General features: G+C 45.7%; 4 protein-coding genes across 6 annotated transcripts; 1 reads left to right on the top strand and 3 right to left on the bottom strand.

Annotated features, from left to right (window-relative positions):
* The first annotated feature begins 23693 nt into the window (after window positions 1-23693).
* Window positions 23694-24908, top strand: LOC144888218 (uncharacterized). The gene has a single exon (XM_078781087.1). The coding sequence runs from the start codon at window positions 23694-23696 to the stop codon at window positions 24744-24746; it is 1053 nt and encodes a 350-aa protein (XP_078637213.1). The 3' UTR covers window positions 24747-24908.
* A 63744-nt stretch (window positions 24909-88652) lies between these two features.
* On the bottom strand, window positions 88653-136867 carry LOC137428879 (uncharacterized). Of its 3 annotated transcripts, XM_078780754.1 has the most exons (5): window positions 136702-136867; window positions 132303-132735; window positions 91887-92027; window positions 91267-91737; window positions 88653-91182 (listed from the first exon to the last, which is right to left on the bottom strand). In XM_078780754.1, the coding sequence occupies exons 2-5, from the start codon at window positions 132721-132723 to the stop codon at window positions 89984-89986; spliced, it is 2232 nt and encodes a 743-aa protein (XP_078636880.1). In that variant the 5' UTR covers window positions 132724-132735; window positions 136702-136867; the 3' UTR covers window positions 88653-89983. The 3 variants fall into 3 exon arrangements, with proteins under 3 accessions (XP_078636880.1, XP_078636879.1, XP_067974828.2); XM_078780753.1 differs by having other exon boundaries at window positions 88653-91737; XM_068118727.2 differs by lacking the exon at window positions 136702-136867 and adding an exon at window positions 136433-136641 and having other exon boundaries at window positions 88653-91737.
* LOC144892547 (uncharacterized) lies at window positions 96231-104620 on the bottom strand. The gene is made up of 3 exons (XM_078779515.1): window positions 102765-104620; window positions 97125-97185; window positions 96231-96280 (listed from the first exon to the last, which is right to left on the bottom strand). The coding sequence occupies exons 1-3, from the start codon at window positions 103179-103181 to the stop codon at window positions 96231-96233; spliced, it is 528 nt and encodes a 175-aa protein (XP_078635641.1). The 5' UTR covers window positions 103182-104620.
* A 20775-nt stretch (window positions 136868-157642) lies between the features above and the next one.
* LOC137428878 (uncharacterized) lies at window positions 157643-258391 on the bottom strand. Its single transcript, XM_078780755.1, has 4 exons — window positions 258289-258391; window positions 197983-198415; window positions 160833-160973; window positions 157643-160684 (listed from the first exon to the last, which is right to left on the bottom strand). The coding sequence occupies exons 2-4, from the start codon at window positions 198401-198403 to the stop codon at window positions 158937-158939; spliced, it is 2310 nt and encodes a 769-aa protein (XP_078636881.1). The 5' UTR covers window positions 198404-198415; window positions 258289-258391; the 3' UTR covers window positions 157643-158936.
* Window positions 258392-288358: the final 29967 nt, after the last annotated feature.

Genomic DNA, 288358 nt, shown 5'->3' with positions numbered 1-288358 from the left:
ACTATAGTCAACATTTACCGATTACCAGGCAGCGGCCCCTTGAAATCGACATTCAGCCGCTCCCATGGTTTCCCAGCGTGTATGAGAGTACCCACAGCCTGCTGGTAGAAGCTCGGTTTTAGTTTTGCGCAAACCCTACAGGTCTTGCATAAATGGCGTATCTCCACGGAGAAGGGTAAGTTCTTGCTCCTAACGAAGTGAACCATCCATGTCACGCCAGGGTGGCAGAGCGACGCGTGGATATCACGCAGTTCGGCGACAGTCATCCCCGCACAGACGGGTCTGGAGAGCGCATTGGCAGCGAGGTTGAGCATCCCCGGCCTGTACTTAATTATAAAGCGGTAATCAGCCAGTTCTATGCGCCAACGAGCAATCTTCTCGCGTCTTAATCTTTTGCGAATGCTTCCAGTCAAACATGAACGAAACAGCTTGTTGATCAGTTATGACAGTAAAGTGAGGTCCAAGAAGAAGATGCCTCCAGCGACGGATCGACTCTGACGGCATACGCTTCTTTTTCGATGGAAGAATGACATATTTCGCTATCAGTTAGAGTCTGTGAGAAGAAGGCCATGGGCCTGCCACCCTGGGTCAGTGTCGCTGCGATTGCGCAATCGGACACATCTGTTTCTATCATTAAAGGAATTGTCTCATCGATTGAAGTCACGACCGAGTTGGCGACGTCCTCCTTTAGTTGTTGGAATGCCGTCAGCGCAGCCAAGAGCAAGGGAAATTGTTCACATTCCACAAGCGGCCTTATTGTCCCCCGTCGCACCGCGGAGCGAAAGGGGGACTATGGTTTTCCCGTCCGTGCATGCATGCGTACGTGCATGCGTGCGTGCATAAGTGAAGGACCGCATTCGAATTTGGTGTGTGGGTGCAACCCACGTCAAAATACAAGATGGCCGCCGCCATGTATGTCTGATGCCATGTATGTCTGTACCTTGTGAGCGGGATATCTTGAAAAATAAGCGAAGTACCAACTTCTAATTTGGTGTGTGGGTGTATCTCGGCATAAGGAAGAACGCTATTGAAAATTGGGTCGCCACGTCAAAATCCAAGATGGCCGCTACCATATATATGTCTGAACATTGTGAGCGAAATATCTTGATAAAATAAACGAACTACTAACTTCTAATCTGGTGTGTGGGTGTATCTACGCATAAGGAAGAACGCTATTGAAAATTGGGTCGCCACGGCAAAATCCAAGATGACCACCTCCATGTATGTCTGAACCTTGTGAGCGAAATATCATATTGTTACGGACACGACTTAGATGTTGCTTGACCGAGCGGAATGGCCGCCGTGTTCGCACAAGTTACCCGATTACACTCGAACGTTGGCCGAATCGCGCTATGCTAAATCAATGAAGGAAAGGACACAACGGCTGGGATTAAGGCAACGACACAAGGGGTACAGTTCTCAAGACCTCCGGAGGAGGATATAATATTGGTTATGCAGAACGGTTAGATTACACGGCAAGAGGTAAAGCACAGAAAGATAAGCACTTAGACACAGTCTTATCTTATTCCCGACAGACCACAGACAAACGGGACAAGACTGACTCACACGGGGATTGATGGCAGGGGAGGGCAGGCAGTCGATAGCTCAAGGTGCACCTTGGCTCAGGGGCAGAATCGACCCGGTCCGGTCCAGAGAGGCGGGGAGGTATTTCTCAGCGCTAGGAGGTGGAGTCCTTTCTTCTCCAAGCTGAGGCGCATCTGACGTCACCTCCGTCTTCCTGCGCATGTCCAGCGGGGAGTGACACGCCCTCGGCTCGTTAGCTCCGCCCCAGATGGAATCGGTCCGCCGCTTCTTATTGGGTGCGGGGGGTTACCGGGCTCCGCCCTTGACGAGGAGCTGACAGTGAGCCCCTGCGTGGTAACCCCGTCGGAGCACATGTTCAATGGCGGCTAACCAAGCCGGAGTGAGGACGCACACTCCCCGCGCCGCCGCCGCTCCGCCGCCGCTGTTGTTGTTGTTGGTGTTGTTGTTCCATGAGGAAGAGATGCGGGGAGGTATTGGGAGGTCCTAAACTTACTAATGGTGCCATACAATCACATTCTGGTGCAACGAAGAGTCAGAATTAATGGAAACGAGTCCTTAACTGACATAGACTAAGAATAACGAGCAAGAGGTCCTATAGTTGTCTACGTGAGATGCGGTGAACCTGGGCACGACATTTAATGGGGGAAAAAGGGGAAGGTCGGGGCTACAGAGTGTTGTTTACAGACAATGGGACTAGGGAATGGGGGATTGGGGATAGTTGGGGAGTATTGGGGAAATAGGGGAATATTTACAAGCGGATATGGATGGAGGCCAAATCCCATATCCGCAACATTGCACCCTTCTCTACCTCGGGGCGTCCCGACCCGATAAATTTTTACCTACGTTAGTGTGGCACTCAGATGTAGTTCCCTCTACTATTAACTCAACCCTGAGTGCGACAGTTTTACAGATGTTCACAAATGAGTAAATATGTCCCCCCGCGACGTTGCACCCTTCTCCTCACAGAAACACACCCACAGGATAACCGAATCGCGGAAAGAATCCTCAAACTAAACATACAGCCGGTAGGGAGCATTATTTACACAAGACTACACTGATATTTACACTACGATCCAGGACCTGTTTTTGGAGGAACACATGCAGATGTTATGCATAGAGAGAGAGCACGCATGCCAGCATCGATACACCAACCCACGAGTGCTCTGTGGCCTTATGGCCTTTAATAATGTGCAGAGCACCCCATCCAAGCACTAAAAGCACCACCCCATAACACAGTCAGCACCATCCGGTGCACCAATAAAGTGTTCGATAGTCACCGGTGGTGTCGCAGCCGGCCGATGTTCTGCCGCTGGTCTTGCCTTCATGTGGTGTACTTGGCCTTCTGGCTTCTTTAAAAATAAAGAAAGGCGCCAACCGCGTCCATTTCTAAATTGTGGCCGTCAGGGGCCAACTATTAGTGGTTCACCTGTATGGCATAGGTGCCACGTTGACCCATAGGTCCATCAACGGGTGGTGCTTGCCCGCAAAAGAACTGCGGTCCATGGTGGGCGGCCACAAACATTGCGGTCCATATGGTGTATCGATCCAGGCAGCAAGCAGCGAAAGTACAGGCCCACAACTGCGGAGCCAGCACCTCTCTCTCCTCTCTCTCTGCCCCAAAGCCAGATCCTCGGAGGTGGGATACAAAAGAAGAGGACCAGTGAGTAAGGTGGTAAGGGCGCAAAAGTGCACGCAATACAAGATGATGCACACTGGGGGCACATGGGAACCAGGTGAGACAGGTACGTTCTTACCGTACGCCCCCCCCCCCCCCCCCACCAGGTAACCTACATTGCCCCTCCCTTATCCTTACTGTATCCACAAAACACAACACTACCCATAAACATCTACTTTACACATCAACAAACGTCCCTACTGTCTTCCCCGTTCCTCCCATAAACCAAATTCGTCTTCTCTCCCTCCTAACCAATCAAATTTGCTATTTCCAACTCTCATCAAAATTTGCCATCTCCAACTCAACATCAAAATTTGCCATCACCAATTCATCATCAGTCCCTCCTAGGGAGGGAGAGATGGAATCACCCCAATGTCTCATCCACGTCGTGATGCGTCTCACCAATCCACACAGCAATTCTCATTTCCTGCACACAGAACAAAGAAAACACAGGTGTGGAGTCATCATCATCACCACAGGTAAGTGGCTGCATATGGTGCGACAGGTTCATCAATCCTAACTATTTCCTAAATGACTTTAACAACTTTACATTACCCAGGGTCTTTCCCTGCCAATCCATTGGCCAACTTACACTATGGGTTCTAAAAACCAATTCCCATTGACCAAACTGTGGTGCTTCTCAATTTGGGGTCTCACTCCCCCGATTCATCTCCCGGTGCCTTCGCACAATTTCTGGGCTGCGACGTGTAGCTCTCCCAGCAGGTCTACCCACCTGCACACCTCCACCACTGCAGTTGCCTCCGAGCTTACCTGCTCCTTACCCTAACCTAACTACCTGGGGAAGGCCCTCTGGCGCTCTCCCCACTCGGTGCCCTCTCTGGCACTGGGCTACCCGGGTCCGTCCTCCGGATCCTCGGGCCCCACTGACACTAACGGCTCCCAGAGCCCACCTGCGGCCTCACCTGGCCGACATCCTCAGAGTGCTGGAGTGCCCAACCAACTACACACACTAACAGGCTACACGCCCAGCCATTTCCACAACACTAATGCACCCATCCACAATACCATTCTGCAACCGCACCACAAATGCCAATATCCAACCACAATTTACCTATACCCTCTACCTAACACTTACACTACCCGCCCCGGGTACTCGTGAAAGGGGTCCACTCTTCCCCCATCCACACCTTCGCACCATGCACACCACTCCGTACCACTTACTCCATGTACTCCACACACCTGCACTTGCACACCTGTGCTCTCACACCTGGTGCCACCTGCACCCTTCTCTCCCCAAGCGCATTCGCACTGATTCACGACACTCACTGCTCCACACCCCTGTCCAGTTCTCACACAGCATCATCTCATCTAACTACTCCCCTCTGCAACTTGCGCTTCCCAGTCGTCCCTTTAAACTATTGCGCTCCCTCGTCATTATCATCCACACTAATCTACCTGCGTCCCCACTACAGGTATCAGTCACTATCTAAACCTTAACGTTACCTAATGTCATCTTCTAGGTCCCTACACACAATATAACCTAACCCACCCGGGCTAATTTTCACTGCCATACATCCCATAAGCTATAGCTCCTTTGCCCCACATGGGAAGGGTGGCAGGGATGCCACCCTTACCCACCGTCATACGGCGCGAGTGGGACCTTGTGGGACCACCTCGTATGCGAGTCGTTGCCCGCCTGCCGGACCCCGTGCGTCGCCCCTTGCGGGGTCAGCGCGGGGCCGAACCGGCCGGGCCCCCACAGTACATTACCCCCAAGGGGCTCTCGTGCCTCCCCTGTCCCTCTAAAAACTACCCCTGTTGGTGTCGATGCATGGGTCACATTTCCGCAACCCGCTACCCATTCCATACCACCACAACCTTGCTCACCCACACCTCGCACCTCTCCCATCACCGGACCCTCTTGCTCGCACCCTCGTTCCATACCCTCCGGACCAGCCATACACCTCACTCTTGGCCTCTCACGAACATCCGGGTCTATCTCGACCCCCAAGCTTATTAAATCACCTGTCGCATCATACGCACGACCATATTGGTCACCACTTACACCGGGTCCTCTTTCTCTTCGCTTCTCCTCCATCACCTGCGAACCCCTCATCCGGTTAATGAGCACATCATCACGATCCGAACACAGACTTTGGACCAAAGCTTTTACCTCCTCTTTTATCTCTTTCTTATCCTCTCTCCGTCGCTTCTTAATTTCGCTCACCCCTTCTTCCACTTCTTCTAATTTCTGCTTCGCCTCCTTCATCTCCTCATGTGCCCCTTTAAGTTCTTCCTGTAACTCCACTTTATTTTTTTCTATGTGCTCCCGCACCTCCCGCTCTTTAACCTCCATCACCTCTACCACCTTGTTCATTTTCCTCGTCAGGTCCTCGTGTACCGTCTGACACTCTTTTTTAATTACCCCTACGTCCTTTTTCATCTCCTTCTGTGTCGACTTTAAACCCTCTATTACTGCTGTGTTCTTCTTTACCTGGTCCCCCAACTCCTTTTGTCCCTCCGTCAGCTGTTCCACCTCCTGCATCAGGTCCTCTATGCCCCCTTGTAACTTTACAGTCCCCTTTCTCACCTCCTTCTCCATGTGCTCCTTACAGTGCCTCACCTCCTCGCGCACTCCTCTGACCTCCTCACTCACACCTCTTCTGATCTCTTCTCCCATCACTTGCATCTCCTGCCCAGATGCCACCCTCATCTGCTCCATTTCCTCCCTGTGAGCATCCAGTTTGGTTTCTACCCCCATTCTGACCCCCTCTATCTGCTGCCCCATTTGTTTAACTTCCCTTTCCGCTTGGTCCCTCATGTCCCTCAATTTGCCTTCCATACTGTTTTCTAACCCCTCTAACCCCTTTTGCATCCCTTCCATTTGATTCTCTTGAGCGGCCATTCTGTTTTCTACCCCCATTAACCCCTCCTGTATTTCCCCTAATCTACTCCCTAACCCTCCGATCTGGGCCCCCATGTCCTCCATCAATTTCTCGCTGTTGGACCCCATTTGGCCCTCCAATCGCTCACCCTGAGCATCCATCCGGTTCCCCATTACCCCCATTTGGCCCTCCAATCGCTCACCCAATCGCTCACTATCAGCCCTAATTTCCTCCCTCATTTTCTCGCTATTCTGGGCCATAAGGGCCTTCATTTGTATGAAAAAAAGGTCCAAATCTGCCAGCGGCGCTACTACGGTCGCAGGCTCGGTCGCCGTGGCCATGTGCGAGGTGCCATTTTGCGCGCCCGTAACCTCGTGCGCGAGGACGTGATTTTGCGACCCTGCCACCCTCACTGCTTCGCTCTCCTCATGTCCCTCAATTTGGTCCTGGATCGACCCTGCCTCACTCTCCTCTACCGGAACCCAGCCGTCTTGATCCGCCATAGCGCGACTTTCAAAATTCGGGTTTTTAGTTTCGTAAAACAAAATCAAATTTCGCCGTTATAATTTCGAGCGCGTAAAACTGACACGACCGCTGTCAAAATCCAAGATGGCCGCTACCATATATATGTCTGAACATTGTGAGCGAAATATCTTGATGAAATTAACGAACTACTAACTTCTAAACTGGTGTGTGGGTGTATCTACGCATAAGGAAGAACGCTATTGAAAATTGGGTTCACCACGGCAAAATCCAAGATGGCCACCTCCATGTATGTCTGAACCTTGTGAGCGAAATATCATATCATAGCATGTTTTCTGCGTCTTCCACTTTGTCAACTCGCATCACTTCCCCGACAGGGGACCTAGGCGTAATGCTTGTTTTCTCTGAGAAGCGATGGATCCACATGCTGTAATGAGCGAGTAATTCCATTGTTCTGCAGAGAGTCGCACGGTCGACGGGAGGAGCAAGGTCGAGGAGGGGCTGGAGATGCACGGGATCGGGCCTTATCTCACCCCCAGAAACCGTGTAACCCAACAGATTAACGGTTCCCACAGAATAGCTGCATTTAGATTCATTGAAGGATGATTGGTATTTACGAGTGACGTCCAAGAAAGTTCACACTGTGGTCTGTTTGATTGAGGCTGCACATGGTCACGTTATCAACATAAACAAAGACATCTTTCACTTGTTCTTTTGCCAAAATCTCATCGATTGCTCTCTGGAAACATGACACTCCGTTAGTAACTCTGAATGGGATTATACGGAATTGATACAGCCTCTGGCCTGATTTGAAAGCCGTGTAAGGTCGGTCGGCAGCTCATATAGGAATCTGATGATTTGCGCTTTTGAGGTCGAGCATGCTAAAGACTCTGTACTTAGATACTGCTCGTATCATGTCTTCCATTCAAGGTAAAGAATAAGCATCAAGTTGAGTAAACCGGTTAATGGTTTGAGAGTAATCTATTACCATATGTTTCCGATGCCCTGGGGTGTCGACTACCAGGACTTGTGCGCGCCATGGAGACAGGCTAGGTTTGATAATGCCTTCCTTCAAAAGGCGTTTAGTTTCCGTGGCTATGAAGATCGCCTCAGGCTTCTAGATTTCACAGCCACCGGATGGCAGTTGGCGGACAAGCTTGGGAATAGTTGAGGCGGTTCGACAGCGATCTCGACGAGTGCGCAAATCGGGCGCAGCTCTGAGCCCACGGTCAGAGTGTGCGTGCCGCCGAATTGCATTTCTAAACGTTTGTGCCGATTTAGAAAGTCGTGGCCCAGGACTATGTCAGAGCAGAGGTTAGGGAGCACGAGCAGATTTACACCATGATAAGTAACATTGTTAGCAACCAGCTCAACCGTACACACACCGTGCGCCCATTGCCACAAGGTGCCCCGGGGCCATGTACACGCGCTGAGTCGAGGTGGCAGGAGTCCACCCGAACCGTTACACGAGTCGAGGGCAGATTAAGTTTCTGTCGCTTCCTGTATCCACCAGCGCTTCCACCGTCTGCCCGTTGATTTCGACCAGCACCAAGGCACGATCGAGTCCGCTCGGAGCTTGCCGGGTTCCCGTCGATAAGCGCGCGCCAGCGAGCGTCACTCGTTTGGTCTTGTGTGCGTGACATACTTTAGCAAAATGTCTGCGCTTTCCGCAATTATGGCAAATTGAGTCTTTGGCGGGACAATTCGAACGAGGATGGCGGTGATTGCCGCAGAAAAAATATTTGCTAGTCCGACCAGTGGGGAAGGTCACAGCGGCAGTGCGGTGTTCGTACTGCTCGTATATTTCCTCATCTGAGCTCTCCTCTCGTGCCGAGCGTCGAGCGACCGCTCGCCCGGCGTCAGCTTCTGGGTCGCCGCCATCGTGCGTATGAGTCACATCGTGTGCAGTGGCACCAGCAGCCGTGAAGGGTCAACCATAAGTGTCGGATATGGCTTGGGCCGATTGGAGCACCCGGGCCTGGTCGAAGGCTTCCTGGTAAGTTAGCGTTTCCTCCTCCAACAAGCGTTGCCTGATAGACGATTGCAGCCCCGTGATAAAGGCATCATGGATCAGTTCATCCGTGTACTGCAGGGCCGTACGATCTTCAATAGCGCAACCCTCGTCCAGCTGCCGTAGAGCCTGGCCGTACTGATGAAGCGTCTAAGAGCCATCCTGTCGGCGCATGGCCAGCAGGTGCCTTGCGTAAATCGTCGTGCACGGTTTTACAAAAAGAGCCTTCCATATAGTGATGGCTTCTGCGTACGTCGGGCTTCGGGCGATGTAACCATAGATCACGTGGGATACATTGCTCGTTAGCACGTCGTATCTCTGCTCGTCCATAATGTCCGGGACCAGCGCTGTAAAGAGTCGTAAAGAGTTCAGCCAGTGAGTGAGCTGCTGTGCAGCGTCCGGTGCGTTCGGATCTCCCGAGAACTTCTCGAGGCGAATCACCTTCTCCATCCTTCAGATGTCGTCTTCAAGTTTCGAAGATTGCATTAAATTGATACAAAAATGAAATGGAGCAACAAAAGTAATGAGGCTTTAATGCAATCGACCTGGTGCATCTACAAATATAACATCATAAGCATTTCATTAGTCCACAAGATACAAGGAATACATGGTAATACATTTGAATGAAGCAACTACTATTAAACAGCAAATCCTCACCCAGTTCTCACACAATCATGACATCGTGTGTTCTCCCGTCATTCTCGCAGCAGACTACATATCCCGAAGCAGATTACATATGCATCACGCCCCTCACCACGGGAACTGCCCTCGTCAGCAAGGCATGTGTATTAAGGCAAACGCTCGCTTTATGTCGACATTTCATCACAGTGGGTCACACACTCGCACACGGGGGAGTGGGTTACACACACACACACACACACACACACACACACACACACGGAAACTCGTGCGAAAACAAAAACATTTTTTATTAAAGATTTCACGATTTTATTTCCTGTAGCTGTGAAATGCATTTTCTTTAGGTGGTGTATGATCGCTCCGAACTAAACAGGCATTACCTGATTTCCTTTGCTTGAGTTGTAATCAAAATGTACCTTTGTTTCTTCAAAAAGTAATTTATGATCGAAGACGTGTTTATTCATTCTTAAAATCCACATCAGAGGCCGATCGTCGGCCTATGGAACCAATGACTCTTCTTCATTTTTAAACTTGAATATATCGAGAACTTTTCGCTTTACAAAGTAAAAATAGATTAAAATCCAATGTTATTAATAAATATTGTATTCCATAGTTAGTTTACATTATTATATACATTGTTTAATTCCATGGTTGGAAAAGAGTTGACTCACTTAAAACAAACTCTGTATGTACATCCCAGGAATATGGAAAAATATAATTAGACTTTGGTTCGATCCCGAACTTCAGTATTCAGTCGCTGTACTTTTACTGAGTAATAATATAAATAACGAAGTCCTGGGAACATTCTCTGCTCTCCTTTTCCACTCTCCTTCCCCTCTTTTCTTTCCTTCTCTCATTCATCTCTCTCATTCCTCTCTCTCCTTCTCCTCTCATTCTGCCCTCTCCTTCCCCGTGCCCACATAACAGTCAACACATTCAAAACGGCTGTTGGAATATGCTTTACTCCTCTCCCCTCACTCCCTTCAAACTCCTCCTCACTCCTCTCTTCACTTTACTCCTCTCCCCTCACTCCTTTCCAACTCCTCCCCACTCCTCTCTTCGCTTTACTCCTCTTCTCTCACTTCTTTCCAACTCCTCCTCACTCCTCTCTTCCCTTTAATGTTGCCGATTTTCACAACTTTTGCTGAAACTGACACTTGAATCATCCTAGCGACTGTGATGACCGCCATCCCCTGGACAGACAGACAGACAGACAGACAGACAGGATCACCTATGGAGATTATAATATAGATGGTAGATCCGTGCATGTTTTCGTGTTTGATGTGTTAGCTCTTACACAAGCCTTCACTTTCCACACAAAAAAAATAAATAATTTGAAATGATCAGAACATGCATCACATCTTATCATGTTAGATCAGGTCATTAAAAGGATCAGACCATACCTCACCATTTTAAATTCCTGATGGTAACATTTGCTTCAGTGAGGATTTTGGGGTGGGGAGGGGGGAGGCAATATCTCAATCTCCAAAACCCCTTGAGGAGTGGGGATATTGTTTCATAACATCATTAATATTATGCGATCATCATGTGTTATTACTTTTGCAATGAGAAGGAGCTTTGGGAAAACGCAACAAAAACGCCTTGAAAGAACTCCACGGAAGCGGCAGGAAGGGTCGTGTTATTAACCCATGGAGGGTATATAGAGTGCAGTAGATCTCCGATCAGGTGTGATTGTCGATGTGATAAGCATGGACTAATATCTGGATTTCTCCAAATTTATTTCAATTTTGTGTTAAACAGCATTATCGACTATTTAAAAAGATAACCAAATATGCTTGTGGTTTATAATTTTTTTACTTCCTACAGAGGCCGTTGCTCCCACCAAAACGGCACAATAAGCTATTCATACACGTCAACACGGCAGGAAAAAAATATTTGAGGAGGTGGGATATTACTAGTATTAATATTGTTTTATAATAACACTAGCTGAATGCACCGGGCGTTGCCCGGGTTCTTTTTGAACGAATTTAATCTTCTGTACATAGATCTGATGCGAGCCCAGTATCAGTTAGTGCTCAACGATTCCTTGTTCTTTCTTCTGTCCGGCCCCACGAGAGAGAATTTTGAAAGCATGTGTTGCAATCAGTCAGATATTCCTATTAGGTGCATAAGTTGTACTTCAATAGAATTTTGAAAGAAGAAGAAGATTGATTCCTCAACCGGCCTCGCCACCAAGCCTATAACCTTCCCGGGGCCTGTCCCGACATTTTTTGTTTCAGAGGTTTCTTCCTAACTTTCACTGTTCAGGAGATTAGCGCGTGCAGACAAACAAACAAACAAAAACTTTCTTTTATATATATAGATTAAATTTATGCTATTATCATTGGTTTTGTTGGTCGAAGCGGCCTTGGAAAAACGTCACATTAAAGCTAACTTAACATTGATATACACCTCAACATGCTTCCCCATTGGCGGCAATGGCGAGGAAAACACCTTTAGGGGAAAAAAACCCCCTTGGGAAGGGGGGCAAATGAATGTTTTACAACTTTCATTGTGTGACCATTAGTCCTGTCAAGTTTGGTTGAGATTGGATACGTGACGACGGAATGTATCGCGGTCAAAAATCATCAGACAGACAGACAGACCCCAAATTGCGTATTTTAGTATGATAATTAATATAAATGCATTTCCCCCATTTGTATTTGATGTGCTTTGGATATACCTGGTCGTGCCACATCTTCTTATCCACATTCCTCCCCTCATTCTTCAAATAAAATTGCATAGTTTTGGCGGATAAATTTGGTTTGGTGTTGAAGTGGCGCAGCATAATGGGCCGAATGGTCTCCTCCAGTTTACTCTGGGTTTATATTTGTCTCTGTATATTAAAACTCGCATTCATTAGATCCTGATTGGCAGGGTTGACTCAGCCTGTCATCCTTCCGAGGTCGGCAAATTGAGTACCAGTTCACTGGTAATTCCCTGTGTGTCGTAAAAAGACGACAAACAGGGTTGGCGGCAGGAAGGGCATCCGGCCGTAAAACATTGCTTCAAAAGGGGGACCAAAAAAAAAACAACAACCACGGTCCCCGAAAAAGGCCAACCCCCACTTTGTGGGGAAATATGGCCTCTAAAAGGTGTTTTTTAAAATTAGATCCTGATTGGTAATAAAACTTTTAAAATGTGACACGGTGGGTGAACAAACTGGATACAAAAGCCCGTATTTATTGGTTAATAAATTGATTGGATTGTCCATGGAAAAAACTCACAAAAATTCCAAACAAAGTAAGGAAAACAACCATTCTGAGTATTGCGCTGCAATACATGTCCCCTACCAGCAGTCTGTCGTCCGGAAAACTGTTGGGGAAATTACCAAAGTTCAAAATGCCATAACTTTGTCAAAAATGATTGAAACGTCGTGAAGTTCGAACTTGATCTGTAACTTATCATGAGGAAACCATGGACCAAGTTTGAAATCATTAGCATTAAGAGTTTAGAAAAAAAGTCCGGAAAACTGTACTTTGCGTGACGGACTGACAGACTGACAGACTAACAGACGGAGGGACAGAGTGCAAACCTATAGTCCCCGCCGGTGTACACCAGTAGGGGACTAACAACATGTATAACTTTTCTGTGATTAACATGAGCATTGTATCCTTGGCAGGTCATCAGTGAAATGGAGAGCTTCTTGAAATGGCTCCAATCACAAGGCCTGAGAGCAGAAACAGCCCAAGCCGTGATCGATAAGCTTGGAATTGAGGATCAGAAGGTTATTCGAGCTTGTACTGAGTCGGATTCATTGCGGGAGGAGCTCCTCGCTCTCTCCAAAGAGAAATTTCAATTTGCAATGTATGCTGACTTCTGTAAATTTATGAATTCTTTTCTCAAGCCGCAAGATATCCAGATTGCAGGGTCTTCTCTGTTGGGAAGTATTTTCGTCTACTTGGATAATGTTATTCGGGAACTTTCCAGTTTCTGCCAAAACTTTATTAGATTCCAAAATGTAAAGTTGGAAAATTTTCCTGGTGTCTCTGGAATCGGGTTCAGTGATGTCTGCAGCCTCCGCTCTCAGGATGATGGATTAAGACCCACGTCTGGTATGTGACTTTTTTTACATGTCAACAAATATCTTGATCTTCTACCATTACTTTTTTTTTAAATTCTTTCAACTTTTATAATCTCTTTTGATGCAGTTTTGTATTGTCTAATATGAATGGATTTTTGATGTATGGTACAAAGTCAATTTTTAGCTCACCTGGAACATGTTTCCGGGGAGCTTATGAGATGGCGCATCTTCATTCCGTCCATAAACACTTGCAACTTCTCCAAAACTGCTGATGAGATTGTGACCAAACTTGGTTAAAATTATATTTTGTGTGATGGAACTTAAGTTTGTTCACGGCATTTAAAAAATCGAGGTCTCGAAGGTCTACCGGGGGTTAAAGTAGGTCCAGGTTTGACCCAACCTAGCCCCCCAAAGTGGAACTACCGGGGGGGTCAAAGGTCAGGGGAAGTGGGGGATCAAATTGGCTTCAGGTTTGATCCCCCAAAATAAATATCTTCTGAAATTGCTCGCCTTATGAGAGAACAAGGTGATGGACCAAAAAATGTTGTTGTGGATGTTCAAAAATATACTTCAAAATCAACTATTAGACTTAAAAATAATTATAAAGTTGATTTCATTTTTGATAATTAATTTGGAGAGTTATTGGGTTTCTCCTCAAAAAGATTGCAATTAACGGGACGTTTTACAGTGATAATGTTATTCAAATATCGTCAGATATAAATTCGGTGTTGATTCACTGTGATTTGATTGATGGTGCAACAAATAAATACGATGGTTATTGTGAGGAAATATGATTTGGGAAATATATAAAATAATTACGAAAGATGGGGATGGGATTTTCCTTTCACCGTACCATAAGGGTGGAGGTATGTTCTTTGTAGAGGATACTATAAACCTAAGAGACAGCCGGGTGCAGGATATCAATTGAGAATTAAAGGAGATGGGATAATTGATACTCTAATGGGTATTGGTTCAACTATTCTTAAACATGAAGACCGAATTGGTTCAACCGCTTCAGCCGTGGGAAATGTAGCAGGTGCTATAAAGGACATAAAAGACGCTCAAAAGTCGAAGACCAAGCGTCATAAAAGACGCTTGGTCTTCGACCTCTGCACGGCAGCAAAGTTATAGTATTTTTTCCATTCGTGTCTTCGTCAATTTCTACTCGTTTTTTATTGTGCATGTGTTGCAGTGTGTTTTCTAGTTGGTGTTGATGTGCAATTCTTGCAAACTTTTGTACAATTTAATCGTTTTCTGTCCTACCACGTGCGCGGCCTGGTTTCTCTCGGCTTCCCTACCCCCATAGGTGTTCTGTGAATTTAAGTTCTTTCCTTCGCTGTATTGCTTATTTCTTAGATTTTCTCTTCTTCCCCTAACTTCCCCGAACATCGAACACTTGTCTGACGTTTTAAATACCGTCTGGCAAATACCGTAATTAATCGTGTTCTGCTCCTCGTGTGCGGCCTTGTACCCCCGTCGTTGTTTGCTAACTTAAGTCCCCTACTTCGTGTTTTGCTTGGCTCTTAGATTTTTCCCTTCTACCCCAAACATAATACTCTTTGTCTGACGTTTTCAATCCCCACCCTCCCCCCCCCCCCCAAAAAAAAAACCAAAAAAAAGAAAATAACCAAAAACATTTATTTTTCCTTTCTCCACATGTGCTGTTGTCTCATCCTGTACTTCTGTCCAGGTGTGCGGTTCGCCCCGCCCCCATTATCTCCTTGCCATCCACCTTTTGCTCTGTTCACGTGACTCGTGGTGGTCCCTCTCGGCCCTTCCACCGTCGGAATTTTGTGCATTTAAGATTGTTCACGGTTCTGTTTAAATATTATGTAAATATGTTTAAACTTTCCCCTTCAGTGTTTTATTCAGTGGTATATTACAACACGCTGTTTTTCTTCATATTTAAAAGGCTTCTTTCAATTTCCTCTCCAACTCATTCCACTTCAAAAAAAATAAATTCAATCCGTCATAACTCTAAATCACTGCAAGCTCCAAATTCATATTCTTTCCATCCTTCCTCCATCGTTCTTAATCGGATCAATGTTGACATTTCACTCAGGCCAACTGGCACGGTCTTCAAGCAGCCATCAATCATCTGGACTGGTCTCCCATCTCTACCGCCTCTGACATCAACTCATCCTGGGAATTCTTTCAAAGTAAATTGCTCTCTCACATGCACAGATTTATACCATCTCGTCTTCAGTTGTCATACCCTTCCTCCCGTCCATGGTACACGGAATCTTGTGGTGAGGCTGTTGCCCTGAAACAACTTGCTTTCGTCTCCTGGAAAGCAAATCCAACGGAAGGAAATCTCATTTCCTTTCACAAAGCCCGAAACAAGTGTGTGTCCACCCTCAGGAGAGCCAGGAAACAATATCTCACCATTCTCAAGACCGAATTCTCTTATCTGTCTCCCTCTTCCAAATCCTGGTGGCGTCTGGTCAAATCTGTTTCTGGTGTTTGTTCCCCCTCCATCCCCTCCCTCACCTCAAACAGCTTAACGGCTGACTCCGCACGTGAAAAAGCTGAATGCCTCAACTCTGTGTTTGCCTCTAAATCTTGTGTCCCAAACCCATCCCTCTCTGTACCCATCGTACCCAGTCGTACCCAGCTGCTCCTGGACTCTGTGTCCTTTCCTTCTGACAAGGTGGAAAAGTTTCTGTCAACCCTCGACTCTGATTCTGCAACTGGTCCTGACGGCATCAGCCCACGGGTCCTAAAATCATGTTCTTCTGCTCTTTCACTCCCTCTTTCTGTTTTCTTCACCCTCTCTTTTGCTCAAGGTCATCTGCCATCTGCTTGGAAATCAGCCAACATCACCGCTTTGCACAAAAAAGGTGCAAAAACAGATCCCAGCAACTACAGACCAATCAGCCTTCTCCCAATTATCAGCAAAGTCATGGAATCCATCATTGCTTCAGATATTAAATCTTTCCTCTTCTCCAATGGCTTGATCTCTGATCATCAATTCGGTTTCAGACCTGGTCACTCTACTCTGGACATGCTGCTTCTGCTTTCTCAACAATGGATGGAGGTCCTCAACGCCAAACAGGATATTAGAGCTGTCTCCCTTGACATTTCACGTGCCTTCGATACGGTCTGGCACCCTGCTCTGCTCACCAAACTCTCCTCCTTTGGTATCCATGGAAATCTCCACGCATGGCTGGCGGACTTCCTCTCTGGTCGTAGTCAACGTGTGGCCCTGAATGGGTTTCTCTCATCTCCTCTTCCTGTTCAGGCTGGAGTTCCCCAAGGTAGTGTTCTGGGCGCTGTGCTTTTTCTGGTCTTCATCAATGATCTCTCTGACTCTCTTGAAAATCCTCTCTATCTCTTTGCTGACGACTCTACTCTCTGTCGCTCCATTCCTCATCCCTCAGATCGGCAGTCTGCAGCCTCCTCACTCTCTGCAGACCTGGACAAAATCACAGACTGGTCAAACAAGTGGAACATGTCTTTCAATCCTGACAAATCTCACACTCTTACAATGTCTCTCCAAAAGGACCGACTGGACAACCCTCCCATCTACTTTCTCAACAATCCTCTCCAAGAAGTTCTGTCGCTCAAGCTTTTGGGTCTCACTATCTGCCATGATCTTTCTTGGGAAAACCACATTTCCAAGCTGGCCACCAAAGCCAGTCGCCGACTGGGCATCCTCCGTCGTGCGAAGTCCTTCCTTGGCACACCTGAGCTCCTCACCACATACAAGGCTTTCATCCGCAGCTCAATGGAATACTGTTCCCCCCTCTGGGCTGGTGCTCCTGCCTCACACCTTGCTCGGCTTCACGCTGTTGAGGCCAAAGCGTTCAGAATCATTGGAATCTCCCGCGATGAAGCTAACTCCAAGGGCCTTTCACTCACTCACCGCAGGCAGGTTGGTGGTCTTTCCGTCTTCTACCGACTCCTCTCTGGCCTTGCCCCCCCAGCCCTCTCTGGGCTCTGTCCCCCAAATATTCCTACAGGTCGCACAAGATCTGCCTGCAACCCTCTTATGGTTAAACTGCCAAAATCAAGACTTTCTGCTCACCTTCACTCCTTCATTCCTCTTTTCTCCCACCTCTGGAACAAACTCCCTCACTCTCTTCAATCCCACTCCACCCTCTAGCTCTTTAAAACAGCTGTTCACCACCATCTCTTATCCTCCCCCATCCAAAACCTTGATCTTTTCTACCCCCACTAATTTCGGTCCCCTTCTGTTTTATACCTCTCCCCCCCCCCCCCCTCCCCCTCCCACGCCTCCTGCCCCCAAGCCCTCTCCCTCCCACACTTCTCCCTGCTCTCAAATGTTGTGGTTGTGTGCTTCCCCTTCTCTCCCCATCTTGTCTTCCGCTCCCTCTTTTTGTATATTTTGTTTGTCTGGTTGATTTGTTTGTGAAATAAATGTTAGCTGTTTCACGAGCCTCGATTCAGTATACCAAAAAAAAACGAAAAAAAAACAAACCATATTTCAACATACAGCTATTTGATCTTCATTTCAACAATAATGAAAGATAAAGGTAATATAATATAACAAATATCATGAAACATCTACATTTTGTAGTCCATTGTATAATTTAAATAAACATGAATGCAAATTTCGCATGTGGAAAAAGTAAGTGTACACCCTTGGCTCCAATATGTGGTGTTGCCCCCCTTTGCCAGAAACAACCTCAAGTAGGCGTTTCTTAGAGCTGTCTACCTGTCTCTGACATCGACTAGGAGAAATTTTTGCCCACTCCTCCATGCAGAATTCTTTCAGCTGTGCGATCCACCATCTCTTCTCTTCCTCCATCCAAAACTTGATCTTTTCTACCCTCGTGAATACATTCCAAATCCACCTTTGTCAAATTCCGTTTTTCTCTCCTGATTGTCCAAGTAGTGGCCATTTGTTTAGCACCATTTCTCCTCCCCCCCACCACCCCCCCCCCCCCGCCCTCCGGTCCTCTTCCTTCTGCAGATCTACAACAGTCACTGTTCTCTACTGTTGTTGTGCTTCCCTCCCTCGCCCCCTCTTGTCTCCCACTCCCTCTATTTTATGTTTTATGTGTTTTCTGTTTGTCCTTGTGCTTTTTGTGTTGCTCTTACACAAGCCTCGACTTTGTAGACAAGAAAATAAAATGTCGACTTGTGTGCAGGTGAAGGTGATCTGGAAGAGGGAACTAATTTCAAAATGTATATTCCTCAAAACCTTTAGAACTCACCTATTCCGATAAAACAGTAAAACGATGCATCAACATAAGAATCCAGCAGTATTTCCCTGCCTAACCCTCACCAACTAATGCCCACCAACTAATGTCGGCAGATGAGATGCCAGTTTAATGAACATCCAAGGGATGGCACACACATTGATGAATTACCCTCTCTTTAATTCCACTACCCGAAACCCCAAAACCTATTACCTCCCTCCCCCAATCCCCAAATCACCTTCCCATTTTCCCACTCCGACAAATGCATAATTCATATTTTAAAATTTTCTCTGAGTGTCCCAAACTAATCAAGATGGTAATTAGCTCTGCCAGGCGGGCTGAGATTCAGAGGCGAGGTTAAGCTTGGTAGTTTGAATGTGGGATCGATGGCAGGGGGAAGGGGTTGAGGGGGGAGTGGGTGGAGGAGGGCGAGGGGTTGAGGTGGTGGAGATGATGCAGTGAAGGAGGTTGCAAGAGTTGTGTGTGCAGGAGACCAGATGGAAAGGGGACAGGGCCAGGAAGTTTGCAGAAGGGGGTACAGCTGTTGCATGTGGGTGTCGATGAAATGAGTAATGGTGTAGGAATAATAGTTTCAGAAGAGATCAGCAAGCAGGTGGTCAGAGTGGAAACATAGGGGGGATGGTGAGTTATGGCATGGGTGGTGTTTTAGAGGGAAATGGTGTGTGTTATATCTGTATATAGGCCACCAACGGGAAAGTCGAGGACGTAGAAGCAGAAATTCAGGCACGCACTGGAGAGGATGACAGGAATGGTTAGGATGGAGGTAATGCTGTGCATTGTGGGGGAGTTTAACGCTCATGTCGGTGTAGCGGAGCCGTGTGAAGGGGAATGTGTTGGTAAATTTGGTTGGGGGAAAGGAATAGAGAGGATCAAGAGCTGGTGGCATTGATGGCAAGGAATGGGATGGCCATAGCTGGTTAATTCTTTCAAAAGTGGTAACCAATAGGAGTGGACAGAACAGAACTGGATTTGGTGGTGGTAATGAAGTGACAGTTGTGGAGGGTTAAGGATTGCAAGGTCATGGTAGGAGAGCATGTTACCTCCCAGCACAAGCCTGTGATGTTTGTGGTGAGGATGAAGAAAAGGTTTTGAGGTTAAGAGCAGGGGTCAGAAGGTTATTATGTGGGGGTGGTGTCAGGGAATCGTCACCTAAGTGTACAAGGAGAGGTTGAGGGCCAGGTATGAGCAACTTGGCAAAGAAGCGGAAGGAATGGAAGAAGTATGGAGAGGCATTCAAGGGAATTGCAGAAGATTAAGGAGGGAAGCGGAGGCTCGTGACAAAGACTGTTGCATGATTGAAGGTGTGTGTAGGATATTTCAAAGAGCTGTTTAATCGGGAAGGAAGCAACAGCGAGCTGTAGCTGCAGAGTTATGTTGAGGGAAAAGTCGAGATCACGGAAAAGGAAGTGCGGACGGCATTGAAGAGGATGAAAAATGGAAGGGCGCCAGGTGTTGAGGTATTACACAAATGATACTTGCATCAGGAGATGTTGGAGTCAGGTGGACAAAGAGGTTCTTAAATGTATGTATGAGAGGTGGGTCAATTCCGGAGGTGTGAAGGACAGGGTTAATTGGGCCGATTTGAAAGGGGATGGGAGATGTTCAAGATCTGAGGAAGTACAGGGGAATTACACTTCTTCATCATGTCATGAAGGTGCTGGAGATGGTTCTGGATGAGAGGATAAGGCAGAGTGTGGAGAAGCCTCTGTGGGATGGCTCATTTGTAAAGCAGTGTGTAAACTTTTATGGGGTGGCCCATGTGTGTGAATGGAGTGAGAATGATTGTGTAGTTGATTGTGTGAATAATTGGTGTGAGATGGCCGGTGTGTGTAAGTTGTGGGTGCTGGTCTGTGAGGCAGCTTGCAAGCAGGCATGGTTTGGGGAAGTACAATGGTGTGAGTGTGGGCATGGTGAATGTTACGGGGAGGGGCGTATGTATGTGTGTGACTTCTGCAGAGGTTCCACAGCAGAAGCAGTGAATATGGAGAACACGTCGGGCTTCCCTTTAGGACCGTGGTTCCCAACCTGCCACGGATACCCCAATTGGTAGGTAAAATGCAATTTCAGCCTCCCCACTGAGTTTTTAATTCACTTTTATGGTGCATGCACCACGTCCCTAGTTTTATTTACCTGAGTTGTTGTCGAATTGAGTTTCTTTTTGTGAGATTATTACACACTGCGTTAAATACAGACACAACAGAGGTTTTTAGTTTTCACATATTCTTGACTTGGAACCTTTTCATACTGTTTTCTTGTGTGACAGTTCTATTTTATGCTGTCCATAGTGTTGCTACTGATAATATTAAAATCTCATATCAAACATGCATCATTTGAGCGACGCTGCTTTGTTTGCTTCTTCCAAAAACGATGTAGTTGGGAGCCAGTGAGGAACAGAAAAAAAACGATGGAACTAAATGTTCATGTTGGCTCCTTGGAATTCCTCATTTTCTGTGTAATAATTTACCAATTCTCATACAAACAAAATAGCCAATTAAAGGAAAAAACACCTCTCAGAATGCACCACAGAGCATCTAGAAATCAAAAAATTTCTGGGGGTCATGCACCCAGACCCCCCGAGCCTGCTTGGATGCGCTCCACCCTCACGAAAGGGAGGGGGGTGCTGGGAATGTGCTCTGGGAGCCAAGGAGGCCATAACACAAAAAAGGTTGGGAACCCTTGCTTTAGGAAATCCGCTGAATGCCAGTGCGAAAATTTAAATTAATTGACAGGCTATGGATGCACCGCCAAACTTCTCCACAGAGAGGGGCTGACTGAGGATAGAATATTGAGTATGGAAGCGGCTTAAAAGCTGCAATGCCAGAGCAATCGCTGCTGTTTGAACGCGCTGGGCACCCAAGGAGAAGCTTCCTGCCTGTTCATGCCATGGAGGGATCGCCTGCCGAGATCAATTGTGTTGCTATGTTTGGCGGTCTCAATCAGTCACTAGTCGCTTAACATCTTTTCGGGCCGGGGACCGATCCACGGCACGGCGGCCTGCAGGTTCTTAAATGCAAAAGGTCAGGGAGAGTCCGAGAAGTCCCACACGTGATGCACCCCAAACCCCGTGTCTGCAACAATATTTTCACTCTGTCTGCCGGTTTGGCAGTCAAACAAAATTGCAAAATCATTCTAAACAGGAAACTTAATGTTTAGAATGACATCATAAAGGACACAAACAACAGGCACAAATAACTAATGTGACGTGTTAGATAGAGTGAGGTAATAGACACTACACTACAACGCCAGTAAATTCCAGAATTTTTTTTTTGAAAGAATTTTACAATCTTTATTTTATTTCAATTGAATTAAATACTTGAACACTTTTAACATAAATCGTCTTCTTGTTAATTCCAATAACCTCCAGTATAGCAGCACTTGGACATGTCAAATAGGGTGGTGTATAAGGGTGATGTAGAAGACTGCTTCAATCGGACTTAACATCCGGAACTTTTATTTAACAATCTTTAACTTCATTGTTATATTTGAATTGAAGTATACATTGTGTGGCGTAACATGTTTTATGAACTCTCCAGATGGTTCTCAATCTCATTTCCCTGCAAAAGACTGACGCTGATTTGTACACAGGTGAGGTCTCTCCTGTAAATGTGGAAGGCAAACAACACGACAACGATTCATCTGTCACAGAAGATTCAAAATGTGCTTCTGCAAAGGAAGGTTCAGATGATATTCACATGACAAACGGAAGTGTTTCCTGTTTTGCATCTGGTGAGTGGAAACGTAAAAAAATTAACATACAATCTTTTTTGTTGAGAAAATATAAAATTTTCAGAAAAGTGTCAAATATTTAGCATTTTGATTTTGACAAAAAAAGAAAATATTGTGTTCTTTGTTTCTGTAGGACAATCAAGAAATAATATGGGACAAATGAGGTCCAGTCGCAGCTTGACAGTGAGGAAGAAGCCTTTTTTTAAGAAACAATCACAAGATCAAGACTCACTTCCCATACAATACAAGTTCTTGTCTGGGCCTCGCAACACCAAGATTAATATGAAATTAAACAAACACAAAAAGGTTCAAGAAAAGCAAATACGTTATAAGTGTAATGGGTGCAGAATGGATTTTGCTTCAACAAGTAACATCAGAATACACATGAGGATCCACACTGGAAAACGTCCTCACAAATGCTCGATATGTGAGAAAGGTTTCTCTCAAAACAGCGATTTGAAAAAACATGTGAGGATCCATACAGGAGAGCGTCCTTACACCTGCTCGATATGTGATAAACGTTTCTCGCAAAAAGGCCATTTGAAAAAACATATGATGGTCCATACAGGAGAGCGTCCTCACAAATGCTCTGTCTGTGATAAAGGTTTCTTGACAAAAGGCAATTTGAATACACATGTGAAGAGCCATACAGGACAGCGACCTCACAAATGCTCGATGTGTGACAAAGGTTTCTCTCACAACAACCATTTGAAATTACATATGAGGATTCACACAGGAGAGCGTCCTTACAGCTGCTCGATATGTGACAAATGTTTCCCTCAGAAAGGTGGTTTGAAAAAGCATATGAGGATCCATACAGGAGAGCGCCCTCACAAATGCTCGATATGTGATAAAAGTTTCTCTTTCAACAACAGTTTGAAATTACATATGAGGATCCATACAGGAGAGCGACCTTACAAATGCTCGATATGTGATAAAAGTTTGTCTTACAACAGCAGTTTGAAATCACATGAGGATCCATACAGGAGAGCGTCCTTACAAATGCTCGATATGTGATGAAGGTTTCTCTCAAAACAGCAAATTGAAATTCCATATGATGATCCATACAGGAGAGCGACCTTACAGCTGCTCTATATGTGAAAAATGTTTCTCTCAGAAAGGTGATTTGAAAAAGCATATTATGATCCATACAGGAGAGCGACCTTACGAATGCTCGATATGTGATAAAGGTTTCTTTCGAAACAGCAGTTTGAGATTCCACCTGATGATCCATACCGGAGAGCGTCCTCACAGCTGTTCGATATGTGACAAATGTTTCTCTCAGAAAGATGGTTTGAAAAAGCATATGATGATCCATACAGGAGAGCGTCCTCACAAATGCCCCACATGTGATCAAGGTTTCTTTGGAAAAGGTGATTTGAATAGGCATATGAGGATCCATACAGGAGAGCGTCCTCATAGCTGCTCGATATGTGACAAATGTTTCTCTCAGAAAGATGTTTTGAAAAAGCATATGATGATCCATACAGGAGAGCGTCCTCACAAATGCTGGATATGTGACAAAGGTTTCTCTGGAAAAGGTGATTTGAAAATGCATATGACGATCCATACAGGAGAGCAACCTCACAAATGCTCCATATGTGATAAAGGTTTCTTTCACAACAGCAAATTGAAATTACATATGATGATCCATACAGGAGAGCGACCACACAAATGCTCGATATGTGACAAAGGTTTCTCTCAAAACAGCAGTTTGAAAAAACATATGAGGATCCATACAGGAGAGCATCCTTACACCTGCTCGATATGTGATAAAGGTTTCTCAGAGATAGATGTTTTGAAACAGCATATGATGATCCATACGGGAGAGCGTCCTCACAAATGCTCGATATGTGACAAAGGTTTCTCTCAAAACAGCAATTTGAAAAAACATATGAGGATCCATACAGGAGAGCGTCCTCACACCTGCTCGATATGTGACAAAGGTTTATCTGGAAAACGTGTTTTGAAACAGCATATGATGATCCATACCGGAGAGCGTCCTCACAAATGCTCGATATGTGACAAAGGTTTATCTGGAAAAGGTGTTTTGAAAAAGCATATGATGATCCATGCAGGAGAGCGATCGTACAAATGCTCGATATGTGATAAAGGTTTATCACAGAAAGATGTTTTGAAAAAGCATATGATGATCCATACAGGAGAGCGTCCTCACAAATGCTCGATATGTGATAAAGGTTTCTCTGCAAAAGGTGATTTGAAAAAGCATATGATGATCCACAAAGGAGAGCGTCCTCACAAATGCTCGAATTGTGACAAAGGTTTCTCTGCAAAAGGTGATTTGAAAAAGCATATGATGATTCACACAGGAGAGCGTCCTCACAAATGCTCGATATGTGACAAATGTTTCTCTGGAAAAGGTGTTTTGAAAAAACATATGATGATCCATACAGGAGAGCGTCCTCACAAATGCTCGATATGTGATAAAGGATTCTCTCAAAAGGGCGATTTGAAATTACATATGATGATCCATACAGGAGAGTGTCCTCACAAATGCTCGATATGTGACGAAGGTTTCTCTGGAAAAGGTGAATTGAAAAAGCATATGATGATTCATACAGAAGAGCAACCTCACAAATGCTCTATGTGATAAATCTTTCCATCATAACAGCCATTTGAAAAGGCACATCAACATCCATACATGAGACCTGAAATCTGAAATGTGAAATACCAGGACTTGAAAAATAACGTCAAAAGCATTTAGAAATGGAAGAAACCTGAAATTGTACCAGTGATTGGTGGAGCAACAGGGAATCCGGATTATCAAGAAAACACCAATTGAGCACATAAAAAGCATTCCGGGGAATATCGCCACAAACAAGCGACAGTTGGAGGCTGTCAGAGGTTTTGTGAGGATTCTAAAACGAGCCCTTGGAACAAAACTATGAGAATGAAGTTTCACAAACTGGTTTTTTTTTTGGTTTTTTTTTGTATACTGAATCGAGGCTCGTGAAAGAGCTAACATTTACTTCACAAACAAATCAACCAGACAAACAAAATACCCAAAAAGAGGGAGCGGAAGACAAGATGGGGAAAGAAGGGGAAGCACACAAACACAACATCCGAGGGCAGGGAGATGTGTGGAAGGGAGAGGGCCTTGGGGGAGGAGGCATGGGAAGGGGGGGGGGTGGAGGGAGAAGTATAAAACACAAGGACACCAAGGACTTCCTGGACAGAAGTTGGTATTTCAAAAAAGTGGAATTGGGGTGAAATTAGCGGGGGTAGAAAAGATCAAGGTTTTGGATGGGGGAAGATAAGAGATGGTGGTGAACAGCTGTTTTAAAGGCTTGGAGGGTGGAGTGGGATTGAAGAGAGTGAGGGAGTTTGTTCCAGAGGCGGGAGAAAAGAGGAATGAAGGAGTGTAGGTGAGCAGAAAGTCTTGATTTTGGCAGTTAAACCATAAGAGGGTTGCAGGCAGATCTTGTGCGACCTGTAGGAATATTTGCGGGACAGAGCCCAGAGAGAGCTGGGGGGGCAAGGCCAGAGAGGAGTCGGTAGAAGACGGAAAGACCACCAACCTGCCTGCGGTGAGTGAGTGAGAGGCCCTTGGAGTTAACTTAATCGTGGGAGATTCCAATGATTCTGAATGCTTTGGTTTCAACAGCGTGAAGGCCGAGCTAGGTGTGAGGCAGGAGCACCAGCCCAGGGGGGAGAGCAGTATTCCATTGAGCTGTAGATGAAAGCCTTGTATGTGGTGAGGAGCTCAGGTGTGCCAAGGAAGGACTTCGCACGACGGAGGATGCCCAGTCGGCGACTGGCTTTGGAGGCCAGATTTGAAATGTGGTTTTCCCAGGAAAGATCATGGCAGATCGTGAGACCCAAAAGCTTGAGTGACAGAACTTCTTGGAGAGGATTATTCAGAAAGTGGATGGGGGGGTTGTCCAGTCGGTCTTTTCGGAGAGATATCGTGAGAGTGTGAGATTTGTCAGGATTGAAAGACATGTTCCACTTGTTTGCCCAGTCTGTGATTTTGTCAAGGTCTGCAGAGAGTGAGGAGGCTGCAGACTGCCGATCTGAGGGATGAAGAATGGAGCGACAGAGAGTAGAGTCGTCAGCAAAGAAATAGAGAGGATTTTCAAGAGAGTCAGAGAGATCATTGATGAAGACCAGAAAAAGCACAGGGCCCAGAACACTGCCTTGGGGAACTCCAGCCTGAACAGGAAGAGGAGATGAGAGAAACCCATTCAGGGCCACACGTTGACTACGACCAGAGAGGAAGTCCGCCAGCCATGCGTGGAGATTTCCATGGATACCAAAAGAGGAGAGTTTGGTGAGCAGAGCGGGGTGCCAGACCGTATCGAAGGCACATGATATGTCAAGGGAGACTGCTCTAATTTCCTGTTTGGCATTGAGGACCTCCATCCATGATTGAGAAAGCAGAAGCAGCATGTCCAGATTGGAGTGTCCAGGTCTGAAACCAAATTGATGATCAGAGATCAAGCCATTGGAGAAGAGGAAAGATTTCATATCTGAAGCAATGATGGATTCCATGACTTTGCTGATAATTGGGAGAAGGCTGATTGGTCTGTAGTTGCTGGGATCTGTTTTTGCACCTTTTTTGTGCAAAGCAGTGATGTTGGCAGATTTCCAAGCAGATGGAAGATGAACTTGAGCAAAAGAGAGGGTGAAGAGAACAGAGAGAGGGAGTGAAAGAGCGGAAGAACATGATTTTAGGACCTGTGGGCTGATGCCGTCAGGTCCAGTTGCAGAATCAGAGTCGAGGGTTGACAGAAACTTTTCCACCTTGTAAGGAGGAAAGGACACAGAGTCCAGGAGCAGCTGGGTACGACTGGGTATGGTGGGTACGGAGAGGGATGGGTTTGGGACACAAGATTTAGAGGCAAACACAGAGTTGAGGCATTCAGCTTTTTCACGTGCGGAGTCAGCCGTGTGGCCATTTGAGGTGAGGGAGGGGATGGAGGGGGAACAAACACCAGAAACAGATTTGACCAGATGCCACCAGGATTTGGAAGAGGTAGACAGATAAGAGAGTTCGGTCCTGAGAACGGAGAGATATTGTTTCCTGGCTCTCCTGAGGGTGGACACACACTTGTTTCGGGCTTTGTGAAAGGAAATGAGATTTCCTTCCGTTGGATTTGCTTTCCAGGAGACGAAAGCAAGTTGTTTCTGGGCAATAGCCTCACCACAAGATGCCGTGTACCATGGACGGGAGGAAGGGTATGACAACTGAAGACGAGATGGGATAAATCTGTGCTTGAGAGAGAGCAATTTACTTTGGAAGAATTCCCAGGATGAGTTGATGTCAGAGGCAGTAGAGATGGGAGACCAGTCCAGATGATTGATGGCTGCTTGAAGACCGTGCCAGTTGGCCTGAGTGAAATGCCAGACTCGTCGATGCTGAGGAGGCTCTCTGAGAATGGTCAGAGAGATGTCCACTTTAACAAGCACATGATCAGAAGAGCCGATTGGAGCAGAAGAAGAGCAGCAGACATTTTCAGGGAAGTTAGTCATAACCAAGTCCAGAAGAGAAGATGCTCTGTTGACTGAGATCCGGGTTGGGAAATTGACAGATTGTGTCAGTCCCAGTGAGTCACAGAAGTCCTTTGCTGAAGAGCCATGGCTGGTGAGAGAGGTACCCACACCCAGCCAACTGGCATGGTGACATTTGAAATCACCACACATGAGGAAGAGAGATTTGGGATGGGTAGATAGAAGTTGGTCCATATTATCAGACAGCGAGATGTAGATGGAGTCATCACTGTTTGGTGGACGGTACAACACACATATGAACAAAAGGAGGGAGCGAAGGTGAAGCCGTAGCCAAAGGTATTCCTGGGGGTGAGGTGGAGAGAGGGCAGTGCAGGGCGAGTGAGGAAGAGAGTTTTTTAAATAAAGATAGCAACCCCACCTCCAGGACGAGGCTCAGGTCTATCATACCGGAGGAGGGAGTAACCTAAGAGAGATACCAAGGAATCAGAGACATCATGAAGGAGGAAAGTTTCTGTTAAGCAGATCACATCTGGTTTGTCAGAAGCAACCTGTATGGAGAGATCAGTCAGGTTTGAGCGAAGGCCCCAGATGTTTGAGGTCCATACTGTTAAAGAGGAGGAAGGGGGAGCATCGGATACAGAACAGGGGGGGTGAGCGGTAGGGTAAGATGTGGAAGAGGAGGAAGAGGTAGGGAGAGCTGTTGAAGGTGTGTCAGAGATTACAGAATAGCTTGGAGAAAGGGAAGAATGGGGCGGACAAAAGGTTTGATGGTGATTGGGTGAGGCGCAGTGAGGTGTTATTTTAGGAGGGGGAAGAGTGAGGCAGAAGGTTGAGGGAGAAGAAGGTGAAAGTTGGAAGGGGGAAGAAGTGGGGAGGACGCTTTGAGGAGGAGGGGTGAGAGGGGAGTCTAGGAGGGGAGGAGTGAGGGAGAGTCTCGGAGGGGAGGGGTGTGGGGGGAGTTTAGGAGGGAAGGGGCAGGGGGGGGAGATTTGAAAGGGATGGGTGATGGGGAAGATTTGGGGGGGAGGGGCAAGGGGGAAGATTTGAAAGAGATGGGTGATGGGGAAGATTTGGAGGGGAGGGGTGAGATTGGATTTTGAAATGTGTACGATTAATGGGAAAAGAACATTTATTGCAAAATGAGTTTCTTGAGACATTCGAGTCAAAAATACATTTGAGGACGCTGAAGGATGGGTGGAGTTCTGGAGAGTTTAGGGAATGAATGAAAGATGCACTGTAAGAGATGCAATTTTTTTTTGGGATGAATAGATTTGGTGAGCAAGTCGAAAGCATCCTTTTAAATAAGAAAAAGAAAAAGGTGTTATAGAATATGACAAAATAAAGTTCTTCAGGGGACAGATGAAACATTTTTTAACAACGTGATCACGTGATCACGAACAATGTGGTCGAAGAACGAACGAACAAATAAGAACGAACAAACGGATAAGAACAGTGAAGGAAAATATTTTTTTTAGTTTTTTTTTTGAGATTATAAAACAAGGAAGCATGGGGTGAAAAGATCGTGAAAAACAGAGACCGAAAGTAATTGCAGCGCGATCGATGAACCGCTGCGACAAAAACAAAAGCCTCAAGCCAAGGGCTCACACGGTAGCAAGGGCTACACGACACTAGGCCTCAGAATACACGATACGAAAAAACCGACGATTCTGCACACAGGTATGAAAAACCAACACCGAGAATCCTATTAAAGTCACCCCAATAGGTACATACACCGAAAGAAAGATACAGATTCGACAAAAACACAATTGTGAAAAATTTCTTAACTTCGAAAGCGTGCGCGCGGGGACAGCTTTGAAGAGACGTGACGACCAATCTTGCGCATGCGCAGGAGATTTTGAGTTCTGGGAGAACAATGAACAAGGAGAACAATGAACCATCATGAATGATGGTTCATGAACAATGATCCTTTACCGAAAAAGGAGGTGGAGATTTTGAGTTCTGGGAGAACTTACTCGCACCTCCTAAACCCGCATGTGGAGATGACAACCAACAAGAGTGTCCTTACAAAAGTTATTTTTGTGACAAGGATTTTATTTCTAAATAGAGCTTGAACTTCCATCGTGCAACCCATGCTGGAGTGCTCACATAAAAAATGGCTGACTGTGGGAAGAGTTTTGCTGATGAAGGTTTGTTAAATTCACGTAGCATTACCCACACCAGGTTGTGTGTGCCCCTCTTGTAAGCATTCCGCAGCAGTAAACGAGATATTCAGTGAACCAGTAAGGAGAAAGCTATCGTGAAAGCGTACAGCCCTTTGGGCATATTCCATGTGAGCACAACTCTTCAGAGAACCACCTGTAACTCCGGACAACCAGCCAGCACCCCTGATCCCCTTGATGAAAGCAATATGGCTGGCTCTCACCAGAATATCCACAACAATGACTGCAACCTGATGCCAAAAGGCAACAAGAATCTCAGAATGCTAAGCCCATCCACATCCACCCAACTCAAGCTAAATTTATAGAAGATGACAGGTAAACAAATGTAAAATTTATTAATTTGGTTCTCCACATTCTCATAACAGAGCATTGTTGAAAACTTGATGCCAAAAACTTGAATGTTAACACAACTTAATCTCTCAATCTGATCGTGGATCTCACCGTGCTTCTTCCAGGGCCTTGACGGAATGCAGTTTTGTAATTCTTGTCTCTGTCCTTCCCATGTATCCAGCCAAGTTCCATTTGAGTTTTTTGATTGTGACCAGTGTCTAGAAAATTTGTTTTCCATCTGATTTCGTTGTTTTTCTTGTCCCTTTTTGGTTATGCTCAGATGGCATCTTTCCATGGCAGTTTGGACATCAATTTTACTCGATCTTTGCTGTCGTCCATGTTTCATTGCCATGTGTGATATTGGGAGAACACCCTTGTTGTAAAATTGTTGATCAAAAGAACACTTCTGCCTATATTTTTCATGAAACTTGAATTTGTTAATGGTTTCACGTTAAAGAGAGGTCCTCAAAGCACAAATGCACTGCCTGTGTTGTTGTGAATATGTAATGGCACATTATGATCAATTTTATCAGTCAGTGGCGAGTTTGGAGTTGTCCATATCCCCAGAAGTAAACTTGATCAAACCGAGAGTTGATCACCAAACCAGTCGAAAGCCTTGCATAGCATTTACCATCATTGCTTGACTGCACTTCATGCCATCACCGATTCCTGCCACGCAGCTCACTTACACAGGTCCCAACGTGGAAGCCACACAGCAGGTTGCTACCACATTTTTCTCAACATCAATGGCAAAGCATTGTTAATGGAGGGCATACCTTTGAACACAGACTTCTAAAGAAGAGAAGAGGGGAACACACCACTCCCCCCTAAAATGTTGAGATTTAAGTCGATGCGGCCACTGGTCAGACCAAGCAGAAAGAATTATTCCAAAAAATAAATAAATAAAAATTCCAAAAACAGATCCTTGCAACTACAGACCAATCATCCTTCTCCCAATCATCAGCAAGGTCATGGAATCCATCATCACTTCTGACATTAAATCCTTCCTCTTATCCAATGGCTTGATCTTAGATCATCAATATGACATGGATTCAGACAGGCCACTCCACTCTGTACATGCTCCTTCGGCTGTCTCAAAAATGGATGTCCTCAACGCCAGACAGGAAATCAGAGCCGTCTCCCTTGACACATTCCATGCCTTCGATACTCACTGATGCACTCACTCACTCAGTCCCTCACTGACTGACTCGCTCTCACACAATCACTTACAGTCGTGGCCAAAAATATTGGCACCCTTGCACTTTTTTCAAATAACTCACAATTTTCTGGAAAAATAAGATAAAATTGACAAAAGTATTTGGTCTTCACAATTCTTTATTTCACTGTTAATATTACAGAACCTTTGTTTTTGCTACAGAACTTAATACATCCTTTTAAATCAAAAAATAAAAAGAAATGGCATTGACAAAATTATTGACACCCTCGACTTAATATTTGGTAGCACAGCCTTTGGCCAAACATTGCCTCATAGCAACATTGCCTCAAACAGGGAACCATGATTGTCATGGGGCCCGCAAGGCTAACCCCTGCTCTCGCGGGGAAAATGGCCTTAAAACGATCATTCATTTTTTTCACAGCCTTTGGCCAAAATAACTGCAGTCAAGTGCTTCCTGCAACCATGAATGAGCTTCCTACACCTCTCTACTGGCAGTTTGGCCCACTCTTCTTGTGCAAAGTGTTCCAGTTCTCCCAGATTTGAAGGGTGCCTTCTCCCAACTTCTGTTTTTAGATCTCCCCACAGGTGTTCAATGGGATTTAGGTCTGGACTCATTACTGGTCACTTCAGAACAGTCCAGCGTTTTGGCTTGAACCATACGTGGGTGCTTTTTGAAGTGTTTGGGGGCATTGTCCTGCTGCAGGACCCATGACCTTCGACGGAGACCCATATTTCTGACACTGAGTTGAACATTGCGCTCCAAAATGCCTTGGTAATCTCCTGATTTCATGATGCCATGCACACATTCAAGACACCTAGTGCCAGAGGCAGCACAGCAACCCCGAAACATCACAACCTGCTCCACGTTTGACTGTGGGGAAGGTGGTCTTTTCTTTGAAGGCTTCATTTGGTTTGGATTATGTGCTTTTCTTAAAAACTGCTCTAATTTTGTCTCATCTGCCTGCAGGACATTTATTATATATTTATTTTGGACATATATATATATATTTTGGACATATGTTTAAATATATATTATTATATATATATATATTTTCTGTCTGCACGACATTCTCCCAGAATAATGTTCGCTTGTTCAGGTGTGTTTTGGCAAACTCCAGTCGGGCTATCTTATGTCTGTCTCTCTCAGCAGTGCGATCCTCCTGGGTCTCCTACCAGAGAAGCCCCTTTCATTGAGTTGGCGATGGATGGTGTGAGTTGAAACTGTCGTATCTTGTGTCTAAAGGTCAACTTGAATCTGTTTGGCAGTTGATCGATGTTCTTTCTCCACCATTCGAACAATCCTTTGCTGCAATCTTCGATCAAGTTTTCTTGTGGCCGCAGCCAAGGAGGTTTGCTACAGTGTCATGGGCCTTAAACTTCCTGATAACATTGCATACAGTGGACACAGGAACATCATCACGAGCCTCGATCTTGAATACAAAAAAAATACAATAAATAAACTAGCCAGGGTGGAAGGAGGGGGAAGCAGGATAAGGAGGGGTGAGGAAGGGCATGAGGAGAGAGAGAGGAAGGGAGTGAGGGGAGAGGAAGGGAGTGAGGGGAGAGGAAGGGGGAGGGGACTAGAAAGATATTGTACTGTCTGTAGCTGATGAACACCAGCCTTGGACGAATAGCCGAACGGTCCTTAATTCCGAGGCGAGTTGCCGAAGATGACAGTTATTTTTATGGCGTGCGTGGGATAGAAGGCAGCGAAGGCGCTTTTACTTGAACGGAAGCACACAGGTTTATTCCTGAACGCACAACGAATACAACAAATGAAAAATGCTACCCAATGAAATTAAATCAAAGAAGAAAATGAATGTTGAGGTAAACTAATATTTTCTTCTGTGCGATGTCTCCACTTGGTCACATAAGCAACACAGGGGAAAGATAAAATAAAAATATATGTTCCTTGAGCCGACCGGTGCTCAGCTTTGGCCCCAAATGGCTTTTAGGAGCTTGGTGGTCGTCGAACCTCGAAGCCAATGCACGGGAAGCAAACAACATGGAGCTCTCCACGGCACCACGAATGTTAGGTAATTCGTGAGGGCCGTCTTTCGTGTCACTCTGCTCGAAGCACCAAGACCGCCGCTTTATTGCTCTTTCACGGCCGCAACAGCCTCTTCAATGCGCCAAAAGTCTCCACAGCACAAGCACAGAAAATTCCCAGTACGGACAAAAATGGCCCAGCATTCTTGTCTGTGCAAAAAGACCAAAGAGACCCCTCCACTTGCTCAAAGCTTCTCTGCTCTGATGTCACCCCGACCAATCACAAGATCAGGGGCGTGGCCTGCCGTTTACGGTCTTTTGGAGGCGGCGTTTAGTTTGGGAGCCTGTTTGCTCGGCCTTTGTCGGTGGTTGTTGTTTAAATGGCCAGCCTTGTTAAAACGTAGGGAAAAGCCACAGGGGGCAATGACATAGTGGGGGAAAACGAACCTATCTAGTTAACACAGCTTCGCCCACCCCCCCCCCCAATCCCCCGTGTGCTGACACATAAACAATCTTAAGCTGCATGTTCCCTACTTAAATACATCGCGATGTCTCCCACGCGTCCACCATCCATGCTAGACCTATACAATCCTATCTTTACGAAGACATTCCATCATCTACCTCCCAAAACGTAACAATATCCTACATTTACATATTTTGGAGGGGGGAGGAGGTGGCTTTGACAAGCCCCTCCTTTTTGGGGGAGGGGAAGAAAGGAAGGAGGAAAAATTTACCTGTGCAAAGAGTGCTTTAACCTCAGTATTGCCCAGGTGAAAAAGGAAATTGTAATACCCTCTGCCACCATCACCAGGTGGCACATTTACATCGATAATTTACACCCTTCTCCTGGTCCCCCACACCCACACATGCATGAGGCCATGGCCACATAGCATATGTTACTCGCCACACAAAGTTGTATTTGTATTTGTGCCTTGAGTAAAGTATATCAGTGTTTATAACTGGAGTATCTGGCGCTGCTCAAGCGAAAAAGAAGCAATTGCATCCAAATCAGAATACATCACAAATGTAAATAATTTTCCCTTTTCATTGAATATATGCTGCTGAATGTGCCGTTGGTCATGTTTCTCAGTTAAGTGTTCTGGAAGAAGAAGAAGAAGCCTTACCACAAACTTTGACCGTTTCTGGAATTGTTTGATTATTTGTGTTCAAATGTCTGGTAATTGTTTTATGTTTACCTATGCGAATGTGTACTTGTATATTAAACCGTCATTAATCAAAAAGGCTTCAGCACGACAGAACAGTTTTTTAAATACAAAAAAACCAACTTTTTTTTTTTTCTTACCTAAACACTCCCAAGCAGTCATTGAACCTTAGAAAGTGTGACGAAGATCCGTTCAGCCACCTCTGAGAAAAATGGTGACACACACAGACAGACCAACAGCTCTTTTTGGATATACATATTTATACACATATATATTTTTTGTATGAAAGATTGAGCCTCGTGTAAGAGCTAACAATCACAAAAAACATAAACGGACACATAAAACATATTGTTACGTGTGTGGGGGAAGGTCATAAAATACCTTACTCGATGTAGAATTGTATCGAGCAGTGTGCTCCGAATGTCGCGCAGAAGAAACCTTCATGTATTTAAGTCAGGGCCGGATGTCCATGTAAGCGTCATGTGTCTCCATGCGAGGAGTAGAGCTATGCTAATTTGCAAGGGCATATGAATAAATTCCCAGTGTGTAATCGCCTCTGTGATTTTTCCCTTCGTTCTTGTAAAGCACACTCGGCCAACCATGTGATCAGCACCTAAATAAAACAATGCGATTGCCGACGGTACCCAGACACGACTACACCACCCGGCCAAATCTTCCCGATGGGCGCCAAGTGTGGCTGTGAGGCCATGCCCTGGAGGACGATTTGTTGTGACGATTCAACGGCACTTGGTGATTGGTGAGAGTGTGACGTCATTGTTGAACATTCGTGCACCAGGAACGAAAAGGCGAAACGACTGCCATTTTCCTCTCTTGTGTGCTTGGTTTTCCTTGGCAGTCGCATTCTCGATCTCTGTGTTGCTGGCTGCGTGGAAGGCGGATGCATTTTGCTCTATCTCACCCTGTGCCCTCAACGGATGAGGCTGCGTGTGGAGTGGTGCACGCTGGTGAAGCGAGTGGTGGATCGTGACGATAGGAGGAGGAAGGGGTTGGCCATCGCTCCACAGGTCGGTGGCTGCTACGGGCGCAACTGCACGCCATCTTGTGCGCCTCCCGCTCGGTAGTTCCAAGATTGGTCAAGGACGCCAGGCGGGCTATTAGTCAATGCACCACACTACATTTTCTTTTTTATTTCATTATCCCCTGTGTTGTATACGTGTCTGAGGAGACTCAACATTTTTTAGACTTTCTCTCATCGAGGGGAAGTTGATCGTAGTGACAATTTGAGATGGAGAGAAGGCAAGCTATTACCGGCATTCTGGGCAACAGACAACGTAAGTAACAAACAGGATGTCACTGACTTCAAACAGTAAGATGGTTAAAAGACTTCCACTGGAGAAGACCTTTTCAGAAGACTGGAGAAGAAGAAGAGGTAGGAGTTTTTCTTTTCCCAAACAATAACAATTCTTGGCTGCAAGACTGTGAGGCCAATCATATTGGGATTTGGATGCGTGCCCCGCTTTATGACTATTACATTACCTTGGAGTTTTGCATTAATCAATAAAGCGGTTCAAGAGATACAATTTAAAGGAAGAATTTTTGTTCGAATTGCAGCCACCAAACCACATGACTTAAGATATCATAATTATCTTTTGAGATTTTACAGGTGGAAGTGGGCCTGTGGTGAAAATTTATTGTCAAATGGCCGAACAGTTGCAGAGGAAAGTGCAGAAATAAACAAACGGGACCAAGTGGGGTAACCTCTCCTCTGGCAAGGGTGGCAAATAATTTCGTGGTCATACGAATAATAAATTCTGAACAGCTGTGTAAAAGTAGCTATTGAGGTGGGGCCTCTCTAATTAACGTGGGTACAACCCTTCCATGGGCCATGGATGTACATGTGTGTTGGGACAGCATGCATGTCCAATGGAGTTATTCAGAGATGTTTTAAATTGTCGAAGCTTATTACAGGAGAATTCGGAGAACCTGGCATATTGGTGAGCTCCAACAGGTGGCGACAACTCCAGTAATTTGCAGGCACACTAACTGGTTTGGAAAGGGAGGTGCCAGAGGCATTATTACAGGTGGAGTACAGGTGGTTGAAGGGGAACACAATGCTATGCGTAGTACCTGACTGGAAAGTTTTAATGTGACATGATGTTGACAAATGGGAAATTGCAAAATAATAATACGACGGTGCCGGTGATGCAGTGTCCCAATTCTAGTTAACTGGAGTGCTTTTTGTCAAATTTGAGGGATGATGGGCTAATTCTGTCCGCCTGGTGCTATCTAGCATCACAATGGGGGTTTGGGCTCAGAAAATGAATGAACGATGGGAAGAGTAAATACTAATTTGGATTATACAGCTTATCAAAAGGAGGAACAAATTGTTCCAGAGTATAAAAGTAAACATGTTTTGAAATATAGTTGAGCCAATGGCAGACACAAGTATATGAATAAACCATCTGGCCTCCTGGACTAAAAGGGTAAATGTAACCACCGCAGCAAAGTAATATGCAAATTTTGGACACCTAGAAAATTTTTGAATGATTAGGGGAACCCGTTTTACAGAGAAAGTGGTTTGGGATATTGTGTGCCACCCTACAAATGAAAAAATGTTTCCAGTGTCCCCAAAAACAGCTAATAGGAAAAAGACAGAACAGGTTCCTAAAAATAAATTGGGAAAACAAATTGTGACCAAACCTGGAATAAAATTGGATGGGATACCAATATTTTTGATAACAGTGAGAGATCAACCTCTCGTGGAAAACGGGGCTTATCCCCAGATGAGGTTATAATGAGAAGATCAATGAGGTTATAATGAGAACATCAATGAGGTTATAATGAGAAGATCAATGAGGTTATAATGAGAACATCAATGAGGTTATAATGAGAAGATCAATGAGGTTATTATACGTGCAAATAACAGTTGAAGTTTTGTGATGATTTAACAAATGGTGCCCAAGGTCTTTGGGGTGCAGATGAAGGGGCATGGCTGGGGTAAGATCTGACTGACTGACAGTCTGGTGGTGGCTGACAGCTTCACGAGGGAAATAATTATGGGAATGTTCAGCCAGTACTGTACGTTTTTCACCACATATGAGATGTTGTGTTATTAAATCGAGGGAAATACCCCAATGAAAGGAGTGAATTATGGGCCTTAAACCAGAGGAGCAACATGAATTTACAAATCGTTGAACGCGCTGTCATGGAACTTTAAATCGGAATGTGATGTTACGTACACCTGGAAAGTATGCTTTTAATAAGTCTGGAACACCCTCATTTACATGTCGGTGTCATTTGTACTCACTCGCTAAATACAGATGGAGATAAGAAACAGGCATATGGAATTAAAACTTATTTGTTTTTTTTTTCTCCAACATGCTAAGGGTTTGAATGAAGAGTAGTGGTTTGTACACATATGAAGAGTGGAATGATATTGTCAAGTCCGTGGCTGATGAAGACCAGCCTTGGACAGATAGCCGAACAGTTAACTCCGAGGCAGGAGTTCAAAACCTGGTGGGATTAACTTTTTGCGCACGTGGGAAAGGCCTGAAGACGTATCTGATCGGACGGCCACCACGGGGTGTATTTCTCAAACCCACAAACAAGTAAGCGGACACGAAACACAAAAGTAAGATGCAACAAATAAGGAATTTATTAAAATTAATGTGAAGCAATAAAATGAAAGTTGAGGTAAAAACTATTTCCTAATTTGAGACGTCTCCATTCAGACTCGTATACAAACAAGGGAAAAACGAAAGTAAAAATAAATTATGTTTCTACCGGCCGGCACTTAGCTCTCGTCTCAACGAGGGGCATAGTGTTCATCACCTCCAAACCACTGTGCATGAAGCGCACAAATTGGCGCGGAGTCGTGCTCCTCGACGTCCCAACGTGAGGTACTTCTCGCAGCCGGTTCTCCTGCGAGTCCCTCTGCCATCCAAGGAGCACAACAAGGACCCAGTCCACCACCCATGCCGATTCTCTTCTTCGCGATGCCGACTGCCCCAAACCGCTCTTGCTCAGTTTTTTTCCACAAGCACACATGAGACAAAAATGCGCCACCGCCCGCGACCAAGCCCAGAACAAGAGAGATCAAAATGCTGCGACCGCCCGATCTGATCACCAGAGAGCTAGAGACTGCTTCTTCTTCCTCCTCTATGATCCACACGAGCCAGGAACAATGCGACTGCCGCGACCAAGCCCAGAAAGAGAGACAAAAAAACGACCTCTCGCCACGCAGCCAGACCAAGAGAGAGAGATGGGGGGGGGGGGGGGAACCCATCCTACCTTTATCCCTCGCTCACGTCACACTCGACCAATCCCCGTGCCCCACAACATCAGTCCATCTCCCCGACCAATCATCCCCCTTCGGGGCAAAGCATCACTGCCTTCATCAAGAATGTTCGGAGGGCGGGGTTTATGTGCCAACCGGCAATTATTTGGGTCTCTGTCGGCATGACTGTGTTGTGGGTGAATGGTGGTCCTTTTTAGTTGAAAGAAAAACGAAGGGAAATCACAGGAGGCAATACATACTGGGAGTTATTAATCTTGCACCCTATCTAACACAAAAACTACCCTCCATGTGGTGACATTCAGACACTCTTAACCTCAATGTTTACCCTGCTTTTGTACATTGAGATTGGCTTCTTCTTCATGTCATATGGTCCATGCTAAACTAATCATTCTAACTTTCCTGTGGCATTCATCTCTACCCCCACATACGTAACAATGTGATTAATAGTATTGTTCTTGGAATGAGTGGAGTGGATATTTTATAAGGTGTATAAAAAGGAAGGGAAAAAAAACAAAACAAAAAGGGAATATTGCTTCGGAAATATGTGTGGTGGAATAAATAATTGTCCCCCACTTTGTTGTGGTTTACTACGAAGCATTTATTTCCTTCAAAGGGGGGAGAAGCATGGTATGACTAATTACAGCAGAAATACAGATATTCAAAAACACATCAACAATTCTTCTCAATATTCCTAGTTGTAGGTTGACTCACCTTTCTAAATTGTATGGGGGGGGGGGGGGTTTATATTTTATGTGCTAATTAAAATGTGCGAATCAATTAAAATGATTAGGTGAACAGTGCCAATGAATTTCAAGATAGCAGCATTCCAGCCTCCAAAGGTGGTGGCCAATCATGAGGTCATTTCCAGTTCATATTTAAGATAACCATGCAGCTGGACTCATTTTTTATCTTTCTTTTCCAAGTCCGTGATATGTTCTGATTGATCAGGTCTGTAACTGCAGTATTCTGAATCAATGACTGTGCACTTTCCGTCCTTTTCAGCAAGCAATATATCTAATGCCATACTATTTTGCATGCCAAATGTCGGAGTTCGATGTCCGCTGTCCAATAAGAACTTGGGACAACGTCTGAGAATATAAGCCTTTTTATTATGGAGCCGTACAACACGTGCGGGAGATCGGAGGGCACGAAACTGGCCGGTCCTTTCTCAAATATAATCATCAGCACATCCCGTTTATATACATGGGATGCAGCGCAGAAAAGATGAGACATCTCCGCTGAGAGCTTGCCCAGAGGGTTTGGTCACATGCCCATAGCATCACACCAATTCCTTCAAGGCTCACTCCTTATCAGTGTGTGGAGGTCATTACTTCAAAAGGGGAGGGAAAGACAAGCATTCCTGTGTTCAATTCACAATGGGGAGAGTGATAAAAAGCGAGCTGGTTTTGCAGAAGAGAAACAATAACAAATCTTGAGAGAATACAGATCGACAGGCTGTTCTCACAGGCCACAAGGCCAAATTAGAAATGGAAGTAAAAATGCATATAATCCTTTGAATACACATATACTTCGACCCAATCATAGCCCTCATTGCTATCATGATAAATATGGTGGATTAATATAGCATTCCTAATGGGGCACTTAATTACTAGAAAAGTTAGCTGATTTAACCTACTCTGGTACTATAATGTCATATTTAATGTACCATATCCATGCCAGGAAGGAGCCAAGGGTATGTTCCATATAAAAAGTTCCATATACCACGTTATCTTTTCTTTTCTTTTTTTTTACATCTATGTAGGTTTCACAAGTCGAGTTTCCTCCATTGTATTCATAACAATTATTATTCTCATAATAATCAATTTTTTCTCACCCCTTTTAACTTTTTATTTCAATCAATATGTTTATCAATTATATTGCCAAGTCCATGGCCGATTAACACTGGCCGCAGACGAATAGCCGAACGTTGATAACTCCGAGGCATACACCCGAACTGAGCAAGATTATCTTTTTGCAAGCACGGTATTAGGGAACTTTTAACTGAACCCTAAAATAAATTTCTCAAGACGAGACTCAGACTCAAAGAACCCAGACTCGTTCTATTCAAGTCAAGATTTATTCCGAATTGCAAAGAGAACTTGTTACACAAAATATAACCAAGATATGATGCGTCGTTTGGTTGAAGACTTCTTCCTTCTCTTCTCTCCTCTCTCGTCCTGCTTCTCCCAGATGTCCCCTTATCGCTCCGGTTCCTTTCCCAAGGCCTTGCTCACGCTGCGAGCTTTGAAAGCACATTCTGGTTTTTTGAATACTTATTTAACAGTGGGCAATAACTTGCCTCTTATTATCCTTGTTCTTCCATAATCCCTCATTTTTTAAATTTATGTTTATATTAACCATTAATCTAAACATCAACACAAATACTCAAACCACAAATTTGGTAACCCAATTCCCGAAGGCATACACCGTCATCCTGGAAGAATCTGATCACAAAACATTTCTTTGTTCGTTGACTCTTTCCATGTTGATAATTCAGTTCATTTCATTTGCATCACAAATATCTCTGCAAACAACACTTCACCTTTACCAAGACACAACAATTTCAATTCATCATTTTAAAAATAATAAAGCATCTGTAACATTTGGCAATACGTTTTGCTTCAAAACAAATGTTGACTTTGTGTTTGAAAAGAAGAGAAGAGGCTGATCACTTGTGTTTGAAATTCAAGTATGAAACATTTTCTTCTGGTGTCTTCATAGCACCTACACTATTTTGTGTCGGGTTCCGCTGTTGTGATGGCTGAGCGGAGTCATAGACTGACCCTGCTCTGCATGTAGCATCCTTGCCCCACTTGCTGTGAGCCATAGTAGATTTGAACAAGGCCTTCATCCAGTTGTAGTCAACTTGCCTCCTCACTCATCATGAGTGGGCAGCAAGTATTGATGTGATATTGGTTGACCAGCAAGATGTGGAACAAAGATGCCAGATGCATCCACAACGATGTTAGGACCATGGTGTTCAAGTTGTCCATGGTCCATACCAGGAGCCTCCAGCAGAATCGTGAACAGCTGTTATGGAGGAAAAGCACAGCCGTCCACTTACAGCTCCACGCCTGCTCCCCGGATGTTGGCGGAGTAATGACACACGTCACCGCATCCAGTAGAAGTCGCAGGCAAGATGTTGTCGTCCCGCAATTGCTGACGTGATGAATGTTCGAGGCATTCAAACAAAAATAAGTGATCGCCTTTCTTCCATATGTTGCAGTGTGATCCAGGCAAATGGTCACATAAATTTTCCTTGGTGAAGGTAAGCATCCATCTCCAATTTTACAAAGGAGAATGTCTTCATCATTCTTTGAGAAGGAGGGTGTATGCCAAGATTAACTTCATTTTTAGCCACAAATTTTCTTTCTCAAACTTCTTCCCAATTCCGTTATCACTCCATTTGAGATGTGATCTGGTCTTATCCTTTACTCAGCCACATCTAAATCTGCTTTCCACACACACTGAATCAGATAGGGTACATCTAAACATGAAATCACCATATTTTAACTAATTTCTTATATTACCGTATTTCTTATAACAGTTTCACATTTAACAATTTGTTGTTTTCCTTAAAACATTCAAAAAGTTATATTCATTTATATGCTTCACACGAATAATATTCAAATCAGGTATATATATATATATTTATTTAAACTAAGAATAGCATTTGAAATTGCTTTCAGATCAATATAGTTTGAAAAATTAAACTCATGCAGTTATTTTACCACTACCCAAAGAAAATAAATGCATTAATAATGAGTGTATATGATTAAAATCACAAACAGGAATATCTAATTCCCAACAAATTTTGCAAACAAACAAACTATGCATAATGTATTATTAGCATAGTTCCTCTCCCATTTTTTTTTTTTTCGAATCAACAGTGTATGAGTTCACTGATCTTGTAAAACTGACACAATTCATAACATTTTCGTTATGCCATTTATCTGAACTCTACTGTACTCATTTACAACATTACTTCATTCAATCTTTTTAGCTCCACATTCATGTCATCATAAAAAGTCTTTCTATTTTGGGTCCATATTTGTTTATATTCTCATCAACCTCCTATGGTTTATCAATTTGTTCAAAAACACTGTAACCAAAGGTTTTAACCAAGGCTCTAATCAAACTATTTCCAATTTGAACTCAAAATGCTAGTGAAACAACAATTCGAAGAATTAACTTCAAAGTGTCAACAAATTCATTTTATAAACAGATCTAATTATTTTTATCCAATAGTTTTCCTTGCCAAATGTCATATTGTAACACTTTAATAAACCTTCGAAAAATGTTTCCCATCTCAATAAATTCCCTTTTTACTTCCCAAATACTCATCTGTAAATTACATATTCAACCACAGTTTCTCCCAATTTGTGTGGCCTAAATGGCCGCAAAAGTGGCTGCCAACATGCAGTACCGTTTTTATCTACCAAGCAAGTATTCTTCCACAAAAGACCTCTGCCAATTTATTTTTTTTAATCTGGGATTTCTGATGATATGGATGCACACTCTCAGGACATTTCAGGCTGCTGTTAACAATCCGCTATGATAAATTAATTCCTTTTTTTTAAATGTTGTAGAAGATATCCAAGTAAGTTTTTACGCCCCCATAACTGTTTCTCATCTATTTCTATGCAACTAGTGAGCACTAATGACACCAGTATGCCAATATAGGTGTTCCAGATTATCAAAATATGTTGCAGGTACACGTAACATCGCGTTCTGAGTTTAAACTTCGTAACAGCACGTTCATGTCTGCCCCTTGGTTTAAGATTCACAATGCATTCCGTTTTAAAACTCACAATAGTTGCTGAATATGCCCATTTATTATTATTTCTCTTAAAATCTTATTGCATCTGCCTTGACAAAACAGATAATCATCCTAATCAAATCACATTGTTTATTTTATGGATTTTCTGGATATTCGATCCCATTGTAGAAGAATATTGATCTCTACTACTGAACTCCAACTTAGAAACCTCTCAACCAGTTTACCCAAAGAAACTCAAACTTGTTTTACCAAGTCAATGTTTTTATTGAAACTGTAGAGAGCTTGTTGCATAAAATAAACGTACTAATTCAAGATAATAACGACGCGTCGTTCTGCCGGTCGTGGCTGGAGCTCTTTCTCTCAATGACCAGTCTCTCTCCTTCCTCCGATGATTCCTCCTGTTTCCGCGGAGCCTCCTGGTTAATGTATTTGATAGTTAGGACAGATCTGAGTTGATCTGGTTTTGACTGGTTAAAAACACAGGTTGTTTGCATTTCGTAGCAGTGGTTAAAACTGTCATCATGAACCTATTCTTTCTGCAGAAGAAGGGGTTGTGAACAGTGATTTGTGGTGTGATGTGATTTGGTGGTTTATTTGTTACAGTAGGTGACAGTTGTGTGTTTAAGCTTGGTTGCTGATAATCAGCTGGATCTGGTGTTGGTGAGTTGCTTACAGTATTCGATTGTGATTTGTGGTGGGAAGGTTGTGTGCGTGGTGAATTGCATTTATCCTGATTTGACTTTGATCTGGTTTAATTTGATCTGATGTACACTGGTGTTGAGTTGATTCTTTCCTTTCTGCTTATGCTTACTTTTGATTCATTGGATTTGATCCTGAATTGATCTCCTTGAATTGGATATCTGGTATCGGATTTCATTTGTGCTGGTTGGAAAAGTGATTTGTGTTTGCTGAGTCGATCTGTCTTTGAATTGTTTGATTTCATTTGTGCTTTTGAGTTGATTGAAGGTAATAAGGATTTGTGTTGGTTTCTTGATTTGAGTTGATCTGGAAATGTACAAATTCTGGTTGGGTTTATAGTTGATGTTTGGGATATTCGATTTGTATTTTTGGTCATAGATCTGGTATGTGGTAATTGTTAAGCAAAATGCCATCTTCACCCCTTGAATCCAAACTGTATTCTCAAAATGAATTGGATGAGATATTAAGATGTGAGAGTGAGTCACCTTTGTGTGGCAGACGACGGCCTCCGGCCTATGCACAGGTGGGGGGTCAAGGAGATGTACCTGGTGGTCAAGGTGCGCCTGTTGTGATACCTGGTGCGCCTGTTGTGATACCTGGTGCGCCTGTTGTGATACCTGGTGCACCTGTTGTGATACCTGGTGCGCCTGTTGTGATACCTGGTGCGCCTGTTGTGATACCTGGTGCGCCTGTTGTGATACCTGGTGCGCCTGTTGTGATACCTGGTGCGCCTGTTGTGACATCGCGTGCACCTGTTATGTGCTTTGAAATGGTGTGCTTTGAAAATGGTGTGTAAGAGTTATGGGTAGAATGAGAATGTGTAGTGTGAAAGATTGATTTAAATATCTTTGGTTTGCTTACATTCGATGTGATCGGTGTTTAAAGACAGGCTGGCAGCTGTAATCCGCTTGGGTTGTGACTGAAGCTGGCATTTGTATGAATGTATTAATGAAAATATATTTGAAAATATATATTGTGTCATGGGTCATGACACACAAAAGGTTGAACGTGCGATTCCAGTTACAAAAATGGGCACGTATTTTTGATCCAGCTGACGTTTTTGGGTGACGATTTGGAACGTTGGGTGTTTGATCAATCCGAAAGACACAACCCTTTCTTCTGTGCGAGCTGCAAGTCGACCTTTTGTTTAATTATAGATATTATACCTTATATTTACATATATATGCAGGTATGAGATTTGGACTGGCCTGTGAGTTTTTTGGGGAAATCGGTATGTGTTGCTGGATTAAAATCGAGTAAGTAACATCTGGATGTATCTAGTTTGACTGAGTGGTTGTTACATATGCTCGGGGTGTGTGTTGTGACTTGAAGGATGAATTGGAATTGTGGTGGACAGTGTGGATGCAGGGGGAGATGGACAGGTTGTGTGTCTCAGAGATTTATGGACGAGTTTGGATGTATCGGTGTGTGGGGAGACCGATGGACATAGGAGATCGGGGTTGTGGCATGGTGGAGACAGATGGGAGGTTGCGATGTTGGTGCCATGGATGCAGTGTCCCAATTCTGGTAAATTAGTATTTACACATCACTGGAATTGGTGGTGGTATAAAGATTGGTGCATTTTGTAGGACACTCGATGTGACGTGTCAAGGGTCATTTTGGGCAAGTTAAACGTTGAACATTTTGCTTGAAATTTGAGTTACTAGTTTTAATTGGTGACCAAATTATGTTACCGCATTGTAAATAGTATGAAGAGTGAAACAAGATTGTAAATTCTACGAGACAAAGTGTAGGCGAATTTTTTTGTTTCACTTCTAAAAACAATGCTGTGGACATGGACCTGTGTGTATTTTAAAATTGTGGACAAGATTAGATAAAATTTTGGTGGACAAAAGTGGGTATGTGTGATGCAACTGTTTGGTAAGGATGTAAGTTAAAATTAATGAGGCAAGATAATTTTATAAATGAAGCTTGAATTTTCAGTAATATCTTGAGGTAATCTCAGAGATATTTGACTTCCAAATAATATTTATGGCTGGATTGCTTCAAGGGAAAATGACATACTATTTGTTTTAATAACTGAAGGAATTATAAAATTGCTACGAGATGAAATTATATTTTAGGTGTAGGTGCTACAGTAATTACCTAGCAAAAATATATCTGAAGAGTTAGACATACTTCAGGCAGAATTTGTCAGAGTAATTGTCGATATTCGAGGCACATTTCAGAATGGTTGTTGATGTTTTAAAAAAAATTCAAAGTCTAATTTTTACACCTTCCCCACATCAAGTTTAAGACTTCATAGCTACATTTACTTTAGGAGAGTCATATAGGACTCCTGGCTCCACATGTAGCTTTGTTGAAAAACGGATGAAGATGAAAATTGACGATTATTGGGAAAATGGGATGATGGGTCTAACTCTGTGAAATTGTTATTAAGTCACAGGTTGAGGAGGTGTTACCAGGAAAGAACAGTACAGACAGCCAAGCAAAAATGAGTAAAAAGACGTTGACCAACCAAGATGTTGCGTATGTTGCGTATCTTCACGGTCTGCGCATGCGGAAGATTGGTCGTCACGTCTCTTCAAAGCTGTCCATGCGCGCACGCTTTCGAAGTTAAGTAATTTTTCACAATTGCGTTTTTGTCGAAACTGTATCTTTCTTTCGGTGTGTGTACCTATTGGCGTGTCTTTAAAAGGATTCTCGGTGTTGGTTTTTCATACCTGTGTACAGAATCGTCGGTTAGTTCGTGTCACGTATTCTGAGGCCTAGGCTACCGTGTCCGACCTTGGCTTGAGGCTTTGTTTTTCTCAGCGGTTCTTCGATTGCGCTGCAATTACTTTCGGTTTCTGTTTTTCCCGGTCTTTTCACCCCATACTTCCTTGTTTTAATATCTCAACTCAAAAAATAAAAATAAAAATTTTTTTTTCCTTCTCTGTTCTTATCCGTTTGTTCGTTCTTATTTGTTCGTTCGTTCTTCAACCACGTTGTTCGTGATCACGTGATCACGTTGTTAAAAAATGTTTCATCTGTCCCCTGAAGAACTGTATTCTGTCGTATACTATAACACCTTTTTCTTCTTCTTCTTCTATAAAAGGATGCTTTCGACTTGCTCACCAAATCTATTCATTCCAAAAAAAAATTCCATCTCTTACAGCTACAGTGCCTCTTTCATTCATTCCCTAAACTCTCCAGCACTCCACCCATCCTTCAGCGTCCTCAAATGTATTTTTGACTCGAAGGTCTCAAGAAACTCATTTTGCAATAAATGTCCGTTTCCCATTAATCGTACACTTTTCAAAATCCAATCTCACCCCTCCCCTCCAAATCTTCCCCATCACCCCTTCCCTCCAAAACTTCCCCATCACCCCTTCCCTCCAAAATTTCCCCATCACCCCTTCCCTCCAAAACTTCCCCATCACCTCTTCCCTCCAAAACTTCCCCATCACCCCTCCCCTCCAAATCGACCCCCTTGCCCCCCCTCCAAATCTACCCCATCACCCATCTCTTTCAAATATTCCCCCTTGCCCTCCCCTCCAAATCTTCCCCATCACCCATCCCTTTCAAATCTTCCCCCTTGCCCCTCCCCTCCAAATCCTCCCCATCACCCCTTCCCTCCAAAACTTCCCCATCACCCCTCCCCTCCAAAACTTCCCCATCACCCCTCCCCTCTAAATCTACCCCCTTGCCCCTCCCCTCCAAATCATCCCCATCACCCATCTCTTTCAAATCTTCCCCCTTGCCCCTCCCCTCCAAATCTTTCCCATCACCCATCCCTTTCAAATCTCCCCCCTTGCCCCTTCCCTCCTAAACTCCCCCCACACCCCTCGCCTCCGAGACTCTCCCTCGCTCCTCCCCTCCAAAGACTCCCCTCTCCTCCTCAAAGCATCCTCCCCGCTTCTGCCCCCTTCCAACTTTCACCTTCATCTCCCTCAACCTTCTGCCTCACTCTTCCCCTTCCTCAAATAACACCTCACTGTGCCTCACCCAATCACCATCAAACCTTTTGTCCGCCCCATTCTTCCCTTTCTCCAAGCTATTCTGAAATCTCTGACACACCTTCAACAGCTCTCCCTACCTCTTCCTCCTCTTCCACATCTTACCCTACCGCTCCCCCCCCCCCCCCCTGTTCTGTATCCGATGCTCCCCCTTCCTCTTCTTTAACAGTATGGACCTCAAACATCCGCGGCCTTCGCTCAAACTTGACTGATCTCTCTATACAGGTTGCTTCTGACAAATCAGACGTGATCTGCTTAACAGAAACTTTCCTCCTTCATGATGTCTCTGATTCCTTGGTATCTCTCCCAGGTTACTTACTCCCTCCTCCGGTATGACAGACCTGAGCCTCGTCCTGGAGGTGGGGTTGCTATCTTTATAAAAAACTCTCTTCCTCACTCGCCCTGCACTGCCCTCTCTCCACCTCACCCCCAGGAATACCTTTGGCTATGGCTTCCCCTTCGCTCCCACCTTTTGTTCATATGTGTTGTACCGTCCACCAAACAGTGATGACTCCATCGACATCTCGCTGTCTGATAATATGGACCAACTTCTATCTACCCATCCCAACTCTCTCTTCCTCATATGTGGTGATTTCAATTGTCACCATGCCAGTTGGCTTGGTGTGGGTACCTCTCTCACCAGCCATGGCTCTTCAGCAAAGGACTTCTGTGACTCACTGGGACTGACACAATCTGTCAATTTCCCGACCCGGATCTCAGTCAACGGAGCATCTTCTCTTCTGGACTTGGTTATGACTAACTTCCCTGAAATGTCTGCTGCTCTTCTTCTGCTCCAATCGGCTCATCTGATCATGTGCTTGTTAAAGTGGACATCTCTCTGACCATTCTCAGAGACCCTCCTCAGCGTCGACGAGTCTGGCATTTCACTCAGGCCAACTGGCACGGTCTTCAAGCAGCCATCAATCATCTGGACTGATCTCCGATCTCTACCGCCTCTGACATTAACTCATCCTGGGAATTCTTCCAAAGTAAATTGCTCTCTCTCATGCACAGATTTATCCCATCTCGTCTTCAGTTGTCATACCCTTCCTCCCATCCATGGCACACGGAATCTTGTGGTGAGGCTATTGCCCAGAAACAACTTGCTTTCGTCTCCTGGAAAGAAAATCCAACGGAAGGAAATCTCATTTCCTTTCACAAAGCCCGAAACAAGTGTGTGTCCACCCTCAGGAGAGCCAGGAAACAATATCTCTCCGTTCTCAGGACCAAACTCTCTTATCTGTCTCCCTCTTCCAAATCCTGGTGGCATCTGGTCAAATCTGTTTTTGGTGTTTGTTCCACCTCCATCCCCTCCCTCACCTCAAATGGCCACACGGCTGACTCCACACGTGAAAAAGCTGAATGCCTCAACTCTGTGTTTGCCTCTAAATCTTGTGTCCCAAACCCATCCCTCTCTGTACCCACCAAACCCAGTCGTACCCAGCTGCTCCTGGACTCTGTGTCCTTTCCTCCCGACAAGGTGGAAAAGTTTCTGTCAACCCTCGACTCTGATTCTGCAACTGGACCTGACGGCATCAGCCCACGGGTCCTAAAATCCTGTTCTTCCGCTCTTTCACTCCCTCTCTCTGTTCTCTTCACCCTCTCTTTTGCTCAAGGTCATCTGCCATCTGCTTGGAAATCTGCCAACATCACCGCTTTGCACAAAAAAGGTGCAAAAAACAGATCCCAGCAACTACAGACCAATCAGCCTTCTCCCAATTATCAGCAAAGTCATGGAATCCATCATTGCTTCAGATATGAAATCTTTCCTCTTCTCCAATGGCATGATCTCTGATCATCAATTTGGTTTCAGACCTAGTCACTCTACTCTGGACATGCTGCTTCTGCTTTCTCAACAATGGATGGAGGTCCTCAATGCCAAACAGGAAATTAGAGCTGTCTCCCTTAACATATCACGTGCCTTCGATACGGTCTGGCACCCCGCTCTGCTCACCAAACTCTCCTCTTTTGGTATCCATGGAAATCTCCACGCATGGCTGGCGGACTTCCTCTCTAGTCGTAGTCAACGTGTGGCCCTGAATGGGTTTCTCTCATCTCCTCTTCCTGTTCAGGCTGGAGTTCCCCAAGGCAGTGTTCTGGGCCCTGTGCTTTTTCTGGTCTTCATCAATGTTCTCTCTGACTCTCTTGAAATCCCCTCTATCTCTTTGCTGATGACTCTACTCTCTGTCGGTCCATTCCTCATCCCTCAGATAGGCAGTCTGCAGCCTCCTCACTCTCTGCAGACCTGGACAAAATCACAGACTGGGCATACAAGTGGAACATGTCTTTCAATCCTGACAAACCTCACACTCTTACGATGTCTCTCTGAAAAGACCGACTGGACAACCCTCCCATCCACTTTCTGAATAATCCTCTCCAAGAAGTTCTGTCACTCAAGCTTTTGGGTTTCACTATCTGCCTTGATCTTTCCTGGGAAAACCACGTTTCAAATCTTGCCTCCAAAGCCAGTCGCCGACTGGGCATCCTCCGTCGTGCGAAGTCCTTCTTCCTTGGCACACCTGAGCTCCTCACCACATACAAGGCTTTCATCCGCAGCTCAATGGAATACTGCTCTCCCCTCTGAGCTGGTGCTCCTGCCTCACACCTAGCTCGTCTTCACGCTGTTGAAACCAAAGCATTCAGAATCATTGGAATCTCCCGCGATGAAGCTAACTCCAAGGGCCTCTCACTCACTCACCGCAGGCAGGTAGGTGGTCTTTCCGTCTACTACCGACTCCTCTCTGGCCTTGCTCCCCCCCCCCCCCCCCCCCCCAGCTCTCTCTGGGCTCTGTCTCACAAATATTCCTACAGGTCACACAAGATCTGCCTGCAACCCTCTTATGGTTAAACTGCCAAAATCAAGACTCTGCTCACCTTCACTCCTTCATTTCTCTTTTCTCCCGCCTCTGGAACAAACTCCCTCACTCTCTTCAATCCCTCTCCTCCCTCCAGGTCTTTAAAACAGCTGTTCACCACCATCTCTTATCTTCCCCCATCCTTTATCTTCCACCATCAAAACCTTGATCTTTTCTACCCCCGTTAATTTCACCCCAATTCCACTTTTTTGAAATACCAACTTCTGCCTTGGAAGTCCTTGGTGTCCTTGTGTTTTATACTTCTCCCACCAAATTATTATTTTATGAATGAAGGTGCATTCATGAGGAAAGAAATTTTTGTCTGTTGAACTAATAGTAGAGAAGAGGTGGTATTCTTCATCATTGAGAAATCGAGCGAAGGGCAATGTTAAATAAGCTATTTGGAAAATTGGCGAATAAAATTGTTCAAATAATAAGGATAAGCTGATTAGATTTTGATTCAATTGTGAACCCAGATCCGGCCCAACTTTGGGATACAAAATAGAGTCGGACACATGCTAAGTTGGATTTTGTAAAATATATACAACCATGTTGTGGGTACAGACATATATTGGGAGTAAATTGACTATTTTCTGATTGGATTAAGATATGTACAAACATATGGTTTAATGTAACCACAGTAGAAAATAATATACAGATTTGGGACATTTTGTAAACTTTTGAATAATGAGAAAATTCATAAAATTCATTTTATTTAGTGAATGGAAAATATTTGGGTTACAAGTGGAGAAGCATGGTTGAAATTACGATTTAGTGGATTCATCTCGTGATGGCATGGACCTCACAAAACAAAGGGTTATGAGAATGGTCAATCATTAGTACTGTACGTTTTATCACATAGATATGTTATGATATTGTGTTATGATTAATGATATGAACGAGATGTAGTAGTAAACCTCAAAAAGGGAGGAAAAACACAAATTTTATAAACTATTGAGTTTAAGTTTTAAGAGTGAGTTTTATAAACTGTTACATAGTTTAAAATAAAAACGCGATGTTACGTGCACCAACGTCATACACTTTTGATAACTTGGGACATCTACATACCGGTGTCATTTGTATTCACTATTTAAAGTGGAAGTATGAAATTTGTAAAATTTGATGCGAAAACTTGGTTTTTTCCCCTTGTAAAATAATAAAAATAAGTGGGAGTATCCAGTAAACAGATGTTCAAGTGAACTTTGTGCTGTGAAACGAATGTGGAGTCAATGGAACCGTTTTGTTTGATCAATTTTGTTCAATTTGTGTTCAAATGATCAAATTTTATCACAATTCATGATAAAAAGATGAAGGGATGCTCCAATTAATGGAATGAATGTGAATCTTGAACCAGAAGGAAAACATGGCCTCACTGAAGGAAGAGTGGAATTAGGTGATTTATAGTATTTTTAATGAAGTAGTCCCTGGTGTTGGGCTAGCGGCTAGGGTGCCGGCTTAGGATCCTAGGATCCTGGGTTCGAATCCCGGTCGATCGCTGAATTAACGCCAGGGGGGTTGACTCAGCCTGTCATCCTTCCGAGGTCGGCTAATTGAGTACCAGTTCACTGGTAATTCCCTGCTTGTCGTTAAAGGCGGCAAAAAGGGTTGGCGTCAGGAAGGGCATCCGGCCGTAAAACATTGCTTCAAAAAGGGGACCGAAAAACAACAACAACCACAGTTCCCGAAAAAGGCCAACCCCCGCTTGTGGGGAAAAAATGGCCTCTAAAGGTGTTTTTTTTTTTTTTTTAATAGTATTTTTAATGAGTGGTGTGGATATTTTACAAGGTGGACAAAAAGGGAACAGTGCCCCTGGGGCAGTGGGGCATGCACCTGTTACGTATTCATGCACCTGTTACATAGGTATACACATAAGAATCTGCTATCTGTCCTTTGAATGTGTGGACTGTTACTGATGAGAAGTACAATAATATGGTAATCGTTGTTGAAATGTCACGAAATTATTTCTAGGATTTTAGGTTATTTGAGGTCTAATGGGATTAATGTGTATGTCAGGAACATTTTGAAAAGAAATAGATTATATGGCATTACTAAAAAAACAAAAAAAAACAAAAACAAACAAACAAACAAAAAACAAACAATTGAGAGCTATTGGGTTAATGGGATATAAATATATGCATCTACAAGTTGATGGATTAATAAAATTTTAGTTCTGGATGATACTTAAACGATTAACAATGTTGGCAATATACGGGGAATGTGACTTGTTTTTTGGGGAAAACATGTGGGTTAAAATAATTGGCTAAGTTTTAAAGATTATAGATGTTTTACAGAACTCTTATGATTATTTATATGAATAATGGACGATTCCAATGGTAGAGAAAATGGTTGATTTTAATAAAAAGGAGAGGAGGAAAATACAGATCTTAGCAACAGATTTTAAAAAATAATGAATGTGAGAGATAATGAAAATAATGCAAAAGAAAAATTGATAAGGGTGGGAAAAATGAGGCCTATTATAAACAAAACATTCAGGTTGATAAATTGAGGCCCATTATTTTATGTTTGTTTTATTTGTTATAAAATAAAGAAAAAAAGGGAGGTAATGATGATTTCAGGCAATTATGTGCTGAAAGTAATGTGAATCATACACAGACAGTTTTTTGTTGGAAAATTGATACGAAGGAGATTTGTGATAATTATGATAAGAATACATAAACGGTTAATTTTGGATTTTTTGCTTTCATTTGATTTGCAAAAAAGATTTTGCTGATGCTTGTTTGAGCACCTGTGAATTACATGAGATATTTTGGAAGTAAAATATGAAAGTAAGGTTGATGAAAGAAGACAAATTATTTAAAAGTTACAGTAATGATTGATTTCCTTCTCACCTTGCGGTGAGAGGACCACATGATTGTGCAAATGTTGATGGAATACATAATAAGATTTGAGATTTCTGGGTGATAGAATTTTGGGTATTTTGTTTTGTGAGGAAAAGGGAAATACAATTTTGAAGATTTCTTGAATACATTCATAGGTACTCTGGTTATGCTCGAAACATGTACACCCCTGATTTAATATGTTTTGTTCGGGTGTTACACATGAAACATATAATCTTTCAAATGTTCTAGGGGAACCTGTGAACCAATGTAAATTGTTATAAGGTAGGACATAATCGGGATATTAATTACATTGTCAGTTATAATGTGTTAATTCCATGTTTTAAAATGATTCTGCTTGATCCAGTGTGTTGGAAACAGGCTCTGGTGTGATTAAATGAAAGAGGAGAATAACCCACTTGTAAGAATCGAAAAGAGGCTTTTGGAAGAGTTGCTGGAGATTATGATCAGTGAATTTGGCTCAAGATGAAATTATTATGGCATGCACCTCCGAAACATGAAAGACAACTTCCTTTGAAAAATTGAAAATTGTGGTTCACCTACCCTCGCAGGAGTTTCAAGACGATCATTTGCCAGAACCACATTGTTATATGTGGGTTGAAAGTGACCACCTGCTTCAGTACAATGTCAGAAATATCTATCATGTCAGCACCTGTTTTGGAGCTCACATCAACTGCCAAAGTTTCTTCTTCCATTGGCATGGCAAACTACAGCTCCTGCCTGATGTTCCAACATGACATCATGACTCTGCTGATTGCCAAAGGAGGGTGAGTCCTGGATGGGACTGCTGGACTGCCCTGGACACTGGGCCTTCTTGGCTCTGCTGGCTGGATCAATTGGACATCATGATCCTAGAGCCTTCATCGATGCACCTCCAGCTTTGGTCCTTACCTCACACAATTCTGCTGATTGAGTGGGATTTGTGCAGCTCCTCACACTCTCTGCTTGAGAGGGCAGGTCAGATTAAACTTGCTTCAGTTCGGTGCCTGGAAGACCCATTGAGGCAGCAGCCAAATGGGAATTAATGTCAACAGTCAAGCACATTTCTACTCCTCCTGGATGCTTGGGCTGGGTGTCATTACTCCATCGACGACCAGGGAATCAAGTCCTGCCTGTGACTGTTGACCAGTGTGGAGTTGTAAGTGGATGGCCTTGCCATTTCAACACTGGGCCTCCATGTTTCTGGCATGGGCTATGGACCACTTGAACACAATGCTCCTAACGTCTCCATCGATGCACCTTTCATCTCAGGTTCACAGCTGGCATCGTTTAGATGATCAAGCAACATGTCATCTGCACCCTCTGCCCACTCAGGTTGTGTGAAAAGGCAGATCAACTGCAACTGGATGACAGCCTTGGTTAACGTCTACTAAGGCGCAATGCAAAGAGTGGCAATGATGCTACGTATGGAGCAGGGTCATTTTATGACCTTCCACACCTTCTACGCATGATGATGCAGGTGCAGAAGGAAAAGGTCCTTCCTTGATTTTCAACCACACAAGTGATCGGTCTCTTTCTCAAACAGAGTTCCAGCATTCTCTTTGCAGTAAAACATCCTGGAATCATAATTGTCAAATGTTGCAGGTGTTGAACATCGAACCATGTTGACAGTATCACCCAGATAATGCTGAAACGGATAAAAAAAATAATGGTGATAACCTTCATTTTGAACTGGGAAATGTGTGCATGTGTACAATAAACTGAACTGTCAACAACGGATGGAGCAACGAACAAGAAGACGCCTATGAACGACCAGATCTTCTCATGTGGTTGGTGTATGCATCAGGAAAACGGGAAATTGAACACCCAAATTTTGTAATTTGAGTACCTTGTAATTGTTGTTTAAATTAATTGTTTAATATAAACAAAAACAAAAAATGAGGAATTGTAGAATTATAAAGACCTCTATGAGCCAGGGGCAGGCAAGTTATCACAAGCATTCAAATTCAAACTTGTCCCTGATCCTCTTAATTAATAAAATGTATTGTAATGTCAATGAAACAAGTATACTGTTGTGGATATGAGAATTGTGGTTTTTTTATTGTGTAGTAAATGGTAAAATATCACCCTCCTTCCTCCAGTTGTGTATAAAGGTCAAAAGGGCGTCCCTTAGTTAGGTCATATACAATCACGTTAGCCAATCATAGATTTCCTGCTTGTTGGTAGTTATTTCCTTATTCTGTGTATTAGGTTAAGGCTTTGTCTTCCATTAATTAATACTCCATTGCACCAAATTCAAATAGATAGATCCCCTTTCATGCCCATTCCAAAAGCCTCTATTGCCAACTGCATTCGCCACCATTGCCCATGTGCTCCAACTCGGAGAAGAAGGGCGTGGCCCGCCCATCGTCATCAAGAGGTGGAGCCAAGAAGCCCCTACGACCAACCAAGAATGAGTGGGTATGGCTCAAGAGGGCGGGGTTATAAAACCCGTCGCATCAGCCCCCACCGAGAGTTGCACCAGGGACGGCAGATGAGTAAAGGATCCCCACGAGCAGATGCGTCAAGAAGGCAGTTAAGCAGATGAGCTTAGAGTCCACCACCACTAGCTTGGAGACCACCACCACCAGCTTGGAGTCCACCACCACCAGCTTTGAGACCACGCAGTTTCGACCCGCTGCGACGCGGGGGCCAGATTGCGGTGGCATCGGTGGCCGTCGAGGTCCCACTCGACGTCCCGTGCGGGATCAAGCTCCAGCTCCGGTTCCCGTTGGACCTTCCTCTCCTTCCAGTCCTTCCATTCCTGCCTGCAATGTCCCCATTCGTGTGAGTTTGATTGTCGTCCGTTTTTGTGTGTCTTGTCCTGGGGTATTAATTAAGACTGTAGGTAAGCTAGCATTGCACTGTGTCTCCTTGATTCCTTCTGTCTTTATTTTATTATCCTTCCTCCTCCTTGGTTTCTTTTGGTTGTAAATAGTAATAATAAATAATAGTCGTATTTCCAATCTTTTGCCTTGTCTTCTTCATCTTCACAACCGTCGTCTTTGTCTTTTCCCAATTGAATACCTGTGGCACGATTTGGCCAACGTTAAGGAATCGGGTCTAGTCTTTGTTAATGGTTCGGGCCGCGGCTGCCATCCACTCGGCAAATTAACATCTTATCCGCGGTCACGAACGAAGCTGCTCACCGGCCTTTCCGGAGGTCGCGGTGCAGCTTCAGGGACCACGTCGGTCAGTAACAAGCGAGGGGACTAATCCCCCCTCAAAAGGGGAACCATAGGCCGACGTTGGGTTCCGTAACATTTGGAGTCAGGAGTGGGATACGGACCTGAAGCGCTTAGCGCGCTCAAATTACGAGTGGGCCGAAATTGTGTTTTATAAAATCCGAAATTTGAAAAGCGTGCCATGGATGGTCAAGATGATCGGATGCCGGTGGGGGAAATAGAAGAGGGTTAGGGGTAACCCTGGACCAGAGGGAAGAAATGGAGGAGAGAAATGATGAGGTGGTTGAGGAAGTTTCAGGTGCACAAAATGGCACCCTCGCGCACGTGGTTGGAGAGGTGCAAAATAACGCCTCGCACAAGCGCGCGGTAGCCGAGCCCGCTGTACCAGCGGGCTTTAACATGCAGCCGTTTGACATGCAGCAGTTCATGGCACGGTTCAGCGAATACATGGCAGAGTCGAAGTGCGACAACGAAAAAAGAAGCAGGGAAATGAAAGAAATGGAAAACAGAATGAGGGACGAAGCAAGGGGTACTGGTGAGCAATTAAGAGACGGGTTAAACAATATGGGAAACAAATTTGAGGGGTTAGACAACGGGATAAAAGATGTAAAGAATGGGTTAACGGGGCTAGAAGATAAGATGGAAGGCAAATTGCGGGAGATAGGGGAGCAATCCGCCCGGGAAATCAAACAGATGGGGAACCAGATAGAGGAGGTGAAAATCGGGTTGGAAGGTAAACTGGATGCTCAGAGGGATGAATTGGGACAGATGAGGGCGGCATCTACTAAAGAAATGGAGGAGATGGGGGAGGAAATAAGACGAGGTGTAAGCGAGGAGGTCTCGGGGGTACGCGAGGAGGTAAAGCGAGGTGAGAAGCGGATGGAGAAAGAGGTGAGGAATAATATGGCTAGGTTACAGGGGGGCATATAGGGTCTGACGAGGGGAGTAGAACAGCTGACGGTGGGACAAAAGGAACTAGTGGACCAAGTGGAAAAGAACACTGCAATAATCTGGGGGTTAAAAGCGACACAAAAAGACATCAAAAATGAATTAATAGCGACAAAGAAGGAATGTCAGATGGTACGTGAGGGACTGACAACGAGGTTGGACGAGGTGACGGAGGCAATGGAGACGAAGGACCGGGAGGTGAGGACGCATATAGAAATGGTCACGGTGGCCTTAGAGGACGAAATTGAGGAGACGCACCGGGAAATAAAAGAGGTGAAGCAAAAGTTAGAGGAAGTGGAAGAGGGGGTGAGTGAAATTAAGAAGAGACGGAGGGAAACTAAGAGGGAGATAAAGGAGGAAGTGATGGAATATGTGCAAGGTCGGTGCTCAAATTGTGATGGTGTGCTTGCTAACCAGATAAAGAGTTTGCAGGTGGCGAAGGAGGTGCGGAGACGAGGTGCCGAGGTGAGTGGCGATATACGCGGAAATGTATATGGTGTGAAGGGAGATTCAGTCGGCTTGGGGGTTGGTTTGGACCCGGGTGTTCATGAGAGGCCGCTGGTGAAGTGTGCGACAGGTGCGGAGTGCGAAAGAGGAGGTGTGCGAGAATGTCCGACCATGGGGTGTGTGAGGAAAAAGTGCGTGCCGAGGAGTGAGTGTGCTGTCGACAGTGAGTTGGTCGTAGCGCGCGTGCGGAGGGGCACAGGGAAGCGCGGGATGGGGAGCGTTACAGGGGATGTAACGGAAGCATGCACACCTGTGGTGAGTGTTACGAAGGGTGTAACGGAGAGTGTGCGCAAGAGGATGCGCGAGAAAAGTGTGTAACAGAGGGGTGCATGAGGAAAGAGTGCGCTGTCAAGAGTAAGGGTGAATGCGCGACTGAGAGTGGAGGTGAAAGTAGTAAGAGTGACACAGAGCGTGAGTTGGTTGTGGCAGGTGAAAGAGGATGTACACCTGGAATGGAAGGATGCACACCTGGAATGGTAGAGCGCGTATGGGAATGCACACTGGAGTTGGTAGTGAGGCACGTGATTGGGTGTGCAAGTGAGAGCACACCTGTGGTTGTCACAGAGGAGGTGACCGAGGAGGGAGCGCGAAGAGGTGTGTTGGTGAGGTGTGCGAACGACGAGTGTGTGCAAAGGTGTGCGGGGGTCAGGTGTGTGACCAAGTCTGTGAGCGGAATGAGTGTACCTGGGTGTGTAAGAGAAGGTGCAATGACGAGGAGCATGGGAACGGCTGGATGTATGAGCAAGGAACGGGCTGCGGGGTGTGAGCATGCAAGTGGAGCATCGACGCTAACCGGGTTTGCGGTTAGAGCGACTTATAGCCGAAGCGGGCCTTCGGTGCGTGCCGGGCAGCTTCGTGTGCCGCGGGGACTTGCGGGGATCGTGACCGCGGCGGTTTCGAAAGAACCGCCGTACGCGATCCACGCCGGGCCTCGCTCTGAACGGCCGCGTCCGTGCTCCGCTAGGCGGAGCGGGCGGCCCGGTAGGAAGGGTCGTCATGGCGACCCCCTTTTGTTGAGGCGTTCCGGCAGGGCGAGATCGGGCCATTGGACGGCTCCGTGCCGAGAAGGTGCGTTGGATCCCGGCCCGAGTAAACCTCCTTGCCTACACCGAATGCCGGACGGATCCAACCGCCGGCACCAAGCAACCCGCATTCATTGCTCGGCTGTGCGAAGCCGGGCTCTAGAGATGGATTGGCGCACCGAGAGGCTCAAGTGAGTAGACGTGTGATGATGATAGTGTTTTGGACCTGAAATTGAAAAGTAAAAATTTGATGATTGGCAAAGGATTGGCAGATTGATTGGCAAACGATTGGTAGTGATTGGCAAATTTTTGATTAGTTGGAATTTGGATGGGCCAAATTGATAGTGAGAGATACCCGATGTGATGGGATGGCAACTCTGCCATCTCTCACAACGGGGGCAAAGGAGCACTAGTTATGGGGTTTGGCAGTGAAAACTAGCCCGGGAGGGTTAGGATATAGTGTGTAGGGACCAGAGATTGACAATAGGTAACGGTAAGGTTAGGTAGTGACAATGATACCTGTAGTGGGGACGCAGGTAGATTAGTTTGGATAATAATGACGAGGGAGTGCAATAGTTTAAAGGGGCGACTGGGAAGCGCAAGTTCCAGAGGGGAGTAGTTAGATGAGATGATGCCGTGTGTTTGAGGATCGAAAGTGTATTGAGCAAGGTATGAGTAAATGATTGTGATTGTGAGTTGTATTGAGATTGCACAGGTGTGCAACTGAACAGGTGTATGGAGCAGTGTATGAGTGGTGATGGTGATGTGTGCTGTGTTGACCAAATGGTCCAGGAAGGAAGGAGGGTGCAGGTGGCACCAGGTGAGATTGCACAGGTGTGCAACTACAGGTGAATGGAGAATGGTTGTGTGGAATACATGGTTTTGTGGAATATATGGAGTATGGAATGGATGGTCGTGGAGTGAGTATGGTGGAAACTGTGGAGTGGAGTGGATGGTGCGAAGGTGTGGATGGGGGAAAGGAGGATGGACCCCCATCACGAATACCCGGGGAGGCTAGTGTAAGTGTTAGGTAGTGGGTACAGGTAAATTGTGGTTGGATATTGGCATCTGTGGTGCGTGGTGGAAGAATGGTGATTGAATGGGTGCATTAGTGTTGTGGAAATGGCTGGGCGTGTAGCCTGTTAGTATGTGTAGTTGATTGGGCACTCCACCACTGTGAGGATGTCGGCCAGGTGAGGCCGCAGGTGGGCTCTGGGAGCCGGTAAAGTTGTTGTGGATGGGGCCCGAGGATACGGAGGACGGACCCGGGTAGCCCAGTGCCAGAGGGCACCGAGGGGTGACAGAGCCAGGAGGGGCCTTCCCCAATTAGATAGGTTAGGTGAGGAGCAGGTAAGCTCGGAGGCAACTACAGTGGTGGAGGGGTGCAGGTGGGTAGACCTGCTGGGAGAGCTACACGACTCAGCCCAGAAATTGTGCAAGGGCACCGGGAGATGAATCGGGGGAGTGAGACCCCAAATTGAGAAGCACCACAGTTTGGTCAATGGGAATTGGTTCTTAAAACCGCATAGAGTAAGATGGCCAATGGTTTTGCAGGGAAATACCCCGGGTAGTGTAAAGTGTATTAAAGTCATTTAGAAGGTAGTTAGGATTGAGATCTCCTCGCACCATCTACATCCACTCACCTGAGATGACGTACCTCCACACCATGCCAGGTTGTTTTGATTATTTTTTATTGTGCAAATGTTTGGATTGTGGGATGCATCATGATGTGGGTGTGACATTGTGCTGTGTTCCATCTCTTCCTCCTTATGAGGATTGATGATGATTTGGGTGATGGCAAATTTTGGTTAGAGGGATTGTGGTGACGAATTTGGTATCAGGGGAAATATGGGGAAGACGAGACATTAGTGATGAATTTGTAAATGTGTAGATTGTTGTAAATATGGGGTAAGGGCAAGGGTAGAGTAGGTGACAGGGGGGGTGACGTACGGTAGGGACGAGCTTTTCTCCGCTCCGTCTCCATACGCACCTCGCCTTGCATTGCCTTTATTGATGTGTACCCTTGTGACCTTACCCCTCGCTCATCTGTTCCCCCCCCCCCCCCCTTGTCTCCCACACGAGGACTGTGCGCCACTGGGCGCCGATGGGAGCGTGCGGGAGTCTGCCATTGTGCGCCCGAAACTCTCGCAACTACAGCTGTCTGCATCGATGCACCACCTTATGGACCACATGTCTGTGGCTGAGCACCACTCATGGACCCCATGGGTTGGGGCATGGCCCCTCTGCTGGAACCGGCCATGAAGGCCCGAGATCTTGCTGGAGGACCTTGGTCACAGGGCACCGATGCCGCACAGGTGAACCACACTGGTCGGCCCTGTGGGCCATAAATAAATAACAATGGACACGTTTTGTGCTTGGTTTTATTATTGCAAATAGGCCGCCAGCAAAGAAGTTGACAACATCTGGAAGAGAACAATAGCCAGCAGAGGGAGCCGAAGAGCAACACACCACCAAGGGTTTGTTGTTTTTATTTTTATTGAACTGTGGTGACTGTGCACCGATTGGTGCTTGATGATGTTTTTGGTGCGTTGTGGGTGCTTTCTGGTGCATCGATGCAGGGCAGACTGTCTCCCCCCCCCCCCCCCCCAAAAGAACAATCACAGGTCCTGGGTTGCGTATTGTAAATAAAAGTAGCGTCAACTGTAAATAATCCTCCCCCATCGTAAATGTATAGTTTGAAGACAATTCCGCAATTCGGTTAGTTGTGGGCGTAAATCTGTTAGGCAGGGTGCAATGGAGCAGTGGGACATACTTATTTGTGTTTTAAAACTGTCACACTCAGGGTCAGGTTAAATGTAGAGGGAACTACACCTACGTGCCACACTAAAAGTAAAGGTAATAGGCCCGGGACGTGCCTAAGAGGAGGAGGGTGCAGTGTTGTGGATATGAGAATTGTGGTTTTTTTTTGTGTAGTAAATGGTAAAATATCACCCTCCTTCCTCCAGTTGTGTATAAAGGTCAAAAGGGCGTCCCTTAGTTAGGTCATATACAATCACGTTCGCCAATCATCGATTTCCTGCTTGTTGGTAGTTATTTCCTTATTCTGTGTATTAGGTTAAGGCTTTGTCTTCCATTAATTAATACACCATTGCACCGAATTCAAAGAGATAGATCCCCTTTCATCACCATTCCCAAAGCCTCTATTGCCAACTGCATTCGCCGCCATTGCCCATGTGCTCCAACTCGGAGAAGAAGGGCGTGGCCCGCCCATCATCATCAAGAGGTGGAGCCAAGAAGCCCCTACGACCAACCAAGAATGAGTGGGTATGGCTCAAGAGGGCGGGGTTATAAAACCCGTCGCATCAGCCCCCACCGAGAGCTGTGCCAGGGACGGCAGATGAGTAAGGGATCCCCACGAGCAGATGCATCAAGAAGGCAGTTAAGCAGATGAGCTTAGAGTCCACCACCACCAGCTTGGAGACCACCACCACCAGCTTGGAGTCCACCACCACCAGCTTTGAGACCACGCAGTTTCGACCCGCTGCGACGCGGGGGCCAGATTGCGGTGGCATCGGTGGCCGTCGAGGTCCTGCCCGACGTCCCGTGCGGGATCAAGCTCCAGCTCCGGTTCCCGTTGGACCTTCTTCTCCTTCCAGTCCTTCCATTCCTGCCTGCAATTTCCCCATTCGTGTGAGTTTGATTGTCGTCCGTTTTGTGTGTCTTGTCCTGGGGTATTAATTAAGACTGTAGGTAAGCTAGCGTTGCACTGTGTCTCCTTGATTCCTTCTATCTTTATTTTATTATCCTCCCTTCTCCTTGGTTTCTTTTGGTTGTAAATAGTAATAATAAATAATAGTTGTATTTCCAATCTTTTGCCTTGTCTTCTTCTTCTTCACATCCGTCGTCTTTGTCTTTTCCCAATTGAATACCTGTGGCACGATTTGGCCAACGTTAAGGAATCGGGTCTAGTCTTTGTTAACGGTTCGGGCCGCGGCTGCCATCCGCTCTGCAAATTAACATCTTATCCGCGGTCACGAACGAAGCTGCTCACCGGCCTTTCCGGAGGTCGCGGTGCAGCTTCATGGACCACGTCGGTCAGTAACAAGCGAGGGGACTAATCCCCCCTCAAAAGGGGAACCATAGGCCGACGTTGGGTTCCGTAACAATACTTTTCATATGATACATATATACACATATATATTGAAGATCTAAACTATATAACTGAATCTTGTAACAATGATGTGTAACTCTCTCATTTGAACACGAAATATTGATGTGGCAAAACCACAATATTTGGAGAGTTGCAATTACTAGCATGACTCGGCGCTCCGCGTGCCTCACCACACGTTGTTTCAGAGGGATAGGCATCTTTGACCATTTTGGTGTCTTTTGGGTCTTCAGGGTCTTTTGGGTTTTCATGGTGTTTTGGGTCTTCGGGGCCATTTGAGTCTTCATGGTCTTTTGGATCCTCTGGGCCTTTAAGGGTATTTTGGGTCTTAAGGGTCTTTTGGTTCCTCTAGGAGTCTAGGTATTTAAGGGTCTTTGAGGAGTTGTAGGAAAATGGGGGTTCTGAAGCACACTAAAATTTAACATTGAAGTCAATGGGGAAAAGGGAAAAACTTATTGACTGACGTGCATAGACCAGCAAAGCATGGCAGGTCACCACATCAGGCCCTTATTGGCCGTCCGTGGTGCCGCCATCAAAACGCGGCCTGCAACACCTCCCCCTAGTGGTACTCATGATGCACCCATGAGAAACCACCTCGGACGCCCCCTCTACTCCCCAGAGGTCTCAACCCCCTACAGGGTCTAGCAACCCTGACGGCCCGAAATACTTGCTCGGGCAATGCCCCGATAAACCAGGCACGCCACACTCCACCAGACTCCCCATGGTGCCGAGGTCAAATCACAAAACCCATTGTCGGACCCCATGTCCAAAGTCTGCTAGCACAGCGCCCCAGCTGCCTGACACAATCCAATTTCCAAATGGGGCAATTTCCCACGAGGCCGACCCCTTTAGTCTCCCCTGGTCTGAATTCTGCAGCCCGGGAACCAACTCCCTCCAAGGCTGCGCCAAATTCAATTCCCATTTGAATTTGAGTTTAATTTTCAATTTCATATAAAATATTTTGCCTCGCATGCCAACCGCAGCTGCAGGTTACAAGCCCTTTTTGGGTTTTTCTGCCCCTCCTTGCAGCTGTTCCAAATTTACTATGGGGATTGCCTTTCCTGAGGCTCTACTCCCCGACTCCCCCCGTCTGAATCCAGCTCAGGGCCAAAACACCCCCCCCCCCCCCCCATTCCACCCTAGCTGGGTGCTCAATTTTGGAACCTCCTGTGCCCAAATGTGGCTTGTGGTGAGGGTCCCCTGGGTCACCTTAGTCTCATCCTGGAGATGCTTTACAAACCGACTCACCTCGTCTCACGGACTCTGTTGGACTCGAGCAATCTCCACCTTGATGGTATTGTCCAAAGTGTTCAGCCGCTCCTGTAACATTTTATCCCTCCGTTCCACAGTCAATTGTGCCCCCACCCCCCTCAGGCCTTTATCAATAAACACCCGCTATTGTTCTATTACATGGGCCTCCGATTCTTTCAACTCCTCTGCCAAACCATCCTGGTGATTCCAAATTCCCCATTCCTCTACCTGCTGTTGCATTCTTGCATCCACACAGGTACGATGTTCACCCAGGCCATTTCCATTCAACCATTTCCTCTCCTGTGCCCATAATTTATTCTTTATTTCTTCCTTTATTTCTATTGTTTGGGTTTTCAGTTCTTCAGTTTCGGCTTTTATTTCTTCACTACAGGCATCCATGTTAGCCTCCAATCGTTCACTCATTTCCTTCATTTGTTCCATTATTAATTGTAACAAGACGTGGTTCAACATCACACCTGTTTCCTCGCTCGATCGCCCAGGAACGGGGGAGGTTCCAATGCTATCCTCAAAAAAATCCTATTGCTTCCCCCAACCTGTCCCCCCAACTAACTTCCTTCCACCTCGGTCCCTTCCAGCCGCTCCGCCATTCCGTGCACGCCTGACATGTCAGTGTCAGGAATAAAACCTTCATTCCTCCATTTTCCTGACAACAGCTCCCTTACCCATTCTTTCACTAAAATAAAATAGTGTAAATTTCAACATTTCAGATGTAGCAGAGACGCAATCAACTGCTTCAACTTCTTATGTTCCAATATACAAACGAACAGCATCAAACATTTTCCAGAATAAATCATTTACGAGTGTAGCATTAGTATTAGTATTATTTGCGGCCTTAGTGAATTTAAATTCACACAATAAGAAACTATCAGCTGGATTCAAGTAAGTTTGTTAATTACTTATTTCAAAACTTGTTGTTCCATTTGTATTCCAGTCTGTTCCTGTTATAGCATTTAACTTAAAATAGTGTTCCTTTTTGTAGAGTTTGAGATGATATAATCATATCATCCAAATCATAGATACTATCAACTGCTGCCATACCTGTATTTATTTAGTAAAAAAAAAAGGTGTTAAAACTTTTGAAACCCCGACCGAAATATTTGAATTATTTTTTGCCATTCTTGCGGAGATAGTTGGAGTTTTGCCTTTCTTAATTTCTTTGATTGCTTGTAATTTATGAGACTCCTTTTGAGCGTCTTTTATACTCTTTATAGCACCCGCTACATTTCCCATGGCAGAAGAGGTTGAACCAATTAGGTCTTTATGTTCAAGAATAGTTGAACCAATACCCATTAGAGTATTAATTATCCCATCTCCTTTATTTCAAAATTTATGTCCTACACCCCGTTGTCTCTTCGGTTTATAGTATCATCTACCAAGAAACATACTGTTATGTCGATGTGGTAGAGCAATATGTAGAGCAGTTAGATCTGAGTAGGTAACATGCTTCGTGTGTCGCGGTAACGAAAACTACCTGTAATAAGTTCATGTGTAGGCGTTTTGTCGGTTAAGATGTATACTTGTGAATCTACCAGGGGGTTCGTGTGATAGGTAGTGTAGGGATGAAGGAGTAGCGCCCTTGTGTCCTCACCTGGTTAGCCAAACCTTTGTCCCTTTTGGCACTGCACACCACATAGACATTCCGACGGGTCCTTAGCGCAACACTAAAGAACGCCCTCCCCCTGACATGACTTAGAAAGAAACCAGGCCAGGACACCGCCGATAATGGCCGCCGCCACCTACACCTCTGGAGAGGCCTATCCACCTCGACTAGCACGCGCTATGACCACGGAGTAGGGGACGGGAGTGGGAGTGACGCAGTTGGCGTGCACCTGGGCGAGCCAACGAGTCGGTGGAGGCCACTGATTGGGAGGCGCGTCAAGGCTGACGTCACCGCCGCGGAGTAATACGAGGCGCGGGAGGACTTTGGTTGGAGAGTGACTCGGCGAGCAGTGGGGTTCGCACGTGAGTGAGTTGGCCAGGAGAGATTAACGAGGGCCGAACGCCATTTTGGAGAGTCGTTCAGAGATCCCGAGTGAGTTACGCATGAGTTGAGCAGTTGCGCACTCGTGAGATTCCTGGCCCTGGCAGTTTCGTGAGATCCTTGGTTGCGTTGGCTCGCAGATTCCAGTGAGATTCCAAGCAGATTCCTGGCAGACTCCTGGAAGATTCACGGCCTGAGTTGGCCGTCCCGGTGAGATCCGAGATGGCTTGTCGACCGTGTACGAGGGTCGACCTCGTGGTGCTCGGTGCTCGGTGCTTTGGAACTTGGAGCGAGGTGTGCCGCGGGATGAAAGGAGCTGCGTGTTGGATGGTGGCCAAAGCCAACGACAAGGACCAGATAAGACCGAGTTGCACGTTCACCAGTACATGACGTGTTCTTCTCCTTAATTCAGATTCCCTCGTTTGTATTTGATATCTGTCGTGTGGGGATCCCGATTTAGGATATTTTATTACTGGCACGTGCTTTTTCCTGTCCTTGCATTTTTCCTTTCATAAATCCTTCTATTATTTTCTGTACATACTTGAACGCAGTTTTCTGGGTGGTTGATTTTAGTAGATAAGGCTGCGGGGCCCTCGCCGCTCCCCTCCATCCCGCACGCTTGGGTAGCTTTGGTTTCGGAGTCCGCCATTGAGTTTTCGCCTCGGGGGCTAAGGCCTTCGCGATCGGCATCCGTGACCGCCTGATATAAATTTCGGTGGTTGCACGACATTTGGTGTCAGGAGTGGGATACAAACTTTTTGACAACAGACAACTGTTGTCGAGGAGTGTGATTGAACCCTTAAAAAAAAAAAAATTGGTGTCGAGGATTGTGGAGAATTTGGACGCAAAATTTTGTAGTCGGAGGCGAATTTTTTTTGGAATAGTCGTTTGGGTTGCGAGACGCTGACCGCGTCATTAAATTAAATTTTCTTTTGAGATGAAAAGCCGCATGGGAAAGCAATCTCCTTTACGGAGGAGGAGGTGAGCGGTATGGAAGGAGGGATTGAGGATGTGGGAAGCATAGGGAGTGGGTCAGATGTAGATGGGGGAATTCAGGGTAGTGTTCGAACTTTCCCCACCACAGGGACGGCCCACATAGACAACCAGGCCTTAATGCGATTTCTGGAGCGATTGGAGTCCCAGGGGAATGAATTGAATGACAAAATGGGGGGATTGAAAAATGAAACGGGAGAAATGAAAAACAAAATGGAGGCTCAGAGTGAGCGCAGTGAGCGACTAGAAAATAAAATTGATAGGTTGGGTGGAAAAATGGACTCCCGGGGTGAACAATTGAAGGAATGTACGAGTGAATTCAAGAAAGAACAAATGAATGACACCAATGGGGCTCAGGAGCTGGGAATGGCAAAATTGGGAATTGCACCGGGAATGGCAATTGAAGTAAATTGGGAGACTGCAAATTCACAGGTGAATGGGGAAGTGGAGGGTAAAGATGGAACCTGTCGTGAAGTAAGATGGTTCCATCCGAGGGATGCCCTCCACCTCCGAAACGTTACTCATGATGCTATTCCGACGCCGACCGCGTGGGGAGGATTTATATACCAGCTATGAGTAAGGATGGGTCATTCCGCTCTCTTGTGTCTTCGAGTTGGTAAGATTGTTGCAAGATCTGTGTTACATTTGCTAATATCTCTGCAATGGCGCAATGGTAATGAAAGTGGCCAGAGATGCTTGCTTAATAGCTTTTGTGTTTTCTTTGTAGATCAGTCGCATTCAAGTGAATAAAAGCTCACAGCTTGGAGTTTTGGTGAACCGTCTCGTTTCGTTTCACCACAGAACCTTCCCCGTCTCGGAGCGATCGAGCCAGAAGACATGTCCTATGTCTTTCCAGGCCATGTTGAAATTAATAAGGGGCATGAGTGAAATTATGAGGGGTATGAGTAAATAAAGCGATGAAATGAAAGAGGAAAGTGATGCTGGTAGTGAAAGATTAGATGCATGGATTGAAGAAACAAAAACCCTATGTGGAATGAACGAACGAATGAGTGGACAGGGGAATGAAATGAGTGAAGTGAATGAACAATTGGAGGTAAATGGGATGTGTTTGATACCTGGTGGCCTGGACGTTTATCGGGACCGTGTGGATGTCACAACACCCCAACCGGGGGAAGAATTCGGAATTGTGCAGCACCAGGGCGGTGGTGCAGAGCAACAGGGGGTAAGAATATTGGAGGTCCGTGTAACGGAACCGGACTGGGTAGTCGTGGATGAATACCTGTCGGAGCCAGAATTGATGGGGGAGGATGATGAGAATGAATTGACAGCGGCTGGAGGCCTTGAACAGTACCATCGGGGAAGAGTTTGACCAGGTCCAAAGGAGTTTGGGTGATGAGGTGAGTTGGTCCGAGGAGGTGGTTGTGGTGACCGTGGGGACCCTCACCGTACACTACGATTTGGTAACAGAGGCTCCGAAATTGGACAACCAGTTGGGGGAGTGTTTTGACTCCGGGCTGGATTTGGATCTTGGAGGATCGGGACATAGAGCCTCCGAAGATTTTGTCCCCGTATAGGCCTCAAGCTGAGGTCTGAAATAGTGCCAAAAAAAAGAGTTTCGTTCCGAACTCGTGGGACTACGATTTCTATGCATTTTTTTATTGTATATAACATGCCTGACCTTGTGTTAAAAGTTTAACTCTGAAATCCTGCCAGTTTCCGTGAACGACCGCGTCAAACTAGGTCATGTAGACTCAAAAAGGAGGGTTTTTAGCTCGGTACCGACTTTGCGGCCTGGTATCTCCGTCAGTACATATAATTCAGCCTCGGAATTTATGCTCGGCACAGACCTCCCATGGTTCTGTGGCCCTGTCAGTTTTGAAGGCTCTTACTTACGCACGCATCATACAGCGGAAATGTAAAAAATGTACTTTTGTCGTACGTACCTACTGTAAAATTCAATGAATTTCTCCGAAATCAAGCCAAAATATTTTCGAAACCATCAGAGATATCCTCTCGAAAATGGGTAAGCTTGGCATATGGAAGGGATACTGCTTATTGACGACGTTTCCTGGTTGTCTGGAAAACAACTGATGAAGGGGGCGACACTAAAAATGCCTCCAGATGCATATGGGGACCGCATGATGACCAGGGATAGCAGAGTGAATGTAGAGTAGGGAAGCTTGGTATTATGGTCGGCGGTATGAATCCGATGAATACATGATAATCCATTGATACAATAAGTATCAATCCATAAATAATAATAAGGCACACACCTGAAGTAAATCGCATGATAGTTTATTCACCGTCGTGTCAATACGCAAAGATGCAGGCTTCGATGTATGCGAAAATTCTGAATGTCCACGGGCTCAAGTAGCACAAATCTTCTTAAAATTTCAAGGCAATCGGATGAAAATTGAGGATTTTAGAAATTCGACAAAGTTGGTGAACTTTGGCCTATGTTGACCTATTGATCCCAAAAACAATAAGCTTCTTGCTTATGATCAACTCTACCATTTGGTGATGTTTCGTGAAGATCGGTTGAAAATTGTGACCTGTAGGCACCTGACAGACACAGACAGACAGACAGACAAACAAACAAACAGACAGACAGACAGACAGAATAACGCACAAGATCAAGCAATATACTTGAAAAATCTCAGGTAGAATTAATCAGCAATTAATTAGCTCAGGTAGAACAGCAAGGTGATCGTGAGTATTTTATTATTAAAATTAGTGTACAGTGCACGTTTTTATGCCTCCGCAGGACGGTTGTCCGTCCGGTTGTCGGTCCGTACCAGACTTTCGTTTCCAGAATAACCGCTTATGGGATTGGCTTATTGGTATGAACTGTAATAATTGGTATGATAACAAAATTGGTATGAACTGTAATGCAAAGATGACCTGGTTCGATTTTTGGGTTGAAAAGGTCAAAGGGACCATGGTCGTGTGACCTTTCATTTAAAATCTTGGTTACCACAACTTGTGGACGAGAGAAGGGATTTCAATCAAACTTGACAGTAAATATCGCAGATGCTTCTTCATGGTGGTCGAACCCTTCCCCCTCCTCCCCCCAATGCAATTCGGGGGCAAAATCTTCCCCATTCTGTCCTGCTGCCCGGATTCGTCAGGTCAGCGCTTTATTAGGGTCAGAGTGCCGATTGGTCCCCATGGACCGTCCCTTTCCCTCTTGTCCCTGTTTCTCTCTTTCTCCAACTCTGACGTGGCCCTGACTTCGTGAAGGTGGGTCACACCATCCTCGATGTGGGAGATCTCTGGGTCGTTTCTGGGAGATCGATCCGCTGTCTTTGTGTCACGGGCTTGTTCGAGAGAACTGTCCGAAGTGATACAACAACCAAATTTGATACCACAATGGCCTGCTGTGCAAAGATGGACAGATTACATTTTTGGGTGTAACAGGACATGTGCCCTTTGAAAATATTTTTGCAGATCATAACTCGAGTTTGAAACATCTGAGGTTTTACCTCTGTCATGTGACCTTTAATCGAGATAAAACGAAAACAGTGGGTTGACATCGAACGCAGGCGGACGCATATCCAATATCACCCACCGATGCAGACATTGTACAACAGAGCTCGTTTCGTCCAACCCTGCACAATAACTTGGGGTATAATTAGCAGTGTAGGTAGATCCTAGACTCGTGGAGGTAGATTCTAGACTCGTGGAGGTAGATCCTGGACTCGTGGAGGTAGATCCTAGACTCGTGGAGGTGTATCCTAGACTCGTGGAGGTGTATCCTAGACTCGTGGAGGTAGATCCTAGACTCGTGGAAGTAGATCCTAGACCCATGGAGGTAGATCCTAGACGCGTGGAGGTAGATCCTAGACTCGTGGAAGTAGATCCGAGACTCGTGGAGGTGTATTGTAGACTCGTGGAGGTGTATTGTAGACTCGTGGAGGTGTATTGTAGACTCGTGGAGGTGTATCGTAGACTCGTGGAGGTAGATCCTAGACTCGTGGAGGTGTATCATAAACTCGTGGAGGTGTTGGTGAACTCGACGTTGACCAGACGCTGGTGTCTGTTGGCAAGATTGTGACACTCACCGTCCAATTGCAGCCACGTCTGCAGGCATTCACGATATTTACTCCATCTAAGAGGCGTAAACAGCGAAGTTATGTCATTCACGACGTGTTCAAAGTGCATGAAGCACTTTAAACGCGATTTTCCCGAGGCCATGACTAAACATTCAGCGCGACATCGGCGCCGCCATTTTGGATGTCATGTGACCCAAGCAAGTGTTCTGATAGGCCTAGATTCAACATCAGTGCCTTCGATGCAAGACAAAGTAGTGCGACATAAACGCGTGGAAAACTTTCAAACTGGCAGGATCTGTTAGTTAAACTTTTTGTATGTGCTACAACTCGGCACGTACTCAGATTACCAGTGATTATTTTTTAGTCTCTCTAACCTCGGAACGGGATTGAACGATACACGGTGTCAGCTTGAGGCCTAGTAGGGAATGTGGATCAGCTGCAGGGAGGGGCGGAACAACCTGTAGGAGTTGTTATCTGCAGCTGCGGTTTGGCGGTGGGAATAAAAATTTTTAAAAGGAGAAAGAAATGTAGATTTAAATGGGAGTTGGATTTGGAGCAGCCTTGGTTGGAGTTGGTCCCTGCGCTGCGGGATTCGGACCAGGGGAGGTCAATGGGGATGGCCTCAGGCAAAAGTTTCCCCTTTCAAAATTTTGGGATGCCAGTCAGCTGGGGGGCTGTGCTGGCGAGATTTGGACGTGGGGTCCAGTCATGGGTGGCATGGTACGACCTGGGCCCCACGGGGGGTCTGGTGGAGTGTGGTGTCCCTTGTCCGACGGGGCGCCGTCCGGGCTTGTGGCTCGGGCCGACAGGGTCACCGGACCCTGGTGGGGGTCAAGTCCTCCAGGGGATCCGAGGTGGTTTCTCAAGCCTGGGAAGGCATGTATTGAGGACCACTAGTGGGAGGTGTTGTGGGTCGCACTTTGGTGGTGGCACCGCGGACAGCCAACTTGGGCCTGATGTAGTGACCACCCGGGCATGCGGCCTGGCACCCTCCTCCTGAGACTTTGGGACAACCAGCATGTGGAGAAATGACATGCTGCCTGGTCTATGGACGCGGGTCGAACCGAATGGACAGGAATGAGACAGCCTGCCGGACAACCATTGGGGCATCTGTGGAATGTGATGGTGTGAGAGTGACCTTCCACAGATGTTCCGTTATGATTTATGGACTCTCGGTTTGGGAAGGGAGCCATGGGGATGAGAATGGGAATGTGTAGCGTGCCGAGCATATGGGCCATGCTCGGCTGGCATGTGTATGGCAAAGCATCTTTCTTTGGTGAGTTTAGTAAAATGTGGAAAATGTTTGGCATGGGTAATCTGTGGGTTAGATGTAAATTTAAGGGTGAATTCTGTGAAGAGAAATGGTGGACACTGTATATTGACACCATTATTGATCCAGGTGTGCCAGACCAGAGTGTTGGAGGCTGGAATAAAAATTCATAGGTTAGCAAGACACAGCCTTCAACTGGTTGCGGTGGCGACTGCGCCAATATTTGGGAAGCGGGGTCATGGGGATGTAGTTGTGTAGTTGAGGGTCAAAGTGGTGCTGTGCGTGTCCGAGGTGTGTGGACCATGTCTTCTGGGTGGGTCTCCTGGTGGAGCATGGCTGTCGACTGGACCTTGGTGTGGTCAAGTGTGGGTGAGCACTGGGGGGGCTGCAGTTCTGTAGTCGGACTGGGGGATGATGTGGAGGTGCAGGGGACGTGGCTGTAGGGATGCCACGCACTGCGACCGTGCCCCCCAGGGCCGAGGTTGTGCGTGCGGTAGTGTGTTCTTGGCAGCAGGTGCTCACCACATTGGCCAGCTGGGGCTGGTGCAGCTGTGTTCCTCGCAGGGGGGGCCGAAGGATGGATGGTGGGTCGCACCCTTATGGACACTCATGGGCCATGTTGGCATTTTGACTGCTCACCTTGTCTCGATGACCCTTGCACGGTAGAGGTGCAGAGCTGTCATGGCCACAGGTATTTGTGTAGTGATAATCACCGTTGGATGCGGATCCACATACCTGCCAGTGTAGTGGGGACAAAAGAGAAATTTGGTGAAATTTGGTAGGCCCAATGATAAATTTTGGGATTGTGAAGGGTGGATTGCACTTTGGACCTGACCAACTGGTAGTTACCTGCACTTGAGGTGAGTGTTGGATGTGTACTATCCCAGGCTTCAGGACTTGCTTGTGGAAATTTTGGGGACATGTAATTTGGAGTAGGGAGGCGGGTGAGAGTGATGACATGGCCGGTGAGGGGATGGAATGGGGGCCACACAGTGTCTTGTGGATGGCGTATGTTTTTGTGTTGTGATTATGTGTTTCTATGTGGTCGTGAGGTTGGAGGAAATGGATGAGAGATGATTATTGGAGAAAATGAGTGGTGATTATTGTGCTTTTGGAAATGTGTAATGGTTTAAATGCGAATGGGATTTCACATGTGGCAGGCCATGGCAAAACTTGTGAAACATCTTTTACACCATCTTTGGAATTGTGCTGAGTTGTGCTGAGAATTGAATGGCAGCAGGGGAGGAAGTGTGTTTTGGGGTCTTGTAGGTGGGGAAGGTGTGTGTGTCTGCAGGTACGGATCAAGCTCGGAGGAGCGATGCCTGCGACCCCCTCTGCGGCAATTACCCCTGGCAGCCGGTGGTATCTGGAAATTGGAGCTTGTCGGTGGAGGGTCTGGTTGGGCGCCGTGGGGTGAGGGAGTCCCCCGGTGACCCATGTAGGTGCGTGGAAGCAGAAGGCCACAGAGGAGCCTGGTGTGTGTGGAGACCCTCATCGGCGAGGTAACGGTGGAAAGGGGCTGTTGGGCTGTCACGGGGCCAAGAGGTAAAGGGGGGGGGGGGGGGGAATTAACTTGAAAGTCAGTTGTCTTGTTTTTGGGATTGCGGGCACCACAGCCTGAAGTGCCCCCACCATCTTGTTGTGCGGTACCTCCCCGCTACCTAGTTGAGGAATGCACACACGTATATGACATCAATGCCATGGTCCTGCAGGGGGGGTGAAATAAGTGCTTTGAAATGGTTTTTGTGTAGTGGTGATTTTCGGAATGAGTATGCGTGGATAAGGGGTTTGTGTTGAATGAGTGTGGGTGAAATCCACCGAGCCATGTCACTCACCTGCAACATCTGGACAGGGCCCGTGGAAATTTAGGGGTGCATTGGGGATGGCCCCGCAGGTAAGGTTGTGTCTTGTGGCATCCACCGGGGGACGTGGTCTGTCGACCGGGGTTGTGAGAATGTTTAGAGTTTTTGAATTTCTGGTTAAGTTTTGTGGTTAATTTCTGGTTAAGTTAGTTTTGGTGTGTTGTTGTTTCCTCCCTCCACAGGAACAAAGAAGAAAATGTACATAATTGATTGCATGATTGTTAAGGGGTTTAGCTTGTTTAGGAAGTGGAGGTAAGTAGTCCGACTCACTTCCCACAGCCCTCCTGATTTATTTCATATGTTTATTAAGTGTGTGACAGTAAAGCCTAAGTCACACATAGGCGGATTTGTCGGCGACTACTGGCGACTGGAAAAATCGCCACCACCCGCCGACAATCGTAATGAAACCGTAATGCACGGTCTTCTGTAGTCGTGGTTATCCTCCCCAGGTCGGCTGCAGTCGGCAAGAGCCGCAAAGGGGCCAAATATTTTTTTAAATGTTTAAAAACGGCGCGCTCAGTCGTCCTCAAAAAAGATCCGCCATGCTGTCGTGATGGAACCGCCATGCTGTCGTCGGTATCCGTAATAAGACCGTAAAGCGGCCGCAACCCAGTCGCTCATAGTCTTCCGCAATCGCCCCACCAGCTAGCACGGCAGAGATGCGAATGCCATACGGCCTTCCTGCGGCATCTTCCCGACTACGGGCCGACACTGTTGCGGCTGCATATCGACTACAGAAGAACTGCCACGTCTCCCCTGCGGCTATGGGAGACTGACGACGACAACAGTAGGACTAGTGGCGGCCGAGTTACGGCCATTGGCGACAGAGATACGACTGCCTGGCGACTGCATTACGACATACCACGATTCCATGGCAAGACAGGATGGTGTGAGGGTCTCCATGGAGTGAGGTCCTGTGGTGCCGACAAGGATATGGCATTATTGTTTGGACTTGGGACTTTTGGGAACTTTATTTTTGGGACTTTGGTCCTTTGGAAACTTTATTTATGGGACTTAGGACCAGTGGAAATATTTTGTTGGACTTTATTTCCATTCTCTCTCCCTGCAGAAAAGTTTGATTATTACATTACAATGATACATCTTTATTAACTTTCTTATTGTACATCAAACATCTTTATGCTTCATGTCATACATCATTGAAATGAATAAAGTGAAATGTAAAATAGAGAAATAAAGATTAAAAAAGTTGTGTGAATCGTCTCCAATCGCCGGTGGTCTTATTGCAGTCTTGTGGACGTCGGAGTAAACCGCCACCTGGCCCCAATGCAGTCGCCGCGATCCACCATCGGTCGTAATCTAGCCGCCAGACTGTCGCCACGCTGCCGCCGTGCATCCGCAATGCAGTCGTCGTCGATCTTCAACAGTCGCCATCCCACTCGGGGCGTCGTCGCAATGCAGTCGCAATGTGGCCGCCTGCAGTCGCCATACTACCGCCTGACCATATTTGACTGCCCGAAATCGCCAGTAGTTGCCGAAAAATCTTGATCGCCGGCAGTCGCCAAAATATCCGCCGATGTGTGACCGGGGCCTAAGCGTTAAGACTGGGATGGTAGCGCCTGCAGTGAACCTTGCAGGGGCTACAGTTCCGGGGGGGGGGGGGGGGGGCTGTGTTATGTCGATGTGGTAGAGCAATATGTAGAGCAGTTACATCTGAGTAGGTAACATGCTTCGTGCGTCGCGGTAAGGAAAACTACCTGTAATAAGGCATTGTCATATGTAGGCATTTTGTCGGTTAAGATGTATACTTGTGAATCTACCAGGAGGTTCGTGTGATAGGTAGTGTAGGGATTAAGGAGTAGCGCCCCTGTGTCCTCACCTGGTTAGCCAAACCTTTGTCCCTTTTGGCACTGCACACCACATAGACATTCCGACGGGTCCATAGCGCAACACTAAAGAACGCCCTCCCCCCGAAATGACTTCGGAAAAAAGCAGGCCAGGACACCGCCGATAATGGCCGCCGCCACCTACACCTCCGGAGAGGCCTATCCACCTCGACTAGCACGCGCTATGACCACGGAGTAGGGGACGGGAGTGGGAGTGACACAGTGGGCGTGCACCTGGGCGAGCCAACGAGTCAGTGGAGGCCACTGATTGGGAGGCGCGTCAAGGCTGACGTCACCGCCGAGGGGTAATATGAGGCGCGGGAGGACTTTGGTTGGAGAGAGTGACTCGGCGAGCAGTGGGGTTCGCATGTGAGTCAGTTGGCCAGGAGAGATTAACCAGGGCCAAACACCATTTTGGAGAGTCGTTCAGAGATCCCGAGTGAGTTACGCACGAGTTGAGCAGTTGCGCACTAGTGAGATTCCTGGCCCTGGCAGTTCCTGAGATCCCTGGTTGCGTTGGCTCGCAGATTCCAATGAGATTCCTAGCAGATTCCTGGCAGATTTCTGGAAGATTCACGGCCTGAGTTGGCCATCCCGGTGAGATCCGAGTTGGCTTGTCGACCGTGTACGAGGGTCGACCTCGTGGTGCTCGGTGCTTTGGAACTTGGAGCGAGGCGTGCCGCGGGACGGAAGGAGCCGCGTGTTGGACGGCGGCCAAAGCCAACGACAAGGACCAGATAAGACTGAGTTGCGCGTTCACCAGTACATGACGTGTTCTTTTCCTTAATTCAGGTTCCCTTGTTTGTATTTGATATCTGTCGTGTGAGGATCCAGATTTAGGATATTTTATTACCGTCGCGTGCTTTTTCCTGTCCTTGCCTTTTTCCTTTAATAAATCCTTCTATTATTTTCTGTACATACTTGAACGCAGTTTTCCGGGTGGTTGATTTTAATAGATAAGGCTGCATGGCTCTCGCCGCTCCCCTCCATCCCGCACGCTTGGGTAGCTTTGGTTTCGGAGTTTGCCATTGAGTTTTCGCCTCGGGGGCTAAGGCCTTCGCGATTGGCATCCGTGACCGCCTGATATAAATTTCGGCGGTTGCGCGACAATACCTTCACCCTTATAGTATGGTGAAAGGAACATCCCATTCCCATCTTTTGTAATTATTTTATATTTTCCCAACTCGTGTTTCCTCACAATAACCATTATTTATTTGTTGGAAAACTTCACAAAGGTGATTGCTGATGGATATAATTTCTCCATTACAGGAAATTATACGATTATCTTGGTCGGTTATCCAAAAATTTACTCTGTATATGGTTTTTCCTGACACGGGTAGATATGTAAGATTTTTCGGTTCCATGTTGAATTTATAACCAATCGGGGTTGAGTATGCGCTGAATGAAAATATTGTGTCTGTTCTTTTTCCATCGTTATAAGCACCATCAATCAAATCACAATGAATTAACATCAAATTTATACCGGAGGATATTTGAATGACATTATAACTGCAAAACGTCCCGTTAGTTTCAATCTTTTTTTGAGGAGAAACCCAATAGCTCTCTGAATGAATTATTAATCGTGAAATCAACTTCATAATTATTTTTAAGTTTAATAGTTGATTTTGAAGCATGGTTTTGAATATATATAACAATATTTTTCGGTTCAACACCTTGGTCTTTCATAAGACGGGCAATTTCAGAAGATATTTGGGAAATCTCATATGCTCCGGGTGGAACTGTTATAGTTTTATATCCGCTTCCTGGATTACAACTAAACTTGTCGTTTTTCTCTGTGATATTAAAAAGGATATTGTAAGTTTCCATCGACAATAACGATGCCTCATATTCTTTTGTGGGGTCGTTGTAGTGTGTATGGAAATAAAGACGTGTGATCACTTGTCGTGAAAATAAATATGAGGATTGTGCTTCTCATATTATTTAATATGGTATAAAATATCTTTGTATTGACATTTATTAAATATTTTCATATTATTTAACTGGTCTAAAATGGCTGAGGCTACAATGAAACAATGTTGTTTCCAGCCTTCTGACAACCTAACAGCAATAATAGTCTATTAACTCATTGTATTGGGTCATTTGGAAGAAAACTAACACTTGAACCAAGCCTTCTTAAAGCCTTAATAATATGTTTCTCCTTTTCATTCTTCAAACCAGATTTCCCAGTAATATAAACTCCATAATCAAGTGAGTTTAGTAAATCAATATATACCCTATCATCTTCACTTTGTGTATTCAACGGTTCATCAAAATAACTTGAACTAAAGTAGCCATCTTTTGTGAGATGAAACATTAATCTAGAGGTGAATTTAATAGGTGGTCAGGCAGAACTTAAGAACATCAATTTATCATTAAATATCAATACCTTTTCTTTAACAAGACAGAACTGTGCTTGTTCTTCTTTGGAATGAGACCTGCTATGGTTTTTGAAACCGCTGAATATTCATTGTTTTGAAGAGCTTCCGCAACATAATGAGGTTTATTTACCTTTTTCAGTTTTTTTTTTTTGCTGTTTTGTTTTTGTATACAAGATCGAGCCTCGTGAAAGAGCCAACATTAATCACACAAAAAATCAAACAGACACATAAAACATATTGTTACAGACGCGGTTTTAGATGTTATTTTACCGAGCGGTTGGTATTACCACGTCCGAACAGTTACTCCCCGATTAGAACCCGATTCCACCCGACGTTGACCAGATCGCACCGCAGATATTCAATCGGGAAACCTCTAAAGCGACCGAAAGAGAAGGAAAAGAGAAGAAGACAGAGTACGGAGGAAGAACAGATTTATTATACACACACAAGCAAAAAGAAAGAGCGACCAAAATTATTTACAGCAATGGATGGAAAAAGCAGTCACACAGTGCATCGTTAGCTTATTCTATTCAATTTACTTAATCCCAAGACAATGAGTAGGACAGACGACGTTCACACTTACACGGGGGATATTGCAGGCAGGTAGGGCTTGAGGTGGATTGCTGGAGAGGGAGGCGGGGTCGGAGGCAGCAGCTCTCAATTCCTCGCGGTTTTTGGCGGGAAAACCCTTCGTCGCGTATCCGCTGCCGATGCTTTAGACGTCACGCGCTGGCTCGGGCACACCTGCTCCTCTCCTTCTGGTGGAGCCGTCTCCCTCCTTTCAGCGCGTCTCTCCAAAGCTGGTTTCCTTTCCGAGTACCTCTCCTCTTTGGCTTGGAGCGTTTCGCATCTCACCGCTCCTCTTGGTGTCACCTCTTCGCTCATCTCCCAGGTCATCTGGTGAAGCAGTCCCTTACAGTCGCTTTTATCACTCGGGGCGGAATCAAGCCGCCGGCTCCGAGGGCACGCCTACCGGGTCGCTCACCGCGGTGCTGATTGGCTGTTAGGGCTGGCTCACTCCTCCCCTCTATGACGAGGTGGAGACACGCCTTTCTTCTCCGAGGTTAGCACATGGGCAATGGCGGCTTGCGGGATTGAACACCACTCGCCCCCCTTTTGAAAGGAACTTTGGAGAGCGGAGATGTTTGGGGAAATTGCAAGGGCCTACGCTTATTTTGTTTGATACAATGCAAAGTCAATCTAGTGGGAAACACATATTTAGCCTACATAGAATAAGGAAATACACTATTTAAAAAGATATATCGTGGCCTGCGTGTAAGTGTTATGGAATTAACTAGGAGGACGGCTGCGACCATTATTTACATTACCAGGGTGTTACCATACTTTTGTAACGTTCACATTGTAACGTTTTCACATTCGTTACACTTCCTCCAAAATTGTTACACTTCTCAAAAAACCGTTACACTTCTCAAAACCGTTACAATATACTAAGGGGAGTGGTAGACAAGATGGGGAGAGATGGGGAAGCAAACAAACACAACATTTGAGAGCAGGGACATCGGGAGATCTGTGGGGGGGAGAGGGCTTGGGAGGAGGAGGCATGGGAAGGGGGGAGAGGGGGGGGGGGGGGAGAGAAGTATAAAACACAAGGACACTGCAAGGACTTCCAGGAAAGAAGTCGGTATTTCAAAAAAGTGGATCTGGGGTGAATTCGCGGGGTAAAAAAGATCATGGTTTTGGATGGGGGAAGATAAGAGATGGTGGTGAACAGCTGTTTTAAAGACCTGGAGGGAGGAGTGGGATTGAAGAGATTGAGGGAGTTTGTTCCAGAGGCAGGAGAAAAGAGGAAGGAAGGAGTGAAGGTGAGCAGAGAGTCTTGATTTTGGCAGTTTAACCATAACAGGGTTGCTGGCAGATCTTGTGCGACCTGTAGGAATATTTGGGGGACAGAGCACAGAGAGAGCTGGGGGAGCAAGGCCGGAGAGGAGTCGGTAGAAGACAGATAGACCACCAACCTGCCTGCGGTGAGTGAGTGAAAGGCCCTCGGAGTAAGCTTCATCGCAGGAGATTCCAATGATTCTGAAAGCTTTGGTTTCAACAGCGTGAAGCCCAGCTAAGTGTGAGGCAGGAGCACCGGCCCAGAGAGGAAAACAGTATTCCATTGAGCTGCAGATGAAAGCCTTGTATGTGGTGAGGAGTTCAGGTGTGCCAAGGAATAATCCTTCATCATCATATTCTAATTCTACTATATCCTCTAATTCTTGCTCTGTCATTTGACTAAAATCTTTGAGCATTTGAAGTTTTCCAGGAATCTCTTGAAATTACATCGTGGGAATTTGTAGAGGGTTGTTCTCTTTATTGCGGAGTTTTTAAATGCGGTTTAAAAAAATCTCTCGTTTTCTTTCAAAGGCTTCTTTACCCATTCGTTTCTGTCTGTGTTTCTTCTTTCTGTCTTCCTATTACTTTACAACTTTTGAAACCAACTCCTGATGTTCCTTAAACCTTCTTGCTCTTTCTTGCACATTCAATTTCTGTATTTATTAAAACACTAGCAGAAGTACCCGGTAGGGGAGGGGAGGGGGGGAGGGAGCGAAGGGGAGGGGTGATGGGGGGAGAGGGGGGATGGAGGGAGAGGAGGGAGGGAGGCGGTAAGGGGAGGGGAGGGGGAAGGAGGGAAGGGGGGAAGCGGGAGGGGGAAGGGGGGAGGGAGGGGAAGGGGGGGAGGGAGGGGAAGGGGAGGGGAGGAGGGTGGAGGGGAGTGGAGAGGGGGGAAGGGAGGAGGGAGGGGGGAGGGGGGAAGGGAGGAGGGAGGGGGGAGGGGGGAGGGGGGAGGGTAGGGGGAGGAGGAGAAAATTCCAGGGGCATAGAAATGGCTCCTTTATATGGTATGTGCCATGTGGCAAACTATAGAAAAGAAGGAACATTCTTGGGGAAAATGCCAGGGGCATAGAGATGGCCCCTTTATATGGTATGTGCTATGTGGCAAACTACAGAAAAGAAGGGATATTCTTGGTAAAAATGCCAGGGGCATAGAAATGGCTCCTTTATGTGGTATGTGGCAAACTACAGAAAAGGGGGAGGGAGGGGGGGACGGGGAGGAGGGGAGAGGAAGGAGGGGCAAGGGGAGGGGAGGGTGGAGGGGGCAGAGGGGGGTAGGGGGAGAGATGGGGAAAGGGGAGGGGGATGGGGTGAAGGGGGAGGGAGGGGGGAAGGGGATGGGAGGCGGGAGAGGGGGGAAGAGGGGAGGGGAAGGGGGGGAGGCAGGAGAGGAAGGGGGTTCATATATATGCTGGTGGGTGAATGGGTGAATGTGGCATTCATCACGTTTCTGAGTTAAGTGTGATGCCGATCAGGAAAAAGAAGAAGCCGTACAACCAACTTCGTACACTTCCGGAATTGTTTGATGTATTTGTATTCAAATATCTGGTGATTGTTTTGTATTTATTTATGCAAATGTGTACTTGCATATAATTGTCATTAATTTCAAAAAGCTTAGGCACTATCGAACGATTTGTTTTTTTGAACTAAAAAAAAAAACGATTTTTTTTTTTGCCTAAATCACTCCCAGGCACTCACTGATGAACCTCTGAAAGTTTGCCGAAGATCTGTTCAGCCATCTCTGAGAAAAATGGCGACACACACGCATGCACGCATGCACATGCGCGCACACACACACACACACACACACACACACACACACACACACACACACACACACACACACACACACACACACACACACACACACACACACCTCTCTTATACAGTAGAAAAACAAATATTCATTGGTTCACTTAATGAGTATAATCAAATGCAGTCTCCCTCCCCCATTTCTCTGCACTCCCATTTCTCGCTCTCCTTACCCTCCCTAATTCCCCTTCCCCCAATTTTCCCTTCCACCACAATTAGTCGGAGAATGGGGTGTCTTGAATGCGTCGATTTACAGCAAACTAACGTATTGAGTGAGAATGGGCATCGGCGAATGTCTGTTGAACATCTTGAAATCTTGAGGATGGGAATAAATTGGATGATATAATCTAATTGAAAATCCAGTGAGTCAATAATTAACCTTAATTTTCTCCATTGACTTCAATGTTAAATTTTGGTGTGCTTCAGAACCCCCATTCCCCTACTATTCCTAAACGATGTGACGTACGACGTCGTCATGGGGGAACCTTTTGTTCGACATGGGCATGCGATTTTGCATGCAAAGTTTGGGCTTGATCTGTTCAGCCGTTGTGGAGAAAAGGGGGTTTTAGAATCCCGAAAAACAATATGGTGGCCAAACAATGTGATGTATGACGTCCAATTTTTTTGCATTCTGATTTTTTTTCACGGTCATGCAAAAAAAATCATATTCATGTCATCAAGGGGTCTATTTGTCGAATTTTAACTTCGTAATGGTAGCACTATCCCAAATAAACATGTTGTTTTGAGGTCCCATTGCAGAGTTCTTTAGAAGGAGCCATGACTCAATTTTTCCCATTGAGCCGTTTCGGAGATATAGTGGGGAAAGGTTGAAGGTGTTTTCCAAGATGGCGCCCACACCACGTGACCTATGACATCATAATTAGCAGTAAAAAATTCTATAAATATAGCCAAACACTTGGTGAAAATTTTGTGTCAATCGGTCCAACAGATGCTGAGAACATTGATTTTAAGGTTTTGGAAAGTGAACGCCTGGCGGAAGAATAATAAACTCTCGGAAAAACAATAGGTATTCCTCTGCATTTAAATGTAGAGGAAACCTAATTAAGACGTTACCATGATCGGTAAGTTCAGCAAAGGAGTCACATGTCCTCTGAAATGCACTAATTATTCAAAAACGGAAAATAGTACAGACAACCTAGACATCGTTTTAAAGGGAATTTTACTGCTCATCGAACAACACCACCCTCAAGAGTGAAAAAATAGTTTTCAGAAAAAAATGCCGCACATGCCGCCAACTTTGAACTGCCACTTGCCAACGTGTGAACCTCCAACAATCACCATTTTAAGCCTTTAGACCCTTTACACCCCCGAGACCCATTTTGACCATTTGCACGCCTTAGACTCTTTACACCCTTTACACTCCATCGACATTTACACCCTTTACACTCCTTAGACCTTTACACTCCTTAGACCTTTCCACCCTTCAGACCCTTCCATACCCATTTCAATCCTTTTGAGACATATCCAACTTCTTTGATACTTTTCAGACCTGTTGTCTTTTTAAGACCCTTTGGACACGAAGACCATTTGGAAACTTTTGACCGACCCCTTTTGCTCTTCGACCCATTTAGTGAGTGAGAGTGAAAGGCCCTCATAATCAGCTTCATCATGGGAGATACCAACAATCCTAAAAGTCTTGGTTTCTCCAACATGAAGCCGCACTTGGTATGAGGCAGGAACACCAGTCCAGAGGAGACAGCAGTACTCCATCAAACTGTGGATGAAAGATTTGTAGGTGGTGAGCAGCTCAGCAGTGTCAAGGAAGGACTTCGCACGATGGAGGATGCCCAGTTGGCGTCTGGCTTTGGAGGCCAGCTTGGAAATATGGTTTTCCCAGGAAAGATTATGGCAGATCGTGAGACCCAAAAGCTTGAGTGACAGAACTTCTTCGAGAGGATTGTTGAGAAAGTAGATGGGAGTGTTTTCCAGACAATCTTTTGAGAGAAACAATGTGAGAGTGTGAGATTTGTCAGGATTGACAGACATGTTCCATGTGTTTGATCAGCTTGTAATTTTATCCAAGTTTGCAGAGTTAAGAAGCTGCTTTTTGCCCGGAACTGTTGATTTAAGGGTAGAGATATGGAGTGGCAGAGGGTGAAGTCATCAGCAAAATGATAAAGATTTTCCAAAGAGTCCTAAAGATCATTGATGAAGATGAGAACTAGAACAACACTCTTCAACGTCATGACGTCGAACAATATGCCTCCGCCCACATTATTACATCATAATAATACTTGTACGAATTTTGATTTTAATCCATTGAGCTGTTCTCAAGCTATCACATTTTTACCTTCCATGACCTCTGATCTTTGACCCCAAAATTTAATCAGTTCATGTTCACATTATTGTACATACCTGTACGAAGTTTAAATTAAAATCGCTTAAGCTGTTCACAGGTTATCACATCTTTACCCGACATGACCTCTGACCTTTGCCCTTAATTTTTACATCATGATACACATCTGTACCAAGTTTGAATTATATTCCTTCAGCCATTCTCAAGTTGTAGACCTATTACAGACTTTGACCTCTTGAACCCAAATTATAATCAGTTAATCTTTACCTCATTATACATACCTGCACCAAGTTCAACGAAGAACCCTTCAGCCGTTCCAAGTTATCGAGGTAACGAAAACCTATCACGGATGGAGGGACGGACAACCTGAAAACATAATCCCTTCATCAACATCTTGGGCTGAGGCATAAAAAGCACAGGGCCGAGAGCACCGCCTTGAGGAACTCCAGCCTGGCCAGGAAGAGAGAATTCCATTTAGAGCCACACGTTGATGACAACAGGAGAAAATCCGTGAGCCATGCATGGAGTTTCCATGGATACCATCAGAGGCGAGTTTGGTGAGCAGTGCGGAGTGCCAGACAATATCGAAGACACGAGATTTGTCAAGGGAGACGACTATGATTTCCTGTCTGGCGTTGAAGACGTCCATCCATTTTTGAGACAGCCGAAGGAGCATGTCCAGTGTGGAGTGGCCTGGTCTGAATCCATATTGATGATCTAAGATCAAGCCATTGGAGAAGAGGAAGGATTTAATGTCAGAAGTGATGATGGATTCCATGACCTTGCTGATGATTGGGAGCAGGCTGATTGGTCTGCACTTGCAAGGATGTGTTTTTGGAAATCTTGTTTTTTTCGTTTTTGGAATAATTCTTACTGCTTGGTCTGGCCAGTGGCCACATCGATGAGAATCTCAACCTTTTAGGGGGGTGGGGTTCGGTCCCCTCTTCTCTTCTTTGGAAGTCTTTGTTCAAAGGTATCCCTCCATTAACAATGCTTTACCATTAATGTTGAGAAAAATGTGGTAGCAACTAGCTGTGTGGCCTTCCATGTTGGGACCTGTGTAATTGAGCTGCTTGGCAGGAATCAGTGATGGCATGAAGTGCAGTCAAGCCATGATGGTAAATGCTCTGCAAAGCTTTCAACTGGTTTGGTGAACAACTCGCGGTTTGATCAGTGTTACTTATGGGGATATGGACAACTCCAAACTCTCCACTGACTGATAATAATTTACCAAATAAAACACTGTGTGTTTGTGTATTTGTGTGATGTCTGTCCCGCTTCATAAGGGTAGGTTTTAAAGGCTTTGAGTAGAGCTTGAGGAGGGATTTGAGTGGGGGTTTAATGGGCAATCTTTGAACACCACTGTGTCCAACTGTTAAAAGACCTAAAATACCCTCCAAGGATCCAAAATACCCCAAAAACCCAGAGGATCCAAAATACCCAGAAGACCCAAAGTTCCCCAAAGACCATGAACACCCAAAAGAATGAAAAGACCCCAAGACCCTTAAATACAACGAAGACCCAAAATAACCCAAGATTATTTAAGATCCAAAAGACCAACAAAACCCAAAAGATCCTGAAGACCCAAAAATCCCCAAAGACCCACACAGACACCAAATACCCAAAAGACTGAAAAGACCCCAAGATCCGAAAAGACCCAAAAGACCACAAACACCCAAAATGCCCCAAAGAACACAAAGGCCCAAAATACCCAAAAGACCACAAAACTCGAAAAGACACTGAAGACCCAAAATTCCCCAAAAACCCATGAAAGACCCTGACTTCGCAAAAGACCGAAAAGACCCCGAAGACCCGAAACACCCCAGAGAGCCAAAACATTCCAAAGACTATTAGAGACCCCAAACACCCAAAAAAACCCTGAAGATCGAAAAGATCAAAAAGACCCAGAAGACCCATACAGACACCAAATACCCAAAAGACTGAAAAGACCCCAAGATCCTAAAAGACCCAAAAGACCACAAACACCCAAAATGCCCCAAAGAACACAAAGACCCAAAATACCCAAAAGACCACAAAACTCGAAAAGACACTGAAGACCCAAAATTCCCCAAAAACCCATGAAAGACCCTGACTTCGCAAAAGACCGAAAAGACCCCGAAGACCCGAAACACCCCAGAGAGCCAAAACATTCCAAAGACCATTAGAGACCCCAAACACCCAAAAAAACCCTGAAGATCGAAAAGATCAAAAAGACCCAGAAGACCCCAAAGACCAAAAGGTCCACAAAGACCCAAAATACCCTGAAGACCTTTTGACGACTACACAGACCCAAACAATCCAAAGCACAAAAAAGACCCCAAAGACCCAGTGGATCCCAAAGACCCAAATTACCCCTAAGATACAAAATACCCCAAAGACCCATAAATACCGCAACAATTCAGAGAACCGAAAATACCCTAGGACACCAAAGATCCGGAGGACCCAAAAGACTAATGACCCAAGACCTAGAGGACCCAAAAGACTCAAATGACCCAAAAGATCCCGAGGAACCAGAAGATCCAAAAGACCCTGAAAGCACAGGAGACCCTGAAGACCCAAAATGACCCAGAGGACACAAAAGACACCGAGGACACAAAAGACACCGAGGACACAAAAGACACCGAGGACACAAAAGACACCGAGGACACAAAAGACACCGACCGAGGACACAAAAGACACCGAGGACACAAAAGACACCGAGGACACAAAAGACACCGAGGACCCAAAATATCCCAAGAACGCAAAAAACCCTCAGCACCCAAAAGACCCTGAGGACTCCAAAGACCCAAAAGAAGAGTAATTATGTCTCCAACATTGGAATTGTAGATGGTGGCTTGCAAACGGATCCTCAAAATCAGTGCACAGAAGAGTTTAGAGAAAAAAAGATCACAACTAGAACGGGCACTCGGTAGAGCGCATACCTTCGCCGCAGCTACTGTTCTGTACTTGGCATGGGAGTGTAGGGAACAGAACAACAAAAATACGATTTTGACCTTTTCGTGACCTTGACCTTTGACCCGATTGCTCCCAAAATCTAATCAAATGTGTCCCGTATAATAACCAATCATCCCACCAAATTTCATGCAATTCGGTTGAATACTTTTTGAGTTATGCGATTAACATACACACACACACACAGACATACAAATAAATACACAGCGATCAAAACATAACCTTCCGCTTTTGCGAAGGTAATAAATACAAGGCGCAGGGAGGTGAATTTCGCTGCGCATGATGTGCAACATGCGCAGAGTAAACGGAGTGTTCATTTACGTCTGTTGGATATCAAATAAAAAAAGAAAATATAAGCACACCTGACAACGCCCAGGCTTCAGACTTTGGCATGCTCATGTGCTGTACCGTCAAAAACAATTCCAACCCTGACGAGCTTTATACTAGTTGATCATCATGTGCCATTCCATATTAACAATAACACAGACAGTGCCTTTGTGCTTTGGGGACCTCTCTTTATTGTGAAGTCCTTCACAAATTCAGGTTTCATGAAAAACAAAGGCAGGAATGTTCTTGTGATAAACAATTTTACAACAAAGGTGTTCTCCAATTATCACATGTGGAAATGAAACATGGACTACAGCAAAGATTGAGTAAAAATTGATGTACAAACTGCCATCTGAGCATAACCAAGAAGGGACAAGAAAAACAACTAAATCAGATAGAATTTTTTTTTTCTAGACACTGGTCACAATGAAAAAACTCAAATGGAACTTGGCTGGATACATGGCAAGGACAGAGACAATAATTACAAATTAACAACCGAAGGAAGGCCCTGAAAGAAGCACGGTGAGATCCAAGAACAGATTGAGAGATTAAGTTTTGTTACCATTTGAGTTTTGGGCATCACTTTTTCAACGATCCTCTGTTATGATTTTATGGAGAACCAAATTAATAAATCTTACATTTTTTTTCCCAGTCGTTTTCTTTAAAATTAGTTTGAGTGGAATGGATGCGGATTGGATTATCATTTTGAGATTATTGTCGCCTTTGGGCACCACTTTGTAGTCATGGTTGTGGACATTCTGGTGACCAGCCATGTGGCTTTCATCAAGGGGATCAGGGGTGCTGGCTCCTGGGTCAGGTGGGTCAGGTCAGGTCAGGTGTATCAGGGGTCAAGAGTTACAGGTGGTACTCTGAGGAGTTGTGCTTACAAGGGTCTCCCAGAACTCAAAATCTCCAACTCCTTTTTCGGTAAAGGGTCATTATTCATGATCCAGTTTGTGAAAATTCATTCTCATAGTTTTTGTTCCAAGTGCTCATTTCAGATTCCTCACTAAACCTCTGACAGCCTCCTGTAGCTTGTTTGTGGCGATATTCTCCGGAATGCTTTTTATGTGCTCAATTGGTGTTTTCTTGATCATCCGGATTCCCTGTTGCTCCGACTTTCACAGGTACAATTTCACGTTTCTTCCATTTCTAAATGCTCTATGTTATTTTTCAAGTCCTGGTATTTCAGGTCTCCTGTATAGATCTTGAAGTGCCTTTTCAATTGGTTGTTATGATGGAAAGATTTATCACATATCGAGCATTTGTAAGGACGCTCTCTGTGGTGTGGATCATCATATGTGATTTCAAATTGCCATTTTGAGAGAAACCTTTATCACATATCGAGCACTTGTGGGTTCGCTCTCCTGTATTTGTAAGGACGCTGTCCCGTATAATGGATCCTCATGTGCAATTTCAAATCGTCTTCAAGAGAGAAAGCTTTGTCACATCGAGCATTTGAAAGGACGCTCTCCCACATGGATAATCATATTTAATTTCAAACTGCCTTTTTGAGAGAAACCTTTGCCACATTTCGAGTATTTGTAAGGTCATCTCCTGTATGGATCCTCATATGTAATTTCAAACTGCCTTTTTGAGAGAAACCTTTGCCACATATCAAGCATTTGTAAGGATGCTCTCCTGTATGGATGCTCATGTGACTTTTCAAATGGCTTTTTTGAGAGAAAGCTTTGCCACATATCGAGCATTTGTAAGGACGCTGTCCTGTATGGATCCTCATATGTTGGTTCAAATTGCCCTTTTGAGAGCAGCCTTTATCACATATCGAGCATTTGTAAGGAAGCTGTCCTGTATGAATCCTCACATGCAATTTCAAATCTTCTTCAAGAGAGAAAGCTTTGTCACATATCAAGCATTTGTAAGGACGCTCTCCTGTATGGATGCTCATATGCAATTTCAAATTGCCCTTTTGAGAGAATGCTTTCTCACATGTCGAGCATTTGTAAGGATGATCGCCTGTATGGATGCTCATGTGACTTTTCAAATGGGTTTTTTGAGAGAAAGCTTTGTCACATATCGAGCATTTGTAAGGACGCTCTCCTGTATGGATCCTCATATGTAATTTCAAATTGCCCTTTTGAGAGAATGCTTTATCACATATCGAGCATTTGTAAGGACGCTGTCCAGTATGGATCCTTACATGTATTTTCAAATCTTCTTCAAGAGAGAAAGCTTTGTCACATATCGAGCATTTGTAAGGACACTGTCCTGAATGGATCCTCACATGTAATTTAAAATCTTCTTCCAGAGAGAAACTTTTATCACATATCGAGCATTTGTGAGGACGCTGTCCTGAATGGATACTCATATGTAATTTCAAATCTTCTTCCAGAGAGAAACCTTTATCACATATCGAGCATTTGCAAGGTCTCTCTCCTGTATGGATCATCACATGTGATTTCAAACTGCTTTTAGAAGAGAAACCTTTATCACATATGAAGCATTTGAAAGGACGCCCTCCTGTATGGATCTTCATATGCCTTGTCAAATCCCATTTTTGAGAGAAACCTTTATCACATATCGAGCATTTGTGAGGACAATGTCCTGCATGGACCATCATATGCTTTCTCAAATTGCTGCTTTGAGAGAAACCTTTGTCACATATCGAGCATTTGTGAGGACAATGTCCTGCATGGACCATCATATGTTTTTTCAAATCGCTGTTTTGAGAGAAACCTTTGTCACATATCGAGCATTTGTGAGGACGCTCTCCTGTATGGATCATCATATGTAATTTCAAATTGTTGTTTTGAGAGAAACCTTTGTTACATATCGAGCATTTGTAAGGATGCTCTCCTGTATGGATCCTCACGTGACTTTTCAAATTGCTTTTACGAGATAAACCTTTGTCACATATCGAGCATTTGCAAGGACGCTCTCCTGTATGGATCCTCATATGTAATTTCAAATGGTCTTTTCGAGAGAAACCTTTATCACAGACAGAGCACTTGTGTGGGCATTTTCCAGTGTGGATCTTCATGTGTATTCTGATGTTACTCGTTGAAGCAAAATCCATTCTGCACACATTACACTCATAACGTATTCGCCTTTCTTGAACCTTTTTGTGTTTGTTTAATTTAATATTAATCTTGCTTTTGCGAGGCCCAGACAAGCACTTGTATTGTATGGGAAGTGAGTCTTGATCTCTTGATTGTTTCTTCAAAAAAGGCTTCCTCCTCACTGTCAAGTTGCGACTGGATCTTATTTGTTCCATGTTACTTCTTGATTGTTCTACAGAAACAAAGAACACAACATTTTCTTTTTTTTTGTCAAAATCAAAAGGCAAAATATTTTACACTTTTCATATTCTTTCATATTACATATTTTTGTATTTTCTCAACACAAAAGATTGTATGTTAATTATTTATGTTTCCACTCACCAGTTGCAAAACAGGAAGCACTTCCGTTTGTCATGTGAATATCAGCTGAACCTTCCTTTACAAAAGCACATTTTGAATCTTCTGTCACAGATGAATCGATGGTGAGTTGTCTGCCTTCCGCATTTACAGGATACACATCACCTGTATACAAATTAGCGTCAGTCTTTTGCACGGAAATGAGATTGAGAACCATCTCGAGAGTTCAAAGAACAAGTTACACCATGCAATGTATACTTCAATTTTAAAGATATAACAATGAAGTTAAATATTGTTTTAAAAAATTCCGGATGTTCAGTGCTGCTTCGACATCACCCTTATATACCACCCTATTTAACATGGCCAAGTACTGCTAAACTGGAGGTTATTGGAAATAAGAAGAGGATTTATGTTCAACAGTGTTCAAGTTTTAAATTCAATGAAAATAAAATAAAGATTGTAAAATTCTGAAAAAAAAATTCTGGAATTACTGGCTTTGCACACTGTCTATTGCATCACTCTATCAAACACGTTACATTTGTTATTTGTGTCTGTTGTTTGTGTCCTTTGTGATGTCATTCACTTTATGATGTCATTGTAAACAGTAAATTCCTGGTAAGCAGTAAATTGGAGAAGATTGTCATGGGGACCGCAAGGCTAACCCCTGCTCTAGCAGGGAAAATGGCCTTAAAATGCATGTTGTTGTTGTAAACAGTAAATTCCTGTTTGGAATGATTTTCAATGTCGTTTGACTGCCAAACCGGTAAATAGAGTGAAAATATTGTCACAGACACACACAGGGTTTGGGGTGCATCACGAGTGGGACTTCTTGGACTCTCCCCGAGCTCTGGACCTGCAGGCCGCCGTGCCGTGGATAGGTTTGCGGCCCGATGGGATGTTAAGCAACTACTAACACCGATTGAGACCGCCAAACACAGCAATACAATTGATATCTGCAGGCGATCCCTTCATGGCATGAACAGGCAGGCAACTTCTCCTTGGGTGCCCAGCGCGTTCAAACAGCAGCGATTGCTCTGGCGTTACAGCTTTTAAGTCACTTCCGTACTCAATATTCGATCCTAAGTAAGCCCCCCCTGTGGAGAAGTTTGGCAGGGCATCCGTAGTAAACCAGTTAATAAAAATTTTTGCACCGACTTTCGGCGGACCTCCTACAGGGAACCCCGACGTGTTCTCCACATCCACTGCTCATGCTGCGTTACCTCCACAGACGTCACACACATAAGCGCCGCCCCGTAACCTTCACCACGTCCACTCTTGCACCGTGGTATTTCACCCAAACCAGGCACACTTATGAGCCGCCTCACGGAGCAGCACACACAACTTACACACACACCGGCCTTCTCACGATCCCTCGCACACCATTTATTCACACAATCCACTCCACAGTCATTCTCACTCCATTCACACACATGCGACACCCTATGACAGTTTACACACTACTTTACATTTGAGCCATCCCGTGAAGGTCCCGCAACTGAATTTGCGATTTGTGTCAGGTGCACCATTCGTGATTTCAAACTTGTCCACGCTCAGTCACACACCATTCATTGGGAAAGAAAATTTCAGTCATCTGCATCCGGACTGTTCACACACCGTGACATGCAGTCCCTTGAAAACTGAACACCCAATTTTTTTTTGTATACAGGATCAAGGCTCGTGAAAGAGCAAACATTTATCACACAAAAAATCTAACAGACACACAAAGTATATAATAAGGGGGGGCGGTGGACAAGATGGGGAGAGAAGGGCAGGGACATCGGGAGATCTGTGGGAGGGCTTCGGAGGAGGAGGCGTGGGAAGGGGTGAGGGGTGGGAGAAGTATAAAACACAAGGATACTGCAAGGACTTCCAGGAAGGAAGTTGGTATTTCAAAAAAGTGAATCTGGGGTGAAATTAGCAGGGGTAGAAAAAAAATCAAGGTTTTGGATGGGGGAACATAAGAGATGGTGGTGAACAGCTGTTTTAAAGACCTGGAGGGAGGAGTGGGATTGAAGAGAGTGAGGGAGTTTGTTCCAGAGGTGGGAGAAAAGAGGAATGAAGGAGTGAAGGTGAGCAGAGAGTCTTGATTTTGGCAGTTTAACCATAAGAGAGTTGCAGGCAGATCTTGTGCGACCTGTAGGAATATTTGGGGGACATAGCCCAGAGAGAGCTGAGGGAGCAAGGCCGGAGAGGAGTCGGTAGAAGACAGAAAGACCACCAACCTGCCTGCGGTGAGTAAGTGAAATGCCCTTGGAGTTAGCATCATCGCCGGAGATTCCAATGATTCTGAAAGCTTTGGTTTCAACAGCGTGAAGCCGAGCTAGGTGTGAGGCAGGAGCACCAGCCCAGAGGGGAGAACAGTATTCCATTGAGCTGCAGATGAAAGCCTTGTATGTGGTGAGGAGCTCTGGTGTGCCAAGGAAGGACTTTGCACGACGGAGGATGCCCAGTCGGCGACTGGCTTTGGAGACCAGATTTGAAATGTGGTTTTCCCGAGAAAGATCATGGCAGATAGTGAGACCCAAAAGCTTGAGTGACATAACTTCTTGGAGAGGTTTATTCAGAAAGTGGAAGGGAGGGTTGTCCAGTCGGTCTTTTCGGAGAGACATAGTAAGAGTGTGAGATTTTTCAGGATTGAAAGACATGTTCCACTTGTTTGACCAGTCTGTGATTTTGTCAAGGTCTGCAGAGAGTGAGGAGGCTGCAGCCTGCCGATCTGAGGGATGAGGAATGGAGCGGCAGAGAGTGGAGTCATCAGCAAAGAGATAGAGAGGATTTTCAAGAGAGTCAGAGAGATCATTGATGAAGACCAGAAAAAGCACAGGGCCCAGAACACTGCCTTGGGGAACTCCAGCCTGAACAGGAAGAGGAGATGAGAGAAACCCATTCAGGGCCACCCTTGGACCGAAACTGACTATAAACTTGTTCCTTTTAATCTCCCACACGTAGAGCATTTTATATTTTTCCCGCATGGGCGGCTCACCCCTCCCCTCAATCAAGCTAACGACTACACCCCGCCTAAGTCGGTGCATGAGCAGTACTCTCGCTTGTTCATGCACTCCAATCTGCACGCTCCCGGCACACACTCATGCTCGGCACTCCAAGGAACCCCGGGTTCTTTATGCCACCCAAGCTCGGCACGCACCCTTTCACACCATGCATTCGCTCCAGCTGATGCATCCTCACCTCCTCGTACTCCGCTTTGATCGCTCATCTCCTCTTCATCTGCACCTGCCATACATGCGTTATCCCGATCTTTCCACATTGTTTCTGCACATTCCATGATCTCCTCCGAAACATTATTTGCCCTCGCTTGTCTCCAATCACTCTTCTTTGCCTTCATCCATTTAATCTTTTATTTTCATTATTTCCTGCTTTTCCCCCTTTAGTACTTCTTCTAAGATTACTTTAGTTTCTTCCATTAGTTCTTTCATTTTCTGTACTTTTGTCTCTATCGTTAATCCCATTTCTTCCATCTTCTGTGTTTTCGGTCATCATGTCCTATTTTACATTCTTTTTTACTTGCCGACATTTCTCTTTTTTTTGTCTTTCTGAGCTGCCCTTAGATCCTGTATTTCTTCTGATTTGCTCGTTCGGTTCTTTTTCCCCTCCGCAAGTCATTTTACTCCCTGTTTAAGTCCATTTATCTCTTCATTAAATCCCATTTATCTCCTCAATCATTCAAGCCACACCTATCCCCATCTTGTTTAAGACACCATCCACATGCTTCCTCACCTCTCACCGTACAGCCTCATGCATTGCGGCTATCTCAGTTCCCATAGCCTTCACATCAGCCTTTACCTCTGCCTGCCCCACATACATGTCAAGCCTTATTCCAGCCAGCCTGTCCCTCCTCTATTTTCATCGTCATCTGCGCCATTCGTTGACTACTCAACCACAACATCTGGTTTCTGCCGGAATGCGATGGCAACAGTGACCCACTATTCCGTGGCATTAGCGCTGCTTTTTCCACAGGCTGGGGAGGGGGGAGGTGGGGTTAAGGCTTGCGTGCTTGATCACTATTGGCACCTCTACCACTGCTCCTCCTGGTCCTACTCCTACAATGTTTCATTCATTTATAGCTTCCTGGGCCGTTAGCCCCTCTAAATCCTCCTCAAGTAAGCCCACCATGTCCTGCTTACCTTGGCATGACATCGCTGTATAATTATTTTGAGTACAATTTCACTCTGCACTCCTTCCAATTCTTGGGGAGCCGCTGGTAGCACCCCAGATTTGACTCTCACTCCTGACATCAATTGTCCCGGATGCAGGGTTCTCCCTCTTTTATAAACATATTTCCTTTTGCTGCCAAACGGTTTGGCGGTGACAATTGGGGTTCTTGCCCTCAATGCACACCCATATTTGTTGTTATGAGATAGAGCCTAACGCAAAGCCTTTAAGGCCACTCAAAGTGAGGCCTACACAAAGGAAAGTATAGATATTAGACATTAGATAGAAAGGAATGATCTATTGACATTATTATTGAATTGAGGAAGGTTGGGAATGAGGGGAAAGCAGGATGCAGGTAGTTCCAGAGTGATGCTGTGTGGGGGAAAAACAAACCAGAAGAATACCTTACAGTCTTACTCCTTGGGACAGATATAGTGTATGGATGGGAAGAAACTGCCAAACATGTCGAGCGACTGAAAGTATGCTCAGGTGGAACAACCTGATCGGCCCCTAGCTCCTCTCCAACTCCAAGCTCCTCTCCAACCCCTCGCTCCTCTCCAACCCCTCGCTCCTCTCCAACCCCTCGCTCCTCTCCAACCCCTCGCTCCTCTCCAACCCCTCGCTCCTCTCCAACCCCTCGCTCCTCTCCAACCCCTCGCTCCTCTCCAACCCCTCGCTCCTCTCCAACCCCTCGCTCCTCTCCAACCCCTCGCCCCTCTCCAACCCCTCGCCCCTCTCCAACCCCTCGCCCCTCTCCAATCCCTCGCCCCTCTCCAACCCCTCGCCCCTCTCCAACCCTTCACTCCTCTCGCCCCTCTCCAACCCCTTGCCCCTCTCCAACCCATCGCTCCTCTCCAACCCCTCGCTCCTCTCCAACCCCTCGCTCCTCACCAACCCGCTCTCCTCTCCAACCCCTCGCCCCTCTCCAATCCCTCGCCCCTCTCCAACCCCTCACCCCTCTCCACCCCCTCGCCCCTCTCCAACCCCTCGCCCCTCTCCAACCCCTCGCTCCTCTCCAACCCCTCGCTCCTCTCCAACCCCTCGCTCCTGTTCAACCCCTCGCTCCTCTCCAACCCCCCGCCCCTCTCCAACCACTCGCCCCTCTCCAACCCCTCGATCCTCTCCAACCCCTCGCTCCTCTCCAACCCCTTGCTGGAATGAATGCCAGTTTAAACAGGATTACCTTTACTTCCGTATAATAATGATGAATGAAATAATAACGAAGAAATATCTGTCGGCAATTTCCCGTCTGTGGCGATACGTGAACGAAGCTATGCCCCTCTCTCCACATCATTGTGACGACATATAAATTAAATATTTAATCGTGACGATTGTCATCAAATGGAAAAGTCCATCACGAATTTTTAATATATCTCTCCATTTTCCCGTCTGTTATTTTAGGCGGTATGACCGACCGTGCCGCGATTTAAAATATATATATCTCGGCAATTTTCCGTGTGTGCGTGAATGTTCTCAATTATTTCTGACACCGAGTCTAAAACCATCGATAACAATTAAATCAGATGGTGAATTCGAGATAAAATCGTGAGGGTGACTCAATGAATGGGCTTTATTTTACAGGCCTTTGAGAATTCATTTCGTTCTATAAACGGAAACTTTCATGGGATTATCTTCCCGGTTTTTTTTCAACCGATTCTAAAACGATGTTAGCGACTGTTAAAAATGAAATGATATATCGAATTAGAGTTGAAATAAACCTGTGTGAGAGAGAAAGACAGCACGGGCCGAACTAAACAGGCCTCAAAGCTATTCGATTTAATAAAATGGTGGATATTTGTTTGCATGAAGGCTCTCCAAGAATGGGTGGAGCTACTCTGCAAACGGAGTAAGCCAACCCCGGACAGACAGACAGACAGAATCAGCTTCGCCTATTATAATATAGATGCTCTGCTTTTTCTGCTCCCGGACCCTTCGCCTTCTGCCACTCCTTGAACTTCTTCCTCTTCTCGTCAATCCTCTTTCCAACTTCATCATCCCACCACCATGTTTCCGAGTGCCTCGGTGGTCCTTTTGTCCATCCACATGCCTCACCAACGGCTCCCAACAGACTATCTTTCATTGATATCCAACCACTTTCAAGCTCAACCACATCATCCTCTACCCTACTCAGCCTCTCTTTTAATGCCTCCCTTACTGTCACCTCTTTCAACCTCCACACCTTCATTCTTGGTTGGTACTTCACCCGCCGAGCTCTCCTCGCACCTTTCACCCTTATGTCGCAGACAACCAAGTGGTGCTGTGAAACAGCCTCCTCCCCCGGGATCACGCACCATCACGTTGTGAACGGTTGTCGTCGACCCACCTGACGTGTATGTAACAAGCTTATTATCCTCTTTCTGGAACAGAGTATTACAAATCAACAAATCAGCTCCATCAGCAAACTCAAAAATCCTTTCACCTTCTCCATTTCTCACACAATACCCGTAACCCCCATGAACTCCCTCAAAACCGTCTATACTCCTTCCCACATGTCCATTTAGGTCTCCTCCTACCACAACAACTTCCTCATCTTACAAATTTTCCATCAGCTTCTCGATCACACACCAGAACTTGTCCTTCTCTTCATCGCTCCGACCAACCTGCGGAGCATACCCTGAGATGACGTTCACCAAGAGCTTTCCAATCATCATTTTCACCATCAACCTTTCACTCACTCTAGTCACACTGTCTACAAACTCCTCAGAAAACAGGACACCAACACCATTCACGCCCTCCGGGCACCCTTGACACACAAACTTGTATTTCTGTCCCTGCCTACCCTTCACCATTCTCACACCACTTCCCTTCCATCTCGTCTCTTGCACACAACATATGTCCACTCTTCTTCTGATCAATACTTCCACCACTTCTCCTGATCTCCCTGTCATTGTCCATACATTCCATGTCCCAAACCTCAGAAACTGATCTCCACTTCGGGCTGTACCCTGCCCATATGTAGTTGTAATTGTCATGGTTCTCTTTTTGAGGAAATGTTTTTATGGCTGGATGCCCTTCCTGCCGCCAACCCTGTTAGTTGCCTTTTGCGACACACAGGGAATTACCAGTGAACTCAATTTACCGACCTCAGAAGGATGACAGGCTGAGTCAACCCCCATGGCGTTAATTCAGCGATCGACCGGGAATCTAACCCAGGATCCTAGGATCCCAAGCCGGCACCCTAACCACGAAGCCAACACCAGGCTTCACATGATCAAGTCTAGCCAGTTTAATATTTATCAAATCAAACCCCTGGTGTGTATTGATAACTGTTGCAAACTCAAACAAGGAGCCAATGAACACCCCTTCAACCTTTGGCATCAACCTAAGTTTATTATGACATTCATCTCCATCCAGTATATTGATGAATAATACATTATCATTTTGTTCCAAGTATTTCTTTTGAACCAAGATAAAATGATACACCTCTCTTAATGACCTTGTTTGACCACCCCCCAAGCCACATATCATTTTAAGATTATAGTAAATTATTTTCCCCTCGATTTCTTGACAACCATCAAAATTTTCTGTCCACTCCAGGATATTATCTCCCAGAGCCTCCAACTTATTAGTATTTAAATTTATTCTTTTATTTGTTTTATTTACCTTCACCCCCGTTATCTCCTCAATTATACCTATTTGGTATTTCTCACATTCGTTATGCTTTCCATTTATGTACCAAGGTTGATTACACCTCCATTCCTTGATTTGGTTATAACCTGGTTCAATCATCTATATAATGGTAAAAAAGGCGCCGGTAGCCTGTTATAATCCCTAACCCCCCCCCCCCCTTAAAAAAAAAAAATTATCACTTATAACCATAAAGGACACAATCAATTCCATTCTCTAAAATAAATCTCTCATCATCAAAAGCCCCCAATGCTTTCTTATTCACCTCTTCAGTACATAGCTCATGCTTATAACTTCTTATCGTATTCATTTTTCTAAACTCTTCTTTCTTTAAAGTTAAACAATTATAATAATTTTCAAAGTTTATTGTTTCTTTAATTACACCTTTCTGTATTCCTTTTAACTTGTATGCAACTTTGTCTTCTGCAATTCTTTTGAATAAAATGAACCTAAAATCTCTTCTCCATGTAAATCATACAATTTATAAGTCCAAGGAACTGATTCCATTACATCAACAATTTAAAAAAGCTCAGTGGTCCATCTCTGTGTATACCCCTTCTCAAAATGACTTTTCCATCTGTATATTCGTACAATATCACCAACTTTGAACTTAGGTTTTCTCAAATTAATCTCCTTTTCATATTCTAATTTTGTAAATGTTTCCGATGGTTTTGATTTAGTTGATGAATGACCTGTATTATTATTGTAATTATCTACAATATCCTGAATTAAATATACCCATTGTTGAGAACTGAGTTGTGTGAATTTTTTGTATAGTCTCTCTTTCAAAGTACGATTAAAACGCTCAATAACAACTGCCTTCCCTTCATTAAAGGTGCTGTATAATTTAATACCCTCCCCCTTAAGAAATTTTATGAATATTTTGTTATCGAACTCTGTTCCCTCATCAGTCCACAACGTCTTTGGTTCCCTTTTGCTTTTACTAAATATTCCACTGAAAGCTAACATAAGAGTATCACCCCTTTTGTTTTTTTAAAGGAACAACCCAGGCAAATCTACTCCTCAAATCAATAACGGTTAAAGCATACTTGTATCCATGATCATTATTCAATTCAATTGAATCAGCGGACCAGATGTGGTCGGTGCCTTTAGAATAAACCTTCCTTCTATTAAACTTTGTGATTGTAGGTTTATGCAATTCATCAGCCAAAAGCTCCTCAGTCTTGACAACATCATTAGAGCTTAATAGTTTTTTGAGGGTGAATAACCAACACCAAGTTTCAATTTAGCACTTATCAATTTTTTCACAATAAACCTATCAACTTTCTGTCTCAACGTTGGATTTTGTATCAAAGACAAATTATACAACATTTCTCTGTCTGCTTCATGTTTTTCATCCAATGTAGTGGTATTCCCATAAGCAATATCATGCTTCATACACACTTCATCAACCCTATTTATAGGTTTCGACCAAGGTTTAGGATTGTCAGCCTCATCTAATCTTTTATCCAGGTTTGTTCAAAGACCACAGAAAGAATATCCAGGTAGATGTAGTTCCCCAGGAATTCCAGTTGTTGTAAATTTACTTCCTGACAGAAACTTTTGTATGTCTCCTCCACTTTTAGGAGAGATGAATTGGCACTTTTTAGAGCCACACACTTGACATATTCCTTTTTGATAAACTCTATTATTTTTAGCTTTAACATGAGATATTTTTAGATTTAGTTTTCTTTTTACATTTGAGACAATAACTCATATTTATTTATCAGAAAAATTCCTAGAGAGTACGAAAACCTTTTTGGTTTTCAACATATACATTTCTATCTTGATTTTTAAAACATAAAGAATCCTTAGGAATGCCTTCACTCTCTCCTCCATTTATTTACAAATAAAACTAACTGAAGTCAATAACACCAACATCATCAACCACATAATCTTTTTCTTCTTCTTCTTTATCCCCACTTTCTCGTTTAAATCTCCTCCCTGAAAGTGATGGAACAGTTATTCCTGAAACAAATATTTCCATTAGACTTTTCATTTCTTTATTTTCCTCCTCAGTGCATTGAGTTTGATTTATTTGCTGTAATACCTTCAATCTTTTATAAATCTCACTGATTTCCATCTTTTTATATTTTTCCTCCCTCTCTCTTTCCTACCTCTCTCTCTTTCCTCCCTCTCTCTCTCTTTCCTCCCTCTCTCTCTCTTTCCTCCCTCTCTCTCTCTTTCCTCCCTCTCTCTCTCTTTCCTCCCTCTCTCTCTCTTTCCTCCCTCTCTCTCTCTTTCCTCCCTCTCTCTCTCTCTCTTTCCTCCCTCTCTCTCTCTCTTTCCTCCCTCTCTCTCTCTCTCTTTCCTCCCTCTCTCTCTCTTTCCTCTCTCTCTCTTTCCTCCCTCTCTCTCTCTTTCCTCCCTCTCTCTCTCTTTCCTCCCTCTCTCTCTCTTTCCTCCCTCTCTCTCTCTTTCCTCCCCCTCTCTCTCTTTCCTCCCCCTCTCTCTCTTTCCTCCCCCTCTCTCTCTTTCCTCCCCCTCTCTCTCTTTCCTCCCCCTCTCTCTCTTTCCTCCCCCTCTCTCTCTTTCCTCCCCCTCTCTCTCTTTCCTCCCCCTCTCTCTCTTTCCTCCCCCTCTCTCTCTTTCCTCCCCCTCTCTCTCTTTCCTCCCTCTCTCTCTCTTTCCTCCCTCTCTCTCTCTTTCCTCCCTCCCTCTCTCTTTCCTCCCTCTCTCTTTCCTCCCTCTCGCTTTCCTCCCTCTCGCTTTCCTCCCTCTCGTTTTCTTTCCTCCCTCTCGCTTTCCTCCCTCTCGCTTTCCTCCCTCTCTCTTTCCTCCCTCTCTCTTTCCTCCCTCTCTCTTTCCTCCCCCTCTCTTTCCTCCCCCTCTCTTTCCTCCCCCTCTCTTTCCTCCCTCTCTCTTTCCTCCCTCTCTCTTTCCTCCCTCTCTCTTTCCTCCCTCTCTTTCCTCCCTCTCTCTTTCCTCCCTCTCTCTTTCCTCCCTCTCTCTTTCCTCCCTCTTTCTTTCCTCCATCTCTCTTTCCTCCATCTCTCTTTCCTCCCTCTCTCTTTCCTCACTCTCTCTTTCCTCCCTCTCCTTTTTCTCCCTTTCCTCCTTCTCCTCCCTCTCCTTTTTCTCCCTTTCCTCCCTCTCCTCCTCCTCCCTCTCCTTTTTCTCTCTTTCCTCCTTCTCTCTTTCCTCCTTGTCTTCTTCAACTCCTTCCTCATCCATCGCTACCCTTGAGTTTGAGCCCCAAAGAATATCATACATATATTCATCTGGATTTTGAGATATCCTTGCATCTGTAATTATTTTTCTCATAATAGGATACCAGTAAGATTTGTTGATGATTTCTAAAAGTGTTTTATATTTCATAACTTTGAGAAGTTCATTTTTATTTAATATTTTAATCAAGCCTCTATTTGTGGGTTTAGCAATATCAGTGTAAGGCCAGTTTTTAATTACAAAATTCCCATATATATGTTCCAATTCATAAGGTATGTAAAACTGAGCACCCTTTTCTTGTAGGTATCCCTGAATACAAAAATTATAATTCTCTTGTAGTCTTCTCCCTGCCATTTATGTATCAGAAATATATGTGAGATTAATATTATGACAGGTAATACCACCCCATCTTCCCACTACCAAATCGGTTTGTATTCCTTGGCTTTCTATCTTTATCTCATTACCTTCCTTCTTTGTCATGCAAACCATCGCTATGCTATCATATATTTTTTTTATTTCCTAACTCATGTATTTGTTGTTTGCTAATTGTACTTCCACATAACTCCTTATCCTCACCAAGCGCATAATATTGTTACGGATCTCTACGTCGGCCTTTATCCCCTTAAGAAGGGGGGATTAATCCCCTTGTTTATGACTGACCGACATGAGTCCTGAAGTTGCCCAGCTCCCTCCGGAGAAGCAGGTGAGCAACCCCGTTCGAGACCGCGGACAAGATGTTAATTACCGAGCGGCTCAGCAGCTGCGGCACGAACCATTAACAGAAACTAGACCCGATTCTTATTCGTTGGCCAAATCGTGCCACAGGTAATCAATGGGGAAATCACCAAGACGAACCGGATGAGAATGAAAGAAAGCAAGGTAGGAAGAACAGGATTTATTACTAACTATTATGTACAAGACCAAAGAAACCAAGGAAGAAGGAAAAATACGAAAATAAAGACAGAAAGGAAAAGAAGACAGTGCAATACTAGCTTACCTATACAAGCTTACTTATACCCCAGGACAAGACACACAAAACAGACGACAATCAGACTTACACAAATGGGGAATGAAGGCAGAAATGAATGGCAGGAGGTGAATGGCTGGACGGATGAGGTGGGATCACAGGGCGGGAAGGCTGCGGGTCCGGTCGGTGTCACGGCACGGCTCGAAGTTGCGGTGGTCAAAGCTGTAGTGGTCAAAAGCTGCAGTCGGGTCGCGCATCTGCTGCGCATCACTTCCCGCAGTCCTTCCGCACCCCCTTTTATGAGGCACGTTGCAATCAAGCCGCCGGCCTTTTAGAAACGTCCATCGGTGAGCTCGCCTCGGCCTTGATTGGTCGCGAGGGCTCACCGATCCCGCCCCTCGATGAGGCGCTGGCAGGGCCACGCCTTGTACCTGGCGCTTGGCTGACTCCTCCCACCTTCTTCTCCGAGCTGACCGCGTGCGTAATGGAGTTTGGGGTGAAGAAAACCGCCCAATGCACTGGCAAATGCAGTTGGCAATAAAGGCTTTTGGGGGAATTTGAAAAGGGAATCTGTCTTATTCGATTCAGTGCAATGCAGTGTCAATTAATGGGTAAGAGAGCCTTAACCTGGAACACCGAATAAGGAAATAACTATAAGAGAGGTATATGGTGGCCTACGTGCTTGTACATGGATTAACTAAGGGGACGACCTTTGACCTTTACAATTAAATGGAGGTATTTACAAGGAATCATTACATTTACAAAGGGTGATATTTACAAACATTACACAGGATTCTCAAATCCGCAACAGTGCACCCTCATCCTCCAGTCACGTCCCGGGCCTATAAAACTTTAACTTAGTGTGGCACGTAGGTGTAATTCCCTCTACAATTAACCTGACCCTGAGTGTGACAGTTTTAAAACACAAATAAATATGTCCCTCTGCTGCATTGCACTCTGCCTAACAGATTCACGCCCACAGGATAACCGAATTGCGGAATGGTTTTCAAACTACACATGAACGGTGGGGAGCATTATTTACAAGTGACGCTGATTGTATTTACACTGCAACCCAGGACCTGCGATTCTTTCTGGGGGGGAAGACAGCCTGCGCTGCATCGACGCACCAGCACCAACAAAGAGCACCATAAAGCCCCATCATGCACAGTCACCACAATTCATAATAAAAAACAACCAAACCCTGCTGGTGGTCTTGCTCTTCAGCTCCCTCTGCTGGCCAATGTTCTTCCAGATGTTGTCTTTCTTCGTCTTCTTGCTGGCGGCCTATTTAGACATAATAAAAAGCAAAAAACGTGTCCACTTTTTATTTATGGCCCACAGGGGCCGACTATGGGTGGTTCACCTGTGTGGCATAGGTGCCACGTCACCGAGGTCTGCAAGCAAGATCCTGAGCCATCGTGGCCGGTTCCAGCAGAGGGGCCATGCCCCAACCCGTGGGGTCCATGAGTGGTGCTCAGCCACAGACATGTGGTCCATAAGTGGTGCATCGATGCAGGCAGCTGGTTGCGGGGTTTCGGGCACACAATGGCGGACTCCCGCACGCTCCCCTCGGTGCCCAGAGAGCACGATCCATGGGTTGGGGAAGGAAGACAGAGAGGGCAGGTTAGCGAGGGGTAAGGGCGCAAGGGTACACATCAATAAAGGCAATGCAAGGTGAGGTGCGCCTGGAGACCGAGCGGAGAAAAGCTCGTCCCTATCGTACGTCACCCCCCTGTTACCTACTCTACCCTCGCCCTTACCCATATTTACAAAAATCTACACCCTTACCAATTCGTCACTACTGTCTCGTCTTCCCCATATTTCCCCTAATACCAAATTCGTCACCACAATCCCTCTAATCCAAAATTTGCCCTCACCAATTCATCATCAATCCATCTTAAGGAGGAAGAGATATGAGAAGAGATATGAGAAGAGATATGAGAGATATGAGTATGAAGAGATATGAGAAGAGATATGGAACATCAAGTACAATGTCACACCCACGTCATGATGCGTCTCACAATCCAAACATTTGCACACAAAAACCAATGACATGGCACGGCGTGGCGTTCTGTCACCTCAGGTGAGTGGATGTAGATGGTGCGAGAAGATTCATAATCCTAACTATCCTCTAAATGACCTTAATACACTTTACACTACCCGGGGTCTTTCCCTGCCAAACCATTGGCCATCTTACTCTATGGGTTCTACAAACCAATTCCCATTGACCAAACTGTGGTGCTTCATCAATTTGGGGTCTCACTCCCCCAAGTTTTCACTACTGTGCCTTCGCACAATTTTGGAGCTGGGTCGTGTGGCTCTACCAGCAGGTCCTACCTACTTGCGCACCTCCGCCACCCGAGCTTATCATGCTCCTTACCACTACCCTAAATCGGGGAAGGCCCCTCCTGGCTCTCTCACCCCTCTTATGCCCTCTCTGGCTTTGGGCTACCCAGGTCCTTCTCTTGGATCCTCGGGCCCCGCTGAACACTATCCTACCTGGCTACCAGAGCCTACCTGCGGCCTCACCTGGCCGACAAACTACCAGTGGCGGAGTGCCCGAATAACCATACATACCGATTAAGCCCACACGCCCAGCCATTTCCACCGACTCGTGCACCCATCTAAGCACTTCCTTGCCACTACCTGCACCACAGATGCCAATATCCAACCACAATTTACCTACTCCCTCTACCTAACTCTTAAACTACCCTCCCCTGGTATTCGTGATAGGGGTCCACTTTTCCCCCATTCACACCTTCGCACCATCCACTCCACTCCACATTTTCCACCATACTCACTCCACACCATCCATTCCACACACCATCCATTCCATACTCCATATATTCCATACAAGCTATTCCACACAACCATTCTCACCTGGATTTGCACACCTGTGCGATCACACCTGGTGCTTCCTGCACCCTCCTTCCTCCAGGACCATTTGTTTAACACAACACACAATCACTCACTCATACATTGCTCCATACACTTCCACGCTCAATACAATCCACAATCACCATTACTCACTCATACATTGCTCCATACACTTCCGATTCTCAAACACACGGCATCATCTGATCTAACTGCTCCCTTCTGACTTAGTGCTCCCCGTCTTCCCTTTAAACTAAGCACATACCACGTCGTTATCATCCAAACTAATCTCTCTGCGTCCCCACTACCTGTATAATTGTCGCTACTTAACGCTACCGTTATCTATGGTCCTTCTTCTCTAGATCCCTATCATTTTATCCTAACCCTCCCGGGCTAGTTTTCACTGCCAAACCCCATAAAACTATAGCTCCTTTGCCCCCATGTGAGGAATGGCAGAGTTGCCATCCCACCACATCGGGCATGTCCCCCTATCAATTTTGCCCATCCAATTTCCTGCAAATCAAAAATTTGCCAATCACTGCCAATCATTTCTACCCATCAAATTTGCCAATCATTTCTGCCAATCATATTCCATATTCCTACAAAATGTCCTTTGACTTGAGCCTCAGTGCGTCGTTATATCCTCAAAGCCCGGCTTCGCGAAGCCGAGCAATGGGTGGTTCGTTGCCTGCAGGTGGATCCGTCCGGCATTCGGTGCAAGGAAGGGGGGCTTACTTGGACCGAGATTCCACGCACCATCCCGGCACGGAGCCGTTTGATGCCCCAATCTCGGCCGGCCGGAACGCCGCAACCACAAGGGGCCGCCGTGCCGACCCTTCCAACCTGTTCTCGAACCGGCCCGCCCGCTCCGCCTAGCGGAGCATGGACGCGACCGTTCAGAGCGAGGCCCGGCGTGATTCGCGCACGGCGGTTCTTTTGAAACCGCCGTGGTTACGATCTCCGCTGGTTCCCGCAGCACCCAAAGCCCGGCACGAACCGAGGGCCCTCGTCGGCTAACCGTCGGCCTAACTGCTCACCCGGTTAACGTCGATGCTTCACCTGCATGCTCACACCACGTGTTCCGTTCCTTATTCACACATTCAGGCGTCTCCATACACTTCGTTATTGTACCTTCTCCTACACAACACCCAGGTACACTCATTCCGCTCACAGACTTTGTCACACACCTGACCACCGCACACCTTGGCACACACTCGTCGTTCGCACACCTCATCAACACACCTCCTCGGTCACGTCCTCTGTGACAACCACGGGTGTGCACTCTTCCGCACACCCAATCACATGCTTCACTACCAACTCAAGTGTGCATTCCCACACGCGCTCGACCATTCCAGGTGTACATTCTTCCATTCCAGGTGTGCATCCTCTCTCACCTGCTACAACCAACTCGTGCTCCGTGTCACTCTCGTCACTCTCACCACCACACTCGGTCGCGCATTCACCCTCACTCTTGGCAACGCACTCTGTAATCATGCACCCGTCCGTAACACACTTTTCTTGTGCATCCTCTCATGCACACTCTCCCGTTACGTCCTCCGTAACACTCACCACAGGTGTGCACTCTTCCGTTACATCCCCTGTAACACTCCCCATCACACGCTTCAAGGTGCCCCTTTGCACCCGCGCCAACACCAACTCACTCTGGACAGCACACTAACTCCTCGGCGCGCACTTTTTCCTCACACACCCCATAGTCGGACATCCTCGCACACCTCCTCCTTCACACTCTGTACCTGTCGCACACCTTACCAGCGGCCTCTCACGAACGCCCGGGTCTACACCAACACCCAAGCTTACTGAATCTCCCCTCACACCATATACATTTCCGAGTATATCGCCACTCACCTCGGCACCTCGTCTTCGCTCCTCCTCTGCCACCTGCAAACTTTTTATTTGGTTAGTAAGCACATCATCATGATTTGAGCAGACCTTGTACATAATCCATCACTTCCTCCTTTATCTCTCTCTTAGTTTCCCTCAGTCTCTTTTTAATTTCACTCACCCCCTCTTCCACATCCTCTAATTTTTGTTTCACCTCTTTTATTTCCCGGTGCGCCCCCTCAATTTCTTCCTCTAATGCCACCTTGGTCATTTATATGTGCGTCCTGACTTCCCATTCTTTCATCTCCATTGCCTCTGTCACCTCGTACAACCTCTTTGCCAACCCCTCATGTACCATCTGACATTCCCTCTTTGTCGCTATGAGTTCTTTTTTTTATCTCCTTCTGTGTCGCCTTCAACCCCCCGATTACTGCAGTGTTCTTCTCCACTTGCTCCCCTAATTCCTTTTGTCCCACAGTCAGCTGCTCTACTCCCCTCGTCAGATCTTCTATGCCCCCCTGTAACCTAGCCGTACTATTTCTCACCTCTTTCTCCATACGCTCCTCACCCCGCTTTACCTCCTCGCGTACCCCCGCGATCTCCTCGCCCACACCTCGTCTGATATCCTCCCCCATTTCTCCCATCTCTTTGGTAGATGCTGCCCTCATCTGCTCCAAATCATTCCTCTGGGCATCCAATTTGGTTTCTAACCCGATTTTCACCTCCTCCATCTGATTCCCCATCTGTTTAATTTCCCGGGCAGATTGCTCCCCTATTTCCCTCAATTTGCCTTCCATGGTGTTTTCTAACCCCCCTAACCCATTCTTCACCCCTTCCATTTGGTTCTCCTGGGCAGCCATTCTGTTTTCCAACCCCGTTAACCCCTCCTTCATTTCCCCAATTTGATTACCCACATCATTCAGTTAGCCCCCCAATTTACCTTGCAGCCCTTCCAACCTGTTGTCTAACCCCTTAAATTTATTGTCTAAACCCTCAAATTTGGCTTCTAGCCCCCCGATTTGATTTTCTAATCGCTCCTCCATCCTTTGTTCTAGACTACCCAACCCGTCTCTCAATCCCCCGATTTGATTGCCCATATCATTCCTCAAATTGTTTAACCCATCTTCCACCCATGATGTTAGCTCTTTCACGAGCCTCGATTCAGTATACCAATATATATATATATATATATATATATATATATACATATATATATATATATATATATTATTTATATTTATATATATATATATATATATATATATATATATATATATATATATATATATATATATATATAAATAATATATATATATATATATATATATATATATATATATATATATATATATATATATATATATATATATATATATAAATAATATATATATATATATATATATATATATATATATATATATATATATATATATATATATATATATATATATATATATATATATATATATATATATATATATATATATATATATATATATATATATATATCTGGCCACCCATTTCTCTTCGCTCTCGGGTGTATTTATCACTTTGGGCATCCAACTTTGCCATCATTTGAATCATAAAGACTCGCATGTACTCTGGCATCTCAGGCTCGGCTGCCGTGGCCATGTGCGAGCCGCCCTTTTGTGTGCCTCCCACCTCGTGCGCGAGGGCGCCATCTTGTGCCCCTGAAACCTCCGCCACCACATACTCATTGCTCTCCTCCTCTCTCTCCCCCATATACATTTCCCTGGGGTCCTGGGGTCCTGGGTCGCTTCTACCCTCCCCCTTCTAACTCACCCACCTGCATCCTGTCGCCTTGATTATCCATGGCACGATTTTTAAAATTTGAAATATAAAATAAAATTTTGGCCACTCGTAATTTTGAGTGCGTTAAGCGCACTTCAGGTCCGAATCTCACTCCTGACACCAATTGTTACGGATCTCTACGTCGGCCTTTTTCCCCTTAAGAAGGGGGGATTAATCCCCTTGTTTATGACTGACCGACGTGAGTCCTGAAGTTGCCCAGCTCCCTCCGGAGAGGCAGGTGAGCAACCCCGTTCGAGACCGCGGACAAGATGTAAATTGCCGAGCGGATTAGCAGCCGCGGCACGAACCATTAACAGAAACTAGACCCGATTCTTATTCGTTGGCCAAATCGTGCCACAGGTAATCAATGGGGAAATCACTAAGACGAACCGGATGAGAATGAAAGAAAGCAAGGTAGGAAGAACAGGATTTATTACTAACTATTATGTACAAGACCAAATAAACCAAGGAAGAAGGAAAAATACGAAAATAAAGACAGAAAGGAAAAGAAGACACAGTGCAATACTAGCTTACCTATACAAGCTTACTTATACCCCAGGACAAGACACACAAAACAGACGACAATCAGACTTACACGAATGGGGAATGAAGGCAGAAATGAATGGCAGGAGGTGAATGGCTGGACGGATGAGGTGGGATTACAGGGCGGGAAAGCTGCGGGTCCGGTCGGTGTCACGGCACGGCTCGAAGTTGCGGTGGTCAAAGCTGCAGTGGTCAAAAGCTGCAGTCAGGTCGCGCCTCTGCCGCATCTGCTGCGCATCACTTCCCGCAGTCCTTCCGCACCCCCTTTTATGAGGCGCGTTTCAATCAAGCCGCCGGCCTTTTAGAAACGCCCATCGGTGAGCTCGCCTCGGCCTTGATTGGTCGCGAGGGCTCACCGATCCCGCCCCTCGATGAGGCGCTGGCAGGGCCACGCCTTGTTCCTGGCGCTTGGCTGACTCCTCCAACCTTCTTCTCCGAGCTGACCGCGTGCGTAATGGAGTTTGGGGTGAAGAAAACCGCCCAATGCACTGGCAAATGCAGTTGGCAATAAAGGCTTTTGGGGGAATTTGAAAAGGGAATTTGTCTTATTCGATTCAGTGCAATGCAGTGTCAATTAATGGGTAACTGAGCCTTAACCTGGAACACCGAATAAGGAAATAACTATAAGAGAGGTATATGGTGGCCTACGTGCTTGTACATGGATTAACTAAGGGGACGACCTTTGACATTTACAATTAAACGGAGGTATTTACAAGGAATCATTACATTTACAAAGGGTGATATTTACAAACATTACACAGGATTCTCAAATCCGCAACAATATTCTTCTTTACGAGACCGATTAAAATCATGTAGGTCTTCTAAGTTTATTGAAAAAAAACCAATTATACCCTAAATCAGGCATATCATACCCCCACTTATCTATTCGCATATTAACTATATCTCCTTCTTTATAAAATTCAATTGTAAGCAGAGAGTTAAATTTAATGAGGAAAGGTGTATGGTCTGTATAGCCAGGTGTTGTGGTTGTAAATTTTACTTGTTTAACAAAACGTGCTTTTTTCTCTCGGAATATATATTGCGATAAATCACTTAATCTCATCAAGTCATTCACGTCAGTAGGACCCGGATAATTGATTAATTTATAGGTATTCTTCATATATTAATATTTTACTTATACACTCAACCCTCGGCTATCGCGAACTCAGCTGTCGTGTTTCTCTGCTATCGCGGCTACCTAAAAAACTGCACAACACAAGACTATCGCGCCCCAAATACGCGCTATAGCGCACCGGAAATGGTGGAAAGGGAGCTACGTCATCACCGAACGTGGGGAAAGAGAAATCAAGGGAAATCAAGAAGAGGAAGAACTTAACTTACGCTCAGAAATTCGAAATTGTGCAGTTATAATAATAATAATAATAATACATTTATTTTATATAGCGCTTTTCAAGAAGCCCAAAGACGCTTTGACAGAGTACAAAAAACAAGTGCAAAAAGACAAAAATCAATAGGTAAATAATCAAAGCAAAAGGAAGGAGAAGGAGAAGAGAAAGTCAGGGGTTAAATGTTGGATGCAGTGTTGAACAGGTGGGTCTTGAGTGATGTTTTAAATGTGGTGAGTGAGGAGGAGTCTCTGATGGTGTGAGGTAGTGAGTTCCAGAGGGTGGGAGCAGCGATGGAGAAGGCCCTGTCCCCCCAGGATCTGAATTTGGTCCGCATGGGGGGTGGGGGGTCAGAAGGTTGGTACCAGCAGAGCGGAGGTTGCGGGTGGATGTGTGTCTGGAGAGGAGGTCAGTAACGTAGGATGGGGCCAGGTTATGGAGGACTTTGTAGGTCAAGAGGAGGATTTTGTACTGGATTCTCTGGGGGATAGGGAGCCAGTGAAGCTTGTAAAGGACGGGGGTGATGTGGTCACGGGTCCGGGAATGGGTGAGTATACGGGCAGCGGAGTTCTGAATGTATTGGAGTTTATTGGTGATTATTGAGGGTGAACCAAAGAGGAGGCTGTTGCAGTAGTCAAGACGGGAGGTGATGAAGGCGTGGATGAGGGTTTCTGCAGCCGTGGAGGAGAGGGATGGACGGAGACGGGCGATGTTTTTCAGGTGAAAGAAGGCTGTCTTTGTGATCTGTTTAGTGTATTTGTTGAAGGAGAGGGTTTGGTCAAAGATGATGCCAAGATTCCGGATGTGAGGGGAGGTGGATACTGGGAAACCGTCGATGTTGAGGGCAAAGTTATGGGTGGATTTGGTGAGCGTTTTTGGGCCAATGATGATTATTTCAGATTTATCATAGTTAAGTTTGAGGAAGTTGATTTGAAGCCAGGATTTTATTTCAGTGATGCAGTTTGTCAGGATAGAGTGGGTGGCGGTGGAGATGGACTTGGTGGAGATGAAAAGCTGGATGTCATCGGCGAAGCAGTGGAATTGGAGACCATGACGGCGGATTAAGTGACCAAGGGGAGACAGGTACAGGATGAAGAGGAGGGGGCCAAGAACTGAACCTTGGGGGACACCTTGGCGGAGGGGAGCAGTGGGGGATTGCAGTTATTGATGGAGATGAACTGGCGTCTGTCAGAGAGGTATGATTTGATCCAAGAGAGGGCAGTGCCGGTAATGTTAAAGGTGGTTTCAAGTCGGGTGAGGAGGATGGTGTGATTGATGGTGTCAAAGGCGGCACTGAGGTCGAGGAGGATGAGAATGTTGAGGTTGCCAACGTCAGAGGAGAGGAGAAGGTCATTGGTGATTTTGAGGAGAGCAGCTTCAGTACTGTGGTTGGAGCGGAATCCGGATTGGAATGTTTCAGTTGATAGACAATGGTGAAACAAAGCGAAGTGTTGGAAAGAAATTTGGGATAAATGAGTCAATAGTGCGAGGTATTTACCAAAACCATGATTATCGTAGAAACGTAGATAAGATTTAACAATCAACAGTGAAGCAAGGTGCTCCTTTATTAATACGGCACTGTCAGGTTACGAGGAGCAGTATCATGCCCACGTAAACCTCCCTCCATAAACGCCAGATCACCGAATTCTTACGGCCAGACTCGGCGTCAGGACAAGTCTAATCGGGGGACATTAGGGTAACCGCAGGGGTGGGGGGGGGGGGGGTGTCAAACGGTCAAACTGCCGTTTGAGAACTCAATCTATGATGTAAATGCGTGATAATAAGAGTTTGCCGTCAACAACCAACACACCAACCCAGTTACAATTTAAAAACATGCTGCAAAGTGTCACGCAAAGTGTGTCGCACGCACGCACGCACACACACACACACACACACACACACACACACACACACACACACACACACACACACACACCCCCACCCCCACACACCCACCACCACCCACACACCCCCACACACACAATAGCCAACGTGCAAGTTTGGCGCCAAAGTCTTGGCCTGCGGGTGGGTGGGGGGGGAAATAACTCATTTGGGTGGGCATGGCCCGCAAATTCCCCCCCCACCCCCATGACGCCGACCCTGCTTGCGGCGTCGCATCGAGGCACAGCCCTCTGTGTTTGACGAGCCCTCTGACGTTGTGCGCTTCTCTGGTGCTACAGCTGACGCAATCCTGGATGAGTTGGAGGCACGTAGGGGTGGTCAATAAGACTCCACCCAAGTCTCGGAACCTACCCAACCACCTAAGCCCCTCATCGTCCCCAAAAAGGTAAATAAAATGGTAAAAAAGTACTTTTTTTTTTACAATTTTTTATTTATTTACATATTGTGATTCTTGTTTATGGTAGAAATGGTAGAAACATATGTCTTTATGTTTACATAGGTAGGTCTTTATATGGTAGAAACACTTGGTAAAAAAGTGACAAAAATAGGTTAAATATGTGGTCAACTTGGGGGTCCTGGGACCAATTAGAATTATTACCATACGTTCTTCAGTTCGGCTATCGCGATTTCGGCTACCGCACACCGATAGCGGCACCAATTAGGCACGATAGCCAAGGGTTGAGTGTACTATATTTTTGTCGTTCAGCCTGTGCCTTCGTATAATAATTTGATACATCAATATCCTGAGGGGATTCTCCAAAGATAGAACCATCTTTCCCAACATAAGTCATTTATATTAGATTAAAAATAATATCATAAAATTTTTCATTATTGTTGAGTTGAAATAATACATATAAACATAATTGACCACAACATTTTGAATTTAATTCTTGGACTTGAAATGTTTGATAAACACCACTCTCTAAGAAATCCAGTACTTCAAGAGGAGGTGGAAGACCATACTATCAAAATAATATTTATCCTGACTATTATAAATACAAACCAAATGAGAACCATTTCCATTATTATCTTCGAAATTCAAAATAATATTCTTTGTATTTTTCGACAAGTTTGTTAATTCATCTCTCATACAGATTACCACATTATCAATATTTAGTTTTTTACAATACGGAGCTAGGTCTATGTTTGATGTTGTATTCTTTCCAAATTTTTTAAACCACTGTTCCATTTATTTATGAGAAAGACACAATACATTCCCCGGTTTAATTAGTTTAACACCCGCTTGAGCAATAGAGGAAAGCATATCTCCAACCAACAATCTAGCTTTATCAGGTAGGCTTTCAAGCTTTTGAGCAAAATCCACAATTACACCATTTCCACTAATTTGTTTCTCCAACTCTTTGTTGTGCCTTTCCAACTCCTTTTGAGCTTGTAGTTGAGCCTTCCTTTCATTAGCGGTTTTTACCGCAGCTGAAATACCTCCCGTCAAGGCTCCTGCCACACTTAAACCCGTAAATAAAGGAATTAGAAACGGGAGAAATCCTCCGTTCGTTTCTTTTATTAAATACTTTTTCAACATAGGTTTTGACATTTTTATTTTAAGATGACCAGTGTCGTTCAAAGATTTCATCTGTTCTCTCCTAAGTAAAACATCAATTCTAATGGCTCCTTTTCTTTGAATTGTATTAACATTAATAATACAAGGCTTTTGATTTTGAATAAAAGATGTTAATTTATTAAGATTGATTTGATTAACATATACCCCAGTTGGGTCTTTAACACTCATTTATTTATTTTAAAAAATCTATGTGATATTAATCATAACACCATTATCTGTATTAATCTGCAATTCTGTTTCTTCCAAAAGCAAACAATATGTATCAACTTCTTCACTCTCCACCCTTTCAATGTATAGAGAAGTATCCACTCTATTGGACTTTATAGTTTCCTTTTGAGAACTCAGGTCAATTGCGTAGATTGTATAAAGTTTTTGAAATGCAACCATATTCAAAATGGGATCTTTATTACCGTTGCTTTCACACACCTTTTGGAAAGACTTGTAGGCTTCCGCATAATCATTTTTTTCCCAATCAATTTCCAATCCATCTCGCGAGTAAAATGTACCATCAAGAGAAACCCAAAGTTGTTTCACCTTAGCATTATCACTCAGCGCATTATTCTTATCAGTACCTTCATCTCCATCTGGTTTCTTAAAAATGAGCCATAGGTATCGTGGCTTTCCTTGAAGAACACCCAAATTCCAAGTGGAGGTAGTGTGTTCGAGTTTAACGTGTTGGCATCTTATTTTAAGGTATGATACATTTAGCGGTTTCTTTGAGTTAAGTCTTCTATTCAACACCTCTTCCGTTTTAAGATGAGGAGTATATTCTCAAATATACCAACACAAATCATTAATAACAAATTTATTATCATCACTAAAAGCATTAGCAGCACCAGAAAGCAATCTATTTACAATATCATTCCTTTGTAGTTGAAATCTAATTTTAAGACCATACAAAACTTTATCATAATCACAAAATCCAAATATACCTTCGATGTCATGTCATGTCAGGATGTCACCCGATGTCACCCGCTACGATGTTTAAGGTGTACTGCTACGGTAAAACTATTCTCTGCTTTTGTTCCATCATTATACATCGCCTTCCTTTGACTATAACCAGGGTCTGCATTTGTTCCCGTTGACATATCAGGAATAAAACCTTCAACAGCTCCCTTACCCATTCTATCACTAAACGAATATGGTGTAAATTTCATCATTTCAGATGTCGCAGAGACATAATCAACCGCTTCAACCTCTTGTGTTCCAATATACAAACGGACACTATCAAACATTTTCCAGAAATCATTTACGAGTGTAGCATTAGTGTTATTCGCAGCCTTAGTGAATTTAAATTTACACAACAAGAAATTATCAGCTAGATTCAAGTAAGTTTGTTCATTATTTATTTCAAAACTTTTTGTTCCGTTTCAATTCCAGTCTGTTCCTGTTATAGCATTTACCTCAAAGTAGTCTTCCTTTTTAGTGGAGTTTGAAATGATAATCGTATCATCCAAATCATAGATACTATCAATTGCTTCCATACTTGTATTTATACAGCATTAAAATCGTTGAAACCCCGACCCAAATATTTGAATTATTTTTTGACGTTCTTGAGGAGACAATTGAGCTTTACCTTTCTTAATTGCTTTGATAGCTTGTAATTTATGAGACTCTTTTTGAGCGGCTTTTATACTCTTTATAGCACTCGCTACGTTTCCCATGGCCGAAGCGGTTGAACCTATCAGGTCCTTATGTTTAAGAATTGTTGAACCTATACCCATTAGAGTATCAATTAATCCATCTCCTTTATTTCTAAATTGTTCTCCTACACCTCGTTGTCTCTTTGTTTTGTAATATTGTTACGGTTCTCCGCCGCCCTTCTTCCCCTTACCAAGGGAGGATTAAGCCCATTGTTCTTTCTGGGCTTGGCGGAACCGAGAGACTTGAAACGCCTCTTCCGGGCAAATGCAAGGTAGGGTTTCGGGACCAAGTCTCGCTCGTACCTAAATACCCGCGCCGCCATGGAAGCGGGGAACCAAGCCTCGCACGAGCCATGTGTAATTTGAGTACACCGAGCGGATTGCGTACCACGTGGTCCGTGTAGTCACCGTTAAATATTGGACCCCGATTCGAGCGGTTCTATTCGTACCACGCTCAGTCAATGAGGAAATCACAGGAACGATCGAATGGAAGGAAGAACACAGGTTTAATTAATTATTATTCTCACGTATGTACAAGGATCGGTAGAAGCAGAGACACAGAGCAGCACTTAATCAGTCGTATCCTTAACTCCCAGACTCGGGCCCGTCACACTCACACAGGGAATTGCAGGCAGGATGATGTGCAGGCCAAACACGCCGACTTGGTCGTCCAGGAACGGCCCCGTCCGGCGCTCCACGGTCCCAGCACGTCCCGCGAAGGCAGCAAGCAGGTGGTGGAAGGATCCTCGTAGCGCGTCTCCCGAACAAAAGGCAGCCGATGAGGTAGGAATGAAAAGTACGCGTCTCTCAGCGCAGCTGGCGGTTACACAGCACGTTATCACTCGCGTAGCTCAATGCACTATATGCGGCTTGGCTTCAAGCTCAACCGAGCGTTACTTTCATACGAGCGCGTGTCCTGGTTCATGCGCGTCTTTTGCCGATCAATGCCAACTCAGTCCTCATACCTCAATTGCTGCTCGAACTCCCCTGCTCACCGCACTCTCCTTTGCTCGCCAACTCCTGCTGGCCCTGTGACGCAGTGCTGCCGCCACACCCTCTGAGCCCTGATTGGCAGCTCGCGCTTACCGCCAGCTCCTCTGCCGCCCTCATTCGGTCCCGCCCCTCCTAGGCCTGCCTCATGTTAATTCGCACCAAAAGAACCAAAGGCAGCACAAAGGTGCATGAGGCTAGGGAGGTGGGATAAGGCAATGGAAGTAGGAGAAGGACCTATTCTCCTTACTCGACTCAACGCAAAACTAAGACAGGAAAGGACTATTCTCACAAATACCAAGAGATAACTGCACTATCGCGAGGCTACATGTTGTTGTGTGACTAACTATGAGGGGGAAATTTAACCTTCATTATACTGACTGTTACCAAAACTCAAAACCGCAACAATATCCTCTACCAAGATACATACCTTTACCCTCACGATATGGTGAAAGAAACATCCCATCCCCTGTAATTATTTTATATTTTCCCAACTCGTGTTTTCTCACAATAACCATTATTTATTTCTTAGAAAACTTCACGAAGATGAATTCTACAACAACAACAACATGCATTTTAAGGCCATTTTCCCTGCTAGAGCAGGGGTTAGCCTTGCGGTCCCCATGACAATCTTCTCCATTTTGCCCTATTTTCTGCATATCTCCTTGTTAACCCCCTTGCCCGCATTTCTTCTTCCACCATCTTTGGCCAAGTCTTTCTCGGTCTTCCCCGTCCTATACTTCCTTCTACATTCATTTCCATCACTCTTCTCAACCAGTCACTTTCAGCCTTCCTCAACACATGACCAAACCATCTCAACCTGTTCCTCTTCACAACATCAATCAGAGGCTCCATTCCCATCATTTTTCGCAATTCATCATTTGTCTTCCTCTCTCTCAACGATACTCCGCACATCCATAGAACCATTCGCATTTCCACCCTTTCCAGCCTTCATTGCTGCTCTATGTTCATTACCCATGTCTCGCTCCCATAAATCATAACACTTCTCACACATGCAGCATACACCTTTCCCTTCAGCTTCAGCGACACTCTCCTCCTCATCAGCACGCCACTCAGTTCCCGAAACTTCTTCCATGCACATCTCACTCTAGGAACCATTGCCGAGTCTGATCCACCTTCTCCATTAAGCATGTCTCCGAGGTAGCAAAATGCTTTCACACCTTCCAGCTTCACGCCGTCTCCAAGATCCAACTCAACATTTCCTCCATCTGCAGCTCCCTCTGCGCACACCTTACATTTGAATGTAGCTGCCACACTGGTAAATGACCCTCTCAGACCACTACATTTTTGATGAACCCACTCAGCACACATTGTACATTGAATGGAGTTCACTCCGACACCCTTCCTGCACACAGCACACGGCCACTTCCCAGTTCTTTCCACCTCACCACATGCTTTACCACTTGCCATCACCTTTGTCTTTCCGATATTCACCTTCAGACCAGATTCATTCACCTTCATACTTTATATCATACCAAGACTTTAAAACAACGGGTGTTTATGATGAACTTGTAAAACAAGAGCAAGATGTGGATAATTCAGTTGTAGGAAGTGGATTTAATATTAGTAAAATTATTTTCTTAGACATTCACATTCTTAAATCAGATCCTCCAAAAGCCTCTTCATACATTGATCTTCCGAGGGTAATTAAACTTAAAAAGGCAATTATCAATATTCAAAACAAAGATAATAAATGTTTCCTATGGTCTGTTCTCGCACATCTTCATCCACAACAATCAAAACCTGAGAGGGTATCACGTGATAAAAAAATATGAAGATACTGTTACGTGCTCCTCCCCAATACCCGGTCACTGTGTAGCTCCGAGCCCCGAAAGGAGTCACGGCAGAAAGATGTGCTATTCTGTGTGCCAAAGACCAATGGTGAAACCACACCAAACAGTTGATACCAAAAACCAAGTATTGTATTAATATCACACAATAATAACAACTTGCACAAGTACAGTAAAATCTCAATTGCACAACAAATACCATAAAATTCCTATGATGGTACCACCAGTTTCTTAACTCAATAACTCACGGTACTCCATGTGAGCGAATTGTAACACCCCCAAAGTCACAGTCACGGCCCCCGGCCCAAAGTCGATCCACGCTCCGGTGATCACAAGAAAACAGGTCGTACTGAGACCTGAATCCAGGACGGCTGACAGTCGACGCTGCCGAAGAGCCGCTTGGCGAGGTGTCAGGCCGACGTCGGTCAGGCAAAAGTTCACCCAAAAGGCGACTGGGAATTCACACCTTCAGTTCACCAGACAACGACGCTGATATGAACTAGCAGCGGCTCCCAAGCAGAGAACCGCGAATTCCCAGGCGAAATCCATGACACACGCGAACCAGGCTAACGGCTGGCGCGAGGTGAAATGGCTGGTGCGAGGGGAAATGGCGGACGGGCCCGTAATGGAGGCGTACCTGCTCTCCAACAACGACTCACTTTCAGAACCCACATCAAAACCCGTCACGCAGGTTTATCTGCCACAGCGACACTGTCACAGGAATCCCTTTCCGGGGGAAACCAATTTGCGCTCGTGACCAACGTTCACCAACGTCCGCTCGACACATCCAAGCAGATCGGCCTTTCTCTTCCGATCTCACTTGCTCCGCTTCAGCCTCCGCTTCCTCTTCTTCCGGTTTCTCCCGATCCATTTCGTTTTTCTTTTGAAACACTAATTTCTACTTTTGAACAGTTATCTCCATTTCACATTCAAACTGTAACAATAATAGTATATGAAACTAAAAATGCTTCCAGTGGATGAAAACCACAAAGACGGAAGTGACGAATCCATAATACCTTGAATGTTAAAAATCTAAAGTTTCCAATGGCATTAAGAGATATTCCTAAATTCGAGAAAATGAATAAGTTATCAGTTAATGTTTATAGTCCAACTGAAACAAACGATATTCAGGTTTTAAAGATCTCTGAAAACATTAGGAAAAATAAACCACATATAAATCTTCTCTACTTTAACGAAGGAGAAAATTCTCATTATGCTTACATAAAAAATCTAGAAAAATCAAGTCTCACAAATATGTAAAAGACGAAATAAAATATTTCTGTGTATGCGTTGTCTTAACCCCTTCCATACTCAGGAAAGATTGGATAAACATTCAAATTATTGTGGTGATCATAAATCAACGGTAATTAAAATGCCAGTAAAAGAATCAAAGATTACGTTCAAAGATGAAAAGAAAACAGACAAACATCCGTTTGTGGTATATGCAGATTTCGAAAGTATCTTGGAAAAAATAGATACTGCTTCTCCAGACCCTAAAGGGTCTTACACGAGTAAATATCAAAAACATACTCCTTGTGGTTTCTGTTATTATATCAAATCATCCGTATGTGATGAATACAACAAGTTAGAAGAGTAATGAGGCTCAAATGCCTCAGAAGAGTTTGTGAAACGACGAGAAAAAGACTGTGTTCCATTAACCAAGATAATGAGAGAAACGAATAAACCAATGTCCTTAACAAAAGAAGAAGAAACAGAATTTAGGCAGTCAAAGGCTGTCTGTCATATTTGTGAGGAGAAAATTGGTGAAGGCCTAAAGGTGAGAGATCATCGTCATCTCACTGGTAAATATAGAGGTCCGGCTCATCAAAGTTGTAATATTAATTATAAACTCCCCTCTTTCATTCCTGTCTTTCTTCATAACAACGCTCATTATGATACGCATCTATTTATTAATGAACTTTCAAAGACATCTGGAGACATTTCAGCAATTCCTAACACGGATCAGAAATACATTTCATTCACAAAAACAATTCATACATCTCCTATAACTCATATTTATTCAGATTCAGATCATATCATATTCAGATCAGATTCATATTTATTCAGATCATATCAGATTTATTGATACATTTAAATTCATGGCAAGTCCATTGGCCAACTTAGTTCAAAATCTAAAAGAGTTTCCATGTCTTTGAGTATTTTTCAGATAAAGATTTATTAACACAAAAGGGAATTTACCCCTATGATTATATGGACTCATTTGAGAGATTCAATGAAACATAACTTCCTTCAAAAGAAAATTTCTATAATAAATTAAATAATAGTCATATATCTGATAAAGATTATGTACATGCACAAAATGTTTGGAAAAAATACAACATCAAGAATCTTGGTGAGTATCATGATTTGTATCTCAAAATTGATGTCCTACTATTGGCTGATGTATTTGAGACTTTTAGAAGCGTCTGTCATAATAAAAATTCCAATGGTTTAGACCCTGCTCACTATTACACTGCTCCTGGTTTAGCTTGGAGTGCGATGTTAAAAATGACAAAACAGGTTTGGATTTGATCAGTGATGTAGATATGCTTTTGATGATAGAAAAGGCTAAACGAGGAGGAATATCTCAAGTATGTTCGAGTAGATATGCTAAAGCTAACAACAAATATCTTTCTAATTATGATGCTACAAACGATAGTTCTTATTTGATGTATTATGATGCTAATAATTTGTATGGATGGGCTTTGTATGGATTATTATTATTATTTCAGTCTGGTGATAAGCAAATCTTATTCAGACTTCAAGTCAATCGGATGAAAATTGAGGTTTTTAAGAATTTGAAAAAAGTGTTGACCTTTGGAATATGTTGACCTTGTGACCTATGTTGATCTCAAAAATAGTTGGTAGTTGAATTCAATTTGCTGTAATGAAAATCCTATTCAAATTTCAAGTCAATCGGATGAAAATTGAGGATTATAGAAACTTGAAAATGTTGACCTATGTTAAAGTTGACTATGTTATGTTATAGTTGATATAGTTTTGGTGCATATTGTTATAGTTGACCTATGTTGCTATGCATATATGTTGTTATATGTTGATTGTTGTAGTTATGTATGTTGACCTATGTATACACTTATTGGCATATGTTGACCTAAAATAGTTGTTGGTTGAATTCAGTTAACTGATATGAAAATCATATTCAAATTTCAAGTCAATCGGATGAAAATTTAGGATTTTGGAAATTTCAAAATGTTGACCTTTTGGCCTATGTTGACCTTTTGGCCAATGTTGATCTTCAAAATACTTGGTGGTTGAATTCAGTCCGCTGACATGTAAATCCTATTCAAATTTCAAGTCAATCGGATTATAATTGATGATTTTAGAAATTTGAAAAAAGTGGTTGACCTTTGGCCTATGTTGACCGGTCTATGCTGATCTCAAAAATAGTAAACTTTTTTGTGTTGACCTTTTACTTTTTTCCAAGTAACAAACAAACAGACAAACAGACAAACAGATAGACAGACAGACAGAGGTGAAAACATAACCTCCATCCACCTTTGCTGGCCGAGGGAAAAAAAGAAGCAGCAAGAATTAGAATGACGAAAGAGAAATATGAAAAAGTCGAAAGCAATGTGAAAAGAACAAAGATCCCTAGCTCTGAGCCCCAGCTCCGAGCCCCAGCTCCGAGCCCCAGCTCCGAGCCCCAACTCCCAGCCCCAACTCCCAGCCCCAACTCTCAGCCCCAACTCTCAGCCCCAACTCTCAGCCCCAACTCTCAGCCCCAACTCTCAGCCCCAACTCTCAGCCCCAACTCTCAGCCCCAACTCTCAGCCCCAACTCTCAGCCCCAACTCTCAGCCCCAACTCTCAGCCCCAACTCTCAGCCCCAACTCTCAGCCCCAACTCTCAGCCCCAACTCTCAGCCCCAACTCTCAGCCCCAACTCTCAGCCCCAACTCTCAGCCCCAACTCTTAGCCCGAACTCCTAGCCCAAGCTCGGACAGACCCTGGATAACACTCAAATTTGTATTATGGACAGGGAATTAGTCCCTCATGTAACACAGATATTTTATGATTTTCAAGGAAATCAGAGATTGTATCAAGCAATTTTCCATAAATGCCTTTTGATTTTAGCCTTTGAGATGTCAAGAGAAACAACCCTGGCTTGTCCACGATGATACAAAGCCCTCTTCACATGTTCAGTGATAAGGGACAGAACAACACCAGTAGACCTTGACTGTCGAAAGCCACACTGCACATCAGTTAGGAGGTTGTGGGTTTCCAGATGAGTCATGAGTTGTTGTTTTATGAAGGATTCAAACACATTGCTGATAATGGGTAGAAGGCTAACAGGCCGATAGTTAGAAGGATCTGATTACTCACCGGAGCCGTTAAAGACAGGGACTACAGAAGCCTGCTTCTAGCTGAGTGGAAACACAGACTTTGACATGCACAATCAATTCAGTTTTGAGAGGACACAAGACAGTTCAAATGAACACATCTTCAAAGCAATTGTAGGGATTCTATCTGGTGCAGTAGATTTTTAAATGTCAAACCTTTGAATTATCTCCGCAACTTTCCTGGGTGTGCTGATGATGGTGGAAAGCCTGGTGTCAAGACGGGAAGGACAAACAGGCAATGTTTGTCCGTGGTCTTCAAGTGTGGAGTTTGCAGAAAAATGCTCAACAAAGAGGTTGACTTTATCAAAAGCACTTCAGGGCAATTGAAGAGGACAGGAATCGATGACTGATCACGGTTGAAAATGCTGACAGCAATTCTCCAAAAATCTCCAGAACCGAGCTGTTTATTTGAGATAGAATTACAAACAGATTCTGCACTCGGTCGCTTCGCATTCTCCAATCCTCGTTTACAGTGGTTGCTCGCAAAAAATGTGCCTCTCTCGAGCTCGATACTGGTTGAAAAAGTAATTGCGATGGGCGATGGCAGCACAACAAGCCGGAGTGAACCATGGCTGAGAGTATGGTTTCACCTGGTGGGTCCAAGAAGGGAGAAAGAGATCCACACCAACAGGGATCCACTCAATGACTTCCTTGGCATCTTCAGATGGGTTGTGACAAAGGACTGAGTTCCAGTGAACATCGACAAGAAAAGAACACAAGGCATCCCAGTCAGCCTTGCTATATTGGAAGACAGTTCAATGGACAGGATGAACAACAGTTGATTGTGAAGAAGAACAAACTTGCAATTTGATGTGGACATGATCAGAATTTCCTCAAGGGTGGAGAATTTTTTTTTTTTCTTATACAAAGTCGAGGCTCTGTAAGAGCGCCAACACATACAACTTAAACATTGACACATAAAACATCAAATAAAGGGAGTGGGAGACAAGAGGGAGAGAGAGAGGGAAGCACACAAGTTACAGTAGAGCAGGGACATCGGGAGATCTGTGGAAGGGAGAAGGATGGGGTCAGGGGGGGGGGGGGTACAAGACAAATGGACACGACTAGGACTTTCGCGAAAGAAGTCGGAGTTTTAAAAAGGTGAATTTGGGGTGAATTAACAGAGATACTTTTGGCATGAAAACAGGCATGAAGAGGAAATGGATTCCATAGTCGGATCAAGACCAAGAAAGGTTGTGGATGAAGGAAGATAAGAGATGGTGGTGAACAGCTGTTTTAAACACCTGGAAGGAGCAGTGGGATTGAAGAGAGTGTGGGAGTTTGTTCCAAAGGTGGGAGAAAAGAGGAATGAAGAGTGAAGGTGAGCAGAGAGTCATGATTTTGGCTGTTTCACTAGAAGCGGGTTGCTGGCAGATCATATGCATCCTAAAGGAATATTTGGGGGACAGAGCACAGACAGAGCAGGGGGAGCTAGGCCTGAGAGGAGTCGGTAGAAGACAGAAAGACCACCAATCTGCATGCGGTGAGAGAGTGAAAGGCCCTCAGAATCAGCTTCATCACATGAGATACCAATGATATTAAAAGCTTTCGTTTCCACAGCATGAAGAACATGAAGAGGGGAGAGCAGTACTCCATTGAGCTGCGGGTGAACACTTTGTATGTGGTGAGAACCTCAGTCGTGCAAAGAAAGGACTGAACACGACGGAGGATGCCCAGTCGGCGACTGGCTTTGGAGGCCAGATTTGAAATGTGGTTTTCCCAGGAAAGATCATGGCAGATAGTGAGACCCAAAAGCTTGAGTGACAGAACTTCTTGGAGAGGATTATTCAGAAAGTGGATGGGAGGGTTGTCCAGTCGGTCTTTTTGGAGAGACGTCGTGAGGGTGTGAGATATATCAGGATTGAAAGACATGTTCCACTTGCTTGACCAGTTTGTGATTTTATCCAGAGCTGCAGAGAGTGAAGAGGCTGCTGCCTGCCAATCTGAGGGATGATATATGGAGCGGCACAGAGTGGAGTCATCAGCAAAAAGATAGAGAGGATTTTCCATAGTCGGATGGATCATTAATGAAGACCAGCAAAGGGCCCAGAACACTGCCTTGAGGAACTCCAGCCTGGACAGGAAGGGGAGATGAGAGAATTCCATTCATGTCAGAATGTCAGAGGCAGTCGAGATGGGAGACCAGTCCAGACGTTTGTTGGCTGCTTGAAGACCATACCAGTTAGCTTGATTGAAATGCCAGACACATCGGTGCTGAGGAGGCTCTCTGAGAACAGCCAGAGAGATGACCACTTTAACAAGCTTCAACAATCAGATGAACCGATTGGAGCAGAAGAAGAACATCAGACATTTGCAGGGAAGTTAGTCATAACCAAGTCAAGAAGAGTGGCGTACCATTAACTGGGATCCAGGTTGGGAAAGTGAGAGATTGTGTCAATCCAAATGAGTCAAAGAAGTCCTTTGCTGAGGTACCATGGCTGGTGCGAGAGGGACCCACACCCAGCCAGCTGGCATGATGACAGTTGAAGTCGCATATATGAGGAAGAGAGAGAGTTGGGATGAGTGGATAGAATTGGTCGATGTTGTCAGACAGCGAGATGTAAATGGAGTCATCATTGTTTGGTGGACGGTACAACAAACATATGAACAAAAGGTGGGAGCAAACTAACTAGGCGAATGTCAGGCTTCACCAGCCAGTTCTTAAATGACTTGGGCTAAGCTTCAACCGGCAGACCCCACAAGGTGGGATAATAGTGGCCATTAAAGAACAACTTTGATGTTGCACTTTGGGAATAATAATTGCCAAGCAATCCCATGTCGTGACAAAAATGTAATAAACAAATGAACGAAACATCGCCATGTTTGCCTCTCGTCTGGTCCATCGTGAACGGTGAGGAGAATAACGAGATTACCTGCTTATCCTTGTCTTCAAAGCCAAAACTCCACACACAGAGTACGCTCACCTTGTCGATATTTAACAAGATGTTGCCTTTAGTGCTCAACTTCGTGCACAGACAAAGTGAACTCAAACAGATCGGCGATTTCGACATCGGCAGCCTTTCGGTGCATTCCTCAATTGGTTGTTCGTTTTAATTAAAATACCATTTAAATTACATCTTGGAGAATATTGTCATGTGACTACCCTGAAGTGAACACCGCAGGGCGACACGGATAACCAAACGAGCTTTAACTCCGAGGCGTTCAATCCAAAAATGACTATTATATTATTGACACGTGAGGGAAAGGAGGATGATGAGCTTACCTACCTGGATGGCTTGCACCCGACGTCTTCGCACCTGGATAATCAATGAACTCAAACCGACACGGAATTAAAATGTACAAATAAACAGGTTTAATGAAAATAAATGCCAGCAAACAAGAAAATGCGCGATAAGGCCAATATCCTAAATGGGACGTCCCCTTGCAGACCCGAATACAGACAAAGGGAAATATAAAAGAACAAAATTAAATGCGTGTTATTTTTGTGGGCACTTAACTCCGAGCTGCTCTTGAACCTAGTTAGGAATTGTCCCGGTTAGTCAGGCCCCGACGCCCTTGCGCGGGAAACCGCAGACTGCACTGCCCGTGGGTGGGAACTAGGCCTCGCTGCGCAGTCCACTCAGCCGCGCTCGTCTTCCTGATCGTCCAGACTTCCAATGTCTGTGGCGCAAGAGCGCTACAAAATGTTCATGTGCTCGTCAATGAATTCCCCTCGCGCAGGAGCGCTATGAACTCCGACCACTCGCCGTGAACTCCCGAAGCAGAGCAAGTCCCCAAATCGTGACCGCTCACCGCCAAAGCCAGAATATGCGAGGAAGTCAAGAGAGGACAAAATGCCAGGGAGACGACCGTTCGCCACCAAACCCAGAAAACCAGAGCCAGCCACAAGAACACGAAGAGGAGAGAGAATGTCGGGCAGAACGTTCTTTTATACTCAAAGCGCTGACGTCATCCGTGCCTACTCCACCAATCCAATTGTCCCATCTTAGCAGTCCTTGGTCCAATCAATCCTGGACCAATCACTGCTCTTTGGGGCATGACCACGCAGACCTGCCTGCTTGTAGTGCGATGTGAAGCCTGTGGCACCAGCAGTAGTTGAATGTCCTAGTTCCGGTCGCTTTTATGTAGTGTGGTAAATGCATGATTTCTTTCTTGTGTGTGCTGCGTGTGTCATAAGGAACAAGGAAAAACAAGCATTCTGAGTATTGCGCTGCAATACATGTCCCCTACCGGCAGTCTGCCATCCGGAAAACTGTTGGGGAAATTACCAAGGGTTATTCACCCACAGATTCTGAATCGCTCCCAATCGCTAATTACCTCAGGACGGGCTCACCTGTGATTCGCACTCGGGACTTCGATTTATACACCTTGCAGACAGGTCAGCAGAAGCACGAGAAAATAAGTTGTTGATAAAGAACCTTTCGAGTCGCTAAATATCAGTAATTTATTATATTTTCCGGTTCACAATCAATGATCGATGTGTATATATATATATATATATGTTGCTCGGCTTGGCTCCACCCCTCACAAAAGAGCGCGCTGTGTCGCGCTGTTGACGTTCGCGAGACGAGGCTCAGGGCGCGCGGTGCAGCTTGAGGAGAACTCGAATAAACATGAGATATCCATTTTTAAAAAATATTTTCGTTTAATTAACGATATCTGCCAAACCATGTGCCCTGTCGCAAATTCCAAAAGGACATTTTAGTAGATTGACATGCTGAACAGATTTGTGAAGTTTCCCCTCGATTGCATCAAAATTGAGTGAGGGGCTCGGTTTTAAAGGTTCATGCTTTAAAACGTCAACTCTAAAACCACGTGACGCATGACGTCATGCTCGCTGACTTTTTTGTTCGTCATGGGTATGCGAGTTTGCCTGCAAAGCTTGGCCTCGATCTGTTCAGCCGTTGCAGAGAAAAAGGGGTTTTCGTGTTTTCATGAAAAACAATATGGCGGCCGAACCACGTGACCTGTGACGTCATACTTACCATTAAAATATTATACAGACCGAGTCCCCCCTATGGTGAAAATTTGATCTCAATCGGTCCAATTATTGCAGAGAAAATCTTTTTTAAAGGAAATTAAAACTTAAAATGGCACTGAGTTAAGGATCATCAGAATTATCAGAATTCCCAAATTTCAAAGTGCCATAACTTTGTCAAAAATGATCGAAACGTCGTGAAGTTCGAACCTGACCTGTAAATTATCATAAGGAAACCATGTGCCAAGTTTGAAATCATTAGCATTAAGCGTTTTTTAAAAAGTCCAGAAAACTGTTCTTTGCGTGACGGACAGACTGACAGACTGACGGACTGAGGGACGGCGTGCAAACCTATAGTTTACCTGCTTGAATATTTTATTATTTTCTTGAATTTCTTGAATATTTACCTTATTTTCACGTGTTTCTCTTCATGCGTTTCACGTGTTCCACACTGAATGAAAAACGTAAAGGTAGAGCATGCAGATTGTGACACATGACAGGTTCAACAACATGTCCGGCCTGAACGGCGAAGGAATCAAAATGGCGGAGTGTGGAGTCAGCCATCATACTGCCATCATGACATCACATCACCCCTGTCATTTGACCAGAGGCCATTACATAGAGGGGATTCACAATTAATCCCAAACTAATTAACATAACCCCACCCCTCGTGATGGGATCGAAGATACGCGCTTGCACGACATACTGTCTCCGGAATCCCTACTTATGATACATGAGTGTTTCTTCTTCTTCACGACAGTCGGAGCACACCACCTGTGCAATTCTACCTGGACTAAGGTAATACCTGGACCTAATACCTGGTAATACCTAAGGTTCTACCTGGACACTGCCTTCCCCCTACAAACATAACAATATACATTCTATATTATATTATCTGCTTAATTTTATAGCGCTGCATTTAATACAGGTATATCCCTTGAGAGAAACTAAACACACCAACCACTCAAAGCAGTCAATGCACTGTCAATGTCCGGGTTCAAGGTGAATTCTATCCCGACTGCGCACACGCAGCACCTATCGCGATAACAAATATGGATTATCGTTATCGCGATAGTAAATCTAGAGCACGATTATCGCCCAGCACTAATATAGAGTAGACATATTTTGCGAAGCAATAGAAACATATAAAACTACACAGAATTAGCCCACAAACAACAACAACCACAGCCACGATAACAATCGAGTGTTATAAAAGATCCTTATTTTCACGTGTTTCTCTTCATGCGTTTCACGTGTTTCACACTGAATGAAAAACGTAAAGGTAGAGCATGCAGATCGTGACACATGACAGGTTCAACAATATGTCCGGCCTGAACGGCGAAGGAATCAAAATGGCGGAGTGTGGAGTCAGCCGTCGTACTGCCATCATGACATCACATCACCCCTGTCATTTGACCAGATCCTCAGCTCTGATTGGTGTACATTTGAGGGGACATACACACATACATACGGACAGACAAACACTGTTCTAGACGGCTTTGCCCTATGGGCTACGCCATAAAAAAAATGTTGAAAAATGTGCCTCAAATTACAATTTTTGGTTTTCTACCTCATGGTATTCCATTTTTTTGGCAATGTACCCAAGGGGCGGGGTCAAAAGGATACTGATGTTGCACCTTATTGCCATGTGATCAAAACAACCAAGTTTGTGAATTTTTACACAACCGTTCAGGAGAAGATAGCATGACTGACAGACGGACAAACTGACGGATGGACGGAGCCGATTACAATATGACTTCGATGAAGCATATTCATATTTTTCAAAAAGTGTGGGAAAACAAGGATAAGCCTTCTATGACAAAAGAGAGACAACAAACCACTTCTTGCATGCCAATAACTTAAATGCACCGTTTAACACGGAACACTGAGGAATTTAATACAATTTACAAAACAAAAATAAAAATAGGGGCAATGGGCCCCAATTTTTTTCTAAAACCGTGAACAAACTTTGGTACATCACGGGTAATGAAGGTTGTGATCAAGATTCATCAAAATTGTGTGAAGTTTCGGATAAGAGAACAAATACCAATTTTAGAAGATCATAACCCACCCTCCTTTCCCCCACACTTCCCCTTAAACTCTGATTTTTTATTTTTTTTTCCTGTTAACAAACTTCGGTGCATTACGGGTGATGAACGTCGTGGTGAAATTTCATTGAAATTGTGTGTGTAGTTTCGTAGGAGCGGGCAAATACCTATTTTGGGGAACTCAAACGCCCCCCCAACAACATAGACCTCGTGAGACCTCGATTTTTTAATGTCGTGTACAAATTTTGGTACATCACAGATGATGACGGTTGTGGTCAAGTGTCATCGAAACCGTGTGGGTGGTTTCAGAGAAGAGAGCAAATACCTATTTTGGGGGATTAAAACCTGGACCCAATCTGATCCCCCCCACTCTCCCTGACCTTTGATCCCCGGTAGTTCCACTTTGGGGTGGGAGGGGGGGGGGGGGGGAGGAGGGTGGCGTTGGTCAAATCTGGACTTACTTTGACCCACGGTAGACCTCTGAGACCTCGATTTTTTTGGATGCCGTGAATAAACAAGTTTCAACCCCAAAAAACATAATTTTAGCCAAGTTTGGTCACAATCCCATCAGCAGTTTAGGAGAAGAAGTTGCAAGTGTTTATGGACGAACTGAAGATGCGCCATCCCATAAGCTCCACGGATATATGTCCCAGGTGAGCTAAAAATTGACTTTTGTACCATACATCAAAAATACATTCAAATTAGACAATACAAAGCTGCAGCAAAAGAGTTTATACAAGTTAAAATAATTTAAAAAAAACCAATGGCAGAAGATAAAGATATTTGTTGACATGCTATGTCGTAGAAAAAAGTCACATACCAGACGTGGATCTTAATCCATCATCTTGAGAGCGGAGGCTGCAGACATCATTGAACCCGATTCCAGAGACACAAGGACGATTTTCCAGCTGCACATTTTGGAATCTAACAAAGTTTTGGCAGAAACTGGAAAGTTCCCGAATAACATTATCCAAGTTGACGAAAATACTTCCCAACAGAGAAGAACCTGCAATCTGGACATCTTGTGGCTTTAAAAAAGAATTCATAAATTTACAGAAGTCAGCATACATTGCAAATTGTAATTTATCTTTGGAGAGAGCGAGGAGCTCGTCCCGCAATGAATCTGACTCGGTACAAGCTCGAATAACCTTCTGATTATCAATTCCAAGCTCATCGATCACTGCTTGGGCTGTTTCTGCTCTCAGGCCTTGTGATTGGAGCCATTCCAAGAAGCTCTCCATTTCACCGATGACCTGCCAAGGATACAATGTTTATGTTACTCACAGAAAAGTTATACATGATATATTCCTTAATCTGTTTGGAATTTTTGTGATTCATTTCCATGGACAATCCAATCAATAATTATCCAATACATACGGGCTTTTGTATTCATTTTTCATTCACCCACTGCGTCCCATTTTGTAAGTTTTCCTATCAATCAGGATCTAATGAATGCAAGTTTTTATTTACAGAGACAAAAATAAACCCAGAGTAAACACTAGAGGAGACCATTCGACCCATTATGCTGAGCTACAACAACAAACCAATTTTATCTGCCAAAACAATGCAATTTCATTTGGGGAATGAGGGGAGGAATGTGGATGAGATGATGTGGCACGACCAGGCATATCCCAAGCGCGTCAAATACAAATGGGGAAATGCATTTATTTTAATTATCATACTAAAATACGCAATTTGGGGTCTGTCTTTCTGTCTGTCTGTCTGTCTGTCTGTCTGATGATTTTTGACTGCGATACATTCCGTCGTCACTTGTCCAATCTCAACCAAACTTGACAGGACGAATGGAGAAGTTGTAGTTCACACAATGAACACAATTCACACAATGAACGTTGTAGCACATTCATTTGCCCACCCCCCCCCACCCCCCATCCCAAGTGGGGTTTTCTCCCTTAAAGGTGTTTTCCCACCATTGGTGACACGTGTTGAGGTGTATATCAATGTTAAGTTAGCTATATTGTGGCATTTTTTCAAGGCCGCTTCTACCAACAAAACGAATGATAATAGCATAAAATTGATGTAATTACAAAACAACATTAATAGTAATAATATCACACGTCCACAAGTGGTTTTTCCCTGCCGTGTTAACGTGTATAAATCGCTTAAAGTGCTGTTTTGGTGGGAGTAACGGCCCCTACAGGAAGTAAAAATATTATAAACCACAAACAAATTTGGTTACCTATTTGAAGAGTCGATAATGCTGTTCCACACTGAACTGAAATAGATTTGGACTCAGACATTTGTCCATGCTTATCACAACGACGATCACACCTGATCGTAGATCTACTGCACTCTATATACCCACCAAGGGTTAATAACACGACCCTTCCTGCCGCTTCCGTGGAGTTCTTTCAAGGCGTTTTTGTGGCGTTTTTCAAAGCTCCTTCTTTTTCCAAAAGTAATAAAACATGATGATCGTATAATATTAATTGTGTTATGAAACAATATCCCCACTCCTCAAAGGGTTTTGTGGATTGAGATATTTCCTCCCCCCTCCCCCAACTCAAAATCCACACTGAAGTAAATATTACTATCAGGAATTTAAAATGGTGAGGTACGGTCTGATCCTTTCAATGACCTGATTGAGCATGATATGACGTCATGCATGTTCTGATCATTTCAAATCATAATTTTTTTTGTATCGAAAGCCAAAGCTCGTGTAAGAGCGAACACATTAAACATGAAAACATGCACAGATCTACCATGTTATAATATCTTGCACATGTTCTGATGCTTCGAATGACCTGATCTAACATGTTATTATATCATGCATATTGTGATCCTTTCAATGACCAGATCTAACATGTTATAATATCATACACATTCTGATCCTTTCAATGACCTGATCGAACATGTTATAATATCATGCATGTTGTGATCCTTTCAATGACCCGATTGAACATGTTATAATATCATGCACTGTCTGATCCTTTCAATGACCTGATCGAACATGTCATAATATCATGCACTGTCTGATCCTTTCAATGACCTGATCGAACATGTTATAATATCATGCACTGTCTGATCCTTTCATTTACCTGATCGAACATGTTATAATATCATGCACATTCTGATCCTTTCAATTACCTGATCTAACATGTTATAATATCATGCACATTCTGATCCTTTCAATTACCTGATCGAACATGTTATAATATCATGCACTGTCTGATCCTTTCAATGACCTGATCTAACATATTATAATATCATGCACGTTCTGATCCTTTCAACGACCTGATCGAACATGTTATAATATCATGCATGTTCTAAACCTTTCAATGACCTGATCTAACATGTTATCATATCATGCATGTTCTGATCCTTTCAATGACCTGATTTAACATGTTATAATATCATGTATGTTCTGATCCTTTCAATGACCTGATCTAACATGTTATAATATCATGCATGTTCTAAACCTTTCAATGACCTGATCTAACATTTTATAATATCATGAATGTTCTGATCCTTTCAATGACATGATCTAACATGTTATAATATCATGCATGTTCTGACCCTTGCAATGACATGATCATTTGGAGTTCTTTGATTGTGGGGGAGGTGGGAGGTCATCGTCATTGAAAAGAAAGGATCAGAACATACAACTTCCTCAATACCTGAAATATTTAAATAAAACTTTCAGTGAACAAAGCCCATGGGATATACATTTTAATAACTTCATTTATACTTCATAATCAAGCAATTAACATGTTGCACATTAGCGATATTAATTACTTTAGTGAATAAATTAACTTTGTGAACTCAATGAAAAGTATCACCGATGCAGAAACTTAGTTCATTGATAAAGTACTGAAGGTAGAAAGCCAATCTATGTGAATCAAATCTTGTTTAACTGGTAGCCGGTTAAGCCGGTGTTGTGAATGAACGCATACGTATTATGTTGTAAAGCCAGATTTTGCTGGATCCTTTGAGCATTCCAAGCTTTGACGCACCAAATCGCTCAATGGAGGCCGCCATCTTGCGGATGCGGAAGTATGCATAAAAAATTGCGAAAAGTTCAATAGGAGTTTGTTTCAGTTTCACCCGTCTTTGTTTGATTCACAATCTTATGCACCTCAAATTTGTAATTAAAATACTTTAAGACCAACCTCGTTCCCCGGGCCCGCACGGGCCCTGGTTTAATATCTTCAACGAAAATCGTCACCAAACATGTTACCCACCAATGTTACAAACCAATGAGATTCGAGTACTGTATTTGAAAAAAAAATTCAAAAAAGCTTTTTACCACATTTCAGACGCTGAAAACGGCATCAAATATTGTAAAATTGACGAATAATTATTTTTTAGAAATCTCGCGGCCGTAGGGGATAGTTTTTCACGGCCGGAAATATCCGAAGTTGAGACGGAATTCACCGGAATTAATCAAGAAGTAAATTTTATAAATTATAATCTCATCCAGAATGCAAATGGTGTCATTTTGAACTCGGTACGGTACCTACTACACCTACCTACTACCTAACCTACTGATGCCATAGTGATGGGACTGGTGGGTAAAATAGTGGCAAGAGGCTTTGGCCTCGCCGGCTCATTGCATTGCGGCTTTGCAGTCGGTACCAGTGTTTGATGATGTAAGAGCTTGCAAACCATTAACCATAAAAATTTGGTCCAAAAGTGAAAAGGCCAATGGGCCCCGAGTTCACATGAAATGAAGGAGTTTTCCTGATGAAACTTCAACAAGAACTTAAATTTCATGTTTCCCGACTCTTTTTGAAAACTCGGACAGATAATATTGACAGATATCGATTACGGATAACCGACCCTGCCACACAGGTCTCGATCAATCACCGATAGATTGGATAAAACAAGCAAATAAAATCCTCATTCATCCACGTTATAAATGCATCACTTGAATAAAATACCTATGAACAACAATTGAAACTTTTAAAACTTCCATTATGATGCCATACTTACAAAAAAAGCGATTATAATCGTCTTTTTACAACGAAGATCGTACGACGAAAAATGGACTGCAAGTGCAAAATTCCCAAGAGGGCCAATACCGGACCGGATATGACGTGTCCTTCATGACCGGATGTGATGCCTATATCGCTCTTTAACATGTCGTGGTGTATAATCATAATGTTGGCCCCGTCTCTCTGTTGTGAAGAATCCCTTCGAATGATCGTTTTACAGATCTTTCTCAGTATTAATAATTAATAAAATGAGAAACCCGAACAAACCTTTTCCTCAGAAGATCCGACCCGAACACGAGGATCTGCGTCACAGTTACAGTTCAAGGTTTACAAGATCACCCGGAAGTTTTTCCTCGTTATTCAATTTTTCCTGTTACCGTATTTCATTGTTCTTCTTCCTCCCCGCATTCACCGAGCTCCACCCACTGATCTCGACATCGGTGGTGGAGGAGGAGGGCTGATGTGGACTCCACCACATGACGTTGCAGTTTATGGTTCATTGACCAATTGGCGTCAGATAAGGAACTGAAGTCACAGATCGGCCATTTTTCCACTCCCATTCATGGTGCATGAGAGTAATTCCCTTTCGTTCAGTTGTTGTTTGATTGTCGACTTGGAAAGAAGATTGGAGTTACACACAACCCCTTCTATTGACCTCGTAGTGAATGAGAGAACATCAGAACCCTTTCCAGCAATGCCGCGCCCTTCAGAGTGCCACTCGCCTCTCACACCACCCAAATCCGTCCCACCCCGCCCCGCCCCGTCCCCCGATCCAACTATTCTTGGAAACACCGAAACCAAAATTCTGGTCGATCTACGAACCTGCACCAGTAGCACAGTTTTATTTTTGTTTTCTCCTTCATGACACGAGGAGGGGGAAAGTCTTTCAGAATGACGGGTGCACAAAAATATACACAACACAGAGGATTATAATAAATACAGTTATGGATTATTTGCAATAAATAATACAGTCCAAGAAATGAGACCTTCCCTGGGAAGGATTAGAGGTTAAGACAGCAAAATGTCGAAACATTGCATGTTGAATTGAGAGAATTGTAACTTCACGATGCTCTCCCTCCCCCTGCTGGTAAGGCCATCTTTCGCATCCCCCCAACAGGAGAAGGACGTCTTGGACGTATTACCCCAAGGACGTATTACCCCAAACCTCCAACAGGTGGTTAAGACCATCCTTAGCCTTACCCCCCAGTCCCCATTCCCCCCCAAAAGGAAAGTAGGTGGTAGTCTTAAGCATCTTCCTCACACCTTGCCAACAGAAGCGCAAGGCGATCTCTAACATCCCTCCCAACCGTTCCCCCCACTCCAACAAGACGGTAAGGTGATCCTTATTCACATTCAGCAGCTTCCAGAATGTGTTGCGGTGTCCCATCAACCTATGAATCAAATAGTCCCCCTTTCGCTCCGCGGTGCGACGGGGGACAAAAAGAGAATTCTGCACCTAGGCATGGTGAACTACATGCAGGGTCCGGAATTAAACCTGTGAATCAGGACTGCGACATCACTCTCACTGCCAGAGCAGAGATAGTTCATCAACCTTCCCAGAAGTCTCTGCCAGTTTGTCACATGTTGCCTCCTTTGCAGAGCCTGACAATGGTCCTGGTCCAATCCAGGTCTGGCCGAGCTGTGAAAATAACATGTCGTCTTGATCAATAAACATTTTGATTGTCTGATGCTCACAGCTTGATCTTGCTGTCTGGTATTACATAGTTTTCTGTTTTTACTTTGTGTGTAAAAATGCTGTCATTTGTATGACTTGTCATGCTGTCAATCGCAAAAATGCGATTTTAACTTGTCATTTTCAATGAACATGTACTCGGTCATATGTGACAGCAATGATGCTTGGAAGGTATCAATGGAAAGCTGAGGATGTCCTCTTAATTAGTAAACCACATGTAAATTGTCAAAATAAATAACCTTTGCATATTAACCCCTTGAATTCGGATTACCTTTTTTTTGATATGTACTGTATATATAGTATATACAGTCATGTGAAAAAGTAAGTACACCCCATGTAAAATTTTGACTTTTTCAACATATAGCTATTTGATCTTCATTTCAACAATATTGATAGATAAAGGGGATATAATATAACAAATATCATGAAACATTTACATTTTGTAGTCCATTGTCTAATTTAAATAAACATAAATGCAAATTTCGCATGTGGAAAAAGTAAGTGAACCCCTACATTTATCACTACTTCAAATACCTAAAATTAGAATCAGGTGCACCATCTCAGGTGCAAATGATTAGAACATCGTTCCCCTTGTGCTGAACGATGTTCAGCATAGGGGGAACGATGCGGTCCGCGGTCCCCCTGTGCTGTCTTTCCCTCGTGGTCCCCCTGTACTGTCTTTCCCTCGCGGTCCCCCTGTGCTGTCTTTCCCTCGTGGTCCCCCTGTGCTGTCTTTCCCTCGTGGTCCTCCTGTGCTGTCTTCCCCTCGTGGTCCCCCTGTGCTGTCTTTCCCTCATGGTCCCCCTGTGCTGTCTTTCCCTCGTGGTCCTCCTGTGCTGTCTTTCCCTCGTGGTCCTCCTGTGCTGTCTTCCCCTCGTGGTCCCCCTGTGCTGTCTTTCCTCACGGTCCCCCTGTGCTGTCTTTCCCTCGTGGTCCCCCTGTGCTGTCTTTCCCTCACGGTCCCCCTGTGCTGTCTTTCCCTCGTGGTCCTCCTGTGCTGTCTTCCCCTCGTGGTCCCCCTGTGCTGTCTTTCCCTCGTGGTCCCCCTGTGCTAACTGCCATGGAAAGATGCCATCTGAGCATAACCAAAACGGGACAAGAAAAACAACTAAATCAGATGGAAAACAAATTTTCTAGACACTGGTCACAATAAAAAGCTCAAATGGAACTTGGCTGGATACATGGGAAGGACAGAGACAAGAATTACAAAACTGCATTCGAAGGAAGGCCCTGAAAGAAGCACGTTGAGATCCAAGATCAGATTGAGAGATTAAGTTATGTTAACATTTTTTCTTTTTTTGTATACAAGATCGAGGCTCATGTAAGAGCTAACATCGATCACAAAAAGACAAACTGACACATAAAACATATGATAAAGGGAGCGGGAGACAAGATGGAGAGCAGGGACATTGGGAGATCTGTGGGAGGGAGAGGGCTTGGGGGGAGGAAAGGGGGGGAGGTGGAAGAGGTAAAAAAAAAAAAACACATGGACACTGCACAGACATCCAGGAAAGAAGTTGGTATTTCAAAAAAGTGGATCTGGGGTGAATTAACGGGGGAAGAAAAGATCAAGGTTTTGGATGGGGGAAGATAAGAGATGGTGGTAAACAGCTGTTTTAAAGACCTGGAGGGAGGAGTGGGATTGAAGAAGAGAGGGAGTTTGTTCCAGAAGCAGGAGAAAAGAGGAATGAAAGGGTGAAGGTGAATAGAGAGTTGATTTTGGCAGTTTAACCCTAAGAGGGTTGCTGGCAGATCTTGTGCGACCTGTAGGAATATTTGGGGTACTGAGCACAGTCAGGGCTGGAGGGGGGGGGGGGGGGGAGGCAAGGCCGGAGAGGAGTCGGTAGAAGACAGAGAGACCACCAACCTGCCTGCGGTGAGTGAGTGAAAGGCCCTCGGAGTTAGCTTCATCGCAGGAGATTCCAATGATTCTGAAAGCTTTGGTTTCAACAGCGTGAAGCCTAGCTAAGTGTGAGGCAGGAGCACCGGCCCAGAGAGGAAAACAGTATTCCATTGAGCTGCAGATGAAAGCCTTGTATGTGGTGAGGAGTTCAGGTGTGCCAAGGAATAATCCATCATCATCATATTCTAATTCTCCTATATCCTGCAATTCTTGCTCTGTCATTTGACTAAAATCTTTGAGCATTTGAAGTTTTCCAGGAATCTCTTGAAATTACATCGTGGGAATTTGTAGAGCGTTTGTTCTCTTTATTGCGAAGTTTTTAAATGCGGTTTTAAAATCTCTCGTTTTCTTTCAAAGGCTTCTTTACCCATTCGTTTCTGTCTGTGTTTCTTCTTTATGTCTTCCTATTGCTTTACAACTTTTGAAACCAACTCCTGATGTTCCTTAAACCTTCTTGCTCTTTCTTGCACATTCAATATCTGTATTTATTAAAACACTAGCAGAAGTACCCGGCGGGGGGAGGGGAGATGAGGGGAGGGGGGGAGGGGAGCGAAGGGGAGGGGAGGGGAGCGGGGTGATGGGGGGAGAGGGGGGATGGAGGGAGTGGAGGGAGGGAGGCGGTAAGGGGAGGGGAGGGGGAAGAGGGGGAGGAGGGAAGGGGGGAAGGGGGAAGGGGGGAGTGAGGGGAAGGGGAGGGGAGGAGGGGGGAGGGGAGGGGAGGAGGGGGGAGGGGAGGGGAGGAGGGGGGAGGGGAGGGGAGGATGGGGGGAGGGGAGGAGGGGGAGGGGAGGAGGAGGAAGGGGAGGGGAGAGGGGGGAGGGAAGGAGGAGAGGGTGGGGTAGGGGGAGGAGGAGAAAATTCCAGGGGCATAGAAATGGCTCCTTTATATGGTATGTGCCATGTGGCAAACTATAGAAAAGGGGGAGGGAGGGAGGGGGGAAGGGGGAGGGGGAGGGAGGGGAGAGGAAGGAGGGGAAAGGGGAGGAAGGGGAGGGGAGGGTGGAGGGGGCAGAGGGGGGGGTAGGGGGAGGGATGGGGAAAGGGGAGGGGGATGGGGGGAAGGGGGAGGGAGGGGGGAAGGGGATGGGAGGCAGGAGAGGGGGGAAGAAGGGAGGGGAAGGGGGGGAGGCAGGAGAGGAAGGGGGTTCATATATATGCTGGTGGGGTGAATGGGTGAATGTGGCATTCATCACGTTTCTGAGTTAAGTGTGATGCCGATCAGGAAGAAGAAGAAGCCGTACAACCAACTTCGTACACTTCCAGAATTGTTTGATGTATTTGTATTCAAATATCTGGTGATTGTTTTGTATTTATTTATGCGAATGTGTACTTGTATATAAGTCATTAATTTCAAAAGCTTAGGCACTATCGAGTGGTTTTTTTTTTTAACTCCAAAAAACGATTTTTTTTTTCCATTTTTTTTTTTTGCCAAAAACACTCCCACGCACTCACTGATGAACCTCTGAAAGTTTGACGAAGATCCGTTCAGCCATCTCTGAGAAAAATGACGACACACACACACACACACACACACACACACACACACACACACACACCACACACACACACACACACACACACACACACACACACACACACACACACACACACACACACCTCATATAGTAGAAAAACAAATATTAATTGGTTCACTTAATGAGTATAATCAAATGCAGTCTCCCTCCCCCATTTCTCCGCACTCCCATTTCTCGCTCTCCTTACCCTCCCTAATTCCCCTTCTCCAATTTTCCCTTCCACCACAATTAGTCGGAGAATGGGGTGTCTTGAATGCGTCGACTTACAGCAAACTAACGTATTGAGTGAGAATGGGCATCAGCGAATGTCTGTTGAACATCTTGAAATCTTGAGGATGGAGAATAAATTGGATGATATGATCTAATTGAAAATCCAGAGTCAATAATTAACCTTAATTTTCTCCATTGACTTCAATGTTAAATTTTAGTGTGCTTCAGAACCACCATTCCCCCTACTATTCCTAAACGATGTGACGTACGACGTTGTCATGGGGGGAACTTTTTTTTCGACATGGGCATGCGATTCTGCATGCAAAGTTTGGGCTTGATCTGTTCAGCCGTTGTGGAGAAAAGGGGGTTTTAGAATCCCGAAAAACAATATGGTGGCCAAACCATGTGATGTATGACGTCCAATTTTTTTTGCATTCTGATTTTTTTTCACGAAGGTCATGCAAAAAAAAATCATATTCATGTCATCAAGGGGTCTATTTGTCGAATTTTAACTTCGTAAGGGGTCGCACTATCTATATCTATCTATAATTCCAGTAATCTCTGTGTGTATGTGTGTGTGTATGTGTGTGTGTCGTTTGTCTGTGACCGCTGTTTCTCGACAACCACGGGTCCGATATACTTGAAACTTGCCAGGTATATTGCTGGGGACCTGAGGATGTGCCTTTTCAAGGTTTCATATTAATCGGAGAAGTAGTTACCGAGCTATGGCGATTTATTTACCCGTACTCGCAAGCCGTTCGCTTTGGCTTTGCGAATGGACCAAACCATTTCATGTAAATAGAGGGGGGGGGTTCTACCGTACTCGCAAGCCGTTCGCTTTGGCTTTGCGAATGGACCAAACCATTTCATGTAAATAGAGGGGGGGGGGTTCTGTGGTCGTTACTGCCACGTGGTTTCAACGTTTTTTTTTGTTGTTGTTGTTTGCACGCATGTTTTTTTTGCACCCACGTACGGGCACGTCCTAGTATATATAAAACACAGTGTGTGTGTGTGTGTGTGTGTGTGTGTGTGTGTGTGTGTGTGTGTAATGTTACCGGTAGACTCCTAAACAGAGAGGCTCACGTACTTGATATTTGGCAAAGACATGGCCATTGAGCCTGGGAAGAACATGGCCGACCTAAAAATTTATTTCATAATATTTGTTTTCCATATTTTTACCTCAGCGCATTTCAGCGAGGAATATTATGCACCAAATCTGACCAGTGGCAGAGCAGCGCGCTGATTCGCTCAGAGCGATCACGTGATGTTCCTTGCCACCATTAACTCAGTTACGCGTTCGCACGTATTTCAGAGCGAAAAGCGATTGCCTTTTTTCACATTTCAGCGAGGAACATTGCCATTCACACCACATAGGTTTTTTTTTTCTTTTATCTTTACCCTGGTGTTGGGCTAGCGGCGAGGGTGCCGGCTCAGGATCCAAGGATCCTGGGTTTGAATCCCGGTCGATCGCTGAATTAACGCCAGGGGGGGTTGACTCAGCCTGTCATCCTTCCGAGGTCGGCTAATTGAGTACCAGTTCACTGGTAATTCCCTGTTTGTCGTTAAAGGCGGCAAAAAAGGGTTGGCGTCAGGAAGGGCATCCAGCCATAAAACATTGCTTCAAAAAGGGGACCGAAAAAACAACAACAACAACCACGGTTCCCGAAAAAAGGCCAACCCCCACTTTGCGGGGAAAAATGGCCTCTAAAGGTGGTTATATCTTTAGATCCATATTTTTTATCAGCGAATCTGAATCGGTGGCAGAGCAGCGCGCTGGAATCGCTCATTCGCTCATTGATAACGATCACGATCATGTGATGACGTGATCACGAATGATGTTCGCGACGCGATCACGTGATGTTCCTTGCCGCCAGCAAGTAGCATAGATTTTATTTTAGCATGATTAGCATTTAGCATGATTTAGCATGATTTAGCATAGATAGTAGCATGCCGTTGTTAGCCTATTCATGTATAGTTTGTGTTGTATTTAGCTGTGGCTGAGCTAAGATGTAGCTGAACTTCAGTCGTTGACTCTGGTATCCTTTGACCTCTTAATCACCTTGCTCCATTGGGACAAATCCAAGTAAAGCGCATCGGCAGGTAAATCCACCGGAGCGAGGTGAAACACCTCTCAGGTTGAAATAATGTGAGTTATTCCATCCCCGCCGCCAGTTGGCTTCACTTTTCACGGAGTATGAGCGTTCTATATATTTTCAATTCAGTGCGCCCGACTCGCTCACGTACGTGATTTGTGGCATAGACATGGCCATTGGGCCTTCACAGTGTAATTTGTGCGAGGCTTTTGTCCGAGTGAGCTTGAGTCGAGAGGGTGAATGTACGGGTCTCCCTTCCCCCACCCGGCAACGCCGGTACTGGAGGGCGTCACAGGATCGGTGAGTCTCCAAAATCCGCTTTGTGCTGTTGCGAAGATTCAGGACGATGTCGCCATTGTTGTGCTGCCCTCCGACCATGAGAACTGCAACGTCATTGTTGACTGGCCCTCCCCTTCCCTCTCCGTCCTCCCCTCCCTTCCCCCTACCCCCTCCCTTCCCCCCCCTCCACCTTACCCCCTCCCCCCCCACCCTCCCCCTCCCCCCTCCCCCCCTTTCCCCTCCCCCCTCCCCTCCTCCCCCTCCACCCTCCCCTCTCCTCTCCTCCCCCCTCCCCTCTCAAGCCATGATGGTAAATGCTCTGCAAAGTTTTTCAACTGGTTTGGTGAACAACTCGCGGTTTGATCAGGGTTACTTATGGGGATATGGACAACTCCAAACTCTCCACTGACTGATAATAATTTACCAAATAAAACACAATGTGTGTTTGTGTATTTGTGTGATGTCTGTCCCGCTTCATACGGGTAGGGTTTAAAGGCTTTGAGTAGAGCTTGAGGAGGGATTTGAGTGGGGGTTTAATGGGCAATCTTTGAACACCACTGTGTCCAACTGTTAAAAGACCTAAAATACCCTCCAAGGATCCAAAATACCCAGAAGACCCAAAATTTCCCAATGACCACGAACACCCAAAAGAATGAAAAGACCCCAAGACCCTTAAATACAATGAAGACCCAAAAGACCCCTAAGACCCAAAATAACCCAAGATTATTTAAGATCCAAAAGACCAACAAAACCCAAAAGATCCTGAAGACCCAAAAATCCCCAAAGACCCATACAGATACCAAATACCCAAAAGACTGAAAAGACCCCAAGATCCGAAAAGACCCAAAAGCCCATAAACACCCAAAATGCCCCAAAGAACACAAAGACCCAAAATACCCAAAAGACAACAAAACTCAGAAAAGACACTGAAAACCCAAAATTCCCCAAAAACCCATGAAAGACCCTGACTTCGCAAAAGACCGAAAAGACCCCGAAGACCCGAAACACCCCAGAGAGCCCAAACATTCGAAAGACCATTAGAGACCCCAAACACCCAAAAAAAACCCTGAAGATCGAAAAGATCAAAAAGACCCAGAAGACCCCAAAGACCAAAAGGTCCACAAAGACCCAAAATACCCTGAAGGCCTTTAACGACTACACAGACCCAAACAATCCAAAGCACCAAAAAGACCTCAAAGACCCAGTGGATCCCAAAGACCCAAATTACCCCAAACATACAAAATACCCCAAAGACCCGTAAATACCGCAACAATTCAGAGAACCGAAAAGACCCAAGGACACCAAAGATCCGGAGGACCCAAAGACTAATGACCCAAGACCTAGAGGACCCAAAAGACTCAAATGACCCAAAATATCCTGAGGAACCAGAAGATCCAAAAGACCCTGAAAGCACAGGAGACCCTGAAGACCCAAAATGACCCAGAGGACACAAAAGACACCGAGGACACAAAAGACACCGAGGACCAAAAATATCCCAAGAACACAAAAAACCCTCGGCACCCAAAAGTCACAAAAGACCCTGAGGACTCCAAAGACCCAAAAGAAGAGTAATTATGTCTCCAACATTGGAATTTTATATTATTATTATTATTATTATTTTATTTTTTTTGTATACCGACTCGAGGCTCGTGAAAGAGCTAACATTAACTTCACAAACAAATCGACCAGACAAACAAAATACACAAAAAGAGGGAGCGGAAGACAAGATGGGGAGAAAAGGGGAAGCACACACACACAACATCCGAGAGCAGGGAGATGTGTGGAAGGGATAGGGCCCGGGGGGAGGAGGCGTGGGAAGGGGGGGGGGAGGGAGAAGTATAAAGCACAAGGACACCAAGGACTTCCAGGACAAAAGTTGGTATTTCAAAAAGTGGAATTGGGGTGAAATTAGCGGGGGTAGAAAAGATCAAGGTTTTGGATGGGGGAAGATAAGAGATGGTGGTGAACAGCTGTTTTAAAGACTTGGAGGGTGGAGTGGGATTGAAGAGAGTGAGGGAGTTTGTTCCAGAGGCGGGAGAAAAGAGGAATGAAGGAGTGAAGGTGAGCAGAGAGTCTTGATTTTGGCAGTTTAACCAAAAGAGGGTTGCAGGCAGATCTTGTGCGACCTGTAGGAATATTTGCGGGACAGAGCCCAGAGAGAGCTGGGGGGGGGCAAGGCTAGAGAGGAGTCGGTAGAAGACGGAAAGACCACCAACCTGCCTGCGGTGAGTGAGTGAGAGGCCCTTGGAGTTAGCTTCATCGCGGGAGATTCCAATGATTCTGAATGCTTTGGTTTCAACAGCGTGAAGGCGAGCTAGGTGTGAGGCAGGAGCACCAGCCCAGAGGGGAGAGCAGTATTCCATTGAGCTGCGGATGAAAGCCTTGTATGTGGTGAGGAGCTCAGGTGTGCCAAGGAAGGACTTCGCACGACGGAGGATGCCCAGTCGGCGACTGGCTTTGGAGGCCAGATTTGAAATGTGGTTTTTCCAGGAAAGATCATGGCAGATAGTGAGACCCAAAAGCTTGAGTGACAGAACTTCTTGGAGAGGATTATTCAGAAAGTGGATGGGAGGGTTGTCCAGTCGGTCTTTTCGGAGAGACATCGTAAGAGTGTGAGATTTGTCAAGATTGAAAGACATGTTCCACTTGTTTGCCCAGTCTGTGATTTTGTCAAGGTCTGCAGAGAGTGAGGAGGCTGCAGACTGCCGATCTGAGGGATGAAGAATGGAGCGACAGAGAGTAGAGTCGTCAGCAAAGAGATAGAGAGGATTTTCAAGAGAGTCAGAGAGATCATTGATGAAGACCAGAAAAAGCACAGGGCCCAGAACACTGCCTTGGGGAACTCCAGCCTGAACAGGAAGAGGAGATGAGAGAAACCCATTCAGGGCCACACGTTGACTACGACGAGAGAGGAAGTCCGCCAGCCATGCGTGGGGATTTCCATGGATACCAAAAGAGGAGAGTTTGGTGAGCAGAGCGGGGTGCCAGACCGTATCGAAGGCACGTGATATGTCAAGGGAGACTGCTCTAATTTCCTGTTTGGCATTGAGGACCTCCATCCATTGTTGAGAAAGCAGAAGCAGCATGTCCAGAGTGGAGTGTCCAGGTCTGAAACCAAATTGATGATCAGAGATCAAGCCATTGGAGAAGAGGAAAGATTTCATATCTGAAGCAATGATGGATTCCATGACTTTGCTGATAATTGGGAGAAGGCTGATTGGTCTGTAGTTGCTGGGATCTGTTTTTGCACCTTTTTTGTGCAAAGCGGTGATGTTGGCAGATTTCCAAGCAGATGGAAGATGACCTTGAGCAAAAGAGAGGGTGAAGAGAACAGAGAGGGGGAGTGAAAGAGCGGAAGAACATGATTTTAGGACCCGTGGGCTGATGCCGTCAGGTCCAGTTGCAGAATCAGAGTCGAGGGTTGACAGAAACTTTTCCACCTTGTCAGGAGGAAAGGACACAGAGTCCAGGAGCAGCTGGGTACGACTGGGTATGGGGGGTACAGAGAGGGATGGGTTTGGGACACAAGATTTAGAGGCAAACACAGAGTTGAGGCATTCAGCTTTTTCACGTGCGGAGTCAGCCGTGTGGCCATTTAAGGTGAGGGAGGGGATGGAGGGGGAACAAACACCAGAAACAGATTTCACCAGACGCCACCAGGATTTGGAAGAGGGAGACAGATAAGAGAGTTCGGTCCTGAGGACGGAGAGATATTGTTTCCTGGCTCTCCTGAGGGTGGACACACACTTGTTTCGGGCTTTGTGAAAGGAAATGAGATTTCCTTCTGTTGGATTTGCTTTCCAGGAGACGAAAGCAAGTTGTTTCTGGGCAATAGCCTCACCACACGATTCCGTGTACCATGGACGGGAGGAAGGGTATGACAACTGAAGACGAGAAGGGATAAATCTGTGCATGAGAGAGAGCAATTTACTTTGGAATAATTCCCAGGATGAGTTGATGTCAGAGGCAGTAGAGATGGGAGACCAGTCCAGATGATTGATGGCTGCTTGAAGACCGTGCCAGTTGGCCTGAGTGAAATGCCAGACTCGTCGACGCTGAGGAGGCTCTCTGAAAATGGTCAGAGAGATGTCCACTTTAACAAGCACATGATCAGAACAGCCGATTGGAGCAGAAGAAGAGCAGCAGACATTTTCAGGGAAGTTAGTCATAACCAAGTCCAGAAGAGAAGATTCTCCGTTGACTGAGATCCGGGTTGGGAAATTGACAGATTGTGTCAGTCCCAGTGAGTCACAGAAGTCCTTTGCTGAAGAGCCATGGCTGGTGAGAGAGGTACCCACCCCCAGCCAACTGGCATGGTGACAGTTGAAATCACCACATATGAGGAAGAGAGAGTTGGGATGGGTAGATAGAAGTTGGTCCATATTATCAGACAGCGAGATGTAGATGGAGTCATCACTGTTTGGTGGACGGTACAACACGCATATGAACAAAAGGTGGGAGCGAAGGGGAAGCCGTAGCCAAAGGTATTCCTGGGGGTGAGGTGGAGAGAGGGCAGTGCAGGGCGAGTGAGGAAAATAGTTTTTTTTATAAAGATAGCAACCCCACCTCCAGGACGAGGCTCAGGTCTATCATACCGGAGGAGGGAGTAACCTGGGAGAGATACCAAGGAATCAGAGACATCATGAAGGAGGAAAGTTTCTGTTAAGCAGATCACGTCTGGTTTGTCAGAAGCAACCTGTATGGAGAGATCAGTTAAGTTTGAGCGAAGGCCCCGGATGTTTGAGGTCCATACTGTCAAGGAAGAGGAAGGGAGAGCATCGGATACAGAACAGGGGGGGGGGGGGGGGGAGCGGGAGGGCAGGATGTGGAAGAGGAGGAAGAGGTAGGGAGAGCTGTTGCAGGTGTGTCAGAGATTACAGAATAGCTTGGAGAAAGGGAAGAATGGGGCAGACAAAAGGTTTGATGGTGTTTGGGTGAGGCGCAGTGAGGTGTTATTTGAGGAGGGGGAAGAGTGAGGCAGAAGGTTGAGGAAGATGAAGGTGAAAGTTGGAAGGGGGAAGAAGCGGGGAGGACGCTTTGAGGAGGAGGAGTGAGAGGGGAGTCTGGGAGGGGAGGAGTGAGGGAGAGTCTCGGAGGGGAGGGGTGTGGGGGGAGTTTAGGAGGGAAGGGGCAGCGGGGGAGATTTGAAAGGGATGGGTGTTTGGGAAGATTTTGGGGGGAGGGGCAAGGGGGAAGATTTGACAGAGATGGGTGATAGGGAAGATTTGGAGGGGAGGGGTGTGATTGGATTTTGAAAAGTGTATGATTTATGGGAAACGAACATTTATTGCAAAATGAGTTTCTTGAGACATTCGAGTCAAAAATACGTTTGAGGACGCTGAAGGGTGGGTGGAGTTCTGGAGAGTTTAGGGAATGAATGAAAGATGCACTGTAAGAGATGGAATTTTTTTTTTGAATGAATAGAATTGGTGAGCAAGTCGAAAGCATCCTTTTATAGAAGAAGTAGAAAAAAGTGTTATAGAATATTGTTACAGACACGACTTTGATGTTATGGTGGGCCGAGCGGAATGGCCGCCGTGTCCGCACAAGTTACCCGATTATGCTCGAACGTTGACTAAGTCGCGCTATGCTAAATCAATGATGGAAAAGACACAACGGCTGGATTAAAATGACACGACACCAAGGGTTCAGTTCTCAAGACCTCCGGAGGAGGTTATATTGGGGCGGAAGGTCAGATTACAACGACAAGAGGGACAGCATAGAAAGGCAGGCACTTAGACACACTCTTATATTAGCCCCGACAGACGACAGATAAACGGGACAAAACTGACTCACACGGGGATTGATGGCAAGGAGGGGCAGGTCTTCGATGGCTCAAGGTGCACCTTGGCTCAGGGGCAAAATCGACCCGGTCCAGTCCAAAGATACGGGAGGTCTCACTCAGCGCTGGAAGGTCACGTTCTTTCTCCAAGCTGGGGGCGCATCTTACCTCACATCCGATCCGGTAAGTGGCCGCGTATATCCGGCGGGGAGTGACACGCCCTCGGCTCGTTAGCTCCGCCCCAGATGGAATCGGCCCGTTGCTTCTCATTGGGTGCGTGCGGGGGGGTTACCGGCTCCGCCCTTGACGAGGGGCTGACAGGGAGCCCCTTCGTGGTAACCCCGTCGGAGCGCATGGTCAATGGCGGCTAACCGAGCCGGTGTGAGGACGCACACTCCCCCGCGCCGCGCCGCCCCCATTCTCCTCTGTTGTTGTAGTTGTAGTTGTAGTTGTAGTTGTAGTTATTGTTGTTGTTGTTGTTGTTTCATGGGGAAGATGGGAGGAGGTAAGGGGAGGTCCTAAACTCACTACTGGTGCCATACGATCACATTCTGGTGCAACGAAGAGTCAGAATTAATGGAAACGAGTCCTTAACTGACATAGACTAAGAATAACTAGCAAGATGTCCTATAGTTGTCTACGTGAGATGCGGTGAACCTGGGCACGACATTTAATGGGGGAAAAAGGGGAAGGTCGGTTCTACAGAGTGTTATTTACAGGCAATGGGACTAGGGAATGGGGGATTGGGGATAGTTGGGGAGTATTGGGGAAATAGGGGAGTATTTACAAGCGGATATTGAGGCCAAATGCCATATCCGCAACATTGCACCCTTCTCTACCCTCGGGGCGTCCCGACCCGATAAATTTTTACCTATTTTAGTGTGGCACTCAGATGTAGTTCCCTCTACTATTAACTCTACCCTGAGTGCGACAGTTTTACAGATGTTCACAAATGAGTAAATATGTCCCCCTGCGACGTTGCACCCTTCTCCTCACAGAAACACACCCACAGGATAACCGAATTGCGGAAAGAATTCGCAAACTAAACATACAGCCGGTAGGGAGCATTATTTACAAGACTACGCTGCTATTTACACTACGATCCAGGACCTGTTTTTGGAGGAACACATGCAGATGTTATGCATAGAGAGAGCACGCATGCCAGCATCGATACACCAACCCACGAGTGCTCTGTGGCCTTCGGCCTTTAATAATGTGCAGAGCACCCCTTCCCAGCACCAAAAGCACCACCCCATCACACAGTCAGCACCATCCGGTGCACCAATAAAGTGTCTATAAATCACCGGTGGTGTCGCAGCCGGCCGATGTTCTGCCGCTGGTCTTGCCTTCGTGTGGTGCACTTGGCCTTCTGGCTTCTTTAAAAATAAAGAAAGGCGCCAACCGCGTCCATTTCTTTATTGTGGTTCACCAACTATAAGTGGTTCACCTGTATGGCATAGGTGCCACGTTGACCCATAGGTCCATCCACGGGTGGTGCTTGGCCGCAAAAGGACTGCGGTCCATGGTGGGCGGCCACAAACATTGCGGTCCATATGGTGTATCGATCCAGGCAGCAAGCAGCGAAAGTGCAGGCCCACAACTGCGAAGCCAGCACCTCTCTCTCCTCTCTCTCTCTGCCCCAAAGCCAGATCCTCGGAGGTGGGAGACAAAAGAAGCAGACAAGTGAGTCAGGTGGTAAGGGCGCAAAAGTGCATGCAGCACAAGGTAATGCACACTAGGGGCACATGGGAACCAGGTGAGACAGGTACGTTCCTACCGTACGCTCCCCCCCCCCGCCCCCACCAGGTAACCTACATGGCCCCTCCCTTACCCCTTACTGTATCCACAAAACACAACACTACCCATAAACATCTACTTTACAAATCAACAAACGTCCCTACTGTCTTCCCCGTTCCTCCCATATACCAAATTCGTCTTCTCTCCCTCCTAACCAATCAAATTTGCCATTTTCAACTCTCATCAAAATTTGCCATCTCCAACTGAACATCAAAATTTGCCATTACCAATTCATCATCAGTCCCTCCTAAGGAGGGAGAGATGGAATCACCCCAATGTCTCATCCACGTCGTGATGCGTCTCACCAATCCACACAGCAATTCTCAGTTCCTGCACACAGAACAAAGAAAACACAGGTGTGGAGTCATCATCATCACCACAGGTAAGTGGCTGCGTATGGTGCGACAGGTTCATCAATCCTAACTATTTCCTAAATGACTTTAACAACTTTACACTACCCGGGGTCTTTCTCCGGCCAAACCATTGGCCCTCTTACACTATGGGTTCTAAAAACCAATTCCCATTGGCCAAACTGTGGTGCTTTTCAATTTGGGGTCTCACTCCCCCGATTCATCTCCCGGTGCCCTCGCACAATTTCTGGGCTGTGGCGTGTACCTCTCCCAGTGGGTCTACCCACCTGCACACCTCCACCACTGCAGTTGCCTCCGAGCTTACCTGCTCCTTACCCTAACCTAACTACCTGGGGAAGGCCCTCTGGCGCTCTCCCTACTCGGTGCCCTCTCTGGCACTGGGCTACCCGGGTCCGTCCTCCGGATCCTCGGGCCCCATCCACAACTCTACCGGCTCCCAGAGCCCACCTGCGGCCTCACTTGGCCGACATCCTCACAGTGGTGGAGTGCCCAACCAACTACACACACTAACAGGCTACACGCCCAGCCATTTCCACAACACTAATGCACCCATTCACAACACCATTCTGCAACCGCACCACAGATGCCAATATCCAACCACAATTTACCTGTACCCTCTACCTAACACTTACACTACCCGCCCCGGGTATCCGTGATGGGGGTCCACTCTTCCCCCATTCACACCTTCGCACCATGCACACCACTCCGTACCACTTACTCCAACTCTCTCCACACACCTTTACTTGCACACCTGTGCTCTCACACCTGGTGCCACCTGCACCCTTCTCTCCCCAAGCGCATTCGCGCTGATCCACAACACTCACTACTCATACACTGCTCCACACACCTGTCCAGTTGCACACCTGTGCAATCACACCTGTTCAACTCTCAACCACACGGCATCATCTCATCTAACTACTCCCCTCTGAAACTTGCGCTTCCCAGTCGTCCCTTTAAACTATTGCGCTCCCTCGTCATTATCATCCACACTAAACTACCTGCGTCCCCACTACAGGTATCAGTCACTAACTAATCTTAACGTCACCTAATGTCATCTTCGCTAGATCCCTACAATATAACCTAACCCACCCGGGCTAGTTTTCACTGCCATACACCCCATAATCTATTGCTCCTTTGCCCCCAACATGGGAAGGATGGTGGATTTGCCATCCCACCACATCGGGGGTCTCTCACTACCAATTTTGCACATCAAATTTCAACAAATCAAAAATTTGCCAATCACTACCCATCATCTGCCAATCACTACTGCCAATCCCTTGCCAATCATCAAATTTTGTTTTTCTCTAATTTTGGGGCCAAAACACTAACCTCATCACCCAGTCTACTCACTAATGCCTCTCGGTGCGCCAATTCCTGTCCAAAGCCAGGCTTCGTAAAGCCAAGCAATGAATGCGGGTTGTGCTGTGCCAGCGGCTGGATGCGTCCGGCACTCGGTGCAGGGACGGGGGCTTACCCGGGCCGAGATCCCACGCACCATCTCGGCGTGGAGCCATCCAATGTCCCGATCTCGACCTGCCGGACTGCCTCAACAAAAAGTGGTCGCCATGACGACCCTTCCTATCCAGCTGCCCGCTCCGCCTAGTGGAGCACGGACGCGGCCGTTCAAAGCGAGGCCCGGCACGCACCGAGGGCCCGCTTCGGCTAAAAGTCGACCTAACCTCTAACCTGGTTACCGTCGATGCTTCACCTGGATTCTTACACCCCGCAGCCCGTTCCTTGCTCACACATCCAGCCGTGCCCATGCTCCTCGTACCTTTCCTTACACACCTCGGTACCCTCATTCCACTCACAGCCTTGGTCACACACCTGACCACCGAACACTTTGGCACACATTCGTTGGTCGCACACCTCACCAACACACCTCTTCGCGCCCCCTCCTCGGTCACCTCCTCTGTGACAATCACAGGTGTGCTCTCATTCGCGCACCCAACCACGTGCCTCACCACCAACTCCAGCGTGCATTCCCACTCACGCTCTACCATTCCAGGTGTGCATCCTTTCTCACCTGTCACAACCAACTCACGCTCCTTGTCACTCTCACTACTCTCACCTCCATTCTTGACAGCGCACTCACCCTTACTCTTGACAGCGCACTCTTTCCTCATGCACCCATCCGTTACACACCTCTCTCGCGCACACTCTTGCGCACACTCTCCCGTCACACCCTCTGTAACACTTACCACACCGCGCTTCCATGTGCTCCCTCGCACACGCGCTACGACCGACTCACTCTCGCCAGCACCCTCACTCCTTGGCACACACTTTTTCCTCACACACCCCAGAGTCGGACTTTCTCGCACACCTCCTTTTTCGCACACCAGACCTGTCGCACAATTCACCAACGGCCTCTCACGAACACCCGGGTCTATCTCGACCCCCAAGCTTATTAAATCCCCTGGCGCATCATACGCACGACCATATTGGTCACCACTTACACCGGGTCCTCTTCCTCTTCGCTTCTCCTCCATCACCTGCGAATCCCTCATCCGATTAATGAGCACATCATCACGATCCGAATACAGACTTCGGACCAATTCTTTTATCTCCTCTTTTATCTCTTTCTTATCCCCTCTCCGTCGCTTCTTAATTTCGCTCATCCCTTCTTCCACTTCTTCTAATTTCTGCTTCACCTCTTTTATTCCCCGGTACGTCTCCTCAAGCTCGTCCTCCAAGGCTACCTTGACCTTTTCCATGTGCGTCCTCACCTGCCGGTCCTTCGTCTCCATTACCTCTATCACCTCGTCCAGCCTCGTTGTCAGTCCCTCACGTACCATCTGACATTCCCTCTTCGTCGCTACCAAGTCATCTTTTAGTTCTTTCTGTGTCGCTTTTAAACCTCCTAATACCGCAGTGTTCCTTTGAACCTGCTCCACTAACTCCGTCTGTCCCACCGTCAGCTGCTCCACCTCCTGCGTCAGGTCCTCGATGCCCCCTTGTAACTTTACAGTCCCCTTTCTCACCTCCTTCTCCATGTGCTCCTTACAGTGCCTCACCTCCTCGCGCACTCCTCCGACCTCCTCACTCACCCCTCTTCTGATCTCCTCTCCCATCACTTGCATCTCCTGCCCAGATGCCACCCTCATCTGCTCCATTTCCTCCCTGTGAGCATCCAGTTTGGTTTCTACCCCCATTCTGACCCCCTCTATCTGCTGCCCCATTTGTTTAACTTCCCTTTCCGCTTGGTCCCTCATGTCCCTCAATTTGCCTTCCATCCTGTTTTCTAACCCCTCTAACCCATTTTTCACTCCCTCTATCTGATTCTCCTGGGCAGCCATTCTATTTTCTACCCCCTCTAACCCCTTTTGCATCCCTTCCATTTGATTCTCTTGAGCGGCCATTCTGTTTTCTACCCCCATTAACCCATTTCTCACCTCTTTTATCCCGTTGTCTAACCCCTCACCGGTACCCCTCGCTTCGTCCCTCATTACCCCCATTTGGTTTCCCATTACCCCCAATTGCTCATTCTGAGCCTCCATCCGGTTCCCCATTTGTCCCATACTGCTTTTCAAACCTCTAATTTGGTCTCCCAATTGCTCACCCATTTGTTCCATAAGGGCCCTCATTTGCAACATAAAAAGGTTCGGATCCACCAGGGGCGCTGCCACGGTCGCGGGCGCGGTGACCAGCGAGGCGCCATTTTGCGCCCCCGCAACGTCGGGCGCAACGACGCTATTTTGTGCGTCTGCTACCCTCGCTGCTTCGCTCTCCTCGCGTCCCTCAATTTGGTCCTGGACCGACCCTGCCTCACTCTCCTCTACCGGAACCCAGCTGTCTTGATCCGCCATAGCGCGACTTTCAAAATTCGGGTTTTTATTTTCGTAAAACAAATTCAAATTTCGCCGTTATAATTTCGAGCGCGTAAACGCGCTCCGGATCGAATTCTACTTCCCAAAATTTGGGCCTAACAAATTTAGTCCCAGGTCCGAATCCGACACTCCTGACACCAATTGTTACAGACACGACTTTGATGTTATGGTGGGCCGAGCGGAATGGCCGCCGTGTCCGCACAAGTTACCCGATTATGCTCGAACGTTGACTAAGTCGCGCTATGCTAAATCAATGATGGAAAAGACACAACGGCTGGATTAAAATGACACGACACCAAGGGTTCAGTTCTCAAGACCTCCGGAGGAGGTTATATTGGGGCGGAAGGTCAGATTACAACGACAAGAGGGACAGCATAGAAAGGCAGGCACTTAGACACACTCTTATATTAGCCCCGACAGACGACAGATAAACGGGACAAAACTGACTCACACGGGGATTGATGGCAAGGAGGGGCAGGTCTTCGATGGCTCAAGGTGCACCTTGGCTCAGGGGCAAAATCGACCCGGTCCAGTCCAAAGATACGGGAGGTCTCACTCAGCGCTGGAAGGTCACGTTCTTTCTCCAAGCTGGGGGCGCATCTTACCTCACATCCGGTAAGTGGCCGCGTATATCCGGCGGGGAGTGACACGCCCTCGGCTCGTTAGCTCCGCCCCAGATGGAATCGGCCCGTTGCTTCTCATTGGGTGCGTGCGGGGGGGTTACCGGCTCCGCCCTTGACGAGGGGCTGACAGGGAGCCCCTTCGTGGTAACCCCGTCGGAGCGCATGGTCAATGGCGGCTAACCGAGCCGGTGTGAGGACGCACACTCCCCCGCGCCGCGCCGCCCCCATTCTCCTCTGTTGTTGTAGTTGTAGTTGTAGTTATTGTTGTTGTTGTTGTTGTTTCATGGGGAAGATGGGAGGAGGTAAGGGGAGGTCCTAAACTCACTACTGGTGCCATACGATCACATTCTGGTGCAACGAAGAGTCAGAATTAATGGAAACGAGTCCTTAACTGACATAGACTAAGAATAACTAGCAAGATGTCCTATAGTTGTCTACGTGAGATGCGGTGAACCTGGGCACGACATTTAATGGGGGAAAAAGGGGAAAGGTCGGTTCTACAGAGTGTTATTTACAGGCAATGGGACTAGGGAATGGGGGATTGGGGATAGTTGGGGAGTATTGGGGAAATAAGGGAGTATTTACAAGCGGATATTGAGGCCAAATGCCATATCCGCAACAATATGACATAATAATAAAGTTCTTCAGGGGACAGATGAAACATGTATTAACAACTTGATCACGTGATCTCGAACAACGTGGTCGAAGAACGAAAGAACAAATAACGAAGAACGAAAGAGCAAAAGAACGAAGAACGAAAGAACAAATAAGAACGTAGATGGTGGCTTGCAAACGGATTCTCAAAATCAGTGCACAGAAGAGTTTAGAAAAAAAAAGATCACAATAAATACAAGGCGCAGGGAGGTGAATTTCGCTGCGCATGATGTGCAACACGCGCAGAGTAAACGGAGTGTTCATTTACGTCTGTTGGATATCAAATAAAAAAAGAAAATATAAGCACACCTGACAACGCCCAGGCTTCAGACTTTGGCATGCTCATGTGCTGTACCGTCAAAAACAATTCCAACCCTGACGAGCTTTATACTAGTTGATCATCATGTGCCATTCCATATTAACAATAACACAGACAGTGCCTTTGTGCTTTGGGGACCTCTCTTTATTGTGACGTCCTTCACAAATTCAAGTTTCATGAAAAACAAAGGCAGGAATGTTCTTGTGATAAACAATTTTACAACAAAGGTGTTCTCCCATTATCACACGTGGCAATGAAACATGGACTACAGCAAAGATTGAGTAAAAATTGATGTCCAAACTGCCATCTGAGCATAACCAAGAAGGGACAAGAAAAACAACTAAATCAGATAGAAAAAAATTTTCTAGACACTGGTCACAATGAAAAAACTCAAATGGAACTTGGCTGGATACAAGGCAAGGACAGAGACAATAATTACAAATTAACAACCGAAGGAAGGCCCTGAAAGAAGCACGGTGAGATCCAAGAACAGATTGAGAGATTAAGTTTTGTTGCCATTTGAGTTTTGGGCATCAATTTTTCAACGATCCTCTGTTATGATTTTATGGAGAACCAAATTAATAAATCTTACATTTTTTTTCCCTGTCGTTTTCTTTAAAATTAGTTTGAGTGGAATGGATGAGGATGGGATTATCATTTTGAGATTCTTGTTGCCTTTGGGCACCACTTTGTAGTCATGGTTGTGGACATTCTGGTGACCAGCCATGTGACTTTCATCAAGGGGATCAAGGGTGCTGGCTGGTTGTCAGGAGTTACAGGTGGTACTCTGAGGAGTTGTGCTTACAAGGGTCTCCCAGAACTCAAAATCTCCAACTCCTTTTTCGGTAAAGGATCATTATTCATGATCCAGTTTGTGAAAATTCATTCTCATAGTTTTTGTTCCAAGTGCTCGTTTCAGATTCCTCACTAAACCTCTGACAGCCTCCTGTAGCTTGTTTGTGGCGATATTCTCCGGAATGCTTTTTCGGTGCTCAATTGGTGTTTTCTTGATCATCCGGATTCCCTGTTGCTCCGACTTTCACTGGTACAATTTCACGTTTCTTCCATTTCTAAATGCTCTACGTATTTTTTCAAGTCCTGGTATTTCAGGTCTCCTGTATAGATCTTGAAGTGCCTTTTCAATTGGCTGTTATGATGGAAAGATTTATCACATATCGAGCATTTGTAAGGACGCTCTCTGTGGTGTGGATCATCACATGCGATTTCAAATTGCCATTTTGAGAGAAACCTTTATCACATATCGAGCACTTGTGAGTTCGCTCTCCTGTATTTGTAAGGACGCTGTCCCATATAATGGATCCTCATGTGCAATTTCAAATCGTCTTCAAGAGAGAAAGCTTTGTCACATCGAGCATTTGAAAGGACGCTCTCCCACATGGATCATCATATTTAATTTCAAACTGCCTTTTTGAGAGAAACCTTTGCCACATTTCGAGTATTTGTAAGGTCGTCTCCTGTATGGATCCTCATATGTAATTTCAAACTGCCTTTACGAGAGAAACCTTTATCACATATCAAGCATTTGTAAGGATGCTCTCCTGTATGGATGCTCATGTGACTTTTCAAATGGCTTTTTTGAGAGAAAGCTTTGTCACATATCGAGCATTTGTAAGGACGCTGTCCTGTATGGATCCTCATATGTTGGTTCAAATTGCCCTTTTGAGAGCAACCTTTATCACATATCGAGCATTTGTAAGGAAGCTGTCCTGTATGGATCCTCACATGCAATTTCAAATCTTCTTCAAGAGAGAAAGCTTTGTCACATATCAAGCAAGGATGCTCTCTTGCATGGATCATCATATGTAATTTCAAACTGTCTTCACGAGAGAAACCTTTATCACATATCAAGCATTTGTAAGGACGCTCTCCTGTATGGATGCTCATGTGACTTTTCAAATGGGTTTTTTGAGAGAAAGCTTTGTCACATATCGAGCATTTGTAAGGACGCTCTCCTGTATGGATCCTCATATGTAATTTCAAATTGCCCTTTTGAGAGAATGCTTTATCACATATCGAGCATTTGTAAGGACGCTGTCCAGTATGGATCCTTACATGTATTTTCAAATCTTCTTCAAGAGAGAAAGCTTTGTCACATATCGAGCATTTGTAAGGACACTGTCCTGAATGGATCCTCACATGTAATTTCAAATCTTCTTCCAGAGAGAAACCTTTATCACATATCAAGCATTTGTGAGGACGCTGTCCTGAATGGATACTCATATGTAATTTCAAATCTTCTTCGAGACAGAAAGCTTCGTCACATATCGAGCATTTGTAAGGTCTCTCTCCTGTATGGATCATCACATGTGATTTCAAATTGCTTTTACAAGAGAAACCTTTATCACATATCAAGCATTTGAAAGGACGCTCTCCTGTATGGATCTTCATATGCCTTTTCAAATCCCATTTTTGAAAGAAACCTTTATCACATATCGAGCATTTGTGAGGACAATGTCCTGCATGGACCATCATATGCTTTCTCAAATTGCAGTTTCGAGAGAAACCTTTGTCACATATCGAGCATTTGTAACGTCGCTGTCCTGTATGGATCATCACATGTGATTCCAAATTGCTTTTACAAGAGAAACCTTTATCACATATCGAGCATTTGTAAGGTCGCTCTCCTGTATGGATCCCCATGTGTAATTTCAAACCATATTTTCGAGAGAAGCCTTTATCACATATCAAGCATTTGTAAGGTCGCTCTCCTGTATGGATCCTCATATGTAATTTCAAACTGTCTTTTCGAGAGAAACGTTTATCACATATCGAGCATTCGTCAGGACGCTCTCCTGTATGGATCCTCATATGTTTTTTCAATTTGCTGTTTCGAGAGAAACCTTTATCACATATCAAGCATTTGTGAGGACGTTTTCCAGTGTGGATCCTCATGTGTATTCTGATGTTACTCGTTGAAGCAAAATCCATTCTGCACACATTACACTTGTAACGTATTCGCCTTTCTTGAACCTTTTTGTGTTTGTTTAATTCAATATTAATCTTGGTGTTGCGAGGCCCAGACAAGCACTTGTATTTTATGGGAAGTGAGTCTTGATCTCTTGATTGTTTCTTCATAAAAGGCTTCTTCCTCACTGTCAAGCTGTGACTGGATCTTATTTGTCCCATATTACTTCTTGATTCTTCTACAGAAACAAAGAAAACAACATTTTCTTTTTTTTGTCAAATTCAAAAGGCAAAATATTTTACACTTTTCATATTCTTTCATATTACATATTTTTTTATTTTCTCAACACAAAAGATTGTATGTTAATTATTTATGTTTCCACTCACCAGTTGCAAAACAGGAAGCACTTCCGTTTGTCATGTGAATACCAGCTGAACCTTCCTTTACAGAAGCACATTTTGAATCTTCTGTCACAGAGGAATCGATGGTGAGTTGTCTGCCTTCCGCATTTACAGGATAGACATCACCTGTGTACAAATTAGCGTCAGTCCTTTGCACGGAAATGAGATTGAGAACCATCTCGAGAGTTCAAAGAACAAGTTACGCCATGCAATGTATACTTCAATTTTAAATATATAACAATGAAGTTAAGTATTGTTAAAAAAAATTCCGGATGTTCAGTGCTGCTTCTACATCACCCTTATACGCCACCCTATTTAACATGTCCAAGTACTGCTAAACTGGAGGTTATTGGAAATAACAAGAAGAGGATTTATGTTCAACAGTGTTCAAGTTTTAAATTCAATGAGAATAAAATAAAGATAATAAATTCTGAAAAAAAAATTCTGGAATTTACTGGCTTTGCACACTGTCTATTGCATCACTCTATCAAACACATTACATTTGTTATTTGTGTCTGTTGTTTGTGTCCTTTATGATGTCATTCACTTTATGATGTCATTGTAAACAGTAAATTCCTGGTAAACAGTAAATTGGAGAAGATTGTCATGGGGACCGCAAGGTTAACCCCCGCTCTAGCAGGGAAAATGGCCTTAAAATGCATGTTGTTGTTGTTGTTGTTGTTGTTGTTGTTGTAAACAGTAAATTCCTGTTTGGAATGATTTTCAATGTCGTTTGACTGCCAAACCGGTAAATAGAGTGAAAATATTGTCACAGCCACACACAGGGTTTGGGGTGCATCACGAGTGGGACTTCTTGGACTCTCCCTGACCTCTGGACCTGCAGGCCGCCGTGCCATGGATAGGTTTGCGGCCTGATGGGATGTTAAGCAACTACCAACACCGATTGAGAAAATTTCAGTCATTTGCATCCGGACTGTTCACACACCGTGACAAGCAGTCCTTTGAAAGCTGAACACCAATTTTTTTTTTTTTTTTTCGTATACAGGATCGAGGCTCGTGAAAGAGCAAACATTTATCACACAAAAAATCTAAGACACACAAGGTATATAATAAGGGGAGCGGTGGACAAGATGGGGAGAGAAGCGGAAGCACACAAACACAATATTTGAGAGCAGGGACATCAGGAGATCTGTGGGAGGGCTTGGGAGGAGGAGGCGTGGGAAGGGGTGAGGGGTGGGAGAAGTATAAAACACAGGGATACTGCAAGGACTTCTAGGAAGGAAGTTGGTATTTCAAAAAAGTGAATCTGGGGTGAAATTAGCAGGGGTAGAAAAAAAAATCAAGGTTTTGGATGGGGGAACATAAGAGATGGTGTGGAACAGCTGTTTTAAAGACCTGGAGGGAGGAGCGGGATTGAAGAGAGTGTAGGAGTTTGTTCCAGAGGTGGGAGAAAAGAGGAATGAAGGAGTGAAGGTGAGCAGAGAGTCTTGATTTTGGCAGTTTAACCATAAGAGAGTTGCAGGCAGATCTTGTGCGACCTGTAGGAATATTTGGGGGACATAGCCCAGAGAGAGCTGAGGGAGCAAGGCCGGAGAGGAGTCGGTAGAAGACAGAAAGACCACCAACCTGCCTGCGGTGAGTAAGTGAAATGCCCTTAGAGTTAGCTTCATCGCCGGAGATTCCAATGATTCTGAAAGCTTTGGTTTCAACAGTGTGAAGCCGAGCTAGGTGTGAGGCAGGAGCACCGCCCCAGAGGGGAGAACAGTATTCCATTGAGCTGCCCATGAAAGCCTTGTATGTGGTGAGGAGCTCTGGTGTGCCAAGGAAGGACTTTGCACGACGGAGGATGCCCAGTCGGCGACTGGCTTTGGAGGCCAGATTTGAAATGTGGTTTTCCCAGGAAAGGTCATGGCAGATAGTGAGACCCAAAAGCTTGAGTGACATAACTTCTTGGAGAGGATTATTCAGAAAGTGGAAGGGAGGGTTGTCCAGTCGGTCTTTTCGGAGAGACATAGTAAGAGTGTGAGATTTGTCAGGATTGAAAGACATGTTCCACTTGTTTGACCAGTCTGTGATTTTGTCAAGGTCTGCAGAGAGTGAGGAGGCTGCAGCCTGCCGATCTCAGGGATGAGGAATGGAGCGGCAGAGAGTGGAGTCATCAGCAAAGAGATAGAGAGGATTTTCAAGAGAGTCAGAGAGATCATTGATGAAGACCAGAAAAAGCACAGGGCCCAGAACACTGCCTTGGGGAACTCCAGCCTGAACAGGAAGGGGAGATGAGAGAAACCCATTCAGGGCCACCCTTGGACCGAAACCGACTATAAACCTGTTCCTTTTAATCTCCCCACACGTCAAGCATTTTATATTTTTCCCACATGGGTGGCTCACCCCTCCCCTCAATCAAGCTAAGGACGACACCCCGCCTAAGTCGGTGCATGAGCCGTACTCACGCTCGTTCATGCACTCCAATCTGCACGCTCCCGGCGCACACTCATGCTCGGCACTCCAAGGAACCCCAGGTTCTTTATGCCACCCAAGCTTGGCACGCACTCTTTCACACCATGTATTCGCTCCAGCTGATGCATCCTCACCTCCTCATACTCCGCTTTGATCGCTCATCTCCTCTTCATCTGCACCTGCCATGCGTTATCCCGATCTTTCCACATTGTTTCTGCACATTCCATGATCTCCTCCGAAACATTCTTTGCCCTCGCTCGTCTCCAATCATTTTTCTTTGCCTCCATCCATTTATTCTCTTATTTTCATTATTTCCTGCTTTTCCCCCTTTAGTTCTTCTTCTAAGATTACTTTAGTGTCTTCCATTAGTTCTTTCATTTTCTGTACTTTTGTCTCTATCGTTGATCCCATTTCTTCCATCTTCTGTGTTCGGTCATCATGTCCCATTTTACATTCTTTTTTGTCTTTCTGAGCTGCCCTTAGATCCTGTATTTCTTCTGATTTGCTCGTTCGGTTCTTTTTGCCCCTAAGCAAGTCATTTTACTCCCTGTTTAAGTCCATTTATCTCTTCATTAAATCCCATTTATCTCCTCAATCATTCAAGCCACACCTATCCCCATCTTGTTTAAGACACCGTCCACATGCTTCCTCACTTCTCACCGTAGAGCCTCATGCATTGCGACGATGTCATTTCCCATAGCCTTCACATCAGTCTTTACCTCTGCCTGCCCCACATACATGTCAAGCCTTATTCCAGCCAGCCTGTCCCTCCTACATTTTCATTGTCATGTCTGCCATTCGTTGACTACTCAACATCATCTGGTTTCTGCCGGAATGCGATGGCAATAGTGACCCACTATTCCGTGGCATCCGCGCTGCTTTTTGCACAGGCTGGGGAGGGGTGAGGTGGGGGAAGGTCCTCCTGGTCCTACTTCTACAATGTTTCATTCATTTATGGCTTCCTGGGACGTTAGCCCCTCCTCAAGCCACGAATGTTAGCCACGAATGCCTCCTCAAGTAAGCCCACCATGTCCTGCTTACCTTGGCTTGACATCGCTGTATAAATCTTTTTAGTAGAATTTCACTCTACACTCCTTCCAATTTTTGGGGAGCCGCTGGTAGCACCCCAGATTTGACTCTCACTCCTGACATCAATTGTCCCGGATGCAGGGTGCTCCCTCTTTTACAAACATATTTCCTTTTGCTGCCAAACGGTTTGGCGGTGACAATTGGGGTTCCTGCCCTCAATGCACACCCATATTTGTTGTTATGAGATATAGCCTAACACAAAGCCTTTAAGGCCACTCAAAGTGGGGCCGACACAAAGGAAAGTATAGATATTAGACATTAGATAGAAAAGAATGATCTATTGACATTCTTCTTGAATTGAGGAAGGTTGGGAATGAGGGGAAAGCAGGATGCAGGTAACTTGTTCCAGAGTGATGCTGTGCAGGGGAAAAACAAACCAGAAGAATACCTTACAGTCGTACTCCTTGGGACAGATATAGTGTATGGATGGGAAGAAACTGCCAAACATGTCGAGCGACTGAAAGTATGCTCAGGTGGAACAACCTGATCGGCCCCTAGCTCCTCTCCAACCCCGAGCTCCTCTCCAACCCCTAGCTCCTCTCCAACCCCTAGCTCCTCTCCAACCCCTAGCTCCTCTCCAACCCCTAGCTCCTCTCCAACCCCTCGATCCTCTCCAACCCCTCGCTCCTCTCCAACCCCTCGCCCCTCTCCAACCCCTCGCCCCTCTCCAACCCCTCGCCCCTCTCCAACCCCTCGCCCCTCTCCAACCCCTCGCCCCTCTCCCCTCTCCAACCCCTCGCCCCTCTCCAACCCCTCGCCCCTCTCCAACCCCTCGCCCCTCGCCCCTCTCCAACCCCTCGCCCCTCTCCAACCCCTCGCCCCTCTCCAACCCCTCTCCAACCCCTCTCCAACCCCTCGCCCCTCTCCAACCCCTCGCCCCTCTCCAACCCCTCGCCCCTCTCCAACCCCTCGCCCCTCTCCAACCCCTCGCCCCTCTCCAACCCCTCGCCCCTCTCCAACCCCTCGCCCCTCTCCAACCCCTCGCTCCTCTCCAACCCCTCGCTCCTCTCCAACCCCTCGCTCCTCTCCAACCCCTCGCTCCTCTCCAACCCCCGCTCCTCTCCAACCCTCTCTCCTCCCCAACCCTCTCTCCTCTCCAACCCCCGCTCCTCTCCAACCCCCTCTCCTCTCCAACCCATCCTCCTCTCCAACCCCTCACTCTTCTCCAACCCCTCGCTCCTCTCCAACCCCTCGCTCCTCTCCAACCCCTTGCTGGAACGAATGCCAGTTTAAACATGATTACCTTTACTTCCGTATAATAATGATGAATGAAATAATAACGAAGAAATATCTGTCGGCAATTTCCCGTCTGTGGCGATACGTGAACGAAGCTATGCCCCTCTCTCCACATTATTGTGACGACGTATAAATTAAATATTTAATCGTGACGATTATCATCAAATGGAAAAGTCCGCCACGAATTTTTTATATATCTCGCCATTTTCCCGTCTGTTATTTAAGGCGGTGTATGACAGACCGTGCCGCGATTTAAAAAAAAGATATCTCGGCAATTTTCCGCGTGTGCGTGAATGTTCTCATTTATTTCTGACACCGAGTCTAAAACCATCGATAAAAATTAAATCAGATGGTGAATTCGAGATAAAATCGTGAGGGTGATTCAATGAATGGGCTTTATTTTACAGGCCTTTGAGAATTCATTTCGTTCTATAAACGGATACTTTCATGGGATTATCGTCCCGGTTTTTTTTCAACCGAGTCTAAAACTATGTTAGCGACTGTTAAAAATGAAATGATATATCGAATTTGAGTTGAAATAAACCTGTGTGAGAGAGAAAGACAGCACGGGCCTAACTAAACAGGCCTCAAAGCTATTCGATTTAATAAAAATAGAAAAAAAATAAAAAATGGTGGATATTTGTTTTCATGAAGCCTCTCCAAGAATGGGTGGAGCTACTCTGCAAACGGAGTAAGCCACACCCCGGACGGACAGACAGACAGACAGACAGACAGAATCACCTTCGCCTATTATAATATAGATGCTCTGCTTTTTCTGCTCCCGTACCCTTCGCCTTCTGCCACTCCTTGAACTTCTTCCTCTTCTTGTCAATCCTCTTTCCAACTTCATCATCCCACCACAATGTTTCCGAGTGCCTCGGTGGTCCTTTTGTCCATCCACATACCTCACCAACGGCTCCCAACAGACTATCTTTCATTGATATCCAACCACTTTCAAGCTCAACCACATCATCCTCTACCATACTCAGCCTCTCTTTTAATGCCTCCCTTACTGTCACCTCTTTCAACCTCCACACCTTCATTCTCGGTTGGTACTTCACCCGCCGAGCTCTCCTCGCACCTTTCACCCTTATGTCGCAGACAACCAAGTGGTGCTGTGAAACAGCCTCCTCCCCCGGGATCACCTTTGTGTCCCGGAGGTGCCCCCTATCTCGCCTACGCACCATCACGTAGTCAACAGTTGTCGTCGACCCACCTGACGTGTATGTAACAAGCTTATTATCCTCTTTCTGGAACTGAGTATTCCAAATCAACAAATCAGCTCCATCAGCAAACTCCAAAATCCTTTCACCTTCTCCATTTCTCACACAATACCCGTAACCCCCATGAACTCCCTCAAAACAGTCTATACTCCTTCCCACATGTCCATTTAGGTCTCCTCCGACCACAACAACTTCCTCATCTTTCACATTTTCCATCAGCTTCTCTATCACACACCAGAACTTGTCCTTCTCTTCATCGCTCCGACCAACCTGCGGAGCATATCCTGAGATGACGTTCACCAAGAGCTTTCCAATCATCATTTTCACCATCATCAACCTTTCACTCACTCTAGTCACACTCACCACACTGTCTACAAACTCCTCAGAAAACAGGACACCAACACCATTCACGCCCTCCGGGCACCCTTGCCACACAAACTTGTATTTCTGTCCCTGCCTACCCTTCACCATTCTCACACCACTTCCCTTCCATCTCGTCTCTTGCACACAACATATGTCCACTCTTCTTCTGATCAATACTTCCATCACTTCGCCTTATCTCCCTATCATTGTCCCTACATTCCATGTCCCAAACCTCAGAAACCGATCTCCACTTTGGGCTGTACCCTGCTCATATGTAGTTGTAATTGTCATGGTTCTCTTTTTGAGGAAATGTTTTTATGGCCGGATGCCCTTCCTGCCGCCAACCCTGTTAGTTGCCTTTTGCGACACACAGGGAATTACCAGTGAACTCAATTTACCGACCTCAGAAGGATGACAGGCTGAGTCAACCCCCATGGCGTTAATTCAGCGATCGACCGGGATTCGAACCCAGGATCCTAGGATCCCAAGCCGGCACCCTAACCACGAAGCCAACACCAGGCTTCACATGATCAAGTCTAGCCAGTTAAATATTTATCAAATCAAACCCCTGGTGTGTATTGACAACTGTTGCAAACTCAAAGGAACCAATGAATACCCCCTTCAACCTTTGGCATCAACCTAAGTTTATTATGACATTCATTCATCTCCATCCAGTATATTGATGAATAATACATTCTCATTTTGTTCCAAGTATTTCTTTTGAACCAAGATAAAATGATACACCTCTCTTAATGACCTTGTTTGACCACCCCCCGAGCCACATATCATTTAAAGATTATAGTAAATTATTTTCCCCTCGATTTCTTGACAACCATCAAAATTTTCTGTCCACTCTCGGGTATTACCTCCCAGAGCCTCCAACTTATTTGTATTTAAATTTATTCTTTTATTTGTTTTATTTACCTTCACCCCCGTTATCTCCTCAATTATACCTATTTGGTATTTCTCACATTTGTTATGCTTTCCATTTTTATACCAAGGTTGATTACACCTCCATTCCTTGATTTGGTTATAACCTGGTTCAATCATCTATATAATGGTAAAAAAGGTGGCGGTAGCCTGTTAAAATCCCTAACCCACCACCCCCCTTTAAAAAAAAAAATATATATTATCACTTATAACCATAAAGGACACAATCAATTCCATTCTCTAAAATAAATCTTTCATCATCAAAAGCCCCCAATGCTTTCTTATTCACCTCTTCAGTATATAGCTCATGCTTACAACTTCGTATCGTATTCATTTTTCGAAACTCTTCTTTCTTTAAAGTTAAACAATTATAATAATTTTCAAAGTTTATTATTTCTTTAATTACACCTTTCTTTATTCCTTTTAACTTGTATTCAACTTTGTCTTCTGCAATTCTTGTGAATAAAATGAACCTAAAATCTCTTCTCCATGTAAATCATACAATTTATAAGTCCAAGGAACTGATTCCATTACATCAACAATTTCAAAAAGCTCAGTGGTCCATCTCTGTGTATACAACAACAAACAACAGGCATTTTAAAGGCCATTTTCCCTGCAAGAGCGGGGGTTAGCCTTGCGGTCCCCATGACAATCTTCTCCATTTTGTCATATTTTCTGCATCTCCCCTTGTTAACCCCCTTGCCCACATTTCTTCTTCGACCATCTTTAGCCAAGTCTTTCTCAGTCTTCCCCGTCCTCTACTTCCTTCCACATTCATTTCCATCACTCTTCTCAACCAGTCACTTTCATCCTTCCTCAACACATGACCAAACCATCTCAAACTGTTTCTCTTCACAGCATCCATCACAGGCTCTATTCCCATCATCTTTCGCAATTCATCATTTGGCTTCCTCTCTCTCAACGATACTCCACACATCCACCGAACCATTCGCATTTCCACCCTTTCCAGCCTTCGTTGCTGCTCTACGTTCATTACCCATGTCTCGCTCCCATAAATCATAACACTTCTCACACATGCAGCATCCACCTTTCCCTTCAGTTTCAACGACACTCCCCTCCTCGTCAGCACGCCACTCAGTTCCCGAAACTTCTTCCATGTACATCTCACTCCAGCAACCGTTGCCGAGTCTGATCCACCTTCTCCATTCAGCACGTCTCCTATGTAACAAAATGTTTTCACACCTTCCAGCTTCACGCCATCTCCAAGATCCAACTCAACATTTCCTCCATCTGCAGCTCCCTCTGTGCACACCTTACACTTGACTGTAGCTGCCACACTGGTTAATGACCCTCTCAAACCACTACATTTTTGATGAACCCACTCAGCGCACATTGTACATTGAATTGAGTTCACTCCGACACCCTTCCTGCACATAGCACACGGCCACTTCCCTGTTCTTTCCACCTCACCACATGCTTTACCACTTGCCACACCTTCCGATTCCTTTTTCCTTTTTCCGATATTCACCTTCAGACCTTTCGTCTCCATACATTCCTTCCACTTGTTCATCTTTTCCTTCAGTCCATCCATACTTTCTGCAATCAACGCCTGATCATCTGCATACAACAACTCCCACGGTAAACCCTCCTTTACGTTCCGAGCCAGCACCTCCATCACAGCTACAAATAGTAGTGGACTTAGTACCGACCCCTGATGCACTCCCACCTTCACCTCAAACTCCACTGTTCCCGTCCTTCGTCCTTACAGCTGTGCGCGCTCTTTTGTGCATTGCCATCACTACTCTGATCAACCATTCCTCCACTCCTAACTTCCTCAATGCCCATGTCACTACTTCACGTGGAACCCTATCGAATGCTTTCTCCAGATCAACAAACACAAGAAACAACTTCGTCCTCTTCTCCATGTACTTCTCCTGCAACTACCTCACAATAAAAAGCGCGTCTGTCGTTCCTCTTCCTGGCATAAATCCAAACTGCATTTCGTCGATCTTCACTTTCTTCCTTATCCTCCTCTCCAACACCCTTTCCAATACCTTCATTCCATGCTCCAATAACTTTATCGCTCGATACGAGCCACAGTCCAGAGGGTCACCTTTCCCCTTGTATAGAGGGACGAGGGTACTCAGTTCCCAATCCACTGGAATGCGGCCTTCTTTCACCACCAGATTACAGATCTCTGTCATTCTCTTCACACCCCAACTTCCTGCTGCCTTCAACATATCTCCCACAACTCCCGTCGGCCCTCCCACTTTTCTACTCTTCATTGCTTTAATTACTTCCTCAACTTCCTTCTCGGTTATCTTCTCTGCCGGTCCTAAAACTGGGTTACTCTCGATGTTGCCATCCCATTCATTCTCTGCATTCAACAGTATTTCCATATATCTCTTCCATCTTCCTTTAATTCCATCTGGGTCCACAACGATTTGTCGCACTTCATCCTTCAAGCAACTCACCCCCATCACATGACACCTCTCTTTCGCTATCTGCTTTGCAATCCTGAATACCGCTCTCTGAGCCTCTTCCAAATCCAAGCGTTCTCCCAACATTTTCCGACATGCCTCCTGCGCCTTTGCTACCTCTTTCTTTGCAGCCTTCTTGGCTGCCTTATAACTTTCATGCTCTTCCTTTTCTGCCCCCGTACCCTTCGCCTTCTGCCACTCCTTGAACTTCTTCCTCTTCTCGTCAATCTTCTTTCCAACTTCATCATCCCACCACCATGTTTCCGAGTGCCTCGGTGGTCCTTTTGTCCATCCACATACCTCACCAACGGCTCCCAACAGACTATCTTTCATTGACATCCAACCACTTTCAAGCTCAACCACATCATCCTCTACCATACTCAGCCTCTCTTTTAATGCCTCCCTCACCGTCACCTCTTTCAACCTCCACACCTTCATTCTCGGTTGGTACTTCACCCGCCGAGCTCTCCTCGCACCTTTCAACCTTATGTCGCAGACAAGCAAGTGGTGCTGTGAAACAGCCTCCTCCCCCGGGATCACCTTTGTGTCCCGAAGGTGCCCCCTATCTCGCCTCTATCTCGCCTATCTCTCTGTGTATACCCCTTCTCAAAATTACTTTTCCATCTGTATATTCTTACAATATCAACAACTTTGAACTCAGGTTTTCTCAAATTAATCTCCTTTTCATATTCTAATTTTGTAAATGTTTCCGATGGTTTTGATTTAGTTGATGAATGAATTGTATTATTGTAATTATCTACAATATCCTGAATTAAATATACCCATTGTTGAGAACTGAGTTGTGTGAATTTTTTATATGGTCTCTTTCAAAGTACGATTAAAACGCTCAATAACAACTGCCTTCCCTTCATTAAAGGTGCTGTATAATTTAATACTCTCCCCCTTAAGAAATTTTATGAATATTTTGTTATAGAACTCTGTTCCCTCATCAGTCCATAACTTCTTTGGTTTCCTTTTGCTTTTACTAAATATTCCACTGAAAGCTAACATAAGAGTATCACCCCTTTTGTTTTTTTAAAGGAACAACCCAGGCAAATATACTCCTCAAATCAATAACGGTTAAAGCATACTTGTATCCCTGATTATTATTCAATTCAATTAAATCAGCGGACCAGATGTGGTCGGTGCCTTTAGAATAAACCTTCCTTCTATTAAACTTTGTGATTATCGGTTTATGCAATTCATCAGCCAAAAGCTCCTCAGTCTTGATAACATCATTAGAGCTTAATAGTTTTTTGAGGGTGAAAAACCAACACCAACTTTCAAATTAGCACATCAATTTTTTCACAATAAACCTATCAACTTTCTCTCTCAACGTTGGATTTTGTATCAAAGACAAATTATACAACATTTCTCTGTCAGCTTCATGTTTTTCATCCAATGTAGTGGTATTCCCATAAGCAATATCATGCTTCATACATACTTCATCAACCCTATTTATAGGTTTAGACCAAGGTTTAGGATTGTCAGCCTCATCTAATCTTTTATCCAGGTTTGTTGAAAGACCACAGAAAGAATATCCAGGTAGAAGTAGTTCCCCAGGAATTCCAGTTGTTGTAAATTTACTTCCTGACAAACTTTTGTATGTCTCCTCCACTTTTAGGAGAGATGAATTGGCACTTTTTAGAGCCACACACTTGACATATTCCTTTTTGATAAACTCTATTATTTTTAGCTTTAACATAAGAGATATTTTTAGATTTAGTTTTCTTTTTACATTTGAGACAATAACTCATATTTATTTATCAGAAAAATTCCTAGAGAGTACGAAAACCTTTTTGGTTTTCAACATATACATTTCTATCTTGATTTTTAAAACATAAAGAATCCTTAGGAATGCCTTCACTCTCTCCTCCATTTATTTACAAATAAAACGAACTAAAGTCAATAACACCAACATCATCAACCACATAATCTTTTTCTTCTTCTTCTTTATCCCCACTTTCTCATTTAAATCTCCTCCCTGAAAGTGATGGAACAGTTATTCTTGAAACAAATATTTCCATTAGACTTTTCATTTCTTTATTTTCCTCCTCAGTGCGTTGTTTGATTTATTTGCTGTAATACCTTCAATCCTTTATTAATCTCACTGATTTCCATCTTTCTATATTTTTCCTACCTCTCTCTTTCCTCCCTCTCTCTTTCCTCCCTCTCTCTTTCCTCCCTCTCTCTTTCCTCCCTCTCTCTTTCCTCCCTCTCTCTTTCCTCCCTCTCCTTTTTCTCCCTTTCTTCCCTCTCCCTTTCCTCCTTCTCCTCCCTCTCCTTTTTCTCTCTTTCCTCCTTCTGTCTTTTCTCTCTTTCCTCCTTGTCTTCTTCAACTCCTTCCTCATCCATTGCTACCCTTGAGTTTGAGCACCAAAGAATATCATGCATATATTCATCTGGATTTTGAGATATCCTTGCATCTGTAATTATTTTTCTCATAATAGGATACCAATAAGATTTGTTGATTATTTCTAAAAGAGTTTTATATTTCATAACTTTGAGGAGTGCATTTTTATTTCATATTTTAATCAAGTCTCTGTTTGTGGGTTTAGCAATATCAGTACGAGGCCAGTTTTTAATTACAAAATTCCCATGTATATGTTCCAATTCATAAGGTATGTAAAAACTGAGCACCCTTTTCTTGTTGGTATCCCTGAATACAAAAATTATAATTCTGTTGTTGTCTTCTCCCTGCCATTTATGTATCAGAAATATATGTGAGATTAATATTATGATAGGTAATACCACCCCATCTTCACACTACCAAATCGGTTTGTATTCCTCGGCTTTCTATCTTTATCTCATTACCTTCCTTCTTTGTCATGCAAACCATCGCTATGCTATCATATATTTTTTTATTTCCTAACTCATGTATTTGTTGTTTGCTAATTGTACTTCCACATAACTCCTTATCCTCACCAAGCGGATAATATTCGTCTTTACGAGACCGATTAAAATCATGTAGGTCTTCTAAGTTTATTGAAAAAAAACCAATTATACCCTAAATCAGGCATATCATACCCCCACTTATATATTCGCATATTAACTATATCTCCTTCTTTATAAAATTCAATTGTAAGCAGATAGTTAAATTTAATGAGGAAAGGTGTGTGGTCTGTATAGCCAGGTGTTGTGGTTGTAAATTTTACTTGTTTAACAAAACGTACTTTTTTCTCTTGGAATATATATTGAGATAAATCACTTAATCTCACCAAGTCATTCACGTCAGTAGGACCCGGATAATTGATTAATTTACAGGTATTCTTCATATTAATATTTTTACTTACACTATATTTTTGTCGTTCAGTCTGTGCCTTTGAATAATAATTTGATAAATCAATATCCTGAGGGGATTCTCCAAAGATAGAACCATCTTTCCCAACATGTCATTTATATTAGATTTAAAATAATATCATAAAAATTTTCATGATTGTTGAGTTGAAATAATACATATAAACATAATTGACCACAACATTTTGAATTTAATTCTTGGACTTGAAATGTTTGATAAACACCACTCTCTAAGAAATCCAGTACTTCAAGAGGAGGTGGAAGACCATAATTATCAAAATAATATTTATCCTGACTATTATAAATACAAACCCAATGAGAACCATTTCCATTATTATCTTCTAAATTCAAAATAATATTCTTTGTATTTTTAGACAAGTTTGTTAATTCATCTCTCATACAGATGACCACATTATCAATTTTTAGTTTTTTACAATACTTCGCTAGTTCTATATTTGATGTTGTATTCTTTCCAAATTTTTAAAACCATTTATCCATTTATTTATGAGAATGATACAATCCATTACCCTGTTTAGTTAGTTTAACACCCGCTTGAGCGATAGAGGAAAGCATATCTCCAACCAACAATCTAGCTTTATCAGGGTAGGCTTTCAAGTTTTTGAGCAAAATCCACAATTACACCATTTCCACTAATTTGTTTCTCCAACTCTTTGTTGTGCCTTTCCAACTCCTTTTGAGCTTGTAGTTGAGCCTTCCTTTCATGAGCGGTTTTTACCGCAGCTGAAATACCTCCCATCAAGGCTCCTGCCGCACTTAAACCCGTAAATAAAGGAATTAGAAACGGGAGAAATCCTCCGCTCGTTTCTTTTATTAAATACTTTTTCAACATAGGTTTTGACATTTTAATTTTAAGATGACCAGTGTCGTTCAAAGATTTCATCTGTTCTCTCCAAAGTAAAACATCAATTCTAATGGCTCCTTTTCTTTGAATTGTATCAACATTAATAATACAAGGCTTTTGATTTTGAATACAAGATGTTAATTTATTAAGATTGATTTGATTAACATATACCCCAGTTGGTTCTTTAACACTCATTTATTTATTTTTTTAAAATCTATGTGATATAAACGATAACACCATCTGTATTAATCTGCAATTCTGTTTCTTCCAAAAGCAAACAATATGTGTCAACTTCTTCACTCTCCACCCTTTCAATGTATAGAGAAGTGTCCACTCTATTAGACTTTATAGTTTCCTTTTGAGGACTCAGGTCAATTGCATAGATTGTATAAAGTTTTATAAATGCAACCATATCCAAAATGGGATCTTTATTACCGTTGCTTTCACACACCTTTTGGTAAGACTTGGAGGCTTCCGCATAATCATTTTTTTCCCAATCAATTTCCAATCTATCTCGCGGGTAAAATGTACCATCAAGAGAAACCCGAAGTTGTTACACCTTAGCATTATCACTCAGCACATTATTCTTATCAGTACCTTCATCTCCATCTGGTTTCTTAAAAATGAGCCATAGGTATCGTGGCTTTCCTTGAGGAACACCCAAATTCCAAGTGGAGGTAGTGTGTTCCAGTTTAACGTGTTGGCATCTTCTTTTAAGGTATGATACATTTAGCGGTTTCTTTGAGTTAAGTCTTCTATTCAACATCTCTTCCATTTTAAGATTAGGAGTATATTCTCTAATATACCAACACAAATCATTAATAACAAATTTATTATTATCACCAAAAGCATTAGCAGCACCAACAACACAACACAACATGCATTTTAAAGGCCATTTTCCCTGCTAGAGCGGGGGTTAGCCTTGCGGTCCCCATGACAATCTTCTCCATTTTGCCCTATTTTCTGCATCTCTCCTTGTTAACCCCCTTGCCCGCATTTCTTCTTCCACCATCTTTCGCCAAGTCTTTCTCGGTCTTCCCCGTCTTCTACTTCCTTCTACATTCATTTCCATCACTCTTCTCAACCAGTCACTTTCCTCCTTCCTCAACACATGACCAAACCATCTCAACCTGTTCCTCTTCACAGCATCAATCACAGGCTCTATTCCCATCATCTTTCGCAATTCATCATTTGTCTTCCTCTCTCTCAACGATACTCCGCACATCCGTCGAACCATTCGCATTTCCACCCTATCCAACCTTCGTTGCTGCTCTACGTTCATTACCCAGCAGCACCAAAAAGCAACCTATTTACATTATCATTCCTTTGTAGTTGAAATCTAATTTTAAGACCATACAAAACTTTATCATAATCACAAAATCCAAATATACCTTTAAGGTGTACTGCTACGGTAAAACTATTCTCTGCTTTTGTTTCATCATTATACATTGCCTTCCTTTGACTATAACCAGGGTCTGCATTTGTTCCCATTGACATATCAGGAATAAAACCTTCAACAGCTCTCTTACCCATTCTATCACTAAACGAATATGGTGCAAATTTCATCATTTCCGATGTCGGAGACACATAATCAACCGCTTCAACCTCTTGTGTTCCAAAACACAAATGGACACTATCAAACATTTTCCAGAAATCATTTACGAGTGTAGCATTAGTGTTATTCGCAGCCTTAGTGAATTTAAATTTACACAACAAGAAACTATCAGCTAGATTCAAGTAAGTTTGTTGATTATTTATTTCAAAACTTTTTGTTCCGTTTGAATTCCAATCTGTTCCTGTAATAGCATTTACCTTAAAGTAGTCTTCCTTTTTAGTGGAGTATGAAATGATATTCGTATCATCCAAATCATAGATACTATCAATTGCTTCCATACTTGTATTTATATAGCATTAAAATCGTTGAAACCCCGACCCAAATATTTGAATTATTTTTTGACGTTCTTGAGGAGACAATTGAGCTTTACCTTTCTTAATTTCTTTGATAGCTTGTAATTTACGAGACTCTTTTTGAGCGTCTTTTATACTCTTTATAGCACCCGCTACGTTTCCCATGGCAGAATCGTTTGAACCTATCTGGTCCTTATGTTTAAGAATTGTTGAACCTCTACCCATTAGAGTATCAATTATCCCATCTCCTTTATTTCTAAATTGTTCTCCGACACCTCGTTGTCTCTTTGGTTTATAATATTGTTACGGTTCTCCGCCGCCCGTTCTTCCCCTTATTAAGGGGGGATTAAGCCCCTTGTTCTTTCTGGGCTTGGCGGAACCAAGAGACTTGAAACGCCTCTTCCGGGCAAACGCAAGGAAGGGTTTCGGGACCAAGTCTCGCTCGTACCTAAATACCCGCGCCGCCACAGAAGCGGGGCACCAAGCCTCGCACGAGCCACGTGTAATTTGAGTACGCCGAGCGGATTGCCTACCACGTGGTCCGTGCAGTCACCGTTAAATATTGGACCCCGATTCGAGCGGTTCTATTCGTACCACGCTTAGTCAATGAGGAAATCACAGGAACGATCGAATGGAAGGAAGAACACAGGTTTAATTATTATTCTCACGTATGTACAAGGATTGGTAGAAGCAGAGACACAGAGCAGCACTTAATCAGTCTTATCCTTAAACTCCCAGACTCGGGCCCGTCACACTCACACAGGGAATTGCAGGCAGGATGATGTGCAGGCCAAACGCGCCGACTTGGTCGTCCAGGAACAGCCCCGTCCGGCTCTCCACGGTCCCAGCACGTCCCGCGAAGAAGGCAAGCAGGCGGTGGAAGGATCCTCGTAGCGCGTCTCCCGAACAAAAGGCAGCCGATGAGGTAGGAAGGAAAAGTACGGGTCTCTCAGCGCGGCTGGTGGTTACACAGCGCGTTATCACTCGCGTAACTCAATGCACTATATGCGGCTCGGCTTCAAGCTCATCCGAGCGTTACTTTCATTCGAGCGCGTATCCTGGTTCATGCGCGTCTTTCGCCGATCAATGCCAACTCAGTCCTCGTACCTCAATTGCTGCTCGAACTCCCCTGCTCACCGAACTCTCCTTTGCTCGCCAACTCCTGGTGGACCTGTGACGCAGTGCTGCCGCCACACCCTCTGAGCCCTGATTGGCGCCTCGCGCTTACCGTCAGCTCCTCTGCCACCCTCATTCGGTCCAGCCCCGATCCTCCTAGGCCTGCCTCGTGTTAATTCGCGCCAAAAGAACCAATGGCAGCACAAAGAGGCATGAGGCTAGGGAGGTGGGATAAGGCAATGGAAGTAGGAGAAGGACCTATTCTCCTTACTCTACTCAATGCAAAACTAAGACAGGAAAGGACTATTCTCACAAATACCAAGAGATAACTGCACTATCGCGAGGCGACATGTTGTTGTGTGACTAACTATGAGGGGGAAATTTAACCTTTATTATACTGACTGTTACCAAAACTCAAAATCGCAACAATATCCTCTACCAAGATACATACCTTTACCCTCACGATATGGTGAAAGAAACATCCCATCCCATGTAATTATTTTATATTTTCCCAACTCGTGTTTTCTCACAATAACCATTGTTTATTTCTTAGAAAACTTCACGAAGATGAATTCTGATGGATATAATTTCTCCATTAAAAGAAATTATATGATTATCTTGGTCGGTAATCCTAAAACCTACTCGAGAAATGGTCTTACCTGACACGGGTAGACAGACAAGATTTTTAGGTTCCATATTGAATTTATAACCAATCGGGGTTGAGTAAGCAATGAATGAAAATATTGTATTTGTTCTCACACCATCGTTATAAGCACCATCAATCAAATCACAGTGAATTAATACCGAATTTATACCTGAGGATATTTGAATGACATCATCACTGTAAAACATCCTGTTATTTTCAATCTTTTTTGAGGAAAAACCCAACAACTCTTTAAATGATTTATCAATTGTGAAATCCACTTTGTAATTCTTTTTAAGTCTAATAGTTGATTTTGAAGTATGTTTTTGAATATCTATTACAATATTTTTTGGTTCATGACCTTGTTCTTTCATAAGGCGAGAGACTTCAGAAGATATTTGAGCAATCTCATAAGCCCCAGGTGGAACTGTAATGGTTTTGTATCCACTCCCTGGATTATAGTTAAACTTGTTGTTTTCATCTGTAATATTAAAAAGGGTATTGTAAGTTTCCATAGACAATAGTGATGCCTCATATTCTTTTGAAGGGCCAAGTTGTAGAGGGTAGGGGAATGAAGCCGTGTGGTCGCTCGTTGTGAAATTAAAACTCAGGATTGTGCTTCTCATTCTTATTTAATATTGGATAAAATATCTTTGTATTGACATTTATTAATTATTTTCATATTCGTTAACTGGTCTAAAATGGCTGATGCTTCATTAAAACAATTGTTGTTTCCAGCCTTCTTACTACCTAACAGCAATAATAGCCTATTAACTGTGATGGGTCATTTGGAAGAAAACTAACTTCCCTACTCCCACACTCCCTTCAATCCCACTCCTCCCTCCAGGTCTTTAAAACAGCTGTTCACCACCATCTCTTATCTTCCCCCATCCAAAACCTTGATCTTTTCTACCCCCACTAATTCACCCCAGATCCACCTTGTTTGAAATTTCCAACTTCTTTCCTGGAAGTCCTGGCAGTGTCCATATGTTTTATACCTCTCCCACCCCCCCTTCCCATGCCTCCCCCCCCAAAGCTCTCTCCCTCCCACAGATCTCTCGATGTCTCCATGTCTCTCGGTCCCTGCTCTCAAATGTTGTGTTTGTGTCCTTCCCCCTCTCTCCCCATCTTGTCTACCGCTCCCGATGTTATTTGTTTTATGTGTCGGTGTGTCTTTCTGTGTGCTTAATGTTCGCTCTTTCACGAGCCTCGATCTTGTATACAAAAAAAAAAAAAAAAACCTGAACCAAGCTTACTTAAAGCATCAATAATATGTTTCTCCTTCTCATTCTTCTTACTTTTACCAGCAACAGAAACTCCATGATCAAGTGCGTTTAGCAACTCAATAATATACTCTCTATCTTCCTCTCTTTCCATATCAAGTGGTTCATCAAAATATTTTGAACCACTGAATCCAGAGTTTGTGAGAAGAAACATTAACCTTGGGGATAATTTAACATTTGGGTGAACAGAACTCAAAAACACCAACTCATCATTAAATATCCATACCTCCTCGTTGACAAGATAAAACGCTGTTGGTTCTTCTTTTTCTGATGGAATGAGACCCGTTTTGGTTTTTGAGTCCTCTTTATATTCATAATAATAATAATAATAATAATAAATTTATTTTATATAGTGCTTTTCAAGAAGCCTAAAGACGCTTTGACAGAGTACAAAAAACAAGTGCAAAAAGACAAAAATCAATAGGTAAATAATCAAAGCAAAAGGAAGGAGAAGGAGAAGAGATAGTCAGGGGTTAAATGCTGTGGGTTAAATGTTGAATGCAGTGTTGAACAGGTGGGTCTTGAGTGATGTTTTGAATGTGGTGAGTGAGGAGGAGTCTCTGATGGTGTGAGGTAGTGAGTTCCAGAGGGTGGGAGCAGGGATGGAGAAGGCCCTGTCCCCCCAGGATCTGAATTTGGTCCGGATGGGGGGGGGGGGGGGGGGGTCAGGAGGTTGGTACCAGCAGAGCGGAGGTTGCAGGTGGGAGTGTGTCTGGAGAGGAGGTCAGCCAGGTAGGATGGGGCCAGGTCATGGAGGGCTTTGTAGGTCAAGAGGAGGATTTTGTACTGGATTCTCTGGGGGATGGGGAGCCAGTGAAGCTTGTAAAGGACGGGGGTGATGTGGTCACGGGTCCGGGAATGGGTGAGTAGACGGGCAGCGGAGTTCTGAATGTATTGGAGTTTATTGGTGATTGTGATTATTTATATTCTATTCACAACATATATATTCGCATTCAGTGATTATATATATTCGCAACATAATTAGAAAGTTTATTTGCCTCCTCAAAGCGTCGGACTAATTATTCATCATCATATTCTAATTCTCCAAGATCTTGCTCTGTCATTTGACAAAAATCTTTTATCATTTGAAGTTTTTTGGGAGTATATTCTACCGTGGGAACTGCAGGTGAAATCATTTGTTGAGTTTTTAAAAGTGGTTAAAAAAATTTCTCTTGTTTTCTTTCAAAGGCTTCTTCACCAGTTAGTTTTTGGCTCCGTTTCTTCTTTATCTCTTCCTGTTGTTTAACAACTTTTGAAACCAACTCTTGATGTTCCTTAAACCGTCTTGCACGTTCTTTCGCATCCATTTATTTATTGGAAAATATAATTTAAAGAATTGTAAAGGTCAATGGGGAAATTTTCCCTTTTCTTCGTCATTATAGTAGATGTGTTGAAATAAATCCTTTTCTTTAAATATTTCCTCAAACTCTTTATTAACATTAATACGAGTTGTTATTTATTCTTCACTAATACTTGTATCTCTGCTTTTCATACGTTTGCGTTGAGTCTCCTCATCGATATCAAAACCAAATGATAAAATCTTAACTCCATCACCATGCAAATGTTTAATAATTTGTCTCATTCCTTCAGGATTAGTTTCTAAAATCCCAAGACCGTTAGATTTTACTTTATTTATTTCACCTTTACAATGTGAATATTTTGTAGAACCAAGAGAGACCTCCTCAAATATTTGACCTTCATTCTTCAATCACATATGTTCCTACATTGAAATGTAGTAATAATCTTCACCTTCTACTTCTCCAGGTCGCATTGCTCTGGTTGTAGTACCTACAATACGAATCATTGGGTGTTTTTTAATAAAACTTGCAATCTTTTCATTCTTACTATTCAAGAACCTAGATTTATGAAAGTTTTTTTTCCAGAAGCAGATTTACCCACAAGATTAATAATCTGGTGTTGGACAACAAGAGCCTGGTGTTGGCTTAGCGGTCAGGGTGCCGGCTTGGGATCCTAGGATCCTGGGTTCGAATCCCGGTCAATCGCTGAATTAATGCCAGGGGGGTTGACTCAGCCTGTCATCCTTCCGAGGTCGGCAAATTGAGTACCAGCTTGCTGGGATGAATGATCACGGTGTGTACCCCGATTTAGAATAGGTGCACTGTATCCCTGCGCATCGTAAGAGGCGACCAAGGGTTGGCGTCAGGAAGGGCATCCGGCCATAAAAAAAAACATTGCTTAAACAGGGAACCATGATTGTCATGCGGCCCGCAAGGCTAACCCCCGCTCTAGTGGGGAAAATGGCCTTAAAAACGATCATTCATTCATTAATAACAATAGTAGTCATTTATATATGTAATTATCTTTAAAATAAAAATACATCCTTTAATATCTCATCTTCTTTCACAACAATATATTTATATCTTCCAGTGGTATGTTTCATATAATTTTCAAATTCCTTTTTACTACATAATGTAGAACAATTATCTCTCCAAAAATTATTTGTATCTATTGAATTTAACTTAAATAAAATAAAAGTATTGGCATTGTTTCTTATTGAGTGCCGAGGGAGTTGAAAATATGACTGATATCCATAACCCATAACCATAACCCATGACTATCCATAACCGTTTGGTTTCTCTCATTAACACAATCATCAAAGATAACAAGATTCACTTTTGATTTATCTAAATCTTGAGGTGAAGGTATATCATCTGTATTATCACTGAGAATACAAGTAATAGGTTTTGATTTCTTTGTTTTCTGTGTAGCCCAAAATAATTGTATTATATCTTCGATATCATAATCATTTAGTTTGTTTTGAAGTTTAAATAAACCGATAATGTCTTCCTTTTTAAGATCCACATTAAACCCTGTGAGAGTAGTTGACACTCGGGTTGAAAACTTGACTTCGTAAAAATTATTAAATTATCATAATCTAAAAAATTAGGACGAAGGAGCATGTTTAAAAGCAAAAAGGTTTTTCCGCATCCGCTTGAACCAACTATTAGACATCTTAATGAATTTGGAAGATTTTTATGGTTATTAAATTTTATCTTATTTTCCCAAACGGGTATAAAATCATTCATTTATATATTTTGAAAAAAGGAGATCTAAATTTTTACATGCTTTTTTTGATATTCTATAATTTAACCTGAGTTCACGTTTAATTTCAAGATAATCCATTATTTTATTAATATAATATTCTGTGTTGATATTAGCCTGAAAATGATCATCGTTAACGGCGAATAACACTAAACCGTGAAACATGACTAATTTTATCAATCTCTTCCATTGTGAGAAAAGGAGCATCTTCTACATTATGAATACCAATATCAGTGTGCAAGTTATTTTTAAATAGGTGTTTAACATCATCAGAATAATACTACTGTGTTCAAAAAGTATCCGACCTTTATTTTTCGTGCGTAAAAAAAAAGAAGCTAGGGAGGCGTTGATTGGCGCACATATGTAGGCGATCCTAATGCGCACGCGTGAATTTTTTCCCACCTGCAGAAGCTGTCATTCGACCGCAGACCGCCGATGAGTGAGGACATGTAAGTGAGCGCTGTCGGATTTTCGTTTTTGACAAAATGACGGAAAAACTTGAACAACGCTACTGCATCAAATTTTGTGTAAAGCTTGGAGATTCCCAAGTGGAAACGACCTGCAAGATTCAACACCGTTCATTCCATTATGAAGGAGGATTTGGGCTTCAGGAGAATCTCAGCGAAGTTCGTACCAAAGCTGCTTACGATTGAGCAGAAGCAACTCCGTTTGGAGATCGCACAGGACATGCTGGAGACTGTGAACAGCGATCCCAGCTTCTTCAACACAGTGATCACTGGCGATGAGTCCTGGGTTTATGGGTACGACCCAGAAACCAAGTTGCAGTCATCACAATGGAAGCATCCAACATCCCCGAGGCCAAAAAACACAAAATTTGATGCAGTAGCGTTGTTCAAGTTTTTCCGTCATTTTGTCAAAAACGAAAATCCGACGGCGCTCACTTACATGTCCTCACTCATCGGCGGTCTGCCGTCGAATGACAGCTTCTGCAGGTGGGAAAAAATTCACGCGTGCGCATTAGGATCGTCTACATACGTGCACCAATCAACGCCTCCCTAGCTTCTTTTTTTTTTACGCACAAAAAATAAAGGTCGGATACTTTTTGAACACACTACATACATATTCATTTCTCTTATTAATCTTGTAAAATAATTCATTTTTGGTGTAATTTTAAAATTATTATTTTCCTTTTTTTATTTTTTGTCATCATTAATTAATAGATAATCACAGAATAAACATTGTTTATGAGCTTTTGGCTCTATGTTTAATCCTAACCTATCACACGCAGGGCAATTCTCTAATTTATCATATGTAGTATCTGAGAATTCAAGAGGTTCAAAATCCAACATATCGTTTGAACGCATCATATTTATATAGTAAAACTTTACTTAAAATGAAGACTCATCACTATCAATAGTATCTTCACTTTCAATATCACTACAACTATCATCTATAAAACTACTCTCATAACTATCATTTGAACACAGGGTAGAATAACTGTCTTGAGATCCAATGTAGTCATCAGAATCAGTTTGTTCATATTCTCCAAAGTCTTCACTTAAATAATGACTCATATTTAATTAGTAGAAAAAACATTACCATCCATATCCATATACTTTTTCTCATTAGTAGATTCAACTACGATATTTTTAATGTTAAATGTAATTCTAAAATGATTCCGAAATACTATTGAGCGGAACAACATTTCACCCGATTTATTAACGTCTCTCATTTCTTAAAGATTAACATCTTTAGGATTATTAGAGAAAATAGAAATTTCACCGTGTTTAGAGTTAATAGTTTTATCTTCCTTTTCGGCAGCTTCAGTAAAAAGAGTTTTCTTTTTTGATACTTTTACATCTTTCATTACCTCCTCTAGTTTGTTATAGATCTCCATAAATAGTGGTGAAACTTTTGTTATAACTACTTTAATTGATGGTTTCCCAAAGACAGAGAATGCTCTTCCTTTAAAAGGGATTGAGTAGCTCATATTATCTTTCAAAATAGGTTTAATCCAAAAGTTATTGTAATCATCTTTGTTCAATTTTACATCCGTGCAATATATTTCAGTATCCTTTTTAAATGAGGAAATTGATTGAAATTTGTCTTTTGTGTTTTGAAACATTGTATTTAAGTAAAAAAGTTAGAGGGTTAAACAGTCTCCTCCAAAATAAAAATTGAAAAATAAGGTCTAAAACCTTAAACAGTCTCCTCCAAGGAGCCATACTAATTTGGATCTATGCCAAGAATTGATTTTTATTTTAAGCAGAGAATTACTTATAAAAGAGACCATTCTTAAGTGGTTGAAATCATTGATACTATTTCATTTTAAGCAAAGAAATATCTATAAATTACCACCACATTTTTAGTTTAAGTGAAGAAATATCTATAAATTACCACGACATTTTCATCAAGTTTTTTACTATATAAATATGGTGGATACAACGTATTGCGACGTTTGTAATCATGAATACCACAAACGTGCTTTGGCGCGTCATCTAACAACAAAAAAAGCATAGACGAAATACAGGAGAACTACCTCCAGAGTCTAATGTTAAACACTGGGATGTCTGTAATAAGGACATTAAAAAGGATGGCTTTAAGTCTCACCTTCAATCACGCAAACACATGACTATGTCTGGATACTCTATTAAAAACTCTGATGGAGCATTTAAGGGGCATATTAAAATTAGAGACTTTGAGTTTAAGCCTCCTGGTCCAAAATCAATAGTTGATGCGGTTGATATAGTTAAACCTGCTGTTGAAACTCTCATTAAAAATACACTAAAATAAATGAAACCACTTAAATTTTATATGGGTGTGAAATTGGAAATCTCAAAAGATGAGGGAGTTATAGATACACCGTACATGAGAACTGAGCCATACTTTATATCATCATACCAAGACTTTAAACCAACGGGTGTTTATGATGAACTTGTAAAACAAGAGCAAGATGTGGATAATTCAGTTGTAGGAAGTGGATTTAATATTAGTAAAATTATTTTCTTAGACATTCACATTCTTAAATCAGATCCTCTAAAAGCCTCTTCATACATTGATCTTCAGAGGGTACTTAAACTTAAAAAGGCAATTATCAATATTCAAAACAAAGATAATAAATGTTTCCTATGGTCTGTTCTCGCACATCTTCATCCACAACAATCAAAACCTGAGAGGGTATGACGTTATAAAAAAATATGAAGATGCTGTTACGTGCTCCTCCCCAATACCCGGTCACTGTGTACCTCCGAGCCCCGAAAAGAGTCACGGCAGAAAGATGTGCTATTCTGTGTGCCAATGACCAATGGTGAAACCACACCAATCAGTTGATACCAAAAACCAACTATTGTATAAATATCACACAATAATAACAACTTGCACAAGTACAGTAAAATCTCAATGGCACAACAAATACCATATAATTCCTATGATGGTACCACCAGTTTCTTAACTCAATAACTCACGGTACTCCATGTGAGCGAATTGTAACACCCCCAAAGTCACTGTCACGGCCCCTGGCCCAAAGTCGATCCACGCTCCGGTGATCACAAGAAAACAGATCGTACTGAGACCTGAAGCCAGGACGGCTGACAGTCGACGCTGCCGAAGAGCCACTTGGCGAGGTGTCAGGCCGACATCGGTCAGGCAAAAGCTCACCCAAAAGGTGACTGGGAATTCACACCTTCAGTTCACCAGACAATGACGCCGATATGAACGAGCAGCGGTTCCCAAGCGGAGAACCGCGAATTCCCAGGCGAAATCCATGACACACGCGAACCAGGCTAACGGCTGGCGCGAGGTGAAATGGCTGGTGCGAGGGGAAATGGCGGACGGGCCTGTAATGGAGGCGTACCTGCTCTCCAACAATGACTCACTTTCGGAACCCACATCAAAACCTGTCACGCAGGTTTATCTGCCACAGCGACACTGTCACAGGAATCCCTTTCCCGGGGAAACCAATTTGCGCTCGTGACCAATGTTCACCAACGTCCGCTCGACACCTCCAAGCAGATCGGCCTTTCTCTTCCGATCTCACTTGATCTGCTTCAGCCTCTGCTTCCTCTTCTTCCGGTTTCTCCCGATCCATTTCGTTTTTCTTTTGAAACACTAATTTCTACTTTTGAAGACAGTTTTCTCCATTTCACATTCAAACTGTAACAATAATAGTACAGTGAAACCTTGACTTACGAGTGCACCAACTTACGAGTTTTCCGAGATACGAGCCGTCGCTCGGGCGGTTTATTGCTTTGAGATGCGAGCCGAGATCTGAGTTACGAGCTTACGCCACCCGCCACCAAGTGGGTTCCGGTCACGTGGTTATCTTGCCGTGCAAGCATCTCTGCCGTATATCGCTGCTGCTTTGTTTTCGCATTTTGGTTATTTTGGAGCTTACGCCACCCGCCACCAGGTGGGTTCCGGTCACGTGGTTATCTTGCCGTGCAAGCATCTCTGCCGTATATCGCTGCTGCTTTGTTTTCGCATTTTGGTTATTTTGGAGCTTACGCCACCCGCCACCAGGTGGGTTCCGGTCACGTGGTTATCTTGCCGTGCAAGCATCTCTGCCGTATATCGCTGCTGCTGTGTTTTCGCATTTTGGTTATTTTGGAGCTTATGCCACCCGCCACCAGGTGGGTTCAGGTCACGTGGTTATCTTGCCGTGCAAGCATCTCTGCCGTATATAGCTGCTGCTTTGTTTTCGCATTTTGGTTATTTTGGAAAATTTCTTAGTTTTAACCATGGGTCCTAAGAAATTGAGTGCCAAGGGCAGTACTGAGAAGAAGAACAGGATGATGTGCTTGGATATAAAACACGCAATCGTCGAAAAACATGAGCGAGGTGTGCGTGTTGTCGACTTGGTGAGGCAGTACGATCGTAGTACGTACTTCTACGATATGTACGATTTTGAAGCAGAAGGAGTCGATAAAGGCTATAACGCCAGCCAAGGGCGTTACGATTATTTCAAAGCTCCGGACCTCTATCCATGAAGAGATAGAGAAGTTGTTGTTTGTGTGGTTGACGGAGAAGCAGCTCGCAGGAGATACCGTGACCGAGAACATCATGTGTGAGAAGGCCCGAGACATTTACGGGGATTTGGTGCAGCAGGCGGCGGGCATGGTGAGGCAGCAAGCTCGAATGTGAAGGCAGCTGAAGATTTTATTATAACTTTTGCCGAACTGATAGAAGCCGAACGATACATCCCCCAGCAAATCTTCAACTGTGACGAGACAGGGCTCTTCTGGAAAAAGATGCTGAGGAGGACGTATATAACGGCAGAGGAGAAGAGCATGCCAGGCCACAACTTGTTCAGAGTGCCGGCGATAGCTCGCCTTCTCTTTGTGGAAAACACGGTGAGATCCTTAACATCCAACAACTAATGGGACGCAAACGGGGCGCCCAGTTTAGCGGCACACACATTGATGAATCACCCTGCCTGTGATTCACCCATGACAGGTTATAGCTGGGTCGGGATTCAAACCCAGGCTGGACAGTTTAGAGTTAAGTGTGCGTACCTCCAGTCCAGGCCATCCTGCCAACTTGTATGCTGCATACAGGTGAAATATAAAGCGCGAGATATTTATATATATACTGTATATTAAAAAAAAAATTGGTGTGGTTTTTGGCGGGCTGGCACGGATTAATAGCATTTCAATGCATTTTAATGGGGAAATTTAATTTGAGAAACGAGCAAATTGAGTTACGAGCTCGGTCACAGAACGAATTAAACTCGTAAGTCAAGGTTTCACTGTATATGAAACTAAAAATGCTTCCAGTGGATGAAAACCACAAAGACGGAAGTGACGAATCCGTAATACCTTGAATGTTAAAAATCTAAAGTTTCCAATGGCATTAAGAGATATTCCTAAATTCGAGAAAATGAATAAGTTATCAGTTAATGTTTATAGTCTAACTGAAACAAACGATATTCAGGTTTTAAAGATCTCTGAAAACATTAGGAAAGATAAACCACATATAAATCTTCTCTACTTTAAAGAAGGAGAAAATTCTCATTATGCTTACATAAAAAATCTAGAAAATCAACAGTCTCACAAATATGTAAAAGACGAAATAAAATATTTCTGTGTATGCGTTGTCTTAACCCCTTTCATACTCAGGAAAGATTGGATAAACATTCAAATTATTGTGGTGATCATAAATCAACGGTAATTAAAATGCCAGTAAAAGGATCAAAGATTACATTCAAAGATGAAAAGAAAACAGACAAACATCCGTTTGTGATATATGCAGATTTCGAAAGTATCTTCGAAAAAATAGATACTGCTTCTCCAGACCCTAAAGGGTCTTACACGAGTAAATATCAAAAACATACTCCTTGTGGTTTCTGTTATTATATCAAATCATCCGTATGTGATGAATACAACAAGTTAGAGGAGTATAGAGGCTCAAATGCCTCAGAAGAGTTTGTGAAACGACTAGAAAAAGACTGTGTTCCATTAACCAAGATAATGAGAGAAACGAATAAACCAATGTCCTTAACAAAAGAAGAAGAAACAGAATTTAGGCAGTCAAAGGCTGTCTGTCATATTTCTGAGGAGAAAATTGGTGAAGGCCTAAAGGTGAGAGATCATTGTCATCTCACTGGTAAATATAGAGGTCCGGCTCATCAAAGTTGTAATATTAATTATAAACTCCCCTCTTTCATTCCTGTCTTTCTTCATAACAACGCTCATTATGATACGCATCGATTTATTAATGAACTTTCAAAGACATCTGGAGACATTTCAGCAATTCCTAACACGGATCAGAAATACATTTCATTCACAAAAACAATTCATACATCTCCTATAACTCATATTTATTCAGATTCAGATCATATCATATTCAGATCAGATTCATATTTATTCAGATCATATCAGATTTATTGATACATTTAAATTCATGGCAAGTCCATTGGCCAGCTTGGTTCAAAATCTAAAAGAGTTTCCATGTCTTTGAGTATTTTTCAGATAAAGATTTATTAACACAAAAGGGAATTTACCCCTTTGATTATATGGACTCATTTGAGAGATTCAATGAAACATAACTTCCTTCAAAAGAAAATATCTATAATAAATTAAATAACAGTCATATATCTGATAAAGATTATGTACATGCACAAAATGTTTGGAAAAAATACAACATCAAGAATCTTGGTGAGTATCATGATTTGTATCTCAAAACTGATGTCCTACTATTGGCTGATGTATTTGAGACTTTTAGAAGCATCTGTCATAATAAAAATTCCTATGGATTAGACCCTGCTCACTATTACACTGCTCCTGGTTTAGCTTGGAGTGCGATGTTAAAAATGACAAAACAGGTTTGGATTTGATCAGTGATGTAGATATGCTTTTGATGATAGAAAAGGCTAAACGAGGAGTAATATCTTAAGTATGTTCGAGTAGATATGCTAAAGCTAACAACAAATATCTTTCTAATTATGATGCTACAAACGATAGTTCTTATTTGATGTATTATGATGCTAATAATTTGTATGGATGGGCTATGTCTCAAGCCCTACCTTATGGAAAACTCAAATGGGTTTAAGAGAAAGATTATGAAAAGGTTTTACAGGATATCGTTATCTCTACACAAAAATAATTGGATAAAGCTAAAATTGGATATTATTTTGAGCTTGATTTGAAATATCCTGACGAACTTCATAATAAACATAAAGATCTGCCTTACGCTCCTGATAAAGTAAGACCAAGAAAAGAATGGTTAAGCGATTATCAACAATCATTTAATGCAAAAGGTAAATCAACAGAGAAATTACTTACTACATTATATAATAAAGGAAATTATGTTTTACATCAAAGGAACTGGAGACAATGTTTATCAGCAGGGTTGAGAATAAAGAAGATCCATCGAGTTTTACAGTTTGAACAAAGCCATTGGTTGAAGGAGTATATTGATTTTAATACACTCCAGAGAACTGAAGCAAAAACTGATTTTGAAAAGGACTTTTATAAATTGATGAATAATGTGGTCTTTGGTAAGACCAAGGAAAATGTTAGGAATAGACAAAACATAAGACTTGCAACATCTTGGGAACAAGCATCAAAATTAATTAATAGACCGAGTTTTTTAAGAGCCGAGGTGTTTACAGAGAACTTTTGTGCAATCCATTTGGTTAAGGAAAGCATAGAAATGAACAAACCGATTTATATTGGAACAACAATTCTTGATCTTTCAAAGTCTTTGATGTATGATTATTATTATTATTATAATAATTTAAAGAAAAAATATCAAAATGATGTTAATCTTCTATACATGGATTCAGATAGCTTCATCTTGAAAATTAATACTGATGATGTTTATTCAGACATGAAAAAGGACATGAATATCTATGATACTCGTAATTATAGTCCAGAGAGTGAGTTGTTCTCTTCTAAAAATAAAAAGGTGATTGGAAAGTTCAAGGATGAATTAGGAGGAAATGTTATGAGTGAATTTGTGGGATTGAGGTCTAAGGCTTATGCTTATAAATATATTGATAATAATATTGAAAAGAGTGACAAAGAGTTGAAAGGAATAAAGAAAAATGTTATTAAAGAAACAATAAACTTTGAAAATCATTATAATTGTTTAACTTTAAAGAAAGAAGAGTTTAGAAAAATGAATACGATAAGAAGTTATAAGCATAAGTTATATACTGAAGAGGTGAATAAGAAAGCATTGGGGGCTTTTGATGATGAGAGATTTATTTTAGAGAATGGAATTGATAGTGCCCCTTATGGTTATAAGTGATGAGATTATTTTTTTTTTTTAAGGGGTGGGGGGTAGGGATTTTAATGTTTATCAGCGGTTATCGTCGCCTTTTTTACCATCATATAAATGATTGAACCAGGTTATGATCAAACCAAGGAATGGAGGTGTAATCAACCTTGGTATATAAATGGAAAGCATAACGAATGTGAGAAATACCAAATAGGTATAATTGAGGAGATAACGGGGGTGAAGGTAAATAAAACAAATAAAAGAATAAATTTAAATACAAATAAGTTGGAGGCTCTGGGAGGTAATATCCTAGACTGGACAGAAAAGTTTGATGGTTGTGAAGAAATCGAGGGAAAAATAATTTACTATAATCTTAAAATCATATGTGGCTCGGGGGGTGGTCAAACAAGGTCATTAAGAGAGGTGTATCATTTTATCTTGGTTCAAAAGAAATACTTGGAACAAAATGATAATGTATTATTCATCAATATACTGGATGGAGATGAATGTCATAATAAATTTAGTTTGATGCCAAAGGTTGAAGGGGTGTTCATTGGCTCCTTGTTTGAGTTTGCAACAGTTGTCAATACACACCAGGGGTTGATTTGATAAATATTAAACTGGCTAGACTTGATCATGTCTCAGTGGGGGAGAAATAAGGGTGCACAATTTAATGAGAAAAAGGCATGTAATTTTATGAGAGAGGGGGTGTGAGTCAATAAGTTTCCTTAATTTTCCCCATTGACTTCAATGTTAAATTTCATGTGTCCCAGAACCAACATTTTCCTTCTACTACCGTCCACAACTTTTTTGAGATGTCCTGCTATGTATCGTTTTTGGCCCCATCTCCCAATGGTGAAGAATCACTTTAAAAATTATAGTAGCCGGATCCGAGTCCAGATCTTCACCAAAATCTAATCATTTCGTCCTTGTCACATACGCTACATCTCTGCCAAATTTCGTTGGAATCCGTCCATAACTTTTTGAGATATTCTTGTTCACAGACAAACAAACAAATGAAAAATCACTCATAGAGTGACACTTAGCAAAGGAGAACAAAGTAGAATGGCACTCACTAGAGCATCCTTCTGACCTCAAAAATAATTGGTGGTTGAATTCAGTGACCTGATATACAAATCGTCTTCAAATTTTGTGTTAATCGGATGAAAATTAACAATTTTAGATATCCGGCCGATGTTGACCTTTTAGCCAATGTTGACCTCAAAAATAGTTGGCGGTTGATTTCAGTCTGGTGATAAGCAAATCTTATTCAGACTTCAAGTCAATCAGATGAAAATTGAGGTTTTAAAGAATTTGAAAAAAGTGTTGACCTTTGGCCTATGTTGACTTTGTGACCTATGTTGATCTCAAAAATAGTTCGTAGTTGAATTCAATTTGCTGTAATGAAAATCCTATTCAAATTTCAAGTCAATCGGATGAAAATTGAGGATTATAGAAACTTCAAAATGTTGACCGATGTTAAAGTTGACTATGTTATGTTATAGTTGATATAGTTTTGGTGTGTATTGTTATAGTTGACCTATGTTGCTATGCATATATGTTATATTATACACTACTAACAATAAGTTAGGGATATTGTGAGAGTGAGTTTATATTTTTTATAGGGGTTAGGGTTATGGTATTGAAATCAAGAATGCTGTGTTTTTTCACACTCATTAATAACCATAGAATTAGGACCAACAACTTTTTTCAACATAATTAATACACAAAATCAACCACACCGAAGAACCTGCCAATATCCCGAACTTATTGTGAGTCGTGTATGTTGATTGTTGTAGTTATGTATGTTGACCTATGTATACACTTATTGGCATATGTTGATCTAAAATAGTTGTTGGTTGAATTCAGTTAACTGATATGAAAATCATATTCAAATTTCAAGTCAATCGGATGAAAATTTAGGATTTTGGAAATTTCAAAATGTTGACCTTTTGGCCTATGTTGACCTTTTGGCCAATGTTGATCTTCAAAATACTTGGTGGTTGAATTCAGTCCGCTGACATGTAAATCCTATTCAAATTTCAAGTCAATAAGTTATAATTGATGATTTTAGAAATTTGAAAAAAAGTGGTTGACCTTTGGCCTATGTTGACAGGTCTATGCTGATCTCAAAAATAGTAAACTTTTTTGTGTTGACCTTTTACTTTTTTCCAAGTAACAAACAAACAGACAAACAGATAGACAGACAGACAGACAGGGGTGAAAACATAACCTCCATCCACCTTTGCTGGCCGAGGGAAAAAAAGAAGCAGGAAGAATTAGAATGACGTAAGAGAAATATGAAAAAGTCGAAAGCAATGTGAAAAGAACAAAGTTCCCTAACTCCGAGCCCCAACTCCGAGCCCCAACTCCGAGCCCCAACTCCGAGCCCCAACTCCGAGCCCCAACTCCGAGCCCCAACTCCGAGCCCCAACTCCGAGCCCCAACTCCGAGCCCCAACTCCGAGCCCCAACTCCGAGCCCCAACTCCGAGCCCCAACTCCGAGCCCCAACTCCCAGCCCCAACTCCCAGCCCCAACTCCCAGCCCCAACTCCCAGCCCCAACTCCCAGCCCCAACTCTCAGCCCCAACTCTCAGCCCCAACTCCCAGCCCCAACTCCCAGCCCCAACTCCCAGCCCCAACTCCCAGCCCCAACTCCCAGCCCCAACTCCCAGCCCCAACTCCCAGCCCCAACTCTCAGCCACAACTCTCAGCCCCAACTCTCAGCCCCAACTCTCAGCCCCAACTCTCAGCCCCAACTCTCAGCCCCAACTCTCAGCCCCAACTCTCAGCCCCAACTCTCAGCCCCAACTCTCAGCCCCAACTCTCAGCCCCAACTCTCAGCCCCAACTCTCAGCCCCAACTCTCAGCCCCAACTCTCAGCCCCAACTCTCAGCCCCAACTCTCAGCCCCAACTCTCAGCCCCAACTCTCAGCCCCAACTCTCAGCCCCAACTCTCAGCCCCAACTCTCAGCCCCAACTCTCAGCCCCAACTCTCAGCCCCAACTCTCAGCCCCAACTCTCAGCCCCAACTCTCAGCCCCAACTCTCAGCCCCAACTCTCAGCCCCAACTCTCAGCCCCAACTCTCAGCCCCAACTCTCAGCCCCAACTCTCAGCCCCAACTCTCAGCCCCAACTCTCAGCCCCAACTCTCAGCCCCAACTCTCAGCCCCAACTCTCAGCCCCAACTCTCAGCCCCAACTCTCAGCCCCAACTCTCAGCCCCAACTCTCAGCCCCAACTCTCAGCCCCAACTCTCAGCCCCAACTCTCAGCCCCAACTCTCAACCCCAACTCTCAACCCCAACTCTCAACCCCAACTCCTAGCCCAAGCTCGGACAGACCCTGGATAACACTCAAATTTGTATTATGGACAGGGAATTACTGTCCCTCATGTAACACAGATATTTTATGATTTGCAAGGAAATCAGAGATGGTCTCAAGCAATTTTCCATAAATGCCTTTTGATTTTAGCCTTTGAGATGTCAAGAGAAACAACCCTGGCTTGTCCACGATGATACAAAGCCCTCTTCACATGTTCAGTGATAAGGGACAGAACAACACCAGTAGACCTTGACTGTCGAAAGCCACACTGCACATCAGTTAGGAGGTTGTGGGTTTCCAGATGAGTCATGAGTTGTTGTTTCATGAAGGATTCAAACACTTTGCTGATAATGGGTAGAAGGCTAACAGGCCGATAGTTAGAAGGATCTCACCGAAGGATCTCACCGGAGCCGTTAAAGACAGGGACTACAGAAGCCTGCTTCCAGCTAAGTGGAAACACAGACTTTGACATGCACAATCAATTCAGTTTTGAGAGGACACAAGACAGTTCAAGTGAACACATCTTCGAAGCAATTGGAGGGATTCTATCTGGTGCAGTAGATTTTGAACAATAACCCCCCCTCACCCCCTCTCCCTCCCACTCGCCCCTCCCCCACCCCCCGTATACCACACTGCACAATGTCATCAATTTCTTACACCTCCTCCCACCTCCCCGCCTCCTCCCACCTCATCATTCCAAACCTGAATTGTTAGCACTCCTAGAAAATTGCACTCCGAGAAATTGTTGTTGTTGCACTCCTAGAAATTATACAATTATGCATCTGTCATGCAATAACCATCCTGTCTTCATCCACACCACTCAAACTACACTCTCCCCCTCCTAGTATTCCCCATCTGATGATTCTGTTATCCCTGATAGCCTTCCACTGGTACGACCAGTTAGTCTTCATCTCCGCTGCCGCTGGAGTCATCACTCGAACCCAAGTCATTGTGCTCTGTGTTTGGACTGTTTGTCGCGTCGTCTATACAATCTGGTGTTTCAAGACACATTAGATCCTGTTCTGTGATAGAGATTGTACATGGTCCACGTCGACTTCCAGCATTGTATTGCAGAATATTGCAAGGCTGAGGGGTGAATGCTCTCTTCCTTTTTCGTTTATGATGGACCGCAGGTCCAGTTGCAATGGGCTGGACATAGTTCTGAATGACTATGCCATTGATGCAATGTGTGGTTCCAGAACCACTGAGCGTTTCCTCGTTGAGGTCGCTGTTGTCCCAGCACATCATCACTGGACTATTTGGCTGTATATTCGGAGTGTATATAGCGCCCTGTACAACCTGCTCGATGTGCATCTCTGCCATTGCTGTTTCAACTTATTGTATTTGGCTATTTGACAGTGCATGTCCAAACCGGTTCAGGAATGTTACCAGCTGGGTGCTTCGTGTCAAGAGTTTCATCGTCAGTGGTAACACTATCTGTTTTGGTGTTTTGATACGACCGCCTGATATACAGTGCATGAGATCTTGGGAAATAGACAGGACATGTCTGTTGCTTTTCTCTGAAAGCTTGCATCTTTCTGTGGATACAACGCCATCCTCTGAATCGCCATCATGTACCCATCCCAGAAAATTGTAGAGAAGATCGGGGACATTCACGTTGTGCTCTGCTAAGTCTTCAGCCTTCGGAGGCCATGGCATCGTGTTGCGGACTGCCAGTAGCTCTGTTCGAATAACTTGAGCACATCTGTAGACTTCCTTCACTGCATCATCGTTGCGACCAACTACAGACATAGTTGCTACTTCTATACCAGCAGCAGCAGCTCCAGCTTCCATGGCCTGACCGGTGGACACAGACTTGGAGTAAACAAACTCAGTTTCAGTCCTTCTGTGTGGTTTCCAGAAGGTGATTCTGTCACCAAAATGTGTGACAAGTTTGCTCTTTAACTTTTTGGTGCGGTACTCTGGAGCGTCAATGCCGCACTCGTCAAGCATCGTGATGTCCATATCCCGTAGATCTGTCATTTTGACGACATCCAATTCATCAACGATACTTTGTGATACGTGGTTAGCGAGCAGCTCAAACGCCCTGTCGTGGCCTTTACCTTCTGGGGAAGCGTTAACATCTATCTTTTGTCTTTCACGTGTATACGAGCTGTAGCATATCTTATGATACTTGATTTCTTTAGCAATAAGGTCGTCTGCTCTAATATCAAGAAGCACTCTTTCATCTCCTTTGCGTTACGCCGCAGCAAGAAGTTGATCACTGCCCCTGTCTGTTAAGCATTGGGATACTTTCTCCTGTCGAAATCCTGATCGTTTGACTACTTGCTGACAGATACATGTGTCTGGTAGTGTAGGTGTGTGTGATGAACGGTTCAACCTCAATCCAGTGATTGGAGGTACACTTGTTGGTGGCTGCACGGATGCCCCTGGTGTTGGCTTTGATAGAAGTCTACTAATCATAGTTTTGTTTGTATATGCCTGGTAGCATTGTCGATGATAGCCACCAGTTTGACCTTCACCCCAATGATCTTTCAGTTGGTCATAGACACCATCCTTGCGTGATTCCCCCGATTCTCTCAGCTTTGTCCAACTGTGCGTTGTGAATGGTGTCAGAATACCAGTCGATTGTCTCACGTGGCAAAGACATCGGTCCCAGGCGATGTCAAGGCGTGGTACTTTTGTAGCCCTTGAATCGAGATTAAAAACCACCTCTGCCATCGTTTTTTTTTTTTTTGTGTATACTTGGACCGAGGCTCGTGAAAGAGCTGACATTTACTTCACAAACAAATCAACCAGACAAACAAAATATATAAAAAGAGGGAGCGGAAGACAAGAGAAGGGGAAGCACACAAACACTTGAGGGCACACAACATTTAAGAGCAGGGAGATGTGTGGGAGGGAGAGGGCTTGGGGGGAGGGGGGTGGCAGAAGTATCAAACACAAGGACACCAAGGACTTCCAGGCCAGAAGTTGGTATTTCAAAAAAGTGGAATTGGGGTGAACCTCCTGTAGACCTCTGAGACCTCGATTTTTTTTGGTCAATCCCATCAGCAGTTTCGGAGAAGAAGTTGCAAGTGTTTATGGACGGACTGACGATGCGCCATCCCATAAGCTCCCCAGATATATGTTCCAGGTGAGCTAAAAAAATTACTTTGTACCACACATCAAAAATCCATTCATATTAGCCATACAAAACTGCATCAAAAGAGAATATACATGATAAAATAATTTTTAAAAAGCAATGGTAGAAGATCAAGATATTTGTTGACATGCTATGTTGTAGAAAAAAGTCACATACCAGACGTGGGTCTTAATCCATCATCCTGAGAGCGGAGGCTGCAGACATCACTGAACCCGATTCCAGAGACACCAGGACGATTTTCCAGCTGCACATTTTGGAATCCAACAAAGTTTTGGCAGAAACTGGAAAGTTCCCGAATGACATTATCCAAGTTGACAAAAATACTTCCCAACAGAGAAGAACCTGCAATCTGGACATCTTGCGGCTTTAAAGAAGAATTCATAAATTTACAGAAGTCAGCATACATTGCAAATTGAAATTTCTCTTTGGAGAGAGCGAGGAGCTCGTCCCGCAATGAATCTGACTCAATACAAGCTCGAATAACCTTCTGATCCTCAATTCCAAGCTTATCGATCACTGCTTGGGCTGTTTCTGCTCTCAGGCCTTGTGATTGGAGCCATTCCAAGAAGCTCTCCATTTCACCGATGACCTGCCAAGGATACAATGCTTATGTTAATCACAGAAAAGTTATACATGTTATTTTCTTTACTCTGTTTGGAATTTTTGTTTTCCCAAACCATTTTTATCCACCAAAAGGATGCAATTTCATTTGGGGGATGAGGGGAGAAATGTAGATAACACGATGTGGCACGACCAGGCATATCCCAAGCGCGTCAAATACAAATGGGGAAATGCATTTCTTTTAATTATCATACTAAAATACGCAATTCTGGTCTGCTTGTCTGCCTCTCTGTCTGTCTGATGATTTTTCACCGTGATACATTTTGTCGTTACTGATACAATCTCAACCAAACTTAACAGGAGGACTAATGGTCACACAATGAAGGTTGCAGCACATTCATTTTCCCCCCTTCCCAAGGGGGGTTTCTCCCTCAAGGCTGTTTTCCCCACCATTGCTGCCAATGGGGACACGTGTTGAGGTGTATATCAATGTTAAGTTAGCTTTATTGTGGCGTTTTTCCAAGGCCACTTCGACCAACAAAACTAATGATGATAACATAAAATTAATGTTATTACAAAACAATATTAATACTGATAATATCCCACCTCACCAAGTGCTTTTTCTCTGCCGTGTTAACGTGCATAAATAGCGTATCGTGCCGTTTTTGTGGGAGTAACGGCCTCCACAGGAAGTAAAAAATATTATAAACCACAAACACATTTGGTTACCTTTTTAAAGATTCGATAATGCTGTTCAACACTGAACTGAAATAGATTTGGAGAAATCCAGACATTAGTCCATGCTTATCACATCAACGATCACACCTGATCATAGATCTCTTGCACTCTATATACCCTCCAAGGGTAAATAACACGACCCTTCCTGCCGCTTCCATGGAATTCTTTCATGGCGTTTTCATGGCGTTTTCCCAAAGCTCCTTTTTATTACAAAAGTAACAAGAAACAGCAATCGAAGATTGCATACCCTTGTCAGGATGTGTTTTCAGTTGTTTTTAAGGCTTTTGTGTTGAAACAAATATGGCGGCCAAACCACGTGACCTATGACATCATCTTTTTTTTTTTTCTCCACCATTTTATCCCCAGATGACAAGAAATTTCATCTTTATCGGATGAAGTGTTTTACTTGTCGAATTATGATGTCTTAATGGCGGCACATATGGCATCATCATTAATAACATTTTAATCTCCAAGGAGTGTTTTTTTTTTTTTACAGTGAGCCATGTCTCAATTTTTTTTCTATGCAGAACTTTCGGCTATTTTTTTTTTTTTTTTGGATACAAGATCGAGGCTCGTGTAAGAGCTAACATTTATGACATAAAAAACAAACAGACACATAAGACAAAATAAAGGGAGTGGGAGACAAGATGGGGAGAGAGGGGGAAGCACACAAGTACAACATTTGACAGCAGGGACATCAGGAGATCTGTGGGAGGGAGAGGGCTAAGGGGGGGAGGAGGTGTGGGAAGGCGGAGGGGGCGGGAGAGGTTAAAAAAAAACACATGGATACAGCTCAGACTTCCAGGAAAGATGTCGGTATTTCAGAAAAGTGGATCTGGGGTGAATTAACAGGGGTAGAAAAGATCAAGGTTTTGGATGGGGGAAGATAAGAGATGGTGGTGAACAGCTGTTTTAAAGACCTGGAGGGAGGAGTTGGATTGAAGAGAGTGAGGGAGTCTGTTCCAGAGGCGGGAGAAAAGAGGAATGAAAGAAAGAAGGTGAGCAGAGAGTCTTGATTTTGGCAGTTTCACAAGAAGAGGGTTGCTGGCAGATATTTTGCGACCTGTAGGAGTATTTAGGATACTGAGCACAGACAGGGCTGGAGAGGGGGGGGGGGGCTAGGCCAGAGAGGAGTCAGTAGAAGACAGAAAGACCACCAACCTGCCTGTAGTGAGTGAGTGAAAGGCCCTCAGAGTTAGCTTCATTGCGGGAGATTCCAATGATTATGAAAGCTTTGGTTTCAAACAGCGTGTAGCCGAGCTCGGTGTAGGGCAGGAGCACGAGCCCAGAGGGAGAGCTGCGGATGAAAGCCTTGTATGTGGTGAGGAGCTTAGGTGTGCCAAGGAAGGACTTTGCATGACGGAGGATGCCCAGTCGGCGACTGGCATTAGAGGCCAGCTTGGAAATGTGGTTTTCCCAGGAAAGATCATGGCAGATTGTGAGACCCAAGAGCTTGAATAACAGAACATCTTGGAGAGGATTGTTGAGAAAGTAGATTACCGCAGAGACGTCCAGACATCCATGAAAGGGTTGTCCAGACAGTTTTTTCGGAGAGACATAGTAAGTGTGTGAGATTTGTCAGGATTTAAAGACATGTTCCGCTTGTTTGACCAGTCTGTGATTTTGTCCAGGTCTGCAGAGAGTGAAAATGCTGCAGACCTCCGATCTGAAGTGGCAGAGAGTGGAATCATCAGCATAGAGATAGAGAGGATTTTCCAGAGAGTCGGAGAGATCATTGATGAAGACCAGAAAAAGCACAGGGCCCAGAACACTGCCTTGGAGAACTCCAGCCTGAACAGGAAGGGGAGATGAGAGAAACCCATTCAGGGCCACACGTTGACTATGACTAGAGAGGAGGTCCGCAAGCCATGCGTGGAGATTTCCATGGATACCATAGGAGGAGAGTTTGTTGAGCAGAGCGGGGTGCCAGACCGTATCGAAGGCATGTGATATGTCAAGAGAGACAGCTCTAATTTCCTGTTTGACATTGAGGACCTCCATCCATTGTTGAGACAGCAGAAGCAGCATATGTCTTGAGTCGAGTGACCTGGTCTGAATCCAAATTCATGTTCAGAGATCATGCCATTGGGGAAGAGGAAGGATTTTATAACCAAAGCAATGTTGGATTCCATAACTTTGCTGATAATTGGGAGCAGGTTGATTGGTCTGTAGTTGCAACGATCTGTTTTTGTAACTTTTTTGTGTAAACCGGTAATGTTTGCTGATTTCCAAGTTGAAGGCAGATGACCTTGAGCAAAAGAGAGGCTGAAGAGACTAGAGAGAGGGTGAGATGGAGCGGCAGAGCAGGATTTTAGGACCCGTGGGCTGATGCCGTCTGGTGCAGTTGCAGAATCAGAGTCGAGGTTTGACAGAAACTTCTCCACCTTGTCAGAAAAGGACACAGATTCCAGGAGCAGCTGTGCACGACTGGGTAAGGTGGGTACAGAGAAAGACGGGGTTGTGACACAAGATTTTGAGGCAAACACAGAGTTTAGGTATTCAGCTTTTTCATGTGCGAAGATAGTTATGTGGCCGTTTGAGGTAAGGGAGGGGATGGAGGAAGAACAAACACCAGAAACAGATTTAACCAGACGCCACCACGATTTGGAGGAGTGAGACAGGTTTGAGAGTTCATTCTTGAGAGTAGAGAGATATTGTTTCCTGGCCCTCCTTAGGGTAGACACACACTTGTTCTGAGCTATGTGGAATGGAGATTGCTTTCCATTGGATTTGCCTTCCACAAGGCAAAGGCAAGTTGTTTCAGGGCAACTGCCTCAACACAAAATCCAATGTACCATAGACGGGAGGAAGGGTATGACAACTGAAGATGAGATGGGATAGATGTGAGAGAGAGAGAGAGAGAGAGAGAGAGAGAGAGAGATAGATGTGAGAGAGAGATAGATGTGAGAGAGAGATAGATGTGAGAGAGAGATAGATGTGAGAGAGAGAGAGAGAGAGAGAGAGAGAGAGAGAGAGATGTGAGAGAGAGAGAGAGAGAGATAGATGTGAGAGAGAGAGAGATAGATGTGAGAGAGAGAGAGAGAGAGAGAGAGAGAGAGAGATGTGAGAGAGAGAGAGAGAGAGAGAGAGAGAGAGAGAGAGATAGATGTGAGAGAGAGAGAGAGCGAGAGAGATAGATGTGAGAGAGAGAGAGAGAGAGAGAGATAGATGTGAGAGAGAGAGAGAGAGATAGATGTGAGAGAGAGAGAGAGAGAGAGAGAGAGAGAGAGAGAGAGATAGATGTGTGAGAGAGAGAGACAGATAGATGTGAGAGAGAGAGAGAGATAGATGTGAGAGAGAGAGAGATAGATGTGAGAGAGAGAGAGAGAGAGAGAGATAGATGTGAGAGAGAGAGAGAGAGAGAGAGAGAGAGAGATAGATGTGAGAGAGAGAGAGAGAGAGATAGATGTGAGAGAGAGAGAGAGAGAGAGAGATAGATGTGAGAGAGAGAGAGCGAGAGAGATAGATGTGAGAGAGAGAGAGAGATAGATGTGAGAGAGAGAGAGAGAGAGAGATAGATGTGAGAGAGAGAGAGAGAGAGAGAGAGATATATATAGATGTGAGAGAGAGAGAGAGATAGATGTGAGAGAGAGAGATAGATGTGAGAGAGAGAGAGAGAGAGAGAGAGAGAGAGAGAGAGAGAGATAGATGTGAGAGAGAGAGAGATAGATGTGAGAGAGAGAGAGAGAGAGATAGATGTGAGAGAGAGAGAGAGATAGATGTGAGAGAGAGAGAGAGAGAGATAGATGTGAGAGAGAGAGAGAGAGAGAGATAGATGTGAGAGAGAGAGAGAGAGAGAGAGATAGATGTGAGAGAGAGAGAGAGAGATAGATGTGAGAGAGAGAGAGAGAGAGAGAGAGAGAGAGAGAGAGAGAGAGAGAGAGATAGATGTGTGAGAGAGAGAGACAGATAGATGTGAGAGAGAGAGAGAGAGATAGATGTGAGAGAGAGAGAGATAGATGTGAGAGAGAGAGAGAGAGAGAGAGAGAGATAGATGTGAGAGAGAGAGAAGAGAGTGAGATAGATGTGAGAGAGAGAGAGAGAGAGAGAGAGAGAGAGATAGATGTGAGAGAGAGAGAGAGAGAGAGAGAGAGAGAGATAGATGTGAGAGAGAGAGAGCGAGAGAGATAGATGTGAGAGAGAGAGAGAGATAGATGTGAGAGAGAGAGAGAGAGAGAGATAGATGTGAGAGAGAGAGAGAGAGAGAGAGATATATATAGATGTGAGAGAGAGAGAGAGATAGATGTGAGAGAGAGAGATAGATGTGAGAGAGAGAGAGAGAGAGAGAGAGAGAGAGAGAGAGAGAGAGAGAGAGATAGATGTGAGAGAGAGAGAGAGATAGATGTGAGAGAGAGAGAGAGAGAGATAGATGTGAGAGAGAGAGAGATAGATGTGAGAGAGAGAGATAGATGTGAGAGAGAGAGAGAGAGAGAGAGAGAGAGAGAGATAGATGTGAGAGAGAGAGAGAGAGAGAGAGAGAGAGATAGATGTGAGAGAGAGAGAGAGAGAGAGAGAGAGATAGATGTGAGAGAGAGAGAGAGATAGATGTGAGAGAGAGAGAGAGAGAGAGAGAGATAGATGTGAGAGACTTTTGTATCTTTTTATTATAAAAATAGAAAAGAAAACCCCCAAATAGGGGTCACATCTCATTTCAAGCAGAGAAACAAACAAAAAATATTAATACAGTAAAATTATACACAAAACATTTCACAAAACAATAAACGTTTCTCCAGGATTTTACAAATGACTTCTTTCACGCACCATTTGGTCTCAAACTGTGGCAGCCTTCCTGTTATGGAGAAAAAGGCAAAGTCTAACTTTACACGGCTCGTCACAAGATTTTTAAACAAGAAGAAGGCATTTTCCTCATTAGCTCCAAGGTCATCAACTTTTCTTTTTCTTGATTTATACACTGCCATTTTGCCTGTGCAAGCAGGAAATTACCTAACACATCATTCAAATTCTTGTGTGAGATGTCTAAGCAAAAATGAAAACACAAGTGTTGAAAACCAAACCAATCCTGCCAAAACAATTCTTAAGAAAGATAAATAAAGGAGCCAACCGTTGACATTCAACATAAATATGAAAGAGGTTTTCAGGCCTTTTACAAAAGGGACATTCATCTGCTAGGAGACTTGAGAAGCGGTGCAGCAAGTGGTTAGAGGGGAGGATCCAGTGTGCAAGTCTCCATTGGAGGTCACCATGTCGTGGCGGCACAGGAGGATGATAGAATCCTTTTCAATTAGGAAAATATGGGGGGGAACAAGGTAAGAGGTCTCTCCATCGAACCCTCCGCTGTGTCATTTGCCCTTGCAAAAGGAAACTTACGCAACCCAAATAGGTCTTTTTGTTTAGGAAACCCATTGAATCCTATGCTAAAGGGGGTACACGGAGGAGAGTTGGCAAGGTAAAACTTGCAAATAAGTTCAGGAAAGGTAGCAGGAGAAGCACCTTGTTCGTTGTCTGCTTGGACTTGCTCCCAGTTAGGTGCAAGCTGTACATAGGTATGAAGCACACAGCGTAGCATACGTGCCACAACTCTGGAGGATCGCACGCCAACCAGGCTTGCCAATGCATCAGCTCCAATCCAACTGCCATTTGGGCTTAAAAGATCGGCGACCGATTTTATGTTCTTCGCGACAAAGCATTGAACGAGACACCTATCAGCAGGCATATCATGGAAAATTGAATTGTAAAACAAAGGTTCCATCAAGAACATTTGCTTTGTGTACGAATGCGTAGCTCTTGTTGTCGTTAGAGTTCGCCATGCGTTTAGTACACTCTGATAAAACCTGGAGAGGGAGACATATCAAGATGCGAGAGATCCATCAAGAATATAGCGTGGTCATAGCCTAGTCTCCCCGCCTGCTGCAAAAGGCGACGAGCGACGTCGACCCAAGGTGGAGAGGGGTGCATGTACAGCATGCGTAGAGCAACCGAAAGTCGAAAGGCCGTTAACCGGCTCTTTATGTCAACCAGGCCTTGGCCTCCATCGGTCAGTGGCAAGCTGAGGACCTCGGGTCGCAACCAGTGCTTTCCATCCCAGAAGAAAGACACAAAGCACTTCTGGAGCTGTTGAAGCAACACTGCCGGAGGGTGCAGCACAAAGAACCTGTGCCATAGGGTAGAGGCCACCAAACTGTTGATCACCAAGACCCTTCCACGATAAGACAGTTGTGTTATCAGATTTCTCCATTTTTGCAGTTTTCCTTCAACAAGATCCAACAGACCAGCCAAATTCTTTGCTACTGTGGCGTCATTACCAAGAACACTCCAAGGTATTTCACGCCATCAGTGGCCCATGCAAGAGGAGCAGGAAGTTTGGGTGCCGAGTGACATGACGGACCAAGCCAAATGGCGCTCGTTTTCTCCCAATTCACTTTGGCTGAAGAAGCCTTTTCAAACACGGATAGACAATAACGGACAACGTTAATGTCATTGAGGTTCCGCACAAAAACACACACATCATCAGCATATGCCAGCACCTTAATGGGCCGTTCAAGATGAGAAAACCCAACCCCGGTTAGTCTAGCACGCAAATAACCCAGTAAGGGTTCGATGGAGAGAGCATAGAGCAAGCCAGAGAGGGGGCAACTTTGTCGAATTCCCCTGTTGACAGGCAAGGGTGTAACAAGTCCATTGTTTATCTTAAGCACACTAGAGATATTGTTATACAGTATCTTAATGTAAGAAATGAAGGTCGGACCAAGTCCAAACCGTTCAAGCACTTTGAAGAGGTACCGATGATCGACGCGGTCAAAGGCCTTCTCCTGATCAAGGAGAAGAAGTCCCAAATCTGTGGGGTTTTCTTTGCACAGTTCAATCATGTCTCTTACGAGGGAGATGTTGTCATAGATGGAGCGCTTGGGTACACAATAACATTGGTCTTCTTTCAACAATGAGGAGAGATGAGGAGTAAGTCGCGATGCCAGGGCTTTTGAGAATACTTTATAGTCTGTGCATAGCAAAGAGATTGGGCGCCAGTTTTTAATATAGAGCAAGTCTCCTTTCTTTGGAATGAGGGTGAGAATAGCCCGTCGGCAACTCTGAGGGAGCTCTCCAAGCTGGCAGCTTGCGTTCAAGGTGTTGAGGAGTTCGGGACCCAGTAGATGCCAGAATTTCTTATAAAATTCAGTTGTGAGTCCGTCCAATCCAGGCGCTTTTCCAACAGCAAGGCTGTGCAGAGCGGCGCCAAGTTCGTCCAAGGTAATGGGCCCCTCCAGGTAGGAACGTCCACCCTCACACAACACTGGCAGCCCTACGGAGATAGAGGCGACACTGACAGGATTTATTTGCTCCATCGAGTATATTTTCGAGAAATATTCCTTTGTGAAAAGTTTAATAACTGATTGGTTGAAAGTGATGGATGAGTCTGCCAAACGCAGTTGAGAGAGCTGTTTGTTCGGGAGGCGTTTCTCGAAGGAAAACAAATACTTAGTTGGTATGTCTGTCTCGTTAAGGTGCTGCACCCTCATCCGAACTAGGGCACCACGTGCATTCCTCTCAGTTATTTCTTTCAAAAAAGACTGTTTTTCGGTTAAGGCTCTTTGCACATTATTATTTTGTCCTGTGACCCTCTGAAGATGTAAAATCTCTGATTGCAATAATTTCCTTGCTTCATAATCAGCCCTTTTTGAGAAGCTCTGGTATTGTTGGCAGAAGCCTTTGATTTGGGTTTTTACTAGATCCCACCACACCAGTGGGTTAACAGAACAGCTTAGCTTCCGTTCCAAGAGATCTGTCCAGAAAGATTCAAAAGCCTGAATAAAGTTGAAGTCTTCTATTAAACTATTGTTGAATTTCCAGTGAGAACTCCCTGGACACGGTTTCGAGAGTTGAACGAATGCTCGAGCTAGGGAGTGATCGGAGAAACCAGAAGGCACGATGTCAGATTTGCAAACTCCATGTAACAGGTGAGAATTTACATAAATGCGATCAAGCCTCGCAAGTGAGATGTGGTTGTTGGAACAACGACACCATGTGTAGGATTGTTCGGAAGGGTGTTGCAAGCGCCAGACATCATGGAGATTATATTTTGCGATGATATTTGCAAAGAGTTTTGCGGTACATGGTTGAGGTTCCAGCCCGTTTCGGTCGCATGAGGCATTAACAGTACAGTTAAAGTCGCCACCAATAATTAGACAAGTCGGCAGATCCAGTGTTTGGAGGAACTTTCTCAGTTCAGCAAAGAAGGAGATCCGCTCACCATTTTTGCTTGGAGCATACACATTAAGGATTGTAAACTTGACCTGATTGAGATAGAAGGTCACAGAGGCAAGATGGCCATCAATGATATTCGCAAATTGAAGCGAGGATGGTTGGAAATGTTTCCCTAAGACAAACATGATTCCTGCCTTAGACGAGGAGCTGTTACTAAAAAAAACACTCCTTATCCATAATAATGAGTCGCCACTGGGCCTGAACAGATCTGACGGCGTGGGTCTCCTGCAACAAAGCTATGTCGAGACCGTTTGCGTTTATCAGCTGCTTGATCTGGATCTGGCGGAGTGAACTTCCACCACCATTGACATTTACTGTTCCAATCTTGAAACTCACCATGAATTAACTTAGAGTCTTTTTCGTCTTGGCGATCAATTTTCTTAAACGGTGACAATGTGTCTGACGAAAGTTGAATAAGTCAGGTCTGCGTATAATAGCCTGAGCACACTCAAGGAAGGACGGTAAATCGGGAAAGTATTCTGTTGGGTTTATACTGCGTTTCCTGTACGTATTTTGCAAGAAAAGTCGTATTTGTTCAGGGGAAGTAGGACCTAGACTGGGAGGCTTCTCCATTGCTTCCACCTGGCTGTTTGCTTCCTCCAGGTCAGATTCGTCAGTCAGTTTTAATTTCCGAATCACACAAGCTTGTATAATCCTGCATGTCACTACTGTCATCAATATTGGCACACAGACCTGCACTAGTTGTAACATCTGTGTGCTCTCCCACCGTGGGAACATTGCTTTGAGGAATAACAGCAATAATCTGTGGATTTGGTGAAACAGAAACAGCATCAGCAGATGCAGTGATGTTGCTTCCCCCGACTGCAACAACCTCCGATGGTGTGGCGGTATCTAGCAGAATAGGAGTCTCTTGCAAAATATTGATTCCTGCGATTCCAGCTTCACCCGGTGATGAAGTGAGAGCAGTAACTGGGACAGTTTCGCTATTTTCTGCTGACGGGAATTCAGCATCATCATGCTCAGGATTAACATTTTCCAAAGTGACAGCAGGTTCATCACCAGTGGCCTCGGCAGGTTCATCACCAGTGGTCTCAGCAGGTTCATCACCAGTGGTCTCGGCAGGTTCATCACCAATGGTCTCAGCAGGTTCATCACCAGTGGTCTCGGCAGGTTCATCACCAGTGGTCTCGGCAGGTTCATCACCAATGGTCTCAGCAGGTTCATCATCCATGGTCTCGGCAGGTTCATCACCAGTGGTCTCAGCAGGTTCATCACCAGTGGTCTCAGCAAAATCATCAGAGGACTTTCCAATAGCCGAGTCCGTAACAGGTGAGACAATTCCATTTGATTTGTTAACAGGTAAACCAGTCCCTGCATGTGGAACGTCTATGTCCTCACATGAAAGGGGGCCGAACTTGTTAGCTGTAGGTACAGGGTTTGTCCCAGGTAAGCCTTGTAGAGTGGCATCGGTCACGACTGGGGGGGTGTTACCGACAGGTTGCTTATTGTTAAATGCTACCTTTTTCTGAGTTAAATGACCGTCGGGAAAGGTCTTTCTCTTCCTTGACGGAACAATGGTGAAACCATCCCCGACGTTCGTTGTGCTGTTTGGATCATCGGGATGGGAAGGCTGAGCGTCATTGCCGGACATGGAAGATGTTCCCTTCACAGCCGAAGCAAAAGATGAAGAAGAAGAATCCTTGTTGTTTACGTGGTTTGTCCCATCGTTCGACGAAGCCGTTTTTGGGCGAGCGTTTCAGGTGTCCGAATTTACCACATTCAAAACATTTCAAGGTGTCAGTGGTTACGTATAATTGGTAATCATGATTATCAATTTTGAATTTCAAAACAATGTTCAGCGTTCTTTCGACGTTAGAAGGAAGAAGTACAAGATAAGCTTGTCTCCTGAAAGACATCACATGTTTAGCCCGGTCGTCCTGGCAACGTAAAGGTAACATCGTGACATGCGAAACCACAGTACCAGAACGAGAGTGTTCGGAGACCAGTCTCTCGTTCTTCAGGAATGGAGGACAGTTCGAGATGATGACATAACGGCTGGAGTGTTGAGAGGGGACACGAGTACGAAATGTCCGTCATCTGTCGATAATCCTGTACATACAATCTCGTGAACCAATTCAGCCTCGGATACGAAAATAACGACACGTTTGTTCATTCGCGAGGCTGCACGAACTTTATCAATACCGATTATGTTGCCCACAGCAATAACGAGGTCTTCGACGCTGACCTCGTTCGGCGGGACACAAACGACGCCATGTCTACGAGTTAACGCTTCATATGCCGCGTAACGTGAAAACGAAGTCATAATTTACAAGGGACGAGGGGGGGGGGGGACAAGGGACGAGGGTGGGGTTGGGACGGGGGACGAGGGACGGGGGGCGAGGGACGGGGGACGAGGGACGAGGGACGAGGTACGGGGGACGAGGGACGGGGGACGAGGGACGGGGGACGAGGGACGGGGGACGAGGGACGGGGGACGAGGGACGAGGGGGGAGTGGACGAGGCCCGGGGGGGGGGGGGACGGGAGAGTGAATATCGCTCTCGAACAGTGATTAATTAATTACGAGCTGAGACAGATTTTCGAAGGCGAAAACAAACACAGCTGGTGGAGAAAAAAGCGATCAGCCGGAGGAGGGGATGGGCCGCCGATTAATGCAAAAGTTATCCACAAACAGCTGCGGGCTCTCTTTCTCTCTCTCAGAAAAGGAAAAGGAAACAAAGGACACGGAGTGAATATAAATACAAACGAGATAAGAAAAGGGAATCGAGGAGGGAAAAGGGAGGCAGAGGGAGATGGGGGAGGCCGAAGCCCCGAAGTGTTGGGTCTGATCAAAGGGGAGGGGTTGGGGCACAAATGCAGAGTAAGGATGTGAAGATAAACGAACAGGGGGAAGGAGAAGGTGAAATACGACGTGGAAAGGGACAACAGAGTAGAACAGCAGAGCAGCTCGTACCTCACCACACATGCACAGCCACCATCTTGCCGCGCCCAAACACACCGACAGCCAGCAGGGGGCGAGAGAGAGAGAGAGAGATAGATGTGAGAGAGAGAGAGAGAGAGAGAGAGAGAGAGAGAGAGAGAGAGAGAGAGATAGATGTGAGAGAGAGAGAGAGAGAGAGAGAGAGAGAGATAGATGTGAGAGAGAGAGAGAGAGAGAGAGAGAGATAGATGTGACAGAGAGAGAGATAGATGCGAGAGAGAGATAGATAGATGTGAGAGAGAGATAGATGCGAGAGAGAGATAGATAGATGTGAGACAGAGATAGAGATAGAGATAGAGATAGAGATAGAGAGAGAGAGAGAGAGAGAGAGAGAAATTTGCTTGGGAAGAATTCCCAGGGTGAGTTTCCAGTCCAGATGTTTAATGGCTGCTTGAAGACCGTGCCAATCAGCCTGAGTGAAATGCCAGACTATTCAGCCCTGAGAAGGCTCTCTGAGAATGGACAGAGAGATGTCCACTTTTACAAGCACATGATCAGAAGAACCGATTGGAGCAGAGGCAGAACAGCAGACGTTTACAGGGAAGTTAGTCATAACCAAGTCTAGAAGAGAAGATGCTCCGTTGATTGAGATCCGGGTCTGGAAATTGACAGATTGTGTCAGTCCCAGCAAGTCGCAGAGGTCCTTTGCTGAGGTGCCGTGGCTGGTGCAAGTGGTACCCACACCCAGCCAGCTGGAATGATGACAACTGAAGTCGCCACATATGAGGAAGAGATAGTTGGAATGAGTGGATAGAAGTTGGTCCATGTTGTCAGACAGCGAGATGTAAATGGAGTCGTCACTGTTTGGAGGATGGCACAGAACACATATGAACAAAAGGTTGGAGCAGAGGGGAAGCCGTAACCATAGGTACTCCTGGGAGTGGAGTGGAGAGAGGGCAGCGCAGGGAGAGTGACGAAGAGAGTTTTTGATAAAGATGACCTGTTATGCAAGTTCAGTGACCTGTTATGCAAATCGTCTTCAAAGTTTAAGTTAATCTGATGAAACGTCATCATTAACAGATGTTATTCGGCATTGAGAGTTCTTTCCAAAGAGCCAAGTATCAATTTTGTTTTCTATGCAATATTTTTCTTTGTTTTTGGAGATGTAGAGGTGCAAATGTTTTCGGTTTTTCCAAGATGGCGACCGAACCAAGTGACATATGACGTCATAATTATCATTTAAAAAATTCTACAGGTGGAGTTGCACCCATGGTGAAAATTTCCTGTCAATCGGACCAACGGTTGCAGAGAAAATCATATTTATTCTGTGCGGACAAACAGACAGACAGATGAAAAATCACTTGCAGAGCGACACTTGGAAAAACAGAACAAAGTAGAATGGCACTCAGAAGAGCATCCTTTTGACCTCAAAAATAATTAGTGGTTGAATTCAGTGACCTGATGTGCAAATCGTCTTCAAAGTGTCAATCTCATGAAAATTGACAATTTTAGAAATTTGGCCTATGTTGACCTTTTGGCCTAAGGTGACCTCAAAAATAGTTGGTGGTTGCTTTAAGTAAGCTGGTATGAAAGCTGGTATGCTAACCCTGATGGTGCGTAGGTGAGATAGGGGGCACCTCCGGGACACAAAGGTGATCCGGAGGGAGGAGGCTGTTTCACAGCACCACTTGGTTGTCTGCGACATAAGGGTGAAAGGTGCGAAGAGAGCTCGGCGGGTGAAGTACCAACCGAGAATGAAGGTGTGGAGGTTGAAAGAGGTGACAGTGAGGGAGGCATTAAAAGAGAGGCTGAGTATGCTGGACTGCTGGAGGATGATGTAGTTGAGCTTGAAAGTGGTTGGATGTCAATGAAAGATAGTCTGTTGGGAGCCGTTGGTGAGGTATGTGGCTGGATAACAAAAGGACCACCGTGGAACTCAGAAACATGGTGGTGCGATGATGAAGTTGGAAAGAGGATTGACGAGAAGAGGAAAAAGTTCAAGGAGTGGCAGAAGGCGAACAGGACGGTGGCAGAACGGCAGAGCATGAAAGTTATAAGGCAGTCAAGAAGGCTGCAAAGAAAGAGGTAGCAAAGGCGCAGGAGGCATGTAGGAAAATGTTCGGAGAACGCTTGGATTCAGAAGAGGGTCAGAGAGCGGTATTCAGGATTGCAAAGCAGATAGCGAAAGAGAGGTGTGATGTGATGGGAGTGAGTTGCTTGAAGGATGAAGTGAGACAAATCGTTGTGGACACAGATGGAATTAAAGGAAGATGAAAGAGATTTCTGGAAATGCTGTTGAATACAGAGAATGAATGGGATGGCAACATAGAGAGTAACCCAGTTTTAGGACCGGCAGAGAAGATAACCGAGAAGGAAGTTGAGGAAGCTATAAAAGCAATGAAGAGTAGAAAAGCAGGAGGGCCAACAGGAGTTGTGGGAGAAATGTTTAAGGCAGCGGGAAGTTGGGGTGTGAAGAGAATGACAGAGATCTGTAATCTGGTGGTGAAAGAAGTCCGCATTCCAGTAGATTGGAGAACCGAGTACCCTCGTCCCTCTATACAAGGGGAAAGGTGACCCTCTGGACTATGGCTCATATTGAGCGATAAAGTCATTGGAGCATGGAATGAAGGCATTGGAAAGGGTGTTGGAGAGGAGGACAAGCAAGAAAGTGAAGATCGACAAAATGCAGTTTGGATTTATGCCAGGAAGAAGAATGACAGACACACTTTTTATTGTAAGGCAGTTGCAGGAGAAGTACATGGAGAAGAGGAGGAAGTTGTTTCTTTGGTTTGTTGATCTGGAGAAAGCATTCGATAGGGTTCCACTCGAAGTAGTGACATGGCATTGAGGAAGTTAGGAGTGGAGGAATGGTTGATCAGAGTAGTGATGGAATAGTACGAAAGAGCGCGCACAGCTGTAAGGACGAAGGATGGGAACAGTGGTGAGTTTGAGGTGAAGGTGGGAGTGCATCAGGGGTCAGTACTAAGTCCACTACTATTTGTAGCTGTGGTGGAGGTGCTGGCTCAGAACGTAAAGGAGGGTTTGCCGTGGGAGTTGTTGTATGCAGATGATTTGGTGTTGATTGCAAAAAGTATGGATGGACTGAAGGAGAAGATGAACAAGTGGAAGGAATGTATGGATGCAAAAGATCTGAAGGTGAATATCGGAAAGACGAAGGTGATGGCAAGTGGTGAAGCATGTGGTGAGGTGGAAAGAACAGGGAAGTGGCCATGTGCTGTGTGCAGGAAGGGTGTCGGACTGAACTACATTCAATGCACAATGAGCGCTGAGTGGGTTCATCAAAAATGTAGTTGTCTGAGAGGGTCATTAAAGGGGAACGGACATGAGTATAGACATCAAATGCTTAAGATCAATTAATTGTAGCAACAAAAAAGATTAAGTTTGGTGCAAAAATTGTTGCTCGAGCATGCGTGAATCGTGAGATATCCGAGTTTTAAAATGCCAATAGCAGACGATTTCTCTCGCGCCGGCCAGCATCTCGCGATAATCTGCCCTCCACGATGTGACATCATCGGAGGAAGCTGATGTGACTGCGCAATAGTAAACAATGGCAGACACCGACTCCGATAGTTGCGTAAGTCTGGATATCAGCGATATTTCTGACCAATCTGATGCGGAAAATGAAGAGCAAGTTAATAATCTTGGGGAATCACACTCGATTCTCCCATACAGATTCGAACCATACCGTCCAGAGAGTGAAGAAGAGAAATCGTCGGACACAGACACAATGGCGATCGATTTTGATCTCGGGCGCCTCCAAAATACTGAATAGTATTCATTTTTATGTCTCTTTTTTAATTGAAAAAGTTTCTTTTTCTGGTCAATGGAATACATAACTAATATTTAATTAATGTTCGGTGCGTGAGGCAAGAAATGGATAGAAACACAGAAACGAAATACGACTTTATTGACTTAGTGCAGCACTGCAGGTGTATCAGTTGTAATTGTATCATTAAAGCACTCTCTATAATGCAAGCAATCTCTGTGTGTCTGTGTGTCTGTGTGTCTGTGTGTCTGTGTGTCTGTCTGTGTGTATGTCTGTGACCGCTGTTTCTCGACAACCACTGGTCCGATCTAAGTGAAACTTGCCAGGTATATTGCTGGGGACATGAGGATGTGCCTTTTCAAGGTTTGCTATTAATCGGACAAGTGGTTACCAAGTTATGGCCATGTATTTAGCAAACTAAATTTCATTCCACTAAATTCCACTAAATTCACATTCATTCCACCCCTCCTCCATCGTTCTGAATTTGATTGCTAACTTGAAAATCACAACAAACCCAATTTGTTATCAATGTTCGTCTTTCATTAATCATCCACTTTCGAAACTCCCCTCTAGCCCCTCCCCTCCAAATCCCCCCCCTTGCACCTACACTCCGAAACTCCCCCCTTGCCCCTACACTCCTAAACTCCCCCCTTGCCCCTCCACTCCAAAACTCCCCCCTTGCCCCTCCACTCCTGAACTCCCTCCTTGCCCCTCCCCTCCAAATCCCCCCCTTGCCCCTACACTCCCCCCTTGCCCCTACACTCCTAAACTCCCCCCTTGCCCCTCCACTCCAAAACTCCCCCCTTGCCCCTCCACTCCTAAACTCCCCCCTTGCCCCTCCCCTCCAAATCCCCCCCTTGCCCCTACACTCCCCCCTTTCCCCTCCACTCCTAAACTCCCCCATTGTCCCTCCCCTCCTAAACTCCCCCCTCACTCCTCCCCTTCAAAACTCTCCCCCAATCCCTCCCATTCAAATCTCCCCCCATACCATACCTCTCCAATTCTCCCTCCTCCCTCCTCCTCCTCAAAGCTGCTTCCTCCCCACTTCGTCTCCCTTCTATCTCATACCTCCACCCCCCCCCCAACCTTCTACTTTCCTCTGCCCCCCCCCCTCAAAGAACCCCTCACTGTGCCTCATCCCTTCACCATCAAACCTTTCATCCTCCTCATCCTTCCCTTTCTTGGAACTCTTCTGTAATCTCTGACACACTATCAACTGCTCTTCCTACCTCCCCCTCTCATCCTTCATCTTACCCTACTCCTCCCCTCCCCTGTCCTGTACCCAATGCTCCCCCTCTCTCTTCATTAACGGTATGGACCTCAAACATCTGGGGCCTTCGCTCAAACCTGACTGAGCTCTCCATACAGGTTGCTTCTGACAATCCAGACTTGATCTGCTTAACAGAGACTTTCCTCCTTCAAGATGTCTCTGATTCCTTAATATCTCTTCCTGGTTACTCCCTCCTCCGGTATGATAGACCTGAGCCTCGTCCTGGTGGTGGGGTGGCTATCTTTATCAAAAACTCTCTCCCTCACTCTCCTTGCACTGCCCTCTCTCCTCCTCACCCCCAGGAGTACCTCTGGCTACGGCTTCCTCTCCGCTCCCACCTTTTGTTCATATGTGTTCTGTACCATCCTCCAAACAGTGATGACTCCATTTACATTTCACTGTCTGACAACATGGACCAACTTCTATCCACTCATCCCAACTCTCTCTTCCTCATATGTGGTGACTTCAACTGTCATCATCCCAGCTGGTTGGGTGTGGGTTCCTCTCTCACCAGTCATAGCACCTCAGCAAAGGACTTCTGTGACTCACTGGGATTGACACAATCTGTCAATTTCCCGACCCGGATCTCAGCCAATGGAGTATCTTCTCTTCTCGACTTGGTTATGACAAACTTCCCTGCTAATGTCTGCTGCTCTTCTTCTGCTCCAATCGGTTCTTCTGATCATGTGCTTGTCAAAGTGGACATCTCTCTGGCCATTCTCAGAGAGCCTCCTCAGCGTCGACGAGTCTGGCATTTCACTCAGGCCGACTGGGACGGTCTTCAAGCAGCCATCAATCGTCTGGATTGGTCTCCCATCTCCACTGCCTCTGACATCAATTCTTCCTGGGAATTCTTCCAAAGCAAACTGCTCTCTCTCATGCACAGATTTATCCCATCTCGTCTTCAGTTGTCTTACCCTTCCTCCCGTCCATGGTACACTGAATCTTGTGGTGAGGCAGTTGCCCTGAAACAACTTGCCTTTGCCTCTTGGAAGGCTAATCCAACTGAAGGCAATCTCAGTTCCTTCCACCAAGCTCGGAACAAGTGTGTGTCTACCCTCAGGAGTGCCAGGAAGCACTATCTCTCCACACTGAAGAATGAACTCTCAAACCTGTCTCCTTCCTCCAAATCCTGGTGGTGTCTGGTCAAATCCGTTTCTGGTGTTTGTTCCCCCTCCATCCCCTCCCTTACCTCAAATGGCCACACAGTTGACATCGCACGTGACAAAGCCGAATGCCTCAACTCTGTGTTTGCCTCAAAATCTTTAGTCCCAAACCCATCTCTCTCTGTTCCCACCTTTCCCAGTCGAACCCAACTGCTCCTGGACTCTGTGGCCATCTCTCCTGACAAGGTGGAGGAGTTTTTGTCTAACCTCGAATCTGATTCTGCAACTGGACCAGACGGCATCAGCCCACGGGTCCTAAAATCCTGCTCTGCCGCTCTATCTCACCCTCTCTCTGTTCTTTTCACTCTCTCTTTTGCTCAAGGTCATCTGCCAGCATCCTGGAAATCAGCAAACATTACCGCTTTACACAAAAAAGGTGCAAAAACAGATCCTTGCAACTACAGACCAATCAGCCTGCTACCAATTATCAGCAAAGTCATGGAATCCATCATTGCCTCGGATATGAAATCTTTCCTCTTCTCCAATGGCTTGATCTCTGATAATCAATTTGGTTTCAGACCAGGTCACTCTACTCTGGACATGCTGCTTCTGCTGTCTCAACAATGGATGGAGGTCCTCAATGCCAAACAGGAAATCAGAGCTGTCTCCCTTGACATATCACGTGCCTTCGATACAGTCTGGCACCCAGCTCTGCTCACCAAACTCTCCTCCTATGGTATCCATGGAAATCTCCATGCATGGCTTGCGGACTTTCTCTCTGGTTGTAGTCAACGTGTGGCCCTGAATGGATTTCTCTCATCTCCCCTTCCTGTTCAGGCTGGAGTTCCCCAAGGCAGTGTTCTGGGCCCTGTGCTTTTTCTGGTCTTTATCAATGATCTCTCCGACTCTCTGGAAAATCCTCTCTATCTCTTTGCTGATGACTCCACTCTCTGCCGCTCCATTCCTCTTCCCTCAGATCGGCAGTCTGCAGCCTCCTCACTCTCTGAAGACTTGGACAAAATCACAGAATGGTCAAACAAGTGGAACATGTCTTTCAATCCTGACAAATCTCACACTCTTACTATGTCTCTCCGAAAAGATCGACTGGACAACCCTCCCATCTACTTTCTCAACAATCCTCTCCAAGACGTTCTGTCGCTCAAGCTTTTGGGTCTCACTATCTGCCATGATCTTTCTTGGGAAAACCACATTTCCAAGCTGGCCTCCAAAGCCAGTCGCCGACTGGGCATCCTCCGTCGTGCGAAGTCCTTCCTCGGCACACCTGAGCTCCTCACCACCTACAAGGCTTTCATCCGCAGCTCAATGGAATACTGTTCTCCCCTATGGGCCGGTGCTCCTGCCTCACACCTAGCTCGGCTTCACGCTGTTGAAACCAAAGCTTTCAGAATTATTGGAATCTCCCGCGATGAAGCTATCTCTGAAGGCCTTTCACTCACTCACCGCAGAGAGGTAGGTGGTCTTTCTGTCTTCTTCCGACTCCTCTCCGGCCTTGCACCCCCAGCTCTCTCTGTGCTCTGTCCCCCAAATATTCCTACAGGTCGCACAAGATCTGCCAGCAACCCTCTGATGGTTAAACTGCCGAAATCTCGGCTCTCTGCTCACCTTCACTCTTTCATTCCTCTTTTCTCCCGCCTCTGGAACAAACTCCCTCACTCCCTTCAATCCCACTCCTCCCTCCAGGTCTTTAAAACAGCTGTTCACCACCATCTCTTATCCTCCCCCATCCAAAACCTTGATCTTTTCTACCCCCGCTAATTCACCCCAGATCCACCTTGTTTGAAATTCCAACTTCTTTCCTGGAAGTCCTGGCAGTGTCCATGTGTGTTATACCTCTCCCACCACCCCCCTACCCATGCCCCCCCCCCCCAAAGCCCTCTCCCTCTCACAGATCTCTCGATGTCTCCATGTCTCCATGTCTCTCGGTCCCTGCTCTCAAATGTTGTGTTTTGTGTCCTTCCCCCTCTCTCTCCCCATCTTGTCTACCGCTCCCGATGTTATATGTTTTATGTGTCGGTTTGTCTTTCTGTGTGATTAATGTTCGCTCTTTCACGAGCCTCGATCTTGAATACAAAAAAAGCAAACAAAAAAAAAAAAACACGTTTTGTACGTGAACGAAGGAACAGCGAAGGACGAGAGCGAAGGAACGGCAAAGGACGAGAGCGAAGACCGAAGGAACGATGCAAGTTTTAATTTTTCTATGCACGTACCGTCAAGCGACAGCGAAGGAACCGTGTGTGTTTGTTGTTTCTGCCTCTCGGTTTGAAAATTGAATACTTGGCCATTAAAACTAATTTGCGATTATTCGTAACTGCGATATGCGAACTTCCGGACAGTGGGGCCTTATTTTTGGTATGTACGTCAACGTACGTATGTCCACGTACTTACCTCCCCGCACGTACGGGCACGCACTAGCAGCAGCCACACAACGACTGGGCATGATTCCAACTGATCGTAACGAAAACAAAGCGATGTTCTGATCGTCACGAAGTCAACAAGGCTTTAAGAACGAAAAACTGGGTTACTTCGCAAACGTCATTTCCGGTTTGCGGTTTTGACAAAATTGATTTTGCTTGTTCGGCGATATTTTTGACAAATTCTAATAAAACCGTGAAGATATTTGTGAAATGAACTCAATAGAAGTGTTTAAGATATTGTTGCGAATATGGAATTTGGCCTCCATATCCGCTTGTAAATATTCCCCTATTTCCCCAATACTCCCCAACTATCCCCAATCCCCCATTCCCTAGTCCCATTGTCTGTAAACAACACTCTGTAGAACCGACCTTCCCCTTTTTCCCCCATTAAATGTCGTGCCCAGGTCCACCGCATCTCACGTAGACAACTTTCGGACATCTTGCTAGTTATTCTTAGTCTATGTCAGTTAAGGACTCCTTTCCATTAATTCTGACTCTTCGTTGCACCAGAATGTGATTATATGGCACCAGTAGTGAGTTTAGGACCTTCCCATACCTCCTTCCATCTTCTTCCCCAAACAACAACAACAACAACAACTACAGCTACAACAACAACAACAACAACTACAGCTACAGCTACAACAACAACTACAACCACGGCGCGCGGGGGGAGTGTGCGTCCTCCCACCAGCTCGGTTAGCCGCCATGACCATGCGCTCCACGGGGTTACCACGAAGGGGCTCCCTGTCAGCCCCTCGTCAAGGGCGGAGCCGGTAACCCCCCCGCATGCACCCAATGAGAAGCAACGAGCCGATTCCATCTGGGGCGGAGCTAACGAGCCGAGGGCGTGTCACTCCCCGCCGGATATACGCAGCGACTTACCGGATGTGAGGTCAGATGCGCCCCGAGCTTGAGACGACAAGACGCCACCTCGAGCGCTGTGAAACCTCCACCTCCCGCATCTCTGGACCGGACCGGGTCGATTCTGTCCTTGAGCCAAGAGTGCACCTTGAGCCATCGATACCCGCTTTCCTTGCCATCAATCCCCGTGTGAGTCAGCCTTTTTGTCCTGTTTCTCTGTCGTCTGTTGGGGTTAATATAAGATTGTGTCTAAGTGCCTATCTTCCTTTGTTGTCCCTCTTGTAGTTGTAATCTAACCTTCCGAACGAATATAACCTCCTCCGGAGGTCTTGAGAACCGTATCCCTGGTGTCGTGTCATTTTAATCCCAGCCGTGTGTCTTTTCCTTCATTGACCTAGCGTAGCGCGATTAGTCAACGTTCGGGTATAATCGGGTAACTTGTGCAGACGTGGTCATACCAAACCGCTCGGTAAATAACATCCACCACCACGTCTGTAACAATTGGTGTCAGGAGTGGGATTCGAACCCGGGACTAAATTTATTAGGCCCAAATTTGTAGTAGAATCAATTCGGAGCGCGTTTCCCGCGCGAAATTATAACGGCGAAATTTGAATTTGTTTTACAAAAATAAAAACCCGAATTTTGAAAGTCGCGCTATGGCAGACCAAGACAGCTGTGGTCCGGTAGGGGAGAGTGAGGCAGGGTCGGTCCAGGACCAAATTGAGGGACGCGAGGAGAGCGAAGCAGCGAGGGTAGCAGACGCACAAAATAGCGTCGTTGTGCCCGACATTGCGGGAGCGCAAAATGGCGCCTCGCTGGTCACCGCGCCCGCGACCGTGGCAGCGCCCCTGGTGGATCCGAACCTTTTTATGTTGCAAATGGGGGCCCTTATGGAGAGGCTAGAAGCAAAAATGGGGGTAATGAATAACCAAATGGGGGTAATGGGAAACGAAATGGGGGTAATGAGGGACGAAGCGAGGGGTACTGGTGAGGGATTAGACAATAATTTTAAGGGATTAGACAATAATTTTAGGGGATTAGACAATAATTTTAAGGGATTAGACGAGAAATATGGGAAATTAGACAATAGATTAGGGGAAATACAGGAGGGGTTAATGGGGGTAGAAAACAGAATGGCCGCTCAAGAGAATCAAATGGAAGGGATGCAAAAGGGGTTAGAGGGGGTAGAAAATAGAATGGCTGCCCAGGAGAATCAGATAGAGGGAGTGAAAAATGGGTTAGAGGGGTTAGAAAACAGTATGGAAGGCAAATTGAGGGACATGAGGGACCAAGCGGAAAGGGAAGTTAACCAAATGGGGCAGCAGATAGAGGGGGTCAGAATGGGGGTAGAAACTAAACTGGATGCTCACAGGGAGGAAATGGAGCAGATGAGGGTGGCATCTGGGCAGGAGATGCAAGTGATGGGAGAGGAGATCAGAAGAGGAGTGAGTGAGGAGGTCGGAGGAGTGCGCGAGGAGGTGAGGCACTGTAAGGAGCGCATGGAGAAGGAGGTGAGAAAGGGGACTGTAAAATTGCAAGGGGGTATAGAGGAGTTGACGCTGGGAGTAGAACAACTGACAGTGGGACAAAAGGAGTTGGGGGACCAGGTAAAGAAGAACACAGCGGTAATAGAGGGTTTAAAATCGACACAGAAGGAGATGAAAAAGGACGTAGGGGTAATTAAAAAAGAGTGTCAGACGGTACATGAGGACCTGACGAGGAAAATGGACAAGGTGGTAGAGGTGATGGAGGTTAAAGAGCGGGAGGTGCGGGAGCACATAGAAAAAAATAAAGTGGAGTTAGAGGAAGAACTTAAAGGGGCGCACGAAGAGATGAAGGAGGTGAAGCAGAAATTAGAAGAAGTGGAAGAAGGGGTGAGCGAAATTAAGAAGCGACGGAGAGAGGATAAGAAAGAGATAAAGGAGGAAGTAAAAGAATTGGTCCAAAGTCTGTGTTCGGATCGTGATGATGTGCTCATTAACCGGATGAGGGATTCACAGGTGATGGAGGAGAAGCGAAGAGAAAGAGGACCCGGTGTAAGTGGTGACCAATATGGTCGTGCGTATGATGCGCCAGGTGATTTAATAAGCTTGGGGGTCGAGATAGACCCGGATGTTCGTGAGAGGCCACGAGTGAGGTGTATGGCTGGTCCGGAGGGTATGGAACGAGAGGTGCGAGGTGTGGGTGAGCAAGGTTGTGGTGGTATGGAATGGGTAGCGGGTTGCGGAGGTGTGACCCATGCATCGACACCAACAGGGGTAGTTGTTGGAGGGACCGGGGAGGCACGAGAGCCCCTTGGGGGTAATGTACTGTGGGGGCCCGGCCGGTTCGGCCCCGCGCTGACCCCCCAAGGGGCGACGCACGGGGTCCGGCAGGCGGGCAACGACTCGCATGCGAGGTGGTCCCACAAGGTCCCACTCGCGCCGTATGACGGCAAGAGTGATCTACGCGCGTACCTGGCGCAGTTCGACTGTGTGTGTAAGGGCAACGGTTGGGGTGAGGACGAAGGTGGAGTACACCTGGTGGCCGCATTGCGCGGCGCGGCGGCGGAGGTGCTGACGGCATTACCAGCGGGTGCTCTCACCCTGCCAGCCCTCCGCGACGCCCTAATTAATCGATTCGGCATAGAACAGCAGAGCGAGCTTGTTAAAGCTCAGCTCGCGCTGCGAAAGCGCAAGCCCCAGGAAGCCATCGGGGAACTTGCCCACGACATTCGCCGCGCAGTGGGGATCGCACATGCTAGCATGGCAGCGGATTCCCGGGAAAGCCTGGCGCTGGACCATTTTATCCAGGCCCTCCCGGACATTGAGCTCCGGCAACAGCTCGCCATGTGGCGCCCGCAGACTCTGAGCCAGGCGGCTGACGCTGCGGCCCGTTGGGAAGCAGCGAGGCCCCTGGCCCTGGGGGGCGAGCGTCTCGCAATGGCGGTCCGCCAGGTGGGACCCCCGATGGAGGGCGGACCCCTTAGGGGGCCCGCCCCCGACGTGGGTCCTGACCTGGCGGGCATGGTCCGGAGGCTGGTGGACCAGCGCCTGGCGGGACCTGGACCATGGCAGGCGGCCCCGGAGGTGGCCCGCGGTGGACCACGAGCGGGTAATCCAATTCGGACCTACAGGGGGGGAAATTTGGAATTCCGGAGGCAAGCACCTTATCAGGTGAGGTGCTATACCTGCAACCGTCTGGGTCACCTGGCGCGGCACTGTCGAGCCGCGCGCCGGGATGATCCCCGGCGGTTGAGGTCCTCAACTCCGCCCAGGGGGGAGCGGGTTAGCCGACCCCAGACACCCCCCCGCCAGACCCCGGGAAACTAGAAGGTGTCGGGCACGTAGGGCGGTGTTCGGCAGCAGAGGATGGAGGAGAGCCCTCATTGACGCGACAGGTCATTTATTGTGGCCAAATTGGAACCGGTAGCCTGACAATTAGATGCAAAATTGCCGGCGTGGGGGTAGACGCCGTAGTGGACACAGGAGCTAGCGCCACGATCATCAGCCCTGTGGTCCTTGATTCGAGCGCAGGTGGCTGGGATAAGATCCAGCGCCTGCAAAATTATAGTTTGCAGCTTGCTACCGGGGTAACGGCCCCGATCATAGGGCGTGGTTCTGTGACCCTCAAGTTAGGGTCGGTAAGGAGGGAGATAGATGTTTGGGTGGCGGAGGTGTGCGACCCATGTTTAATAGGGTTGGACCTGTTGACTGCCAGCGGCTGTAAAATCGACTTGTGCCGGGGGATCCTGCAGGTGGGAGTAGAAGAGCTGCCGTTAGGGGGAGTGAGCACGGCCGAGAGAGCGGAGCTGGAGGCTTCCGAGGCCGTGACCATCCCCCCAAGGGCCGAGGCGATAGTGCCGGCCCGGTGGGCAGCTCGCCCAACGTGGCAGGAGTCCTGCGGCCTGGTCGAACCGGTGGCAGCGCAGTCCATACCGGGTTTAATCGTGGGCCGCACCCTTGTAAAAACGGATGGACCGGTAGTGGCCGTCCGAGTAATAAATATGAGTACAGAACCACGCACTATAGTAAGGGGCACGAGGGTAGCTGGCTGCACCCCAGTTGAGGAAGTCGCGACAGTGAGGGGCGAGAACGTCCAGCCGAGCCGACCCCGGGGGGAGCCTTCAATAAGAAGTAGGAATTGGCCCGATCCCATTTGCGAGATGGTAAATCGTAGTAGCGTAGAGTTGGGAGGTACCCAGAGGGAGGCCTTACACAAACTGGTTGGGTCCCATTTGGACCTCTTCTCCCTGTCCACCGAGGATATTGGACGTACGGGCCTGGTGAAACATCAGATCCACACCGGTGAGGCCCGGCCTATTCGTCAGGCCGCCCGACGGCTCCCTTGGAGCAAGAGGGCGGAAGCTGACGAGCAGGTTGAAAAAATGCTCGACGCAGGTGTGATCGAGCCCTCGGGAAGTCCTTGGATGTCACCTGTTGTGCTGGTCAAAAAGAAGGATGGGACCACGCGGTTCTGCGTGGACTATCGCCAGCTAAACAACGTGACACTCAAGGACTCATATCCCCTGCCAAGGATTGATGACACCCTCGATGCCGTTGCGGGCTCAAATTGGTTCACAACTTTGGACCTCAAGAGTGGGTATTGGCAGGTGGAGATGGATAGGGCAGGGAAGGAGAAAACGGCATTTTCCACAGGTAAGGGACTGTATCAGTTTACTGTGATGCCGTTTGGTTTGTGTAACGCCCCCGCCACCTTTGAAAGATTGATGGAGCATGTACTGGGCGGCATGCCATGGCAATCATGCCTGGTGTACCTGGATGACGTCCTGGTACATGCCCAAACGTTCCCCCAGGCAGTAGCTAATTTGGACCAGGTGTTCGGGTGCCTCAGACAGGCTGGGTTGAAGCTGAACCCGAGTAAGTGCACTTTGTTTGCAAGAGAGGTGGCCTATCTAGGTCACGTGATCGGCCGCGAGGGGGTAAAAACGGACCCAGACAAAATTAAAGCGGTAGAGGAGTGGCCCGCACCACGTACCATCAAAGAGGTGCGGGGATTTTTGGGACTCTGCTCCTACTACCGGCGCTTTGTGGCGAAATTTGCGGAGTTGGCCCGTCCCCTCCACCGGCTTACGGAGAAGGGGACGCGATTTAATTGGACACGGGAGTGCCACGAGGCCTTCCAAAAATTGAAGGGGTGTCTAACATCCGCACCCCTTCTAGCTTACCCCACTAGCGACGGGGCATTTACCCTGGACACGGATGCGAGCCAGGAAGGATTGGGCGCAGTTCTGTCTCAGACACAGGAGGGCGTGGAGAGAGTGATTGGTTATTATAGTCGGGCCTTAAGTAGGCCCGAGAGAAATTATTGCGTCACTCGCAAAGAGTTATTGGCTATGCTGGCTGCCATGAACCATTTCCACCCGTACCTGTACGGGCGGAAATTTTTGGTTAGAACTGACCATTCCTCCTTGCAATGGCTCCTTCGGTTCAAGGAACCGGAGGGCCAAATTGCAAGGTGGTTGGAAAAGTTGCAGCAGTACGATTTTGATGTGGCCCATAGGGCCGGGAAGGCCCATGGTAATGCGGACGCACTCTCTCGGCGTCCTTGTCTGGGGGAAAACTGCAAATTTTGTGCGAGACACGAGGAGAGGGAACAATTGGGCGATTCGGACCCGACCCTCGTTGTCCGGGCAACCCGGGTGAGAGGGCCAATTTTGCCACTAACCGCAGATGAGGAATTCGGAACTTTGGGATGGAGCACGGCCCAGCAGGAGGATCCTGTCCTGGGGCCAGTGTTCAATTGGGTCAAATTGGGGCACAGACCAAAGGGGGAAGAGGTCACCCCCCTCGGAGCACAAACAAAGGCATATTGGGCTCAGTGGCAGACCCTGGAATTGAAAGGCAACATCTTGTATCGCAAGTGGGTGGAGGTTCCCTCTGATAGAACTTCCTGGCTGGTGATAGTCCCTGACAAATTCAAGAACGTCATATTGCAACAGGTGCATGGTACCCGCTCCGGCGGCCATTTGGGCAGGACAAAGACAATATCGCGGGTACGCCGGAGGTTTTATTGGGTGAATATGGGGCGCGACATACAGGACTGGTGTCGGAGATGCGACGCCTGTACTGCCAAAAAGGGACCAGCACGGAGGATGAGGGCCCCCCTTCAATTACACCAGGTGGGGGCCCCCCTAGAGCGGGTGGCCATGGATATCTTAAGCCCACTACCCCGCACCCGCCTAGGTAATAAGTACATCCTCGTTGTGATGGACTACTTCACCAAGTGGCCGGAGGCCTACGCCCTCCCCAACCAAGAAGCAGGGGTGGTAGCGCAGGCCTTCGTGGAAGGATTTGTGTGCCGGCATGGGATTCCACAGGAGTTGCACACCGACCAGGGGCGAAATTTTGAGAGCAAATTGCTAAAAGATGTGTGCAGTCTCCTGTCAATTCGGAAAACAAGAACAACGCCTTTAAGACCTCAATCTGACGGGATGGTGGAAAGATTCAACCGAACTTTAATCCAACAACTGGCACTGTTCACCGCCACCCGTCAGGATGACTGGGACGAACATCTCCCTTATTTGCTCATGGCCTACCGAACCAGCCAGCACGGGGCCACCGCATGCAGTCCAGCGTTGCTTATGTATGGGCGGGAGTTACGGGCTCCCGCCGACTTGCTATGCGGTCCCGTGCCAGACACAGTGGTTAACCCGCCGAGGGAGGGGTACGCACGTCACCTAGAGGAAGGCATGGAGCTAGTCCATGCCTTCGCCCGCCGCCAACTCCATCTGGCGGGGGAAAAGATGAAGCGCAGGTACGACGACCGGAGCCAGGGGAGTCAATACGCTCCGGGGATGAAGATTTGGTTCTTTAATCCCCGGAGGCGGAAGGGAAGGTGCCCAAAACTCACCCCCCCCCCCCCCCCCCTGGCAAGGCCCGGGAGTCGTCCTGTCGCAAATCTGTGACGTGGTCATTAAGATCAAAATGGGGCCACGAGCCCTCCCTCGGATCGTCCACGCCGACCGGATAAGGCCTTACACCGGCGAGCAGGCGCCCCCGTGGATTGCCTCGGCTTTAGATGCCGAGGCGGGACCCAGTACCTCTGAATAAGGGGGGCTTATTAGTGCCAGAGGACTGGGGAATTGAGGAGCGATAGGCCCGGTGGGTAAGGGTGGCATCCCTGCCACCCTTCCTAGTGGGGGGCAAAGGAGCAATAGTTTATGGGGTGTATGGCAGTGAAAACTAGCCCGGGTGGGTTAGGTTATATTGATAGGGCCCTAGAAGATGACATTAGGTAACGTTAAGTTTAGTTAGTGACTGATACCTGTAGTGGGGACGCAGGTAGTTTAGTGTGGATGATAATGACGAGGGAGCGCAATAGTTTAAAGGGACGACTGGGAAGCGCAAGTTTCAGAGGGGAGTAGTTAGATGAGATGATGCTGTGTGAGGATTGAACAGGTGTGATTGCACAGGTGTGCAACTGGACAGGTGTGTGGAGCAGTGTGTGAGTAATGAGTGTTGTGGATCAGCGCGAATGCGCTTGGGGAGAGAAGGGTGCAGGTGGCACCAAGAATGAGAGCACAGGTGTGCAGGTACAGGTGTGTGGAGAGAGTTGGAGTAAGTGGTACGGAGTGGTGTGCATGGTGCGAAGGTGTGAATGGGGGAAGAGTGGACCCCCATCACGGATACCCGGGGCGGGTAGTGTAAGTGTTAGGTAGAGGGTACAGGTAAATTGTGGTTAGATATTGGCATCTGTGGTGCGGTTGCAGAATGGTGTTGTGGATGGGTGCATTAGTGTTGTGGAAATGGCTGGGCGTGTAGCCTGTTAGTGTGTGTAGTTGGTTGGGCACTCCACCACTGTGAGGATGTCGGCCAGGTGAGGCCGCAGGTGGGCTCTGGGAGCCGGTAGTTGTGAGTGGGTGCCTGAGGATCCCGGGTGTGGATCGGGCAGCCCAGTGCCAGAGAGGGCACCGAGTGGGGAGAGCGCCAGAGGGCCTTCCCCAGGTAGTTAGGTTAGAGTAAGGAGCAGGTAAGCTCGGAGGCAACTGCAGTGGTGGAGGTGTGCAGGTGGGTAGACCCACTGGGAGAGGTACACGCCACAGCCCAGAAATTGTGCGAGGGCACCGGGAGATGAATCGGGGGAGTGAGACCCCAAATTGAAAAGCACCACAGTCTGGCCAATGGGAATTGGTTTTTAGAACCCATAGTGTAAGAGGGCCAATGGTTTGGCCGGAGAAAGACCCCAGGTAGTGTAAAGTTGTTAGTCATTTAGGAAATAGTTAGGATTGATGAACCTGTCGCACCATACGCAGCCACTTACCTGTGGTGATGATGATGACTCCACACCTGTGTTTTCTTTGTTCTGTGTGCAGGAAATGAGAATTGCTGTGAGGATTTGTGAGACGCATCACGACGTGGATGAGACATTGGGGTGATTCCATCTCTCCCTCCTTAGGAGGGACTGATGATGAATTGGTGATGGCAAATTATGATGTTGAGTTGGAGATGGCAAATTTTGAGGAAAGTTGGAAATGGCAAATTTGATTGGTTAGGAGGGAGAGAAGACGAATTTGGTTTATGGGAGGAACGGGGAAGACAGTAGGGATGTTTGTTGATTTGTAAAGTAGATGTTTATGGGTAGTGTTGTGTTTTGTGGATACAGTAAGGGGTAAGGGAGGGGCCATGTAGGTTACCTGGTGGGGTGGGGGGGCGTACGGTAGGAACGTACCTGTCTCACCTGGTTCCCATGTGCCCCCAGTGTGCATTACCTTCCATTGCGTGCACTTTTGCGCCCTTACCACCTTACTCACTTGTCTTCTTCTTTTGTCTCCCGCCTCCGAGGATCTGGCTTTGGGGTAGAGAGAGAGGAGAGAGAGGTGCTGGCTTCGCAGTTGTGGGCCTGCACTTTCGCTGTTTGCTGCCTGGATCGATACACCATATGGACCGCAATGTTTGTGGCCACCCACCATGGACCGCAGCTCTTTTGCGGCCAAGCACCACCCGTGGATGGACCTATGGGTCAACGTGGCACCTATGCCATACAGGTGAACCACTAATAGTTGGCCCCCTGACGGCCACAATAAAGAAATGGACGCGGTTGGCGCCTTTCTTTATTTTTGAAAGAAGTAAGAAGGCCAAGTGCACCACACGAAGGCAAGACCAGCGGCAGAACATCGGCCGGCTGCGACACCACACAATGATTCATAAACACTTTATTGGTGCACCGGATGGTGCTCACTGTGTGATGGGGTGGTGCTTGATGCTTGGGAGGGGTGCTCTGCACATTATTAAAGGCCGTAGGCCACAGAGCACTCGTGGGTTGGTGTATCGATGCTGGCATGCGTGCTCTCTCTATGCATAACATCTGCATGTGTTCCTCCAAAAACAGGTCCTGGATCGTAGTGTAAATATCAGCGTAGTCTTGTGTAAATAATGCTCCCTACCGGCTGTATGTTTAGTTTGAGGATTCTTTCCGGATTCGGTTATCCTGTGGGTGTGTTTCTGTGAGGAGAAGGGTGCAACGTCGCAGGGGGACATATTTACTCATTTGTGAATATCTGTAAAACTGTCGCACTCAGGGTAGAGTTAATAGTAGAGGGAACTACATTGCGTGCCACACTAAAGTAGGTAAAAATTTATCGGGTCGGGACGCCCCGAGGGTAGAGAAGGGTGCAATGTTGCGAATATGGAATTTGGCCTCCATATCCGCTTGTAAATATTCCCCTATTTCCCCAATACTCCCCAACTATCCCCAATCCCCCATTCCCTAGTCCCATTGTCTGTAAACAACACTCTGTAGAACCGACCTTCCCCTTTTTCCCCCATTAAATGTCGTGCCCAGGTCCACCGCATCTCACGTAGACAACTTTCGGACATCTTGCTAGTTATTCTTAGTCTATGTCAGTTAAGGACTCCTTTCCATTAATTCTGACTCTTCGTTGCACCAGAATGTGATTATATGGCACCAGTAGTGAGTTTAGGACCTTCCCATACCTCCTTCCATCTTCTTCCCCAAACAACAACAACAACAACAACTACAGCTACAACAACAACAACAACAACTACAGCTACAACAACAACTACAACCACGGCGCGCGGGGGGAGTGTGCGTCCTCCCACCAGCTCGGTTAGCCGCCATGACCATGCGCTCCACGGGGTTACCACGAAGGGGCTCCCTGTCAGCCCCTCGTCAAGGGCGGAGCCGGTAACCCCCCCGCATGCACCCAATGAGAAGCAACGAGCCGATTCCATCTGGGGCGGAGCTAACGAGCCGAGGGCGTGTCACTCCCCGCCGGATATACGCAGCGACTTACCGGATGTGAGGTCAGATGCGCCCCGAGCTTGAGACGACAAGACGCCACCTCGAGCGCTGTGAAACCTCCACCTCCCGCATCTCTGGACCGGACCGGGTCGATTCTGTCCTTGAGCCAAGAGTGCACCTTGAGCCATCGATACCCGCTTTCCTTGCCATCAATCCCCGTGTGAGTCAGCCTTTTTGTCCTGTTTCTCTGTCGTCTGTTGGGGTTAATATAAGATTGTGTCTAAGTGCCTATCTTCCTTTGTTGTCCCTCTTGTAGTTGTAATCTAACCTTCCGAACGAATATAACCTCCTCCGGAGGTCTTGAGAACCGTATCCCTGGTGTCGTGTCATTTTAATCCCAGCCGTGTGTCTTTTACTTCATTGACCTAGCGTAGCGCGATTAGTCAACGTTCGGGTATAATCGGGTAACTTGTGCAGACGTGGTCATACCAAACCGCTCGGTAAATAACATCCACCACCACGTCTGTAACAATATGTTTATGTTTCGAAATCTGCAAAGTTGTTTTGGTCGTGTCCGTTCTCCTTTAACCAGTGTGGCAGCCACATTCAAGTGTAAGGCGTGCACAGAGGGAGCTGCAGATGAAGGAAATGTTGAGTTGGATCTTGGAGACGGCATGAAGCAGGAAGGTGTGAAAACATTTTGCTACTTAGGAGACATGCTGAATGGAGAAGGTGGATCAGACTCGGCAACGGTTGCTGGAGTGAGATGTGCATAGAAGAAGTTTCGAGAACTGAGTGGCGTGCTGACGAGGAGGGGAGTGCCGTTGAAGCTGAAGGGAAATGTGTATGCTGCATGTGTGAGAAGTGTTATGATTTATGGGAGCGAGACATGGATAATGAACAGAGAGCAGCAACGAAGGCTGGAAAGGGTGGAAATGCGAATGGAGCGGTGGATGTGTGGAGTATCGTTGAGAGAGAGGAAGACAAATGATGAATTGCGAAAGATGATGGGAATAGAGCCTGTGATTGATGCTGTGAAGAGGAACAGGTTGAGATGGTTTGGTCATGTGTTGAGGAAGGATGAAAGTGACTGGTTGAGAAGAGTGATGGAAATGAATGTAGAAGGAAGTAGAGGACGGGGAAGACCGAGAAATACTTGGCTAAATATGGTGGAAGAAGAAATGCGGGCAAGGGGGTTAACAAGGAGAGATGCAGAAAATAGGGCAAAATGGAGAAGATTGTCATGGGGACCGCAGGGCTAACCCCCGCTCTAGCAGGGAAAATGGCCTTAAAATGCCTGTTGTTGTTGATATGTAAGTCCTATTCCAATTTCAAGTCAATCGGATTAAAATTGAGGATTTTAGAAATATGAAAAAAAGTGGTTGACTTTTGGCCAATGTTGACCTCAAAAATATGTTGGCTTTTGTCGGACCACAAACTCTACCATTTGGTGAAGATCGGTTTAAAATTGAGACCTGCAAGCAAGTGTAAGTGAGCGGACGCGGATGCACGCGCGCACGCACGCACGCACGCACGCACGCACACACACACACACACACACACACACACACACACACACACACACACACACACACACACACACACACACACACACACACGATCAACATACTTGCAATTTTATTTATTTATTATTGCCTAGTAAAAAAACGGACTCAAATGCAATTCCCTCTCCTCAGGCGGCGGTAATAACACATGATGATCGCATAATATTGTTGCGGTTTTGAGAACTCACACTTGTAAATAACATCATTTAATAAAGGTAAAGGTAACACCCCCATCGTTAGGCCACAAGCAAACACGTAGGCCCATATAGAACATTAGTTATGTCATTAGTATGTGTTTAGGATAAGGCCATTTCCCTAGTTATCATATGCGTTGTGTAAAACAAATAAGAGTAGGTCCCCTTTTCAAATCCCTCAAAATCCACTTCAATGGGGGAATCCATCCCGCGCCCCATTTGGCATCCCTCTCTTTGTTACACTTGGCTACCAGCAGCGCTGCTGCTCCTGACTTGGTTTGTTTAGCTGGAGTTGCACATTGGCCACCAGCAGCGTTTGCTGTTCCTTGGTTGGTTTGGTTCATTGGAACTAGCCAAGATGACACAAGGTAGGCCTGAGAGAGAGGGAGGAGCGCGAGGTGGGGGTGTGGCCACGTCAAGCACCCATCAAGGCAGAGCCGGTAAGGCCTCAACAGCCCATCAGAGCTAAGGTGAGATCGCCTGACAGGGCGTGGCTGGGGATTCCAGAGCGTTTGCTGAGCTTTCTTATAAAAGCGCGCGCGCAAAGCCCTCGACAGGACTTGAGGGATTGTCAGAGGACTTGAGCGATTGTCAGAGGACTTGAGGGATTGTCAGAGGACTCGAGGGATTGTCACAGGACTCGTTAGGGAAGGCTGATTGGCGAGAGGACTTGTTGGGAGCGGGTTGCCTTGAAAGGACTGGAGGGACAAAAAAGGACTCGCTGCATTGTGAAGGACTGATCAGAAAGGACTCGTTGGGAGATGGTAAAATGCTTGGTTGTGAGAAGGACTTGTTGAGAGGATTGGCTGGCATCACGAATTGTACAAGGACATGGATAGAGGAATTGATTGCAATTGAGCATTGATTGTCGGAGGACTTGTGTGAAAGGCGCTTTGTATAATCGCCAGCTTACCGACCTTTCCCCAGTATAATTGTCCGCTCGCGCCAACGCTACGCGGAGAGCTGCCTGCCGTGTTTCGATCTGCTGCACGGTACGAGTCGAGGACCGGAGGAGCTGTGAACGCCATCACCGGACCCTCAACCCGACCATCTACATCCCCGCGTGAGTGAGTCTGAGACCGAGTCTGAGTGCGAACGGGCCCGAGTCCAGGGGATAAGTATAAGACTGTCTAAGGCTGCCCTGTGTAACTTTTTCTTCCTCTTCCTTGTACATTCCTTTCTTTTCCTCTTTTTTGTACAAATTGTAATAAATAACCTGTTCTTCCTGGTTTCCTCTTAATCCGACCATCTTAGTCATTTCTCAATTGGGTAACCGTGGCACGATTAGGAACCGCTATAATCGAGTCTAGTACCTGTTAACGACCCGAATCGCGGCTCGCTTCGCTCGGCGTGTCCACTAACGCCGTGGTTCGGGTGGGGGTTATTTTCTTGCTTCACGGCCGGTGTTAGTAATTAGGTAATAGGACCAATTCGACCAACAACCCTATTTAACACCGACCGGAAGGAACGTAATAACTCCGGATCGCGTCGGCGAGAAGACAAGGGGATTAACCCCCTCTTGATAAGGGGATGGCCGAAGTTCAGAGAGTCATTATTAACAATATTAATAATGTCATGAAACAATTTCCCCACTCCTCAAGGGGTTTTGTGGATTGCAATATTGCCTCCACCCTCCCCCACCCCAACATCCTCACTGAAGTAAATTTTACGATCAGGAATTTAAAATGGTGAGATGCAGTCTGAACCTTTCAATGACCTGATCTAAAATGTTATAATATCATGCACCGTCTGATCCTTTCAAATACCTGATCTCACATGTCATAATATCATGCATGTTCTGATCCTTACAATGACCTGATCCAACATTTTATAATATCATGCACTGTCTGAACCTTTCAATGACCTGATCAAACATGTTGTAAGGTCATGTGTGTTCTGAACCTTTCAATGACCTGATCGAACATGTTAAAATATCATGCATGTTGTGATCCTTTCAATGACCTGATCTAACATGTTATAATATCATGCATGTTCTGAACCTTTCAATGACCTGATCTGACATCTTATATCATGCATGTTCTGATCCTTTCAACGACCTGATCCGACATGTTATAATACCCCCTGTTTCCACGAGGCTGGTACTCATTTTGCCGACTTCAAAAGGATGACAGGCTGAGTGAACGCACCTGGTATTATTTTAACGAAGTTAAAATTGAACCTGGTATTATTTTAACGAAGTGACCCTAAGATCTTAACTGAGCCACATTAACCATGAAGCCAACACCAGGATTAGTTTCACAAGTGACGAAGTAGAACTCTCGGTAGCGCACAAACCTCCGCCAGGATAAGCAGGTTACGTTTTGTATCCACTGATAGGGTGGATCTGGATTCGAATCTTAACATAAACCGAATCACCTCGTTCTTGTCACTTTCCCATCTCTGAGCTACAAAATACATTAAAATGGCATATAAATCCTTGTTCTTGGGTTAATATTTGGGAAATTATCAATATTTTAAAATGCGAAAACAGCCCATTTTTGGGTGTTTGTTTAACAAGGAGTTAAATGTGAAGACAAGTGGCCCAAATTCAGGTATTTAGTGTTTCAAAAGAGTCATAACTTCCTTAATACCTGAAATATTGAAATAAGTATAAAACAATACAACAAAAAACAAATAAGTACAAACAATACAACCTGAGAAGTATAAAACACATGGATACAGCTCAGACTTCCAGGCAAGATGTCGGTATTTCAGAAAAGTGGATCTGGGGTGAATTAACAGGGGTAGAAAAGATCAAGGTTTTGGATGGGGGAAGATAAGAGATGGTGGTGAACAGCTGTTTTAAAGACCTGGAGGGAGGAGTTGGATTGAAGAGAGTGAGGGAGTCTGTTCCAGAGGCGGGAGAAAAGAGGAATGAAAGAAAGAAGGTGAGCAGAGAGTCTTGATTTTGGCAGTTTCACCAGTAGAGGGTTGCTGGCAGATATTTTGCGACCTGTAGGAGTATTTAGGATACTGAGCACAGACAGGGCTGGAGGGGGGGGGGGGGCTAGGCCAGAGAGGAGTCAGTAGAAGACAGAAAGACCACCAACCTGCCTGTGGTGAGTGAGTGAAAGGCCCTCAGAGTTAGCTTCATTGCGGGAGATTCCAATGATTATGAAAGCTTTGGTTTCAAACAGCGTGTAGCCGAGCTCGGTGTAGGGCAGGAGCACGAGCCCAGAGGGAGAGCTGCGGATGAAAGCCTTGTATGTGGTGAGGAGCTTAGGTGTGCCAAGGAAGGACTTTGCATGACGGAGGATGCCCAGTCGGCGACTGGCATTAGAGGCCAGCTTGGAAATGTGGTTTTCCAGGAAAGATCATGGCAGATTGTGAGACCCAAGAGCTTGAATAACAGAAACATCTTGGAGAGGATTGTTGAGAAAGTAGATTACCGCAGAGACGTCCTGACATCCATGAAAGGGTTGTCCAGACAGTTTTTTCGGAGAGACATAGTAAGAGTGTGAGATTTGTCAGGATTTAAAGACATGTTCCACTTGTTTGACCAGTCTGTGATTTTGTCCAGGTCTGCAGAGAGTGAAAATGCTGCAGACCTCCGATCTGAAGTGGCAGAGAGTGGAATCGTCAGCATAGAGATAGAGGATTTTCCAGAGAGTCGGAGAGATCATTGATGAAGACCAGAAAAAGCACAGGGCCCAGAACACTGCCTTGGAGAACTCCAGCCTGAACAGGAAGGGGAGATGAGAGAAACCCATTCAGGGCCACACGTTGACTATGACTAGAGAGGAGGTCCGCAAGCCATGCGTGGAGATTTCCATGGATACCATAGGAGGAGAGTTTGTTGAGCAGAGCGGGGTGCCAGACCGTATCGAAGGCATGTGATATGTCAAGAAAGACAGCTCTAATTTCCTGTTTGACATTGAGGACCTCCATCCATTGTTGAGACAGCAGAAGCAGCATATGTCTTGAGTCGAGTGACCTGGTCTGAATCCAAATTCATGTTCAGAGATCATGCCATTGGAGAAGAGGAAGGATTTTATAACCAAAGCAATGTTGGATTCCATAACTTTGCTGATAATTGGAGCAGGTTGATTGGTCTGTAGTTGCAACGATCTGTTTTTGTAACTTTTTTGTGTAAACCGGTAATGTTTGCTGATTTCCAAGTTGAAGGCAGATGACCTTGAGCAAAAGAGAGGGTGAAGAGACTAGAGAGAGGGTGAGATGGAGCGGCAGAGCAGGATTTTAGGACCCGTGGGCTGATGCCGTCTGGTGCAGTTGCAGAATCAGAGTCGAGGTTTGACAGAAACTTCTCCACCTTGTCAGAAAAGGACACAGATTCCAGGAGCAGCTGTGCACGACTGGGTAAGGTGGGTACAGAGAAAGACGGGGTTGTGACACAAGATTTTGAGGCAAACACAGAGTTTAGGTATTCAGCTTTTCATGTGCGAAGATAGTTATGTGGCCGTTTGAGGTAAGGGAGGGGATGGAGGAAGAACAAACACCAGAAACAGATTTAACCAGACGCCACCACGATTTGGAGGAGTGAGACAGGTTTGAGAGTTCATTCTTGAGAGTAGAGAGATATTGTTTCCTGGCCCTCCTTAGGGTAGACACACACTTATTCTGAGCTATGTGGAACGGAGATTGCTTTCCATTGGATTTGCCTTCCACAAGGCAAAGGCAAGTTGTTTCAGGGCAACTGCCTCAACACAAAATCCAATGTACCATAGACGGGAGGAAGGGTTATGACAACTGAAGATGAGATGGGATAGATGTGAGAGAGAGAGAGAGAGAGAGAGGAGAGAGAGAGAGAGAGAGAGAGAGAGAGATAGATGTGAGAGAGAGATAGATGTGAGAGAGAGAGATAGATGTGAGAGAGAGAGAGAGATAGATGTGAGAGAGAGAGAGAGAGAGAGATAGATGTGAGAGAGAGAGAGAGAGAGGAGAGAGAGAGATAGATGTGAGAGAGAGAGAGAGAGATAGATGTGAGAGAGAGAGAGAGAGATAGATGTGAGAGAGAGAGAGAGAGAGAGAGATAGATGTGAGAGAGAGAGAGAGAGAGAGAGAGAGAGAGAGAGATAGATGTGAGAGAGAGAGAGCGAGAGAGATAGATGTGAGAGAGAGAGGAGAGAGAGAGAGATAGATGTGAGAGAGAGAGAGAGAGAGATAGATGTGAGAGAGAGAGAGAGAGATAGATGTGAGAGAGAGAGAGAGAGATAGATGTGTGAGAGAGAGAGACAGATAGATGTGAGAGAGAGAGAGAGAGAGAGAGAGAGAGAGAGAGATAGATGTGAGAGAGAGAGAGATAGATGTGAGAGAGAGAGAGAGAGATAGATAGAGTGAGAGAGAGAGAGAGAGAGAGAGAGATAGATGTGAGAGAGAGAGAGAGAGAGAGAGATAGAGAGTGAGAGAGAGAGAGAGAGAGAGAGAGAGAGAGAGAGATAGATGTGAGAGAGGAGAGAGATAGATGTGAGAGAGAGAGAGATAGATGTGAGAGAGAGAGAGAGCGAGAGAGATAGATGTGAGAGAGAGAGAGAGATAGATGTGAGAGAGAGAGAGAGATAGATGTGAGAGAGAGAGAGAGAGATAGATGTGAGAGAGAGAGAGAGAGAGAGAGAGAGATAGATGTGAGAGAGAGAGAGAGAGATATAAAGATGTGAGAGAGAGAGAGATAGATGTGAGAGAGAGAGATAGATGTGAGAGAGAGAGAGATGGATGTGAGAGAGAGAGAGAGAGAGAGAGAGAGATAGATGTGAGAGAGAGAGAGAGAGAGAGATAGATGTGAGAGAGAGAGAGAGAGAGAGAGAGAGAGAGAGATAGATGTGAGAGAGAGAGAGAGAGAGAGAGAGAGATAGATGTGAGAGAGAGAGAGAGAGAGAGAGAGAGAGAGAGATAGATGTGAGAGAGAGAGATAGATGTGAGAGAGAGAGAGAGAGAGATAGATGTGAGAGAGAGAGAGAGAGAGAGAGAGAGAGAGAGAGAGAGAGAGAGAGAGATAGTAGTGTAGCAGCATAGCAAACCTGTTGTGCATTTTGTGATACAAGCACCAAATTTGGCACAAATGTACATTAATATGTTGCGAACATTTTCAGATATTGGGCCACTTGAAATTCCGTAATTTTTTTTTTCAAATTTTTTCAAATTTCGTAATTTAAATTTTTTCGGGTGATACCGTCACAATTTCGGTCTTCGAGGCCGGCCGATATAGTGGGGCGGCTTAGCCCAAATATTCAAAAGAATTGTGCATTTTGTGATACAAGCACCAAATTTGGCACAAATGTACATTAATATGTTGCGAACATTGTGTGGTCAGCAATGAGGACGAGAGTCTGAATTACATGTATGCAAAAGACCTTGTGAACCAGTGAAGCAAATACACGGGTAAGCATGAATTAAATCTAGGGCATGATATAATTTCCATGATGTTTACCTCTACACTCAATGGTGGAAGGAGGTAATGTTTTGATCCCAGCTTGTCTGTATGTCTGTTAGTCCACAAAATTCCAGACAAAGCTTGTAGTAGTGGTAGTTGTAGTGGTAGTGGTGATAACAGAAATTGTTATATAGAACTGAACTTATATTATTATTATATGCAGAAAATAACTTCATTTCTATATGCCCTGCAGTGGACAGGTTAATTGGTTTATGCACTGAAGGGGTCACCCTGGTGTGCACTGCTGTGTTCTGCCTCACTGAGTTGTTCAGGTATGATGTACTCAGCACAAGTTTCCGGTCGGCCCGGAGGTGGGGGTGCGGGGCCTGTCACGGAACGTCAAAACAAACGGCCTGCCGGGGCCGCCCAAAAGTCGGGCGTGAGGGGCGCGTCCACTAATGGAACGCCTCTCGCTTCCCAGATCGAGGGCCACGTGGTCAGGAGAACCTCGTCCCTTCCGGTCACACTTTGCCTATCGGCCGGCCTCGAAGACCGAAATTGTGACGGTGTCACCCGAAAAATTTGAAATTACGAAATTTGAAAAAATTTGAAAAAAAAAATTACGGAATTTCAAGTGGCCCAATATCTGAAAATGTTCGCAACATATTAATGTACATTTGTGCCAAATTTGGTGCTTGTTTCACAAAATGCACAATTCTTTTGAATATTTGGGCTAAGCCGCCCCACTATAGATGTGAGAGACTTTTGTATCTTTTTATTATAAAAATAGAAAAAGAAAACCCCCAAATAGGGGTCACATTCTCATTTCAAGCAGAGAAACAAACAAAAAATATTAATACAGTAAAATTATACACAAAACATTTCACAAAACAATAAACGTTTCTCCACGATTTTACAAATGACTTCTTTCACGCACCATTTGGTCTCAAACTGTGGCAGCCTTCCTGTTATGGAGAAAAAGGCAAAGTCTAACTTTACACGGCTCGTCACAAGATTTTTAAACAAGAACAAGGCATTTTCCTCATTAGCTCCAAGGTCATCAACTTTTCTTTTTCTTGATTTATACACTGCCATTTTTGCCTGTGCAAGCAGGAAATTACCTAACACATCATTCAAATTCTTGTGTGAGATGTCTAAGCCAAAAATGAAAACACAAGTGTTGAAAACCAAACCAATCCTGCCAAAACAATTCTTAAGAAAGATAAATAAAGGAGCCAACCGTTGACATTCAACATAAATATGAAAGAGGTTTTCAGGCCTTTTACAAAAGGGACATTCATCTGCTAGGAGACTTGAGAAGCGGTGCAGCAAGTGGTTAGAGGGGAGGATCCAGTGTGCAAGTCTCCATTGGAGGTCACCATGTCGTGGCGGCACAGGATGATAGAATCCTTTCCAATTAGGAAAATATGGGGGGGAACAAGGTAAGAGGTCTCTCCATCGAACCCTCCGCTGTGTCATTTGCCCTTGCAAAAGGAAACTTACGCAACCCAAATAGGTCTTTTTGTTTAGGAAACCCATTGAATCCTATGCTAAAGGGGGTACACGGAGGAGAGTTGGCAAGGTAAAACTTGCAAATAAGTTCAGGAAAGGTAGCAGGAGAAGCACCTTGTTCGTTGTCTGCTTGGACTTGCTCCCAGTTAGGTGCAAGCTGTACATAGGTATGAAGCACACAGCGTAGCATACGTGCCACAACTCTGGAGGATCGCACGCCAACCAGGCTTGCCAATGCATCAGCTCCAATCCAACTGCCATTTGGGCTTAAAAGATCGGCGACCGATTTTATGTTCTTCGCGACAAAGCATTGAACGAGACACCTATCAGCAGGCATATCATGGAAAATTGAATTGTAAAACAAAGGTTCCATCAAGAACATTTGCTTTGTGTACGAATGCGTAGCTCTTGTTGTCGTTAGAGTTCGCCATGCGTTTAGTACACTCTGATAAAACCTGGAGAGGGGAGACATATCAAGATGCGAGAGATCCATCAAGAATATAGCGTGGTCATAGCCTAGTCTCCCCGCCTGCTGCAAAAGGCAACGAGCGACGTCGACCCAAGGTGGAGAGGGGTGCATGTACAGCATGCGTAGAGCAACCGAAAGTCGAAAGGCCGTTAACTGGCTCTTTATGTCAACCAGGCCTTGGCCTCCATCGGTCAGTGGCAAGCTGAGGACCTCGGGTCGCAACCAGTGCTTTCCATCCCAGAAGAAAGACACAAAGCACTTCTGGAGCTGTTGAAGCAACACTGCCGGAGGGTGCAGCACAAAGAACCTGTGCCGTAGGGTAGAGGCCACCAAACTGTTGATCACCAAGACCCTTCCACGATAAGACAGTTGTGTTATCAGATTTCTCCATTTTTGCAGTTTTCCTTCAACAAGATCCAACAGACCAGCCCAATTCTTTGCTACTGTGGCGTCATTACCCAAGAACACTCCAAGGTATTTCACGCCATCAGTGGCCCATGCAAGAGGAGCAGGAAGTTTGGGTGCCGAGTGACATGACGGACCAAGCCAAATGGCACTCGTTTTCTCCCAATTCACTTTGGCTGAAGAAGCCTTTTCAAACACGGATAGACAATAACGGACAACGTTAATGTCATTGAGGTTCCGCACAAAAACACACACATCATCAGCATATGCCAGCACCTTAATGGGCCGTTCAAGATGAGAAAACCCAACCCCGGTTAGTCTAGCACGCAAATAACCCAGTAAGGGTTCGATGGAGAGAGCATAGAGCAAGCCAGAGAGGGGGCAACCTTGTCGAATTCCCCTGTTGACAGGCAAGGGTGTAACAAGTCCATTGTTTATCTTAAGCACACTAGAGATATTGTTATACAGTATCTTAATGTAAGAAATGAAGGTCGGACCAAGTCCAAACCGTTCAAGCACTTTGAAGAGGTACCGATGATCGACGCGGTCAAAGGCCTTCTCCTGATCAAGGAGAAGAAGTCCCAAATCTGTGGGGTTTTCTTTGCACAGTTCAATCATGTCTCTTACGAGGGAGATGTCGTCATAGATGGAGCGCTTGGGTACACAATAACATTGGTCTTCTTTCAACAATGAGGAGAGATGAGGAGTAAGTCGCGATGCCAGGGCTTTTGAGAATACTTTATAGTCTGTGCATAGCAAAGAGATTGGGCGCCAGTTTTTAATATAGAGCAAGTCTCCTTTCTTTGGAATGAGGGTGAGAATAGCCCGTCGGCAACTCTGAGGGAGCTCTCCAAGCTGGCAGCTTGCGTTCAAGGTGTTGAGGAGTTCGGGACCCAGTAGATGCCAGAATTTCTTATAAAATTCAGTTGTGAGTCCGTCCAATCCAGGCGCTTTCCCAACAGCAAGGCTGTGCAGAGCGGCGCCAAGTTCGTCCAAGGTAATGGGCCCCTCCAGGTAGGAACGTCCACCCTCACACAACACTGGCAGCCCTACGGAGATAGAGGCGACACTGACAGGATTTATTTGCTCCATCGAGTATATTTTCGAGAAATATTCCTTTGTGAAAAGTTTAATAACTGATTGGTTGAAAGTGATGGATGAGTCTGCCAAACGCAGTTGAGAGAGCTGTTTGTTCGGGAGGCGTTTCTCTAAGGAAAAAAAATACTTAGTTGGTATGTCTGTCTCGTTAAGGTGCTGCACCCTCATCCGAACTAGGGCACCACGTGCATTCCTCTCAGTTATTTCTTTCAAAAAAGACTGTTTTTCGGTTAAGGCTCTTTGCACATTATTATTTTGTCCTGTGACCCTCTGAAGATGTAAAATCTCCGATTGCAATAATTTCCTTGCTTCATAATCAGCCCTTTTTGAGAAGCTCTGGTATTGTTGGCAGAAGCCTTTGATTTGGGTTTTTACTAGATCCCACCACACCAGTGGGTTAACAGAACAGCTTAGCTTCCGTTCCAAGAGATCTGTCCAGAAAGATTCAAAAGCCTGAATAAAGTTGAAGTCTTCTTTTAAACTATTGTTGAATTTCCAGTGAGAACTCCCTGGACACGGTTTCGAGAGTTGAACGAATGCTCGAGCTAGGGAGTGATCGGAGAAACCGGAAGGCACGATGTCAGATTTGCAAACTCCATGTAACAGGTGAGAATTTACATAAATGCGATCAAGCCTCGCAAGTGAGATGTGGTTGTTGGAACAACGACACCATGTGTAGGATTGTTCGGAAGGGTGTTGCAAGCGCCAGACATCATGGAGATTATATTTTGCGATGATATTTGCAAAGAGTTTTGCGGTACATGGTTGAGGTTCCAGCCCGTTTCGGTCGCATGAGGCATTAACAGTACAGTTGAAGTCGCCACCAATAATTAGACAAGTCGGCAGATCCAGTGTTTGGAGGAACTTTCTCAGTTCAGCAAAGAAGGAGACCCGCTCACCATTTTTGCTTGGAGCATACACATTAAGGATTGTAAACTTGACCTGATTGAGATAGAAGGTCACAGAGGCAAGATGGCCATCAATGATATTCGCAAATTGAAGCGAGGATGGTTGGAAATGTTTCCCTAAGACAAACATGATTCCTGCCTTAGACGAGGAGCTGTTACTAAAAAAAACACTCCTTATCCATAATGAGTCGCCACTGGGCCTGAACAGATCTGACGGCGTGGGTCTCCTGCAACAAAGCTATGTCGAGACCGTTTGCGTTTATCAGCTGCTTGATCTGGATCTGGCGGAGTGAACTTCCACCACCATTGACATTTACTGTTCCAATCTTGAAACTCACCATGAATTAACTTAGAGTCTTTTTCGTCTTGGCGATCAATTTTCTTAAACGGTGACAATGTGTCTGACGAAAGTTGAATGAGTCAGGTCTGCGTATAATAGCCTGAGCACACTCAAGGAAGGACGGTAAATCGGGAAAGTATTCTGTTAGGTTTATACTGCGTTTCCTGTACGTATTTTGCAAGAAAAGTCGTATTTGTTCAGGGAAAGTAGGACCTAGACTGGTAGGCTTCTCCATTGCTTCCACCTGGCTGTTTGCTTCCTCCAGGTCAGATTCGTCAGTCAGTTTTAATTTCCGAATCACACAAGCTTGTATAATCCTGCATGTCACTACTGTCATCAATATTGGCACACAGACCTGCACTAGTTGTAACATCTGTGTGCTCTCCCACCGTGGGAACATTGCTTTGAGGAATAACAGCAATAATCTGTGGATTTGGTGAAACAGAAACAGCATCAGCAGATGCAGCGATGTTGCTTCCCCCGACTGCAACAACCTCCGATGGTGTGGCGGTATCTAGCAGAATAGGAGTCTCTTGCAAAATATTGATTCCTGCGATTCCAGCTTCACCCGGTGATGAAGTGAGAGCAGTAACTGGGACAGTTTCGCTATTTTCTGCTGACGGGAATTCAGCATCATCATGCTCAGGATTAACATTTTCCAAAGTGACAGCAGGTTCATCACCAGTGGCCTCGGCAGGTTCATCACCAGTGGTCTCGGCAGGTTCATCACCAGTGGTCTCGGCAGGTTCATCACCAATGGTCTCAGCAGGTTCATCACCAGTGGTCTCGGCAGGTTCATCACCAGTGGTCTCGGCAGGTTCATCACCAATGGTCTCAGCAGGTTCATCATCCATGGTCTCGGCAGGTTCATCACCAGTGGTCTCAGCAGGTTCATCACCAGTGGTCTCAGCAAAATCATCAGAGGACTTTCCAATAGCCGAGTCCGTAACAGGTGAGACAATTCCATTTGATTTGTTAACAGGTAAACCAGTCCCTGCATGTGGAACGTCTATGTCCTCACATGAAAGGGGGCCGAACTTGTTAGCTGTAGGTACAGGGTTTGTCCCAGGTAAGCCTTGTAGAGTGGCATCGGTCACGACTGGGGGGGTGTTACCGACAGGTTGCTTATTGTTAAATGCTACCTTTTTCTGAGTTAAATGACCGTCGGGAAAGGTCTTTCTCTTCCTTGACGGAACAATGGTGAAACCATCCCCGACGTTCGTTGTGCTGTTTGGATCATCGGGATGGGAAGGCTGAGCGTCATTGCCGGACATGGAAGATGTTCCCTTCACAGCCGAAGCAAAAGATGAAGAAGAAGAATCCTTGTTGTTTACGTGGTTTGTCCCATCGTTCGACGAAGCCGTTTTTGGGCAAGAGCGTTTCAGGTGTCCGAATTTACCACATTCAAAACATTTCAAGGTGTCAGTGGTTACGTATAATTGGTAATCATGATTATCAATTTTGAATTTCAAAACAATGTTCAGCGTTCTTTCGACGTTAGAAGGAGGAAGTACAAGATAAGCTTGTCTCCTGAAAGACATCACATGTTTAGCCCGGTCGTCCTGGCAACGTAAAGGTAACATCGTGACATGCGAAACCACAGTACCATAACGAGATAGTTCGGAGACCAGTCTCTCGTTCTTCAGGAATGGAGGACAGTTCGAGATGATGACATAACGGCTGGAGTGTCGAGAGGGGACACGAGTACGAAATGTCCGTCATCTGTCGATAATCCTGTACATACAATCTCGTGAACCAATTTAGCCTCGGATACGAAAATAACGACACGTTTGTTCATTCGCGAGGCTGCACGAACTTTATCAATACCGATTATGTTGCCCACAGCAATAACGAGGTCTTCGACGCTGACCTCGTTCGGCGGGACACAAACGACGCCATGTCTACGAGTTAACGCTTCATATGCCGCGTAACGCGAAAACGAAGTCATAATTTACAAGGGACGAGGGGGGGGGACAAGGGACGAGGGTGGGGGTGGGACGGGGGACGAGGGACGGGGGACGGGGGACGAGGGACGAGGGACGGGGGACGGGGGACGAGGGACGGGGGACGGGGGACGAGGGACGGGGGACGGGGGACGAGGGACGAGGGACGAGGGACGAGGGGGGAGTGGACGAGGACCGGGGGGGGGGGACGAGGACGGGAGAGTGAATATCGCTCTCGAACAGTGATTAATTAATTACGAGCTGAGACAGATTTTCAAAGGCGAAAACAAACACAGCTGGTGGAGAAAAAAGCGATTAGCCGGAGGACGGGATGGGCCGCCGATTAATGCAAAAGTTATCCACAAACAGCTGCGGGCTCTCTTTCTCTCTCTCAGAAAAGGAAAAGGAAACAAAGGACACGGAGTGAATATAAATACAAACGAGATAAGAAAAGGGAATCGAGGAGGGAAAAGGGAGGCAGAGGGGGATGGGGGAGGCCGAAGCCCCGAAGTGTTGGGTCTGATCAAAGGGGAGGGGTTGGGGCACAAATGCAGAGTAAGGATGTGAAGATAAACGAACAGGGGGAAGGAGAAGGTGAAATACGACGTGGAAAGGGACAACAGAGTAGAACAGCAGAGCAGCTCGTACCTCACCACACATGCACAGCCACCATCTTGCCGCGCCCAAACACACCGACAGCCAGCAGGGGGCGAGAGAGAGAGAGACATAGATGTGAGAGAGAGAGAGAGAGAGAGATAGATGTGAGAGAGAGAGAGAGAGAGAGAGATAGATGTGAGAGAGAGAGAGAGAGATAGATGTGAGAGAGAGAGAGAGAGAGAAAGAGAGAGATAGATGTGAGAGAGAGAGAGAGAGAGAGAGAGAGATGTGAGAGAGAAAGAGATAGATGCGAGAGAGAGATAGATAGATGTGAGAGAGAGATAGATGTGAGAGAGAGATAGATGCGAGAGAGAGATAGATAGATGTGAGAGAGAGATAGAGATAGAGATAGAGATAGAGAGAGAGAGAGAGAGAGAGAGAGAGAGAGAGAGAGAGAGAAAGAGAGAGAGAGAGAGAGAGAGAGAGAAATTTGCTTGGGAAGAATTCCCAGGGTGAGTTTCCAGTCCAGATGTTTAATGGCTGCTTGAAGACCGTGCCAATCAGCCTGAGTGAAATGCCAGACTATTCAGCCCTGAGAAGGCTCTCTGAGAATGGTCAGAGAGATGTCCACTTTAACAAGCACATGATCAGAAGAACCGATTGGAGCAGAGGCAGAACAGCAGACGTTTACAGGGAAGTTAGTCATAACCAAGTCTAGAAGAGAAGATGCTCCGTTGATTGAGATCCGGGTCTGGAAATTGACAGATTGTGTCAGTCCCAGCAAGTCGCAGAGGTCCTTTGCTGAGGTGCCGTGGCTGGTGCAAGTGGTACCCACACCCAGCCAGCTGGAATGATGACAACTGAAGTCGCCACATATGAGGAAGAGATAGTTGGAATGAGTGGATAGAAGTTGGTCCATGTTGTCAGACAGCGAGATGTAAATGGAGTCGTCACTGTTTGGAGGATGGCACAGAACACATATGAACAAAAGGTTGGAGCAGAGGGGAAGCCGTAACCATAGGTACTCCTGGGAGTGGAGTGGAGAGAGGGCAGCGCAGGGAGAGTGACGAAGAGAGTTTTTGATAAAGATGACCTGTTATGCAAGTTCAGTGACCTGTTATGCAAATCGTCTTCAAAGTTTAAGTTAATCTGATGAAACGTCATCATTAACAGATGTTATTCGGCATTGAGAGTTCTTTCCAAAGAGCCAAGTATCAATTTTGTTTTCTATGCAATATTTTTCTTTGTTTTTGGAGATGTAGAGGTGCAAATGTTTTCGGTTTTTCCAAGATGGCGACCGAACCAAGTGACATATGACGTCATAATTATCATTTAAAAAATTCTACAGGTGGAGTTGCACCCATGGTGAAAATTTCCTGTCAATCGGACCAACGGTTGCAGAGAAAATCATATTTATTCTGTGCGGACAAACAGACAGACAGATGAAAAATCACTTGCAGAGCGACACTTGGAAAAACAGAACAAAGTAGAATGGCACTCAGAAGAGCATCCTTTTGACCTCAAAAATAATTAGTGGTTGAATTCAGTGACCTGATGTGCAAATCGTCTTCAAAGTGTCAATCTCATGAAAATTGACAATTTTAGAAATTTGGCCTATGTTGACCTTTTGGCCTAAGGTGACCTCAAAAATAGTTGGTGGTTGCTTTAAGTAAGCTGGTATGAAAGCTGGTATGCTAACCCTGATGGTGCGTAGGCGAGATAGGGGGCACCTCCGGGACACAAAGGTGATCCGGAGGGAGGAGGCTGTTTCACAGCACCACTTGGTTGTCTGCGACATAAGGGTGAAAGGTGCGAAGAGAGCTCGGCAGGTGAAGTACCAACCGAGAATGAAGGTGTGGAGGTTGAAAGAGGTGACAGTGAGGGAGGCATTAAAAGAGAGGCTGAGTATGCTGGACTGCTGGAGGATGATGTAGTTGAGCTTGAAAGTGGTTGGATGTCAATGAAAGATAGTCTGTTGGGAGCCGTTGGTGAGGTATGTGGCTGGACAACAAAAGGACCACCGTGGAACTCAGAAACATGGTGGTGCGATGATGAAGTTGGAAAGAGGATTGACGAGAAGAGGAAAAAGTTCAAGGAGTGGCAGAAGGCGAAGAGGACGGTGGCAGAACGGCAGAGCATGAAAGTTATAAGGCAGTCAAGAAGGCTGCAAAGAAAGAGGTAGCAAAGGCGCAGGAGGCATGTAGGAAAATGTTCGGAGAACGCTTGGATTCAGAAGAGGGTCAGAGAGCGGTATTCAGGATTGCAAAGCAGATAGCGAAAGAGAGGTGTGATGTGATGGGGGTGAGTTGCTTGAAGGATGAAGTGAGACAAATCGTTGTGGACACAGATGGAATTAAAGGAAGATGAAAGAGATTTCTGAGTGGTTGATCAGAGTAGTGATGGCATAGTACGAAAGAGCGCGCACAGCTGTAAGGACGAAGGATGGGAACAGTGGTGAGTTTGAGGTGAAGGTGGGAGTGCATCAGGGGTCAGTACTAAGTCCACTACTATTTGTAGCTGTGGTGGAGGTGCTGGCTCAGAACGTAAAGGAGGGTTTGCCGTGGGAGTTGTTGTATGCAGATGATTTGGTGTTGATTGCAAAAAGTATGGATGGACTGAAGGAGAAGATGAACAAGTGGAAGGAATGTATGGATGCAAAAGATCTGAAGGTGAATATCGGAAAGACGAAGGTGATGGCAAGTGGTGAAGCATGTGGTGAGGTGGAAAGAACAGGGAAGTGGCCATGTGCTGTGTGCAGGAAGGGTGTCGGACTGAACTACATTCAATGCACAATGAGCGCTGAGTGGGTTCATCAAAAATGTAGTTGTCTGAGAGGGTCATTAAAGGGGAACGGACATGAGTATAGACATCAAATGCTTAAGATCAATTAATTGTAGCAACAAAAAAGATTAAGTTTGGTGCAAAAATTGTTGCTCGAGCATGCGTGAATCGTGAGATATCCGAGTTTTAAAATGCCAATAGCAGACGATTTCTCTCGCGCCGGCCAGCATCTCGCGATAATCTGCCCTCCACGATGTGACATCATCGGAGGAAGCTGATGTGACTGCGCAATAGTAAACAATGGCAGACACCGACTCCGATAGTTGCGTAAGTCTGGATATCAGCGATATTTCTGACCAATCTGATGCGGAAAATGAAGAGCAAGTTAATAATCTTGGGGAATCACACTCGATTCTCCCATACAGATTCGAACCATACCGTCCAGAGAGTGAAGAAGAGAAATCGTCGGACACAGACACAATGGCGATCGATTTTGATCTCGGGCGCCTCCAAAATACTGAATAGTATTCATTTTTATGTCTCTTTTTTAATTGAAAAAGTTTCTTTTTCTGGTCAATGGAATACATAACTAATATTTAATTAATGTTCGGTGCCGTGAGGCAAGAAATGGATAGAAACACAGAAACGAAATACGACTTTATTGACTTAGTGCAGCACTGCAGGTGTATCAGTTGTAATTGTATCATTAAAGCACTCTCTATAATGCAAGCAATCTCTGTGTGTCTGTGTGTCTGTGTGTCTGTGTGTCTGTGTGTCTGTGTGTCTGTGTGTCTGTCTGTGTGTCTGTGTGTATGTCTGTGACCGCTGTTTCTCGACAACCACTGGTCCGATCTAAGTGAAACTTGCCAGGTATATTGCTGGGGACATGAGGATGTGCCTTTTCAAGGTTTGCTATTAATCGGACAAGTGGTTACCAAGTTATGGCCATGTATTTAGCAAACTAAATTTCATTCCACTAAATTCCACTAAATTCACATTCATTCCACCCCTCCTCCATCGTTCTGAATCTGATTGCTAACTTGAAAATCACAACAAACCCAATTTGTTATCAATGTTCATCTTTCATTAATCATCCACTTTCGAAACTCCCCTCTAGCCCCTCCCCTCCAAATCCCCCCCCTTGCACCTACACTCCGAAACTCCCCCCTTGCCCCTACACTCCTAAACTCCCCCCTTGCCCCTACACTCCAAAACTCCCCCCTTGCCCCTCCACTCCTGAACTCCCTCCTTGCCCTTCCCCTCCTAAACTCCCCCCTTGCCCCTCCCCTCCAAATCCTCCCCTTGCCCCTACACTCCCCCCTTTCCCCTCCACTCCTAAACTCCCCCATTGTCCCTCCCCTCCTAAACTCCCCCCTCACTCCTCCCCTTCAAAACTCTCCCCCAATCCCTCCCATTCAAATCTCCCCCCATACCATACCTCTCCAATTCTCCCTCCTCCCTCCTCCTCCTCAAAGCTGCCTCCTCCCCACTTCGTCTCCCTTCTATCTCATACCTCCACCCCCCCCCCAACCTTCTACTTTCCTCTGCCCCCCCCTCAAAGAACCCCTCACTGTGCCTCATCCCTTCACCATCAAACCTTTCATCCTCCTCATCTTTCCCTTTCTTGGAACTCTTCTGTAATCTCTGACACACTATCAACTGCTCTTCCTACCTCCCCCTCTCATCCTTCATCTTACCCTACTCCTCCCCTCCCCTGTCCTGTACCCAATGCTCCCCCTCTCTCTTCATTAACGGTATGGACCTCAAACATCTGGGGCCTTCGCTCAAACCTGACTGATCTCTCCATACAGGTTGCTTCTGACAATCCAGACTTGATCTGCTTAACAGAGACTTTCCTCCTTCAAGATGTCTCTGATTCCTTAATATCTCTTCCTGGTTACTCCCTCCTCCGGTATGATAGACCTGAGCCTCGTCCTGGTGGTGGGGTGGCTATCTTTATCAAAAACTCTCTCCCTCACTCTCCTTGCACTGCCCTCTCTCCTCCTCACCCCCAGGAGTACCTCTGGCTACGGCTTCCTCTCCGCTCCCACCTTTTGTTCATATGTGTTCTGTACCATCCTCCAAACAGTGATGACTCCATTTACATTTCACTGTCTGACAACATGGACCAACTTCTATCCACTCATCCCAACTCTCTCTTCCTCATATGTGGTGACTTCAACTGTCATCATGCCAGCTGGTTGGGTGTGGGTTCCTCTCTCACCAGTCATAGCACCTCAGCAAAGGACTTCTGTGACTCACTGGGATTGACACAATCTGTCAATTTCCCGACCCGGATCTCAGCCAATGGAGTATCTTCTCTTCTAGACTTGATTATGACAAACTTCCCTGCTAATGTCTGCTGCTCTTCTTCTGCTCCAATCGGTTCTTCTGATCATGTGCTTGTCAAAGTGGACATCTCTCTGGCCATTCTCAGAGAGCCTCCTCAGCGTCGACGAGTCTGGCATTTCACTCAGGCCGACTGGGACGGTCTTCAAGCAGCCATCAATCGTCTGGATTGGTCTCCCATCTCCACTGCCTCTGACATCAATTCTTCCTGGGAATTCTTCCAAAGCAAACTGCTCTCTCTCATGCACAGATTTATCCCATCTCGTCTTCAGTTGTCTTACCCTTCCTCCCGTCCATGGTACACTGAATCTTGTGGTGAGGCAGTTGCCCTGAAACAACTTGCCTTTGCCTCTTGGAAGGCTAATCCAACTGAAGGCAATCTCAGTTCCTTCCACCAAGCTCGGAACAAGTGTGTGTCTACCCTCAGGAGTGCCAGGAAGCACTATCTCTCCACACTGAAGAATGAACTCTCAAACCTGTCTCCTTCCTCCAAATCCTGGTGGTGTCTGGTCAAATCCGTTTCTGGTGTTTGTTCCCCCTCCATCCCCTCCCTTACCTCAAATGGCCACACAGTTGACATCGCACGTGACAAAGCCGAATGCCTCAACTCTGTGTTTGCCTCAAAATCTTTAGTCCCAAACCCATCTCTCTCTGTTCCCACCTTTCCCAGTCGAACCCAACTGCTCCTGGACTCTGTGTCCATCTCTCCTGACAAGGTGGAGGAGTTTTTGTCTAACCTCGAATCTGATTCTGCAACTGGACCAGACGGCATCAGCCCACGGGTCCTAAAATCCTGCTCTGCCGCTCTATCTCACCCTCTCTGTTCTTTTCACTCTCTCTTTTGCTCAAGGTCATCTGCCAGCATCCTGGAAATCAGCAAACATTACCGCTTTACACAAAAAAGGTGCAAAAACAGATCCTTGCAACTACAGACCAATCAGCCTGCTACCAATTATCAGCAAAGTCATGGAATCCATCATTGCCTCGGATATGAAATCTTTCCTCTTCTCCAATGGCTTGATCTCTGATCATCAATTTGGTTTCAGACCAGGTCACTCTACTCTGGACATGCTGCTTCTGCTGTCTCAACAATGGATGGAGGTCCTCAATGCCAAACAGGAAATCAGAGCTGTCTCCCTTGACATATCACGTGCCTTCGATACAGTCTGGCACCCAGCTCTGCTCACCAAACTCTCCTCCTATGGTATCCATGGAAATCTCCATGCATGGCTTGCGGACTTTCTCTCTGGTTGTAGTCAACGTGTGGCCCTGAATGGATTTCTCTCATCTCCCCTTCCTGTTCAGGCTGGAGTTCCCCAAGGCAGTGTTCTGGGCCCTGTGCTTTTTCTGGTCTTTATCAATGATCTCTCCGACTCTCTGGAAAATCCTCTCTATCTCTTTGCTGATGACTCCACTCTCTGCCGCTCCAGTCCTCTTCCCTCAGATCGGCAGTCTGCAGCCTCCTCACTCTCTGAAGACTTGGACAAAATCACAGAATGGTCAAACAAGTGGAACATGTCTTTCAATCCTGACAAATCTCACACTCTTACTATGTCTCTCCGAAAAGATCGACTGGACAACCCTCCCATCTACTTTCTCAACAATCCTCTCCAAGACGTTCTGTCGCTCAAGCTTTTGGGTCTCACTATCTGCCATGATCTTTCTTGGGAAAACCACATTTCCAAGCTGGCCTCCAAAGCCAGTCGCCGACTGGGCATCCTCCGTCGTGCGAAGTCCTTCCTCGGCACACCTGAGCTCCTCACCACCTACAAGGCTTTCATCCGCAGCTCAATGGAATACTGTTCTCCCCTATGGGCCGGTGCTCCTGCCTCACACCTAGCTCGGCTTCACGCTGTTGAAACCAAAGCTTTCAGAATTATTGGAATCTCCCGCGATGAAGCTATCTCTGAAGGCCTTTCACTCACTCACCGCAGAGAGGTAGGTGGTCTTTCTGTCTTCTTCCGACTCCTCTCCGGCCTTGCACCCCCAGCTCTCTCTGTGCTCTGTCCCCCAAATATTCCTACAGGTCGCACAAGATCTGCCAGCAACCCTCTGATGGTTAAACTGCCGAAATCTCGGCTCTCTGCTCACCTTCACTCTTTCATTCCTCTTTTCTCCCGCCTCTGGAACAAACTCCCTCACTCCCTTCAATCCCACTCCTCCCTCCAGGTCTTTAAAACAGCTGTTCACCACCATCTCTTATCCTCCCCCATCCAAAACCTTGATCTTTTCTACCCCCGCTAATTCACCCCAGATCCACCTTGTTTGAAATTCCAACTTCTTTCCTGGAAGTCCTGGCAGTGTCCATATGTGTTATACCTCTCCCACCCCCCCCCCTACCCATGCCCCCCCCACCCCAAAGCCCTCTCCCTCTCACAGATCTCTCGATGTCTCCATGTCTCCATGTCTCTCGGTCCCTGCTTTCAAATGTTGTGTTTTGTGTCCTTCCCCCTCTCTCTCCCCATCTTGTCTACCGCTCCCGATGTTATATGTTTTATGTGTCGGTTTGTCTTTCTGTGTGATTAATGTTCGCTCTTTCACGAGCCTCGATCTTGAATACAAAAAAAGCAAACAAAAAAAAAAAAACACGTTTTGTACGTGAACGAAGGAACAGCGAAGGACGAGAGCGAAGGAACGGCAAAGGACGAGAGCGAAGACCGAAGGAATGATGCAAGTTTTAATTTTTCTATGCACGTACCGTCAAGCGACAGCGAAGGAACCGTGTGTGTTTGTTGTTTCTGCCTCTCGGTTTGAAAATTGAATACTTGGCCATTAAAACTAATTTGCGATTAATCGTAACTGCGATATGCGAACTTCCGGACAGTGGGGCCTTATTTTTGGTATGTACGTCAATGTACGTATGTCCACGTACTTACCTCCCCGCACGTACGGGCACGCACTAGCAGCAGCCACACAACGACTGGGCATGATTCCAACTGATCGTAACGAAAACAAAGCGATGTTCTGATCGTCACGAAGTCAACAAGGCTTTAAGAACGAAAAACTGGGTTACTTCGCAAACGTCATTTCCGGTTTGCGGTTTTGACAAAATTGATTTTGCTTGTTCGACGATATTTTTGACAAATTCTAATAAAACCGCGAAGATATTTGTGAAATGAACTCAATAGAAGTGTTTAAGATATGTTTATGTTTCGAAATCTGCAAAGTTGTTTTGGTCGTGTCCGTTCTCCTTTAACCAGTGTGGCAGCCACTTTCAAGTGTAAGGCGTGCACAGAGGGAGCTGCAGATGGAGGAAATGTTGAGTTGGATCTTGGAGACGGCATGAAGCAGGAAGGTGTGAAAACATTTTGCTACTTAGGAGACATGCTGAATGGAGAAGGTGGATCAGACTCGGCAACGGTTGCTGGAGTGAGATGTGCATAGAAGAAGTTTCGAGAACTGAGTGGCGTGCTGACGAGGAGGGGAGTGCCGTTGAAGCTGAAGGGAAATGTGTATGCTGCATGTGTGAGAAGTGTTATGATTTATGGGAGCGAGACATGGATAATGAACAGAGAGCAGCAACGAAGGCTGGAAAGGGTGGAAATGCGAATGGAGCGGTGGATGTGTGGAGTATCGTTGAGAGAGAGGAAGACAAATGATGAATTGCGAAAGATGATGGGAATAGAGCCTGTGATTGATGCTGTGAAGAGGAACAGGTTGAGATGGTTTGGTCATGTGTTGAGGAAGGATGAAAGTGACTGGTTGAGAAGAGTGATGGAAATGAATGTAGAAGGAAGTAGAGGACGGGGAAGACCGAGAAATACTTGGCTAAATATGGTGGAAGAAGAAATGCGGGCAAGGGGGTTAACAAGGAGAGATGCAGAAAATAGGGCAAAATGGAGAAGATTGTCATGGGGACCGCAAGGCTAACCCCCGCTCTAGCAGGAAAAATGGCCTTAAAATGCCTGTTGTTGTTGATATGTAAGTCCTATTCCAATTTCAAGTCAATCGGATTAAAATTGAGGATTTTAGAAATATGAAAAAAAGTGGTTGACTTTTGGCCAATGTTGACCTCAAAAATATGTTGGCTTTTGTCGGACCACAAACTCTACCATTTGGTGAAGATCGGTTTAAAATTGAGACCTGCAAGCAAGTGTGAGCGGACGCGGATGCACGCGCGCGCGCACGCACGCACGCACTCACACACACACACACACACGATCAACATACTTGCAATTTTATTTATTTATTATTGCCTAGTAAAAAAACGGACTCAAATGCAATTCCCTCTCCTCAGGCGGCGGTAATAACACATGATGATCGCATAATATTGTTGCGGTTTTGAGAACTCACACTTGTAAATAACATCATTTAATAAAGGTAAAGGTAACACCCCCATCGTTAGGCCACAAGCAAACACGTAGGCCCATATAGAACATTAGTTATGTCATTAGTATGTGTTTAGGATAAGGCCATTTCCCTAGTTATCATATGCGTTGTGTAAAACAAATAAGAGTAGGTCCCCTTTTCAAATCCCTCAAAATCCACTTCAATGGGGGAATCCATCCCGCGCCCCATTTGGCATCCCTCTCTTTGTTACACTTGGCTACCAGCAGCGCTGCTGCTCCTGACTTGGTTTGTTTAGCTGGAGTTGCACATTGGCCACCAGCAGCGTTTGCTGTTCCTTGGTTGGTTTGGTTCATTGGAACTAGCCAAGATGACACGAGGTAGGCCTGAGAGAGAGGGAGGAGCGCGAGGTGGGGGTGTGGCCACGTCAAGCACCCATCAAGGCAGAGCCGGTAAGGCCTCAACAGCCCATCAGAGCTAAGGTGAGATCGCCTGACAGGGCGTGGCTGGGGATTCCAGAGCGTTTGCTGAGCTTTCTTATAAAAGCGCGTGCGCAAAGCCCTCGACAGGACTTGAGGGATTGTCAGAGGACTTGAGCGATTGTCAGAGGACTTGAGGGATTGTCAGAGGACTCGAGGGATTGTCACAGGACTCGTTGGGGAAGGCTGATTGGCGAGAGGACTTGTTGGGAGCGGGTTGCCTTGAAAGGACTGGAGGGACAAAAAAGGACTCGCTGCATTGTGAAGGACTGATCAGAAAGGACTCATTGGGAGATGGTAAAATGCTTGGTTGTGAGAAGGACTTGTTGAGAGGATTGGCTGGCATCACGAATTGTACAAGGACATGGATAGAGGGATTGATTGCAATTGAGCATTGATTGTCGGAGGACTTGTGTGAAAGGCGCTTTGTATAATCGCCAGCTTACCGACCTTTCCCCAGTATAATTGTCCGCTCGCGCCAACGCTACGCGGAGAGCTGCCTGCATTGTTTCGATCTGCTGCACGGTACGAGTCGAGGACCGGAGGAGCTGTGAACGCCATCACCGGACCCTCAACCCGACCATCTACATCCCCGCGTGAGTGAGTCTGAGACCGAGTCTGAGTGCGAACGGGCCCGAGTCCAGGGGATAAGTATAAGACTGTCTAAGGCTGCCCTGTGTAACTTTTTCTTCCTCTTCCTTGTACATTCCTTTCTTTTCCTCTTTTTTGTACAAATTGTAATAAATAACCTGTTCTTCCTGGTTTCCTCTTAATCCGACCGTCTTAGTCATTTCTCAATTGGGTAACCGTGGCACGATTAGGAACCGCTATAATCGAGTCTAGTACCTGTTAACGACCCGAATCGCGGCTCGCTTCGCTCGGCGTGTCCACTAACGCCGTGGTTCGGGTGGGGGTTATTTCCTTGCTTCACGGCCGGTGTTAGTAATTAGGTAATAGGACCAATTCGACCAACAACCCTATTTAACACCGACCGGAAGGAACGTAATAACTCCGGATCGCGTCGGCGAGAAGACAAGGGGATTAACCCCCTCTTGATAAGGGGATGGCCGAAGTTCAGAGAGTCATTATTAACAATATTAATAATGTCATGAAACAATTTCCCCACTCCTCAAGGGGTTTTGTGGATTGCAATATTGCCTCCACCCTCCCCCACCCCAACATCCTCACTGAAGTAAATTTTACGATCAGGAATTTAAAATGGTGAGATGCAGTCTGAACCTTTCAATGACCTGATCTAAAATGTTATAATATCATGCACCGTCTGATCCTTTCAAATACCTGATCTCACATGTCATAATATCATGCATATTCTGATCCTTACAATGACCTGATCCAACATTTTATAATATCATGCATGTTCTGAACCTTTCAATGACCTGATAAAACATGTTATAATATCATGCATGTTCTGATCCTTTCAATGACCTGATCCAACATGTTATATCATGCATGTTCTGATCCTTGCAATGACCTGATCAAACATTTTATAATATCATGCATGTTCTGAACCTTTCAATGACCTGATCAAACATGTTATAATATCATGCATGTTCTGAACCTTTCAATGATTTGATCAAACATGTTATAATATCATGCATGTTCTGATCCTTTAATGACCTGATCTAACATGTTATAATATCATGCATGTTCTGATCCGACATGTTATAATATCATGCACTGTCTGAACCTTTCAATGACCTGATCAAACATGTTGTAAGGTCATGTGTGTTCTGAACCTTTCAATGACCTGATCGAACATGTTAAAATATCATGCATGTTGTGATCCTTTCAATGACCTGATCTAACATGTTATAATATCATGCATGTTCTGAACCTTTCAATGACCTGATCTGACATGTTATAATATCATGCGTGTTCTGAACCTTTCAATGACCTGATTTGACATATTATAATATCATGCACGTTCTGATCCTTGCAATGACCTGATCTGACATCTTATATCATGCATGTTCTGATCCTTTCAACGACCTGATCCGACATGTTATAATACCCCCTGTTTCCACGAGGCTGGTACTCATTTTGCCGACTTCAAAAGGATGACAGGCTGAGTGAACGCACTTGGTATTATTTTAACGAAGTTAAAATTGAACCTGGTATTATTTTAACGAAGTGACCCTAAGATCTTAACTGAGCCACATTAACCATGAAGCCAACACCAGGATTAGTTTCACAAGTGACCAAGTAGAACTCTCGGTAGCGCACAAACCTCCGCCAGGATAAGCAGGTTACGTTTTGTATCCACTGATAGGGTGGATCTGGATTCGAATCTTAACATAAACCGAATCACCTCGTTCTTGTCACTTTCCCATCTCTGAGCTACAAAATACATTAAAATGGCATATAAATCCTTGTTCTTGGGTTAATATTTGGGAAATTATCAATATTTTAAAATGCGAAAACAGCCCATTTTTGGGTCTTTGTTTAACAAGGAGTTAAATGTGAAGACGAGTGGCCCAAATTCAGGTGTTTAGTGTTTCAAAAGAGTCATAACTTCCTTAATACCTGAAATATTGAAATAAAACTTTCAGTGAAGAAAGCCATGAGAAATACATTTTAATGGCTTAATTTATACTTCATAATCATGCAATTAACATGTTGCTAATTAGCGATATTAATTACTTTAGTGAATAAATTAACCTTGTGAACTCAAAGAAAAGCATCTCCTATGCAGAACTTTGTTCATTGATAAAGTACTGAAGGTAGAAAGCCAATCGATGTTAAATGTATCAGGTTTAACTCCTATTTGATTATGGAAGAGCTTGCAAACCATAACCATGAAAATTTGGTCCAAAAGGCAAATGGACCCCGAGTTCACATGAAATGAAGGAGTTTTGCTGATTAAACTTCAACAAGAACTTCAATTTCATGTTTCCGGACCCTTTTTGATATTCGGAAAGATAATATTGACAGATATCGATTACGGATAACCGTCCATGCTGCACAGGCCTCGATCAGTCACCGATCGAGTAAATAAAACAAGCAAATAAAATCCTGTCATCCGCGTTATAAATGCATCATTTCAATAAAATACCTATGAATAACAATTAAAACTTTTTAAACTTCCATTATATATGCCATACTTACGAAAAAAAGCGATTATTATCGTGTTTTTACAACGAAGACTGCACGACGAAAACCGGGCTGCAAATGAAAATTCACCAGAGGGCCAATACCGGAAGTGATGTGTACTTTTTCACCGGATGTTTTATGAATTTTTTCATTATCGGATGTGATTGTTTTTTTTTCATAACCGGCTGAAACTTTTCATTTTGCAGATCATTTAAAAAATATGCAAATCGATCAATTATCACCAAATGCCGCAGAGACGAACAAAAATAAATAAATTTAAACCTCCAGAAATTTTAAAACAACAACTTACTCTCCTTCGGGTAAATGGTTGATTTTGATGACGTCAAACATCGAACGAATTTTTTGGCCAAGTTCCTGCTATCGCACAAAACATTTTTATGACGAGGTTGTTCGGGTGAATATCCTCTACGTAATCGATAGTAGTTTACCCAGATTGCGAAATTATTCCAAACTCGGGAGAGAGGAGTTCAAAACAGAACGATTGCGGTTCCGAAGCCAAATCAATGAAAGGGGCCGAAGCGGGTGTGAATTATAATTTACGTTGAATGTCACATGACGACATCTCATCCCCCTCGTTTCGTCATCATCCATCCACAACTCTTTGATATATCGTGATGTGTATAATCATAATGTTGGCCCTATCTCTCCATTATGAAAAATCCCTTCAAATGATTGTTTTACAGATCTTGTTTGGTGCATTACTTTTAAAAAGTGCAAGGGTGCCAATATTTTTAGCCACAACTGTATATGGTATACACACTTCTACAATAAAACGGAATGTGTCTGACATATTATACAACCTTTGTGTAACGAGATCTGCACTCCCCCACCCAACACCATCCATCCTCCCCCCACCCCCATCCTCCCCCCACCCCCATCCTTCCCCCACCCCCACCCCCATCCATCCCCCCCCAACCCCATCCATCCCCCCCCCACCCCCATCCTTCCCCCACCCCCACCCCCATCCATCCCTCCCCAACCCCATCCATCCCCCCCACCCCCATCCATCCACCCCCACATCCATCCCCCACCCCTCCCCCATCCATCCCCACCCCCATTGATCTCCCCCCTCCATCCATCCACCCCCTCCCCCATCCATCCACCCCCTCCCCCATCCATCCCCCCCACCCCCATCCATCCCCCACCCCCCCCCCATCCATCCCACACCCCCCCACCCCCATCCATCCCACCCCCATCAATCCCACCCCCCTGTAAATATAATCCAAAGATTCTAATCATTAACTGTAACTTTGTAAGGAAAGTATTACATATATCGAACTTGTTTAAACTCACATCTATTCCAAAAGAATTCATTAACAGGCACTCGAACAGTTACAGACATTTCTCCCAAAATATTGCTCAAATTTTTTTACAACTGTCTATTTATGTGTGGTTTCCTCTTTCAAGTGATCTTCTTGAAAATTTACATCAGAGGTCAAGTTAGGAAACAATACTGTTACCGCGATAACTTGTGAACCAGTGATGGGATTCTGACGAAATTTTAATACACTTTATGCAGAATGATGTAAAGATGAAGTGATTCGATTTTGGGGGCAAGGTCAAAGGTCAAAGGTCAAAGTCTGTAATAGGTCTATCCGTTGAGAACAGTTTTTTTTTTTGTATACAGAATCGAGGCTCGTGAAAGAGCTAACATTTACTTCACAAACAAATCAACCAGACAAACAAAATATATAAAAAGAGGGAGCGGAAGACAAGATGGGGAGAGAAGGGGAAGCACACAAACACAACATTTGAGAGCAGGGAGATGTGTGGGAGGGAGAGGGCTTGGGGGGAGGAGGCGTGGGAAGGGGGGGGGGGGAGGGGTTGGAGAAGTATAAAACACAAGGACACCAAGGACTTCCAGGACAGAAGTTGGTATTTCAAAAAAGTGGAATTGGGGTGAAATTAGCGGGGGTAGAAAAGATCAAGGTTTTGGATGGGGGAAGATAAGAGATGGTGGTGAACAGCTGTTTTAAAGACCTGGAGGGTGGAGTGGGATTGAAGAGAGTGAGGGAGATTGTTCCAGAGGCGGGACAAAAGAGAAATGAAGGAGTGAAGGTGAGCAGAGAGTCTTGATTTTGGCAGTGTAACCATAAGAGGGTTGCAGGCAGATCTTGTGCGACCTGTAGGAATATTTGCGGGACAGAGCCCAGAGAGAGCTGGGGGGGGGGGGGGCAAGGCCAGAGAGGAGTCGGTAGAAGACGGAAAGACCACCAACCTGCCTGCGGTGAGTGAGTGAGAGGCCCTTGGAGTTAGCTTCATCGCGGGAGATTCCAATGATTCTGAACGCTTTGGTTTCAACAGCGTGAAGACGAGCTAGGTGTGAGGCAGGAGCACCAGCCCAGAGGGGAGAGCAGTATTCCATTGAGCTGCGGATGAAAGCCTTGAATGTGGTGAGGAGCTCAGGTGTGCCAAGGAAGGACTTCGCACGACGGAGGATGCCCAGTCGGCGACTGGCTTTGGAGGCCAGATTTGAAATGTGGTTTTCCCAAGAAAGATCATGGCAGATAGTGAGACCCAAAAGCTTGAGCGACAGACTTCGCACGACGGAGGATGCCCAGTCGGCGACTTGCTTTGGAGGCCAGATTTGAAATGTGGTTTTCCCAGGAAGGATCATGGCAGATAGTGAGACCCAAAAGCTTGAGCGACAGAACTTCTTGGAGAGGATTATTCAGAAAGTGGATGGGAGGGTTGTCCAGTCAGTCTTTTCGGAGAGACATCGTATGAGTGTGAGATTTGTCAGGATTGAAAGACATGTTCCACTTGTTTGCCCGGTCTGTGATTTTGTCCAGGTCTGCAGAGAGTGAGGAAGCTGCAGACTGCCGATCTGAGGGATGAAGAATGGAGCGACAGAGAGTAGAGTCATCAGCAAAGAGATAGAGAGGATTTTCAAGAGAGTCAGAGAGATCATTGATGAAGACCAGAAAAAGCACAGGGCCCAGACCACTGCCTTGGGGAACTCCAGCCTGAACAGGAAGAGGAGATAAGAGAAACCCATTCAGGGCCACACGTTCACTATGACTAGAGAGGACGTCTGCCAGCCATGCGTGGAGATTTCCATGGATACCAAAAGAGGAGAGTTTGGTGAGCAGAGCGGGGTGCCAGACCGTATCGAAGGCACATGATATGTCAAGGGAGACAGCTCTAATTTCCTGTTTGGCATTGAGGACCTCCATCCATTGTTGAGAAAGCAGAAGGAGCATGTCCAGAGTAGAGTGACCAGGTCTGAAACCAAATTGATGATCAGAGATCACGCCATTGGAGAAGAGGAAAGATTTCATATCTGAAGCAATGATGGATTCCATGACTTTGCTGACATTTGGGAGAAGGCTGATTGGTCTGTAGTTGCTGGGATCTGTTTTGCACCTTTTTTGTGCAAAGCGGTGATGTTGGCAGATTTCCAAGCAGATGGCAGATGACCTTGAGCAAAAGAGAGGGTGAAGAGAACAGAGAGAGGGAGTGAAATAGCGGAAGAACAGGATTTTAGGACCCGTGGGCTGATGCCGTCAGGTCCAGTTGCAGAATCAGAGTCGAGGGTTGACAGAATCTTTTCCACCTTGTCAGGAGGAAAGGACACAGAGTCCAGGAGCAGCTGGGTACGACTGGGTACGGGGGGTACAGAGAGGGATGGGTTTGGGACACAAGATTTAGAGGCAAACACAGAGTTGAGGCATTCAGCTTTTTCACGTTCGGAGTCAGCCATGTGGCCATTTGAGGTGAGGGAGGGGATGGAGGGGGAACAAACAACAGAAACGGATTTTACCAGACACCACCAGGATTTGGAAGAGGGAGACAGATAAGAGAGTTCGGTCCTGAGAACGGAGAGATATTGTTTCCTGGCCCTACTGAGGGTGGACACACACTTGTTTCGGGCTTTGTGAAAGGAAATGAGATTTCCTTCCGTTGGATTTGCTTTTCAGGAGACGAAAGCAAGTTGTTTCTGGGCAATAGCCTCACCACAAGATTCCGTGTACCATGGACGGGAGGAAGGGTGTGACAACTGAAGTCGAGATGGGATAAATCTGTGCATGAGCGAGAGCAATTTACTTTGGAAGAATTCCCAGGATGAGTTGATGTCAGAGGCGGTAGAGATGGGAGACCAGTCCAGATGATTGATGGCTGCTTGAAGACCGTGCCAGTTGGCCTGAATGAAATGCCAGACTCGTCGACGCTGAGGAGGCTCTCTGAGAATGGTCAGAGAGATGTCCACTTTAACAAGCACATGATCAGATGAGCCGATTCGAGCAGAAGAAGAGCAGCAGACATTTTCAGGGAAGTTAGTCATAACCAAGTCCAGGAGAGAAGATGCTCCATTGACTGAGATCCGGGTCGAGAAATTGACAGATTGTGTCAGTCCCAGTGAGTCACAGAAGTCCTTTGCTGAAGAGCCATGGCTGGTGAGAGAGGTACCCACACCCAGCCAACTGGCATGGTGACAATTGAAATCACCACATATGAGGAAGAGAGAGTTGGGATGGGTAGATAGAAGTTGGTCCATATTATCAGACAGCGAGATGTAGATGGAGTCATCACTGTTTGGTGGACGGTACAACACACATATGAACAAAAGGAGGGAACGAAGGTGAAGCCGTAGCCAAAGGTATTCCTGGGGGTGAGGTGGAGAGAGGGCAGTGCAGGGCGAGTGAGGAAGAGAGTTTTTTTATAAAGATAGCAACCCCACCTCCAGGACGAGGCTCAGGTCTATCATACAGGAGGAGGGAGTAACCTGGGAGAGATACCAAGGAATCAGAGACATCATGAAGGAGGAAAGTTTCTGTTAAGCAGATCACATCTGGTTTGTCAGAAGCAACCTGTATGGAGAGATCAGTCAGGTTTGAGCGAAGGCCCCAGATGTTGTCGATACTGTTAAAGAGGAGGAAGGGGGAGCATCGGATACAGAACAGGGGGTGTGGGGGAGCGGTAGGGTAAGATGTGGAAGAGGAGGAAGAGGTAGGGAGAGCTGTTGAAGGTGTGTCAGAGATTTCAGAATAGCTTGGAGAAAGGGAAGAATGGGGCGGACTAAAGGTTTGATGGTGATTGGGTGAGGCGCAGTGAGGTGTTATTTGAGGAGGGGGAAGAGTGAGGCAGAAGGTTGAGGGAGATGAAGGTGAAAGTTGGAAGGGGGAAGAAGCGGGGAGGACGCTTTGAGGAGGAGGGGTGAGAGGGGAGTCTAGGAGGGGAGGAGTGAGGGAGAGTCTCGGAGGGGAGGGGTGTGGGGGGAGTTTAGGAGGGAAGGGGCAAGGGGGGAGATTTGAAAGGTATAGGTGATGGGGAAGATTTGGAGGGGAGGGGCAAGGGGGAAGATTTGAAAGAGATGGGTGATGGGGATGATTTGGAGGGGAGGGGCAAGGGGGTAGATTTAGAGGGGAGGGGTGATGGGGAAGTTTTGGAGAGGAGGGGTGATGGGGAAGTTTTGGAGGGAAGGGGCAAGGGGGAAGATTTGAAAGGGATGGGTGATGGGGAAGATTTGGAGGGGAGGGGCAAGGGGGAATATTTGAAAGAGATGGGTGATGGGGAAGATTTGGAGGGGAGGGGCAAGGGGGTAGTTTTGAAGGGGAGGGGTGATGGGGAAGTTTTGGAGGGAAGGGGTTGTCGTGAAAATCAACCACAGACACGACTTGTACCTTGGGTATGTTTAATATCATTTAGATCTGTGGTAACATCCTGTAAAATACATTCTTGCAATAGACATCAGAATCGGAGTATTACATGGGAAATGACCGATATCAATAGGCAAAGCAAGCAAGTCCAGCATATAGGTGCGTACATACCATTCAAACTACAGGACTATATGTCACAGTAAGTGTCGCTGGAGTGTCCTTGCGCCGCGGTTGTCCCGGGTCTTATAGACGCCCCTTTAGTGGGATAAGCGAGCACTCCCTTGTTCACCTTCAGTATAATTTCACTACATTCTCCCCTTCATTAAAACTATACTGCCGCTAGGCAGGTCGCAAGCAAGCGTCAGCAATAATCGAATGGGGTACGTCAAGCCACGTCAGTCGGTCCACCCGTAGCGGTCGGGGCGGCGAACTACCCTGCCAGTTCGTGTCCGGAGACTACTGGGTACGGCGTCCCCAAGCCCAGAGTCCCCCGCGTCGGAATAGCTGCCGGAGGTGGGTGTCGGAGGGGGCACCCCAGAGCCATCAGGCAAGGGAGTAGGCGACGACGGAAGTGACGGCAGTAGTTCCATAGAGGAAGCTTCGGTAGAGTCCATAGACTCGTAGATTGGTTCGTCGATATCCCTGTCGTCGACCCCACAAGGGGCGAGATGGCGTACTGAGACAGTAGACTCGCGTCCGTCTGCCGTTATCACACGAGCATGCTCGGGATTAGCCTGGAGTACCCGCACCTTATCAACAAGGGGGTCGTACTTGCTAGCGCGAACCACTCGTTTGAGATAGGCCGGCCCCGGCTCAGCGAGCCAGCTGGGTAAAGATTGGTTACTACCCGAGCTTCTAGGGTGGTGGAAAAGTCTTTCGTGAGGAGTCTGGTTGGTGGCGGTACATAGGAGAGCCCGGATCGAGTTTAGAGCCGCAGGTAGCGACCACGCCCATTTATCGAGGCCCCGGCCGAGGGTCCTGAGGCTTAGCATGATGGCCCTCCATATAATCCCATTAAAGCATTTGATCTGCCCATTCGCCTGGGGCCGGTACGGGGTGGTGTAGCTCGAAGCGACATTATTTTGGAGCAAGTAGCCCCTCACCTCCTGAGACAGGAACACCGCACCCCGATCGGTATGCATGTAGGCCGGATACCCAAACATAGAAAACAATTTCTGCAGGCACCGTATAACCGTGGCAGCCGACATATCCCCGCACGTATAAGCAAAGGGGAATCGCGAATACTCATCAACGATAGTGAGCAGATAACGAGAGTTACTCGACACCGGCAGCAGCCCTTTGAAGTCCATCGCCAATCGCTCCCACGGTCTAGTAGCCCTAACCAGCGTCCCCATAGGAGGGTTGTAAAAACGCGGTTTGAGCTCCGCACAGATAGTGCAGTCATGGCAGATCCGGCGGATGTCCTCAATCGAGTACGGCAGATTACCACTGCGCACAAAATGCACGAAATGCGCTACCCCGGGATGACACATAGTGCCGTGCAAAGCGCGCAGTCCCTCCAAACTTACAACCCCCTCGCAAGTGGCCAGCCTCGATAAGGCGTCGGCGACCAGGTTATCCTTCCCCGGGCGGTATTTGATGGTGTAGCAGAAGTTGGCGAGTTCGATACGCCAGCAAGTGATTTTCTCATTCTTAATGCGTTGAGCATGTAAGGTGTCGTACATGAATGCAACGCTTTGTTGGTCCGTGACGATTTGGAAACACCGCCCGAGCAGGTACGGCCGCCATCGCCGAATCGATTCGACGATCGCGTACACTTCCTTTTCGACAGATGAATGCCTCCGCTCAGCGGAGGTGAGAGTCCGCGAAAAGAAAGCCACAGGGCGTCCCCCTTGGGAGAGAGTCGCCGCTATCGCATGATCCGAGGCATCACTTTCCAAGACGAAAGATGCACTCTCGTCAATTGTCGTTACAGCGGCGCCAGCGATGTCGGCTTTAAGGCCCTCGAAGGCCGCCATGGCGGCCGGGCCCATGGGGAACGTGTCGCAGGCCACGAGGGGGCGGAGCTTTGCAGAGAAATTTTGCACCCACTTTGAATAGTGGGCGAGCAGCCCAAGAGCGCGTTTCAGCGAAGCCCGATCGCTAGGCGGAGCCATATCGAGCAAAGGTCGCAGACGCTCCTTATCCGGAGAGACAGAGCCATGGGTCACGGTGTACCCCAGAAGATCTACCGTGCGTAGAGAGTAACGACACTTAGCCTCATTCATGGTTAGGCGATATTTCTGCGTGACCTCGAGGAAGCGCTTCAGATTAGCGTCGTGATGCCCCTGGTCATACCCACAAACCGTAAGATTGTCCAGATAGACAAAGACATCGGTCAAGTTCTCCTTCGTAACGAGGTCATCCATAGCCCTCTGAAAACAAGAGACCCCGTTAGTTACCCCAAAAGGGAGTCGAGTGAACTGGTACAACCGTTGACCCGATTCAAACGCTGTATAGACGCAATCAGCCCTAGAGATGGGGACCTGATGATATGCACTACGCAGATCGAGAGTGCTGTAAACGGAGTACAGGGCCACCTGGCGTACCAGTGCATCCATCCCCGGTAAGGGGTAGGCATCCAGCTGTGTAAAACGATTAATCGTCTGTGAGTAGTCGATTACCATGCGCCGGCGATGGGCCACACTTCGCACGACTAAGACTTGTGCCAGGCACGGCGACTGACTGGGTTCTATAATACCGTCCTTTAAGAGCTGGGCCGTTTCTTCCGCAATGAATTGCGCGTCTGCGCGAGAGTAGCGCCGCGATTTTACGGCTACAGGGGTACAATCAGTGGTCAGGTTGGGGAACAGCGAGAGAGGCTCCACGTCAATCTGAGCGAGGGCACACACAGCAAGCGTGTCCGGCCCACCGAAGTCCATTTCCAAACGTCCATGTCACTTAAGGAAATCGTGTCCTAACAGAACGTCGGCACATAACACAGGTAATACCATGAGATACACGTCTGGGAACGTGCGTCCCTTTATCACAAGTTTCAATCGACATGCCCCTTTTGTGCTCAGCCGAAGTCCTTGGGAGGCCATGAAGATCCGTCGTGTAGTCCCGAGAACCGGCCACCCATGTTGATGCACAAGTCGTTGATCGATAAAACTATCCGTAGACCCCGTGTCGATTAAGGCTCGCACAAAAACGCCCTCGACCTTGAGCGGAATGATGGCCTGCGCAAGGCCGGAAGACCCGGCAGGTATTGTGCCATCCGGGCGAGAAGATTGCGCCTCGCGAGTGGATCCCACACCGGCTGCAGTTTTCCGGTCGTTCGGGCAGCCCGGGGAGGAACCCCGTGTCAAGGGCATAGTGGCCGCGCTGGAGCAGGAGCATGTAAATCGTAAAAACCACTGTCAGAGGACGTTCCCACGCCGGCTGCAGTTTGCCGGTCGTTTGGGCAGCCCGTGGAGGATCCTCGTGACAAGCGCATAGTTGACTGTGCTGGAGCAAGTGCGTGTAATTCGTAAAAACCACTGTCAGAGGACGTTCCCACGCCGGCTGCAGTTTGCCGGTCGTTCGGGCAGCCCGTGGAGGACCCTCGTGACAAGCGCATAGTTGGCTGTGCTGGAGCAAGTGCGTGTAATTCGTAAGAGCCACCGTCAGAGGGCGCTCGAGTCCCATGCAGCACTCGCTGCGAATCCAGAGGAGTTTGCAAAGCAGTACCCTGTTGCTTGTTTGAAGTGGGCGTCCGGACGCCAGCCAAGGCCGATCGCTCCGCGGCCGGTCGTGGTCGCGCCAGTTGTTTAGGTGGCCCGATGTCCCCCACCAAGGACGAGCGTGCGGCCAGGGGCCCACGTGGAGGGGATACTCTCATCAAGGCCGGGCGGGGTGCTCCGCTCGGTGCGCAGTCCGTTGGCTCAGCGATAAGCCCATTCAAGGCCGCGCGGGCTCGCGTACCTCGCGCGAACTTCTTGCAGACCTTCGCGAAATGGCCCTTGGTGGAGCACAGATGGAATATTGCCTCCCGAGCCGGGCATTCTGCTCTAGGGTGCTGCCGATTGCCACAGAAATAACACTTCGCATACCGTTCAGGCCGTGGCCGGGCAGCGGTAGCAGCAGTCAGGCCGGAAGCTGAGTCCGCTTCAGGAGCACCCAGAGACTCGGCCGTGGTCGAGTCCTCCCCCATATCCTCGGCGGTAACCCTCTCCGGTCGCGCGAGTTGAGAAGTCCCTGCCACGACTCGTGGGTGGTCATAAGCGGTAAATTGTTCACAGGCATCCGTAAAGACGTGAGCCAGCCGTAGTGCCTCCGTGAACGTCAGCTCCGTGGTCTCCAGGAGTCGGAGCCTCAAGGCTCCAGAGCTGATTCCAGAGACGAAAGAATCTCGGAGAAGGTCATCCTGGACTTGCTCGTGTGTCCGTACCTCCTGAGCGCTGTCCGCAAGGAGGTGTCGCATGTCGCAGCTCCTGTGCGTAGCGATCGATCGATTCCGATGGTTGTTGTCGCCGCTGAGAGAGCTGGTGCCGGCCGTACACGGCGCTCCGTTTCTTTATGTATATTCGCTTTAGCTCGGCCAGAGCTGTAGCATACGTCTCAAATCGAGCAATGCACCGGTAAACGCGGTGGTGGACCTTCGACTGTAACACGGACAGCTTAGCCGCGGCGGTGGGCTCTGTTTCATACGCTGCGAAATAATTCTCCAGCGTTTTGAGCCAGTGGGTGAACTCCGAACCCGACTCCTCGGCTTGTGCGTCGGCGTCGAGGATCGGTACCATGATCATCTTGGGTTCAGCCATTTCGTAGATATAAATGATATTAAATGTCGTGAAAATCAACAACAGACACGACTTGTACCTTGGGTAGGTTTAATATCATTTAGATCTGTGGTAACATCCTGTAAAATACATTCATGCAATAGACATCAGAATCGGAGTATTACATGGGAAATGACCGATATCAATAGGCAAAGCAAGCAAGTCCAGCATATAGGTGCGTACATACCATTCAAACTACAGGACTATATGTCACAGTAAGTGTCGCTGGAGTGTCCTTGCGCCGCGGTTGTCCCGGGTCTTATAGACGCCCCTTTAGTGGGATAAGCGAGCACTCCCGGGTTCACCTTCAGTATAATTTCACTACAGGGGTGATGGGGAAGATTTGGAGGGGAGGGGTGAGATTGGATTTTGAAAAGTGTACGATTAATGGGAAACGAACATTTATTGCAAAATGGGTTTCTTGAGACCTTCGAGTCAAAAATATGTTTGAGGATGCTAAAGGATGGGTGGAGTGCTGGAGAGTTTAGGGAATGTATGAAAGAGGCACTATAACTGTAAGAGATGGAAATGTTTTTTGGAATGAATTGATTTGGTGAGCAAGTCGAAAGCATCCTTTTATAGAAGAAGAAGAAAAAGGTGTTATATTATACGACAGAATACAGTTCTTCAGGGGACAGTTGAAACATTTTTTAACAACGTGATCACGTGATCACGAACAACGTGGTCGAAGAACGAACGAACAAATAAGAACGAACAAACGGAGAAGAACAGAGAAGGAAATATATATATATATTTTTTTGAGTTGAGATTTTAAAACAAGGAAGTATGGGGTGAAAGGACCGCGAAAAACAGAGACCAAAAGTAATTGCAGCGCAATCGAAGAACCGCTGAGACAAAAACAACGCCTCAAACCAAGGTCGGACACGGTAGCCTACTACAGTAGGCCTCAGAATACGCGACACGAACGAACCGACGATTCTGTACACAGGTATGAAAAACCAACACCGAGAATCCTATTAAAGACATACCAATAGTTACACACACCGAAAGAAAGATGCAGTTTCGACAAAAACACAATTGAGAAAAGTTACTTAACTTCGAAAGCGTGCGCGCATGGACAGCTTTGAAGAGACCTGACCTCCAATCTTGCACATGCGCAGTTGAAGTGATCTAATTCAAACTTAGTACAGGTATGTATGATGATGTAAAGGTTAAGTGATTAGATTTTGGGGTCATAGGTCAAATGTCAAAGTTCAAAGTCTGTGATAGGTCTATAACTTGAGAATGGCTGAAGTGATCCAATTCAAATTTGGTACGGGTATGTATAATGATTGTAAAGGTTAAGTGATTAGAATTTGGGGTCAAGAGGTCAAAGTCTGTAAAAGGTCCATAACTCAAGAATGGCTCAAGTGATCTAATTCAAACTTGGTGCAGGTATGTATAATGATGTAAACATTAACTGATTAGATTTTGGGGGTCCCGAGGTCAAAGGCCAAAGGTCAGAGGTTATGTCAGGTAAAAATGTGACAACTTGTGAACAGCTGAAGGAATTTAAATTAAAACTTGGTACAGGTATGTATCATGATTTAAACATGAACTGATTATATTTTGGGGTGAATAGTGTGGCGTTCCTGGTGGTGAACACCCCTGGGGACAAATAGCTGATCGAGCTTTTCACTCCGAGGCGTTCAATCCAACTATGGCTGTGTTAACACGCGGGTGGAGTGGCGAAGGACAGCAAAGCTCTTACCTGCATGGATTTCACTGGATGTCCTCGAACCACAATGATCAAATCAAACCGACATGGAATTAAAATGCAACAACACCGGCTTTCCTGAAAGAAATGCCATTAACAAAAGAATGCACAGTAAACTAAAATTCCTAAATGGAGCGCCCCCACACGGACTCATGTCCAACAGAAGGGGAGAAATAACTGAAAGTAATAAAAGTGTGAACTCAACTCTGGTCCCCTTGACCGTCTGGGATCGTCATGGGCCCCGCATCCCCACATGGGAAAACACGCTTTGGCACGCAGTCCGTTCACCCGCCAGCCACAGAACGGGTCCCAGAGTCCGTGCGTGGGAAAACAGGCCTTGGCGCACCGTTCGTTCACTCCAGCCGCCGAGCGCGAAGCGAGCAGGCGGAGCTCATCCTCGTCGTCTGCTCCACACAGCACCGACGGTCTCTCAGGCGCACCCAGCCACCACGCAGTCAGCACCAATGGACCAGGGAAAGGCAATGCGTCCGCTTGCATCGATAGCCTGGACCAAAAGAAAGAGAACACCAGCCGTGACCATCTGCAGTAACTCGGGAGGATAAAACCGTGACTGTTCACTTTCAAACCCAGAACCAAGATAAAAGAATGCGTCTGCGTCTGCTCATCATGAAAGCCAGGACCAAAGACGTGGAAAAATGCGCGACTGCACGCTATCAATGTCCCTGGCTCAAGAGAGCAAAATGCCGAGACGCAAGTCTTTTGTTCTCCGGCCTCCCACGTCATCCCATGACGTCGGGCATGCTCCAATCAGTGACTCCATCTCCTCGCCCCATGGTACCAGACCAATCAGCACTCGATGGTGCGGGGCTTTCCGCCCCTCTTGTGCCCTTGTGATGGCTTGGCTGGCAGAATCAGCGGTAGTTTTCAATGTCTTGGTTCCGGTTACTTTTATTTTGTGTTTTTATTGCACGCCGATTGCTTGGCAGGTAGTGTGTGTGGTGCCATGGCAAAAGGAACAAAGGAAAAGGTCACAGAGGCAATTTACATGCAGGGGATTTACCCTTAACCCCTACCTAAATAACATACCCCACCCTTGTCATGGGGTCAAAAATATGACCTCACACGACATCTGGCCTGACGGATCCCCACTTAGGTACTTGGGGTTGTTCTTCTTCGTCGCGACATTCGGAGCACACCACAACATACAATTCCACCTGGTGATCTTTATTTTCAATAAAGCTGTTCTATATTTCCAATAAAGAACCTTTTTCCCCGACCGGAACCCCCCCCCCCCCCCTGTCCCCCAGAATTCACTCGCACTGGCAATGTCAGTTTTTTTGGGGCCTTAACCACCCGGCCGAAACGACCCCTGATGACCCGAGCAGGGACTGTTAGAGGCTTTGCGGTAGGCGGGCCAACCGGGGGCTTACCCTACGGGGGACGGCCCCGTCGTGGGGGTTGGGCCAACCGAGGGGGCTGGTCTAGGACCCCTTCACGAGTACCCGGGGAGGGTAGTTTAAAAGTAGGTAGAGGGAGTAGGCAAATTTGGTGGATATTGACATATGTGGTGCGAAAGTAGCAGAATACTGCTTGGTTGGGTGCATGAGTGAAGTGGAATGGCTGGGCGTGTGGCCTGTTAGTAAGAATGGTTAAATGGGCACTCCGCCACTGGTAGTCTGTCGGCCAGGTGAGGCCGCAGGTAGGCTCTGGGAGCCAGTTAGAGTTCAATGGGGCCCGAGGATCCTATGGAGAGGACCCGGGTAGCCTGACGCCAGAGAGGGCGGTAGCGGGGTGAGAGAGCCAGAGGGCCTTCCCCAGGTTAGGGTGAGGAGCAGGTAAGCTCGGGTGGCAACTACAGTGGCGGAGGTGTGCAGGTGAGCGGACCTGCTCACCTAAATTGGTGAGCGCCACAGTATGTTCAATGGGAATTGGGTTTTTTTTTTTTTTGTTTTTTTTTTTTTGTATACAAGGTCGAGGCTCGTGAAAGAGCGAACATTAATCACACAGAAAGACAAACCGACACATAAAACATATAACATAGGGAGCGGTAGACAAGATGGGGAGAGAGGGGGAAGGACACAAACACAACATTTGAGAGCAGGGACCGAGAGACATGGAGACATCGAGAGATCTGAGAGAGGGCGAGGACTTTGGGGGGGGGGCGTGGGAAGGGGGCGGTGGGAGAGGTATAAAACATATGGACACTGCCAGGACTTCCAGGAAAGAAGTTGGAATTTCAAACAAGGTGGATCTGGGGTGAATTAGCGGGGGTAGAAAAGATCAAGGTTTTGGATGGGGGAAGATAAGAGATGGTGGTGAACAGCTGTTTTAAAGACCTGGAGGGAGGAGTGGGATTGAAGGGAGTGAGGGAGTTTGTTCCAGAGGCGGGAGAAAAGAGGAATGAAAGAGTGAAGGTGAGCAGAGAGCCGAGATTTCGGCAGTTTAACCATCAGAGGGTTGCTGGCAGATCTTGTGCGACCTGTAGGAATATTTGGGGGACAGAGCACAGAGAGAGCTGGGGGTGCAAGGCCGGAGAGGAGTCGGTAGAAGACAGAAAGACCACCTACCTGCCTGCGGTGAGTGAGTGAAAGGCCCTCAGAGATAGCTTCATCGCGGGAGATTCCAATAATTCTGAAAGCTTTGGTTTCAACAGCGTGAAGCCGAGCTAGGTGTGAGGCAGGAGCACCGGCCCATAGGGGAGAACAGTATTCCATTGAGCTGCGGATGAAAGCCTTGTATGTGGTGAGGAGCTCAGGTGTGCCGAGGAAGGACTTCGCACGACGGAGAATGCCCAGTCGGCGACTGGCTTTGGAGGCCAGCTTGGAAATGTGGTTTTCCCAAGAAAGATCATGGCAGATAGTGAGACCCAAAATCTTGAGCGACAGAACTTCTTGGAGAGGATTGTTGAGAAAGTAGATGGGAGGGTTGTCCAGTCGATCTTTTCGGAGAGACATAGTAAGAGTGTGAGATTTGTCAGGATTGAAAGACATGTTCCACTTGTTTGACCAGTCTGTGATTTTGTCCAGGTCTTCAGAGAGTGAGGAGGCAGCAGACTGCCGATCTGAGGGAAGAGGAATGGAGCGGCAGAGAGTGGAGTCATCAGCAAAGAGATAGAGAGGATTTTCGAGAGAGTCAGAGAGATCATTGATGAAGACCAGAAAAAGCACGGGGCCCAGAACACTGCCTTGGGGAACTCCAGCCTGAACAGGAAGAGGAGATGAGAGAAACCCATTCAGGGCCACACGTTGACGACGACTAGAGAGGAAGTCCGCCAGCCATGCGTGGAGATTTCCATGGATACCAAAGGAGGAGAGTTTGGTGAGCAGAGCGGGGTGCCAGACCGTGTCGAAGGCACGTGATATGTCGAGGGAGACAGCTCTAATTTCCTGTTTGGCATTGAGGACCTCCATCCATTGTTGAGACAGCAGAAGCAGCATGTCCAGAGTAGAGTGACCTGGTCTGAAACCAAATTGATGATCAGAGATCAAGCCATTGGAGAAGAGGAAAGATTTCATATCCGAAGCAATGATGGATTCCATGACTTTGCTGATAATTGGGAGAAGGCTGATTGGTCTGTAGTTGCTAGGATCTGTTTTTGCACCTTTTTTGTGCAAAGCGGTGATGTTGGCTGATTTCCAAGCAGATGGCAGTTGACCTTGAGCAAAAGAGAGGGTGAAGAGAACAGAGAGAGCGTGAGATAGAGCAGCAGAGCAGGATTTTAGGACCCGTGGGCTGATGCCGTCGGGTCCAGTTGCAGAATCAGAGTCGAGGGTTGACAGAAACTTTTCCACCTTGTCAGGAGGAAAGGACACGGAGTCCAGGAGCAGCAGGGTACGACTGGGTATGGTGGGTACAGAGAGGGATGGGTTTGGGACACAAGATTTAGAGGCAAACACAGAGTTGAGGCATTCAGCTTTTTCACGTGCGGAGTCAGCTGTGTAGCCGTTTGAGGTAAGGGAGGGGATGGAGGGGGAACAAACACCAGAAACGGATTTGACCAGATGCCACCAGGATTTGGAAGAGGGAGACAGATAAGAGAGTTCGGTCTTGAGAACGGAGAGATATTGTTTCCTGGCTCTCCTGAGGGTGGACACACACTTGTTTCGGGCTTTGTGAAAGGAAATGAGATTTCCTTCCGTTGGATTTGCTTTCCAGGAGACGAAGGCAAGTTGTTTCTGGGCAACAGCCTCACCACAAGATTCCGTGTACCATGGACGGGAGGAAGGGTATGACAACTGAAGACGAGATGGGATAAATCTGTGCATGAGAGAGAGCAATTTACTTTGGAAGAATTCCCAGGATGAGTTGATGTCAGAGGTGGTAGAGATGGGAGACCAGTCCAGATGATTGATGGCTGCTTGAAGACCGTGCCAGTTGGCCTGAGTGAAATGCCAGACTCGTCGACGCTGAGCAGGCTCCCTGAGGATGGTCAGAGAGATGTCCACTTTAACAAGGACATGATCAGATGATCCGATCGGAGCAGAAGAAGAGCAGCAGACATTTTCAGGGAAGTTAGTCATAACCAAGTCCAGAAGAGAAGATGTTCCGTTGACTGAGATCCGGGTCGGGAAATTGACAGATTGTGTCAGTCCCAGTGAGTCGCAGAAGTCCTTTGCTGAGGAGCCATGGCTGGTGAGAGAGGTACCCACACCCAGCCAACTGGCATGATGACAGTTGAAATCACCACATATGAGGAAGAGAGAGTTGGGATGAGTAGATAGAAGTTGGTCCATATCATCAGACAGCGAGATGTAGATGGAGTCATCACTGTTTGGTGGACGGTACAACACACATATGAACAAGAGGTGGGAGCGAAGGGGAAGCCGTAGCCAGAGGTATTCCTGGGGGTGAGGTGGAGAGAGTGCAGTGCAGGGCAAGTGAGGAAGAGAGTTTTTGATAAAGATAGCAACCCCGCCTCCAGGACGAGGCTCAGGTCTATCATACCGGAGGAGGGAGTAGCCCGGGAGAGATACTATGGAATCAGAGACATCATAAAGGAGGAAAGTTTCTGTTAAGCAGATCACGTCTGGTTTGACAGAAGCAACCTGTATGGAGAGATCAGTTAAGTTTGAACGAAGGCCCCGGATGAAGGCCCCGGTTTTTAGAACCGCATAGAGTAAAGATGGCCAATGGTTTGGCAGGGCAAGACCCCGGGTAGGGTAAAGAGAGTTAATGTCATTTAGAAGCATAGATAGGATGAAAGTCTCTTCACACCATCCGCATCCACTCACCTAAGGTGATAAGACTCCACACCATATTTTGGCAGACATTTGGAATGTAAGACGCATCTCGACGTGGGGGGACATTGTTTAATATTCCATCTCTTCCTCCTTAGGAGGGATTGGTGACGAATTTGGCATTAGAGGGGATGGGAAAGACAAGACATAGAGACGGATTTGTAAATTGTGTAAATATGGGGTAGGGGCAAGGGTAGAGTAGGTGACATGGGGGGTGACGAACGGATAGGGACGAGCTTTCTCAGCTCGCTCTCCCACGCCCTTCATGTCTGCATTACCTTGTATTGATGTGTACCCTTGCGCCCCTGCCTGCTGATCTGCTTGTCCTTCCTTCCCCACTCACGGACCATTGTTCTTTTGTGCCCGAGGGGTGGGGGGGGGGGGGAGGAGTGTGCAGGTGACCACAGTTGTGCGCCCGCACCCTTGCTGCCTCCGGCCTGCACTGATGCACCATATGGACCACATGTTCTGTGGCATAGCACCACCTTATGGACCACACGTACTGTGGCCTGGCACGTCTGCTGGGACCGGCCACTGTTGCCAGCGGTGTCTGGTTGCGGACTACTGTGTTTTCAGAGTGGCCGCCATGCCATTCAGGTGGACCACCTATGTTGGCCCTGCTGGCCATATAAATAATAAAAAGCAGACGCGGTGTATGCCCTTTTTGATAAATAAACATCAAGCAAGAAGATCCATCGACAACCAGAACCAGCGGCCCAGCAGAGCAGAGAAGAAAGAAGACACCATTTATTATTTGTTGAAATGTGTTTTGTGCATTTTGATGATGGTGGTTTTTGGTGCTTTTGGTGCATTTCTTCATTATGGTGCATATGGTATGGTGTATCAGTGCAGTGCAGTGCGGTATTTTTCCTCTTTTCAAAAAGATCTTTTTCTTGTTTCCCACAAAAGACAGGTCCTGGGTGACAGTTTGTAAATAATTAGTGTTTTTGTAAATAATGCTCCCCACCGGCTTAAATGTGTAGTTTGAGAATAATTCCGCAATTCGGTTAGTCTGTGGGCATGAGTCAGTTAGATAGGATGCAACGCAGCAGGCGGGACATATTTAGTGTTAAAACTGTCGCACTGAGGGTGAGGTTAAAAGTAGAGGGTAACCACACCTAAGTGTCACACTAAGTTAAAGTTGTTTCGGCCCGGGCCGGGCCTGGAGGAAAGGAGGGTGCAGTGTTGCGGTTTTTAGAACCCCTCACTTTTGTAAATACTTGTAAATAATATTCCATCATTTAAAAGGACAAAGGTCGCACCCATAGTTAGTCCATATGCAACACGTAGGCCACCATAGGAACTGGTTGGGGATTGCATGGACCGGACGGTTATAATATCATGCGTGTTCTGATCCTTTCAATGACCTGATCTCACATGTTATAATATGCACGGTCTGATACTTTCAATAACATGATCCAACATGTTATAATATCATGCATGTTCTGATCCTTGCAATGACCTGATCTAACATGTTATAAATATAACCCCGTCTAACCCCGTCTATTTGAATAAAATACCTATGAATAACAATTAAAACTTTTTAAACTTCCATTATAATGCCATACTTACGAAAAAAAGCCATTATTATCGTGTTTTTATAACGAAGACTGCACGACGAAAAACGAGCTGCAAGTGAAAATTCACCACAGGGCCATTACCGGATGTGATGTATGTTTTGCACTACCGGATGTAATGGGTTTTTTATTACCAGATGTGATGTATATTTTTCCACCACTGGATGTGATGGTTTTTTAAAATCCCGGCAGCAACTTTCCATTTTGCAGATCATAAAAAAATACATGCAAATCGACGATTATCTCCAAATTCCACAGAGATGTAGAAAGATATTGTTGCGGATATGGGATTTGGCCTCCATCCATATCCGCTTGTAAATATTCCCCTATTTCCCCAATACTCCCCAACTTTCCCCAATCCCCCATTCCCTAGTCCCATTGTCTGTAAACAACACTCTGTAGCCCCGACCTTCCCCTTTTTCCCCCATTAAATGTCGTGCCCAGGTTCACCGCATCTCACGTAGACAACTATAGGACATCTTGCTAGTTATTCTTAGTCTATGTCAGTTAAGGACTCGTTTCCATTAATTCTGACTCTTCGTTGCACCAGAATGTGATTGTATGGCACCAGTAGTAAGTTTAGGACCTCCCAATACCTCCCCGCATCTCTTCCTCATGAAACAACAACACCAACAACAACAACAGCGGCGCGGGGAGTGCGCGTCCTCACTCCGGCTTGGTTAGCCGCCATTGACCATGTGCTCCGACGGGGTTACCACTCAGGGGCTGATTGTCAGCTCCTCGTCAAGGGCGGAGCCCGGTAACCCCCCACACCCAATAAGAAGCGGCGGACCGATTCCATCTGGGGCGGAGATAACGAGCCGAGGGCGTGTCATTCCCTGCTGGACAAGCGCAGGAAGACGGAGGTGACGTCAGATGCGCCTCAGCTTGGACAAAGAAGGACGCCACCTCCGAGCGCTGAGACACCTCCCTGAATCTTTTGGACCGGACCGGGTCGATTCTGCCCCTGAGCCAAGGTGCACCTTGAGCCATCGACTGCCTGCCCTCCCCTGCCATCAATCCCTGTGTGAGTCAGTCTTGTCCCGTTTGTCTGTGGTCTGTCGGGGCTAAGATAAGACCGTGTTTAAGTGCCCACCTTTCTGTGCTGTACCTCTTGTGCCGTGTAATCTAAACGTTCTGCATATCCCATATTATATCCTCCTCCGGAGGTCTTGAGAACTGTACCCCTGGTGTCGTGTCATTTAACCCAGCCGTTGTGTCCTTTCCTTCATTGATCTAGCGTAGCGCGATTCGGCCAACGTTCGAGTATAATCGGGTAACTTGTGCGAACATGGCGGCCATTCCGCTCGGCCCAGCATAACATCTTAATAAGTCATGTCGGTAACAATTGGTGTCGGGAAGTGGGATCGGTCCCGGAGCGCGTTTCACGCGCTCGAAATTATAACGGCGAAATTTGATTGTGTTTTACAAAAAAAATAAAAACCCGAATTTTGAAAGTCACACTATGGCAGATCAAGACGGCTGGGGTCCGGTAGAGGAGAGTGAGGCAGGGTCGATCCAGGACCAAATTGAGGGACATGAGGAGAGCGAAGCAGTGAGGCTGGCAGGGTCGCAAAATAGCGTCGTCGCGCACGAGGTTACGGGCGCGCGAAATGGCGCCTCGCACATGGCCACGGCGACCACGCCCGCGACCGTGGTAGCGCCGCTGGTGGATTCGAACCTTTTCCTCCTGCAAATGAGGGCCCTTATGGAACAAATGGGAGACCAAATTGTGGGAATGAGGGCTGATAGTGAGCGGTTGGGAAACCAAATGGGGGTAATGAGGGACGAAGCGAGGGGTACCGGTGAGGGGTTAGACAATAATTTAAAGGGATTAGACAAGAAATTTGGGAAATTAGACAATAGATTAGGGGAAATACAGGAGGGGTTAACGGGGGTAGAAAATAGAATGGCTGCCCAGGAGAATCAGATAGAGGGAGTGAAAAATGGGTTAGAGGGGTTAGAAAACAGGATGGAAGGCAAATTGAGGGACATGAGGGACCAAGCGGAAAGGGAAGTTAAACAAATGGGGCAGCAGATAGAGGGGGTCAGAATGGGGGTAGAAACTAAACTGGATGCTCACAGGGAGGAAATGGAGCAGATGAGGGTGGCATTTGGGCAGGAGATGCAAGTGATGGGAGAATAGATCAGAAGAGGTGTGAGTGAGGAGGTCGGAGGAGTGCGCGAGGAGGTGAGGCACTGTAAGGAGCGCATGGAGAAGGAGGTGAGAAAGGGGACTGTAAAATTGCAAGGGGGTATAGAGGAGTTGACGCTGGGAGTAGAACAACTGACAGTGGGACAAAAGGAGTTGGGGGACCAGGTAAAGAAGAACACAGCAGTAATAGAGGGTTTAAAATCGACACAGAAGGAGATGAAAAAGGACGTAGGGGTAATTAAAAAAGAGTGTCAGACGGTACATGAGGACCTGACGAGGAAAATGAACAAAGTGGTAGAGGTGATGGAGGTTAAAGAGCAGGAGGTGCGGGAGCACATAGAAAAAAATAAAGTGGAGTTAGAGGAAGAACTTAAAGGGGCGCACGAGGAGATGAAGGAGGTGAAGCAGAAATTAGAAGAAGTGGAAGAAGGGGTGAGCGAAATTAAGAAGCGACGGAGAGAGGATAAGAAAGAGATAAAGGAGGAAGTAAAAGAATTGGTCCAAAGTCTGTGTTCGGATCGTGATGATGTGCTCATTAACTGGATGAGGGATTCGCAGGTGATGGAGGAGAAGCGAAGAGAAAGAGGACCCGGTGTAAGTGGAGACCAATATGGTCGTGCGTATGATGCGCCAGGGGATTTAAGAAGCTTGGGGGTCGAGATGGACCCGGGTGTTCGTGAGAGGCCGTTGGTGAAGTGTGCGACCGGTCTGGTGTGCGAAAAAGGAGGTGTGCGAGAAAGTCCGACTCTGGGGTGGGTGAGGAAAAAGTGCATGCCAAGGAGTGAAGGTGCTGGCGAGAGTGAGTCGGTCGTAGCGCGTGTGCGAGGGAGCACATGGAAGCGCGGTGTGGTAAGTGTTACAGAGGGTGTGACTGGAGAGTGTGCGCAAGAGTGTGCGCGAGAAAGGTGTGTAACGGACAGGTGCATGAGGAAAGAGTGCGCTGTCGGGAGTAAGGGTGAGTGCGCTGTCAAGAATGGAGGTGAGAGTAGTGAGAGTGACAAGGAGCGTGAGTTGGTTGTGACAGGTGAGCGAGGATGTACACCTGGAATGGAGGGATGCACACCTGGAATGGTAGAGCGTGAGTGGGAATGCACGCTGGAATTGGTAGTGAGGCACGTGGTTGGGTGTGCGAGTGAGAGCACACCTGTGATTGTCACAGAGGAGGTGACCGAGGAGGGGGCGCGAAGAGGTGTGTTGGTGAGGTGTGCGAGCGACGAATGTGTGCCAAGGTGTTCGGTGGTCAGGTGTGTGACCAAGGCTGTGAGCGGAATGAGGGTACCTGGGTGTGTAAGGAAAGGTATGAGCAAGCAAGGGGTAGCGTATGCATGTAAGCATCCAGGTGAAGCATCGACGGTAACCGGGTTAAAGGTTAGGTCGACTTTTAGCCGAAGCGGGCCCTCGGTGCGTGCCGGGCTTCGCGTGCCGCGAGAACCAGCGGGGATCCGAGCCACGGCGGGTTCGAAAGGACCGCCGTGCGCGATCCACACTGGGCCTCACGTGGAACGGCCGCGTCCGGGCTCCACTAGGCGGAGCGGGCAGCCCGATAGGAAGGGTCGGCATGGCGACCACTTTTTGTTGAGGCATTCCGGCAGGTCGAGATCGGGCCATGGGATGGCTCTGTGCCGAGATGGTGCGTGGGATCTCGGCCCGGGTAAACCTCCTTCCCTGCACCGAATGCGGGACGTATCCAGCCGCTGGCACCAAACAACCCGCATTCATTGCTCGGCTTTACGAAGCCGGGCTTTGGACAGGAATTGGCGCACCGAGAGGCATTAGTGAGTAGACTGTGTGATGAGGTTAGTGTTTTGGACCCAAAATTAGAAAAAAACAAAATTTGATGATTGGCAAAGGATTGGCAGTAATGATTGGCAGATGATGAGTAGTGATTGGCAAATTTTTGATTTGTTGAAATTTGATGTGCAAAATTGGTAGTAGGAGATGCCCGATGTGGTGGGATGGCAACTCTGTCATCCCTCACAAGTGGGGCAAATGCGCAATAGATTATGGGGTTGATGGCAGTGAAAACTAGCCCGGGTGGGTTAGGATATATCGTGTGTAGGGATCTAGCGAAGATGACATTAGGTAACGTTAAGTTTAGTTAGTGACTGATACCTGTAGTGGGGACGCAGGTAGTTTAGTGTGGATGATAATGACGTGGGAGCGCAATCGTTTAAAGGGACGACTGGGAAGCGCAAGTTTCAGAGGGGAGTAGTTAGATGAGATGATGCTGTGTGAGAACTGGACAGGTGTGTGGAGCAGTGTATGAGTAGTGAGTGTTGTGGATCAGCGCGAATGCGCTTGGGGAGAGAAGGGTGCAGGTGGCACCAGGTGTGAGAGCACAGGTGTGCAAGTAAAGGTGTGTGGAATACATGGAGTAAGTGGTACGGAGTGGTGTGCATGGTGCGAAGGTGTGGATGGGGGAAGAGTGGACCCCTTATCACGGATACCCGGGGCGGGTAGTGTAAGTGTTAGGTAGAGGGTACAGGTAAATTGTGGTTGGATATTGGCATCTGTGGTGCGGGTGAAAGAATGGTCTTTGGATGGGTGCATTCGTGTTGTGGAAATGGCTGGGCGTGTAGCCTGTTAGTGTGTGTAGTTGGTTGGGCACTCCACCACTGTGAGGATGTCGGCCAGGTGAGGCCGCAGGTGGGCTCTGGGAGCCGTTAGTGTCAGTGGGGCCCGAGGATCCGGAGGACGGACCCGGGTAGCCCAGTGCCAGAGAGGGCACCAAGTGGGGAGAGCGCCAGAGGGCCTTCCCCAGGTAGTTAGGTGAGGGTAAGGAGCAGGTAAGCTCGGAGGCAACTGCAGTGGTGGAGGTGTGCAGGTGGGTAGACCTGCTGGGAGAGCTACACGTCACAGCCCAGAAATTGTGCGAAGGCACCGGGAGATGAATCGGGGGAGTGAGACCCCAAATTGAAAAGCACCACAGTTTGGTCAATGGGAATTGGTTTTTAGAACCCATAGTGTAAGAGGGCCAATGGTTTGGCAGGAGAAAGACCCCGGGTAATGTAAAGTTGTTAAAGTCATTTAGGAAATAGTTAGGATTGATGAACCTGTCGCACCATACGCAGCCACTTACCTGTGGTGATGATGATGACTCCACACCTGTGTTTTCTTTGTTTTGTGTTGCAGGAAGTAAGGATTGCTGTGTGGATTTGTGAGACGCATCACGACGTGGATGAGACGTTGGGGTGATTCCATCTCTCCCTCCTTAGGAGGGACTGATGATGAATTGGTGATGGCAAATTTTGATGTTGAATTGGAGATGGCAAATTTTGATGAGAGTTGGAAATGGCAAATTTGATTGGTTAGGGGGGAGAGAAGACAAATTTGGTTTATGGGAGGAACGGGGAAGACAGTAGGGACGTTTGTTGATTTGTAAAGTAGATGTTTATGGGTAGTGTTGTGTTTTGTGGATACAGTAAGGGGTAAGGGAGGGGCAATGTAGGTTACCTGGTGGGGGGGGGGGGCGTACGGTAGGAATGTACCTGTCTCACCTGGTTCCCATGTGCCCCCAGTGTGCATTACCTTATATTGCGTGCACTTTTGCGCCCTTACCACCTTACTCACTTGTCTTCTTCTTTTGTCTCCCACCTCCGAGGATCTGGCTTTGGGGCAGAGAGAGAGGAGAGAGAGGTGCTGGCTCCGCAGTTGTGGGCCTGTACTTTCGCTGCTTGCTGCCTGGATCGATACACCATATGGACCGCAATGTTTGTGGCCGCCCACCATGGACCGCAGTTCTTCTGCGGGCAAGCACCACCCGTTGATGGACCTATGGGTCAACGTGGCACCTATGCCATACAGGTGAACCACTAATAGTTGGCCCCCCGACACCACAATACAGAAATGGACGCGGTTGGCGCCTTTCTTCATTTTTAAAGAAGCCAGAAGGCCAAGTACACCACATGAAGGCAAGACCAGCGGCAGAACATCGGCCGGCTGCGACACCACCGGTGATTGTTGAACACTTTATTGGTGCACCGGATGGTGCTGACTGTACATGATGGGGTGGTGCTTTTGGTGCTTGGAAGGGGTGCTCTGCACATTATTAAAGGCCGTAGGGCCACAGAGCACTCGTGGGTTGGTGTATCGATGCTGGCATGCGTGCTCTCTCTATGCATAACATCTGCATGTGTTCCTCCAAAAACAGTCCTGGATCGTAGTGTAAATATCAGTGTAGTCTTGTGTAAATAATGCTCCCTACCGGCTGTATGTTTAGTTTGAGGATTCTTTCCGCGATTCGGTTATCCTGTGGGTGTGTTTCTGTGAGGAGAAGGGTGCAACGTCGCAGGGGGACATATTTACTCATTTGTGAACATCTGTAAAACTGTCGCACTCAGGGTTGAGTTAATAGTAGAGGGAACTACATCTGAGTGCCACACTAACGTAGGTAAAAATTTATCGGGTCGGGACGCCCCGAGGTAGAGAAGGGTGCAATGTTGCGGATATGGGATTTGGCCTCCATCCATATCCGCTTGTAAATATTCCCCTATTTCCCCAATACTCCCCAACTATTCCCAATCCCCCATTCCTTAGTCCCATTGTCTGTAAACAACACTCTGTAGCCCCGACCTTCCCCTTTTTCCCCCATTAAATGTCGTGCCCAGGTTCACCGCATCTCACGTAGACAACTATAGGACATCTTGCTAGTTATTCTTAGTCTATGTCAGTTAAGGACTCGTTTCCATTAATTCTGACTCTTCGTTGCACCAGAATGTGATTGTATGGCACCAGTAGTAAGTTTAGGACCTCCCAATACCTCCCCGCATCTCTTCCTCATGAAACAACAACACCAACAACAACAACAGCGGCGCGGGGAGTGCGCGTCCTCACTCCGGCTTGGTTAGCCGCCATTGACCATGTGCTCCGACGGGGTTACCACTCAGGGGCTGACTGTCAGCTCCTCGTCAAGGGCGGAGCCCGGTAACCCCCCACACCCAATAAGAAGCGGCGGACCGATTCCATCTGGGGCGGAGCTAACGAGCCGAGGGCGTGTCACTCCCCGCTGGACAAGCGCAGGAAGACGGAGGTGACGTCAGATGCACCTCAGCTTGGACAAAGAAGGACGCCACCTCCGAGCGCTGAGACACCTCCCTGAATCTTTTGGACCGGACCGGGTCGATTCTGCCCCTGAGCCAAGGTGCACCTTGAGCCATCGACTGCCTGCCCTCCCCTGCCATCAATCCCTGTGTGAGTCAGTCTTGTCCCGTTTGTCTGTGGTCTGTCGGGGCTAAGATAAGACCGTGTTTAAGTGCCCACCTTTCTGTGCTGTACCTCTTGTGCCGTGTAATCTAAACGTTCTGCATATCCCATATTATATCCTCCTCCGGAGGTCTTGAGAACTGTACCCCTGGTGTCGTGTCATTTAACCCAGCCGTTGTGTCCTTTCCTTCATTGATCTAGCGTAGCGCGATTCGGCCAACGTTCGAGTATAATCGGGTAACTTGTGCGAACACGGCGGCCATTCCGCTCGGCCCAGCATAACATCTTCATAAGTCCTGTCCGTAACAATTGGTGTCGGGAAGTGGGATCGGTCCCGGAGCGCGTTTCACGCGCTCGAAATTATAACGGCGAAATTTGATTGTGTTTTACAAAAAAAATAAAAACCCGAATTTTGAAAGTCGCGCTATGGCAGATCAAGACGGCTGGGGTCCGGTAGAGGAGAGTGAGGCAGGGTCGATCCAGGACCAAATTGAGGGACATGAGGAGAGCGAAGCAGTGAGGGTGGCAGGGTCGCAAAATAGCGTCGTCGCGCACGAGGTTACGGGCGCGCGAAATGGCGCCTCGCACATGGCCACGGCAACCACGCCCGCGACCGTGGTAGCGCCGCTGGTGGATTCAAACCTTTTCCTCCTGCAAATGAGGGCCCTTATGGAACAAATGGGAGACCAAATTGTGGGAATGAGGGCTGATAGTGAGCGGTTGGGAAACCAAATGGGGGTAATGAGGGACGAAGCGAGGGGTACCGGTGAGGGGTTAGACAATAATTTAAAGGGATTAGACAAGAAATTTGGGAAATTAGACAATAGATTAGGGGAAATACAGGAGGGGTTAAGGGGGTAGAAAATAGAATGGCTGCCCAGGAGAATCAGATAGAGGGAGTGAAAAATGGGTTAGAGGGGTTAGAAAACAGGATGGAAGGCAAATTGAGGGACATGAGGGACCAAGCGGAAAGGGAAGTTAAACAAATGGGGCAGCAGATAGAGGGGGTCAGAATGGGGGTAGAAACTAAACTGGATGCTCACAGGGAGGAAATGGAGCAGATGAGGGTGGCATTTGGGCAGGAGATGCAAGTGATGGGAGAATAGATCAGAAGAGGTGTGAGTGAGGAGGTCGGAGGAGTGCGCGAGGAGGTGAGGCACTGTAAGGAGCGCATGGAGAAGGAGGTGAGAAAGGGGACTGTAAAATTGCAAGGGGGTATAGAGGAGTTGACGCTGGGAGTAGAACAACTGACAGTGGGACAAAAGGAGTTGGGGGACCAGGTAAAGAAGAACACAGCAGTAATAGAGGGTTTAAAATCGACACAGAAGGAGATGAAAAAGGACGTAGGGGTAATTAAAAAAGAGTGTCAGACGGTACATGAGGACCTGACGAGGAAAATGAACAAAGTGGTAGAGGTGATGGAGGTTAAAGAGCAGGAGGTGCGGGAGCACATAGAAAAAAATAAAGTGGAGTTAGAGGAAGAACTTAAAGGGGCGCACGAGGAGATGAAGGAGGTGAAGCAGAAATTAGAAGAAGTGGAAGAAGGGGTGAGCGAAATTAAGAAGCGACGGAGAGAGGATAAGAAAGAGATAAAGGAGGAAGTAAAAGAATTGGTCCAAAGTCTGTGTTCGGATCGTGATGATGTGCTCATTAACCGGATGAGGGATTCGCAGGTGATGGAGGAGAAGCGAAGAGAAAGAGGACCCGGTGTAAGTGGAGACCAATATGGTCGTGCGTATGATGCGCCAGGGGATTTAAGAAGCTTGGGGGTCGAGATGGACCCGGGTGTTCGTGAGAGGCCGTTGGTGAAGTGTGCGACCGGTCTGGTGTGCGAAAAAGGAGGTGTGCGAGAAAGTCCGACTCTGGGGTGTGTGAGGAAAAAGTGCATGCCAAGGAGTGAAGGTGCTGGCGAGAGTGAGTCGGTCGTAGCGCGTGTGCGAGGGAGCACATGGAAGCGCGGTGTGGTAAGTGTTACAGAGGGTGTGACGGGAGAGTGTGCGCAAGAGTGTGCGCGAGAAAGGTGTGTAACGGACAGGTGCATGAGGAAAGAGTGCGCTGTCGGGAGTAAGGGTGAGTGCGCTGTCAAGAATGGAGGTGAGAGTAGTGAGAGTGACAAGGAGCGTGAGTTGGTTGTGACAGGTGAGCGAGGATGTACACCTGGAATGGAGGGATGCACACCTGGAATGGTAGAGCGTGAGTGGGAATGCACGCTGGAATTGGTAGTGAGGCACGTGGTTGGGTGTGCGAGTGAGAGCACACCTGTGATTGTCACAGAGGAGGTGACCGAGGAGGGGGCGCGAAGAGGTGTGTTGGTGAGGTGTGCGAGCGACGAATGTGTGCCAAGGTGTTCGGTGGTCAGGTGTGTGACCAAGGCTGTGAGCGGAATGAGGGTACCTGGGTGTGTAAGGAAAGGTATGAGCAAGCAAGGGGTAGCGTATGCATGTAAGCATCCAGGTGAAGCATCGACGGTAACCGGGTTAAAGGTTAGGTCGACTTTTAGCCGAAGCGGGCCCTCGGTGCGTGCCGGGCTTCGCGTGCCGCGAGAACCAGCGGGGATCCGAGCCACGGCGGGTTCGAAAGGACCGCCGTGCGCGATCCACACTGGGCCTCGCGTGGAACGGCCGCGTCCGGGCTCCACTAGGCGGAGCGGGCAGCCCGATAGGAAGGGTCGGCATGGCGACCACTTTTTGTTGAGGCATTCCGGCAGGTCGAGATCGGGCCATGGGATGGCTCTGTGCCGAGATGGTGCGTGGGATCTCGGCCCGGGTAAACCTCCTTCCCTGCACCGAATGCGGGACGTATCCAGCCGCTGGCACCAAACAACCCGCATTCATTGCTCGGCTTTACGAAGCCGGGCTTTGGACAGGAATTGGCGCACCGAGAGGCATTAGTGAGTAGACTGTGTGATGAGGTTAGTGTTTTGGACCCAAAATTAGAAAAAAACAAAATTTGATGATTGGCAAAGGATTGGCAGTAATGATTGGCAGATGATGAGTAGTGATTGGCAAATTTTTGATTTGTTGAAATTTGATGTGCAAAATTGGTAGTAGGAGATGCCCGATGTGGTGGGATGGCAACTCTGTCATCCCTCACAAGTGGGGCAAATGCGCAATAGATTATGGGGTTGATGGCAGTGAAAACTAGCCCGGGTGGGTTAGGATATATCGTGTGTAGGGATCTAGCGAAGATGACATTAGGTAACGTTAAGTTTAGTTAGTGACTGATACCTGTAGTGGGGACGCAGGTAGTTTAGTGTGGATGATAATGACGTGGGAGTGCAATAGTTTAAAGGGACGACTGGGAAGCGCAAGTTTCAGAGGGGAGTAGTTAGATGAGATAATGCTGTGTGAGAACTGGACAGGTGTGTGGAGCAGTGTATGAGTAGTGAGTGTTGTGGATCAGCGCGAATGCGCTTGGGGAGAGAAGGGTGCAGGTGGCACCAGGTGTGAGAGCACAGGTGTGCAAGTAAAGGTGTGTGGAATACATGGAGTAAGTGGTACGGAGTGGTGTGCATGGTGCGAAGGTGTGGATGGGGGAAGAGTGGACCCCTTATCACGGATACCCGGGGCGGGTAGTGTAAGTGTTAGGTAGAGGGTACAGGTAAATTGTGGTTGGATATTGGCATATGTGGTGCGGGTGAAAGAATGGTCTTTGGATGGGTGCATTAGTGTTGTGGAAATGGCTGGGCGTGTAGCCTGTTAGTGTGTGTAGTTGGTTGGGCACTCCACCACTGTGAGGATGTCGGCCAGGTGAGGCCGCAGGTGGGCTCTGGGAGCCGTTAGTGTCAGTGGGGCCCGAGGATCCGGAGGACGGACCCGGGTAGCCCAGTGCCAGAGAGGGCACCGAGTGGGGAGA

Source organism: Myxine glutinosa, chromosome 6, assembly GCF_964187855.1.
Source record: "Myxine glutinosa chromosome 6, kmMyxGlut1.1, whole genome shotgun sequence".
In the NCBI taxonomy this organism is placed as follows: domain Eukaryota; kingdom Metazoa; phylum Chordata; class Myxini; order Myxiniformes; family Myxinidae; genus Myxine; species Myxine glutinosa.
Note: the sequence above shows the minus strand (reverse complement) of the source record. Positions and strands in the feature narration are given on the sequence as shown.

What these genes read in the sequence shown, in the direction of transcription:
- LOC144888218 (XM_078781087.1), top strand. Translation starts at nt 23,694, where the DNA reads ATGACGATCCATACAGGAGAGCAACCTCACAAATGCTCCATATGTGAT.
- LOC144892547 (XM_078779515.1), bottom strand. Translation starts at nt 103,181, where the DNA reads ATGGCAGGGAGAAGACTACAAGAGAATTATAATTTTTGTATTCAGGGA. An exon ending in AAAGAGAGAAAAAGGAGAGG is followed by an intron (nt 97,186 to 102,764) that starts GAGGAGGAGGAG and finishes GCATTCATTCCA; the next exon opens with GCAAGGGGTTGGAGAGGAGC. An exon ending in GGGTTGGAGAGGGGCGAGTG is followed by an intron (nt 96,281 to 97,124) that starts GTTGGAGAGGGG and finishes TCCTTTGTGTAG; the next exon opens with GCCTCACTTTGAGTGGCCTT.
- LOC137428879 (XM_078780753.1), bottom strand. Translation starts at nt 132,723, where the DNA reads ATGGAGAGCTTCTTGGAATGGCTCCAATCACAAGGCCTGAGAGCAGAA. An exon ending in TGGATTAAGATCCACGTCTG is followed by an intron (nt 92,028 to 132,302) that starts GTATGTGACTTT and finishes ATTTGTATACAG; the next exon opens with GTGATGTGTATCCTGTAAAT. An exon ending in TGCTTCCTGTTTTGCAACTG is followed by an intron (nt 91,738 to 91,886) that starts GTGAGTGGAAAC and finishes TTGTTTCTGTAG; the next exon opens with AACAATCAAGAAGTAACATG.
- LOC137428878 (XM_078780755.1), bottom strand. Translation starts at nt 198,403, where the DNA reads ATGGAGAGCTTCTTGGAATGGCTCCAATCACAAGGCCTGAGAGCAGAA. An exon ending in TGGATTAAGACCCACGTCTG is followed by an intron (nt 160,974 to 197,982) that starts GTATGTGACTTT and finishes ATTTGTACACAG; the next exon opens with GTGATGTCTATCCTGTAAAT. An exon ending in TGCTTCCTGTTTTGCAACTG is followed by an intron (nt 160,685 to 160,832) that starts GTGAGTGGAAAC and finishes TTGTTTCTGTAG; the next exon opens with AAGAATCAAGAAGTAATATG.